Source organism: Microtus oregoni, unplaced genomic scaffold (assembly GCF_018167655.1).
Source record: "Microtus oregoni isolate MIOR12 unplaced genomic scaffold, Mior012 000138F_ref0000102, whole genome shotgun sequence".
Classification (NCBI taxonomy): Eukaryota; Metazoa; Chordata; class Mammalia; order Rodentia; family Cricetidae; genus Microtus; species Microtus oregoni.
The window spans coordinates 230,814-501,041 of NW_024544788.1; the positions used below are offsets into that span (position 1 = coordinate 230,814).

The 270,228-nt window shown below is 43.7% G+C and overlaps 4 protein-coding genes, 1 long non-coding RNA gene, 1 other non-coding gene and 1 pseudogene across 6 annotated transcripts; 5 read left to right on the top strand and 2 right to left on the bottom strand.

The window, feature by feature from the left end:
* Positions 1 to 16,634: 16,634 nt before the first annotated feature.
* On the top strand, positions 16,635 to 24,041 carry LOC121444700 (membrane-associated progesterone receptor component 1-like). The gene is made up of 3 exons (XM_041646604.1): positions 16,635 to 17,010; positions 20,380 to 20,535; positions 22,749 to 24,041. Exons 1-3 carry the CDS (start codon positions 16,686 to 16,688, stop codon positions 22,850 to 22,852), a joined length of 585 nt encoding a protein of 194 aa, XP_041502538.1. The 5' UTR covers positions 16,635 to 16,685; the 3' UTR covers positions 22,853 to 24,041.
* An 8,716-nt stretch (positions 24,042 to 32,757) lies between these two features.
* Positions 32,758 to 66,237, bottom strand: LOC121444702 (A-kinase anchor protein 17B-like). Its single transcript, XM_041646606.1, has 7 exons — positions 66,168 to 66,237; positions 57,608 to 57,709; positions 44,669 to 45,437; positions 39,782 to 39,912; positions 36,173 to 36,407; positions 35,721 to 35,789; positions 32,758 to 34,365 (listed from the first exon to the last, which is right to left on the bottom strand). The coding sequence occupies exons 3-7, from the start codon at positions 45,419 to 45,421 to the stop codon at positions 32,758 to 32,760; spliced, it is 2,796 nt and encodes a 931-aa protein (XP_041502540.1). The 5' UTR covers positions 45,422 to 45,437; positions 57,608 to 57,709; positions 66,168 to 66,237.
* LOC121444699 lies at positions 40,498 to 41,644 on the top strand (annotated as a pseudogene).
* Positions 66,238 to 89,785: 23,548 nt separating the features above from the next.
* LOC121444704 lies at positions 89,786 to 200,073 on the bottom strand. Its single transcript, XR_005973814.1, has 3 exons — positions 199,971 to 200,073; positions 151,678 to 151,762; positions 89,786 to 89,860 (listed from the first exon to the last, which is right to left on the bottom strand). It is a non-coding gene; the product is annotated as an uncharacterized LOC121444704 (long non-coding RNA).
* On the top strand, positions 172,235 to 208,518 carry LOC121444703 (solute carrier family 25 member 43-like). Its single transcript, XM_041646608.1, has 5 exons — positions 172,235 to 172,509; positions 178,882 to 179,123; positions 184,341 to 184,513; positions 206,628 to 206,762; positions 207,970 to 208,518. The coding sequence occupies exons 1-5, from the start codon at positions 172,235 to 172,237 to the stop codon at positions 208,168 to 208,170; spliced, it is 1,026 nt and encodes a 341-aa protein (XP_041502542.1). The 3' UTR covers positions 208,171 to 208,518.
* On the top strand, positions 207,377 to 207,508 carry LOC121444733. Its single transcript, XR_005973817.1, has one exon. It is a non-coding gene; the product is annotated as a small nucleolar RNA SNORA36 family (small nucleolar RNA).
* A 16,594-nt stretch (positions 208,519 to 225,112) lies between the features above and the next one.
* On the top strand, positions 225,113 to 228,512 carry LOC121444701 (ADP/ATP translocase 2). The gene is made up of 4 exons (XM_041646605.1): positions 225,113 to 225,285; positions 226,231 to 226,717; positions 227,483 to 227,623; positions 228,092 to 228,512. Exons 1-4 carry the CDS (start codon positions 225,175 to 225,177, stop codon positions 228,247 to 228,249), a joined length of 897 nt encoding a protein of 298 aa, XP_041502539.1. The 5' UTR covers positions 225,113 to 225,174; the 3' UTR covers positions 228,250 to 228,512.
* The last annotated feature ends 41,716 nt before the right edge of the window (positions 228,513 to 270,228 follow it).

Here is a 270,228-nt window from a genome sequence, read left to right on the forward strand (position 1 = left end):
GTTATTATTCATATAATAAACCTAATTATAAAGAATAAATCAAAGTAGACACATATAATGCTATCTTCTGAAGTCATTAAAATTATGTTTATGAATAATTTTAGTTACCCAGAAAATGCTATCAAAGAAATGTTCAAAGCTAAAAGGCAGGATAGATAATTACATGTATAACTTACTAGTGTAATCTTGGGCTACTTGCACAACTCTCTACCTTGGTTTACTCATTTGCAGGATGGTGTAACAGTAAAGATAATTTAATATTGGAACTTGCAATAGTGCCATATACACATCACATTGGCATGTGCATGTGTGTATTACATATATCAATTGGAGAGTGTGTGCACACATGCCTCTGTGTGTGTGTGTGTGTGTGTGTGTGTGTGTGTGTGTGTGTGTGTGTGTGCTCCTGCGAGTGCATGTTGTGCACTAGAGAGAAAGAGGGAAAGAAATGGCGGTAGTCTACCTCAGTGTCACCACACCTCATCACTGATGCCAGGGCTCTTAGGAGGCAGTCTATGACCACAGTGGGGGATCAACTTTTCTGAATCGCAGCTCTGGTATCCTGCTCTGGACAACATTGCTCACCTTCCTGATTGGGGACAGAAGCGACTGTGGGACCATTTAGTGACAGAGTCCTAAGGATCATTCCTGCATCCAGAGGCCATAACTATTTTTCCAGTCCTACCACTGATATTTATTTCTATTTAATGATTGATTTCTTACAGTACAGGGCATAGAACTCAGGTCCTTGCACATGGCACTAGTTTTTTGTACAAAGTTAAGTCTCTATGCTACATCCTTTTCTCCTTGAAATAACCAGTTTGTTTCTTACCACTAAGGACTAAATGACAATGTTAACCTCCAAGCAAGGCAGACACCTTTAGGAGCAACCTTCTCCATTGACTCAAATTCATGGTTCTTTCTTTTAGTTTTCAGTTAAAATTTGATAATACAAGTTGAGCATACCCACAGGTATTCCTATGTGAACAACATGTGGTCCATGTCATTGAAGAAGCATACCCCATCCTCATCTGCTATCTTTCCTCAGGAATGTACCCACCCCTGAAACATTTTCCTATATTTTAATGTCAAGACTCCCCAAATAAAAACCCAATTTTCATTTGTTCAGAGAAAATATTACAGAAATGACTCCATGTTCTCCTTACCCACTGTAGGTAATAAATATTTCTCTACCCTTTGAGTTCATGACTATGCTGGTTTGAGCTTTGCACTCACCAAAATGTGAACCTCTTGTCTTCAGTTTCAATAACAGGGATGAAACAAAACATTCTGTTTGCTGTATGTAAAATATTGATGCTTGTAGGTCTTAAGTGTAAGTGAATGTATTTAAGATATGGATCCCAGTTGTAAGAACGGGGTAAAAAGTTCAAATAACTGACTCATATATATATGAATAATATGCTAAGCCACCGAGACAGATGAAATTGCCTGAGGTCACAACCAGAACAGATGTTGTCCCATGAGATGTACCTGGGCCACTCCAACATTTCACAGGCTAGAAAAAGAAGTGGACACTGAACATGGTCAAGGAGGAATAGCCAGGGAGAAAAGAGAGAACGATATCAGAATGTAGGTACCAGTAATCAAGGAAGGATAGTACCTCAAGGTGGCATGCTCAGATCTTGCCAAATGATCTTGAAAGACAAAGTTAAAATAATGTTCAGGCGATTGAAACATAAAGAAGAATGGTGGAGAGGCAATAGAGTCTTCCTGCAGAATGAGGATGAGAGAAGAACTGCAACCATAAACTATTAGACAGCAGAATCCACTTTTGAATTACAGTCAAATATTTTCTAGTGAGCCTGTCTTAGTTAGGATTTCTATTGCTGTGAAGAGACACCATGACTATGGCAACTCTTATTAAGGAGAATGCTTAATTGGGGTGGCTTGTTTACAGTCTCAGAGGATCAGTCCATTATCATCATGGTGGGACATGGTGACACGCAGGCAGACGTGGTGGTGGAGGAATAGCTGAGAGTCCTACATCTTGCGGGCAACAGGAAGTTGACTCAGACACTGGGCATTCATTATCCTGAGCATAGGAAATGTTCAAAGCCCACCTCCTCAGGGACACACTTAATCCAACATGGCCATACCTACTCCAACAAAACAACACCTCCTAATAGTGCCACTCCCTATGAGATTATGAGATTACATTCAAACTACCACAGAGCCCCTCTCTCATTCCTTATCCCTGGGTTGTGGCTGATCTGCCTGGGTAGTTGCTGATCTATATCATAGAAATTTCTACTGTAAATAATATGTATATTATCCCAAAATGTTTTCTATTTTGATGCTATATTTCTAATTTAATTTTCATTATTCATTGTTAATACATATAAAGAGAATTGATGCTCATATCAATTTTGCATTGATAATACACTCATCAGTATTTATGTAACGTAGCTTGTTTATACAAATTCACTGGATTATATACATATGTGGTCATGCTATTTGTTAATAAAGTTTTCTTTTCTTTCCTTTCCAATTTTGTTTTAAGGGTTTTATTATGATAGTTTTCAGAGTTATTGCATTTAGGGCCTTTTGTGTATGTTTTACTATTTCCTTGTTTTAAATGGTTATAAGATTTGTTGCATTTAGGATCTTTTCATCTAAATTTTTCTTCTCCCTCTTTAAAATTTATTTTTATATGTATGAATGTTTTGCCTACATGTGTTTCTATGTACCACGTGTATCCCTGGTGCCCATGAAGGCCAGAAAGGGCATTCGATCCTTTGGGACTGGAGTAACAGATGATTGTGAGCTGCCATGTGGGTGCTGGAAATTGACCCTGGCCATCTGGAAGAGCAATCAGTGCCCTTAACTGCTGAGACATGGCTTCAGCCCCTTTCTTCAATTTTTTAAATTAATTCTTTGAGAATATCATATGCAATTTGATCATAATATTAGCTCCATTCCCAGCTGCTTCCAGGTCCGTCCCCCTTCAATATATACTCAACTTTATGTATTTATAATTATTATTATTAATCTAAACCCATCAAGTACAAAATTGTGTCACCTGTATATTCTTGGATGTGTGACCTTCCACTGGAGCAGAATCAACTTACTGGGGTGGGGGGTGTCACATTTTTTATTTTTTTTATTTTTTCATTTTTCAAGACAGTGTTTCTCTGTGTAACTGTCCTGGCTGTCCTGGAACTAGCTCTGTAGACCAGACTGGCCTTGAACTCACAGAAATCCACGTGCCTCTGCTTCCGGAGCACTGGCATTAAATGTGTGTGCCACCACCACTGCCTGGCAAGGGGGTCAGGCTCTTTTTATTTTGTTTTGTTTTTTGAGACCGGGTTTCTCTGTGTAACAACCCTGGTTGTCCTGGAACTCGCTTTGTAGAGTAGGCTGGCCTGAGGGGGTCATACTCTTAAGGAAAATTATTTCTAGCTTTTTGAGGACCCTCCACACTGATTTCCACAGTGGCTGCACCGGTTTGCACATCCCCACTAGGAGTGAATGTTCCCCTTGCTCCGCATCCGTACCAGCATATATCATCAGTGTTTTCTTTTGTTTGTTTTTATGTTAACACACCCTGAGTGCGATACAGTGAAATCCTAAGTCATTTTAATTTGCAGTTCCCTGATAACTCAGGATGTTGAACTTAAAAAAAAAATGTTCCTCAGCTATTTGCATTTTGTCTTTTGTGAACTGTGTCGTTCCAGACAGCATTTTAAAACATTAAATTAAAATTGTGTTTAAAAGCTCATATATGTAACCCAGATGGTCGTGCTGCACACCTTTAATCCCAGCACTCAGGAAGCAGAGAGGCAGGCGGATCTTTGAGTATGAGGCCAGCCTGGTCTACAGAATGAGTGAGTTCTAGGCCAGCCAGAGCTACATAGTGAGAAAAATAAACAAACACAGTCATACATGTGTACTGTATTTACATCCTTTCCCTATTTCCATTTTTCCAACCCCTCCCATGCCAACTCTCACTCCCTCGAATTTTTAATTGAGCTGACTGTTTTCTTGGTGTTTAGCATTTTATTTTGTACATGCTAGATCCTAACGCTCTTTCAGCTGTACAGCTGGTTCGCATTTTCACTGTCCGTGGGCTTGCACTGGCACTGGCGTCCTTTGTTGGAGAGTAGTGGATTAGTTACCTGAGATCACACTTATTAATTGTTGGTTTTAATTCCTGTGCTGTTAGAGAGAGTCCTGTTCCAGAAAGTCATTTTCTGTAGCAATGAGTCCTCCTTTATCAGATTCAGGTATTAGACCTTTTGTTGAGATCCTTTGTTCATTTGTGCAGGGTAAGCAATCAGCAATAAAGGAAGCAATAAGCATTTTATTAAGTCACCTATTCCTGAGCTATTTCTACCTGGCTCTTTTCCCTTGACTACAGAAGATGCTCACTGTGTGCCCTATGGAGCAGAGACCTCTCTACTTGCTTTATTCTATCTTCTTCGGTAGCTATCCAGTCTGACCATTTATTGAACACGTTGTCTTTTCTCCAAAGTGTATTGTGGGTCTCTTAGTAAAAAAAATCAGGTGGCTATAGGAGTGTGGACTTGTATGCGGGTACTCAATTCTATTCAACTGATCAGGGTGTCGAATTTGAAATCTAGGATGAAAATTCCTCCCAGTTTTGGTTCTTTTTGGTGCTGTTCAGGACTGCTTTGGCTATCCTAGATCTTTTGTGTTTCCACAAAATATTTAAGGACTTTTTTCAATTTCTATAAAGAGTTGTGTTGAATCTCCCCCAACCGTGTTGGCATGTCACGGGTATTGTCTTTATGTCAATCTTGCTCTGGCAACCATATTGCTGAAAGCTCCTGGTCACTCCTGGGGAGCTCCACCTAGCAGCAGCTCTACAGCAGAGAAAAATGGTGGAGCATGAACTGGTTGCTTTGGTGATCCTGCCACAAAAAAAAAAACAAAAAAAACAAAAAAAAAAAAACAAGGATGGAATATTTCTTCTCTCTTAACTCCGGTCAGTAGTCAGCATTCTTTTGGTATTATAACAAATACCTAAAAAGGGCATATTAAAAAGAAAAGATGTTTGATCAAAGGTTCAGAGCTTGAATTAGGCATTCACTCCATTCTGATGAGGACCCTCTTGGCTGCATCACATGATGCCAGGAGTGTGTGTGTGTGTGTGTGTGTGTGTGTGTGTGTGTGTGTGTAGTCTCTTCCTCTTCTCATGGAGCCGTCAGCTTTCAATTATCTGAGCCCCAACTCAATGACCTTAACTTAATTTTTTTCTAAACATGATGGGCAAATTAAGTTTCTATCCTCTTACTACATTAAAATGGGAATTAAATGTCAACAAATCAACCCTTAGGAGATACTGAAATGGTTTACAATACATAGCAGTGATATTGTGGCATCGTTTATATGTATATGTTACAGAGGCACAGTCTCTCTCTCTCTCTCTCTCTCTCTCTCTTTCTCTTTTCTCTCTGTGTGTGCGTGTGCGTGTGTGTGCCTGTGTGCATGTGGAAATTCACAGAAGCACTAGGAACTGAGAAATTTGTCTTCAACACCATACTGCCTGCTATTTCTTTGATGCTCCCTCTCATTTTATTTAAGTCAGCTATTCCTGGGCAATCAGTACCTGGCTTTTTCCTCTAGACTACAGAAGATGCCCACCGTGCCCTGTGGAGCAGAAATCTCTCTACTTGCTTCACTCCTTACCCATTCTATTTTGGATGGTAACGGCTATGAATGGGTTAACATGATTCAAAAAGGCCCAGTATTGCTTTAGCAAACCACTGTGTTTCCTAGGCAACAAAATGGCTGCATTTCTCCTGTTTGTTCTTGTTCATTCCCTATGGAGGGAATGGTGAAAATATTAACATTGGCCACCACTCAAGCGCTCGCTCTTCCCTTCCCCCTCCTCCCGCACTTGACCTTTGTCTCCTACTGCATGGAAAATGTTGAGGCAGCGAAGTGTGAATTCTGTAAACCATAGGGGTCTCTCCTTCATTAGAGGATGGTCTATAATCCTTTGTTTCAGCTTTTGATTCCATTCTCTCCTGTCACATCTTACACCACAGAGCTGAACATTACCTCGCCCCTTTCCCTGTGAATTCCATCCCCAAGCTTCTAGAAGCCACGTCTCTGTAGCCCAAATCCATTACAGCTTTCAGAAAAACAAAAATCAAGCCACAAAATATATCTTCCCTCTCAGCTCCGCCCACTGCATCTCCTTCAGTCAAGTATTTAAGTTCATTTATGCTGCTATAGCAGAAAACCACAGACAGGATGGTGTATAAATGACTGAAATTCTGGAGGCTGAGAAATCCAAAACAGAAAAGGCCTGAGTCATCCCGCTGCAGAAGGGCATCTTGGAGACTCTTTTGATAAGGAAACCATTTGTGTGGTAGCATTCGCCCATTAGTGAGAGCGGCACCCATGCAGCCTAGTTACTTCTCGCTAAACCCCACCTCCCATCATCATTACATTAGGGATTCAGTTTGGGGCACACATTCAAACCAACGTCTCATGAAACAGAATCTTCTGGACATGGCAGGGCAGTCACAGTCATGAACTCCCAGCTTCTGTGGCTTCCTTCCATGTCAAGCCAATCAGTACTCCAGCACAGATAACAGGAGCTTGTCACAAAGACTCCATGCTGAACTAAGGAGTTTGTTAGCAAGCAGGGGCTTCTGAGGGAAGGCAAGTCAGTGGTTTTTGTTTTGTTTCTGTTTTTTTTTCCAGTGGGGTGGCCAAAAGCAGATGGCCAGTGCTCTGGCAGAAAACCCTGCAGCCATTCACTCACATCCATGGAGTCCTAATTGGACTCAGGGGGCTATTTTTGAAAGCATTAGAGGACGGGATGTTCTAAGGAAGATGTGGGGGGTTCGGGAAGGAGTGGGAGAGAATGAGAATGGTCTGAAGGCATCATATTTCTGTGGGAAATTGCCAAAGAATGTGTAATGATAGCAAGATTCTTTCTTTTAAAAAAAAATGATAGTATCAGACTTCCCCACCAGACGTCTCAGATGCAGAGCTCGACTCTCAGATTTCACTCACTCCTGAGGTTCCTCAGCTTTTGTCCTTCCCTGGTCATGAAAACTTGACTCTGCCACAAGTAACCTGGGCTTCTTAAGCACCTAGAACAACCTCTTCAGGGTCATCTTTCGTGCTTCATTCACACACCCCCACGAGCCTCTCCCTCTTTTTTCTGTTAAACCACATATCCTGGAGATGGCTCTTGCAGAAGCCCTGCATTTGAGCTCTAGTACCTATGTGCTGACTCCCATGTAAGGATCCGACACCCTCTTCTAAACTCCTTAGACACTGAAAATACACATACACAGACAAACATGCAGGCTAAACATCTATACACATAAAATAAAACAAACAAATAAATAAATCCTTCAAACAAGATGCCATGCTAGCAACCTAGAAACGCCTGATAATGTGGATAAATAATGCAATTATGATACAGCATATGCTGCAATTCACAAAGAAACAAACCTGTCTCTTTGAGACGCTAATCTTGTTCTCTTTCGTTTTCCATTATTAACAGTCCTGGGTACAAAAAAAAAAAAAAAACAACAAGACAAAAAACATTTGAGTAGCTACTTCATTATACAATTAACCAAACAAACTAAATGCAAGAAAAGACACTAGGGATAAGTGAGATCCCGTAGGTGTGCCTGAGAAAGGAAGCAACTGCTAATCTCCTCATCTTTGTCATACATTAACGTAACAGCAGGTCCTCCATCCCCCACCATCATTTTATTTCGCTGAGACAGGATTCTGCTGGGTTATAGCCCAGGCTAGCCCTAAATAATCCTTTGGCCTCAGCTTCCCAAAGGCTGAAGTTATAGGTGTGGCCCAGCTCCATGTTTAAGATATGTTAGAAACACGAGTTTTCTGGAAAGATCCACTTTACATGTTTATGTAAAGATATGCTACCCCCCAAAATGCAACACCGGCATCATATTTGAAGAGGAAAGTTCTGCAAGTTCAGAAAAGGTCTTTTGACCACATGCTTACCTTCATGTTGCAAGCTGTAAGCACTCTTTGAGGATGTTGTACATGGTGGCACACACCAGTGATCCCAGGACTCGGAAGGTAGAGGCAAGAGGATGGCAGCAAGTTCAAAATCAATTTGGTCTGCATACAGAGTTCAAGGCCACATCAGGCTAGAATAAAACTCTGTCTCAGAAAACCAAAAGCAGGGGGCTCAAGAGATTGCTTAGTAGTTAAGAGCGCTAGCTGCTCTTCCAGAGGTCCCTAGTTCAAGTTCTAGCCCCCACATGGTGACTAACAACAGCTTGTAAACTCACTTCCGGGAATCTGACACTGTCTTCTGCTGCAGGCACCACACATGCAAGCCATGCATGGACAGAAATGCAGGCAAAATACCCATAAACATAAAAAAATAATGTTTAAAAGCAAAAAAAGACCGAAACCAAATCTTTGCAGAATGATGTCCTTCCCATATAATGGCTAGAAAATAGCCTTAATCATAAGAGACTGGTCCCTGGGGCTACAGTAATTCAGAATGATTTTTTTAAGTAACCCTTATCTTTCATGTCCCATCTATCTGCAGCAACAACTCTAGAATTTATTGTCCTAGCCCAGAGATCCATTTGTCCTGCCATTCTGTCACCCATTTATTCCATTTAGTCTTTTTGGTGTGAAAATACAGTCTTTGGGTATCATGCTCATGATGGTTCTCATGTACAATTCCCTGAGCCGGAACTGACCTGAATGGTCCCTCCCTGAGGACTACCTTTCGTGGTACCAAAAAGCATCATGCAAGCTCCCAAAGGAGGGGGGCAACCAATTGTCCTACTCCACTACAATGCTTATGAAGCGCTTTAATGAGCAGCGTGCCAGGATAACGCTGAGGGTGCAGCAGTGGCACACACACCTTGGCAGTGATCATAACTCTCTAATTGGACTTAAGATGCACTCAACAAGAAGGAGACCATGCCTGATATTGGAAACCTAGCTAACTGCTCAGTGTTAATGAAATAGTGGTGAGCAGAGGAGAATCTACAACTAATTTACTAAACATCACAATCCTTAACTACAATCTACGCACTTATCCTTTTATCCACAGATAAGCGCAGTCATCTCCCCTCATCAAGGGAACTTCTCTTTACCACAGTCAATCAAAATGCAGAGTTATAGATCCCAATCCCAAAGGATGCACCTATAAAACACTCCTGCAGGGAACATTTCAGAAGAGGAGGCAGAAAAATTGCAAGAGTCAGAGGATCGGGTGGGTCCTCTGCTGAGAGTGTATCTCCTAGAAACACCAGAAGCCACATACATAAAGTCTTTCTAACATGAACCTCAATGTGAGCTGGACAAAAATGGCACCAATGAACATGCCAAACTGGATGGGGAAAAGCCCATAAGGCCTCAACCCAACACAGAGAACCATAGGCAAGGGAGTATAACTGGGAACAAGAGAAGTGGTCCTCCCCAGGGAAAAGCACATCAATTAGTTGTCCAATGCTAAACTGTCAGCCCTAAAAACAAACACACAAGTAACAATGTACATACAAGTGGAGTGAGCAGCTTATATATAGGAATATGTATGTGTACATAGGAAGATATATGTCTATAAAACACATTCAATAACAATTAGTGACTAAACAGCCGATGAATTTGAAGTAGAGGGTAGATATAGGACAGGGTTTGGAGGGAGGAAAGGAAAGAAAGAAATATAGTTAAAATATAATCTTAAAAATAGGGCCGGGCAGTGGTGGCACACATCTTTAATTACAGCACTCGGGAGGCAGAAGCAGGCAGATCTCTGTGAGTTCGAGGACAGCTTGGTCTACAAGAGCTAGTTCCAGGACAGTTAGGGCTATTACACAGAGAAACACTATCAAAGAGAGAGAGAGCCATATTGGGCAGGACAGGTGGCTTGGAGATTAAGAGTGCTTACTGCTTTTCCAGAGAACCCGAGTTCAGTTCCCAGCACCCACACTGGGCAAATCATAACCACTGGCACCTGAGGATTGGCTCCCTCTTCTAGTCCCTATGGTCACCTTCATACACATGGGAGTCTCTCTCTCTCTCTCTCTCTCTCTCTCTCTCTCTCTCTCTCTCTCACACACACACACACACACACACACACAATACACAAACATAAAAAATAAAATAAGTCTAAAAATTTAAAGATAAAAGTTTTATACTTTTTCCTTTTTAATCAGTTATTATATTAATTAGTTTTTTCTAGATATAGCTTTAAAAAGGCCCATAAAAGAACTAAGAAAGGAATTAGAGGATCTTTCTGTCCCCTGCTTTTAAAATGGAATCTTTTTTTTTTAATTCAAAGGATTTCAAAGGCAAATAAACACTTGTTGATTCAGCCCTAGCCACCAAGGCCAACAGTTTTCACCCTTGACTTAGCACAGAGTGCAATGAGCCTTGGAGAGACCTCTGCCCTGTGTTCTCTTAGTTCCTCCAGTTCAACACCACTGATTTCAGCTACCCCTACACAGGCTCCTATCACCTATCTTTGTTTCTCCAAACCAGACCTGTGTCTGAGACACAACCCAAATACCTGTCTGGGAATGTTATGGGATACCTCCCCCAGGCTGTGCCTGCTGTCTGTGCTTGCACAGCACAGGTTCCTAAGTGATCCATCTCAAGGCCTGATTAGAATGATCCTTCTGATTCAGTATGGTAGATTTACTACACTGCGGTCTTGCATCTCTAGTGAGTTCCCAAATAAAGCCAATGCCATTGGTCACCCAGGAACCAAGCTTTGAGATACAGCTCCATTTAATTGCAAAGTCTTTTCTGCAGTTTTGCTCTTCCCCTCAGGTACTTTCTAAGTCCTGTCTGCCCACCTCTGTGGCCTATGCCTTAGCTATTTTGAAATACAGACCCTCACTCTCACAACCTGGATGTGAGCCCTCATTTCTTCCTGTGCTAAGGCTTCTCACTAATGCCATTGTCCGGTATCCACCTCTCTGATTGCAGCCTTAGCTCCTGCCAGCATGATAGTTCCAAAAAGGGTACATGATCTCACAGAGAAAATTAAATTATACTTCTACCTCCCACTAACTGTATGATTTGGGGCAAGAAAGTCCTCCATGTATGATTTTCTCACTTATAAAAAAACAAGATGGTAATGTACCCTAACTCGTGAGAGGGGGTTAGAGAAATGGTGTTCATAGCACTCAATAGCTACGCATTCTCTGGATGCTGGGTCATTGCTGGCTGCAGTATGGTTGGAGTGTTGAGTGTCAAGAGGAAGTAGAAGAGAGAAGTGAACAGACCGATCAGGAAAGCCTGAGTTTCCTGGGGAAATGATGGAAGCTTGCTGATGAGTGCTCTAGGCGTCTATACCTGACGGGGAAGGAATGAGCACACTAGGCAGGTGAAGAAGCTAGCCTGCCGTGCTTCCACGGAGTGCTTCCATCTCTCAGGGAGTGGGGCCAGAGAAGAAGGCTTCATATCCCTAGGCTAACCATCCATTCCCTTATGGGCTGCACTGAAAAGGAGGCGTCGCGGGTAGGAAAGTCTCTTCAAGCCAACGCAATCTCAGAGGATCAGCTTCCAAACCTCCAGCTGCCAACACTTGGAGCAGTTGAGCAAGCAGAGACAGAGTGCTTAGATCCTGGCTGGAGTTTGAAGGTGAAATCCCAATAGTGCACCAGTTAGGTAAACCTTGCTTCAGACTTTGGACTTACTTTCCCTGTCAACAGGGAGGAATTACAAGGTTTGGTTTGGTTTGGTTTTTCAGAATGGGGCAAAATATGTCATATCTCTATGCCTTCACCCAAATAACTTCTTCTACCTAATTTCTTTGGAGATGATTTGGAATCATGTGGGGGTGTCTGTGAAGGTGTTAGAATGGAGACACAAGAGGTAAACAGTTACCATTTGGATCCAAGTAGATTGCATCTTGAGCTCTGACTTACTAGCTGAGTGGCATTAGGGAAGTGGTCCCCTTTCTCTTGACCCAAGTTTTCCTTGGTTGTGAAATGGGAATAATATAACCAAATCCATATGGTGCTTTGTGCATAGTACAGGGGCCAATCCACACTGTACTTAGAATATTAAATGGCACATAATTTATGATTGGACAATGTTAGCTATTATTTAGTATGCACAATTCCCAGGTCGTCATAGTTTGTCTTTCTGTGGCTGCGATAAAACACTTTTCAAATCAACTTGAGGAAAGGGTTTATTTCATCTTACAACTTCCCAATGGAAAGTCAGGGCGAGAACTCAAAGCATGAGCCTGGCAGCAGGAACCGAAGTTGAGGCCATGGAGGAACAATGCTTTCTTGCTTGTTCTGCATAGCTTATTCAGCCTGCTTTCTTACACAATCCGGGACCACCTGCCCAGGGGCACCATCACCCACCCACATCAATCACTAGTCTAGAAACTGTACCACAAACTTCCCTACAGGTCAATTTGATGAAGATATTTCCTCAATTGAGGTTCTTTCCTCTCAGGTGGCTGTTTAAACAAATACACATACATACATACATACACATACATCCCTAACCAGCAAAGAAGCTTTATACAATATCTATTGGACCCGAACTTTGGAGGGAATAGGTATTTTAATACGTCTCTATTTCTGAAGATTCAGTTGATCCTCACTAAAGTTTGAAACACCAGTTCCCTAAAGACTCCATCTTTATCCACCTGATAAAAATTGTCTACCCAAATGCATTTTTCTATATAAAATCTCCATAGGCCACACTTTTCCCAACTACATGTCCACCTCCCCCTTACTATGTCTCTAACATGTCTCTGCCATGAGTTCTTTCTTTGAAAGATAAAGACTTTGCATCCCTAGCCAGGACACAGTCTCCCAAGGGGCTGGAACTGAACGGAGACAAGCCAAGTGGAAAGAGCTGTGCAGATCTTTTGGGGTCTCCATTATAGAAACAGCAATTACTGCTCCTATCTAAAGAATCAATACCTACTTGGAAGCTGCACCATTTTGTTTTCTGTTCTTTACATTTTAAATGTTTCTTCTGCTTTTTTTTACAACGATAAAAATAATTTATACCCACTCGCAAAGAATAAAGCAAAAATTATCATAATCTCATGCTCCAAGACAACTACTATTAGCTTTTAGGTGTTTCAGCTTTTCCCCTTCTGTGTGTATATTTGACATAATACAGTTCCACAGTCAGATAAATTCAATTCCACAAATATTTCCTGAGTACCTTCTATATTTCTGGTACTGTTCTAGTTTTTAAATTTTAATAATTTTATGTTATGCATATGGGTGTATTGCCTACCTGTATGTCTGCGTGCCACTTGTATCACGGTGCTGGAGGAGGTCAGATGAAGGCATAGGATACCCTGGTTGTGAGCCATCACGTGTGCTCTGGGAATCCAACCTGGGTTGTCTGGAATAGTGACCAGTGGTCTTAACCACTGAGCCATCTCTTCTGTCCGCAAGTACTGCTCTAAATACAAGAGAGACAGCAGTAATAATAGTTGTTCTTGTTTAACATATATTAAAGTCAAAGAAATGAACAAAAATAAGAAGTGATACTTATATTAGCAGTAAGCAGTAAACGTGATGAGGTAAAGTAAAATGGAAGCCAGGGCTAATGGAGGAGCTATCTGATTCCAGCACTCAGGCTGTGGCAGACGGATAAAGAGTACAAGATCATTCTGGGTTGCATAATGAATTCCAGGCCAGCCTTGACTACATAGAAAGCTTTGGAACTCCATCCCAAATGAATGAGTGAGTGAGTGAATAGAGAAAAGAGATGAAGACAGGAAGGGAATATTTCAAGAGTGGAAAGTGAGAGTGTGACCTGTGATGGACTCTGGAGAAAAGCATTCCTGGCCATAGGAATCGTAAGTAGGATCTCTGACTTCAACTACGTCTAGTTGTTTAATGGGTATGGGGAAGGTCGCTATGGCTGGTGCACAAGCATCAGGGGAGGCGGTGGTAAGTGAGGGCCTAAAGCTCTACAGGTAACAGTGGTGGGGTAGAGGAGATTCTCCTGGGCATGGCTGGATACTGCTAGGACTTCTTTCTATGAGATGAAGAAACATTTAGGGATGTTTAGGCAGTTTCCATGTTTTCTGTATCATATATCATGCCCTGTGATTTTCCCACATCAATCTGTGTCTAGATTTCTGAACATGTCCCTAGGGAAAATCTCTAGAAGTTAGGAATGGAAGGGAGGGAGGGAGGGAGGGAGGGAGGGAGGGCGGAAGGTGACAGGTGCAGCGTGTGAAAAATTAAGACTACCATTACATTTGTCTTCAAGATCCCCTTTATGCATTTATAGTTTTGTAAGCTATTTTCTCTCCTAAGACTGAAACATGAATATTTTCCCATGATGTGGTGATGTTTGCATGGTACAGCTATGATTTTATCACAATACAAAGTGAATTAATTTAGCCACTTTATTTGAACTTGGACATTTGGTTTGTTTCCAGAGTTTCAATATCAAAAATGAATGTGGGCTGAGCATCTTCCTAACGAAGGCTTTGCTCTCATTCTGAACAGAGTGGGTTCCTGAAAATGGGATTACGAGGACAAAAAATGTATTTCCAGAAGTAGATTTCACTAATAGAAAACACTTATGGCTAACAAAAGTTTATGCCAAGGTCTACTCTGTCATTGTTGTATGGGAGTATCCCCACTTTCTTACTAAAATGTTATCCTTTTCTGCTCTGTACACCCCTTCTATAAAAAGGTGGTAGGTAACAGTGTTATCTCCATGTTTGTTTTAATTACTAGCAATCCCGAAAAATTTCATGTCCTCCTTCGCCACTGACATGCTTGCATTTTGCCTAGAGAATTTGACTAAGCATGTTCTTTTCTCTGCATGCCATATGTGTGCACGTGTGGTATGTGGACAAGTGTGTATGTATGCGGGGGTGCATTTGTATGGATGCCACAGGTTGAAGTGTAGTGTCTTCCTCAGTTACTCCCCACCTTAAATATTGAGACAAAGGACGGTCTGGCTAACCTGGTTCCTGTTCCCCAGCCCTGGCACTGAAGGCCAGTTACCAAACCTCCCATCCTGGCTCTTATATGTGTGCTGAGTCCTCACACTTGCATGCCAAGTGTTTTACCTACTAAGTCATTTCCTCAGTCCCTTAAAGATTTTATCAATTAAAACGAGCACTTAAAGATGGAATTTTTTGCCATATTAGTTTCAAATAAAAATATTTTTCACAGGTTTAGGTTTTTTTTATGTCTTTGATGCTCATAGTTCTTTCTAAAAAGGGGTAAGTGGATTCTAACCACAGCTGAGTGCTTGCGGTTTGAGCTTATTTCATGATGATTAAGTTGAAGAGTTTTGACAAAAGATCTGGAGGGGCCGGTTCAGCTAATCCTAAATTTAGCTCTGAGGGAAAAAAAAAATGTGCGGGCTGGATATAAAGATTGTTTCCTTCATTACACTTTGAGAAGATGGGGTGGGGTGCAGAAGGGATTAAAGCAGTCTTTGCCAAAACTATTCAGAATTTAGCCAATTCTCTGCACAAATCTCTTGCATGGTGGTGGCGGTGGCGGTAACTACGTACAAGCAAACAAGACTCTATGGAAAAGTACTGCCCTGGCCTGCAGATGTGTGCATGGCTTGGTTTTAATTATCTTCTTCTCTTTTTCTTCTGTTACCCTTTCCCAGTAACAATATAAAGGGCAGTCAGATTAGTTCTCTAATGAGTAGGGACAACCCTTGTTCCACAGAGGCCTGCTCCTATGCATCCTGTTAGCACATCAGAGGCCTAGGTATCTAGGTACCTGGCATTTGTCAGGGGTTATGTTCAGGGTTACTATGGCTGCCCAGGGTAGCTCTGACAGACTTCAAATAGAAGAATGCTGCCAAGCAATGAAACTTTGAACGTTATTCTGGTATTTTTATAAGGAAAAAAGGCTCATCAAGAGAATGCCATTTGCTGATGCCGTGTGACTAAGCACAATTGATGGCTGCAAAAGGGGGGGAGGTAAAAACAAATGCAAAATCTGGCGATCTTAGTCCCAGATTTTGAAGAGTTGACAGGCCTGTGACCTTTGGATGTCAGCCCTGCAGCTTTTAGGCAAGAACTGGAGGACCATCCCCAAATGGATAGTCTCAAGTGAAAACGAGAGGTGTGTAAGGTGGACAAGGAGTTGAAGGCATGATTTTTCGGACAGCTAAGACAGCTTCCTGGTCCTGAGGGTACTGCCAGGGGAGGGTTATGAGGGACTTTAAAATGAGAGAGAAATAAGAAGCAAGAGAAACGCGGCCCCATTCTAACCGACGTCATTTGCAAGAAGCGGGCCTTAGAAGCCATAGAGGCAAGGCTCATCCAGAGGGTCTGCTGGAAGCTACCCACTACCTAGGCGACTGAGCTGTTTGGCGGTGAGCTGTACTACGCTCCGAGGGAGCCTTGAAACTGAGGCAGGGACCCAGCAGGTACAACCAAGAGGTGGGCTGGGCTTTGTGGCCTGGCCTTGGAGTGGAGGGAGCAAGGGGGAGGGGAGAAGCCAAGACAGAGGCTACTTAGGAGACCTAAGCCACGTCCAAGCCTACCAGTGCAGGGCGGGGTGGAGGGGGAGGGCGGGGTGCTTAGGTGGTTGGGAAGGGCGTGGCTTGAGGCTCCGCCCCCTAACGGCCCCGCCCCTCCGCGAGGCTTTTCTTCCGCTGCCACAGAACGCCAGACACCACTGTTCGGCAGAGAGGGAGGAGAAAAGGTAGTGTTCCGGAGCTCTGCCTAGCCGGGCCCAACCTTTGCTCCAGAGATCATGGCTGCCAAGGAAGCGGTGGCGACTGGCGCCGACCCGAGCGAGCTGGAGGGCGGGCTGCTGCACGAGATCTTCACGTCTCCGCTCAACCTGCTGCTGCTCGGCCTCTGCATCTTCCTGCTCTACAAGATCGTACGCGGGGACCAGCCTGGAGCCGGTGGCGACAACGACGACGACGAGCCGCCCCCGCTGCCCCGCCTGAAGCGGCGCGACTTCACCCCTGCCGAGCTGAGGCTTTTTGATGGCGTCCAGGACCCGCGCATTCTTATGGCCATCAATGGCAAGGTGTTCGATGTGACCAAAGGCCGCAAATTCTACGGGCCGGGTAAGGAGACAGGGCCGGGGTGGGGGGGGAGCGAGACAAAAGAGGGGACCCGAGCAGGGAGCAGGGCAGTGGAGAGGTGAAGGGAGGTGGGACACCCTGGAGGGAAGGCGGGCGGCTCCCGAGCGGACCAGGGCCTCGAGGCGCTGGGGGGGGGGCGTGCAAACGGAGGGAGGGGGTGTTGCCCTAGGAGGCTGACGCTTGGAAGCCGCGGGTGGGAGGGACAGTGAGGCTCGAAGGCCCGGGATGTTGAGGAAGTTTTCGAAGGTAGCGGGCTTTGGCGGGTGGTGGGGGTGGGGGTTCTGAAAAGAGAAGGAGGCTTCGGACTTGAGAAAAGGATCGAAGGTATCGGGCTTTGGCGGGTGTGTGTGGGGGGGGGGGGTCCTGAAAAGAGGAGGAGGCTTCGGACTTGAGAAAAGGAAATGAAGGTGTCTCCAGAGAGGCCCAGACTCTTGAGAAGACGTGGAGCCCATGACGCCGGAGGAGCCTTGGTGGAATGTAAGGGTGTGGAGAGAGAGAGAAAGTGGAGAAGGGGATTAGTGTCAGGTAGAAGCATTGTTCCTGGCGGAGAATGGGTGTGTGTGTGTGTGTGTGTGTGTGTGTGTGTGTGTGTACTGTGTGCATGCGCGGTGAGTGTTTGGTGTGCACCGTTTGTCTGGTGGGGGGGCGCTTTGGAATGTAACATGTACTTGGTATGTGTGTGCGCGTGCTGTGTTGGGTGGACTGAGGTGCTGGAAGATGAACAAGCAAACCAGCTTGATGGAGAGGAGGAGAATAGTTAAGAATGCATTAAGAGCAGAAGGTGGTGGGCCTTAGGAAAGTGAAGAGCTGATCAGAAACACCATATTTAGTGTATAGTGGGGCGGGGGGACTGGGAGGCAAAAAAAATCTTTCTTTAAATAAAAATAAATGAAACCAGGGTTGGGAGGGAGAAGTGGGAGGGTACTGAGAAACAATAGGGTAAGGCTGTGAAGCCCGATGGGTGGGGGGGTGTCAGGAAGAGCGGACCAGAGGGAAAACAAGGGCTGGACGGCTGCTGAAGTGTTGCAAAGGATCCTAGAGATGAGGTTTCTCCAAACCGGATTGCCTGTCAGAATCACCTGATGCTGGTGAAAAATACAGATCCCTGACCTGACCAGCCATGGCCACACTTACCTCTGGGGGAAGGGGTGCCAAAAATCTCCATTTTAATACTGCCCTGTAAGCAAAATTGGGAATCAGCCAGGTTAGAAAAGCCCTGCTTTCTAGAACCTTTGAAGAGGAAGAAGACTCCAATATGGAGTCCTCTAAGCACTGGGAACTCAGGGGGTGTGTTCACATGTTCATTGGTCTGAGAAAGAGAAGAATAGCCAGCACTAATCCAAACCAGACATACCCACTCCTTAGTCTCCAGAGTCCAGCCATGCAAAATCACATGGGCACGAACCCTCACCCTTCATTTTTGCTTTCAGACATTTTAGAAAATGTATTTCCTGTAGGCATGTAACTGCAAAATGATATCAACACTACATCCTATTTGTCACTACGGTAGTACCTTATCACTAAACAATCGTGTAAATACCTGTAATTATTGAGCTAAACCATAAAGTAGTCAGAACAAACGCATGGGGCATGGGCCTGTGGTTGTAGTTTGCCAAGTCATCACCAGGAGCCTCGGCTCTCTCAGAGAGCACAGCTGGGAGTCAAGCAGCCTCCATCCTAAAGCAGGTAGGTTGGAGTTTGCAGAGTCATCGTGAGGAACTTCGATGTGTGCACAGGAATAACGACAACTAGGAGTCCACCTGCATTCTCCATTTAGAATGTCACCGACCAGCTCCGTGACCTGGTACAATGCATTGTCTCAGGGCCTGTTTTCCTTAGGGGGGAAAAAAAGCAAGCACAACCCAGCGTGGGGTTTGCCAGTCCCTGCTCTCAATTATTCACAGGGTTCAGGAAGAGTGATGAGCTGTATCATAGTGGAAATAAAAATTATTCATATGAGTGCCTGGTACTATGGGCACAGCACTGTTGTAGGTGCTAGCAATCACCACACATTTCTGTCCACCAAGCATCTACTTAATGTGCTTTATGGTGAACAAAATGTATCCTTCAAAGACTTAATATTTGCCTCAGATCTTGGTTAAGTGTGCATTACCAGTTCAGGGACCATAATTCCTAAAATGGTGGCGTCCAAACCAAAATAATTTGTTTTCAAGCACTAGGTGCTACTATTTCCATTAACAGTACACATTTGCGACACACATGGGAAGTTAATTTTGTTAACCTTCTCTAGTGGCAGCATGTGATGGTGACTAAACCAGCCCATGTTTTACAAGTTGGCCATAAGGGCTTGAGGTGTATCTCAGCAGTAGAGTGCTTGCCTCGAATATGCAAAGCCCTAATCCATCCTACCCAAAAAAACAGATCATAAAATTTATCTAATATGTCAGAAAAACATTGGGTCAGTTAAGGGTTCAGATGACCACACTGTAATGAAATACAATTAATTCTCCTACTTGGTATAAAGATTTTGCTCTCAGAGTTACCTAGTATCCAGCCTACTTTTGGGGGAAAAAAAAGGCATTGTTTAAAGTAGACTGAATTCTTTTCCTTTGCTTGTGCAATATTTAAATGAGTCTAAACAACCACTTTAGGTAAAAACAAAATGATCCACTGCTTTCAGACAAAAGCTTGGTATGATGTTATGCATAAGAGCATTTGGGATTATTTGGAGACACTGATGGCAGCCTTTTTTTTTTCAATGAAAATTTAGTGTTTTCACAACCTTGTATATACTTAAAAACAATACTCAAACTGGTCTCCTTTGTTTTTAGTTCTTATTTTTGACAGTGAAGCTTATATAACATGTGGATAAATTTTTGAACCACTGATATTTGTAAAACTATTTCTCCTGCAGATTCCTCAGGGTTTGAGTCTTGCAATCAAACGTCATTTAAATTATATCAGAGTAGATTGACAAGGAAATGTGTTCTTTACACTGTAGTGGTTAAGAAACTTTCTCTTGGCTCAAACCCCTAGAATAGAGCCAACCTGTAGCTTTGGAGTCCTCAAGCTGAATGCTGACTCATTGATTGTATGCTCATTCCAAGGCCACCCTCAAAAGAATCCCTTGTTTTCATATTAGCTATGTGCAGGTCATAGGAGATTTCAAATGCTACACATTTTTATTTAATTTTCCTTATGAAGTGACAGTAAATCTTTCAGTGTCCCTTATATAATGATCAAAGTGTACATGGAGCTTAAGAATGGAATTGGAAAATTCAAAGGAATCATTCAATACAAAGAACAATAATCCCATCTTCTGTATTTGAGCCACCCAGAAATGTATTATCTTGTAAAGAATCTATCTTTGATTTTGTTTTGTTTTTAAAGAGGGACCATATGGGGTCTTTGCCGGAAGAGATGCATCCAGGGGCCTTGCCACCTTTTGCCTGGATAAAGAAGCACTGAAGGATGAGTATGATGATCTTTCTGACCTCACTGCTTCCCAGCAGGAGACCCTGAGTGACTGGGAATCTCAGTTCACTTGTAAGCATTTATTTATATTGTGCCTGGATCAAATTTCTACAAGTAATGCAGATCATGATCAAACAATAGTTATCACTAAGCATCCTGACTTGAGTGCATTTTGATAGGCTCCTAAATTTTCGGATTGATCAAGTTTGTGGCATGGAGTAATGGTGGCAGTGCTGAGTCATTTGCTATGATGACATACCAATTTTTGGCCTGTCCTCTACAGAAGCTTGGGCTTCTAATTTTGATGTGTAAGTTTTTGCCTAAAGGTATTAAGATTCCATACAGAGTGTGTAGCGGAAAGGACAATGGCCCGCTTGCCTCCAGAAGAGATATTTTCACAAGCCCTCTCTTGTAGCCCTTAACTGTTTAAAGGCAGCCCACAGCTCTGTGTAAGAATGGGAGACTTGTATTCTTCCAAACAGCTTCTCATTGAATCTAATTTAGCCTAAAGTGTAAATGAGGCCTCATCTGTAAATGCTGCTTATAATCTACCCAGCAACAATGGTGCCTGCATTGTTGTTAAAGAAAAGGGAAGCATTTATTTCAGGCTTAATGCTGTGTATAGGAGGGGGTAAAGTCTTTAGAATTAAGGTGGAAATAAGGGGTTAAATTCAAATCATGAGAATGCAGGGATTTGCTTCAGTCTAACCTAAACTCCAAGGGTTAAATGATCACTTTAAGATTACTTCACTGCCACAGATTTGAACTATACTAATCTTTGTCAGATTTTATGGAATGTATGTGAAGACCATGACAGCCACTGTTGGAGGAAGAGGATTTTCCATGGAGGGGAAGCTTTTTATTTACTTAGCTCCACCATCAGTTAACTAGTCCATGCTCTTTTAGCCCTGTCCGAGCATATTTTTCAGAATAAGCTGAGAGAGTTCTTGGTTAATAATTAGCCAGAGGTGACACTGCCTTTTAAGTTTGGATCTCAAACAGACCTAGTATAGCCTTCAAGGCAGGACGCAAATCTTTGGACTTTGAAAACAGCCCAGCTGCCTAACATCGTCACTAACATTTGCAGCTCAGGTGCCTTTGTCATCATGAAACTAATGAGTTATAATTTAGAATCCACAAAGCTCTGTTCTAGAGCCATCTAGCATCAGTGGGAAACGGGTGATATTTTTCTTTTGCCCACCACCCCTTTCACTTAGCACTAACCCCCCCTGTTGTGACACCTCAGCTACACTCAACGTCATTGTGGATTCCCCTTAAGCAGGTTTCCAGGTGCCGCCACCACCAACCCCTTATGCTGCCTTCGAAGAGGGAATTTTGAGTTGTTCCCAATGGCACAGAAGCAGCTTTAGTTACCTGTTTAGGCGGGTTGTTTACTCCTCTCATCCCTCCCTGTTTCAGAAAGGAAATTTGCATTAACCCTGGATTCACTTGGTTATAATGGAGCTTGCTGATTCTGACTTCACACCTAACTCCCAGGCATTTGTTCATAAGCTGTCTAATAGATGTTTGCAAGGATTTTTTTTAAAGCTTTCTCATACTCTTCCCTTTAATTCCTAAGGATCTTACTTCTTGCCCTGGTTCCTTCCCATCTGCCTCTGCATACCAGCCTCCTGGTCACCCTGTTCAACTGCTCTTACTGAAATCGGCCCTTCATATCTTGGTGATAACATTGCCAGAGTACTATTTTGCTGTGTCATTCTTTTTCTTATAAACTTTCAGTACCTTTGCCACGAATAGGTGAAGTTCGGGTTTCTCGGGCTGGCTTTTCAGGTCTTTCTAATAGCCCACATGCTGATCAGCCAGACTTAGCTCCTCCTATTTCCAAATGCCACTTCTACTCCTGACAACATGTTTTTACTGGCTTTCCAGATACGCTCAGTCTTGCCTGTGTACCTTTGAATGTGTTTGCATTTTTCGGGAAATAACTCTCACTCATAGTCCATCCATCCATTTTCCAAATCATATCTTTCTTCCATGAAGTGTTCTACAGCCCCCTAATCCATAGTGAGGTCTTACTATCCACACTCCCCACAGAGTGCTCAGTTCACTGGCATTGCTTGTTGCTTTATAGTTCTCTGATTTGAACAAAAGTCTTAATTTCATTTTTTGGCAAGGAGTATGATATAATCCTTTTATATCCTTCAAGAAACCTCACACGTTGCTGAGTGTATTGTTTGGACCTCTCATTTAAAATTAAATGTAGTGGGGTTTTTTTTGTGAAGCATGAGAATGGTCATTTATTTTTTTCTTCTCTGCCCCTCCAGTCAAATATCATCATGTGGGCAAATTGCTGAAGGAAGGGGAGGAGCCTACTGTGTACTCAGATGATGAAGAACCGAAAGATGAGAATGCTTCGAAGAATGACTGAAGCATTCACTGGAAGCATATCTATTTTTGTATTTTGCAAAATCATTTGTAACATTCCAGTCTGTCTTTAAAACATGGTGATTTCAGTATTTAGAAAAGTTTTGAACTCGCTGTAAATTTTTTTTAATTACCATCACTAGTGACACTGACAAAATTGTCTTAGAATGCATGATGTTTGTGTCACACATCCAGAAAGTGAGCTGCGGTGCTGTCATGCAAATGTTAATGCTGTTTTTCTTCTAGCAGTAGTTAGAACAAGCGGAAATGCAATTTGATTCTTCTGAGAGAGAGCAAAGACTTGGGTGTTTTCACAAATTGGTCACAGTGGTAAGTGTATTGGGAATGAAGAAGGATCAACTTCTAGTCACTGTTCTCTGAAAACAAGCCTATCTTATTCAAATGACTTAACTGCATGATTTCTGTTTCGTCTACCTCTAAAACAAATCTGCAATGTTCCAAAGGCTATGGTATTGATTTAAGAGAAGTTCAGGAACAAAATGAAAATTCGATGTTGGGCTTAGTTGGCACAAATACATGTCCTGTGTTTCTGGACTGATTTAGCTGTCCTTGTCCGCATGTGGACACTCTCAACATAGACAGTAACTCTCTCTCACAGTAATTGACAGTCGGGGCTAAAGCAGCACCTGACATTCAAAGTAGAACTTTGGGGAAAAAATAAAACCCTAAACACATGAAGATCATAGGTCTGGCTTCCCAGTCTTGTTGCTTGCAGCAGGCAATGGTTATGTAGTTGTTTGACCAAATGTGAAATTTGAGTGGAACATAGAGGGCAGGAACAGGTGTGTGCTTTTCAAAAAGCCTTCAGCGTCATCTCTGAAGAATGAGAAAACACTACATGGCATTAACTGAGTGATTAGTAAAGGAAAATACATTCCTAAGGTAACAGTTAAATCCTTGTTGTTACAAAATCGTAGTCACTTTGAAAGTAGTAGTCAAGTGTCTAGGTCTTGGATAATACTCTTTGGTTAATACGAAACCTAGCTTAAGTAGACTCTACAGTTGTATACATTTGTAAAAGTATTATATGAACAACTAGTGAGGGTTCAGACTCTTGTAATTGTAGTTAAATAGTCAGTGTATTTTCTTGTGAGCTGTGTTTAATGGTTTTACCTCAAATCAGAAACAAAATGAAGTGTTTGGGTCAGTTAATAAAAAGGTTTTACCCAGTATAGTGTGGCTTGCTTGTTTTAATATTTTTAACTCTAAGCTGGGGGGTGGGGTAGTGCTATGCAGTGGCTGTCTTCTGGGCATGACATGGCTGTTGCACCCAAGAATTCTCAGCATCTGTGGTTACCTGCTCACCAGCCAAAATTCAAGCACCAACTGAAGAGGAGCTCATAATCGGCCCCATCTGAGGGGTTCATAATCCTACCCCATCTGAGGGGTTCATAATCCCACCCCATCTGAGGGGCTCAAAATCCCACCCCATCTGAGGAGCTCATAATCCCACCCCATCTGAGGAGCTCATAATCCCACCCCATCTGAGGAGCTCATAATCCTACCCCATCTGAGGGGTTCATAATCCCACCCCATCTGAGGAGCTCATAATCCCACCCCATCTGAGGGGTTCATAATCCCACCCCATCTGAGGGGTTCATAATCCCACCCCATCTGAGGAGCTCATAATCCAACCCCATCTGAGGGGTTCATAATCCCACCCCATCTGAGGGCTTCATAATCCCACCCCATCTGAGGAGCTCATAATCCTACCCCATCTGAGGGGTTCATAATGCCACCCCATCTGAGGAGCTCATAGTCCCACCCCATCTGAGGGGCTCATAATCCCGCCCCATCTGAGGGGTTCATAATCCTACCCCATCTGAGGGGTTCATAATCCCACCCCATCTGAGGGACTCATAATCCCACCCCATCTGAGGAGCTCATAATCCCACCCCATCTGAGGGGTTCATAATCCCACCCCATCTGAGGAGCTCATAACCCTACCCCATCTGAGGGGTTCATAATCCCACCCCATCTGAGGAGCTCATAATCCCACCCCATCTGAGGAGCTCATAATCCCACCCCATCTGAGGAGCTCATAATCCTACCCCATCTGAGGGCTTCATAATCCCACCCCATCTGAGGAGCTCATAATCCCACCCCATCTGAGGGGTTCATAATCCCACGCCATCTGAGGAGCTCATAATCCCACCCCATCTGAGGGGCTCATAATCCCACCCCATCTGAGGGGCTCATAATCCTACCCCATATGAGGGGCTCATAATCCCACCCCATCTGAGGAGCTCATAATCCCACCCCATCTGAGGGGTTCATAATCCCACCCCATCTGAGGAGCTCATAATCCCACCCCATCTGAGGGGCTCATAATCCCACCCCATCTGAGGGGCTCATAATCCTACCCCATCTGAGGGGCTCATAATCCCACCCCATCTGAGGGGCTCATAATCCCACCCCATCTGAGGGGCTCATAATCCCACCCCATCTGAGGAGATCATAATCCTACCCCATCTGAGGAGCTCATAATCCCACCCCATCTGAGGGGCTCATAATCCCACCCCATCTGAGGAGCTCATAATCCCACCCCATCTGAGGAGCTCATAGTCCCACCCCATCTGAGGGGCTCATAATCCCGCCCCATCTTAGGGGTTCATAATCCCACCCCATCTGAGGAGCTCATAATCCCACCCCATATGAGGAGCTCATAATCCCACCCCATCTGAGGAGCTCATAATCCTACCCCATCTGAGGGGTTCATAATCCCACCCCATCTGAGGAGCTCATAATCCCACCCCATCTGAGGGGTTCATAATCCCACCCCATCTGTGGGGTTCATAATCCCACCCCATCTGAGGAGCTCATAATCCAACCCCATCTGAGGGGTTCATAATCCCACCCCATCTGAGGGGTTCATAATCCCACCCCATCTGAGGAGCTCATAATCCAACCCCATCTGAGGGGTTCATAATCCCACCCCATCTGAGGGCTTCATAATCCCACCCCATCTGAGGAGCTCATAATCCTACCCCAACTGAGGGGTTCATAATCCCACCCCATCTGAGGAGCTCATAGTCCCACCCCATCTGAGGGGCTCATAATCCCGCCCCATCTGTGGGGTTCATAATCCTACCCCATCTGAGGGGTTCATAATCCCACCCCATCTGAGGGACTCATAATCCCACCCCATCTGAGGAGCTCATAATCCCACCCCATCTGAGGGGTTCATAATCCCACCCCATCTGAGGAGCTCATAACCCTACCCCATCTGAGGGGTTCATAATCCCACCCCATCTGAGGAGCTCATAATCCCACCCCATCTGAGGAGCTCATAATCCCACCCCATCTGAGGAGCTCATAGTAACACCCCATCTGAGGGGCTCATAATCCCACCCCATCTGAGGGGCTCATAATCCCACCCCATCTGAGGAGCTCATAATCCTACCCCATCTGAGGGGTTCATAATCCCACCCCATCTGAGGAGCTCATAATCCCACCCCATCTGAGGAGCTCATAATCCCACCCCATCTGAGGGGTTCATAATCCCACCCCATCTGAGGAGCTCATAATCCCACCCCATCTGAGGGGCTCATAATCCCACCCCATCTGAGGGGCTCATAATCCTACCCCATATGAGGGGCTCATAATCCCACCCCATCTGAGGAGCTCATAATCCCACCCCATCTGAGGGGTTCATAATCCCACCCCATCTGAGGAGCTCATAATCCCACCCCATCTGAGGGGCTCATAATCCCACCCCATCTGAGGGGCTCATAATCCTACCCCATCTGAGGGGCTCATAATCCCACCCCATCTGAGGGGCTCATAATCCCACCCCATCTGAGGGGCTCATAATCCCACCCCATCTGAGGAGCTTATAATCCTACCCCATCTGAGGAGCTCATAATCCCACCCCATCTGAGGGGCTCATAATCCCACCCCATCTGAGGAGCTCATAATCCCACCCCATCTGAGGAGCTCATAGTCCCACCCCATCTGAGGGGCTCATAATCCCGCCCCATTTGAGGGGTTCATAATCCCACCCCATCTGAGGAGCTCATAATCCCACCCCATCTGAGGAGCTCATAATCCCACCCCATCTGAGGAGCTCATAATCCTACCCCATCTGAGGGGTTCATAATCCCACCCCATCTGAGGAGCTCATAATCCCACCCCATCTGAGGGGTTCATAATCCCACCCCATCTGAGGGGTTAATAATCCCACCCCATCTGAGGAGCTCATAATCCAACCCCATCTGAGGGGTTCATAATCCCACCCCATCTGAGGGCTTCATAATCCCACCCCATCTGAGGAGCTCATAATCCTACCCCATCTGAGGGGTTCATAATCCCACCCCATCTGAGGAGCTCATAGTCCCACCCCATCTGAGGGGCTCATAATCCCGCCCCATCTGAGGGGTTCATAATCCTACCCCATCTGAGGGGTTCATAATCCCACCCCATCTGAGGGACTCATAATCCCACCCCATCTGAGGAGCTCATAATCCCACCCCATCTGAGGGGTTCATAATCCCACCCCATCTGAGGAGCTCATAACCCTACCCCATCTGAGGGGTTCATAATCCCACCCCATCTGAGGAGCTCATAATCCCACCCCATCTGAGGAGCTCATAATCCCACCCCATCTGAGGAGCTCATAGTCCCACCCCATCTGAGGGGCTCATAATCCCACCCCATCTGAGGGGTTCATAATCCCACCCCATCTGAGGAGCTCATAATCCCACCCCATCTGAGGGGTTCATAATCCCACCCCATCTGAGGAGCTCATAATCCCACCCCATCTGAGGAGCTCATAATCCCACCCCATCTGAGGGGTTCATAATCCCACCCCATCTGAGGAGCTCATAATCCCACCCCATCTGAGGAGCTCATAATCCCACCCCATCTGAGGGGCTCATAATCCTACCCCATATGAGGGGCTCATAATCCCACCCCATCTGATGAGCTCATAATCCCACCCCATCTGAGGGGTTCATAATCCCACCCCATCTGAGGAGCTCATAATCCCACCCCATCTGAGGGGCTCATAATCCCACCCCATCTGAGGGGCTCATAATCCTACCCCATCTGAGGGGCTCATAATCCCACCCCATCTGAGGGGCTCATAATCCCACCCCATCTGAGGGGCTCATAATCCCACCCCATCTGAGGAGCTCATAATCCTACCCCATCTGAGGAGCTCATAATCCCACCCCATCTGAGGGGCTCATAATCCCACCCCATCTGAGGGGCTCATAATCCCACCCCATCTGAGGGGCTATTGTAGTTGATGACAAATAAGGCGGGAAGAGTCAATTTCCTTTGAAGGTGTGGCCACTAGTAGAGTATTCATTCTCCAGCGCCTGGTACTCACACACGTACGGGCAGCACCAATTTAGATGTAGTAGAGTATTTGTTTAAAGACTAAGGGACATGTTTGGGAGGGTCCAGGAGAGTTGAAGTTCAGATACGGTCATAACACATTGTAATCATGTGTAAAATTCTCAAGAAGATAAATTTTAATAGTTACAGCAGATATAGTCATTTGACTTTAACTTAAAATTGAGTTTAACTTTTGGGTGTTAGACTTCTATGTGTACTAAGAGCCGTGTAATCCCAGCACCAGGAAACTGAGGCAGGAAGACTGAACAATATTGAGACTTGTCAAATTCTGCCTCTGGGTCAGCTTTCTAAACTGAAGTTCAGAACAATGTTATTAAGAACTATTACTATGGAAGACACTGGGGTTACCAAGTGTTAAGGAAGTTTGGGGGTTTGTGGCAGGAGTATTTGGCTTTTATTTTCCTAGATATTTTTATTATTTGAGAATTCCATACATGCCCTGCGCTTTGATCATATCCACACACAGCCCCACTTTACCCCTAACCCTCCCAGACTCACTCTGATCCCTTCCCTACAATATGGCCTCTTTTTTCATAAACAAGTTCAATTTATGCTGCCCATAGGAGAGAAGCCATTAACTAGCCTGTCGTCAGCCTGCCTGGGGACATGGGTTGCCTGTTTATTATTCAGAACAAGCATCCATACAGTCCTTAATGTTTTAGAAAGAGCTTATGAAACCCAGCAAGGAACATTAACAGCCCTAAAGTGCCCAGAGTTAAAGGTACAGTCTATATCTTCATTATATAATACTTTGAAGCAGTTTGCTAGTTTATGTACAAATACAGTTAACTCTTGAATGATCAAAGACAAATTATGGGCCTAAGCTTCTTGGACTAAACTCCCCATTCCACATCCATTTATTTTTGGACATTCATAAATTTTAAGTTTCACACACAACTGAGGGAATGAGATGAAATTAAATTCCATAGAGTCAATTTTGCTACCATTTAACAGCCGTGATAAAACATACTGTGCCAAACATGGTGGCACACACCTATATAATCCCAGCACTTGGGAGGCTGAAGCAGAAGGATCAGAAGTTCAAAACTAGCCTGGGCTACAAGTGAGACCCTGTCTTGAAAAGATGTATTGTGTGTTTATCTTAAAACAGGAGATTTCTACTAACCACACCCACCATCACTACTAAGGTTCTGGGGTCATCACTTAGGAGGCAAAAAGAAGATAAGAGTCAGAGGACATAGAAGAACACTGTGACATGCTACCTTCTGGACATGACATGACTAGCACTCTCCCATGCACTCAAGCAGCTGTGGTTACCTGGCCAAGGTCAAGACAGTCAAAATCCCAGTATAGATGGTATATATGATCTCCAGGCCCCACCCTGTACTGAGGATCTCTTAGCAGGGGCCAGTTGCTTGGGGAGGGGAATCATTCTTTGAGGGTATGGCCTCTGGTAAGTTTCCCATGCTCCAGTGGATGGCCCATGCACATATGCACAGCACTAACTAGACGTAGTGGGTTATCAAAATAAATAAAGCATTAAATTGGCAAGGAGTATATTAGGGAAGAAAACTAGGGGAGATGGAAGAGAAAAGTGGGGAGTTTACATTAGAACATAGTTCATTGTATACCTGTATGACATTTTCAAAACTAAGCTTAGATGTACCTAGAGGAGGGTAATTTTGAGTCTAAGTATGGCTTAAGTTCATCCAAAATGAAAAACAAACTGGCTTTTAGTCCTAGCAACTCTGGCAGACCCAGCTCCTATCAAAAAGGAGTAGAATAAAAATACTGGAATGGTCTGCAAATGTTAGGGTGAGTATCAATCAAGGCAGCCCAATGATCAGTCAATAGTCACCATTGTCACTCTTAACAATTTTATTTTTGAATATATTAAAATGAAATAAGCATCATTTCTCTAACAATGCAAATAAGCAAAAAGAGCAACATTAGTGCAACATATCATACTACAGATAGAAAGTTCCCCCCAAAGTGGAATCAATTACTATTTATTTTAAAATCAACACGTTAAACAGTTTTCCAACAAAAGCACATGGATTTGGTTGTGTTTTCAAATTACCTAGGTTACATGGCTTTCTACCTGAGAAATTCATACAAATGAACAGAGTACATTTATAGACTTTCCCTTATCAGATAAGCAGCACATACAAGGAAAGCATACGAAAACCCCTATTTAACTCAAAAAACTCAGGCCCCTGTTTGAAAAGACAAAAAAAAAGATACGAGAAAATACTTTTCACAACTTAAATAACAAGAAGAAAAGTAGTCGTAACAGTTTGTTCCATTACATTCTTTCCTAAGTCACGGAGTGACAAGCACAAAGTAAGCTATTACGTTTCTTGTAAGGCCTATACCAAAAAGGGGTTGACACAAATCTACAATGCATTCCCACAGATAGATACAGAACTCACAGGGGGCAGCAAAAGCGGCATTTTTACTTGTAGGCCCCAGGAGAGCATTCAACAAACAAATCAAACAGAAGAGGGCCACATCAAAATGACTTAGCGCCACACCTAGGACAGAACAAACTGCACATGCTGCTCAACTCTGCAATCTGATTCTTATCTTTGCTACCAAGCAAAGATGCCTAAAATCTCTCAAGAAAATATAGCAAACAAACGAGAGAAGAAATTGAGTGGGTTTTGTTTGTTTGAAAACGGTCAGCTGTTTTCTAATACAAGCCCATAAATACAATGGAATAAAATGTGTTGGGGGGGGTGTTGGCCAATTTTTCTTGGAGGAGAATAATATGTTGCCAGAAAACTGTCTGACAAAATTTAAGTTGTTGGTAATTTCGAAGGCTACTTTGGGCAACAGTACTTTGACCACGAATAGTCATGAAGAGCCATTGCTAGTCCTCAAAAACAAAACGAAACAACAAAAAAAAAAAGGCACTCTCAACCCGTGAGCAATCTTTTGGACGGGACAAGTCAAACCTAGCTTTAACAGTAAAACCAAGCATTGGCTTGCAAGTGAGACTGAACATGAGAGACAGCACACTATTCACCTGGTTTTATGTTAGTAACACACAGGGATCTGTTACATTCCTTTCTCAGCTTTTAGGCGCCTGAACAGATCTCTCTTCAAATAGGAATACGCAGCTCGATCAATCAAACAACCTGTGGCTTTTACTTCAGGCAAATCATACAATTTTGTAACCACTTCAGACACCGGGTTGCTCAAGAGGCAGTGGATGGGCACACAATGTGAGACACGATAGTAACCCCATCCACTGGTACGCTACCCGCCTCCGCTAGCAGATGCCTTCCTGCTGAATGTCCACTTGAGACTGAAATGAATTGCTGCCCTTCACTGGTTCTGTGGATTCCAAACAGCTATTCCTGTTGCAAGCAATCTCTAATTCACTGGGCAATTGCCAGGTCAGGTAGAGCTTTGTTGGGAAAATGAAGGTCCTGAACCAATGTAAGGCAGAAAGAGTTGGCCAGGCTGTCTACAGAACACGCACTGCACTAAGGGGAATCTACAAATATCTCAATTTAAAAATATATTTAAGAATTCCAAAATGAGTCGGCAAAAAAGATCAATCGCTTATTTCACATGGTTTACAAATTCTGCACTCTTACAACTCTTCCACAGCTAGAAAACTATGGACTTCTCTTTTAATCCTTCCTAACTCCATGGCATTGTTAAGGGCAGAGGAGGCACTTGCTACTGTTTTTATAAAAGTCAGTTTGGGGGATATTCAGTGACTTTTTACAAACTGATGTCACCCAACCCTGAGTGAAAGGATTACATAGCCTGAAATAGAATACTGTCACAATTTTTCTTCCCAAGTGCCATTATTGATGCTCCAGGATTTTTTGATATTTCCTTTTGCAAATCCCCCTAATTTTATAAATTCAATCCTGGTGCTTTGCTTTTGTATAGAAAGCTATGGGGTTCATAAAACAAACAAGAAAAATTCTAACAGTCTCATCTATTTAACCACCAAAGGGCAATCAGCCCCTTTTAGATTCTTCTTCTTCTTCTTTGAGAGCTGTGAATATATTCATTTCCTTCTGGTGGGTATCCACGAAACTCTAAAGCCATGAAATCTATTATAAGTTCTAGCCTCTGGATCTCTCCTTTATCTAGAACTACTGTGAAGTAAAATTCAGGAACATTTGTTACCATACATACTGCTTCTTACCAAATCTAGAACACATGAAAGGACGCCTCTTTGTCCACCACTATGCTCTTTGAAGACAGATGATGATGCCATTCTGACAGCAAAAGAGCCTTCTTAATGCTAGTCTGCTCCTTTCTGGCACCAAATTAAAGCTTCAAATAAAATCTGTCCTTGGATCATGAAGTTTTGCAATGACTTTGCTTCACCAAGCTTCAGAACCTACAGGTTCCCCATTCCCAAAGCTTGCGGCATTTCGATTCCCACTTGAAACTTTGGCAAGAGGAACAAGTATGTGCACTTGACCCTCTTCTAGTTCTTGTTCTGTGGTTGCTAACAACATAGCTCTATTTGGTCTGAAGTTTTTGTTTGTGTCAGTTGTTTCTTGTAAATAAGGGTGTTCCTGATCAGAGTGGCCATCAAAACATTTTCAAATACAAAGAGCCAGAGTAGCTGTCTCCTAAGTAGCCTCCGTACTCAATGTGGTCCTGGTTGTCATCATGACCGACATAATAATGACCAGCATCAAGCATGCCATATCTTTTAAACCTTCTTACAGCCTGGTTATATTCTGACTTCCAAGAGTTCTGCCTTTTTCTGGAGAAGTATCCCAAATATAAAGCTCTAGCACGCTTTGGTGGCATTAATGGCATATAAAGGGGTCTGTATTTCACATTCTGGCCAAACATACTACCAGTAACTCTCCTCCTCTTTCTTGAGATGCTCTCTAATTCATCACTGGAACTGGATTCGTGGTAGTAGCCTTCATCAAACACAGGGCTGGGGTCTATTTTTTCTCTAGTTTTGCCTGTGTTCTTGTGAACTCGAATGGAATCCCATCCACCCTCAAGCCACGAATATCGCAGTTCATACTTGGACCTTTTACCTGGTGCCCTTACTCTGTGCCTAAAGCGCTTTTCCTCACTGTCGGGTTTCCACGCTGAATTCAAGGCCTGCTGACTTGACCTAGTTTTCTGCCGGCAAGTAATGATTTTGTCAGTGTCGAGAGGCCTTCGTTCAGGGGAGCTATCATAGACAGCCATGGATCTTTCTTCCTCCTCTTCGTTCACGCTAAGGGTTTCAGTGAAGCACTCAGAATCACTACTGATTTCCTCCAAGAAGTCTGCCAATGACAAACCTACGTCTGCTGACCTTAATGATGAAGAAACTGGACTTTTTCTTGCGTAGTGAGAATCTTTGACTCTGTGGTTGTGAATCTTTTCCACAGGATAGCTTTCTCCATCATTTGGGGACAGGTGATCTTCAGTTTCACTTGCCATGTCATTGCAATGGTTTTTTAATTTCTTAAAAAATTCTTTGGTATAATTGGTCTTCCCTGTGTTTTCTGGCTCGGTCTCGAGATCCTTCATATACTCCTTTGGCCAGCCCCCGTCTTGATCCTGGTCTTTCCCTTCCAGGCTCTCCTCTTCACTCAGACTGGTCGAGTGGCAGCTATGCTTTCTCAGACTGACCTGAAATCCATCCCCCTTAGCGTAGACGTCTCTCTGCCACTGACATGTACTTGTTAGGTGACTCGCGTCGAGGCAGAATCGGGCATATTCTGGAGTCTGATAATAGTTTAATAGATAGTCAATAAATTCATCTGTTTCATAGATCTTCTGTTTCCTGCCATGGTTTATCACAACTTGTCTAGAAGAATATGACTCATTAGAACTTCTGTCGTTGCAGTCTTCTTTTTCAAGGGACTGGTCTGGATTTGCTGTACTCTGCAAGGAATTCTGGTCAGAGACCAAACTGTAATGGTACTCATCAGGTAACTCCTTTCTGGTTGAGTCTCTTACTTGTTTCACTCCAGGGCTATGTGAAGATTTCTGTAACTGGGCTTTAGTTCTTTTCTTCACTTTTTGTTTTTGTTTATTGTCAGACTTGGGAACTTGAGAACTCGGCATTTCTTCCTGCAGAGTGCTTAATTCTTCTTCCTCTGGAGGTTTCAATGCAGTCCCTGGGGCGTGTTGCACTTCAGGCTTTGGAACATCAACCTCCTGAGGGTTACACTGCGTGGATCCCTTTAAAGAAAAAAAAGATTTAATGATCTCTCATCAAAACCCAAAGAGGACCAGCAAGATGGCTCAGCAGGTAAAGGTGCCTGTTACTAAGGCTGAAGACCTGAGTTCCAACCCAGGAACCCACACGTGAGAGGGGAGAGAACTCTCTGGTGTCGTCCTCCGACCTCCATACACATACACTGTGGCATGCTGCCCCTCCCCAGTCACACACAAAATAAGTAAATAAACATAAACAAAACACAAAGAGATTGAAATCTTCCAAAAACTGAGCTGGTGTTGCTCTGAAGAAACCCAGAGTAGGTCCAAATTAGGAACACTATTGTACTGAGGAGACAGTAGTACATCAAATGTCTTGATCTAATATGAAATGTTTTTACTAAACCTGTGACCATTCTTATGACATGGCATTTAAAGTACCTTGCTCTTTTTATTTGTTCAAAAATCGACCAGTCTACTGTTTTACAAAGAGAAATAAGGAACGTTCTGTTGCCCTCACAGAAAACCCTAGCACAGGAAACGACACATGGGTGAAACATGTCCAACAAGGTCAACTGAACTAATGAAAGTCTCTCTGTTTTGTACTGCAAACTTTTGCCCGTGGATTGTAAGTTGAGGATGTCTCAGAGTTGAGTCACCCGGCCTGCCTCACAAAGATGGAAGATGGGGGGCAGAGACACAGCTCAGTGGTGTAACACTTGCACCTTACAAAGAAAAAAAGAGCCAAGCACCAAATAGACAATATAGCTGTGCCCACCGATTTGCCTGTGGTCAAGTCCGATGATATCTGTTCCGCAGAGCTGAGGAGTAGGGGAACAAAGATGCCTGCAACCCCATCCCCAGGAAGGTTTGCTGCATGGTCCCCCTGATGTCTGTCACACATCAGGGCCCAGCGCCCCACTCTCAATTTGTAATCAGTGTAAGTATTAACAGGTTCCAGAATTAGGTTCCATGCCCATTTAAAGAGGTGGATTCTACAAAAAGAGTCCCACTTGGACATCATTAAGGTAAACTAAAATCCAATCTAGCTGGGCCTGCTATCAATAATCCAAGCACGAGATTACTTTTTACTGATCCTGCTTTCACCAAGTCAAGCTATCTATAATAACAAGGCAGAGATCAACATGGCAAATACGACATGAAGTTCACTCGAAAGCACAGGAGCAGCTGTCATCCTTCTGATTTAAAAGCACTGCATGTGCACTGCTACATGGATACTTCCAAAACATCGCTGGCTTCCAGTCCAAGATATCTGTGATTCTGGCTAGCCCTGCGAGCCCATAAAGGGAGAGAAAGATCTTAGAGAGGCGAGAATCTGTGAAGAAGATAACTAACCTGTGAGTTAAAAAATTCCTTACCAGATAGTTCAGGACAAGGCTAATATGAGCCTGACAAGGCTCAAGCATCTTCTCCCTTTTCATCCAAACCTGTTACAGATGGATGGACGGATAAAGTTAATAGAAGCCCACGGATCTAACGCCCACGCCACACCCACCCTTTGCTTCCCCTGGCATTGCCCCGTCAGATCCACTAGGAACTTGGAAAAGAAGATGAAGTAGCTTAAGTGTTCGGAATACCATCCTGAAGTTGAGAAACACGAAGTGAGGGCAGAGCTAAGACAAAACTGGTTGAGAGACTGGTTTTGGAAATCCGTGGTTGAGCTTACGTGAGAGTCATTGATTTCGAGGAAACCCCTTGTGGCATTCGCCACAAGTCTGCCACACAGTTCATTTTAGTGAGACAGTACTTAAAGTCAAAGAAAGTCCAGTACCTATCAACACTGAAGAGAATAATTGGGAAACAGCCTTACCGCAATTTTCTTCAGGAGTACCCGGAGCAATCGAAGGGCCTCAACCCGCCGCTGAGCCAGCAAGTACTTCCTCTCCTCCCACTCCTCTGAAGAGTCCAGCTCCTGACGAGTCTCAGCCTTGGCTTTCACCTTCTCCTTCCTTGGCCGGTGTCTGTCTCTTTCCTTCAGAGATCGCCTCCTGTCCCTGGCCTTCTTTCTCTTCTCTTGGGCTTTCCTTACTTCATCTTTTCTTTTTCTGGATGACAATTAAAATTCATCATTTGAGCAATAATTATTAGCCACTGGGTCTCACTTCCATTCCCCCCCCCCACCAAGAAGATGTAATCATTTAGGCTTCCAGAAACCTATGACTGGTAACCTCAGAACCAAGAATTGACAGTTCATGGTAAAATGATAACAGCCAGAGGCTGGGGAGATAGCTCAATCAGTAATGTGATTGCCTTGTATATACAAGAACCTGAGTTAGCACAGTGGGTACACCTTTAATCCCAGAGCCGGGGAGGTACAGACAAGTAGATCCCTTGGATGCACTGACCAGATAGTCTAACATATTTGGCAAGTTACAAGTCAGCAAAAATCCTTTCTCAAAGAAACAGGTGGACAGCATCAGAGGAATGACACCTGAGGTCCTCTAGCCTACACACACATGCACACATGCGTGTGCGCGCGCACACACATACATGCACATGTTGCATACATGCTTCTGTACAAGCACATATATACAAAAGAAATAAAACACTTGCCCCCTAAAATCCACAAAACATCAAGGGAAAAATACAATAATTTTGGCAAAATACAAATGTATAAAAGATATCTTTTGGATAGGGAAGGAAGGAAGTGGGGAGGGAGGCGGGCAGAGAGGGAGGGAAGGAGGGAGGAAAGAAAGTAAAGGAAAAAGAGCTTTGGCACTTTTATGTGATGCCATGAAGGATAACAGGCAAAAAAAATGAACAGCAGGTTCTATTCTGAAGGCAGAAAAGGGGGATATGGTCTGAAACCACAAAACTAGGACAGCAGAAAATGGAATGGGAGGGGAACCTGGATTCTCAAATACAGTAAGCCCTTGATGTAGGAGGATCTTCTCTCTATCTGTTGCTTTCATTGGTTAATTAATAAAGAAAACTGCTTGGCCTGATAGGTCAGAACATAGGTAGGCAGGAAAGACAGAACAGAATGCTGGGAGGAAGAAAGTAGAGTTGGGCAGACGCCATGATTCCCCTTCCCAAAACCAACACCGGTTAGACTCATCCTGGTAAGTCACAGTCAAGTGGCGACACAGATTTATTAGAAATGGGTTAATCAAGATGTGAGAGTTAGCCAGTAAGAGGCTAGAACTAATGGTCCAGGCAGTGTTTAAATGAATACAATTTGTGTGTTGTTATTTCAGGTGTAAACTAGCCAGGGAGCCGCTCTTATGCAACAAGCCCAACCACAAGAGAAGGTGGCAGTTCTCACGAGCCTGAAGTCCAGGTGGAGGATTAAGTGTGACAAGGATTCCTCCTGAGAGCTCCTACCTTGGAAGGCTATAGCCAGGTGTCATTGTGAGTGGAGGCCTACCATTTGCGATTAATATGCCATGCTGAGAGGTTCACGCAGGACAAGGCTCAGACTGGGAAGAACATAGCCGTGGGTGGGCCCTACCCTTTGTAGCAATGCAAAAAGGGAAAACCCCTAAAGTGAATGTAGATCCAATTAACAACTGGCCTTGACAGATTTGGATTCAACCCCTGTTTGTACAGTATGAAGGTAGGAGACTTCAGCTTTGATATAAGAGCACCCAGAAAGAAGCTACTCCAATAGGTCACCATTATTTATTCATTCATTTAGTGTGTATGGATGGATGTTTTGGCGGCATGCTATGTGTGTGCCTGGTGCCCCTGAAGGCCAGAAGAGGGTGTAATTGTCCCTGGGACTGGAGTTACAGACAGTTAGGAGCTAATGCATGGGTCCTGGGAATTAAACCCAGAACATCTAGAACAGCAGCCAGTGCTCTAACCCACTGAGCCATCTCTCCAGTCTCCTCATTTTTACTCTAATATTTTACATATATATTTCTTCTCAAAGAAAAGAGAGCCTATAGAAGAAAAGCTCTTCCAGGTATGTATCCAAAGGAGTTAACATACAGAATATTTGAAGAACTTTAAAAATTAACCATCAAAAATCAAATTATCCAGTTAATACGTGAACAAATGAATGAATAGACAATTCTCAAAAGGAGGATAAATGGAAAACAGACAAATGAAACAACATCTAATAGCCATCATCATGCAAATTAAAACCACACTAAGAAGGGGATAAAGAGATAGCTCAACAGATAAGAGCACTGGCTGCTCTAGCAACAGATCCAGGTTCAGTTCCCCACACCCACGTGGCAGCTCACAAGGGTCTGTAACTGTAGCTCAAGAGGTCCTGACATCCTTTTTGGCCTCCACAGGTACTATGCACACACATAGTATATATATATATATATATATATATATATATATATATATATATATATCAAACACACACACATAAAAAATTAAATGCATCTTAAAACTACACTAAGATGCTATTTCATCTCTGTCAGAATGATGTTGTACAGAAAACAAATAACAGACGCTAGAGAGGATACAGGGACTAAAGGAACCCTAAAATTAAAGTGAGACTCGTGAAACTGTGGGAAGAAACCAAGAGCAATTACCCGCATCAGGATTTAGCCAAAGAATAAAGGATTTTTTATCTAAGGGGATCTGTGGCCTGGAATTTGAGAAATAAGTATCTTGAAGCGACTGAAGCTCTGGCCAAATTCCCTGGATGTGACAATCAAAAACATGAGAGACATGTAGAATGGTGTCCCTGATATTTTTAAAAATGGTATGATTGACATAAAACAGAAGGGGCCAGAATGTTAAGAAATGGGTTATCATAGCCCCATAAAGCTGGTATCTGTCTTTCCTTAGCAGAGTTTGGCAATGGTCTAGCTAGGCAAATATTCAGCTAGTCTTGAGCTCTAAGATGGGTAACTAATGCTAAGATTGAAGAAAGAAAACGGAAGTGCCTCAAATTCACAGTAAGAATTCTGGTCAACGAGAAACATGGTTCCAACAAATTCATTATTCTGGGTTACTTTGATTCTTGATCATTTTAGAGAAAGAAAGCTTTCCAAGAACTGTGTTTTTTTTTATTTTAAATTGGTAGGTTAGATAATACTGGTAAAGTAATAAAATTTCTAACTCAATAAGTTTAGGATTGTCACTACAAACTTTCAGATCCTGACTATAGCCCACAAGTCCACAGGCGGGATGCTTGCCTAGCAAAGTGCAAGGCCCTGGGTTCAAACCCCAATGCTGAAGTTCCCCATTCTCTCTTAAAATCTCTTTCCCCCAACTTCTTAATCTAGCTAGTCTCCCTCATTACTTGTTCTTGCTTCCAGGAATGCCTTTCTGGTTTCTTGTTTTCATCTACTCTATCACCTGCACTTTCTAAGACTGTCTGTGATGGAGTTTTCCACTTGGGCCAAAGTCTGCCCTCACCTCCATGCTATCTAACAAATCTATTCGCCCAAATGAATGAATCCAAAAACTCCTAAGGAAAAACCTCTTCATTGTTAAAAACCAGTCTACTTACCTTTCAGCTACTTCCTCTTCTCTCTTCTTTTCTTTTTTCCTCTCTTCCTCAAGCTCTTGCAATTTTAGCCTTTCCTGATTTCTCCTCTGGATAGCTCCTTCACTGAAATGCTGGGTTGTATCAAACATAACCTGCTCCAAAAACAGATGAAAGATTTCTTAGAAAGTCTTGCCACTGGACTGGATGGAGCCCAGACGAGAGAGAGGAAGCTAAGATGGCACACAGCAATTCAAAACCAAAGAATTCAATATGCCCCTTTGAAGCCCAGCCACGGTGTACAGCTGCTCATGGGCCAAGATCTGAAGAGTAGTACTTGGAGGCACTGGGATGTTCTTTAAAAGAGTGTATCAAATTACCCTCATAATTTTATTCGATTAAACTTAACTCTATAGCAATATTTTTGGTTACTTTTTAATTTAATGTCTGACAATGTCATACACAGTTGTACTGTATTGTGAACATTGTCACCTCCTTGCCCTCTCTTATTACCCTTCCACTTCAACAAATACCACCTCCTTCCCAACTAGCCCCCTCCTACTTTCCTGTCTTAAATTTTTTAGGTAGCAACTTACTTCACAGATGACCACGGGCAGTGTCACAGGGCAGTCTAGGGACAGGTCAGAAATCTATTACCTCTAGTAAACCCAAAACACCAACTGGATCGATTTGTTGTGGTTGATTTTAATAAAATGTGGTCAGTAGAAATAAAAATGAGCATGGCAAGGAATGGGGTAGGCAGGAAAGAGACAAGAAAACTAACCTAATGAGATCAGATTATCAACCTATATTTCATAGCTTGAAATATAATGAGTGGGATACATAGATATGCTTATAGACTAGCACAGAAGCAGATGCTGTGTTAGCTCATCAATATTTAGGAGGCCTCTAGTTTGATGTCCACCACAAATAATAAAAAGAGAGAGAGAGAGAGAGAGAGATAGAGAGAGAGAGAGAGCTAGTCATTGTAACGCACACAAAGGGACTGGAGATGTAGCCCAGTGACAGAGTACTTGCTTCGCCTTAGCAAAATCCTGGGTTGTATGCCCACTATTGCAAAAAATAAACAAATATACATGAAAACAATATATTCATAGCCATGATTCCTCCTAACACAAGCGACTACACACGCACACACACATACAAATGACATACACACAGGCACTAGAAACTGAAAGTGCAAATTCATGCCAAAGACTGGTTTCGAGAAGAATCTAGCTGCGTCTTTTCCATTGCTGGGTTAGGACTTCAGGGTGATAATCGACGGGCCTCTTACGGATAGCTATTCGGGTCAGCATGGGCTCATGCCTGTGCTACTGGTGCAATCCGGCTAGTATACAACAAACCTGGAAATGCAGAGTTCTTGTTTGAGTTTATTGCTTCCATGGGATGTATGGATCAGGCCACAGTCCCTGCTCCCAGCGAATGGTTCACAATAAACCCGCTGGAAACCTGCTGAATGCCTAAAAGACGCTATACTTCTGCCTAGGCCAAGTGCTGCCAGGCTTCTGCTGCAGCTCCAAGCAGCTGGATGTTGCCACAGCTAATTTTTCCAGAACCAATTTCCAGTTTATCTGGTAGACTGACACTTATTATTGTTTCTCTGATGTGGGAAGTGGAAATGCCCATAAGATGGTTGTGAATACAAAACTGGAACCCATAGCGCAAGAACGTGACAAAGTCCATTAGAAACACATATTGGGCATCCCTTCAAAGAGGCAATCCACTGTTGCCTACCTCAGCCCAGAAAAGAACTTTGAGATTGAAGAAACAACTAAATGACTAGATTTACCAGAATATTTACAACTCAAAGATGAACATTTCTTCCAGGTTTCTAAAAATAAAATCATGAATGGCCATGAATGAAAAATGACCTTATTTCTTCATGCACTGCTTCCTAGTATTTCGCTGTTGATAAACTATGTAGGCTCATCTTGATAGTATTTTTAAAGGCAAGCATTTTCCTCTAGCTGCAAATTAAACAATAGGATGTAGTTACTCTACTGGGCTTCAGTTGCTTGGTCTAACGCATCCTACTACAGTACAAAAATCTCATTTCAAATTAAGAAGCTTTTAATGCAGTAAGTTGATTAAAATGAATCACTAGAAATACAGTAAGTGCATTAAAATGAAAAAAAAGATGATGTTTACAAAAAGCGAGTCAATGATTTGAGACAAGAACCAAAATTATGACGGTGAAATACCAGGATGGATGTACTTGTATAGCATACGCTGAGAAACCGAGGGAGCTGGGAAAGTAAATACATCAACAGGTGCTTGATAATTCACTCTAAGCCTAAGAAGGAAAACCAAGACTGGAAGTTTTGCTATCTTGTGCATTGGTACATAACTACAGGCAAGAGGACTTTTGTGGGTTTTGTTTTAGTGATTTCTCTTGCGAGGGCAGTTCACTGTACTGTCTCCGTGTCTGGGTGGTGCGTCCTCAATTCCAAGTGGCCTAGATTCCCTGTCTATCAGAGGGTTTTGTTTGTTTGCCAAAGGCAGGTGTCTTTCTGTTCTGCAGATCTTGTTTTGTATTTTGTAATACATCTTTCTCCTTTTCAAAACGGTAGATATTCTTTTCCTTCAATACCGCTCTTCTCTTTGGTTCTTTCTAGTTTGAAAAGATTGTCAGTTTTTCCCATTAGGAATAGCCTGCAATTGTACATTGAAGAGAATACGTCTATACTGTTCTGTTCTATCACAGTATGAATCGTGACTAAGTGTGGGCCTGCACTGCACTCTGTGGGTCTGTAGGATTTAAGTGAACACACAGGCCAGGTGTGGTGATGCGTGCTTGAAAGCTCCGCATTCAGGAGACTGCAGCAGGAGGGCTGCAAGCTTGAAGCTAGACTTGAGCTGTACCAGTGTGAATTTCAGGCCTGCTCGTCCCAAAACAAATTAAATAAATGCATAAGCGAAAACAGCCATCCATTTATGTGTGCCAGTTCATTAATGCAAATTAGTTCTTTCTCCCCTTGAAATATTAATAACCAATTAAACCCTGAAACAATTAGAAAGTTATTTTAATATGATTATATGTTCCAGCATCCCTAAACTATCCTAGTTGTATATTCCCAATATAAATTAATACTAGACTAGATAGTTTTCTGCAGCTTGAGATATAAAGTTGAGCTATAAAATACCTTGTGTTTTTGCTCCTACTAACTATTAACATTTAGCCAATTGGGTTCTTTGGCTATACAAATAGGCAGAAATCCTGGGATATTTAGGAGCCACATCAGATAGTTCCCTATATTCTAGTTCATTTCAGCAACAGATGGAAGGGTAGAGAGTGAAGTATATAGAAGGTAATTTTAAAAAATACCACATTATAAATCATTTCTAAGATGCACAAATAAAATATAATTATTGATGAAAGTAAGCATTTATAAAATCTGTAGAAGAAAATTACAACTCAGAGAACAAGAATGAAGTCATGGAGAAATCTTGGTGCATTTATATACATAATATATACATAAACACAAAATAAACTTTGACTATGGATATATATATATATATAGTACATGTTTGGTTTTGTATCTACATATTTTAAATACAAAAGAAGTGGAAAAAGCAATAAACTACATTATCATAAGTTCACACATCAAAAAGTTTAGCAATGAACCCAAATTTCTCCACGGAACCTAGGGCTTGTGAATGCTAGGTAAGCATCCAGCAGCCCACTCCTATCCCCAGCACCAGCTACTGTTTTCTTGGAGACTTGAGTCGCACAGACTCCAAGCTGCCTTTGAATTCCTGATCCTCTATTTCCATATCATAAGTGCTGAGATAAAAGCCACAGGCTTCCATATCTAGCTGAAAATAAAGTGTTTAGTGCTATAAATCCCTTATCTAAAAGAAGGCTCGGTTATTAGTGGCTTTGTGTGACAATTGAAAAGTCAACCCAGAATGGATAAAGCAGCTTTATGTTTGTTCCTAACGATGTTGTCATTTAGGGTGTCACACTTGTTATTTTACGTGCGTGACTATTTTGCTTGCTCTATTTCTGTGCACCACCTATATTCCTGGTAATCATAGAGGCCAGAAGAGAGCTTCAGATCCCCTGAAACTATATTACAGACGCTTGTGAACCACCATGTGGGTCCTGGGGACCAAACCTGGGTCCTGGATCCTCTGCAAGAGCATCCAGTGCTTTTAATTATGGGGAGGCAGCTCTCCAGCTCCAAGCTTTTATATTTTTGGCACATTATATTTTGCTAAATAGTCATTGCTTTCTAAAAAAATAGTATATTATTTAGGTGTTAGCTAATTGTGCATATTTTAAAGCTTTTATGTCGTGCTTATATATTATAAAAAAATTATAGCAGTTCCATTTTGATAGGTCAAAATGTTTTCAGGCCTTGAAATAATTCTTGATGAATGCAAATAAAATAGGAAGATGACCAAAGCAATTCCAGACATCAATGAAGTGACATGCCTAGACACACAGGCTGGTTTTCAAAGCAAAGCACACAGACCTTCAGGAGTTTGATTCAATGGAATGAGGGAGAGAACCGCTCTCCTTGCGCTTTCAGACTTCAGGACTCCCTCTCACAGCAAATGGTCAAGTACAATACTCATATGCAACAGTTCTGAGGGAGGCACGACCAATCTTTTACTGCCCTCCCAAAGCTTGAGCAGAGACCCAGGTGATAAGAACCATCACTGTAAAACCCCAGCAGGTGAGCTACTGCTTTCACAAGTTGGGTCTTCACATTAAGATTGGTTTTCTTCCTAAACAGACATGTATAAATGAGAGCATGCATCTGTGCAGCAATGATTGTTCAGACCCTAGTGGAATCTAAAGACATGTAACTTAGATGCTTCTTCCCAGCTCAGGCTCAGGATCACTTGAACAATGGAAACTGAGGTCTGGATCCTTCTTACCTTAATGTTGCATGCCAGAGCCTTGCCGTCGTCTCCTTTAAGCATGAGCTTCATGCCTCGAAGGGATTCCATGGCTTTTATAAAGTCAGTTGACTCCTGGTACTGGATAAAGGCCTCAAATGTTTGCAAGCCAAAGTTAAAACCCCCAAAGCTCCCACCTGTCATGACTTCTCTATAGGGGTCGAGCATGGGGATATCCACATTCTTGATCTTCCCAAAACTCTCAAAGACTACGCGAAGGATCTCTTCACAGGGCTTCTCTCCACTGGAGCCCTTAGGTGCGAACCACTTACAGGGCAAGCCTTCAAAATAGATGGAATCTGGACTCTTGGCATGCTCTTGTTCTTCAGCTCCCGCAGTCACCGAGGCCTCTTTCTCTTTGGGGAAGTGTTCCCACTCTCCCTGGGCATCTGTAGCCACTACTTTCAAGTCCGTTTTCAAACCATTTAGCTTGATGATCTTCCCATGTAACTTGGCTTTCAGGATCTGAACCAAACTTCGGGTTTCAGCCTCACCCTCAAATCGGATGAAGTCTTTTGTACTCTTGGAGAGTCGCACTGTGGTGAACTGGTCAGGGCAAATCAAACTTTTCAGTTGGTCAAGAACTTCCCAATTAGAGAAGGGCCTCACGGATTCTATACATTCTGGGAGCAATACGTTGATCATTAATTTTGCTATAGGCTTGAGGTAGAGGTGCTGAGCAGCACAGAGCTCTGTTGCCTCAGAGTTATCATAAACCACTGTGACTGTCATGGTGTCCTCACACCACCTTAGAGGACAAAAGAGAGAAATTTAATATAGATGGAGTGAAACAGATTTGGACCGTGAAACGGTGTTAGTATTCTTAGACTTATAGCCAACTGACAGAGGGAAATAGACTATGAGTAGAATTGAAATAGTATCTTATAGCCCTTGAATCTAATAAGCCATTACAGTAGGGCTGGAGGATGGAAGGTTAACCAAAACAGGCAATAGCATGCCTATAGGGCAGCAACAAACAGGCTGAAATCGAGATGTAAAACATGATGCCAATCCAAGTATGGTGGCTCACAACTGCAACCCCAGTACTCAGCAAACAGAGGCACCACCTTGACCTAGATAATTCCAGATCAGCCTGAACTACAGAATGAGACCCTGTCTTAACTACCTACCCCCTTCCCCCAACAACGGCAACAACAAAAGCCATGATGTCTTTACGTTAGCATCAAATCCTGGAAATTCATAGGTAGCAATCTAACAAAAATATGCATAAGATCTTACAAAAGAAACTACAAATGTCGGATGAAAAAGAACTAAGAACTAAGAATGTCCAGTAAGCCAGTAAGAAGGCTCAATATGCCTGTTCTTTCCAACTAGATCTATAGGGCAATGGTGGCAAACACTGGAGAGGCAGAGGCAGGCGGATATCTGTGAGTTCGAGGCCAGCCTGGTCTACAGAGTTAGTTCCACGGCCAGGCTCCAAAGCCACAGAGAAACCCTGTCTCAGAAAAACAAACAACAGCAACAACAACAAAACAACATGGGTGTCCAACTAGATCTGTATATTAAACATAATCCCAATAGACAGCTCAACAAGTTATTTTCTAGATTAAATATGAATTCTAAGGCCAGCACATGGTAGTGTGCTAATCCTAGCACTTAGAGGCAAAGGCAGACAGATCTCTGTGAGTTCAATGACAGCCTGGCTCACACAAAGAGTTCTAGGCCAGCTAGAGCTGCATAACGAGACCCTACCTCAAAAATTTCAATAAACTTCTAAAGTTTATATGGAAGTACAAGAACCTAAAATAACTAACTCAGTATTGAAGGATAGTAGGGCAATGACCTACTATAACTGACTTCAAAAGTTATATAATGCCACAGCCATTAGGATAAAATGGCACTCAAACGAAAGATAAATATATTTAGGGAACAGGACAGAAAACTCAGAAATAAATTGACAAGGTCTATGGATATAGGAAGAACTAATCTTTTCAATGAATAGTGCTGGAACACCAGACATTCAAACACTGTAAGTTTGTGCCAAACTGGGCTGGAAAGAGGGTTCAGATGTTAAGAGTACACACTGCTCTTGCAGAGGACCCAGGTTTGGTTTCCAGCACCCAGTTCAGTTGGCTACAAATGGCCTGAAACTCCAACTCCAGGGGATATGTCACCCTCTCTGGCCTCCACAGGCAACTGGACTCCTGTATACGTATCCCCATACATGTATATATATATAATAACAAAAAATTTTAAATGGGCCAGCCGAACAGGTTTGGGGATGTAGCTGAGAGATAGAGCATTTTCCTACCATGTTTATGGCCCTAAGTTTGATCTCAACACCAACAGAAAAATAGACAAAATACCTTAACAGACATCTCTCCCAAAATTATACTGATGACAAAAAGAATTTTACAGAGTGACTCTCGTAGATTAATTTCAAAGTCTAGGTTATATTTTTCTAAATAGCATTAAAGGAAATTAATTTCTAAATTCTTTTAGTAGAGATCATTTCTGGGGTGCTGGGAAATTAACCCAGTTCCTTACATATGCTAGACTAGTACTCTACCACTGAACTACATCCCAGCCCCTGACTTCGATATTCAGAAATCAGTAACATGATTTAATCGAATCCAGAATGCTTTGGGAAGAAATGAATGACTATGAAGTAGAACTGAAGCTTCCCAAGAAGAGCTATTGACAAGGAATATTTTAAATTGTATTTTATTACTTTATGTGCAGCCAATCCTCTTCATTGGAATCATTTCTCCAGCTCTGCCAATCACTTTTTTTTATTTAAAATTTTTAAAATTTTACATATTAGCCCAAGTTCCCCCTCCCTCCCCTTTTCCCATTTCCCACCTTTCCCTATCCCATCCCCCATCCACTCCTCAGAGGAAGTGAGGCCTCCCGGGGAGTCTGGTACACCAAGTTGAAGCAGGACTAAGCCTCTCCCCTCTGTATTAAGGCTAAGCAAAGTATCCTACCATAGGGAATAGGCTCCAAAAGTCAGCTCATGTACCCAGGGTATGTCCTGGTTCCACTGCCAGGGGTCCCTCAACAGATCAAGCCACATAACTGCCACCCACATTCAGAGGGCTTAGTTTGGTTCCATGCGGGATTCCCAGCTGTCAGCCCCAGAGTCCGTGAGCTCCCACTCCGATCACTTCTTTTCCTTTTTTTTTGGTTTTTCAAGACAGGGTTTCTCTGTGGTTTTGGTTCCTGTCCTGGAACTAGCTCTGTAGACCAGGCTGGTCTCGAACTCACAGAGATCCGCGTGCCTCTGCCTCCCAAGTGCTGGGATTAAAGGCGTGCGCCACCACCGCCCGGCTGGCGATCATTTCTTATATGGCCTCTAAAACTCTCAGTTAAAACAATTTAATCAAGAGAAAGAGATAAATATCCAGTAGGAAAGGAGGAAGTCAAATCTCCCATTTACAGATAACACTACTTTACACATAGAAACGCCTAAAGATTCTACAAGACTCTACCAAAAATATGTTAGAACTGATATACAAGTTACAAAATACAAAATCGTATACAAAAGTTAGTACTGGGGGCTGGAGAGATGGCTCAGCAATTCAGCACACTGGCTGCTCTTGTAGAGGACCAGGAGTTTGGTTCTCAGCACTCAACATGGAAGCTCACAACCATCTGCAACTCCAGAAACAGGGGTTCCTGCGCATTTTCTGGTCTCCATAGACACCAGTCATGCACATGGTGCCCAGACAGACATGCATGCAAAACATTTGCACACATAAAATAAAAATAAATAAATAAATCTTTTTTCTTTAGAATTTTTGAGATAAGGGCTCACTATGTAGGTCAGACTGGCCTAGAACTCAGTATGCGGACCAGACTGGCCTTGAATTCCTTGACCTCAGCGAAATCCACCTGCCCCTGCCTCCTGAGTTCTGGGATTGAAGATGTGTAACAATCCATCTAGCTTACATTTCTATACAACAAAAAAGAAATCAAGAGGATGATGCCATTTGGAATGCCTGTAGAGATACCTAGAAATCCATTTGACCACAGAGGTTAAAGAACCCTACAACAAAATCTATAAAGCACTGATAAAAAGAAATTGAAACACACACACAGTGGGTGGGGACAGAAGACACGGGGGCAGACAACAGCAGCCTGGAATGATGCCTCATGATCCTGGGATGGAAGAATCCATACTGTGACATATACTATTCAATGCAATCTATCAATTCAATGCAACATCATTCAAAATACTAGAGACATCATCACAGAAACAAAAGAAAACACTCTTAAAAGAACTTACATGGACTGCAAAAAAGCCTGGACTGCCAAAGTAATTCCGAGCAAAAGCTAACACAACAAAGCTGGGGGCATAATAATATCTGACTTCAAAAGATGCCATGTGAAACTGCTGTGGCCAAAACATCACAGTGCTAGCATGAAATCAGACAGGTTGACCAACACGATGGAATAAAGAACCCAGAAATAACTAATTTCTTTAAAAGGCACCAAGAATATACATTTGGCGAAGTATCTCCAATAAATGATCCTTGGAGAACTACACACACACACATTGTATGATATATTAACATTACCTTATCTATTTTTTTTTGGTTTTTCGAGACAGGGTTTCTCTGTACCTTATCTATTATATATGAAACTAAACCACATACAAAACTCAACTTTAAATAGACCAAAGACTTACATGTAAGGCATGAAACTACTTGGAAAATCATAGGGGAAAGTACTTCCGGGTACTGGCTTAGGCAAAACAGCATGGAAGCTCCTCAAAACACCAGAAACAGAACCAGAACTAGAATGTGACCCAGAAGCCTCCTAACTGGGCATATGTCCAAAGGAAATGAAGTTAGTATGTAAAAAAAAATGCATCAATGCCCCCATGCTTACTGCAGTCTTATTCACAATAGTCAAGGTATGGAAGCAACTTGAGTGGATGGATAAAGAAAATGTAGTATTAGCAGCACAATGGAATATTACCAACCCCTAAAAAGAACGAAATCCTGTCATTTCCACAACATCCTAGAGCTAGGAAATATTTTGCTAACTAAGCCAGGAATGCAGTGGCAAATATTACAGTGCCTTACACAAGGAAGCTAAATACTTGGCTTTCATAGAAATTGAGAGGAGGATAGTAGTTAGCACAAGGTAAGAAGAATGGAGGAAAAGGGGCTGGAGACTCCGGTTAGTGTGCATACAGAACAGTTGGCTAGCCAAGGCAATTGCTACTCTCCAACAAAACAGGAGGGTAACTGGAGATCAGAAAAATAATTGTGTATTTCAAAATACCCAGTAGGTCAGGCTTTAAAAATTATCCACCCAAAGACACGATGCATGTTGAGGAGGTGGAGATATCATCAATATTCTGATGTGATCACTATGCATTGCATACATATACTGCAATGTCAATGTATGTCCCGTGAATATATATAATTAGTTTTGAGTATTAAAACTATGTGGCAATTAAAATTTTTAACTTTTAAATGGCCCCCTTTCAAACTGTCACAACTCAGATTTTCAAATTCCAATTTTCCTGTGACAGCTATAACAAAAACAGCTGTTCCTATACCTTCTCCAGTTAGTTTAGATATATAGTTCTTTCGATACTAAAATAAAATGCACGTGGACATTTTATCTTAAACTACTTTCCAGAATGAGAGGGCTAATTTTCAATTGCAGTCAGATATTTGCATATATCATAGTTGCAGTGCTATAGCAACGCCTTGGGCAATTAGTGTAGCACCTGGCACACAGCTGCAAACAATCAAGTCCAGTGTGGCACCTGTTCCTTAAGGGACGGGGGGAAAAAGAGAGGGAGAAAGAGGCAGAGACACACAAAGAGAAACAGAGGCAGAGAGACAGAAAGAGACACAGAAGAACACACACAGAGAGAGAGATCAAAAAGCTGGGTTGCAGGGACAAGGGGAGGATCTTGGAGGAGTTAGGGGAGGGCAAACAAAATCAAAATATATTGCAGGGAAGAATTTTTAATTAAAAATAAGGAAGAATAAAGAGGGAGGGGAAGAGAACAAGGGGCAGATGGAATAAAAAAGAAGTAAGGGAGAAAGAAGGGAGAGAGGAATACTTGCTGGTAAGATGGAGTACCAGTGATAGCTTTTAGAGGAAAAAATGCTGCAGAATAACTCATGGGATTCTCATAAAAGCAATATAATAAACATAAAATAATGCAAAAAGGTAAGTATGCCAACAAACATACACATACAGAAAGCCTGAAAAGATATTCTGCCTAGGAAAGGGCCCCAAGAAATTAATACAATAAAGTCCCCTCCCATACCGATGCAGTCCTCTATGTGCTGTTACTAGCGTCTGACTCCATCACCGAAGGTTATATGAGTCATGAATGAAGCCCAGGAGATTAGGGTAGGATTCGAATCAAAAAAGGATCGCTCAGCAACTGTGGTGCTAGCTTATCATAGGTTTCAGAGGTCATTTTTTGAAAACTGCTTTATTGCTTTGGGCTAGGAATGTGGCACAGTGGGACAAAGCTTGCCTGGCCTGCAGGCAGCCCTGGGTTCCATCCCCAGTACGACGAACACATAAAGACTGCTTCATTGAGACATGATTGATCTGTAACAACCCATTTTTAACATAAACTGAACAAACATCAACAGTGCACATTTTAATAAGTTTTGACACATGTATACACACCTGCAGAAAAACTATCACCATGATCAAGATAGTGGAAACAACCATTATTTTCACAATTTTTTTCTCGTGCCTTTTAGTAACCCTCCTTCTGTCTTTGGCAATCATTCATCTACCTGCAAAGCATTTAGTCCACAACCTATTTAATTTGTAAAATAACAAAAATAGATATTTCTTTTAAAATACTTTTATATTAAGACGCTAGCAGGTGCTTTTCTCTAAATCAGAGTATTTTCTCAGTTCTGAGGCCAATGTGCTAACCCTTATTTAATCAAATCTGTTAGAGAATCCTACTTGGTTCTTGAAAACTGGTCTAAAAATATTTTTAATTTTCTCCCCACATACTCTGTCTTTTTAATGATCTCTAGCTGTGTGTGTGTGTGTGTGTGTGTGTGTGTGTGTGTGTGTGTGTGTAGACAGGGTTTCTCTGTGCAGCCCTGGCTGTCCTAGAACTCACCCTGTAGACTAGGCTGGCCTTGAACTCAGAGATCTGCCTGTGTTTGCCTCCTGAGTGCTGAGATCAAATGTCAGCAAGCGTCCATCTTAATGTTCTTTATTTTTAACCCTGTTTAAATCAAATACACATATCTAAGCATTATAAATACACACACATATATATGTACACAGAGAGTTGGTTATATATTAATCAAAAACAGATACCAAAACAAGTGGAATGTCTTTAATCAAGTTTTAGGCTACTTACAATACTTAAAACTTTATAATACTTAAAACTGACTCCAAAAGGAAAGTTTGTGTTCCAGTTTTCTGTTTAAAGAAGCTTGTGATTTTGAATATTATAGGATTAACCCACCACTTCCCAATTGCATTTAAGTCGGCTCAGTAAGATTAAATCCATGCTTGGTACTGTTAACTGGGGCAAGAAACTGTAGCTGGGGGAGAACTTACTACTGTTGCTAAGTCAATAACTATAAACTGCCTCCTAAGTTCTTATCTTTATGCCCATAGATGAATTCACTTCTCAGCCTTCAGCAGAGAAGCTTCTTATTGCAGTAGATGGGCATTACTGCAGAGACCTACAAGTAGTTGACATGCAGGGAAGAGAATGGTGTGCTCAGCTCTAAAGGGTATATCTGTATTATGCCCTCTTCTCCCACGACTCAGAGACCATCATAGAAAAGGAGTGGAGAGATTGTAAGAGCTAGACATCATGGCTATCTGCAATGAAATTATGTTCTGAACATGACAGCTCTATTGCATACATGAAGTCACAGCCACTGTGACAACACACACAAAATCTGCATAAGATCAAGCCAGACAAAAATCCCACTTTGGAGTGCAGAGGCAGGCAGTCAGTAAGCCATCATTAGCTCCCTTAGCTGAGGAGCTAAAAGCAACTGAGAGCTGCTGGGAGATGGCGAGTCCATTTCCTTAAGGGGTGTGGCCCCTGAGAGGCTACACATGCTCCAGTAGATGGTCCACGCACATACTGACAGCTCTAAGCAGACTCAGTTGGGAAGGAGTATTGGTGGGGGAAGGAATGGGGTGAATTTGATGATTTGTTTTTTTAAGACATAAAAATGAAATTTAAAAACAAATTTTTTGAACAGAAAAGAAGCCTTACTTCAATTGACAGTAACAGTAGAATTAATGAACTCTTTCTCATCCGTTTCCTCAGTCGCTGTAGATACTCATAGACCAGTTACTCATAAGAGGTTTAACAGTCTAGTATAAACCACATCCTCACGCACACAATGTCATGATTAGCATCTCCATGAATTCTCAAAGGTTGAAATTTTTTTAAAAAAAATTAAACTATTCTCATGGTTCTAATGTGTTTTTCTGTTAGGATAAGATACGATGACCAGGTGGGAAGAGTTTGTTTGGGCCTCACTTCCACGTCATAGTCCATCACTGAGTTAAGTCGGGGCCGAAACTGTAGGAGAAACTCAAGCAGAAACCACGGAATAATGCTGCTCACTGGTTTGCTCATTGCTCACACCCAGCCAGGAGTTTTGTTTTTCTACAAAGCTCAGGACTACCTGCCTGGGGATTGGGATGGTGCACAGATGGCCGGGCCCTCCTACATTCATCAAGACAATGCCCCAAATACATGTCCACAGCCAGTCTGATCAAGCCAATTCCTTAATGGCTGTTCCGTCTTCCTGGGTGACTCTAGGTTGGGGTTGATTTGGCAATCATAATTACCCAGGACACTCTAGTCCTTATCAACTTGGCACATGAACACATCCCTGTTACATCATAACATTTTCTTTCTTGTCTCCAAGATCTCATGTTAATATCATAACAGAAAACACCGTAGAACTTTAAAAAATCCTCTAGTCTCTAAAGTTTTCAATGCTTTAAAAATTCAAGGTCACTTTTCAGTGGGCTCTTATAAAATCAAAAACAAGTTTGACAACTTATTCTGAAAAGGAAGAACCAGAGCATAGGAGCAATCATACTTAAGCAAGACCAAAATCCACAGCAGAGTTCAAAGTCTGACATCTGAAACTCACTTACGATCTCCTGAGCTTCAAAGGGCTTGGGTCAAAACCCTCTTAATCTCTGCTCTCTGTAGAACGCACACCTTGTCCGGTAGGCTTAGCCAGGTTCCACTTCACACTTTCTACTGCCCTTGGTAGCCTGTCCAGAACCCTGGAATCGTTAACATTCTGGGGTCTCCCCTGCATCTGCGGCTTAACCTTCACCAGCCGCCTCTCAGAGCCTTCCTGGAGTAACTCCAAACCTGCCAGAAGGCACCGAGCCTCAGCTGCTCGACAGGCCCCATTCATGCCTTCAAACCAGTACCATACAGGCGACTCTTGCACTCTGACAAGTTCAGCTGTCACCCTGCGATGCCAACTTGGATCCCCTGAATCACAGCTTTTGTGTTCTGACTGTGAGAAAATACTTGCCAGAAGACTGCACGTCAGTTACGCTGATCTCGTATTAATCATGACTGAGTCTCAACCCCAGCTGACTAGCGTCCATTGTCTCTTTGCAACAGGTTTCACCTTAGTGATGCCGGTCTCTTGTTAATCACAACTGATTCCTCAGCCTCAGCCGACCAGCAATCCCAGATTCTTTATCCAAAATATCACACAAATGGCCTCAATAGTCTTTGCCTCCTTCTGAAACCTCACAATGCAAGCCTCCATTGTCTGCACGTCTCTCGTGGCCTTATCTTCCGAGCTCCCACTAGACCAAGTCCATTAAGCTCTGAGCACTCAATGGTTTTTTGTTTTTTCAGTTTAAAGTGCCAAAATCCTCCGCAATCCTCCAACAAAATAGTCAAAAGGCATAAAAAAAGCCGTACGGTCAGGTCCGTAATAGCTGCAACACCACTCCTGGTGGCAACATATGGTCTAGCTTGTATTTCTCTTGCTGTCGTGAAACACTGACCAAAAACTAAAACCAACTTGTGGAGGAACGGCTCTCCTTCCAGCTTCCACTTCCAGGTCACGATCCATCATTGAGCAAAGTCGGGGCAGAAACTGTGAGCTAATTAAAATGTAGTGACTTCATTTATTAAAATAAAAACGTTCCAGCTGTGCAACAATGCTTACACCACTATCTTTTTGTTGTTATTTGTTTGTCTGGGCTTTTTTCAAAAAATATTTATTTATTATGTATACAATATTCTGTCCATGTGTATGCCTGCAGGCCAGAAGAGGGCACCAGACCCCATTACAGATGGTTGTGAGCCACCATGTGGTTGCCGGGAATTGAACTCAGGACCTTTGGAAGAGCAGGCAATGCTCTTAACCACTGAGACATCTATCCAGCCCCCTGTTTTTGGCTTTTCAAGACAGGGTTTCTCTGTGTGTCCTTGGCTATCCTGGAACTCGCTCTGTAGACCAGGCTGGCCTCATAAATCACAGAGATGCGCCTGCCTCTGCCTCCTGAGTGCTGGCATTAAAGGCATGTGCCACCACCGCCCAGTTTTACCAGTATTATCTTGCATCCAGAGCTTTATTAGAATATTTCACACGCATGCTTCCAAAAACAGAACATTTCTGGGAGAGTCCCAGGAAACACGACTGCTTTCTCGACTCATCAAGCCATCTGATCCTCCACCATCTGCTCTTCCCTGCTTCTTTATAGTAGCAAAGCTGGCTAGGTAACAGCCGACTGTGAGTTTAGGGATGAGCGTACAAGACTAGAGATGCTCACAGCACAAGGCCAACTCCACAAATTCTGGAGTCAGCATCCAAAGCCCCTCCAGCACTTTCATTTCAGGACAGACTAGAGCAATTTATCTGATACTTCATTGGATATATACATATTATAATTATATATGTATAAATTATATATATAATTTCATGTATAAATATATATTTATATATAATTTTTAGTGAAATTGGCTTTGATTGAAAGCATTTGTGTCATAGGAAAAATATACGTCAAAAGCCACTCCTTGTTTTTTTTTTCCCCATTCTCCGTCATTTGCAGTCAGAATATCAGCAAGGCCATTTGAATAAAGGACATGCAAAAGTAGCAGCAGGGAAAAAAAGGGACAATGTACACAACTCAAATTCTCTCTCAAAGTAGTTCTTTGTTCCCTTTATTCTTCAGGCATTTGAACCTTAAGGATGTCATTTTGAAAGCATCTAAGACATGCAAAATTCTACAAACGCATTATGGAAATCAGCAGGATACCCAACGTTTATTTGGGTCAAGGCAGCCTAACTCCATCTCCACTCTTCTGGCAAATACAAAATCCCCAGAAAACCTTGATCAAATACAAATATCCCAAAGCTCTTTAGTCAAGACGCTCCCATATCCAGACACATCATTAACCTAAACATCATTTCAAACACTGAGACTGACCATGTGCTCTGATCTTTGAACAATGTCAAGATCACATCATTAAACTGAGCAGCACTCAGTACTGGAATCATAGCAAATTTATGTCCTTCTGTGGAATTCCCAGACTCTGGTGGCTTCAAAGAACTCATATAAGACAATGGGACTTTCTGGGAAAAAAAGAAGGGGATTTTTGAGACCTGTAGCATTCAGGAATGACAGATTTGCAACAGTGAAATTCTAAGAATTGTTTCTCTTCTACCACGACTCACATCCAGCTACAAGGCAGAGTTTATTGTGGGGAATTAGAATCTTTTTTTTTTTTTTTTTTTGATTTTCGAGACAGGGTTTCTCCGTAGCTTTTTTTTGGTTCCTGCCCTGGAACTAGCTCTGTAGACCAGGCTGGCCTCAAACTCACAGAGATCCACCTGCCTCTGCCTCCCGAGTGCTGGGATTAAAGGCGTGTGCCACCACCGCCCAGCACTAGAATCTTTGAACAAAGAAAACGGGCCAGGCATGGTGGTACAGGCCTTGTCATCTCAGTAATCTGGAGGTAGACACAGAAGGATCTCTAGTTCAAGACCAGCCTAGGATATATAAGATTCTGTCTCAGAACAAAAACCCAAACCAAAGGAGGGGATGTGAAGGAGAAGGGAGGGAACCCAGAAAAGGAGAAAATCAGACTCGTTAATTTGTTTCAGTGCAAATTAATTGCCTGATGTGCAAAGCCGTGGGCCCCATTCCCAGCATCACATATACCAGGCATCATGGCCATAAGCCTGTAATCCACACTCGGGAGATAGAGACAGGAGGGTCCAGAAGTTCAAGGACCTCCTTGAATATGTAGGGACTCTGAGGTCATTTGAGGCCAGCCTGGGATACACGACACCGTGTCTCAAAAACCAACCAACAAATATGTAAATAAATAAGCAAGCAAAGAAAACGTAAATTCTGTATTTACATGATCCTGTGTCCTGCTGTGTTATGAGTGATCCCACGATAGCAAAGGAGGAAGCTAGTTAAAAACTATATGCACAAGGCAGCTAGCAGACCTGTCTGACAAGTCCTTTCGTCCTTTCCCCTTCTTTATTGGGAAACACCTTTTCCCAAACGCCTCCAGCCAAGCAAGCTGCTTTTCACCTGCACCTGGATTAATTTACCACGACGCTGCCTGAAGACTTACTGCTTTCTCTTATTCACACGGAAAAAAAAAAAAAGGAGGCCAGAGGGGACTGAAAGAAATGTGGCTAAGTATCTGCCTGGCTCCTGCTTCACTCCTTGAATAATCTGAGTATTATTTGTGGGAAATGCTTATCACGACACTGCCAGTGTCCAGCTTCGAGCGTCAGTCTGAAATTACCAGCAAAATTCCTGCCTATCAGTCGCCACCTAGGGGGCGAAAGCAACCTTTACACCAGAGTGTACTCGGGTTTCTGAGCGCATGGCTCCCAACCTTTCTAAAACCCCAAGGTGAAATTCTTTGAATCCAAGTCCCATGAAATAGGATATATTACCCAATACCTTCTGTGGGAAATGTGTCAAAGAAGGGAATATCACAAAGGCCACGCTTCATGGGAACTCTTCATGACGAGCACCGTGCTGTGGCATCCTAAGGCGGGGACACTGTCAGAGAGAAACAGGTACAAAGTCAAAAGTGAATAAAGTAATTCACAAATTTAAGTAACCCAACTGTTTATCATGCTCACCACCGACAGCTTGTGAGGTTTATGCTGTTGCCCCCACACACTGCCACTCTCTGAGCTTTGCGCCCGCTTGACTAACAATTCCAGAGATTGCTATGCAAACATTACATACAGAGAGATTCTATATGGGGTGACTAGGGCTTTAGTTAGTGCCCCACTTAGCTTTGACTGCCTACTTGTTATAATCTACAGTCGCCTGAGAGGAAACCCTCAGTTGAGGAGTTTCCTAGATCAGAATGACCTATGGGGTATGTCTGTGGGGGCTTGTTTTGCTTAGTAATGAAGGTAGGAGGGTCCAGCCCACTGCAGGCAACACCACCCCTAGGCAATGGGTCTTGGGTTCTGGAAGAAAGCTAGCTGAGCATGGGCTTGTGAGTGAGCTAGCAAGCTATCCTCCTCCATGGTCTCTGCTTCCGATTCCGGTCTGGGGATCCTACCTTAACTTCTCTCAAGAATAGATTGGGACTCGGCAGGAAGCCAAATAAGCCCCTTCCTCCCCAAAATTGCTTTCTGTCATAGTGTCTTATCACAGTCACAGAATGAAACCAGAACAGTTAGCTCTCCCTTCCCATTTAGGGATCTATGTTTTTCTTTTCCCCTGAGAGTGTTTCCCGATGTAGCCCTGGTTAGCCTGGAATTAACTGTGCAGCCCAGGCCGGCTTTGAGCTCACCATCTTCCTGCCTTGCCCTCTTACTATTAGAATTACAGGCCGGAGTCATCATGCCTGGCTCCTTTTTTTAAATTCCCCTGAAAGAGCATTACTCTAGACTATTATTATAAGAATGAACACTTAGCATAAAAAGCTCTGTACAAAGCTTTTTTAAATTGTTTCTTCAAAATACACTATGACAAAGGTTAGGAATAATCATACACAACTACATCACCTATTGTCAAATTGCTCTCCTGGAACATCAAGCCAAAGAATCAGGCCATCAGCAGAATCACTGAGCCTGATTCCTTTCCAGCCCTTCTCACACTGGATCATTATCATTTTAGGTATGAGGCCTAGGCTAGTATATTTTGGCACCCCGAAGCACCTTTAATTTGCATTTAATTTTATGTGGGCTGAAGCTCTGCCAACCTGAGATTCATATTCAACTGCCTATTCATTGTCTCCAGTGGAATTTTTCCTTGGTATCTCAGCCAAACAAGTGCACCCGAACTCTTAATTCCCAGCCCCAAACCTGCCCTCCACTTCCCACTAGCTCCCTCCCACCCAGTAATTAGCACTTTCCTGAGTATAGGCACCTCCACCCAGAGGATCGGGCTGAAAACCCGGGAGTTACCCTCCCTTCCTCTCCACTTCAATCCCTTCACCAACAACACATGTTCCAAACCCATTTCCCCATTGCTGCTACCTCCTAGGTCTAATGCCTCGTTGCCCTAACCCAAATCATGTTGGCAACTTCCTAACTAGCCTTTCTGCTTCCATCCCTAGATAAGAGCCGACATGATTTAAAATCAAAACTTTTGCATAATTTTGGAGACAGGCATGCCCTCTGTAGCCCAGACTGGCCTAAAGTTCAAAATGTAACCCAGGCTGACCTCACAGCAATCCTCCTGCTCACAGTAATGTGTCTTGTGTGTGTGCCACCATGCCTGACTTTAAACACCCTAAGCCAAACCATGTCAGACATCTGCTCGAAACCCTCCAGTGGCTTTAAAGGAAATCTCAATTTCTCGCCTTTGAAATATGGCCTCAGCCTCCTTCCTTCTACTCATTTCACCTCATTGTCCCCTCCTGAATTCTCCATCTTAGTTCTATTGGCATCTTTACTGGACACAAATTCATTAGCTATAACACTTAAGGCTTTCACACTGTGTCTCTTCTATGGAACATGTTTGCCCCAACCGAGATCTGTTCATGCCTGATTCCTTTTTGGGGGGAGAAGGATTTGACTCAAAAGTCTAGTCTCCTCAGAGATGCTATCCCTGGACAACCAAAAGAGCACTGATCTCACAACATCAGTGCTACCCGATCATAATGTGTTTGGGTTTGCATCTCCTTTCCTTCCTTCCCTCAACTGTAAGTTTCGTGAGAGCAAGAATCACATGTCTGCTTCCCTAATATCACCTCAGAGCCTGGGACAATTAGAAGAGAGGAGAAACTCAATAAGGCTAAAGCTGAGTTAAACAGAAACTTTGCCCGACAGCTCCTTTTCAAAGGTATTACTTCTGTATTTAGAATGCGGATACCAGTTTCTCAAAGCCAAGGGTGCAATGGTAATGCAGGCTAGCATGCCCTTTTAGACTAGAGCTGTTAACACTAATGGACACTGAGAGTAACTGAGGTGTACCTACCAATCACCTACTCAGACACATTGGGAGCTGTAGTGATGAGTCGTATTGAGTTCACTCTCAAAGACCTGAGTCTAAAAAGAGAGAGAGATTAGGACAGATGACTGGAATCTGATGCACAAAATGCCAGAAGAGGACTAGAACACTTCGTGCCACAGAACAGCAAGGATACTATTAACATTTGTTCATAAGAAATGAATGTCAATCTCAAGGTCCAAATCAGGAGCAGAAGGAGAGAGAGCACGAGCAAGGAACTCAGGACCGCGAGGGGTGCACCCACACACTGAGACAATGGGGATGTTCTATCGGGAACTCACCAAGGCCAGCTGGCCTGGGTCTGAAAAAGCCTGGGATAAAACCGGACTCACTGAACATAGCGGACAATGAGGACTGAGTAGTCAAGAACAATGGCAATGGGTTTTTGATCCTACTGCACGCACTGGCTTTGTGGGAGCCTAGGCAGTTTGGATGCTTACCTTACTAGACCTGGATGGAGGTGAGTGGTCCTTGGACTTCCCACAGGGCAGGGAACCCTGATAGCTCTTTGGGCTGACGAGGGAGGGGGACTTGATTGGGGGAGGGGGAGGGAAATGGGAGGCAGTGGCGGGGAAGAGACAGAAATCTTTAATAAATAAATAATTTTTTTAAAAAAAGAAATGAATGTCAGACTCTAGAATGTGCTTTGTAGGTTTTAAATGTGCCACAATTGCTCCCTTCAAGAGGAATGATATGTGCATGAGAACAATTTTAGATTGCCAGTGGTGGTGGCGCACACCTTTAATCCCAGCACGCAGGAGGCAGATCCAGGTGGATCATTGTAAATTCAAGGCCAGCGTGGTCTACAAGAGCTAGTTCCAGGACAGTTAGGACTGCTACACAAAAAAACCCTGTCTCGAGAAACCAAAAAAAAAAAAAAAAAACCAAACAAACAAAAAGTAATAGGTGCACCACTATGCATGGCTCTTAAAAAACATTTTTTTAAAAATCTAATAATTTTTTTAAAAAAAGAACAATTTTAGTTGTCATAACAATTGTCCCAGGAAGGTGCATCTTCACTATTTGGTAAGCAGAGGGGCCACTAATGCTAAATGCCCTGCAGTTCCTGGGCAGACTGGCATAATGTTGTCTAGTGCCAACACAAAATGGCTTATCCCTTTCTAGAACATAGAGTACTTTCACGGCTGGCAAGATAGTTGAGTGGGTAAAGTATACAAGCAGCGACCACACAAGTATGAGGATGTGCGTTCAGATGCCCATAATTCCTGCATATCTGGACAAGTACCATGTGTCTGTAACCCCGATGTTGCTCTGGTAAGATGGGAGATAGAGGCAAGAGACTCCTCAGAAGCTCAAGGAGCAGCTAGGCTGACAAAGGAAATAGGAAACAGCATGAGACTCTGTCTTAAAAACAAGGTAGAAATTAAGGACTGATATCCAAGGTTGCCTTTTGGCGGCCACGCATGTCGCAGCATGCATGTACTCTCCTCTCACCCATGAACAAACACATACATCCTACAAATATCTACACAGAAGATTTAAATCTTTCAGAGATCGAGATGAATAAATTTAGCATGCTATTCTTTCAAACACTTCTTGATTTTTAAGGTAATAATATAACTACATCGTTCCCCCTTCCCTTTCCTCCCTCCAAACTTGCATGCTATTTTTAATTGTTTTTCTTCTGTTTTTACCCTGAACTGTTTTTTTTTATATAACATTTTGACCCAGATCCTATATTCATTCAGTATGCAATAGAAAGAAAACCGGAGTCTAAGAAAAGAATAGAAAATAAAGATTCAGCGGAAAGTATCATAATATAACCGGGCCTGAGGAAAAGAAGCTGCCCACGGATGATGCTCAGTTTCTATCAACGATGCCTGCATCATCCCTGCATGCTACGATTATGTTCACTTCACATAGACAGTGCTGTGGGAGGTCGGCTGACAATTTCCTGATTACATGGTAAGGCAAGAAGATAATCTTCAATCGGAATCTTTCTAGGTGGGGCTTCTTTCCCTTGGGCAGAAGTCCAGGGACTACAGGGCTACCAGGAATGAAATGCAGAGACAGGACAGGACATCACTCAGCTCCCCCCAGCTACAGGAGTCCAATCTGGAAAGCTCTGACTTTTCTGGGTGAAACAACCCAGACCTTCTAGAATTTCAAGATAAGCTAAAGATCTTGATTTCTACTGAGATCTGCAGCTTTTCAATGTGGGCCATCCCCAGATTTAATTGCTTTTTCAAGCAGTATAGGCTATTGAGCATGGTGGCTCACATGCACCCTTAATCCCAGCACTTAGAAGGCAGAGGCAGGTGGATATCCGTGAGTTCAAGTCCAGCCTGGACTACAAGTTAATGCCCTGTATCAAAAATGAAACAAAACAAAAATCAAGTAGTATAGATTAGAGCCTATACATTAAGGCAAGAATCTGCTCAACTGTATACATTTGGTACTCCCTAAGAATTTAGGAATAACAAAGACAATTATTAAATATACTCACACCTGAACAAGACTCTCAAAAAAAAGGAGAGAGAAATAGGTTCAGGGACCCAGGTAGGTCACACCAGATAACTGGGACTACTTTTGTCACAGTCTTCCTTGTTCAAACAGTCTCAACATGCCAGGCTGAGGAGAGATGGCTCAGTGAGTGGGCAAAACATTTATCATGCAAGAGTGGAGGGCCTGTGTTCAGATCTCCAGAACCTACTAAAGATAGGCGTGGCCGACATGTCGGTAGTGCCAGTGTCCCTGTAGTGAGCCAATCCCTGGAAGCTCCCAGGATAGCTAGCCTGCCATGCCCAGGTCTGAACAACAAAAAACACTCTAAAACAAAGCAGACGTAAGGGAGGGTAACTGGGGCTGCCTTCTGAGCTTTACACTTTTTCTGTGACGTGCACACATGCTCACACACAACATAAAGAATTTCTCAGCATCCTCGATTTATTACTGTATCAAATCGCAAACTCCCCTCAAGACACTAAAAACAAGACCCTCCCCACCTCAGCACCCCTAGCCTGCATCCTACCCCTAGGTGCACTGGCCCATTTTAGATGAGCCAGTCTTCCTTGAGGTCTTTAAAAGATGCAGAGCTTCTCACCAGTTATCCCCTCCCAATACAAATTTTCCCCAGCCTTCAAAGTCCTCTTCACAAAACTATGATAGAAAAAAAAAACAAAAACAAAAACAAAACAGCAGCCAAAACTACCTTCAAAAGCAAGTAGTCCTGGTTTTAAATCCCACCTCTGGCGCCAAAAAGCTAGGCGGTTTTCTTGGGTTTGTTACCTAAATTCTGTGAACTGTAGAAGATCCCTGTGGAGTATCCCTTATCCAGAATGGTGGCGATCGCAAGGATCTATATATAAGGAGACATCTTGAGGGTGGACACACAGAGCTCATTTATGCTTACCGTGCAGGTTTGCTGTGTAGCCTCTAGGTCATTTTATTTACTGAAGCTTTGTTTTACAGCCGCCCTATCATATGACAGCATACGTGGACTTTTCCACTTGTGGCATCATGACAATATGCAAAAAGTTACAGATTTTGGAACGTTTGAAATTTCCGAGTTTTGGATTCAAGTTACTCAAATCCCTAATAGTGACTAGCGCTTACCTTACAAGGATTTTCCTTCTTTTTATCTTTTACATGTGTATAAGGCAGGCTGTCATGTGCCTCAGGGTAGCCTCCAACTCTCTATCTAGCTAAGGATGACCTTAATTCTTCTGTTTCCACCTTCTGAGTGCTAGAATAATAAGCTGCCATGCCCACTCTTTCCTCATATACACACATACGTACACACACGCATGCATATATATGAGTTTTGAAGAATCACACGAAATGATGCAAATCAGGTACTTAACCCCAAGCACTCGATTAATATGAGCCTTATTATTATTACAGCGACTCAATAAGTCACTGGCTTTCTTTCTTTATATTCCCCAGTTCTTACACTGCCTCTTCTGAAAAATAAGCCCCTGGATTTCACACAGTCCATGATGGCTCCCACTGGGGCCCAGGTATTAGGCTGCCTCCATCTGCAAGTGAGCTTCAAAGCTTCTTGAAAGGCCATGAGTATCCTGGAAGCCACAACAAAAAACTTCTGTCGACCTGAATGGACAGTGAATCAGAATTCTTAGACTACTACCTCGGAAAAAAGTCAGCAAAGACTCTTCTCTCCGCTGCTGACAGTTCACGGCTTCGGGGGGGAAGAAGTGTCGTTTTCTTTACAGGCCTACCCTGCTCCAGTGGATGATTCCCCACCATGAATATACAGGCAACACTGTATGGGGTGTTTGTTTAAAGGACTTGATATTGGGAAGATCTGAGAAGAATTAGGGGAAGAACAGGGGTAAATAAGATTAAAACACTTTGCGTGTATGTATGAAATTCCCAAAGGATTAACAAAAATGTTGTTTATTTTAAAGAATTCTATAATTATACTTAAAGTAAGATTGTTTTTCCATCCTGAAAAACAAAAGTTCCTTTTTTTCTGGCAAAAGCAGGGGTACTTACTGGGAAAACAAATGCATAGCTAGTCTTAGCAGCACAGTGCTTCAATCTCTCTCTCTCTCTCTCTCTCTCTCTCTCTCTCTCTCTCTCCCCCCAACACCACCATTTTGTATTGCCTGATCTTCAAATCCACATTTCCTAAGCTACAAGCCTCGCCATTTTTCTAATACTGGAGATGACACACGAAGCCAGTAAAAGGCTACACTTTACCTGAATGTGTGATAGCAAAAACTAGACAAAAGGGGCACACTCCAGGTGTGATCCTGGGGTCCACCTACTGCAGAAGAGGGTCTCTGCATGCCCTATCCTCTACCTTATGATTCCTCGTCAAGTCAGCCCCAAGCATCCTCTCCTGCGGGTAGCAGCTGGCATTCCCTGGGCACCGGTGCCTGGAGGCTTATTCCACTGTTCTGTGTGCTGCACAAGAACTGAAGTAAGAAATACTTTCATGTGAGTTACCCGATGCTTCAAGTTACTCCATCCTTTTGAGAGGACACATTCCACACACAGGAATACAAAAAACAGAGCACAGAAAAATGTGGCTACTAGCATCTCACATGCTTAAAATTTCTTCTTTTAAAAGTACCGAATCTGAGAGACCACAACTACATTTTCGCAAATGAAAAAGTCATCCCTACCAATTATACTGCACAACCTTACATTCTTTCAACAGTATGAGGTTTCAAAATCAGGGCTGAGGCAGGAGGAACCCCGGGCAAAATGGGTACCATCTTTGAGACCCTGTGGCAAATAATAAGGCCCCGGTGGCCCCCATGCTGGATTCCAGGGTTCCAATCAACACAAGTCACCCCTTAGAGTTAGTGACATTCAAAAAGTACTCAGGGAGTAATTGGCTTCAACTAAAATCTCAACAAGCAGCTGATAAACGTAAAGAAGGCACCAGTCCCAGTGACCAACACGCTCAGGCATACCAGTACCCACAGTATGAGTGACCCCTGACCCTCCTGCCCTTCGACCCAAGCTCAAGACTGCACTCCAAAGGCTTTTGAGGGTGACCCTGCTTTCTTGATCAAATTAGAAGTAGTTTAATTCCACCCACACTAGGAACCTCAAGCTTAGATTCAAGTCCCCGAAGTCAAGGTCCTAGTCGTCAACAGAGGGCAGAGGCAACGGACCCTTGCTAGTGGTTAACTAAATGATGAATGTCAGGGGAACAGGTTGAGGAACCGGAGCACTTGGCTCAGGCGTCCATTAAGGGAGGACATCCTTTGGCTTTCCTTAAGCAATCTAGTGCACCCTATGGGAAAGCTTCCAGTGACCTCGGCTGCAGCAACGGCCACAGCGCCCCCTAGTGCGACACCGAGCCCCAAGAGAGCAGCTTGACGAATCCAAGGGGGAAAGCCTAGGGGTGTCCCTAGAAAACCAGACTCCAGCTAGCGCTGGCCTGGCTACCCGGTCCTCTCAGAAGCCCCTCCCCAGTGCTCATTCAGAGTCCCGCGCGGAGCCAGCCCGCCAGGCACCCACGACTCTTGTAGGCCAGGGCGGCCGGCCAACCGGGACGCAGAAGGACGCGGCCGCCTAGTCGGTAAGCAGAACTGGGGGCATTTACCGGGCGCCTGGGCAGCCGCTCTACCTCCACGCTTGGCTCCGCTGGGATAGCGGAGCCGCCACAGCTCCTGTTGCCGCCTCCCTCCAGCCGCCGCAGTGTCAACCATCAACGCTCCTGGTCGCTCTCTGGGACTGCTGCGGGCGAGGCCAGCTGTTGAATGGCTCAGGGCGGGACACCAAGGCGTCCTCGCCGCATCCAAGCAGGCGAAGCAAGTGCGCGTGCCCGTGCCAACGCCCCGCTGCAAGCCCCGGGAGCTTCCTGGTGGATGCTTCCTGGATCCTGGCGGGGGGCTGCCGGGATGCGGGCTCACAAGCCCGCAAGCTCGCTCCCCTCGGTGGGCTCTTGTGCTGAACCTCTCCTCGTGAGCTCCGCCCCCTTCGCTGCCATCCCTCAACTTGCCGGCAGAACCAATAGCAACCACAGACTAGATCCGCCCCTTGGATTTCCCCAGGGCCAATCGCCTTCTCCTAAGCAAACATTCTAATAACCCCGCCCCTCCGGGGCAGCAAAGCTGGGACCAAAGTTAATACCTTTGCGAGGGTCTGACCAGCCCAAAGTTTTGTCCAGGTTTACTCACCTCCCTCCATGACGGGATTTAGAGACTGTAACCACCACCACCTCAGATCCCTGGCACAGTTGTAAAAGCTGGGATGTGGCAAGGTGAACCCGTGAGCCCTTCGCCAGGGAAAGCCAGGGAAATAGGCATAGGGCAGGAGGTGGAGATAGGTGGCTTCCCGGACCTTGCTGGCCAGCCAGTGTAGCCAATTGGTGACTTTCAGGTTCAGCCAGAGACCTTGGCTCACAAAATAAGGTGCAAAGCAATGAGGAAGACACCAACACTGACCTCTGGCCTCCACACACTTGCACACGTACACACAATGAGAGAGAGAGAGAGAGAGAGAGAGAGAGAGAGAGAGAGAGAGAGAGAAAGGGAGGGAGGGAGGGAGGGAGGGAGGGAGGGAGGGAGGGAGGGAGGGAGAGAACAGCCTGAAGAGAGTGTTACCCAACATCATAACCGAGAACCAGCCACTCACTTGACCAGATCGTCCCCATCCAAGTCAGCAAGGACCTGAAAGAACACATACTGGTTGTGTGTTTATCTTCCTCTTGTTGCCCACTGTCCTAGTACAGGAGTTCAGCCCTTATACGCTGGGAAACTTTTCAAGGACCAGTCACCAAGACTCGGTCTGTGGCTCTGTGATGGCCAGTTGGGTCTCTGGCCTTCTGGCTTAAGGACAAACAATGGCGGCCTTGCCTGTCCTTCTCCACGGTGATCTAACAATTTGAAGACTGCTCTCCTGGCCAACAATTCCAGGCTCTGTTGCTCAAAGGCACAAATTAAGGGTCTTCTCTGAACATAAGCCAATTGCTGTAAATCTTTGGAAAGTAGACACCAAGAGCTGATGTGCCCTCCCTCCTTAGCTCCATACCCAGAGAAGGCCAGGGTGGTCACAACCCTTGCCTAGAGGGCCTTTCTTCGAGTTCTCCAAGTTGACATTCACTTTCGCGAGTGACAAGTCACAAAGCTGACACTTAGTAGATTTCCTGTCAGCTCCTTCCCTAGGGGAGGTTCTCGCTGCCGCAGCTGTTACCAGACAGTTTTCTGCTTGATTATCTGGTTTGGGGGGGGTGATGTTAATTTTACTGTCTTCTGTCAAGACCCCTGATGCTCATTCTGTCCTAAATAAATCTTCACCTCTGCTTGATGTTCAGACCCCCTTCCTCTCTGCACAATTACCACAGAGCCCCTGAACTAGCCGATTTGCCTCTAAACTTGTATGCTTTCAGCTGGGAAGGCTCCCAACACCTCCTTTTCCTTGTCTGTTTCACAGAAGATGCCACACCTATGATTCTAAAATATAATAGGGTCCCCCACTGCATCCCAACTTAAAGGCCCACTGTAATGCAATCCTAATCACTCAGATGGAAGGCAATCCTAATGTTGTGTGATTTCTAATTGGTCTTAATAATAAAAACTCAGAGTCAGCTATCAGGAGGTGAAAGCTGAAGGGTCAGAGAAGCAGCCAGCCACTAAAGAGTTTATACCTCTTCCAATGCTCAGACCGAAGGGACAATCCTGTCTCTATGAAGCCTCAGACTGAATGCTGTCTTTACAAAACCTCAGACTGCATGCTCAGACTGAATCCTCAGACTGCATCTCAGCTCCTGCCTCCTCCTACCTTATATTCCTCTCTCTCTGCCCAGCCATATCCCTCCTGTCTTCACCTCCCTAGTGCTGGGATTAAAAGGATGTAATCCTAAATTCTGGGATCACCTTTGTGTGAACTGTTTCTCTTTTAGACAGATTCAATCTTGTGTAGCCCAGGGTGGCACTGAATTCACAGAGATCCGTCTGCCTGTCTACTGATTGCTGGGATTAAAGGTGTGTGCCACCATAGCTTGGCCTCTGTGGCTAACTAGTGGCTTATCTCTGCACTCTGATCTTCATGTAAGCTTTATTTGTTAAATTATAAACAAAATATCAGGCTGGGCAGTGGTGGCGCACCCCTTAATCCCAGCTCTCTGGGTGGAAGAGGCTAGCAGATCACTGTGTGTTCAAGGCCAGCCTGATCTACAGAGTGAGTTCTAGGACAGGCTCCAAAACTACAGAGAGAAACCCTGTCTCTCAAAAAATTAAAGCAAACAAACGAACAAACAAACCATAATATCATTACAGCCCACCACAGTTGCTAATGTTTCCCCACTCCCCTCTTGCCCCCACTCTCTGAGGTGCCAACCCACTGCGCTGCAAGTAAAAGCCTGGGTAACCTGGGCTCACGTGCCCAAACTTCATCCCTACCCATTCTACTGCCATCTCAGAACACTGTATACTTCGGCTAAACCGAAATTCCTGTTGTGTCTTTTATACGAAATCTAGACGAACTTGATCCCCATCCTCCTCTGCCTGACCTACAACTCATGGATCTAATGTTTTATTCACTGTACAAATATGCCATGCACACTCACCATGTGTCAAATACTCAGGGGTATAAAATGTGTAAGATTAAAATAACACGTAAGATTTAGAGTTGACTATCCCCATGTGTTAGGCATGTATTACATTGTGTGCATAGCTTTTCTTATACAAATACAAATGTGTAGGAGTGGAGACTTCCACCGGGAGCTACTGAGTAGGCTGGGAGTAATAACCCTGCTTCCTTAGCATTGGCAAGCAGACATCAAGGCTGCTGATTAGCTTTGGTTGTTGGGGGCTGGAAATTAAACTCAGGACTTCAATATGTCTGCTAACCACACAGCAACACACACACACACACACACACACACACACACACAGCCAGTTCCTTTGAACTTCAGATGTGCCCAAATGGATGAAAGGATGAGTAAAACGAAACAGCTTTTCTGTCTCCCTTGTTGAATGCCACTGAATGATATTTAAACTCAACTCACTAAGTTTGGCAATTTGAAGGTTAGATAGAGATTATGGCCTTTTTCTTTTATAATCAGTTTAAATTTTATTTTTTTTCTGTTTGATATCTCTGTTTTATTATTTTTATTACTTTATAAATAATACCAATCAAAATTTCCACTTCCTCTCCTCCTCCCATTTCCCTCCTGCTCCCCACTCACCCTCTTCCCTCCCTGTCCTGAGAGAGGGCAGGGTAACCTGCCCTGTGGGAAGTCCAAGGCCCTCCCCCCTTCATCCAGGCTTGGGAAAGTTTGCATCCAAAGAGAATAGGATTCCAAAAAGTCAGTACATGCAGTACAGACAAATCCCAGTGCCATTATCATTGGCTTCTCAGTCTGTCCCAATTGTCAGCCACATTCTGAGGGTCCAGTTTGATCCCATGCTCATTCAGTCCCAGTCCAGCTGGATTTGGTGAGCTTCCATTACTTCAGGCACAGTGTCTCAGGGGGTGGACTAACCCCTCGCAGTCCTGACTTCCTTGCTCATATTCTCCCTCCTTCTGCTCTTCAACTGGACCTTGGGAGCTCAGCCCAATGTTCCGATGTGGGTCTCTGTCTCTATCTCCATCCATCACCAGATGAAGGTTCTCTCTCTCTCAGTTTAAATTTTAAAACTCAACTTATTAAAAGGCTGTGTGTTGCTTTTTTCCTCTTTTTGTGTATCATATCAAATAAGAAATTGATAGCATGCTGTAGCTGTTAATAGTCCAAATAAGAAGCACATGAACAGGAGTGTATGTTGACAAAATGAACCATTGCAATCTTGAAATTACAGAGCTTTGCTATTAAATAGGATTTTAACATTAATTTTATCAAAACTCAGGTGCTTGAACTACCACTGTGTGGTAGATTTTCATTTTCCTTACAAAGTTCTTAGTTCTTTGGCCTCTAAAAGCATGCTTTATTGTTACTGTTAAAACAAATAGAGTCTACACAGCTGAGTTTACGACATCTGGGGTAGTTTGTGGATTGCCCCAGATGCTATGGATACCATCAAAATTAATAAAGATTAAGTTTGAAAAGGAGGAACCTCTTGAGACAGAAATGACAGCTCATCCACAGAGATGACAATCATACAGGTGGTAAGGAAACCTCATAAGGGTTGGGCAGGGTTCTGTTCTTGTCTTTGCAGGAAAATACTCATCTTCAAAATATCGAGAGACCGTGGTATCTAGATGCCTAAAGGAAAAAAGATCCAGAAAGAATCACCAAGCAAACAGAAATCTGACTTATGAGGACAGGTCATCTTCAGGGTAAACATTTCATTACCTGAACATGTGTATATCTCCACTTAAAAATTAAAGCTGGCTTTGGACTTGGACAATGGCTATTCTTCTCTAAATCTAAGTATGTTGTTACTAGAAAAATTCAGTGCTTATGTCTCCTATCAGGAGCCATCTGGTATGGCACAGAAAGAAGAAAGAATTTAGGAAAAATTTTACTTCTCTCCATACCTTTTTTGTTGTCTCTATCGTACCTTTCATTGAATATATGTCTATATGAATAATGTTTAAGTTTTCCACAATGATCAATAAATTTTACTGCAGTAATCTTTTAAGTTTCCAGGAAGAAGAAGGGGCTCCACAACAATGATTCCACCTGGTTGATATGACATCATGATGTTGATAGCGCTACTTTAAGATTGGTTTTGGGTACCAGCTGCTCAAAATTATTCCAACTTGTTTAGCTGGAAATGGTGCACCTTCTTACAATGCTCTGGCCAGTACTTCAAATAAGAACTTCAGAAAAACCCTATAGGCTACTCAGAGACAATTTGCAATTATAGCAGACAATAATCTTGAAATCTAACCATCATTTTAGTTTTACAGGATCTCATAGAAAGAACATTGCCCCCATGACAGCTGGAAGTAATTCTAGAAGATGACGTCTCCTCTCCCAACAAAGTTTGTCCTCAGGGTTAGGGACATCAATTAGGGGTTAATTATAACTGGTATAGGGTTGGGGATTGGGGTGGAAAATATGTAGGCTCAGGGATCTCTTTGAATAAAAAGGAAAATTGGAAGGGATAATAGTTAAATTAGTGTGAGCTTACTCACACTAATACTAATAGTGAATAATAGAGTGAATACTTGTGAGCTATTATTTATAGACAATTTACATGGTATAGATTCTTGTGTATTGATACAAATTCAAATTATATTTGTTATATTGAATATGCTCCTATTTCTGTTTACAATATTTGTACACCTATGCAAAGATATTTTGTCATATTATATAGATGCATGCTTCTACCTCTGCTTAAGACATTTTATATATTGATATAATTTTAGAATATATTTATCATATTGTGCTATACATTTCTACCTCTGATCAAGATACTTATACATTGTTTACATTTTGAGGTCGTTGTCCTCATTTGTTGCACAGTTGTTTAAAGATTGTTTAATATTCTAATATGCGGTCTTATTTTTTTCTTATAAAGGAAAACATTTAATTGGGTGGCTTACAGTTCAGAGGTTAGACTAATCAGGTTCTTTAGATACATAGAGATTGTATTCCGCATAGATAGATAATCTTCAATCACTTCAAAGAACTATAAAATATGGCATTTAAATAACTTATGGATCTGTTGATGTGAGACACAGTTGCTCCTAGCAGCACTGATCTATTCCCTAAACAATGTTGGGCACTAAAGACACTCCACTTAGAGCTTGTTTTCATCTTGGCAAAACTGGCCTTTAGGCAAAGAACTGCCCATGCCTCGACCACTGACAAAATGCATGGTGTCCTGACAGGACAAGCAGGATACAAGAAGAAAGCCTGCCAAACCTTGCCAAGACAGGGTAAGATGGTTTTGAAAATTTTTTCTGCCTCTGAAAATGGTCTGTCAGTTACTCTAGGCCTTAGCCAAAGTTGGTTCCCCCAACATTGCAAATGAGAATCAGGTGATTGCCCAGGTAACCAGTTGTCTCTACTATTTATTGCATATTTTAGAAGTTGCTTGATTGCACTTCCTGTTTACTCAAGTAACATTACTTCCATTCTCAGGTCTTCGATGGGGTTGAAGACTAGATAGTCATATTTACATTCCTCTCATGACTTAGCTAAGCCATTTCTAATACAAGACTTAAACTCCTTAGGATAGGATAATTATTAAAACTTTTAGCATATGTTTCTTACTTGATAATGTTTATGCAGGTTGTAATTCTATTTTTTATACTTGACCCCCTTTATAGCATCCATCTACATTCTTCTGTCCATTCTTTTCTTCTTCATAGGTCGGAATGTCTATTTCCCAAATTCAAATGCCACTTATAAGAATCACATAGTAACATTAGCTAATTATTAACATTTGCATACAGAAAGGAACAAGACTTTATGGGAAATTTTTCAAGGTACTTGTACTGAATCACAGCTTTCAAGGTGTTTTCACTTCTTTTAGCATATTTTATCTACATAATAACCTAGATAAATATCTTGCTTTTCATTTCACAGGGGGAAAGGCTACCATTATTTAGGGTATTTGAACTATTGTTCTGCCATTAACCTTGGGAAACGTGACCATGCTATTCTAGGATTCAATGTCTCTCCAAGAATCATTTCAGGTTTGTCTATAATCTGGTTCCCTCCCACTTACTAAGCTAGAGACAGTGTCACGTGGGGATGATTAGACACTTCAATGGGACAGGAAGTTATTCTGGTATCAGCGGTACTTCTAGACAGGACATGCACTGGTAGAATGCCAATACAAACATCACAGAAGCATTGAAAACCAGAAGGAGAGAAATAGGGATCTCAGACAAGAAGTTCTGAACTCAAAACCCACCTGTCCCACCTCAGATCTGATCCAAAAACACAACTCCTTTGCTGTACTGGCCTAAGAAACTTCTAAACAAAATTGAGTTAAAGAGTGCTTTGGCAAACTCTCTGATCCTCTCCAGACAATAGAAATCAAAATAAATTATATTTAGCTATCTATTGAGCATCCCCTGCTTATTCTGTGTAGCAATGAGGACGGATAAGAAATCAAAGTCTAAGGGGCTGGTGAGATGGCTCAGTGGGTAAAGATGTCTGTGGCCTCAAGCCTGAATACCCGAGTCCCATTACAGGAAGGGTGGAAGGGTGGAAGGACAGAACTGACTTCCACAAGTTGTCATTTGACTTGCGTGCACACACACACACACACACACACACACAAGAAAAAGTTTTTTTTTAAAAAAAATGACACTGTGCCCTAAAGTCTTCATTTGGAAGGAATATCAGCAGGTCAATGTCATTTTATGTAAGTGGCCAGGTGATAGGCACTTCCTCCTCCACATTCGTTCATTTACTAAGAAGGTTGTAGGAGCCTTAAGATGCAACTACATAAACACAACATATCTGCTTAATCTTACTAAGAAAATACAGGCTTTCTGCTGAATATAAAAGAAATCCATGATACCAGGTGAGAAGTGATTTTCAAACTGGTTGGACCAGAAACTGAAATCTAATTCCTAAAATAATAACCCTACTTACTAGTCTGTTCTTTTGAGAGTGATTAAAAACATGTTTAATTATAGTGGAATCAGTTCTGGCTTATACACATTTAATCACTTTGCAGTAAGTGGCTCTAAAGTCAGAACAAATAACACTAACCTACTTCACTGAGTTTTTATAAGAATTGCTTAATTAATATTAAAGGTTTTACAAGTCTTCTATGACAATAGCCTTAGAACCCTAGAGACTCAAGTTTTAGCCAGGTTCTGCCAACAGAACTGTGTGACCTACAGTGATTCATTTAACTTCTCTGGGCTTGGTTTCTCCAATTTTAAAATGCGGGAGAATTGGGTCTTTATTTTTGAGCCTAGCATTCTAATACTCTGGAACTCACCACCATCATATACTTTTCAGCAGCTGAAAACTGCAAGAATCTTTTCTAGAACCCCAAACTGGGATTCCTGAAAATTTTTCCAAAATGTCTTGTGTCATCTCTAGACACAGTCAGTTGAACATACTGACCTCAGCAAAACTGTCAAATTGAGAACCGAGTACAAAGGACAAGTTGGGTGTGGTGGTAACACTCAGGAGGCTGAGACAAGAGGATCAAGTGTTTGATTCCAGTTTGAGCTACACAGCAAGGATGAGTCTCAAGAAGATACTAACACTATTCTCATCCCCATCCCTCAAAAATTACAGAGAACAGAACACAGTGTCGTGAAGATACGAAGAGAAGGGAAAACATGGCGTCTAGACTTACGTTCATCATCAAGTAAATAGAAGACACTGCCTATCATTGCAGGTCCACACTTCCTCATTCCCATCCATCTTTGCTGTGCTTTTGTTTTCCAGGAATATCATTAATATGTCTCTTCCCTAAAATGGGTCAGAGATCCTCACTACCAGCCACAGAACACTATGACTATTTAGAGGACTGGAAAGGTAGTTTTTTAAGAAAATTACATTATATTGGGTAGAAAATAATATGCAATTTAAAGGAAGCTAAAAATACAATATACCAAAAATGCAATAACTATAGACCAAAATGTCAACAGTGCTAGTGTCTAGGTATTAGACTTCCCCCTTTCACTTTAGTATTTGAAATACTTTAATGGAAACTAGTGGTGAGCACCTGTGGTTCCAGTTACTCAAGAAGCTGAGATGGGAGAATCAAGTGAGGAGAGGGATTGAAGGCCAGCCTGAGCAAAACCAAAAAATCCTGGTCACTAATAAGCAGATAAGTAAAACAAAAAAGTAATGGGCATGTTTTAATAATCAGAACACACACATATATCATGTTTATATTGATATATCTTTATTTAAAATACTAAGTAAATGTGTATTTGTATTTAGGGAAATGAAGTAGAGTGGTCCCCAAACATCACGACTATTGCCACTGCTTCTGGTTACACTCCAGAACATGACAGTAAGATCCTATTGCTGAAGGCATCACATACCTGAGTCATAGAACATGCAGAAACCAAGGCGGTACAGACCTGGAAGCTTCATTCTTACTGGTGAGCTTTTATAATGCTATAGGTGCTATGCAAGCAACTGCAGGAGAAAAGTAATTATCAGTTATATCCAGCTGTGAGCCCTTCAAATACACTAAAGGATAGCCTGGCAATGCATGCCCACTGGTGCAATAATGGCATGAGCATCATGGAAGAAACCAACCACTATAAATCCAATTTCTAATTGGGTTTAAGTCCTACTCCACAAGATAAAATACACAGGTAGCACCATTATTGGGCCAAGTAATTATGGCTAAACAAGTGATAAGTGGGGAGAATCTACCACTATTATGCTGCTAAATTAAAATAATATTAAACTGACTTCTAATAACTTATCATCTCTCAACCCTCATCAGAGAAGTTTCTATTTGCAGTAGATAAGGATGATCACAAAGACCTGTAACTAACCAAGGTGCAGAGTATAAAAAAGAGATTGCAGAATGTTCAGCCCTAAAAAAAACTATGTATACAATACCCCACACACCAAGGTTCAGGAATCCTTGTGGAAGAGAGGCAGAAAGAGTGTAAGAGCCAGAGGTGGTGGATGACCAAGGAAACAGTGTCTCCTGGACACAGCTACGGCAGTTGCACATATGATCTTACAGCATTTGCAAGAGCACGTACAAAACCTTTACAAGCCCAAACCAGACCAAATTCCAGCATAAAGAGGGGAAGCTGGGTATACAACCCATCCCTAGCTGTGGAGCTATTAACAGTTCTTAGCTGCTCAAGAGAGAAACAGATTTCTCTAAGCGTATAGCCCCTAGTAAATCAACAATGCTCCAGTAGAAAATTATACATCCAAGAAAATTAATTGATGTGGAAAGATTTTTTTTAAGGAACACAAAGTTCTATAGATAGGGAAGAGATTTATATGGGAAGAGGTGGGGAAGAGGTGAACATAAAAATATCAAAATACATAGTACAAAACTCATGAAGAACTAATTTTGAAAAGATGGCCGCCGTGATCTCTGGTTCCTACTATTTGTCCACTTGTCACACCTCCTTCTAAGTGCGAGCAGAATCTATGGACCCAATTTCAGTCATAGAACGCAGGAAAATCATGTGGGCCATTCCTTTCAAAACTAGGTTGGAAGACTGTTGGTCTCTCTCCTTCCTCTACTCTTCCTACTCTTTCTTCCTCTTCTTCCCTCTCTAGATTCCCTCACTTCCTCACCCCCTTCGCTACCCATATGTAAAGATCTGCATTAGGGTTCTAGCCAATAGCCACTGAGGAACTGAGGACTTCCAACAATAGCTCTTTTCTATTTAATCTTTAAATCTTACTTTCTGTAGAAAGACACTTTAAAAAAAGAGTCTCCCCCCCAAAAAAAAAGTCTCCCTCCCTCAGTTGAACTTTCAGACTGTAACTTCATGAGACCCTTTGACAAACTGTACACGGGTTCTTCACACACATAAGCAAGCAAGCAAGCAAACAAGTGCATGCCTGAGTGCGTGCGCGCGCGCACACACACACACACACACACACACACACACACACACACACACACGTGAGGTAATGTCTTGTTTAAAGATGCCAAATTTTGAGGTATAAATAACTAGTCCAGCAGCCAATCTTCCATCTCCATTACCACTTCATCCTGCTTGAAGTCTCCGATTCTATATAACAACGGCTCCTCTACATGGTTTCCCTCCGCAGCCTACTCGGACTTTAACCCCCAACATCACCACTCCCACATATGAATGCCCTCCCCATCCCACCTTCGGCTCTGAGAACCCAGGCCATGGGCTGTCTTTGCCAGTCTCCTCACTAGACAGTCACTGCACAGGGATGCCTTCGTCCACCAGCTTGACTCTAACTCCTCCTGGCAGAAACCCCCTTCTCTCCGCTTGGTCTCTGACATTCTAATCCAGCTGCCTCTCCCTGCTCCCACCACTGTCCACTGCAGATAGCTTACTTGCTCTCCCCTCACACAATGGCTTTAGGACTGAATTGCCCAAGAAAGAATGGGGCATTGGCAGGGTGTGTGTGCTTTGAGATTTGATATGTGTGATATATAAGACTCTCTGAGGACCTTAACAGCTGTTAACACTAGTGACTCTGACCCTCCCATTGTCTTCTCTCTAGGGAACTGATGGGTTTTCCTTTCTCGTATTGTTCCTAGGTCTATTCCAAAGGAAATGTCATACCTTTCTAAAACATACCTTCTGAGCTTTATTAATATATCTAAATAAGGAACATTCCCTCCCTTAAAATGCAAATATCTTACATATTCACTGATAGTTATAGAGTTTATATTCTTGGTCTGGAAATTGTAATATAGAGAAGTATAGAAAGGAAAGGGGCAGGACTGGAGAGATAGCTCAGCAGTTAAGAGCACTGGCTGTTCTTCCAGATGACCCAGGTTCAATTCCCAACATCTATATGGTAGCTCACAACTGTCTGTAAATCCAGTTCCAGGATATCCAGCATCCTCACACAGACATACATGCAGGCAAAATACCAATGCACATTAAATAAAATAAACAAAAATAAATATTTTTATTAAAAGGGAAAGGGGGTATTTGTTCAGCAACGCCCATCATCAATGTGCTATCAAAGAGTTTGTGATGAATGTTTTAATTGTGCAACTACAGGAATTCTTTTCAAAAAAGAGTTCTCGTGCCCTGTGTGGCAGTCTGGATCACTAAGAACCTGACCTAGAAGGAGCTCGCTGTTTCTCAGTCCGTCATCTAGTTTGCAAGTTACAATCTGTGCTTGAGAGTGTGTTTACTCCACCTGCCGCTCTGCTCTGAGCACTCTGGCCTTTTGTTTCTGTCCCTTAGGGTAATGCGGAGAAACCTCTGTCCCAGTCTGCCTGGCAGGCTATCTTTGTCCAGACCTAGCCAGCTCTTTAAGAGTGGTTTGCACTTATATTTCCATACAGCTCTTTATTGTGTCACCAAAATCCAGTCTTTAAAAAAAATGTCTGGGAAAAAATACAAAGCCAAGCATGCTCACTAGGATAAAAATGAAAAGAAACTAGCATGCTCATGGAAAGAAAATATCATATCTGCGATCTTTACAGTAGCACTGTTTTGACTGATGAGTTTCCTGTTTGCTGACCTCTAAAAAGATAAACTAGATACCATGGAAACAAATTAAATGCGCTTCAAAAAGGATTGCTTAAATAAATTGCAGTACTAGTAAACAAAATATGTGTTCATTTTTAAAGACACGAAGCAGCTCAATACATGCTGATGAACATCTTCTAAGCAATATTGTTAAAAAAACACAAATAGAAGCCAGGCGATGGTGGCACACGCCTTTAATCCCAGCACTAGGGAGGCAGAGGCAGGCGGATCTCTGTGAGTTCGAGGCCAGCCTGGTCTACAAGAGCTAGTTCCAGGACAGGCTCCAAAACCACAGAGAAACCCTGTCTTGAAAAACTACAACAACCAAAATGCAAATAGAGATTTGAGGAGCACTGTGAGCAGTATCTATCATTCGTGAAAAGCACACATATATGCACAATTGCATTAATGTTTGTATTGCATAGGGTAGTGGAGTGTGTCGGGGGGGGATACACAAAACACTGAAATAGTGGATGCTTCTGTGGACAAGTGGATGGCAAAGGTGAGTAGGAGAGTTACTTTCCGCCAACTACTCTTTCTCATCACTTCTTGACAGCCTCTGAATTTCAATGTGCCGGTATTTTCTGCTACAATATTTCAGTTGCAGAGCGCTTGGCAGTCTTTAGAAGATGCACGCCACATAAGCATTTATGAAACATACATGCAACCCAAGCTGGTACATCTTATGCCATTTTTTAAGGAGATCATCAAACTCCTTCCAACCTCCAATCTCCTTTTTGACTGACTCTGCCTCCCCACTCCCTGCAAGCCCCTGCCACACCTTCCAGAAGATCAAGCTCTTCTTTCTCTCTCTCACTGGCAGCAGAGCCTCCAGCTCCACTCTCACTCCCTTCTAATTAATGTAACTAGGCATTGTGTTCCCATAATTACAGGGTTTGTCAGTGAAATCAATAGTTGCCTCCCTTGTGACAATGACATTTTAGCTCCATCAATCTCCCCAGAGTCCAGTGGCTTCTCTGAGCCAACAAAGCTCCCGAGATGATGAACATGTGTATTTGTTCTCACCTTAATGTATGAGTATACATCATCAGATTCTCAATGCACATAATTTTATATAGTCAAATCATGAGTATTTGGAGACAGGCTAATAGCCAGGTGTATATTTTAATGGTTTTATCAAGGCATACTCTACACACCACAAAATCCACTAGGTAGGGTTCTGTGATTTACAGTAAATGAAAAAGCTATGCAAGCTCAAATGTATGTGCTTGTGTTGATCTTAAGAATGTAATTTAAAATATTCAAATATCTGAACTCATAATATATCTCTGACACCACTCAGCTTCTCTCCTCTGATCTCAATTTCAAAGTATTCCATACTCTACTCACTAATGGACGTATTCTAGAGTCTCTAGAACCATAATAGCCTGAGCCAGGGTTGGTGGCACATAACTGTAATCTAGCATTTGGAAGGTGTAAGCAGGAGAATCAGGAGTTCAAGGCCAGTCTGAACTAGTTAATGAGACCCTTCCACAAAAAAATATAAATAATCCTGGAAAACATAAACAAAAATAAATAATCCTGGGACTTACCTCTGCCTCTGCCATTCATCTGTTTTATAGCTTGCACAAATTGTATAGGTCGTATGCCCTAGCTCAATTGGTTCCTCACCTCTAGCTGACTTCTAAGAGCCCCTTTAAGACTTGCATGAAAGCTTTCTTCTCCTTTTGTCCTTGTTGTTTTGAAAAGGGCCCCCACTCCACAGCCTAGGTTGATTGGCCTAGAATTCATAGCAATTCTTCTGCCTTGGACCCCCAGAATACTGAGAGTATAGACAAGAGCCACCACACATGTCTAAAGCCAATCACACACACAAACACATACACACGCACACATATACACAATTACAGAGCCTCTGCTCTCAAGTGCTACTGGTGTCCTGGAGATCAGTCAATCAACATCCATCAATCAATTTACCCAGCTACACCTGAGAACGGGATGTGGCCTTGGCTTGAAAGTGAGTCTAGATGTCAGCTAGGAAACATGAACTCTTTCCTCTACATTTATTTCTTAGATTTTAGCACAATTAACCAAGAAGATAGGTTCCTTTCTATCCTTAGAAGGACTTCAGGTTGGCAGTCAATAGTGCATGTCCGTAGCATCACCTTTATAATTGTACTATTCTAGCATATGTTAGCAAGAAGGGAAGGTGTCACAAATTGTAGCAGATGGAACCATATAGGCACTGCTTCCTGCTTTTGACAAAAAAAAAAAGCTGCACTAAAATTAGCCCTGTTCCCCAAGGATTTGAGTCAGCGAAAGCAATTTAAATTCTCGTCTTGTTTTTCTAGCAATCAGTAGGTAACCATTAAACAGTTGGTGACAAAGAGAAAGCACTTTGTGTGTCTCTGTGATGATACCAAAAAGTGGTCTCTGCCATCACCTATGGTGGCACTTGATGTCATCAGAGGCAGAAGGAGCAGGTCAGAAAGAGTTTTTCAGTGCTAAGCGTGATATTCTGAACTAAACATAAAAGTCCCCAAATATTCAGATTGATGTGGAATCTCTGTCAACTATCTTCATATTTTTATTAGCTATTATACCACCTAACTATAAAATGCTCGGTATTTTTCAGTCATTTTCAGCGTAAGAAATCTTCCTCTAAAAAGGCAGAAAATCATGGCCAAACTATTTGTCACTTTTTTTGACACGGGGACTCTCTATATAGCCCTGGCTGTCCTGGAACTCACTCTGTAGACCAGGCTGGCCTCAAGCTCACAGATCCATCTGCCTCTGCCTCCCTGAGCCGTGATTAAAAGCATGTGCCACTACCACCCGGGAAATAGTTATTTACTATTATTTTTTATGTCTAAATGTGTATTGCCTGATGTATGTCGATAGACATGTGTACCTGGTGTCCACAGAAGCCACAAGAGGGAATCAGATCCCAGGAACAGGAGTTACAGACAGTTGTGAGCTGCCATGTGGTTGCTGGGAATCAAACCTGGCACCCCTGGAAGAGCAGCCAGTGCTCGAAGCCACTGAGCTATATCCCGAGGCCCTATTTGTTCTGTTTTTCAAAGAGAAAAAAAATGGTAATAATTAGAAACAATTGGGAGGATTCCATAAAATATGACAGTCCGCAAAAGGGAATTTTATGCAGACATCAAGAATCACTTTACAAGAGTTTTATTTGTTTGTTTTTGTTGTTGCTGCTGTTTTATATTTGGGGGTTCCCTGGGATATAACTTACTTACATCCCATAAAGTTTTTTTTAAGCTGTAAAACTCCAAAAGATTATTCATGCCTTTTCAGCATCAGAGAACTATCCCGACGTGTTGGTCGATTCTGCACTGTAATAAGGCAGGCTTCTTGTGACAAAAAGTGTATTTTGTAGCTCAAAAGGATTTGGAGGCTAAATGTCCAAAAGTAGACAGCACGATTGATTTGAAACCTAGCAAGGACCTAACAAAGAACCATATCACAATGAGAGGAGTGTACATGTATGGAGGAGACCACATCTTTAAACGGGAAACCAGGGACCTGGATGGGATCAGGCTTACTGCTTATATAACATGCCTACAGTTACAACTAACTCAGGATCTCGAAAGAACGACCTTGATCCAATAACCTCCTACAAGGGAGATGGACAAATGGCCCAGTGGTTAAGAGGACTTTCTGCTTTGCCAGGAATCCTGACTTCATTTCCGAGCACCCAATGGGCAGGCTGCAACTGTGTGTGACTCCAGTACCAGGGTAATCCAATGCCACTGACTTCCATGGGCACTTGCACACATATGCACATATCCCCACAGAGACCCATGTACATCCTCATAATTAAATACGATACAAATAAAATCAGGAAAGAACCTCCCACCAAGCCCTGCCTCTTAAAGATTCTACCACCTTGCATATCACCAACTAACCATACATCTTACACATGAACACCTAGGGGACACACTCAAACACATTATAATCCAATCTAAAAACACTCGCACTCCCCCAAAAGAGAATTTGAACCCATCTGAACCCGATAATGGTCACTCCTCATGATCAAAACTAACAAATTTATTAAAAAAAAACAAAACAAAGGCTCAAAAGATTAGAAAAAGGGAAAGCAACTCACAAAGAAGACATATGAATTAGTAGATGTGGTACTTTGAAAGAAAATGGCCTCCAAAGGGCATGGCACTAATGCAAGGTGTGGCCTTGTTGGAGTAGGTATGACCTTGTTAGAGGAAGTGTGCCACTGTGGAGGTGGACTTTGAGGTCTCATATATGTTCAAGCCACGCCCAGTGAGACAGACCACTTCCTGCTGCCTGTGAGTAAAGATGTAAGAGCTCTCAGCTCCTTCTCTAGCACAGAGTATACCTGCAAGCTGCCTTGTTTCCTGCCATGATGATAATGGACTAAACCTCTGAACTGTAAGCCAGGCACCACAATTAAATGTTTTCCTTTATAAGAGTTGCTGTGGCCGGGCAGTGGTGGCACATGCCTTTAATCCCAGCACTTGGGAGGCAGAGGCAGGCGGATCTCTGTGAGTTCGAGACCAGCCTGGTCTACAGAGCTAGTTCCAGGACAGGCTCCAAAGCCACAGAGAAACCCTGTCTCAAAAAACCAAAAAAAAAAAAAGAGTTGCTGTGCTCATGCTGTCTCTTCACAGCAACAGAAATCCTAACTAAGACAATATAAATGGGGAAAGATGCTCAACTTTGTACGTGAAAAGGGGAATGAATCTATGTTAGAGAATATAAAGGACCAGTTATCTAAGATTAGATATACAAAACTGATTTTTGCCCAAATAGTAAGTTATAAAACAATGCATATAATTTGATACCATCTTCAAACAAGTAACTGATCTTGGCATAAGAAATGCATTCCTGCTTTTGGTCCTACCAACCCTATGATTACATGTAATAGTCTCACTCTCCAGAGAGGAAACTTGGCCTCAGAGTTGTACACACAGCTGCTAACTTTCTATTTCGGTCCAATTAGCCCTTAAACCAACACAAAGGATAACTTTCAGGTTAGAATACCTGGAAACCCCTCAATTTAGGGGGTGAGGCAGCAAACTTCTGGTATATCATTCTTGAGAGCTTTTCACCTATCCCCAGGAAAAGTCATGCAACATTCAGTTTCCAAATAGGAACAAAGCAAAACCAAAGCTGAGTTTGGAGGAAGTTGCACCATTTCTGCTGGTGGTGAGAAGATGTGCAACTGGAAGTAAACCATGGAGGCAATCCCAATATGTCTGTCCTCCCTGTCATATTGGAATGATATGCCTGCCCTTGTCCCTGTAGTATTGGAAGGGTATGTCTCTTTGCTACAGTAGGTGTATTGCTCCTACAGTGGGTGAAGGCATGCCGATAAGTGGTGCGGGAGAATTGTCTGTATTCTGTCAATCATATTTTAAATAAATGCTGATTGGCCAGGCAAGAAGTATAGGCGGAAAAACCAGGCAGGAAGTAGAAATGATGTAATGAGAACAGGAGAATTCTGGGAAGGAGGAAGTTGATTCCTCCCACTCCTGCCCTGATCACCAAAGCAGCAGGATGTGATCTGCCCTACTGAAAAGAGGTACTGAGCCACATGGCTAACATAGATCAGAAAAATGGGTTAATCAAGATGTGAGAGTTAGCCAGTGAGAGGCTAGAGCTAATGGGCCAATCAGCTTTATAACTTTAGAGATCTCTGTGTGGTTTTCTTTGGGGCTTGCTGGCTGTGGGGTACCCGAAGGGAAAAAAAAACCAACAACAAGCAGGGCCCTGATCATTGTTACAGCTAAGATCAACTTGTCTGCCCAGAGGGAAATCCAAAGTAGAAAATCGTAAGAGAAACCCCAGTGAAACCATCTTCTTATATATCATTTTTCTTTTTTATGGGGATATACTTCCTTGATGAATATGATTTGTCAAATGACATGGGGACATCCTGAAGTTGGCAGACGTGTCACAGAATATGCTGCAATGCCTTCTAGTAGCACTGGAGTGGTTAGAGTAAGAATGGTCCCCATAGACTCATAGATTCAAATGCTTACGGGGTGGGATTATTTGAAACGAGTAGGAGCTGTGGCCTTGTTGGACAAAGCGTGCCACTGAGAGTGGGCTTTGAGGTTTCAAGTGCTCAAGCCAGACCCAGTGTCATGATCTCTTCCTGCTGCCAGATGTGGGACTCTCAGCTACTTCTCCAGCACCATGTCTGCCTGCATGCTGCCATGCTCCTCACCATGATAATGGACTAAACCTCCGAAACTGTAAGCCAGCCCCAACTAAACGCTTTCATTCTAAGAGTTACCATAGTTATTGAGTTTCTTCACAGCAGTAGAACACTGCCTAAGATAAGTACATACAGAACATGATTGTAAAGAAATTGTGGCAGAAGCTGTATTGCCACTGCTGAGAGTGGTAAGATTGAAGTTCAGCTGACTGCCCAGAAAGAGTGTGCACAGCAGGCAAGAATTACACATAAAAGGCATGCCAGTGGTATTCTGAATGCTATTTTCTGACTTGTTAGGTAAATTGGTTGAAGGAGAGGATGAGACAGCGGTACTGGCTTGCTATTTCTTCTCTCTGGATGGGGAGTCATATGGAACAGAGTACAAATTAGATTTATGCTACATAGCCCCTCCCGGGGTACAGTAACTACCAACTCAAGAGAACAGTGGAATAATGAAGAGGGGGAAAATACAGTAGAAATAATAGTGAGGGAACTAGGCACAAAAGAGGTGGCATGGGATGCCATGGTCCCTGGCTAGTGAGGGCTGTGCTCACAGGAGGGGGCACAAAGAAGCTCAACTCAGAAGGGATTTCAGGGTTGGTATGGGTCTTCTGTGGCTTCGAGAAGCTTCATTGTGGATCATGGTTATTTTTGAGGTAAGGGAGGGTCTAGGAGATTTGAGTGGCTTAACCCAGTATGTAAATTTGGTGCATAATGTACTAAATCATTCAAAAAGAGAGAAGAGAAGGCAAACAATGGGGCTGGCCTAGGTCACTTGACAGCAAATGTAGCAATATCTGTGTCAAGTCAGGTTTGTAGGAAAATAATTTATAGAATACCAAATGATGAGCTTCTGAGCTCTAGAATGCCTTGATACCTGCATAACAGTTCACCAAAGGAGTAGGCAACAGGGAGATACCAGTAACTGTAGAAGATTTTTGTGAAGGAGGAACCACCTTAGCAGCTTCCCTCATGGGGTAGCCACAGTTGTCTGCAGGTGAGGATCATTCAGAGCAACCAGAGACATCTCCTGAATTGTAAATTACTTGGCCCCCTCTTAACATACAGCAAACTTGGTTTGGAGTAGGTGCTGGAGCCAACTGTGTCTTGGTTTCTGGTGGCCCTCCAGGAGCATCAGGGACAAAGGGCATCAATGGATGGATATGAAAATTGAGCATTGCTGGTAAATGGTTCGAGCTTCCCCAGGAGTGGACAAATGTACACAGTGTACATTCGTCTCTACTATGAGGCCAGAGATGATTCAACCAGCCAGGGGCTCTTTCCGCAGTTAGGTGTGGTCAGTGAAGAGGAAGTGTCCCATTATAGAGGTGGCCAAGAGTCTATCAGACACAAGGAACCAGGTAGAGCCATGCAGCAGGTGCAAGAGTGGAAAATATGGCTCTGATAGCTCTTAGCCCTAGGATGAACAGAGAAAAGTCACCTGGCTCCCCTGGGGCCATCCAGTGTGGGAATGTGCATGTCAACCCCATGGCAGTACCCAAGGATGAAAAGTCAGGGCAGATTACAGAGGACTGTGGATTGTAGAAATTTAAATACAGTAGTGCCTCCAATCCATACCACCATAGCTAATATTTTTCTTTTGTGGGGGCAACTGATACAAGGTTCATTCTTTTTAAATTCTAAAATAGTCTTTGCCTTTCAACATTGAGGGGAGGGGAAGAATAACTAGAGGGAACAGGATGGTCAAGATGGGGGAAGGACAGAGAAGGAGAACAAGGAAAGAGATATCTTGATTGAGGGAGCCATCATGGGGCTAGGAAGAAACCTAGCACTAGAGAAATTCCCAGGAATCCACAAGGATGACCCCAGCTAAGACCCTAAGCAATAGAGAAGAGGGTGCCTGAACTGGCCTAGCCCAGTAGTCAGACTGATTGCTCTCTTAAATGTCATCATAGAACATACACCCAGCAACTGATGGAAGCAGATGCAGAGAACCACAGCAGAGCATTGGACTGAGCTCCCAAAGTCCAGTCAAAGAGAGAAGTGAGAATATGAGCAGAGGTCAAGACCATGATGAGGACACCCACTGAAAGAGCTTACCTGAGCTAATAGAAGCCTTCCAACTCCAGTCTGACAGCGAGGGAATCAGCATAGGTGCAAACTAGGCCCTCTGAATGTGGGTGACAGTTGTATGGCTGAGGCAGACTGTAGGGCCACTGGCAGTGAGACCAGGATTTATACTTACTGCTTATTCTGGGTTTTTTTTAATCCATTCTCCCTGTACGGATACCTTGCTTAGCCTAGATATAGTGGGGAGGGCCTTGGTCCTGCCTCAAAAGCAATGTGCTAGCTAGACTTTGTTGACTCCCCATAGGAAGCCTTACCCTCTCTGAGGAGTGGATGGGGGGGAAGGTGGAGGAAGAAGGAGGAGGGGAGGGAGTGGGAAATGGACTTGGTATGTAAAATGAGAAAAGATAGTTTTTAAAATAAAGTTAAAAATAATAAATAAATGAAAAACAATGGTTAAAGAGTTTGAGTGTAGGTATTCTGCATGGGTAGAAAAAAGACATTCCCAGAAAACATGATTATTGTGGTGGTTTGAATGAGAAATGCCTCCCCCACTGGCTCAGGTATTTGAAGCTCAGGGTCGTGTTTGGAGAGGCCATGCTTGCAGCCTTGCTGGAGGAGGTACATCATTAGAGGTGGGGTTTGAGACTTCATAGCCTTGTCCTGCTCTCGGTTCACTCTCTCTGGCTCGTGTTCACAATTGAGGATGTGATCGCTCAGCTTCCTGCTTCTGCTACCACGTCTGCTGCTTGTTGCTTAGCTTTCCCACCAAAATGGACTCGTATCCCTCTAAAACCCTTTCTTCCTTAAGTTGCTTTGGGTCATAGTAGTTATCACAGCAGCCAGGCGGTGGTGGCGCACACCTTTAATCCCAGCACTCGGGAGGCAGAGGCAGGAGGATCTCTGTGAGTTCGAGGCCAGCCTGGTCTACAAGAGCTAGTTCCAGGACAGGAACCAAAAGCTACAGAGAAACCCTGTCTTGAAAATCCAAAAAAAAAAATAGTAGTTATCACAGCAAAGGAAAAGCAACTAAAGCAATTTATGGAACAGAAATCCCTATGCTAAATCCCCATAGGCTGATTTTCTAAGAGTTGTCTGAAGCACCCACCCACTTCGATATAGGTTATTGCCACTGTTGCCAGCTCCATGCTTGAACTGCACAGTAAGACCCTATTGCTGAATACTCTACAGGCTCTGGTTGCAAGATACAGAGACTCAAGCTGGAACTAAACTAGAGACTTCCCTGCTGAAGCATTCCTAGTGCTGGAAGACATCATACAGGTAGCTGAAGGAACTGTCTCTGACATTCCTGCTTGGGTTTGCCATGCTGCAAACAGGCTCCCGAAAGCTGCGCTTTACTGGGACAACAGTGGAAAAACTGTTATGGGCACAACCAAATGCTTCACAGGAAGGAATCCGCATTTGGTACCATAACGCAAAAACTTGTGATAGAGAAGGTCATGGGCCTAGTGGGAAAGATACTGCTGTGGTTAAACGAATAGATTCCTGCCAAACCACTTTCTCAACGTTTAGGTTTATACCCATATGTCATTGCAATTTTGGATCTTAACCAGAGAAACTTTCTTTTTATAGTAGGTAGTGGTTCCTGCAGAGATGGAATTGATCAGGCTGCTGAGAATAAAGAGACAGTTACTGTATGGGCATGGGGGCCTAATACCCATCCACAAATGGAATAAAATAGCTATATATAGCCTCCTCTGAGGCTCGAGAAACACAACAGTACAGGAAGTGGAGAGAATATACGAGATGGAATAAGGGGCGAGATATTGTGGAACACTATCCTCTCAACCTAGCCATTACCACAATAAGCAGAAAGACTATGGCAACCCGAATGAGACAGTCAAATGATCAGACCTGTTAACCTTCCCTCATCAAAGGAAGGTGGGGAGGATCATTAAACCTTTACCTGAGATTCCAGCCACTCAGTTCTCCCTGCATCCCCCATCCCAGGTATATGTAATTTTGCATCACATAATCTAGGAGATTAACTGGAGTGGAGATTCCATCTATGCAGCTTTTGAGACTTTCCTGTGATAGAGCTGTTTTAGGTCATTAACTCTCCTAAAAGCAACCTTTAACCCATGTCCCTGTAAGTAGGCCCAAGGAATTTATCAGTTCACCAAGTTAGACTCAGATATACTGTTTCTTTGGTCTGCCATTTGGGGGTAAATAGACATTTATTCACATCTCCCCAGGAAAACATCACAAGACAAGAGTGTGGAATGAATTCATATTTCAATGAAAGGGGTATCATTTTCTGATGTACATGGGTAAAGGAATGGTAATATTGAGGGAACTCTGTTAGAGGGAACATACAAAATTCAACAAGGCAAATTCATGTACCCCTTCATGTGACAAATATTTATTACTACTTGGTATGCAGCCATCACTGCTTGAAGCACTAAGGGATTTGTCAATGAACAAAACAGTTGAAAAAATCCCCGCCCATAGAAAGCAGAATGAAGCCGACAATTCACAAATTAGATACAGATAAGTAATGGCAGATGGCAAATAGCACTACGAAGGAGGTCTCCTTTCAACCTCACATGGCTGTTAGCAGCTGTAGAACTCATTGGCAGCATGCTTCTGTAAGGCCAAGAAAAGAGAAGAAGCTGTCTGTTCTCTAAACTCCCTTGTTTGTTCGGTATATAAACCCAGTACCTAGTGTCGGGTCCCATAAAGACAATTTCAAGTATCCGACTCCCTTTTAAAAGAAGTATCATTCATTCACTTCACCGGGTCAGGCTCACTCCAGATAATTTCCCAGTGGAAATTAACTCTATGTTAACTAACTGTATCTAAAAGTATTTCTTGAGTGTTCTTTTGTCCATGCCTGTTTCCTGATGGAACAGTCAGGAGGTGGGGGTGGGCTGGGCCATGTCATTTGTCCCAGCTAATTCAAAACGGTGCTCATGGCAACAGCTTGAAAGCAGTGGTTGGAAGAAGTTCCCTTCACGTTGGAATCCCACCAGTGAGGGTCTTGTGACAGGTCATGACTAACCATGAAGAATCTGCTGAATAGATGGAAGAAGCGTTTTGGTCAATTGTTCAACACACTAACTACCTCAGCATGGAGTTCTCCATGTCAAGTCAGAGGACCAGATGCTGAAGGTGCTGAACTATTTCTTTATTTATTTATTTATTTATTTATTAAAGATTTCTGCCTCCTCCCCGCCACCGCCTTCCATTTCCCTCCCCCTCCCCCAATCAAGTCCCCCTCCCTCATCAGCCCAAAGAGCAATCAGGGTTCCCTGCACTGTGGGAAGTCACCTCCATCCAGGTCTAGTAAGGTGAGCATCCAAACTGCCTAGGCTCCCACAAAGCCAGTACGTGCAGTAGGATCAAAACCCATTGCCATTGTTCTTGAGTTCTCAGCAGTCCTCATTATCCACTATGTTCAGCAAGTCCGGTTTTATCCCATGCTTTTTCAGACCCGGGCCAGCTGGCCTTGGTAGGTTCCGGATAGAACATCCCCATTGTCTCAGTGTGTGGGTGCACCCCTTGTGGTCCTGAGTTCCTTGCTCGTGCTCTCTCTCCTTCTGCTCCTGATTTGGACCTTGAGATTTCAGTCCGGTGCTGAGCTCTTTCTTAAATTAATTTAGAATTTCATACACGCATATAATGAGTTTGAATCGAGTACACTACCATTCCCCCCCCCTCTATTTCCTCCGTTATGTTTTAGATGAATTTGATACAAGCTAAAGTCATTGAGGAGGATGAACCCTCAAGTGAGAAAATGTCCCCACCAGATTGCCCTATGGGCTAGCGCCAGGGTATTTTCTCCACTCTTGATTGATGTGGGAGGACTACACTCACTGTGGGGTGTGGCACTCCTTGACTGGTCTTCTTCATGCTGTAAGAAATCGGACTGAGCAAGCCATGAGAAGGAAGCCAGTCATTAGTGTACCTTCAAGGCCTCTGTTCAGTTCCTGCTTCCAGGTTCCTGTATTCACTTTCTTGGATGATGTAAAATGAACCCTCCCCGACCCAAGTTGCTTTTGGTCAGGTGTTTAAGCAATAGGAACCCTAAGACATGCCTCCATCCCTGTCACCACTATTCCCTCCCAAATTCATGTGCTCTTTTCTTTAAGAAGGAGACCTTACATGGCTGGGCTGTGGTGGCACATACCTTTAATCCCAGTACTCAGGAGGTAGAGGCAGGAAGATCTCTGTGAGTGCAAGGCCAGCCTGGTCTACAGAGTGAGTTCCAGGACAGCCAGGGCTACACAGAGAAACCCTGTCTTGAAAAACAAACAAGAGACCATGAAGTTCACTTAGTGATTCTAATATCTACATGAGTGCAGGACCATCCAGTGGAGCATGAACGGCCCCTCTTCAACAAAAGCCTCATGGCACATCTCAGTCCTAGTGAGATGATAGAATATTGTCTTCATTTACCCACCTAGAATGATACCAGTTGATCTTTCCAGCTACCCTCGGGTCCAGCACTGTCTTCCTTCAGGCTGTGAAGTCTGTGACTGCCCTGGCTGCTTTGCACATTTTTCACAGGCTTAAGAATCACTTGAGAGTTTAATTTTTTTTTTCTAGTGCCAATCTCCAGAGTTTCTTATTCTGCATGTGGAGGTGACTCCCATGAAGAAGCCTGTCTCACACTCTGGCAGTGGCTGCACTACTGACCTGAAGACCACATTTTGAGACTCATAGGTGTAAATCATTCCTTTGGTCACCCATCCATCAAGCGCTTACTCCTGCTCTTATCTGGGAATCTAGACAAAACTGTGATGGGCTTAAGAGATGGCCAGCAATTAAATACATTTGCTGCTTTTCCAGAGGACCCAAGTTTAGTTTCCAGCACCCACATTGGGCAGCTCACAACTACCTGTAAATTCGGCTCCAGAAAAATCTGATGCCCTCTTCTGGCCACCACAGGTATGTGCACATGCACGCAAAGACATCTACACATAAAAATAAGTAAGTAAATCATTAGAAGCATGCTAACTTGGCTTCTGTCCCCACTGAGCCAGCTGCCTATGGGAAATCATGAAGCCAGCAGCCAAGCAAACTTGCTGTCTTTAGTGTCATCAGGATTGTTGTTGGACAAACACCAGGGACCAGGGAGACCAGAAGAAGCTCCTACCCTGCCAGGCAGAAAGACTTTCTAGACTATCACCCACGTGAATTTAATGACATGATAAACACCTCTAACATGTTGTTAATAAGGAAAAGAACATGATTAACAGGCATATGTCATGTGGGTCACACAGACACAAGTATATCCCTTGTGCTATATGTGAGTGACTTGTATAGAGGGCCAAGTCCAGGGAATTCTACCAAAATATTACTAACAGTTCTCTCTATATGCTAAAAATATTCTTAGCTTTGAAGAATATCTTTACTTTGCTATATTATTAATCTCCTCACAACGTGGTGGGATATGCACTGGTCCCATTTTTACTGCAGGGAAAAGGACTGTGAAGGGCACAGATGCAAAGGGGTAAACATCACATGGCCTATGTTAGAATTCTGTCTACCACACACTCCAAGAGCAGATGTCAATAAAGCAGGCAGACATATGAGTCTGGAGTTCAGAACGAAGGTCTGGATGGGGTATGCATGTTAAGATAGCATCAACATGCAGATGGTACTTAAAGCTATGAGATTAGATGAGGCCTTCAAAGGAAGAATACTGATATAGAAAAGAGTTCCGGGTGCTGAGCCCTGGAGAATGCCAATGTATAAAATTTGAATAGCTGAAGTGAAAACAAACCCTGTGATCAAGAGGGGCCATAGTCGGTGCACATCTTTAAATCCCTGGACCCAGGAGGCAGAGGCAGGCAGGTCTCTGTGAGTTTGAGACCACTCCACAGACAGTGAGGTACTTCCAAGTCATGGGAGAGGATGATGAAAGTAGCCCTTACAAAAGCAGTTAGGTGCAGTGCTTGCAATAATAGCCTCCAAAGATCGTGTTGAAGAGAAAAAGGAAAAGAGAAAAAATTGGAGTTGTCAAATATACACAGGTATTTCAAGGAATTTGGTTATAGAGAGGAGTCAGGAAATAAGTGCAATTAGTTAAAGAGGTAAGTTAGATCAAAAGGCTAATTTTTTTGCGATGGAAGAAATAACATGTTTATATGCTAATGGAAATTGTCCAGTAAGAGGGAATTTTTTTAATTAATTTATTTATTTATTAGAGATTTCTGCCTCCTCCCCGCCACCGCCTCCCATTTCCCTCCCTCCCCAACCAAGTCCCCCTCCCTCGTCAGCCCAAAGAGCAATCAGGGTTCCCTGACCTGTGGGAAGTCCAAGGACCACTCACCTCCATCCAGGTCTAGTGAGGTGAGCATCCAAACTGCCTAGGCTCCCACAAAGCCAGTGCGTGCAGTAGGATCAAAAACCCATTGCCATTGTTCTTGACTTCTCAGTAGTCCTCATTGTCCGCTATGTTCAGCAAGTCCAGTTTTATCCCATGCTTTTTCAGACCCGGGCCAGCTGGCCTTGGTGGGTTCCCGATAGAACATCCCCATTGTCTCAGTGTGTGGGTGCACCCCTCGCGGTCCTGAGTTCCTTGCTCGTGTTCTCTTTCCTTCTGCTCCTGATTTGGACCTTGAGATTTCTGTCCAGTGCTCCCATGTGGGTCTCTGTCTCTGTCTCCTTTCATCACCTGATGAAGGTTAATATTCAGGAGGATGCCTATATGTTTTTCTTTGGGTTCTCCTTCTTATTTAGCTTCTCTAGGATCACTAATTATAGGCTCAATGTCCTTTATTTATGGCTATAAACCAAATATGAGTGAGTACATCCCATGTTCCTCTTTTTGGGTCTGGCTTACCTCACTCAGGATAGTGTTTTCTATTTCCATCCATTTACATGCAAAATTCAAGAAGTCCTTGTTTTTTACTGCTGAGTAGTACTCTAATATGTATACATTCCATACTTTCTTCATCCATTCTTCCATTGAAGGGCATCTAGGTTGTTTCCAGGTTCTGGCTATTACAAACAATGCTGCTATGAACATAGTTGAGCATATACTTTTGTTGTATGATAGGGCCTCTCTTGGGTAAAGAGGGAAATTTTTAAATTGTGTGTTGGTGACAAGGGTAGTGGGGAGCTGGAGCAATGATACTGGGTGGGAGGAACGAATAGGATACAGAATACAAGTGCAAGGGCTGTACAGGCAAGATATAGATGGAAACGTGATAGAGTGCACAGTATGGGCAGTAGAGGGCAAAGATGCAGGCAGGTGGGTAAATGTGATCTGAAAGCCTGCAAAACTTGTGTCCTTAGACACTCTCTTTCAGAGCCTACTGTATTGTCTCCTGTATTCTTCCATACTGCCCAGAGTGTCGGTATGGGTTTCCTTCAGGTGTTTCCCAAAGTATGCTCCTAAAATGCTTTTACCACTGTAGAAAAGATTCTAGTACTTCGTGTTTATTTTATTACCTACCATGAGGAAACATATCCAGTACACCTAGCCAGGGTTTTCGGATATAGTCCAAATGTAAATTGTAAATGAATTAAAAGAAAAATTTTAACCAAATTACAAGGGATACTGTAAAGCTTTTAGATTATTTACAAGTGACCTTTGAGCAAAACTGATTAAGGCATTGATTCTGCTGGAGGCCCTCTAAGAGCAGGCATATCTAAGCTAATACATTTAGCTGGCTTTACTCCTGAAATTCTGCTGTCAGTCAGGCCCAGGTATCTCAGGACTGGAAGAAGTTCCCTCTCCTGGGTTATGCTGGTCTCTGTTTAGAGATGGAGAACTCACTACCACTGAAGACAGAGAGAGATCCCTTTATCCTGACAAGCCTCTAAATAAAGTATAGATAACGAATCAGTGTTTTAAGCCACAGAATTTGTGATAATTTCTTAAAGCAGCAATGAAAAATTACTAGAGAAACAACAGAAGCTTTGAGCATAAGGCTGGAGAAGACCCTGGGAAAGTCCTCGACTTCTCTCTGGTCTCTGGATTCCTGGAACACAGGAGTGGACGAGATCTAAAGCTATAAGCTACTTTCTATACTATTCCTATGGATCTTAGCATGTGTTGTCTGTCTTGACATTAATTATCCTCCCATCTTATGTATGCAACTTCTGTGAGTCAGCACAAAGCCATGCCCAACCAACAGTCAAGAGGCATGACGCTTTGCAACTGAACAACGTGCCGGAGTCCCTGTAAGGTTTTCACACATGACACAAACATCAACATCAATCGGAAATAAGACAGCAAGAGTCCTAAGAGGTGTCATGGGTTGGAAAAAGGAGGACTCTAAAAGAGGCTGTAAATGTGACAAGCTGAAAGAGAATGAGAGGCAAAGACTCCCCGGGGAAGGAAGTGAACTTTCATCTCTAGCCAAGAAGAAACAAATGCTGCGGACTCATTTTGACTCTTAACCCTGATAGCAAGCCAAGAAGCCCACGCAGCACAGAGAGAAGCCACAAATCATTATGTGACCCATGAAAGTAGAGGAGGTCAGTTCGCCCCTGAAGCTCTCATGTAGCTTTCTGACCTCCATCCGGATCTCAGGCAGTGTACTGGCAGCAATGGAAAATGGATGTTACCGACTTCCCTCATGATTTCATGGTTCCTGTATAACCATGCTGCCTAAACCCCGGGGAGGAGAAAAGCTGCATAACATACTTGGGGATTTGAAGGGAGCCAGACCCAGGCAATCTAGACAGAACCTAGACGATGAATCATCTCCTCAAGTTCAAAGGTTGCTAGGGGGAGAGATGGGGCTTATCTAGAGGGACAGGCAAGGTGAAGGGGTACATATTTATTAAGCTGGCTGGAAATTCAGCAACTCCAGGTGCTCATATGCCTTGATATTTTACACTTTGTAAAAGTGTTGCAAGCTAACCTATTACACTACAGGCCCTCCATTGTTTTATACTGTCTAAGACAATTGCAGAAAAAGTGGCTACTCTGTGAAGTCGCTGGGGCAGGCCGTGTTTTTAAAAGAAACTCCCCTACTTAACAATAATAATAAACTAAATATTTCAAAAAGTTAGAAGACAGGACTCATATTTTACCATAAAGAAATTGTACATGTCTGAAGAGATAAGTATAGTTGCTATGTTTCCAAATTTGTACAATGTATACATGTCAAAACATCACATTTTACCCCATTTATATGTACACTCATTATGCCCTTTCCATTTAGTTTTTACTCATAAAGGCTTTCATACACAAGTACTGTATTTACATTGTATCCAACCTCTCACCTCCAACCCCTCCACTCTCGCTCACATTTATGACTTCACCTTTATGTTCTTATGCCATTAATTAAACATAAATACAATTTAAAATACTAGGGCTGGGAATGTAGTTCAGTGGCAGAGTTCTTGTCAAACATTCTCAAAGTTTTGAGTTTGATTCCCTAGCACTGCAAAATAAAAAAAAATGAAAAACTAAAAACTAAAGCAATTCAGTTAGAAAATAGACAAAGCATATAGAGTAAAAACATCCTAAAATCAAATATTTGGTGAAAGAATTATATTAAGATTATAAAAACATTTCACACACATTTTGTATATATACATATATATATATATGCATAGATCCTAAATTATAAATTATATAATATGATTAAAAGACAATCCAAATATTTTACCATGGGGAGATTTGAATGGAAACTTCATAGCTATTCAAAAACCAAACAGACTTTTCTCAGACAACGAGACAGCAAGACGAAATTGAAAAGAAAACCTAGGGCTGGTGAGATGGCTCAGAGAGTGAAGGTGCTCGCCACCAAGCCTGATCATTCGCTCAAGTTTGATACCCAAGCCCCACATGGAGGAAGGAGAGAATCAACTCCCACGGGTCGTTCTCTTACCTCCACACATACACTGTGGCATGTGCATGCCCCCCACACACATACAGGGGCGCACACTCACTAATAAATGAATGAATAAATAAATAAATAAATAAATGTGATCTAAAGGGAGACCATGAATTTTCCAGGAGTAATTGTGCTGTGTAACAGCCCCCCAAAATGTATAAGTGATCCTATTTCTCCAGGGCCTTACCAGCATTTAATGCTGTCACCTTGTTCCTTGCACTCGGACAAATGTGTAGTGATATCTCACTCCGGTCTTATTTTGCACTGCTTGGAAATGTCAGGCACCATTTCCTATACGTACTTGCCAATGCGTCTCCTCATTCCTGGGCTGCCTCTCCGTGGCTGTAAGTTCTCAGTAGTGCTTTCTGAATCCACAGAGGCTTCTGTGCTTTGAAAATATTCTCCCAGGTTGTTGCTTTCTCTGAATGCTCTTAGTAGTGTCCTTTCCAGAGCAAAGGGGAGTTTTCTTCTAGATTTGAAGACGTCCAATGGATCAGCTTTTCCTTTCAGATTAATGTTGAGAAAGAAAATTAACCGTCAGGAATTGAGTCCAGGTGAGGGGGTTGAAAGGCAGCTATGCTAACCACTACACCACCGATGCAGCTCGGCTTTGCTTCTTATGAATCAAGTTTCTGATGTCAAGTCTAGCAACTCTTCGCAAGTCCCAACATCCTGAAGATTTTATCCTGTTTTTATTCTAAAAGCTTTAGTTTTACGTTTTCATTTAAGTTCATGATCCATTCTGAGTTAATTTTTGTATAGGATGAAGTATATAATATATAAGCAAGGGGAGTTTGTCTGTTCGTGTGTGTGTGTGTGTGTGTTTGATTCCATCATCATGTATGGAAAAATATTTCCTCCATCAAATTTCCTTTGCACTTTTGCCCAAAACCATTTGATATGCTGGGTTTTGTGTTGTCTCCCACTGGCCTGTGATTGTCCCTCCAGCTGCACCATGCCTTCCTGATTCACACGGTCTCATAGCAACCCTAAACGCCAGGTAGAGCCATTCCACACACTTCAGTTTCCCCCTACAATTTGGTCCTATGCTGGTTAGTTTTGGACAACCTGTCACAAACCTAGACATACCTGGGAAAAGGAACCGCCGTTGAGACGTTTCTTCCACCAGATTGCCCTATAGGCTAACCTGTAGAGCACTGTTTTATTCATGATTCTGTGGGAGATCCCAGATCACTTTGGGTGGTGCCACCCTGGGAAGGTGGCCACGGGCTGGGTAGGAAAAGTAACTGAACAAACCACGGGGAGCAAGTAAGTAAGCAGTCTCTGCTTCAGTTCCTGCCTCCAGGTTCCTTCTTTGAGTTCTTACCTTAGCTTCCATTGAGGATGGCCTGGTACCTGGAAGCAAAATAAACCCTTTCTTCCCTCAAGCTAGTTTTGGCAGTGTGTTTTAGCATAGCAAACAAGAGTGAAGTCAGACAACCCATTGGCTATTTAGAAGTATGTTGTTTACTTTCTAAGTGGTTGGAGACTCTCCTCTTATAATTCTGTTATTATAAGCCAGACTTGTTGGCTCATGCCTGCCATTCTAGCACGCAGGAGGCCATAGCAGGAGAATTACTGTGAATTTAAGACCAAGCCTGGGTTCTATAACAAAACCCCATCTGAAACAGAAATCAAAATTCCATTACTAAGTTTTTACTCCGGCTAAACTGTCGTAAAAACAATACAACTCTTTTCAACTGGTTCAGCTTTATTTCAGGGTATGTGGTCTCTTCTTGTTTATGTTCTGGAGTACTTTAAAAGAATGTGTGCTCCGGGGAGAGCGGCATCTATACAGATCGATTTAGTTTTGTAGTTGGTGTTACTGCGAATTTCTCCTACATCCTTACTTGTTTTCCGTCTAGTTGTTCTAATAACTGTTGGGAAAGGGATATTGGTGACTCTGCTGCCATCATAGATTTATCTATTTCTCCTTTCCATTTTATCATGGTTTGCTCTACTGTTTGGAGGATACACACTCACATTTTGATGTCTGTTTGGTAAACTGACCCTTTCCCCGTCAGTTAACATCCCTACAGTTTTCTTTACTCTGATAGCTACTGTGTAGGACAGTAATGTAGCACCACCTGCTTTTTCTTTAATGTTTGCATGAGAGAGAGAGAGAGAGAGAGAGAGAGAGAGAGAGAGAGAGAATGTAGATGGACAGAAAGATAGAAGATGGCATTCGATGCCCTGGCCCTGGGTCTGGGCTTCCAGGTGGTTATGGACTGCCTGAGGTGGGTGCTGAGAATTGAACTCTGGCCCCTTCTCTATCCCTTATAAATGTTCTTACCATTTTCAGTATGCAGGTGCTTTGAGTTCTTGGTTCAGTTTATCCCCTGGTTACTTTTTAACTGTTGGATCCCATCCTATTGTAACAGTTACTGGTCAAAAAAAGGAGTTGTTTTTCCTGCCATGAGATGCATAACAGTAATGGGTCTGACCAGTCATGGACCAGAAGCTCAAAAATATATGTGCAAATCAAATGCTCTCCCTTTGCTTTCTCTACCTGCATTTGCACAAACTGGCATCCAGCTTCTGGCAGTGCTCCTTCCTCATTTTCAAATGCTGGCACATCAGCTTTGAATGACCATACCTGGCTAAAGCTTTTTTTCTTTTAAATTTTCTCAAGTTAATGGGTCTGTGTGCATGCTTGCATGTGTGTGTGCATGCATGTGCATGTGTGTTCATGTGTGTATGGCATGTGTAAGCAGGCGCCCTTAGAAGTCAGAAGAGGATGTCATATTCGCTGGAACTGGAGTTTGAGGCTTCCCAGTATGAATTCCAGAAACTAAACTTGGATGCTCTAAAAGAGCATAAAATGCTTTTCCACTGAGCCATCTCTCCAGCCCATCTTTTCTCTTTATAAGATAATTCCCGTGCACCTTATTCTTGTGGTGTAAAGCTGTCTAAAACACCAATATACTTCCACTATCTTTCTTCAGTCACTTTTCAGTAACGCTTTCTAATGAAGCCTTAACATTTTGAGTATGTCTGACCATACTTAAGCCTGAGGATTTAACTGCTTTCTTGTGATGGTCGGATCACAGAAAAGGAGAAATAAATGTACTTTACTGTTAGTTTGTGGTGAAAGTCCAGGTTACCCCCTTGACTCCCTTCCACATCTGAGGAAGGACTACTGAGTAGGAATGAGGGCTGTGGGTTCCCACGCAGGCTCCATCAATACCCCCGCTTATAGAACAGCTTCCAAGTCTCCTTCATAAAGTCTTCTGGCACCATGAGGGGAAGCTACCTCTTTCCTTCTTGGAAGTACTCAGAGCCCTCTTTTCCAGGCATCTTCTGATACCACTTGGTGGGAGGACTGGAACGTGTTGTTATAACCTTGTGTGGGTAGAAGTCTAGGCTCCTGGCTAGAGTGTTTCTGTAGTGTTTGGCTGGAGTAGAATTATGTCAAAAATATGCCTTTTGAGGCTACCCTTTTCTGATCTTTAGGCTAGACAGAACAGACTTTCCCTGAACCTTTTTCTCTTCATCTGCAATCAGTAGCAATTCCAGATAGGTGTCTTCGTAACTCCAATTCTAGACTAGATAATACAAAGAGAAAACCCGAGGAATCTACCATCATGCCATTTTGTAGGCTCCAAGATTTCTAAATAGTCTACTTTCTCTCCATTTATCACAGTATTCCTTTTTAATCTTTTTCTTTAATAACTTCTTTATTGACTCTGGGAGTTTCACATTATGTACCCCAATTCCATTCACTTCCCAATCTCCCTGCCATGCTCCTCTCATCCCTTCCATGAACCCCCATATAAGGAAACAAATCAAAGCAAACAAAAGCAAAACAAAACCAAAGAAACAAAAACCCACAACAAAAACCAAACAAAATCCACAACAATAGAAAAATCTCTTTGCTTCTCCTTCTTTCCTGCTTCTCCAGCACCTCTTCATCCTTCCTGGGGGCAATGGAGGCTTCAGTGTGCCCAATAGTACACCTCTTTGTCCCGTCAGTTTTACTGGCAAATGTTCATTGCAGTGAGTCACTGGTCTGGTTCATGGCCTCTGGTTTCTGATACACCATCATCACTGGATCCTCACCGGAACTCCTCTAGGACTCCTGTGGCTGCACCAGGTATGGAGATCTTGCGGGTATCGTTCCACAGGACCAGTCTCTTCACCAGCTCCAGCCGGTCCTAGATGGATGGGGTAGGTGCTAGCGTGGGTCAACCCAAGGCCCAGCTGTGGGCCTGGATAGTAGTCAAGTTGGTCAGTCCAGGCCCCTGGGCTCACCCACCTTGGACAAGTGAATGGAGTCAGCTTCCCTACATGCATGCCCTCAGGGTCGGTTCACCCTGGCCTGTGGTGAGGGGTAGGAGCCATCTGTCTTCTCCTCATGCAGGGGCAGCTCTCTCACTGCAGTGTCCAGGGAGAGTTGCCTCCCTGGACAGCTTTCCTAGGGCCAGCGAAGGGTGTGGCCAGCTCAACATGGCCATCTGATTTCATCTCACATGGTTCCTACGGCCTCCTGAGGTGATACAGACCACAGATATCCACACCCACCTCAGCTGTAGCTGAACCATGGACCCAGACATGGCCCTCAGCAGCAGCTTGGGCCTGGTTGACATACTGGCTCTGGGTAGAAGGACTGGTCACTCAGGTGGGAATGGTTGTAGCCCTAACCTTGGGCCTCTATGTGACCTTTGGTGGCAATGCAGGACCTGGACTTCGGCACTGACCCCACCATGGTAGAACCATGGACCCCAACGTGGTTCTCAACAGTGACTGAGTCTGGATGTCACCACTGCCCCAGGGGCAGTATGGCCCAGAGACACCAATATGGCCCTCGATCTCTGGTGTCTATATGGCCTTCAATGATAACAGGGTCATTGGGCATTAGGATAGACCCTGGCTGCAGTAGGGCCATGGACCCTGACATGGCCCGCAGCTACAGCTCTGGCCCAGACACCATCATGACCTTGTGTAGCAATACAGGCCACTCAGATCTGGATGCTTCCTAGCCTTTGGACACAAGCCTGGACTTAGGTGGTTGATCTGACCCTGGGCATCCTCATGGCACTTGGTGGCAACAGGTGCCCCATACATCAATCCGTACCCTGACAGCTATAGGGCCATGGACCCTGACATGGCCCTTAGCAGCAGTCTGGTCCCAGATGAGACCATATCACAGTATTTTTATTTTTGTCTTTATTAGTAGCAAGAGTTTTTAGTTGTCATTTGTGGGAGAAATAGTGAAAGGTGTGTGCATCCCACCTCCTCAAAAGCAAAAGTTCTAAACTACTTTTAAAAAATGTTCATTCATTTATTTGTGCACACATTCATGTGTATGCATGCGCCTGAAGATGAGAACATGTTGGATCCCCTGGAGCTAAAGCTACAGGCAATTGTGAGCCGCCTGACATGGGGGCTGAACAACAGACTCGGGTCCTCTGGAAGAACAGCAAGGACTCTCAACCACCGAGCCATCTCTCTGCTCCCTGAACTTCCTTTTTAAATAATTAATCAAAACAATGTAGACTGTTGTAATTTGAAAGTGTCCACTAAAAATTCATGTGTGGGAACCTAATGCCCACATATGGCAATGTTGAGGAATGAAGCCTATTGAGAGGTATTTGGGTCATAGGGCCAAAGACCTTATGAATCACTAGTACCCTTCCTGCATGAGCGAGTTCTCAGTTGCATGACTGATTAGTTACTACAAGAGTAGGTTGCTATAAGACAACCTGCCTGCATTCTCTCTCTTCTGTATGCATTTGATTCCCCTTCTCGCTTCCTTAAGCTGAAACAGTACGGTCCGTCACCAGAATTCCAGAAGATTCCAACAGCACACTCTTAAACATCCCACCCTATACAACTGTGAGATACAGTCGACCTCTATTCTTTACAAATCAGGTGCTCTGTTCCAACATAAAATAGACACAGACCAAGATAAAAAGCATCTTATTTCTAAGAACACTGAAGCTCTGTGGTAGAACACTTGCCTAGCATGCACGAGGAACTACATTCATTCTCCAGCATTGTAAGAAAAAAAAAATGATTGCCCTATTCCTAACCTGCTAAAAGAAAGTAAAGGATTAGAGACTTGAAACCTACATTTCTATCAGTCACCCCCTTTCCACCAAGATAGTCTAATATACCCTAATCTTTGACATTCTCCAATCTCAGTTATCAATAAAATTGTCAAGGGTGAAGACTTGTAACAGGGCTGGAGATTGGCCCTTGGGATCTTATCAGCATTAGCCAGAGCTGTCTGGGCACACTTGTGCAACCAGCCACCAGCCCCACCCCTAATTATCCTCACGACCAGAAATAAAAGTATGAACGTCCTCAGGTAAAGCTCAGAAAATGTCACTAGCTCTCTATCCAATTTCCCTGAACTAGCATGCTAGTAAACCTATGACAGATAATGAAACCAGTCTGCCAACTTTTGCTCCCAGGGATTCCCAGTGTACATAAGCTCTTTGATAACACTGTCTCCTGGAGTTCTCGAGTGTATTGACACTCTCCTTTCCATTTTAAAATCTGCGCCCAAACTTGTATACCCTTGAGCTTTTAGCACTTCTCCTAATCTCCAAACTGATTAAATAAAATTATGTCCAACAGTAATTTAGTTTTCTCGTTTGTTCCTCGATACTGAGAGATGGAAGTAATTCGTCCAGACCATAGACACAAACCTTTTTTGAGCAATGGGACGCTTTTTTGATAAAGCATTTACTCACCCTGGACTTTTCTTCCTTTATCAGTATCTGGCCTAGACTCTCACTAGGAAAGGTGTGGTTAAGAACCACCAGCACCTTCTTATTTAGCTTCTCTAGGATCACGAATTATAAGCTCAATGTCCTTTATTTATGGCTAGAAACCAAATATGAGTGAGTACATCCCATGTTCCTTTTTGGATCTGGCTTACCTCACTCAGGATAGTGTTTTCTATTTCCAGACAAACACATAGGCATCCTCCTGAATATTAACCTTCATCAGGCGATGAAAGGAGACAAAGACAGAGACCCACATTGGAGCACTGGACTGAAATCTCAAGGTCCAAATCAGGAGCAGAAGGAGAGGGAGCACGAGCAAGGAACTCAGGACCGCGAGGGGTGCACCCACACACTGAGACAATGGGGATGTTCTATCGGGAACTCACCAAGGCCAGCTGGCCTGGGTCTGAAAAAGCATGGAATAAATCCGGACTTGCTGAACATAGTGGACAATGAGGACTACTGAGAACTCAAGAACAATGGCAGTGGGTTTTTGATCCTACTGCACGTACTGGCTTTGTGGGAGCCTAGGCAGTTTGGATGCTCACCTTACTAGACCTGAATAAAGGTGGGCGGTCCTTGGACTTCCCACAGGTCAGGGAACCCTGATTGCTCTTCGAGCAGATGAGGGAGGGGGATTTGATCGGGGGAGGGGGAGGGAAATGGGAGGCGGTGGCGGGGAGGAGGCAGAAATCCTTAATAAATAAATAAATAAATTAAAAAAAAGAAGAACCACCAGCAGCACCACCACCAGGAGCAGCAGCAGCAACAACAGTGTCATCTACGAGCTTATTAAAACTGCAAATTCTTCAGACCCACCAAATCCCCATGTCTGGCACATACATGGTAAAGTTATACAAACACTGAGCCAAAATTTTCAGTATAAAAATTTCTTCTTGACCAAAAATATACTAAGAAAGTGGATCAGGGAAGTTCTGTACTTTATCAACCATAATTATGTTATCGCCAATTGTATCCCTTTCAAAACAGCTTTGAATTTTTTGAAATGAAAATGTAATCACATTATTTTCCCTTCCTTCCCCCCAGCCCCTGGGCACTGTTTAGACAGGTTTATACCAGCCTCCTGCATTTGTCACTTGTCTTTAAAGATCCTTTCCAAACATTACCTGTTAGAAGATTAAGGTAGTGGTTCTACCAGGTAAGAATCAATAAGGCTATTCTCCATATAGGGAAATGTATTGGAGGCCAAGCAGTGTGCTGCTCAGGTCTCTGTCTCTGTTTCTCTTCTCTGTGTATATCTCTGTCTCTCTGGGGGGGTGTGGGGATGTCTCTCTCCCCACAGGCTGTCAAACAATTAAGTTATCAGGACATCCTTATTCTAGGAAAGTAGGCCATTCCACTTCTGCCCTTATAATTTATATGTGGTTAGCAGGTAAACATTTATGGTGTAGTGAAACCAGATACCACTTTAAAGTGACCCACCCCATGCCACTTATTTCTGGTCATCTCACCCTGTTCTTAAGATATTAGTAAAATACTGTTCCATTTTTCTGCTTGAAAGGCTGCCTGACAGACTGTTCAGTGTCTATCACGAGACGCAGAGTCCATAGCAACGGTAGTTTCCATATCTCTTCCCAACGCTTGCAGTCCTTGGGATGCCCACATAAGTGCTGGGTTGGAAGTATATCCTCCTAACTCCCTGCCATATGGATTTGAAAACTGATGTGCTTTTGCTGACGCCATCAGGGCTCCCTTTAGGAAGTTCTAGCAGTGAAAGCCTCTATCTGCTGAACCATAGATGTTAAACATCTCAAACAGGAATTGATGGCACATTATTCCTTTAGAGTTCCTCTTAGCTTTTGCAAGCCCTTCTTGACATCAAAAGCTCTTTTCGGGCCTGGAGAGATGGCTTAGCTGTTAAAAACACTTGCTGCTCTTCCAGAGGTCCTTGGTTCAATTCCCGGCATCCACATGGTGGCTCACAACTGTCTGTAATTCCTGTTCCAAGAGATCCAACATTCTCACACAGACATACATGTAGGCAAAACACCAATGTACATAAAATACAAATAAATAACTTTTTAAAAAGTTCTTTTCTTCTGTCACTGATGCAAAGCAAATGACACACACACACACACACACACACACAATACATGAGTGTTTATGGGATGAAGAAGAAAAACATGATTGGGTTCCAATTATTAACTAAGTCAGGTATACTGTTACCATTGCACTAATCAATTTCTAAACATTTAGAGATTAGCTATCTGTTTTTTAAACAAGGTCTTATGTGGTCCAGGCTGGCCTGGACTCACTATGTAGGCCCACGGTAACCTTAAAATTCTGATATGCTTGCTTCTAGATCCTCTGTACTAGAATTACATGCATGCAAAGCTGTACCTATCTCAAATAATTAGACATTTTTCTAATTGTTTAATCATTTTTTTCATTTTCTTATGCTCAGTGGGTACAATATTTACAGTTTTCATTCATTTAATTTTATTAACATTTCCTTTATGTGACAGCATATGGTTTTCTGTGGTGACAGTTGCATGTGCATTTGGAATTATAAGTCATCTGCTGGTTTGGGTAAGAAAGAGCCATGCATGGCAGGAAGGACAAGTTAGCTGATGTCTTAACAACTGACAATATGTTCTGCTAAACACTAAGAAAATAGTGTCAAGGTTTTCAAATACAACTGTAAATCTATTTGTTTTCTCTTTGAATTCTACCACTTTCAGTTTCATGTATCTGGGGATATTGCTTGTTCGTTAGTTAGCTGTGTTTTATTGTTTGTTTGTTTGTTTTGACTTGATTTTTGTACTTTTTATAAGGTTATTCCTTTGTCAGGTATAAACATTTAAACACTTTTTTTCTTCTTATGAATTAACCCTGTGGCAGTTCTGTCCACCTGATGCAAACTAAAGCCATTCTCTAGATGATAAACCTCCCTCGAGGAACTGCCTTCATCAGCTTGGCCTGTGGACATGTCCATGGGGCATCTTCTTGGTTAACAATTGATGTGATGGAGAGCAGCCACTGTAGGCATTGCCACTCCTGGGCAGGTGGTCTTGGGTTGCATATGAAAGCATGCTGAGCAAGTCAGGAAGCAGCATTCCTCCATGGGCATTACTACAGTTCCTGCCTCTAAATTCCTGCTCTGACTTCCCTCAGTGACACATTGTCATCTGGGACTTAGAAGATGAAATAAAAAGCATTTCTTCTCCAAATTGCTTTGGTCATGGTATTTATCAGAACAATAGAAAGCCAACTAAGATAGAAGTTGGTAGCAGATCTTGGGCTATTGCTGTGAAAAACTACACCCAATTGAGTTGAGTGGGGGTGGGGTGATGTTGAAGACTTTGGAATTTTGAGCCAGAAAGGCATTTGAATGCTGTTAATAGTACTGAGCGATTAGTACTCCAAAACAAGATGATAGCTTTTCACATCAGAAAGCAGTGGCTCTAGAAGTATCATCGTCACTGCTTCTAGGCCTGGAACATTTAGCAGATAATATGACTGTATTCTCTTAGGTGCAACCCCTGAAGAGAGAATTGATGTAGGAGGGTCTTCTATCTATCTGTTGCTTTCATTGGTTAATTAATAAAGAAAACTGCTTGGCCTGATAGGTCAGAACATAGGTAGGTGAGGAAGACAGAACAGAATTGTGGGAGGAAGAAAGCAGAGTCAGGCAGATGCCATGAAGCTCCAGCCCAAGATGGATATAGGTTAGAATCTTCCCGGCAAGCCACCACCTTGTGATGCTACACAGATTAATAGAAATGGGTTAATCAATATGTGAGAGTTAGCTAATAAGGGTCTGGAGATAATGAGCCAGGCAGTGTTTAAATGAATACAGTTTGTGTGTTGTTATTTCGGGGGGCATAAGCTATCTAGCCAGGCAGCTGGGGGCTGGGCTGCAGGAAGTGGCCCACCGCTCATATCACTACAGAGAGTAGTACGGGAGAATTGTATGTATTCTGTCAATCATGTTTTAAATAAACGCTGACTGGCCAGGCAGGAAGTATAGGCAGATCAACCAGACAGGAAGTAGAGGCAGGGAGATGAGAACAGGAGAATGCTGGAAAGAAGGAAGCCCATTCCTCACACTCCTGCCCAGACTCCAAAGAAGCAACATGTGATCTGCCCTGCTATGAAAGGTACTGAGCCACATGGCTAACATAGATAAGAACAATGGGTTAATATGAGCTACAAGAGCTAACAAGAAGACTGAGCTAATGGGCCAATCAGTTTATAATTAATGCAGACTCTCTGTGTGATTTTCTTTGGGGCTTGCCGACTGCGGGAACTGGGCAGGACAGAAACCCCAACAAGCAGGCCCTTCATGTTACAGACAATCATGAAAATAGGAGAACTGGGAGATAACCCAGCATGGAAAAGCACTTACAGCACAGGCCTGATGACTCAGTTTAATCCCAGGGACTCGTGTAAACAGCCAGATGTGGTGAGATGCATCTGTAATCCCAGTGTTCTTAAGACAAGGTAAGAGATGGAGACAAGGGAATTGACTGGAAGCTCATGGGCCACCAAGTCTGGAGTACACACACATTGATCATAACATACATATATGCACTGGGACATGTGTACCATTGTATACACATGTTCCACACACACATATTTAATTAATTAATTAAAATATGTAAATAGTCATCATGGTAATAAGAGCTACCTTCCTGAGTCTGGACACTAGACCAAGGAGTAGTTTATGAACCAAGAGTCCCCATGAGCTCCTCACTCAGCTTGATAACTCATTTGATGTCAATTTTAGTGTATCTATACACAGATTACTTACCCATAGGGTATCTTCAAGCAACCCATAGGTAATATATTATTTCATTCATAAACATTTTACTGTATTTCTCTAAGTGGTAAGTACTCTTTTTACTTCATAAGTCCAATATTGTTAATATACCTAGAGTGTCAAAAAGTCTTCCTTAGTATCATCAAAGATATAACCAGCATTCAAATATATCTGATAGTTTCATAATTTTATATGCTTTTTATTCCTATCAGCATCTAAATAAGACCCTCATATTGCAATTTGTTGACATATCTTGTGGTGGTTTGAAAGAAAATGTCCCTCATAGGCTCATAGGGAATGGTATTATTAGGAGCTGAGGCCTTGATGGAGTAGGTGTGGCCATTTTAGAGGAAGTGTGTCACTGGGAGTGAGCTTTAAGGTCTCAGAAGCTCAAGCCAGTCTAATGACTCTCTGTCTCTTCCTGCTGCCTGCTGATCCAGATGTAGAACTCTCCGCTATCTTTCCAGCACCACATCTGCCTACATGCCACCATGCTTCCCATGGTGATAATAGACTAAACCTCTGATCTATAAGCCAGCCTCAATTAAATGTTTTCCTTTAAAGGAGTTGCTGTGGTCATGGTGTCTCTTCACAGCAATAGAGACCCTAACTAAAGCATGTCTTTTAAGTATCTTTTTCTATATGACTTTTTTCTTCATCTGTGTTATGCATTGGAATTTATTGATGAAGGTGATAGTTTTTCCTGTAGAGTTTTTCACACTCTATGAATTTGACCACTTGTACCCCAGTAGTACCTTTCAACTATCTTCATTGGGGGCCCTACAGAAAGGAGTTGGCTTTTCATATAAAATGCAATGGCTCTAAGAGTACCTCCGTTATTTACTGTCAGGTCTGGGATATTTAGCAGATACTGTGACCATATTTATCTATGTCCAGCTTGTTAATACTTCAGTTATATTTGGAGCAAGATAATTTCATCTCTTTCTTGTGATGTTATCTCTTTCTGATGATCATTGCTGAGGTTCACAGTTTCCTCGGAGGTCTCCAAATGGCAATATTTTATCATTGTTTTTTCACCATTAGTGGAAATACTTCAATAAAAAGAAATCCCATCCTCAAGGTCTTGGTTGTTCTCGGGTGGAATTGATGTAGAAATGATTCTAGTGGCAACCTAATCTTACTGCTCTGGACCACCACAGATACCCGGGCATGGGTGTCCAGGGATTAAAAATCACAATTTCAGTCTTTCTTCTAACGTAGGCCTTCCATGCTAATGAGTAAAAAGGAAGCTTAGTAGAGTAGGGTTTTTATATAAACTATTCCTCTATGGGGATCAACATCTATTTATATGGAATTCCAGATAGAAACAAGAGAGGAAAAGGAGTTATTTTTAAAAAAAAAAAGAACAAAATCTCTTGTAATTGAAGAAAGAGTCCAATTTGAAAAGATCACTAAATTGTAACTAGCATAAAATAAACACTTACACTAAAAACCATCCTTGTGCAATTCTAGAATGTAAAACACTAAGGAAATATCCTTAAAGTGCAGAGAGAGAGAGAGAGAGAGAGAGAGAGAGAGAGAAGAAAGGTTTATCTACAGAGAACTGAAACTAGTCATCAGCAGCACAAGAGTTCAACAGAGAAATAGAAACCCTAGAATAACACCTGCAAAGTTGGAAAATAACTCTGAACCTATTTCATATTAGTCAAACAGAAGAACAAAAGTAAAAAGACATAATCAGGTATGAAAGAACTTGGGACTTTTCCCTCACAGCTATCTGATCTGGAAAACAAACAAAACATGATTTAAAGATGGACTCTAACAAGCAACCATAAAAGACTCAACAAATAAGACCTGGGCTCGGAAAAATAACCGTAACCCAGTGTTCTGACTAATTTTATGTCAACTTGGCAAAAACTAGAGTCCTTTAATCCCAGCACTCAGCAGGCAAATCTCTGTAAATTCAAGGTCAGCCTGGCCTACAAAGTGAGCCCAGGACAGTCAGGGCTGTTACACAGAGAAACAAACCCTGTCTCAAAAAAAAAAAAAGAGCAAAGAGAGAAACCTGGTTCTAGGGAAATTCCCCAAAATCCACAAGGATGACTCTAGCTATAATGACTCCTTGCAGTAATGAAGAGGGTGCCTGAACTGGCTTTCCCCTATAATCAGATTGGTAACTACCCTAATTGTCATCATAAAGCCTTGTAGCATGATTAATTAAAACTCAGAGAGGGAAATTGGGGTTCACCATGAAGGTCAGAAAAGTACCGGCTCTTACCTCGACCTCAGTCTGAAATAGTGATCGTGCCTCCTGGAATCTCGTAATGAGACTGTGTGTGAGAGTTGTCTTCTCCCATTTTATAATCCTCTCTAGACTGGGATTAAAGGCGTACACGACTGGAATTAAAAGCATGCTCTGCCCAGTTTCTATGGCAACTAGAGTGGCTACTGGGATTAAAGGTGTGTGTATATCACCACTGCCTGGTCTGTAAGGCTGACTAGTGGGACTGTTTTACTCTCAGATCTTCAGGCAAGCTTTATTTATTAAAATACAAATGAAATGCCACTACAGAGTCTTCATCCAGTAACTGAGGGAACCAGATGCAGAGATCCACAACTAAGCAACAGGTCGAGCTCTGGGAAACCAGTCAAAGAGAGGGAGGAGAGAATGTATGAGCAAGGGAGGCCAAGATCATGATGGGGAAATCTACAGAGACAGCTGAACCAAGCCTGTGGAAACTCAGGAACTCTAGACTGACAGCTGTGGAGCCTCCATGGGACTGAACTAGGCCCTCCACATGTGGGAGACAGTGGTAAAGCGTGGACTATCTGAGGGGGCCCTGGCAGCAGGACCAGGATCTATCCCTGGTGCATGAGCTAGCTTATTAGAGCTCATTTCCTATGGTGGGAGGCCATGCTCAGGCTTAATGCAGGGGGAGAGGTTTGGCCCTTCCCCAACTTAATGTGCCAGACTTTGCTGACTTCCCATGGGAGCCCTTACCTGTTGGGAGGAGTGGATGGGGAGTGGGTTGGGGGGAGGTAATGGGGGTGGAAAGAGGGGTGGGAGGGAAAACTGTAGTTGGAATGTAAAATGAAATTGTAAAAACTAAATAACTTGTTTTTAAAAAAGAAAAGAGAACAGGCTGTGGAAGCCTTGAGGAGCAAGTCAGTGAGCAGCTCCCTTCCGCGGCCTCTGCATCAGCTCCTGCTTTCAGGTTCCTGCCCTGTTTGAATTCCTGTCCTGACTACCCTCAGTGATGGGAGTGGGACTTGAGAGATGAAATTAATCCTTTCCTCCCCAAGGTGTTTATGACCATGGTATTTCATTACAGCAACTGAAACCCTATCTATGACACCCAAGATTGCAATAGAAAAAATTCCTGAAGTGACAGCTATATAGAGAGAGACTTAGAAAAAAAAATGGTACATGGCAGAGAATTCAAAAATAGTCTATGCAAATGGTCGGAAGGCATCAATAATACAGTGATAAAGGCAAGTGTGTTATCCACAAAAAAGGGTTATTTAAAACACCAAGGGAAGACTTACAGTCATTAGCAAAACTGAAGAGGTAGTTAAAATATACCAACCAAACGGCTGGTAAAGACACTGCTTCTGAGGCTGATGTCTTAAACTCAGTCCCTAGGATGAACATGGTGAACTCTGACCTCCACGCTTATGCCGTGGCACATGTGCCCAGCTGGTACTTGAGTAGGCCAATCTGCAATCCCTGGGGTCAGCTGGATGGGACTTCTATGCCTGCCCATCCTTGATGCACACACCAGATGGTCAGCCGATAGGTGGGTGGGGGCCTGTTTCCATCATAGTGCTGTGTGTTCACCTCCTTAGGGAGTCTAGATGAAGAGGTTACACATTTTCCTCAGCCTAGAGTACTCAATAGCTTCTTAGGCCTGGTTTTCTAAAATGATTTTAATAGGGCCCAATGTACAGTGCTAAATTTATAGGGTGTCACCCTTCATAATCTCAGGAATAATTCATTCGTCAGCCTGTGCTACATAGGTAGTGTCAGATGGCTGGTGCTGTTCGCATGTCCACTCAGAATCAAAACTGCTTGTCAAATGGAGTCTCTCAGGTCAAGAGAGTCTGGAAAGACACTGTTTTACTTAGATCCTCGTACAACGTGATTCCAAAGGTCAAGAGTTCCAAGAGCATCATCGCATGACCCTCTCAATAGAGAAGTTGGAAGATGCCTTGTACTTTTCCTTGTTGCCTCCTTCTGGCTATTTCATTCAGTCATTCACTCTGACAAATGCTTGAAGTATGTCTACTTCCCACCATAGCGGGTGGGATTTCAAGCACCGAGATAAAGAGATGGAAAATACGAAGAATGTTCCCCCCTCAAGGAACCACATTCTAGTGGGGGAACGTAAAAAATAAACATGTAAGTCTCTTCTTGAAATAGATAAGTATAAACAATATTATGTTCAAAGAAAATTATAAGACAAGATTAAAAATGGCTTTGAGGGGTCAAGAAATCCTCTATGAAAAATGAGCTATGAACTAAAATACTCTTTTGAGCAAAGCTAGAGACAAGTGATCTCTTTCTTCCTGAGGCTCCAGACCTGCTATGTAAATCTGTCTATCTCTCCCCAGCAATCAGTTCAACAAACTAAAAGATCTGGGGAGAGGAAGCCATAACCAGACCACAGACAGGCTTGCTAAACCCTGAGCCCAGAGCAATGATTGCCTCGGTGTTATTGACCTTCAGAGGACCTTCCTAGTTACTGTTCCCAAACAAGGAAACACTCCAAAGTGAGTCACTAGGAAACATTCAGGGATGCGCCCCTAACCTGTGTCCTGTAGCATGGCAAAGCGACCTAGGCTTATGTCATGGGCTTCTCCAGAGAACACAGAGAACTCCAGAGAGAAGCCTTCCATCCAAAGTCTATTGCTTCCTGAGAAAAGGCTGAGTCTAAGCCATAATATTATTGTAACTGGCTACCAAGACTCTTTTTGTTTCTGTCTTTTGTTTGGGTTTTTCTTTTTTGGTTTGGTGTTTTATTTGATGTAGCATGAAATAGAGTATGCAGGTCTGGTTAGCATGGAAATCACGATTCCCCTGCCTCAGCCTATGGAGTGGTACCAGTGAGGTTTCCAGATGTGAACCACTGTACCGGTTAAAACATTAAAAAAGAATGACCTCAGATGGCATTCAAATGTTGGGGGCTACGTTGTGATGAGTTGTCACTAGGCAACTCCTCATTACTTCCTCTGCAAATTCCAGGAAGTTCTCTATGCTAAACCTGAATGAATGTCAGCCTCGCAGGGAAGGTCTAAAGCCCCTAGATGAGTATAGTACTCAACAGAATTCTAGCTCCAAATGGCAAGAAACTGCATGGTATCACATTGGGTGTTGGTGGCCATCTGTTTCAAAATAAAAAGCAGATATCCTTATTTAAAAGTATAGTCATTGCCATTTTGCTCAAAGTCTACCATGTAGGATACTATGCATAGCGATTTGAAACAATATGGTCATCTTTTGTACTTCTTTATAGCTGTGGAAAGAAGACAAGCCACTATTTTAAGCATTAAAATACCTCTCTTTAAAAAGCTCAAAGTCTTTATTCTACAGAAGATGTTTACTTTAAAGGTAACACACATTCTCATACACATTCCTAAGTATAAGATGATCTTATGTATGATGGCAAGTTTCGGTGTGGGTTCATTTTAGGAGTAAAATATTGGATATTATATATGAATAAATTGTAACTAAATGTAACCAAGGAATGTGCATGTTTTTAATTTTAAAATCCACTCTAATTTTAATAGATATTTGGGGGTTTCATTTGGTTGGTTGGTTGGTTGGTTTTGGTTTTGGTTTTGGTTTTGGTTTGGTTTGGTTTTGGTGTTTCAAGACAGGGTTTCTCTGTGTAACAACCGTAGCTGTCCTGGAATGCACTCTGTAGACCATACTGGCTTTGAACTCATAGAGACCCAACAGCCTCCACCTCCAAAGTGCTGGGATTAAATGTATATGCCAACATGCCCAGCTTTAATAGATAGTTGAAGTACAAAAAAAAATAGACCACCTGATTTGTGGATCATGGTTATGGCTACAAATGGAGTGTCCTCTACAAGCCCATCTGTGGAGGGCGTGCTCCCCACCTGGTGCTGCTATGTAATGAAGAAGAGGAAAGTTGAGGAAGTTGGGCCTAGTTGAAAGAAGCAGGTCATGGCGGTGGGGAGGCTTGGAATGGCATGTTGTCTCTGGCACCTTTAGAACTCTCTGCTTCCTGTCTGCCATAGGATTTGATGCTGCTATGCTCCACCATGTGCTCCCCAGCAGAAGGCCCTGTCTCATCAGAGCCCAGGAGCAGTGGAACCAGGTGTCCACTAGTTGGAACTTCTGAAAACGTGAGTCAAATATTTCCTCCTTTAAGTTTCTCTCAGGCATTTGTCTCAGCTACTCAATGTCTTGTAGTGCTGCAAGGTGGTACATGCTTGTAATCCTGATGTGGGATTCCTCTCTGTATGCTGTGAATATCATTGGTTAATAAAGAAACTGCTTTGAGCCTATAACAGGGAATGACAGAACTAGGTGGGGAATGTTAGATTGTATGCTGGGAGAAAGAAGGTCAGAGTCAGAGAGAAGCCATGGAACTGTTGGAGACAGATGCTGGGAACTTTACTCAGTAAACCACAGCCACATAGTGATACACAGATTAATATAAATGGGTTAAATTAATATAAGAGTTGGCCAATAAGAACCTAGAGCTAATGAGCCAAGCAGTGATTTAATTAATACAGTTTCTGTGTGATTATTTCAAGGCTGAGCAGCCGGGAACTAACTAGTGGCTTCCTCCAACATAATCCCATTACTTAGATAGCTGAGCCAGGAAGACTGAAAGTTCAAGACCAGTCTGAGTTACATAGTGCAAACCCCCTCAATAAAGCAAATAAACAATGGTTAGGATATTCAGTAAGCAATTCCTTTGTTCTCCAATCCCCAAGCATCCCTAGGATACATTCCTTACATTCCTCACCAACTATCACCCAACCAGTCATAACACGCTAAGCATTGAAGTCAACACTTCTATGTTGACTCTTTCTTCAGCTTTACCACTTCCAGCCCCAGGTCCCCCCATTTCAGTCTGCACAGACATTTGTAACATTTCCACAGAGGGTTAATTTTATCATGTCAGACTAGAGATCCCAATTTTTGCAAAACTTCTACAGAACACATTTCCAGTCTACCATATCCAAATCCACATGTCTCCAGTCTACCACAGGCTAACAGAAAAGCAGCCAGGTGGAACATGCACACCAGATTTTTCGGGAGTCTACTGCTTACCATTCACAATATAATACTATAACTAAACTGATAGCCATTTGACGTGGGATGTCCTTCTGTATATGTGTTGCTTTTATTGGTTGATGAATAAAGCTGTTATGGCCAATGGCTTAGCAGAGTAAAGCCAGGTGGGAAATTCAGAGATACAGAGAGAGAGTAGGTGAAGTCAAAGAGACACCAGGTAGCTTCCAAAGGAGAAAAATACCAAAACATTACCAGTAAGCTACAGCCTTGTGGTGATACATAGATTAGTAGAAATGTGTTAATTTGAGGTGTAAGAACAAATTAGGAATACACCTGAGCCATTGGTCAAACAGTGTTGTGATTAATATAGTTTCTGTTTGATTATTCAAGTCTGGGCGGCCAGGAAATGAAAGTGCAGTCTCTTTTTACAAATAGCGCCCAAATGTTTGGCAAGAATTTCCACATAAAGTCTGAGAAAGCCTTAAAAAGGATTCTAGAAAGACAAGAACAGAGTCAAGTGCAACTTCTTGGTAACCATCTTTACTCCAGTATACTGTTTGCTGGAGGCAGGCAGAGATGCGGTTTCTTTGAGAGAGGCTTCTTGGCTCAGCACTAGCAGCAAAAATCTCACAGCTCTTTTAAGAGGCTCTGCCACTAAACATTTAAATGGTGTTTATGAGCAGCTGATATCAGGCTTTCTTGGTGATAGCATGGACCTAGAAACTTCACAGAGGTGTGGCAATAAGTCTGGCTCCTGCCAGTACCTCCACCTTGAAGCTACACTATCAGGAAGCTAAAGAATGGGGCAGAGCCAGCTGCCAAAGCTGTAGCTTTAATCCTAGTCATGCTGCTTAGCAGAGTTAAGACTCGTGTGGTCAGAAGAAGATAGAGAAACACAGGAAAGACGGATTTAGACAAAAAAATCTGTAAGTGGCTTACAGTGTGTTTAAAAATATACATAGGATTGGGAGGGCAAAGAAAAAGGATAGAGAAAGTTCTTTAAAAAAGAAATAGAGTAGCCAGGCATGATGGCACATGCCTTTAACCCCAGCACTTGGGAGACAGAGACAGGTGGCTCTATGTGACCTTGAGACTAGACTGATCTACAGAGTGAGTTCCAGGACAGGTCAAAAATACACAGAGAAACCCTGTCTCAAAAAAAAATTTAAGATTAAAAGAAATAGAGTAAAAAGCAATGTAAAGATGGAACATACACATAGAGTCTGGATATTTTATATTATTATGTTGTATTTGACTTGTTTGACTGCTGAGGAAGGAGCAACAGCTGCTAAAAGACATTTGATTATAAACACTGCTGGATTAATTCAACCTGTATTTGTTGAAAATGCCTTGACTTCAAAATTTAAGTCAAACAATATGTTATTTTGGAGAAGAAGTTTTGCTTTTTTTCCCACAGGAAATGAGAGACTGTGGATTCATTCTGGGTTAAGAAAAATTAGGCGGGGGCTGGAGAGATGGCTCAGTGGTTAAGAGCATTGCCTGCTCTTCCAAAGGTCCTGAGTTCAATTCCCAACAACCACATGGTGGCTCACAACCATCTGTAAAGAGGTCTGGCGCCCTCTTCTGGCCTTCAGGCATACAGACAGAATATTGTATACATAATAAATAAATAAATAAATATTTAAAAAAAAGAAAGAAAAATTAGGCTTGATTGAGGAAGACCCCCTGAAAAATCTCTAATGGGAACAGATGGCTCAATTGATCCAATGTTTCAGAGCACCTCTGTTGCAGGTTCCTCTGAGTTCTACATCCAGAATAGCTTTAAGACTGCTGGCTGAGATGATCAAGTCTCACAGAAGACTCTAGTCAGTATTTGACCATAAATCCTAAATTTTCTTTGGGTCCCCATAAGATTACCAGTACCCCAATCAGCGAGAAGTAGCCTAGAAAACTATGCAATGGGATAATGCTTTTGTACACTGTAAAGATCTGTCACTAATATTAGTTTAATAAAACACTGTTTGGACAGTAGTCAGGCAAGAAGTATAGGCCAGACAACCAGACTCAGAGAATTCTTGGAAGAAGAAAAACAGAGTGAGTCACCAGCCAGATGCAGAGGAAGCAAGATAAGAATGCCTCACTGAGAAAAGGTATCAAGACAAGTGGGTAAACATAGACAAGAATTATGGGTTAATTTAAGTTGTAAAAGCTAGGTAATAATAAACCTGAGCTAATAGGCAAAACAGTTTATAATTAATATAAGCTTCTGTGTATTTATTTGGGACTGAACGACTGCGGGACCAGGGGGAAGTTTACATCAGTTACTTGTCTTGTTGCTCCAGGGAAACACCTGACAAATGCAACTTAAGGAAGGAAAAGGTTTGCTTTGCCTCAAAGTTTGAGATACAGTTTACTGTGGCAGGGGAGTTGTGCTGGGGTAGCCTGAGGTAGCTGGCCACACTGCATCCAAAAGCAGAGAGAGGCATGAATGCTTTTCTTAGTTCCCTTTCTCTTTTTGATTCAACCCTGAACCTTAGCCCATGGACTGTATCCACCTCACTTAGGTAGCATAATCTAGAAAACCCATCCCAGACATTCCCAGGGGCCTGCATCCATGGCAACTCCAAATCCCATTAGGTTGACCATATTAACCACAGGGCCATACACTTCCCCAATGCCTATGGCACTCTGCACAGATTCTCAAAATTGTGGGTTGCAGCTTCTTATGGGGTCACACAACTGAATATGGGGCTCCTGAAAAGTTTGGCAACAATAAAAGTTTTCTGCACACTCAACAGCCAAAAAGTTAATTTAGAGTCAAATGTATAATGAATCGAAGGTGTTTCTGGCCATGCTCACCTGTGCTGTACTCTAAGACTTTACTGCAGGCTTGATTCTGATCACATGTGTGCTCTTTGCAGCACTTGCTCTGTGCATGCATCACACCATGCAGTGCCAAGAAATGCTGCCTCAAATACCACGGCTCAGGTTTGAGACTACTGAATGTTACAAATGACAGGGTTTTTGCTATACGTGCCAAGTTTCTACTCTTGTAAAAATATGTCTAATTATGAAAAACAAAGACTTTTAATAGTTTCCTACAGTACCTCCATCAACAGGTATCAATGAGTATATCTTTGGGTTTTATTGTTTTATATTTTTTTATTTTTAAAATTATTGTTTCAGTTGCTAAAATATTGCTAAATGGACTTTGGGTTAGCATTAGGACAGAGTTTCCAATGACTTCTGAAAATGGTTGTTAATATACTTTTACCAGCTTGTACTAAGTAATCATGCAAAGTAGCATTTTCAGCATGGATAGACATAAAATGGAACTAGAAGGACTGGGACTGTCACTCAGCTGGTAGAGTACTTGACTAGCTCGCACAAATCCCTGGGTTCATTCCCCACCACCACATAAACTGGGCACGCTGCACACACCTGTGATCCCAGTACTCAGTGGGGAAGGCAAGGAAACCCGGAGCTCAAGGTCCTGTTTGGCTATATCCTAGACCAAGGCTACTTAAACTTTTTTCTTTGACTTTTTCCCTTTTTGATTTCTTTTTTAAGGGTTCTTTTTTCTGAAAGTCACGAAATTAATAAGGCCCCCTTCTCAAGGTTTTATAAGCGCTAATAATAGCTTAGTGAGTGACTGGGTTTCTTGAGGTTACTTAAAGGAGTTCTGGTAATGAGTCACAAAGAGCATAGACAACTCAAAGACAGCTGCGTCACTGAAAAGTCATGTGAAACTTACATCTCTGGAGCTCCCACTTGACTTAAAGGCAGCTTCTCTGGTCAGAACACACCCTTCCCCACCAACTGTTACTGCTTATATAACTTTGGGGAGGGGCATTGTAAATCTTGGAACTTTTAGGGGCTTCCTGTGTCTTGTAAGTTTCATTGACAACCTTGGTCTTGTCTGTTTCCCTTACTTCCCGACTCTGTGTGCCTGCATGTGTGTGTTGGTACACACGTATGTACAGATGTATATGCACATGTGTGCACATACATGTGGAAGCAAAAGGACACCTTTAGCTATTGTTCCTCAGGAATGGTCGACCTTGCCTTTTTTGTGAGACAGCTTTTCTCACTAACCTGGAGATCACCAAGTAGGCCAATGTGACTTGCCAGCGAGCACCAGGGATCTCTCTGTCACTGCCTCCCAGTGCTTAGATTAGAAGGGCTTTATTCCATGATTTGTGGGGATTGGACTCAGGTCCTCTTGACTAATCCATCTCCCTACCGCACTTCCTGAGTCTTATAACCCTCCTTCCTCTGAGGGAAAGTTTCAATTAAGAGCTAAAAGCCACACCACAGCACTCCTGCTGCAGACTGTCACCTGTGCACCAGTGTTCATAGCTCAGGGGATGCAGCGAAGGCTGGATTTCCTAGCATAGCTTAGATTGTAACTGCTACTCCAAAAGCCTCTATTCCAAAGCCTTGGTCACCAGTCTATGGCACTACTGAGAGATTATGGAACCTTTAAGAGGTGAGGTCTGGTGGAAGGAAGTTAGAGCACTGGGGGATGCCCATGAAGGAGATACTGGGGCCTCTTCTCTTTACCTCCCTGATGTCAGAAGGGCAGCATCCTCCTCCACCACATGCTCACAGCATGGTATTCTGTGCAGCCAGCAGTACAAAGCAACAGGCTGAATGGCTTGTAGGCTGAAACCTCTGCAACAAAGATTCTATAGGTGGAGCGATGGGCTGCTTCCCACCGCCCGGGAGGGCTCCCAGCCACCGGCTAGCTTTACCCAAAATAATTACACAGAAACTGTATTTTTTTAAACACTGCTTGGCCCATTAGCTTCAGCCTCTTACTAGCTAACTCTCATATCTTGCTTAACCCATTTCTAATAATCTGTATAGCACCATGAGGTGGTGGCTTACCCGGAAAGATCTTAACCTGCATCTGCCTCGGGTCAGAGAATCATGGTGACTGCCTGACTCGGTTTCTTTCTCCCTGAATTCTGTTCTGTTTTCTCCGCCTACCTAATTTTCTATCCTATCAAAGACCAAGCAGTTTCTTTATTAACCAATAGACAGATGACCCTCCTCCATCACACCTTCTCTTTAATTTTTTCTTTTTTATTTTATTCTATGTAAGCAGGGACATATGCCCCCCAACTGGCCTTGAATCCACTATAGACTAGGGTGACTTTGAATTTCTGATTGTCCTGTCTGTATCTCACTAGTGCTGGGATTACAATAAATGCCATCACACTTAGCTTTCTCTGTATGGTGACTTTTTATGAGCTGTGCATAGCAATATAAGCCTGCAGTCCCAGCCCTTGGGAAAGAGAAGCAAGGGGATTATGAGTTCAAGACCACCTTGGGCTGCATAATAAGACATTGTCTCAAAGAAAATTTATTGGGTATTTTGTTCAGTCCACCTCCCACTGTAGCACCCATCCAGATTCCCAAGCACAATGAATGATTGCACCAACCAGACCTATAGAAGTTTCATCACTGACTAAAAATATGCCAGGTTCCTGCAGGAAGGGCCTCTGAGACACGTACATTTGCCAGAGTTTTATCTAGCTCCCTGCCTCTACCTGCCCCAATGCAGATTTAGAGACTTTGTCTCTGAACCAATCACATTCTCAGAGGCTGTGAACCCAGTTCCCCATCCCTCCAGCTCCCTGTTTTTCACGCATGTCTACCTCGATTACCACTCCTCACTCGACCCAGCTGGTCTCCACCCCACCTTGTACCTCCGCCCTCAGCATTCAATGTTGCCAAATGAGAGACTGAAAACCAAAAACAATAGGGAAGATTTGGGGGCAAGCTCTAACTCCAGTTCTGATCTCGTGTCACGTGACTTGGCATGCAGGGAGTGAAAGGCAGAAAGGGCAGGCCCAACCCCACATTCCTAGGCTCATCACCGCCATAGAAATTGTCAACACCTGCTGAGAGCGACCTCCAATCCCCTTGCCAAAGACTATGTTCTCTTCACTTCACCTAGGGATACAACCAGCTGAGGCAAAATGCAGTTCTTCCGTATATGGTCAGAGAATGCAATATGATAGCCATGCTTTCCGTTAGAAATGCCTGACTGAGTTTATTAAATATATAAAAAAGTTAAAAAACAAACACAAACAAGAACCCAATGTCAAGTAGCAGATGGGGGAGAAGCAAGAGATGATAGATAGGAAAACCTCAAATCCAGCACTCATAGACATCCCAGAGATGCCTGGAGTAGCTGGCTTGCAGCATCCAGTCAGAGCCTTACCAGCATCCCACAGAAATCAACTGGGGAAGATTCGGCTGCTGTTTCAGACTGAGGGAGTCCTATTTGTGGCCCCACTGATGGGACATGCATTTAAAATGCCATGGCCTACCTTCACGCGTCTCGATGCAAGGCCCAGAGCAATGTGCGAGGCTGAATAACTAGGGTACAGGCGAATGTGCGGCTAGAGAGAGAGCCAGGCCCTGGAGCAAAGCCAAGCCCTGTGAGTCTGTGTGGGTAAAGGGCCACTTGCTTCCTGTCTGCTCTTTTCATGGTCTGAACTTCAACCCAGGGAGGCACACTGTCTTGAGTTGCTGTGTTCTCCAGACAGACTGTTCCTGAGACTGCCTTTGTTTTTCCTGACCTTGACACTTTTACAAAGTAATAGCTCTAGATGTTCTGCAGAAAGATGCTTATCTTGTGTCAGGGTGATGCTTTCTCCCCCATTAAATTCAGGTTAGGAGAAGATAAACCACGAAAATTATGACTGTCTCCTTCTGTTGCCAACAAGAAGCACATGGTGGAACTTGTCTCTTTGCTGTTGGTGGTGGCTTCCATCACCGGCCTTACAGATGTTTTCTGCATTTCCCTACTTAAAATGTACTGACTTTCCTTCTAGAATTACTATTTTGTTGGGAGAGTTTGAGACTATACAAACATCCTACTTTTTCCACTGTGTTTTACCCACTAATCCTTTGATAATTCTTACCTAAGTTAATTATTACTGCGAAATGATGACTTCCTATTTCTGTCCCTCCATCTACATTGGTGGAAGAGTTATCTCTCGTGCGGGAGAGTTTTCCTTCTGAAGGGGGCTGGTGAGATGTCTCAGCAGTTAAAAGTACATAGTATTCTTGGAGAGGACCCATGTTTGGTTACCAGCACACACTTTGGATGGCTCAGAATGGCCTGTTAACTCCAGCTCAAAGGGATCTGACGCCCTCTTCTGGCCACCTTAGGCATTGCATGTACCTACACACATAAAAATAAAGTAAATCAGCGGGTCAGCGGTGGCGCACTCCTTTAATCCCAGCACTGGGGGGGGGGGGCAGAGACAGGCGGATCTCTGTGAGTTCGAGGCCAGCCTGGTCTACAAGAGCTAGTTCCAGGACAGGCACCAAAGCTACAGAGAAACCCTGTCTCGAAAAACTAAACTAAAAATAAATAAATAAATAAAGTAAATCTAAACCATTTTTAAAAGTTTTTCTTCTTGGAGGGTGGGGACAGAGGGGAATGGGGTAAGGACTGCAAGGAGAGGAGGGAGGGGAAACTGTGGCCAGAATTCAAAATTAATTAATTAATTTTTAAAAAGATTTTTCCTTCTCCTGATATATGAAATCAATCAATTATGTGTTTAAATGGCCATGAATTTGTCCAAACAATGTATTGTCACAATTTTAAGTTGTGGAAAGGTCAATGGCTGTTTACAGATAATATGTCATGCTTTTCTGTGAATCTCTCCATTTTGCATTTGCTTTTTGGAAACTTTTCCCATGAGTCTGAAGAGGTTTTTGCATGGTCAGAATTCTAATCTCTTAGCTGTCATGCAACCTGCACATATTTGCTTTCAGATTTTGTTTTCTTTTGTTTTTCCTTTGTTTTTCTCTTGCTGTTGCTGTTGTTTGCACTTTTGAAAAAAGATGGTGTTTACTCTATATTCCCCAGCTAGCTTCAACCTCAATCTTCTTGCCTCAGTCTCTGGAGTATTATAACTGTCCTTTTTTTTTAAAAAAAAAAGTGGATGGTAAAGGGCTTTTTATCATACAGACTTCATAATGAGACTAATAGTTATCTGCCTTTTTCACTATGCGACATTTTTACGAATGTTACAAAGTAAGAGGAGAACTGGCCATGGTGGTGGCACAGATCTCTAATTCCAGGACTGGGGAGGCTGAGGCATATCAGGTCAGCCTGTACTATGTAGCTAGCCAAGGCTAGCCTAAGTTAGAGAAAGAGACCCTTTATCCAAAAAGAAAAAAAAAACTTTAAAGAAAAACTAGAGTTTAAAAAAAAATTTAGGCCTTTAATCCCAGCACTCGGGAGGCAGAGGCAGGCGGATCTCTGTGAGTTCGAGACCAGCCTGGTCTACAGAGCTAGTTCCAGGACAGGCTCCAAAGCCGCAGAGAAACCCTGTCTCGAAAAACCAAAAAATAAATAAATAAATAAATAAATATAAAATAAAATTTAGGGGCTAGGTGTGGTGGTGCACATCTTTAATCCCAGCACTCAGAAGGCAGAGGCAGAAGCTCAAGGCCAGCCTGGTCTTCAGAGTGAGTTCCAGAACAGCCAGGGATATACTGAAAAGAACCATGTCTTGAAAAATTAATAGATCGATATATAGACTTAGGGCTGGGAAGATGGCTCAGTAGGTAAAGGCACTTGACACCAAACTTGACAACCTGACTTCCATCTTTGAGACCGACATTGTGGAAGAAGTGAGCCAGCTCCTCCAGGTTCTCCTCTGCCCTCCAAATGCAAGCTGTCATGTACACACACGTGTGCACGTGCACAGGCATGTGTTATATATAAACATTTATATGTTTATAAATAAATAACTCTAACAAAGAAAAGAAAACTTTGCATCAACTCCGACAGTGGTGCTGAGTATACAAGTACTCACTGCATTCATCCTCCCGCACTTTCAGAGGACGTGAAGAGCTTGCTGAAGGAGGAAAATCAATTTTTATCAAATCTCAATCATTGAGCATGTTTAAAAATTATTTTCCATGTGACAAAACAAGAATAGTGTATGGAATATGTGTCAGATACCCACATACAATGGCTGTCTCCTTGAAAAGAAGGTGGTTGGGTTGCAAGTTGAAATTGGCACTTTAAAAACATTTTTTTAATTTAACTTTTATGTGTATGAGTGTTGGGCCTACATGTATGCTGTCTACATGTATGCTGTGCACTGCTCGTGCATCTGGTGCCCTCAGAGGCCAGAAGAATGCATCGGATCCCCTGGACCTGATGTTAGAAACAGTTGTGAGCTGCCATGTGGGTGCTGGGAATCAAACCTGAGTTCTCTGGAAGAGCAGCCAGTACTCTTAACTGCAGAGCCATCTCTCCAGGCCCCTATTTATTGTTTTTAATTTATATATAATAACCATGCATATTAAGTTCTTTTTTATTCTTTCAGGTATTTTTGCTTTTCCGAGACAGGGTTTCTCTGCGTAACAGCCCTAGCTGTCCTGGAACTCTTTTTGCAGACCAGGCTGGCCTCAAACTCATAGAGATCCGCCTGCCTCTGTCCTCCGAGTGCTGGGATTAAAAGCGTGTGCCACCACTGCCCATCTAAAACACTATTTTTATGCCATTTTAATTAAGTTAACTTTACTTTTATAAGAGAGAGCGGGAATTTTTTTTTCTTTTTTGAGACAGAGTTTCTCTGTAGTTTTGGAGCCTATCCTGGAACTAGCTCTTGTAGACCAGGCTGGCCTTGAACTCACAAAGATCCGCCCGCCTGCCTCTGCCTCCCAAGTGCTGGGATTAAAGGCGTGTGCCACCATGGCCCGGCTGGAATTTTTGTTAAGAGTGCATCAATATCTAAATAAACTGAATTTCTTACCTATGCAGAAGACACTAGGCAATGCAATATACACAACCATAAATGCAGCATAATTTTTTCTGATGGGAATCCCATTAAATAGAATGTTTCAGAGTTCTATAATTTTAATTTTTTAAATTTTACTTCACACAGTGTCCCCTAGATTTATCCATGTGTCACAAATGATAGCATGTCTCATGTAATACTGAATGCAGTTAAATAATATTCCATTTTATATATGTACCATGTTTTATCCAACTGAAAATCCTTACATACAGGAAAAATCAAAATAATAAAGACACAACCTGTGATTAAATATTTGATAAGAAATTAATATCCAAAATACACAAAGAATTCTAAACTCTAAGTATCAAAAAAGCACAGATACCTTGATGTAAAAACTGGGTAGCAGGCTGGGTGGTGGTGGCGCACACCTTTAATCCCAGCACTCGGGAGGCAGAGGCAGGAGAATCTCTGTGAGTGTGAGGTCAGCCTGCTCTACAGAGCGAGTCCCAGGACAGCCGTTACGCAGAGAAATCCAGTCTCAGAAACACACACACACACACACACACACAAAATGGGTAGCAGACCTCAATAGATATTTCTCTAAAGAAACATATCAAAAGTGCTTACTGTTGTTAATCATCAGCAAAATACAAATCAAAACTACTCCTCACCTGCCAGCATAGACATGGGCTGGGAGGGGACAAGTGCTCTGGAAGAAGAAGGGGCTTTGATAAGAAGAAAGTGATTATCGGTGCCAACTACAGGTATAGGGTAAGTGGATAAAGACTTAACTGTTGGGATTGAGAGACTGGCAAGGAAATTAGTGGTTGCTCCAGGAAGCGCGCATAGTGGAAGTCAGCCTGGAGGGAATGGCGCTGCTGAACTGGAGTGCATTTTCCAAGGCTGCACAGCACCTGCTGCCTCCTGCCACTTGCTCGCTGCTCATCTTGCCCCGTGCCACCTTGCCTCTGGCTTTGTGTGTATGATCACACCACCTAATTGCACTAGGACTGCAATTACACAAACTGGGTAAAAGAAACTGTTATCGAACTCAAAGACTACCATGATTCCTTAAATATTTACTCTTCATTTGGTATTTAATTTCTCAAAGTAAAATATTAAATTCGAATATTAATGGGGCAAACAGCTGGTGCTGAATATTCAGGCTCCCAGAGGAACACGTTAATGAATCATTTCTAAAGCTGGACAGTTGCGTATGTAATCTGTTCAAGGCATAGGAACACTGTCTTTTCTCAATTATAGCTTTCTAAAATGAATATAAATACCTCATTAGTCTGTTCCCAAAATGGAAATGGCCCTTTGACATTATAATCAATGTTTGTTGGAAGAAATTAGTGCATTAACCTAGTGTGAAAAGGAGAAATGAGACACAGAGTTTCAATTTTGCAAAATTAAAAAATGTTCTAGCAGGGAGATGAGTTGCAACTCAGTGACAAGGCACTTGCCTAATGTGTGCAAGGCCACCAAAACTGAGAACACAACAAAAACTAGGCTCTGTGCTATGGATGTGGTAATGGTTACACCACTAGGTAAATATATTTAATGTCACCGAACGGGGCACTTACAGTAAATAAAATGGTCAATTCTCATAGTACACATTTTATTACAAATTTTAAAACATTTATTTTAAAAGGACCAACAGTTTGGAAGCTAAAGCACCAGGATCATAAGTTCAAGGCCAGTCTAGGCTATATATAGCAAGACCCTGAAGTTAGGAAGGAGGAAAAATAGGAGGAAGACAGACAAACAGACCCTCTCACCATGGAAAAGGACAAAGAAAGAGAAAGAGAGACAAAGAGAGAAATATCATCGTCTGGTTCCATTGCATATGTTATCATGTAGAATTCATCCATCCCTCCAATCACTCATTCAATAGGCATTTATCAAATGTCAGCAATATGCAAAGCCTATGTCTTGGTGCTAAGAATAGAATTTTAAAAAGCTCTTTTGGTGCTTACTTACCTTTTAAAGATTTATTTTATTTTTATTTATGTGTATGCATATGTCTGGGTGACTCTATCGCATGGAAAAGGGTGTGGGTGCCCATGGAGAAAAAAGTGTCAGGGCCCCTGTAGCTAAAGTCACAGGTAATTGTGAGCCACCCAGTGTGGGTGTTGTGAACTGAACATGGGTCCTTTGCAGGAGCAGCACATGCTGAGTCGTCTCTCTAGCCCCTGGAACTAAGTTTTAATGGAAGAAACAGAAAATATACAAAGAAAAAGACAAATATGAAATGTCTCAGATAGTAACAAGTGATGTAGAAAAAGAAGACAGAAAAGAGACGGAATGTGATGGGGAGGCTGTAAGGTTTTTTGGAATGCTGGGTATCAAATCAAAAGGCCTCGACACTCTAGACAAGTGCTCTAACAGTAAGCTATGTCCTCAGACCAGGAGTACCCCATATCTGTGGGCTTCATATCTGCAACATCAATCAACCACAGATCGAAAGAAAATGGAAAACAAGAAAAGATGGGAGGAATGTTGCATTGCTACCCAAAAAGTACAGTTCTTTTTTTGTTATTTTCTAAGCAATATAGGATAACTACTCTTCAACTGGCAGTTATATTACACTGAGAATTATTAGTCATTGAGAGATTATTTGGAAGCACACAAGAAGATGCCTATACTTATATGAAGACACTGTTGCTCCCTAAGATGGACTCAGTTATGGATGGGTTTCGGTGTCTTGGGGAGTTGTGCAATCAGCCCACTGCATACTAAGGGATGACAGCATGAGGAAGGATTCATTGACAAAAGGACATTTGAATACAGCTCTGGACAAAAAAAAGGAGCAGGCCATGCAGACATCATCAGAAAGAATCATTTTAAGCAGAGGAAGAAAGTAATGATGGGTTTAAAAGGATCTCTCTGGCTGCTGTGTTGGGAGGTCAAGGAAAGAAACAGGATTAAGAAACCATCACAAAGCCAGGCAGTGGTGGTGCACACCTTTAATCCCAGCAGTTGGGAGGCAGAGGAAGGTGGATCTCTGTGAGTTCAAGGCCAGCCTGGTCTACAGAGAGAATTCTAGGACAGCCAGGGTTACACCAAAGAAAAGAAAATGAATCCATGACTTAACTCAGGCAGAAAATTATGATGGCTGAGACTAGGGTAGTAGCAGTGAAGATGGTGTAAATATATTGAAGATGGAGCCAACGTAATTTTCTCAAGAGCCGTGTTTAGAGAAGGGTTGAATTTGGTTGGTTGTGTCCTGTAGATGAAGATTGCTTGTTTGTTTCCCAGCTGCCTAGACCTAAATAATCACACAGAAACTATATTAATTACAACACTGTTCGGCCTATTAGCTCAGGCTTCTTATTAACTAACTCTTACATCTTAAATTAACTCAATTCTATTAATCTGTGTGTTGCCATGAGGCTGTGGCTTACTGGTAAGAGTGCAGCAGCATCTGTCTCCTTCAGCAGCTACATGGTACCTCTCTGGCTCCGCCTACTCTCTACATATCTCGGCTCAAATTTCCTGCCTGGCTTTGCTCTCCTAAGCCATTGGCCAAAACAGCTTTTTTCATCAACCAATAAAAGCAACATATATACAGAAGGACATCCCACATCAGTGTCCTTCTTACATAGCTTACAAGTTCTCTGTTAAATAGACTACAGAATGAAGTACAAAGGTGAGTATTTGGGGTGAGCGGCAGAATATTTGGGTAGCTTACATAATGCCCTGAGTTTGAGTCTCAGTACTAGAAAAAGGGTGGGGAGATACTTGTGGAAATGGAAAAGGCAAGCAGGAATATAATATTTATTTATAAAAGCTTCAAATAGGTCTAGAGACATGGCTCAGTGGTTAAGAGTGTGAATACTACTCTTAAAAAGGGCCTAAGTTCAGTTTCCAGCACCCATGCCAGGCAACCTAAAGTCATCTGTCAACTCCAGCTCCGAGAGATATACAAAACCCTCTCTGTAGACACCTACATGTATGTCACAGAGAGAGAGAGAGAGAGAGAGAGAGAGAGAGAGAGAGAGACATAAACAAAAAGGCAGATAGATAAAAATCACAAAATTAAATCTTTTTTAAAAGCTTACAACTACCACAAATATCAGGAAATCTTGAAGAATGGCTTAACTGTCCTGGCACACCCTTAACCCAACATTTCTATATTTGGGGTTGTGTACTATTTGTCTCTCTGGCCATATGATGACTTTATAATATATTTAAATGAAAAGAATAGAAAATTAATTCTACTTTTTCCTCTGTCATAGTTTATCCATATTTGTACAATTGATGCTTTGGTCTTGTTTTCTTCTTTGCTATGATGAAGTTTTTAATTAATGCTGCAATGATATAAGAAGCTTTTGACAGGTTCATCTTTTTGTTGGCTTTTTCCTCTCACAATTCTGGTAGATAAAACACAAAATTGATCTGATAATGAGACATTCATAAGAATAGGCAGATGTATTTAGCAATTAATGTTGCATTACATTAAGTCATGCAATAACATAAGAAAATTGCTATTAACAATTCATACAACGAGTTGATAATATTTTTAGGCTTTTTGTGCCTTGAGCATTTGTTCTTCCAGACTAGTTTTCTGTGTCCGTGATAATTTCATCTATCACTTAATCAGAATCTGTCAGACTTCATCAGAATAAGATGAGTCAGATACACTAAAATATAACCTAATATGCTCAAACACATAAAACATGCAAATTCACAGACAGGCAAAAATTACTATTTGCAGAACTCTTCCTGGCTTGGCTCTGTAAACACAAGGTCTCTGATAAATTGTATTTCATAAATTTTCTAGAAAAACTGTGAGGTCATTATGAAAAACTGTATAGAGTTTGAATTATCATATGAACCAGTAATTTAACTTTCTGCATATTTATCCAAAACAGCTAACATTGAGACCTGAAAGCAATGTTTGGCCCCCCATATTCATTTCTGCATCATCCACAAGAGCTAAAGTATGAAAACAACGTGGATAAACGGACTTAGAAAAGGTATTGCATTTATATGGTGGGATGCTAGTTAGTACCAAAGAGGATATCACCAGATATGTGACAACATGGATAAACTCAGGCTTGAAGTTAAGATACATAAAGCACCCAGAGAGGGAATACTGCAGGATTCCACTTATATATGGACTCCAAACTAGTCAAATGCATAGAAGCAAAGGCTAGAATAATGGATGTCAGGGGTTAAGAAGAGTGGATGCCTGGGACCAGAGGGCAGAGGACGTGGGGAAGTGCTGTTCAATGGCTATAAAGTTGCAAATATGATTGAGCCATAGAAATTTGTTATATGGCCTTATATCCACAATTTACAACACTGTATGCGTTAGGAATATTTCCTAACGTGAGCTCCCTGACGATGCAAAAATTCCCAAACAAGCCAAATTAAGAAATATCCAGGTTTAATGGGAGATCTACACTCTCAGGTGGCCCTGAGGGGGAAATGCCACACCCCCTACCCCCCTCCCATGAGGAAGAAATGGAGACCACGTGTTCCTTTTTCAGGAGATCACTTAAATATCCTGGGGAGTGGTCCTGACCCCATCCCTAGGGAGGAGTCAGGACCTGGCCTGCTGGGATTGGGAATCCAGACCAGGCCTGGGAGCTGGGATAGATGCGATGGGCTGGGGCCTACACTCCCAACTTGACAGTAAATACTACATGCTTAAAACTGTTTAAGAGGGTACATCTCATGGTGAGAAAATGCTCGTTCTTACTAGGCAATACTGAACCCTTCATATATAGTTTTACAGGCCCAGTGAATAATTTTTCACAGGCTAGTTTTGGGGTGTGTTGATTCCAGACCTTATTTCTCTTCAGTTACACATTGAAAATGCAAAATTCTGGCTGCTATACACTTGTCAGATCAAGATATGGTCTTTCATCCTGCACCATTAGTCAGCACACTGAGAAATAGGGGTATTTCTGGAAGCCATTTCTATGCTAAAGTGGCTGGCCATGGTACAGAAGTAACTGCCAGTAATGTTAATGTATTTCATTAAATCCCTCATAAATGCAAATTCAATTCAGTTTGTCCTCTGAATGGCCACAAAAATGTCCACAGCTACTTTAATGACAACCTCACCACGAGGAAAGACCAGAGGAAGAGTTGGAATGAAAGGAGAATTTGGGGGCTGATTTCATTCTGTTTTTGTTGATCTTTTGGTTTTCTTTTGAAACAGCCTCTCACGCGGTTGCCTGGTCTCACCTTGAACTTGCTTTGTAACTCCGAATGACCTTGAAGTCCTGTCTCCGGCTCCCAAGGGCTGAGATTAAGGGCGCACACCATTACTTCTGGCTCTGCTTTGACTGATTTCAACTAAACTGTTTTTATTTTGGCAGATTTTACAAAACCACACCACCACGTTCGTGCACCACCGGGACCTTGTCGGGAGCCGCTGCAGGTAAAGAGCTGGGACTTTTGACTCCTCAGCTTCCTAGTAAATGCAGTGCTCGATGGTTGTGTGTGAGAGAAAGAGAGCAAGGTGGTGGGTGTGGCTTCCTGGTAGAGAGCACTTGCCTAATGCGTGTGAAGCTCTGCATTTGATCCCCAAGTCCAAATTGAAAAATAAAGGAAGCGGTTAATAATAATTCCAAAGTTTTGGGCCTGTGCAACTATGTGGGTGGAGTTACCATTTACTAGGATAAGATTAAGAAAAGTCTTCAGTTCAGGTCCAGCTTGAATCTTCCTAGAAGAAGTATCATGGTAGAAGAAGTATCATGGTATCCCATGATACTTCTGCAATATGGCTCCTTAAACAAGACCTGAACAATGACAACACACAATGACATGCTAATGTGGCAAGGGGAAATTTCAAGGTCCTCACCCCCAGACAAAGAATGACAGGCTACTAATGACTGCTGAGAGAGAGAGAGAGAGAGAGAGAGAGAGAGAGAGAGAGAGAATTCGCTTCTCCCTGGGATGAGTCCCCTGATTGGCTGTCCAATACCAAGTGGTCGGCTCTAAAATCATATACACACAAGCAACACTAAACAGACTCAGCAGGTTATAGTTATATATTTAGGAAGACATGTAACAATAATCAAAGAAAAGGAGGCCGTGAATTTGAAAGGGAGTAAGGGGGCCTGAGAGGGATTGAAGGGAAAGGACACTGTAAGGATTGCCCGAGGACAGGGAAGGGGGAAATGATGTAACTATATTTTAATTGAAAAATTTTTGATTTTCTAAAGACTTATTAATAAAAATCTTTATATATATTTATATATATATATATATATGTACATAGTATGTATATAGGTGCTTTATCTGCATGTATGCCTGCATGCCAAAAGAAGGTAGGGTAACAGATATCATGATGGATGATTGTGAGTCACCCTGGGAATTGAACTCAGGACCTCTGGAAGAACAGTCAGTACTTTTAATTGCTAACCCATCCCTCAAGTCCATTTTATTTTTTAATTTTTAAGAAAAAAAATCTTCAGGATCAAAATGAGAAAGCCTTGGTGGCACATGCCTTTAATCCCAGCACTCAGGAGGCAGAGGCAGACAGATTTGTAAGTTCGAGGCCAACGTGGTCTATAGAGTAAGTTCTAGGACAGCCAGGGTTACACAAGAAAGCCTGTCTCAAAAAACAAACAAACAAAAAACTTAAGGTAGGGACTAGAAAGATGATGGTTCTACAGATAAGAACACCGACTGCTCTTCCAAAGGACCCACGTTCAATTCCCAGCATCTACGTGAGTATGTATAACTCCGTTTCCAAGGGATCCAGCCTGTCCTCTGGCCTCCAGAGGCACTGTACATACCTGGTATATGAACATGCACATGGACAAAACACTCATAAACAAAATATAAACAAATTGTTTTTAAAATCTAAGGCATCCAATAGACAGCTACGAGGAAATATCAAGTAGGTAACTGGCTATGCGTTTGAGAGAAGTTGGTTAAAGGAAAAAAACTAGGAGGATCATAGCTGGAAATTGCTTTTGAAAACATGAAATTAGATATGGCAGAATTGAGGGTGTGCACACACCTGTAAAGCCAGCATTGCAGTGGCAGGAGAATCACAGCCTGACTACAGAATGAGACCCTCAGAAAGTGTGGGGCAAGAGGTTGTCGGGGTCCAACCCCAACATAAATTATCTCTCTGGACCGGCATGGAGGCGTGGGAATAATTGAGACACAGTTCACACAGCAATATCGGAAGGAAGTCTCAGGGTCCATCCAAATCCTGAAGATCACCCGCGTTTATTCTGCAAACAGCTTTTATCCCCAAAGGGAAACTGGGGGGGGGGGAGTTCATCAGCATTCTGTTTCCAGGGTAGCAGGACTAAAGTCACTTCCACAGCTCTGTCACTAGCTTGGATTAACACCTCTTCCCAGGCGATCTCCATATTTACAAAGAAGGAGCAGAACAACATCAGCATGCCCTGACCCAGGCGGCAGCTTGTCTCTAAGTGCTGTGACCACCTCAGGTACGACTGAGGCTGGAGAGCCTGGCTGCCATACAGTGCAGAAATAGGTGGCCTGACAGAGGCGCAGCGGCGGCGGCGCCAGACGCACAGAGGCGCAGCGGCGGCGGCGCCAGACGCACAGAGGCGCAGCGGCGGCGGCGCCAGACGCACAGAGGCGCAGCGGCGGCGGCGCCAGACGCACAGAGGCGCAGCGGCGGCGGCGCCAGACGCACAGAGGCGCAGCGGCGGCGGCGCCAGACGCACAGAGGCGCAGCGGCGGCGGCGCCAGACGCACAGAGGCGCAGCGGCGGCGGCGCCAGACGCACAGAGGCGCAGCGGCGGCGGCGCCAGACGCACAGAGGCGCAGCGGCGGCGGCGCCAGACGCACAGAGGCGCAGCGGCGGCGGCGCCAGACGCACAGAGGCGCAGCGGCGGCGGCGCCAGACGCACAGAGGCGCAGCGGCGGCGGCGCCAGACGCACAGAGGCGCAGCGGCGGCGGCGCCAGACGCACAGAGGCGCAGCGGCGGCGGCGCCAGACGCACAGAGGCGCAGCGGCGGCGGCGCCAGACGCACAGAGGCGCAGCGGCGGCGGCGCCAGACGCACAGAGGCGCAGCGGCGGCGGCGCCAGACGCACAGAGGCGCAGCGGCGGCGGCGCCAGACGCACAGAGGCGCAGCGGCGGCGGCGCCAGACGCACAGAGGCGCAGCGGCGGCGGCGCCAGACGCACAGAGGCGCAGCGGCGGCGGCGCCAGACGCACAGAGGCGCAGCGGCGGCGGCGCCAGACGCACAGAGGCGCAGCGGCGGCGGCGCCAGACGCACAGAGGCGCAGCGGCGGCGGCGCCAGACGCACAGAGGCGCAGCGGCGGCGGCGCCAGACGCACAGAGGCGCAGCGGCGGCGGCGCCAGACGCACAGAGGCGCAGCGGCGGCGGCGCCAGACGCGGCGCAGCGGCGGCGGCGCCAGACGCGGCGCAGCGGCGGCAGCAGCACGGCGGCGGCGCCAGACGCAGCTGAGCAGTGGCCAGACCCAAGCAGCTGGGACAGGCTGCAATAAGGAGAGCAGATCGCCCTACTACAATTGAATCAAAGAGGTAGGCCTTTGGTTGGCCAGGTCACTGGCACAAGGGGAGCCTGGTCCTGTCCTGAAGATCCTTCGGAGGGGTGAGAGGGTTCTTGGCCTGCAGCAGGAACCACAAAAGAGAGTGAGGGCATTTTGTAAGCGGAGCCCTTGGCCAGCAGGGAAACCTGATCCGGTTTCTAAAGGATCCATTGGATAGGATCAATAGGAGGAGATGGGCAGGCGCCAAGGCAAGAACTCACCCAATAATCCGAAAAACAACATGAAAACATCAGAACCCAATGATCTTACAACAGAAGTATTTGAACAACCTAACACAGAAGAAGTGGAAAAAATCGACTTTATGAAGATAATAGAGTCCCTTAAACAACATGTAAAAAATGCCCTTATAGAAATGGATGAGAAGTACAACAAAAAGTTTGAAGAAATGAGTAAATACGTACATGATACCCTGGGAAACCAAGAAAAAACCATCAAACAGGTAATGGAAACAGTTCAAGAATTGAAAACTGAAATGAAGGCAAAGAAGAAAATACAAACTGAGGACCAGCTGGATATGGAAAATCTAGGCCAACGAGCTGAGTCTACAGAAACAAGCATAATCAATAGAATCCAAGAGCTAGAAGAAAGACTCTCAGATGCTGAGGACACCATAGAGAAAATAAACGAACAGATCAAAGAAAACAGCAAAGCCAACAAATTCTCAACACAAAACATTCAGGAACTATGGGACACAATAAAAAAACCAAACCTAAGAATAATAGGAATAGAAGAAGGAGAAGAGTCACAGCTCAAAGGCTCAGAAAATATTTTCAACAAAATTATGGAAGAAAACTTTCCCAACTTAAAGAAAGATATTCATTTAAATATTCAAGAAGCATACAGAACACCAAACAGACTGGATCAAAGAAAAACATCTCCTCGCCATATAATAATCAAAACACAAAATATACAGGTTAAAGAAAGAATATTAAGAGCTGCAAAAGAAAAAGGGCAAGTAACTTATAAAGGTAAACCGATCAGACTTACACCTGACTTCTCGATGGAAACTATGAAAGCCAGAAGGTCCTGGATAGAGGTTCTGCAGAAGCTAAGAGACCATGGATGCAAACCCAAACTACTATACCCAGCCAAGCTATCGTTCACTATCAACGGAGAAAACAAGACATTCCAGGATAAGAACAAATTTAAACAATACGTAGCCACAAATCCAGCCCTACAGAAAGTAATAGAAGGAAAATCGCAACCCAAGGAATCCACCACTGCCAACACTGCCTACAATAACCCAGGCATCTAATGGCCCTTCACGAGCACATCTCAAAGAAAGGAGACACACAATCTCTACTACCAAAAGCAATAAGAATAACCGGAGTAAACAACCACTGGTCATTAATATCACTTAATATTAATGGGCTCAATTCACCTATAAAAAGGCACAGGCTAAAAGATTGGATACGAAAACAGGATCCAACATTCTGCTGTTTGCAAGAAACACATCTCAACCACAAAGACAGGCACCTACTCAGAGTAAAGGGTTGGGAAAAGGTGTTTCAAGCAAATGGTCCTAAGAAAAAAGCAGGTGTGGCCATACTAATTTCTAACAAAACTGACTTCAAACTAAAATCAATCAGAAGAGACCGAGACGGTCACTTTATACTCATAACAGGAACAATTCATCAGGAGGACGTCTCAATCCTGAATATATACGCCCCCAATATAAAAGCACCTACTTATGTAAAAGAAATATTACTAGAACTCAAGGCAGACATCAAACCACACACACTAATAGTAGGAGACTTCAACACACCTCTCTCTCCAAGGGACAGGTCAATCAGACAGAAACCTAATAGAGAATTAAGAGAATTATTGGAGGTAATGAAGCAAATGGACTTAACAGACATCTATAGAACATTCCACCCAAATAGGAAAGAATATACCTTCTTCTCTGCAGCTCATGGAACCTTCTCAAAAATTGACCACATACTCGGAAACAAAGGAAACCTCCACAGATACAAAAAAATCTCAGTGTCCACCTGTGTCTTATCAGATCATCACGGATTAAAGTTAGAAGGCAACAACCACGCTGCCCCCAAAAAACCGACAAACTCATGGAAACTGAACAGTCAACTACTGAACCACGCCTGGGTCAAGGAAGAAATCAAGAAAGAAATTAAAGTCTTCCTTGAATTTAATGAAAATAAAGGGACAACATACTCAAACCTATGGGACACAATGAAAGCAGTGCTAAGAGGAAAGTTCATAGCACTAAGTGCCCACTTAAAGAAAACGGAGAATGCATACATTGGGGACTTAAAAACACACCTGAAAGCTCTAGAAAAAAAAGAAGCAGACGCGCCCAGGAGAAGTAGAAGACTGGAAATAATAAAACTGAGGGCTGAAATCAACAAAATAGAAACACAGAAAACAGTCCAAAGAATCAATGAAACAAAAAGCTGGTTCTTGGAGAAAATCAACAAGATCGACAAACCCCTATCCAAACTAATTAAACGACAGAGAGAGAACACGCAAATAAATAAGATCAGAAATGAAAAGGGGGACATAACCACAGACACAGAGGAAATTCAGAGAATCATTAGATCTTACTACAAAAGCCTGTATGCCACAAAACTGGAAAATACAAAAGAAATGGACATTTTTTTAAATAAGTATCATATACCAAAGCTAAACCAAGACCAGGTGAATGATCTAAATAGACCGGTTTCTCGCGAAGAATTAGAAATGGTTATCAAAAATCTCCCTTCGAAAAAAAGCCCAGGACCAGATGGTTTCAATGCAGAATTCTACCAGAACTTCCAAGAAGAATTAATACCTATACTCCTTAAGGTATTTCACAATATAGAATCAGAAGAGTCATTGCCAAATTCCTTTTATGAAGCTACAGTTACCCTGATACCAAAACCACAAAAAGACCCAACCAAGAAAGAGAATTACAGACCGATCTCACTCATGAACATCGACGCAAAAATCTTCAATAAAATACTGGCAAACCGAATCCAAGAACACATAAGAAAAATTATCCATTATGATCAAGTAGGCTTCATCCCAGAGATGCAGGGCTGGTTCAACATACGCAAATCTATCAATGTAATCCACCATATAAATAAACTGAAAGAAAAAAACCATATGATCATTTCACTAGATGCGGAAAAAGCATTCGACAAAATTCAACACCCCTTTATGATAAAGGTCTTGGAGAGAATAGGGATACAAGGGTCCTACCTAAATATAATAAAAGCTATTTACAGCAAGCCAACAGCTAACATTAAATTGAACGGAGAAAAACTCAAAGCCATCCCACTAAAATCAGGAACACGACAAGGATGTCCACTCTCGCCATACCTCTTCAATATAGTGCTTGAAATTCTAGCAATAGCAATAAGACAACATAAGGAGATCAAGGGGATTCGTATTGGAAAGGAAGAAGTTAAGCTTTCGTTATTTGCAGATGATATGATAGTGTACATAAGCGACCCCAAAAATTCTACCAAAGAACTCCTACAGCTGATAAACAGCTTTAGTAACGTGGCAGGATACAAGATCAACTCCAAAAAATCAGTTGCCTTCCTATACACCAAGGATAAGGAAGCAGAGAGGGAAATCAGAGAAGCATCACCTTTCACGATAGCCACAAATAGCATAAAATACCTTGGGGTAACCCTGACCAAGGAAGTGAAAGATCTACTTGACAAGAACTATAAGTCTTTGAAGAAAGAAATGGAAGAAGACACCAGAAAATGGAAAGACCTCCCTTGCTCTTGGATTGGGAGGACCAACATAGTAAAAATGGCAATTCTACCAAAAGCAATCTATAGATTCAATGCAATCCCCATCAAAATCCCATCAAAATACTTCACAGATCTGGAGAAGACAATAATCAACTTTATATGGAAAAACAAAAAACCCAGGATAGCCAAAACAATCTTATACAATAAAGGATTGTCTGGAGGCATTACCATCCCTGACTTCAAACTCTATTACAGAGCTACAGTATTGAAAACAGCTTGGTATTGGCATAAAAACAGAGAAGTCGACCAATGGAATCGAATAGAAGACCCTGACATTAACCCACAAACCTATGAACACCTGATCTTCGATAAAGGAGCTAAAAGTATACAATGGAAAAAAGAGAGCATCTTCAACAAATGGTGCTGGCAAAACTGGATGTCAATCTGTAGAAGAATGAAAATAGATCCATATCTATCACCATGCACAAAACTCAAATCCAAATGGATTAAAGACCTCAATATCAGTCCGAACACACTGAACCTGATAGAAGAGAAAGTGGGAAGTACTCTACAGCACATGGGCACAGGAGACCACTTCCTATGTATAACCCCAGCAGCACAGACACTAAGGGCATCATTGAATAAATGGGACTTCCTGAGGCTGAGAAGCTTCTGTAAAGCAAAGGACACTGTCACTAAGACAAAAAGACAACCCACTGACTGGGAGAAGATCTTCACCAACCCTGCAACTGACAAAGGTTTGATCTCCAAAATATATAAAGAACTCAAGAAACTAGACCGTAAAAGGCTAATCAACCCAATTATAAAATGGGGCACTGATCTGAACAGAGAATTCTCAACAGAGGAACTTCAAATGGCCAAAAGACACTTAAGGTCATGCTCAACTTCCTTAGCGATCAGGGAAATGCAAATCAAGACAACTTTAAGATACCACCTTACACCTGTCAGAATGGCTAAAATCAAAAACACCAATGATAGCCTTTGCTGGAGAGGTTGTGGAGAAAGGGGTACACTCACCCATTGCTGGTGGGAATGCAAACTTGTGCAACCACTCTGGAAAGCAGTGTTTCGGTTTCTCAGGAAATTCGGGATCAACCTACCCCTGGATCCAGCAATACCACTCTTGGGAATATACCCAAGAGAGGCCCTATCATACAACAAAAGTATATGCTCAACTATGTTCATGGCAGCATTGTTTGTAATAGCCAGAACCTGGAAACAACCTAGATGCCCTTCAACGGAAGAATGGATGAAGAAAGTATGGAATATATACATATTAGAGTATTACTCAGCAGTAAAAAACAAGGACTTCTTGAATTTTGCATACAAATGGATGGAAATAGAAAACACTATCCTGAGTGAGGTAAGCCAGACCCAAAAAGAGGAACATGGGATGTACTCACTCATATTTGGTTTCTAGCCATAAATAAAGGACATTGAGCCTATAATTCATGTTCCTAGAGAAGCTAAATAAGGTGAATCCAAAGACAAACACATAGGCATCCTCAGGAATATTAACCTTCATCAGGCGATGAAAGGAGACAGAGACAGAGACCCACATGGGAGCACCGGACAGAAATCTCAAGGTCCAAATCAGGAGCAGAAGGAGACGGAGCACGAGCAAGGAACTCAGGACCACGAGGGGTGCACCCACACACTAAGACAATGGGGATGTTCTATTGGGATATCACCAAGGCCAGCTGGCCTAGGTCTGAAAAAGCATGGGATAAATCCAGACTAGCTGAACATAGCGGACAATGAGGAATACTGAGAACTCAAGAACAATTGCAGTGGGTTTTTGATCCTACTGCACGTACTGGCTTTGTGGGAGCCTAGGCAGTTTGAATGCTCACCTTAGGAGACCTGGATAGAGGTGGGCAGTCCTTGGGCTTCCCACAGGTCAGGGAACCCTGATTGCTCTTCGAGCAGATGAGGGGGGGGGGGGACTTGATCGGGGGAGGGGGAGGGAAATGGGAAGCGGTTGTGGGGACGAGGCAGAAATTCTTAATAAATAAATAAATTAAAATAAAAAAAAAAAAAAAAAAAAAAAACATTTCGGTGTGTGATAAGCCAATAACAAGTAAAATAAAAGATTTAGTGATCAAAAAAAAAAAAAAAAAAAAAAAAAAAAAAAGAAAAAAAAAAAAAAAAAAGAAATAGGTGGCCTGTCTAATATTGCCCCACAAGAGGTTGGGGAGATCATTAAATTGGTAAAGTATTTGCCACACAAGGTTCTGAGTTCAATCCATTCCCAGCACTGGCATCAAAAAACAAGAAACTACAGTCTAAGTCTGTAATGCCAGCTCTGGGGTGACAGAGACAGAAAGATCATCCCTGGGGCCTCATGGCCCATCAGTGTAGCTAAATCCAGGAGCTCCAGGTTCAGTGGGTGACCCTGTCTCAAGAAAAAAAAAGTGGCTTACAATATTAAAAGACACCAGTCTCAACCTCTGTCCTCCATATGTGCACACACCTGTGTGCACACACATATAGGACAACAAGCCAACAAACAAAACTAATCAAATGAAGGAAAGAGGCCGCGAAGACAAGTGGGCCAGGACAGAGCCCTTGGGAAATGGTCTAGGAATTGCAAATAGAGCTAAAGGCGATCAAGAAAGGAAGTGATGAAGTCAAAAGAAGCCAAGAGGGTACAGATGTCCTATAAGCCAAGCAAAAACGGTGTTTCAAAGTGGAAAGAGTGATCAGCTATTTCCAGTAGTGTGAGGAAAGAGAGTTGAATATTAGGATCGACTGATGTGTATCAAAGAAAACAAAGAATAGAACTGGAAAACAGTGATCACATTTCGTGGTTTGGAACCTGCTTTATGGCCCTTGAACTTCTTCCCTGTATAAGTTGGCTTTAACCGATTGAATGTAAGTGTTGCCATAATTTATTTACCCAATCACCAGCACTAATCCCTTTTTTCTGCAGTACTGGGAATAGACTGAGATCAAGTCACACGCTAGGCAAGCACAGTACCACTTAGCTGTATTCTCAGCCCCGCATCCAGTGCCTTTTGGTGCACACTGAGGCTGTTGTAAGCAATGCTGTGATGAAGATCTCCAAACACACTTTTTGTGCAAAATACACATGAGGTTTCTGAATTCTGGAGTTGCTAAATAAAGACTATGGGCACTTTCAGTTTTGATGGGAATTGTTCTATTGCCTTCAATTTATTTTTTCATCGATAATATACAAAAATGCCTCTCCCTCCATCCCCCACCCCCAAATCTTTGTGGCACTGGATGCTCATCATCTTTTAGTCCTCACCAATTTGACAGATTTTAAAATAACGACTTAATTTGCATCACTTTGATGACTGGAGAAACAGACCGGCTTTTTTTTTTAATTTCCATTTGTATTTCTTCTTTTGTATGACAACTGCGTCGTTTGCCAAGTTTTCCATTTGAAAATGTGCCTACCTTTTATTTTAATCAATTTGTCAGAATCATCCTCTATACGCTGCAAGTCTTTTCTCTGAATGCATTGTTTGGCTTTCACCATTAATTATGGTGTTTTTAATAGAGGGTTTTTAAAATGTGATCTAAGCTTTCATTAGTCCCTTTTAAAGGCTTATGCCTTCAATGCCCCATCTGATTGTTTTTTAACAAGAGCTATACAAATGGATTTTAAGATTATTAACCCAAAGCTTAGAGAGAACACGTTTTCTTTTCAAAGCTAATCAGGCATCTTCAAAGAGGACAAAATTGCTTTTCTCTACCCCCAACTTTATATTATTGGCAAAAACCATTACCTAATTGAGACGTCTGTGTATTCAGTGAGTGCTGCTGTGTATTCGCCTGACAATGCCCAGGGACTAATGGGACTGTGTGTGCTCTCTAAGGGAAATGAGCACAAACATGAAGAAGGCCGCCTAATAGGAGACTGTGTGTGTCTTTTGCAAAATACAGCATTTTCAGCATATGACATGCACGAATTGGTGGAAGCACAATTTTCTGGCTTTCAATGCATTTTGGTTGATTACATTTAAAAAGCAGTATTGAAATGAAGCAATTACCTTCCCCAGCACTTTGAGTCATGAGTTCTTTCAAAATGCTTTAGGTAAGATGTTTCTTCCTTGCTTGAGTCACTGGGAATCTATGGAAGGAAGTAAACTCCATAGTAATTACACATCGCAAGTCAATTTTTCCTTTCATCTAAAAGCTCCTGAGTGTCCATCACCTGCATTCTGGCCTTCCTCATCACCCACTACTCCCCCGTTCCTGTTCTCCTTTCTACGTGTTATACCATACCCACATGCATTTTGACATGTATATACACATACTGAGATCTCCCTATGAGGGAGAACATGCAGGGTTTTTTCTTAGATGCTTGAGACACGAAAGAAGATATAAAGTCCAGGTTTTTTTTCTGGCTTTAACTCACTCATGCATTTGGGGATGGTTGTGCTGGACAGGTGTATATCAAGTCTATTCTGATGCTCCAGAGCTTCAGAATGGCTATTCTCACTGTAGATGTTTAGAGACTGAGTCACTGTGTAATATTTTTATCTCCAAGTTCTTTATAATAAGGTTTTAATAAAAAAGTATGCCCAAGAAAATTTTGCTGTGAACTGAATGTAACTTTTTTAGTGATTAAGATGTCAACTTAAAAAAAAATGTTGTCAATTACCTGTGGAATAAAGTTCTCAGTCTTTTTTCTCAAAGCAGTTAAGATTATAATACATAAATTTTGAATTCAATAAGTGTCTGAAACAAGGAAAATAAAATGGCATGTCCAGCCTTCAATGTTACAAAAGAAGCTTATAATTTAAAAAATTTGTTTGTTAAAGTATCATAATGCTGAAACAGTGCCAGCAAGATGGCTCAATTAATAAGTGTGCTTCCCACAATTTGAGCTCAATCTCCAGGGCCCATGTGGTGAAAGGAGGGAACTGACGCCCACAAATTGTCTTCTGGCCTTCATATGTGTACTATGGCACACGAGTACACAGACAGAGGGGAGAGAGGGAGGGAGAGAAGGAAAAGAGAGAAATATAAACGTAAAAAAATAAGCCAGAGATACTTCAAGCATTCCTGGTAGAAGAGTAGAGCAATGTGGGCCACTAGAATTGTTTCCTTTATCCTTAATATCAGAAATGGAAAATTAGCAAACTATCATGCATAAAACTGATAACCAGGCAAAACTGATGACAGAACAAATTATTCCATTCATAAGAACCATAAACATGGCCAAAAGACACTTAAAGTCGTGCTCAACTTCCTTAGCAATCAGGGAAATGCAAATCAAAACAACTTTGAGATATCATCTTACACCTGTCAGAATGGCTAAAGTCAAAAACACCAAGGATAACCTTTGCTGGAGAGGCTGTGGAGGAACGGGTACCCTCATCCATTGCTGGTGGGAATGCCATCTTGTGCAACCACTGTGGAAGTCAGTGTTTCGGTTTCTCAGGAAATTCGGGATCAACTTACCCCTGGACCCAGCAATACCACTCCTGGGAATATACCCAAGAGATGCTCTATCATATGACAAAAGCATTTGTTCAACTATGTTCATAGCAGTATTATTTGTAATAGCCAGAACCTGGAAACAACCTAGATGCCCTTCAATGGAAGAATGGATGAAGAAAGTATGGAATATATACACGCTAGAGTACTACGCTGCGGTAAAAAACAATGACTTCTCGAATTTTGCAGGCAAATGGATGGAAATAGAAAACACTATCCTGAGTGAGGTGTCCCAGACCCAAAAAGATGAACATGGGATGTACTCGCTCATAATTGGTTTCTAGCCATAAATTAGGGCCACGGAGTCTACAATAGGTGAACCTAAAGAAGCTAAGTAAGAAGGTGAACCCAAGGAAAAACATATAGTTATCCTCTTGGCTAAGGGAAGTAGACCCAATTGCCGGGGAGAAAATTAGGATTTTGGGGGTGGGGTGGGATGGGGGTAAGGGGAGATGGGGAGAGAAAAGGTAGAAGGGAAGGAGGGGGGACTTGGGGAATCAGGAGAATTGGGATAAAGGAAAGGTGGATAGGGGAGCACGGAACCACAATTCTTAGTTAAGGGAACCACTTTAGGGTGAGCAAGAGATTTGACCCTAGAGGGGCTCCCAAGTGCCCAACATGAGGTTCCCAGTTAGTTCCTTGGGTAGCTGAGGATTGGGAACCTGAAATGACCCTATCCGAGAGCAATACTGACGAATATCTTGCATATCATCATAGAACCTTCATCTGGTGATGGATGGAGACAGAGACAGAGACCCACACTGGAGCACTGGACTGAGCTCCCAAGGTCCCAATGAGGAGCAGAAGGAGGGAGAACATGAGCAAAGAAGTCGGGACCACGAGGCGTGCACCCACCCACTGAGACAGTGGAGCTGATCTACTGGGAGCTCACCAAGGCCAGCTGGACTGTGACTGAAAAAGCATGGGATAAAGCCAGACTCTCTGAACATGGCGAACAATGAGGGCTGATGAGACGCCAAGGACAATGGCACGGGGTTTTGATCCTGCTTAATGTGCTGGCTTTGTGGAAGCCTAGCCGGTTTGGATGTTCACCTTCCTGGATATGGACGGAGGGGGGAGGACCTAGGACTTGCCACAGGGCAGGGAACCTAGACTGCTCTGTGGACTGGAGAGGGAGGGGGAGAGGAGTGGGGGGAGGGGTAGAAGGGTGGGAGGAGGGGGAGAGGGGTGGGAGGGGGGGGGAGATGGGAGGCTGGGAGGAGGTGGAAACTTGTTTTTTGTTTATGTTTTTTTTCTTCTTTTCTTAATAAAAAAATTATAAAAAAAAAAAAAAAAAAAAAAAAAAAGAACCATAAACATAACGGTCTGAGCGCTGGCTCAATGGCATGGAGCGCCGCCCGCGGAGCCCAAGGTCGCCGGTTCGAGTCCCAGGTAAGTGAGTCCTGTGTGCATGTGTCTGTGTGTCTCTGTCTCTGTGCCTGTGCTGTCTGAGTGCTTGTGTGAGTGACGTGTGCTTGCATAATTAATCGGAAAAAAAGAACCCTAAACATCTAGAACTAAATAAAAATAAACTTGGTAAGCTTTGTGAAAAAAGCGTCCCTGTAATTCTACATGGATCCTGGCCATGTGTACATATGTATTTATACATGTCAGCTATATAACACTACTATAAGACAGAAAACACATCTACACAAATATATACCTCACAGACATAATTTTGGTTGTTGATTTGTTGTTATATGAGACAAAGTTCTCACTATATTGCCCAAGCTGATAACAATCTCTTGTGCACAAAAGATCCTCTATCTTAGTTTCCCCAGTGGCTGGGACCAGTTAATGCCATATCTTAGTCTTAAATAGGAAGATTCAATGTAATAATGATGCTAGTTTTCACAAATTGATCTATATGTCCAATACAGACCTAACCAAATTTCAAAAAGAAATTCTCTGAAGGGCTACATGAGGAACTTGACACCATTATCATAAAATGCATTGACTTACGAAAGCACTAGGGTAAAGGGTGAACTGAACCTACCTATTCTCTCAGTGAACTGGGAAACAATGTGGGCAGCCGAGAGTAAAGCTATGGGGGCAGTTGCAGGGACTTGAAGAGAAAGCAAGTATCAGGAAGGCCATTCCCACAGGTCTAGAATTAGCCAGGGATAGTTTACTAAGGTTCCTGCATGGCCCTTCATCAAGGCAAGAAATATATGGATTAGTAATGTTGCTTTGTCACAATACGTCTCGTGGTGGGCCACACCAGCTTGTAATTATTGTATAGTAACCACAATGAGATCGAGGATTTCCACCTGGGTCACTGGGACGCCTCCCCCACTCAGGGTTCTCAGTTGAGACTGAACTATGCCTATGTGGCCATCAAAATATTTTTTAGCAACTCCATCTTAGACTCTCCAGTTCTTAGGTGTTTCATGGACATTTCTCTAGTTTTTAGTACAAGAGAGGTGTCTTCTGTCACTGCCTTGATAAAGGAAGTCATTTGGACGGCACCCCTTCCCACTGTATCTTTAGCCTGAAATAAACCGCACATTTGGAAGCATGACCTTTTGGATTCTGTGGTCTCCATGAATTACTGAACCCTGTTTACCTTCAATAATTAATGCACTGTGGAAAGTCCTCTGGGAGAACGGAATAGAGTTTTAATGGGAATAGAGCAGGGCTCGAGGGACGGCTCAGTTGGTGTGTAAAGCACACGCGCACACACATCTGCACAAACACAGAGACAAATGTATTAAAACAAAGAGTGCACAGTACTGTGTCCCACTGACTCCTTCTAGAAGACTTCCACTATCCTCTACGTGTGCCTGTCTATAGGGTTTGAGGGGAGAGTGCACAATTCCTCCGGGTCTGTGCACAGAACGACTCATGTCCCCCACCCTCCGCCAATTAGATCAGAGGAGAAATCCTGGCTCAAACTAGAGGAGTTAGAGTCTCTTCCCTTATGAAGGGCTGGCATCGTGGAAGGAAGAAATTGCAAACTTTAGTTGATGGATTGTGATAGAACCAGCCTCCACCAACAGGACCAAGTGGCAGAGAAACCCAATCCCCAAAGAGGAATGAAGTCAGTTCCCAGAGACCAAGCATGGAAAGAGCCTGCTCTGCATTCCCGATGCCACTTCCTTCTTGGATGCTAGCCTCTCTAGGGGACATTTTCCAGTCACTCCTTTAAGCTCATCAGATCCGCCGCCACGCAATAAGGATCTAATACAGCAAGCAAGAATCAAGCAATCTTTTCACTATGGACTCAGTTCCGGTTTTGCTGCTAGAGTCCTAGGCCTTTGTCTGGTCTGGTCTACTACCGTGCACTTCATAAGGAAAATCCTGACACAAGCCATTCCCTCTGGTCACTCTGGGAAAGCCAAGATCTAAATCAGAGGTATTTGACTCTCAGTAACAGACTCCCTGTCAGGGCTCTAAGTTGCTACCGGTTCCCAATACTTTTCTCTGATCGCAATGCTCTGGCATGGGTTTTTCTCAGTGCAAATTCCCCCAATAAAATTTCAGACTAACAATGAACTGCTTACAAATTTCCTTGGGATCATCCCTTTCTTAAGACCTAATGACTCCTGGGGAAGCCAACAAAACAAAGTTTCTAAATCCCCAAATGAGAGAGCCGCTAGACCCTTTTACAAAGAGACTCTAGGCCTAGAAGGCTCTGTGAAACAGCCGGTGAATTTCTTTCTTTAACATTTCATCACCGCAACAGAGGCTAAGAAGTGATTCCTAAATACAGGACCCTGTCATAGAAGGCAGACTTAGAAAACCCTCCAAAAATGGTTCTAGACAGAGCATAAAAGGTGTGTGATCAGATATGGCTGCGAGAAGGGGCCAATGAAAAGAAGGCAGGTGTGGACTAGCACAGCAGGTAAGACTAAGTTCAACAACTGCAGACACCACTGCGGAGCTCCCTCACACAACTAAAAATAGTTCCCACAGAGAGCACTCAGTGGCTAAGGGCACCTGATGCTCTTCAGAGGACCCGGAGTCAGTTTCCAGGACCACGTGGTGGCTTACAATCATCTGTAACTCCCACTCGGTGAGAGCCAAAGCCCTTCTTCTGGACTCTGAGGGCATACTACATATCACACACACACACACACACACACACACCACATACCACATACACAGTAAATAAAAGCAATATTTAAAAAAAACTAACACTAGAACTATCATATGATCCAGTTATGCCACTCCTGGATATATGCCAGAAGGAATCTATGTCACCACACTTCAGATAGTTACACATCTATGTTTTTTGCACTATTACAATACCCAGGCTACAGAATCAACCTAGATGTCTACAAACACACACACACACACACACACACACACAAACACACACACACATTCACAGAGAGAGAGAGAGAGACCATTTGCAGGGAAGAAATGAATGAAAGTAGAGTTAATTGTAATAACTAGAATACGCCAAGCATATTGTTGCCGTGACTCATTCACAATCCTAGCAGTGGGAACACTATAGAGCAGACCAGAGGTGCAATGCTGCCCTATAGTAACACAGCTCCAGGCCATCTCTTCGTGAATGTCATACCCCATGGACACAGGTCTACCTTGTACTGCTGAACTGTTGTGTCTAAGGGTCCTACCCGCTTGTATATGTCTATTTCCAATTTAAAAAGTTTAGATACAGCACTCTGAATTCCTTATTTAGCAATTTATTTAAATTATAAAAATTAATGCATGATATATAAGATATTTGCAAATATGAATTGTCAGTAGATTAATAACAACAGCCACACTAATTGATGTGTCTTAGGAAAGGCCAAGCATACTTATCAACTAGTTAGGATTAGATAATCAAAGGAATAAAGAATACTTCCTTGGGAAATATAAAATAAATAAATAACTACAATATTTTCATTAGCTGTCAATGTTCCTTTGAGCCTCTTTGAGTGCTAGCAATTGATGTATAAATTAAATGGTTCATATTGGTATTTGAGAGTTTTAGCACATTAGAAGTATTTTCTAATATGCTTTGTGGCAGGGAGGGGATGCTAGTGTTAGAGCTGGTGCTAAGAATGTGTCAGGCCCTGGATTCAGTTCTTAGTCTCCAGCACCAATAATTTTTAAGCACATGTATGTTTGGAAAAGCCCTGTGATGCTTACAGTCCTATATGAAGAAAATGATCCATAACTCCTTTCAAATTCTGAAGAGAATGTTTGGAAAGACTCATTTCCAGACTAGTGAGACATGAAAATTTCTCAAAAGTTTATAGAGAGTTTGACCAAAGAAAAACACACCAATTCTTAGATCAAGAGTAACAAAACTATTCACACAACTCCTAGTCTGCATCCGTTTTACTGCTGCTTTTTCTTCAGCCCATGAGCTAAAATGAACTTTTGTATATGTATTAGTCAGGGTTTTCTAGAGTAACAGAACTCATAGATTGAATCACTCTATATGTATATAGAAAGGGGGTTTATTAGAATGATTTATTCGATGTGGTTCAGCTAGTCCAACAATGGCCGCCTATGAATGAAAGCCCAAGAACCCAGTGGTTGTTCAATCATTGAGGCTGATGTCTCAGCCGAACTTCAATATACACCAGAATCCCAACGAAGTAGGCTCTAATGCCAGTGAAGGAATGGGCTTGCCTGCAGAGCGAGGAAGCAGGCAAAGAGCAAAAGCTTCCTTTTTCCATATCCTTTTAGACGTTATTACCAGAAGGATAAGATTTCAGGTGGTTCTTCCCACCTAAAATGATCTGGATTAAAAGTGGATCTTCCCACCTCAAAGATCTGGATTAGAAGTGGGTCTTCCCACTTCAAAAGATTTAACTAAGAAAAAAAATCCCTCACAGGTGTACCCAGACATTTGGGTTTTAGTTAATTCTGTATGTAGTCAAGTTGACAACCAAGAATAGCCATTACATGTATTTAATGATTCAGGGGTCCTAGAGTTGAGAGAAGTGGATGCTCCCATCCTTAACCCAGAAGCAATCCCCAGTTGATAACCGTATGCAAATGAAAAAATTAGTTTTCTCCAAGGAAGTCTCGCTGGAGAAACAAACTACTCTTAAGGGTAGGCTACGTGCCCAGCAATTGATGGCCAACAGAATTGAACTGAACAACATCTTCGAAGGTTCCATGTCTCGTGTCATGTCAGGGCTCTTCCTTTTTGTGTTTTGTTTTTGTTTATCTTACTATTTTTATTTTATTTATATATTTTTCTTCTCTCTTATGCCCTGAAGACCCTTCCCATATATATTATGTCCTCCAGTTCTCCATTTTTATGGGATTCTTTTTTTAAAAAGATTTATTTATTATGCATACAACATTCTGCCTGCATGTATGCCTGCAGACCAGAGGAGGGCGCCAGATCTCAGTACAGATGGTTGTGAGCCACCATGTGGTTGCTGGCAATTGAACTCAGGACCTATGGAAGAGCAGCTGGTGCTCTTAACCACTGAGTCATCTCTCCAACACCTTTATGGGATTCTTGAATGTGTAGACGAGTGGATCTCTGTTTCTTGTGCCTTCTCTTGGACTGTTTTCTTTTTCTGTCCAATTCCAATGTGTAAGTTTTTGTTTTGTCTTACTATATCTTATTATTAGCCCATAGGAGCCCATTTGTTTTCTAAGAGACAGAAAGAGGGTGGATCTAGAAGAGAGGGAAGGTGGGAGGAGCTGGGAGGAACAGCAGGAGGGGAAATCATAATTGTAATATGAAAAAAATCCATTTTCCATAAAAGTGACTGTCCCTTACTCACTCATGTATTGATATCTATTCTCATCCACTTCCTATAGTGTAACAAATTATCACAACTAAGTGGCTCAGTACAGCACGGCTTTATTATCTCACTGATTCTCCAAGTCTCAGCAGGATTTAGCAGAACACTCTTCCCAGTGTATCACCAGGCTAAACTCACAAGTGTCAGCTGGCGCTGGAATAGCCATCTCACCTGAATCTCAGTGTATCCTTTTTTCCTCCTTTCTTTCTTTCTCCTTTTTCTCTTCTTTTATTTGTTTTCTTCTCATTTATTTTTTTGGCACAACGTTCATTCTGTACCTTCCTCAAGCTATCCTTTTTTTTAATTTTTGGTTTTTCAAGACAGGCTTTCTCTGTAGCTTTTGTGCCTGTCCCGGAACTAGCTCTTGTAGACCAGGCTGGCTTCGAACTCCCAGAGATCCGCCTGCCTCTGCCTCCCGAGTGCTGGGATTAAAGGCATGTGCCACCAAGGCCCGGCCTCAAACTATCCTTAAACAAGCAATCTTCTCACCTTGTTCCCCCATCCTCGGTGCCGGGATTATAGGTATGTGCCAGCACACCCTCAAAATCTTCTTTGAAGTTCACATAGTTGTTTCCAGGAAGCAGCACCTTGCACTAGGTACTATTAAAATGTACGTTCTCAAATTGGACTTCAGCCCAGATCCACTCCGAACTCTTGGAAGCCACCTATCTTCCTTGGCATGCATCACTTTTACCTTCTTTAAAATTCTTTAACAATTTGAATCTCTCTTCTTGGGAGAAAGAGAAAATCTGATTTCCTCTAAAGATTAAAATATATCAAGCCTACCAAGGAGAATGTAGATGAGCTGATTTGGAACCTAGTCACACTTCGAAATGTGTGCAGCAGTACCTAGATTAGAGTTTGATTTAACAACTAAAATAAAAGATGCAGGCATCAGGGGTCAGCAATCTGGGGAATCATCTTAGAATTCTGCATAACACGTTATTTTACCATAAAATGACAGTTGTGAGCAAGTGTAGTAGAACCTGTATTAGTTACTTTTCTATTGTTGTGATAAAACACATGACCAGGCAACTTATAGAAGGAAGGGTTATTTTTTTTTGGGGGGGGGGACTTACAGTTCCAGAGGGATGAGCCCATCACCATCACAGTAGGGGAGCATAGCAGCAAGCAGGCCTGGCAGATGCAGCAGGAAGCTGAGATCTACAAACAAAAGGCAGACAGTAAATTTGAAATAGACAGTCTTTAAACTCGCAAAGCCTGCCTCCCAGAAATGTACTTCCTCCAGCAAGGCCACACCTCCTTCCCAGCCAGTGCTACTAACTAGGGATCAGTATTCAAAAGGATATTCATTCAAACCACCACAGAGTCCATATGGCCTACTTGTTATCTGGTTCTTTAAAATATGTCCCCCTGCTTCATGGGGTTTTTGTTGTTGCTTGTTTATTTTGTTTTGTTTTGGTGTGTGTGTGTGTGTGTGTGTGTGTGTGTGTGTGTGTGTGTGATGATGATGATGATGATGATGATGATGATGATGATGATAGCTGTATGGAGGGCAGAAAACAACTCTCAAGAGTTACAGTTCTCAAGCCGGGCGGTGGTGGCGCACGCCTTTAATCCCAGCACTCGGGAGGCAGAGACAGGCGGATCTCTGTGAGTTCGAGGCCAGCCTGGTCTACAAGAGCTAGTTCCAGGACAGGAACCAAAAGCTACGGAGAAACCCTGTCTCGAAAAATCCAAAAAAAAAAAAAAAAAAAGAGTTACAGTTCTCCTTTCACCATGTGAGTACCAGGGATGGAACTGGGGTCATCCGACTTGGCAGAAAGCAACTCTACTCACTGAGCCATCCCCCTAACCTACAGCATGTATTCTGACCCCTGTCCCAAGTTAAGCTGAGATTCAAACTCAAGAACTGTGTGATCCCTGTTGAGCAAATAACACTAAGGATAATGTAACGGAAAGCAGATAGCATAAGAATGTGAAAATGGTATCAAACTGCTTAGCTTCTTTATTTTTATTTGTTTATATACTTATTTAATTTCACAACAGGGTCTCATTAGATAAAATAGACGAACCTCAAACTCATGATTCTCCTGACTCAGCCTCCCAAAAGCTAGGAGGCATGTGCTACCACACCTAGCTGTATTTAGACTCTTCACAACCCACACACCAAATATATGATACTGAACTGATGAAAACGTTTGAAATGAATCATTGCCAGCACACACTAAGGGAATAATAAAAAGAAGCCATGTATAAAGTAATCTGTGGCTATCCTTATTGACTTGTGATACATTTGCTTCTCTGGGTCATTTCTATTTGTTAGTGCTGTTGTTTGTTCGCTTCAAGTGCTAGGGATTAAAGCCAGGACTTTGCTCTGACCAGACAGACACCCTACCCCTGAGATCTGTCCCCAGGCCTGATTTAAGGGATGGTCTCCTATGTAACCCAGGCTGGCCTTGAACTAGTCATCGTCTTCCTTCTGCTTCTCGCGTGCTGGAGACACAGGCATGTTCCACGTCCAGCTCAAATACTGCCTTCTTCCTGAAGTGCTAAAGAGCACGCACATTAGAGCCTCTGCTGACCTCACGGCTCTCCGTCACACTCTACGGAAAGCCACTATCTTCTCTAGTGCACATTCCTCTGTTCAGTGACATCTGTTTGCTGTGTTTTGAAGCTTCACTAAAGAGAAGGCAGTATTTATTCTGCGATGTGATTTTTATGCCCAATCTGTTTATGATTTTTTCCCACCGCTTTGTGTATAGTTATATAAAATGGGATAATTTTTACTGTCATGTAGTATCCTGCCATATGAGATTAGCACGACTCCTTTTTCCATTCTCCTGCTATTGGGCATTAGGGCTCTACCCAGTCATTCGCCACTACAAACAATCCCACTGTAAACAATCCTGTCTCCTCTTTTCACTCAGATATGGAAAAATACCTCTATCAGATTTTCTAGGAAGTGCAATTTCCATTTCCCTTTATTTTGAAACTGAGTCTTTCCCTGTAGTCTAGGCTAACCTAGAACTCACCTTCATGATCATTCTGCCTCCAGAGTGCTGAAATTAAAGGCATGTGCCTCCATATCCCACTTTCAAAGTAGCATTTCTGAGTCTGAGAAAATATATGTAAGTTCATCTTTATTATATGCTACCTGTCAGGGTCCACAGATGTGAGGTCAGCGAGTTCAAGCTTGCTCTGTCCTTTCAAAGCTGTTGACAACAAGTGACTACAGAACAAGAGACCCTGACATAGGGTGCTTAATCAGGATTTTGAGTACAGAGGTGTATCAGCTCAATCTTTTTATGTATATTAGATTTGTTTATTTTTCATATTAATTATCTCTTTTGATATTTATTGAGCTCTACATTTTTCTCTGCTCCCCTCCCTGCCTCTCCCCTCCCCCCTTCAACCCTCCCCCAAGGTCCCCATGCTCCCAATTTATTGAGGAGATCTTGTATTTTTCTACTTTCTATTCCCATGTAGATTAGATCTATGTAAGTCTCTTTTAGTGTCCGCATTCTTGTCTAAGTTCTCTGGGACTGTGGTTTGTAGGCTGGCTTTCTTTGATTTATGTTTAAAAACCAACTATGAGTGAGTACATGTGATAATTGTCTTTCTGTGTCTGGGTTACCTCACTTAAAATAATGTTTTCTAGTTCCATCAATTTTCCTGCAAAATTCAAGATGTTATTTTATTTTATTTTATTGCTGTGTAGTACTCCATTGTGTAAATGTACCACATTTTCCTTATCCATTCTTCAGTCGAGGGGCATTTAGGTTGTTTCCAGGTTCTGGATATGACAAACAATGCTGCTATGAACATAGTTGAGCACATGTCCTTGTGACACAATTGAGCATCCTTTGGATATATACCCAAAAGTGGTATTCCTGGGTCTTGAGGAAAGCTGTTTCCTAATTTTCTGAGAAATCGCCACACTGACATCCAAAAGGGCTGTTTCAGCTTACACTCCCACCAGCAATGCAGAAGTGTTCCCTTTCCCCCACAACCTCTCCAGCATAAGCTGTCATCAGTGTTTTTGTTCATGGCCATTCTTACAGGTGTAAGATGGAATCTCAGAGTTGTTTTGATTTGCATTTCTCCGATGACTAAGGATGTTGAGCATTTTCTTAAGTGTCTTTCAGCCATTTTAGATTCCTCTGTTGAGAGTTCTCTGTTTAGGTCTGTACTCCATTTTTTTATTGGCTCATGTGATCTTTTGGTGTCCAATTTCCTGAGTTCTTTTGTATACTTTGGAGATCAGACCTCTGTCTAATGTGGGGATCTTTTCCCAGGCTGTCGTTTTGTCTTGTTGACCATGTCCTTTGCTTTACAGAGAAGCTTTTCTGTTTCAGGAGGTCCCATTTATTAATTGTTTCTCTCAGTGTCTATGCTGCTGGAGTTCTATTTAGGAAGTGGTTCCCTGTAACAATGCTTTCAAGTGTACTTACCACTTTCTCTTCTATAAGATTCAGTGTGGCTGTCTTTATGTTGAAGTCTTTGATCCATTTGGACTTGAGTTTTGTGCATGGTGCTAGATATGGGTTTATTTTCATTCTTCTACATGTTGATATCCAGTTATGCCAGCACCACTTGTTAAATATGCTTTCTTTTTTCCATTTGATTTTTTTGCTTCTTTATCAAAGATTAGGTGTTCGAAGGTGTGTGGATTGATATCCGGGTTTTCTATTCAGTTCCATTGGTCCTGCTGTCTGTTCTTATGCCAATACCAGGCTGTTTTCAGTACTGTAGCTCTGTAGTAGAGTTTGAAGTCAGGGATTGTGATGCCTCCAGAAGTTCTTTTATTGCACAGGGCTGTTTTGGCTATCCTGGGTTTTTTGCTTTTGCATATGAAGTTGAGTACCGTTTTTTTGAGGTCATTGAAGAATTTTGCTGGGATTTTGATGGGCATCAGCTCCATCTTGACCAAAGGTCAGAGATGCTCTGTCTATTCCTTTTATCATGTTGATGAAGTCTGTTGCCTCCCCCTCCTCTTTAGGAGTGGGGTATAAAAAAACATGTGAGAAATAAAGGAGTAGTTCAGTAGTCACTGAATTTCCCTCCCGATGCTGTTCTGTGTTTTGTCTCTTATTTCTCTCTTATCTCTGTTCCTTTTTGCTTAATAATTCTAATCCTCACGCTCCTATCCTGAAACGTGTGATCCAGTCGAGGGTGGTCCTTGACAGCGACCAAATTCTTCCCCAAGATACTTGTATCAGTATATGCTCCACCTAACAGGAAACAGTGTCCTTGTCCCCAAAGTTCTTACAGATAACAAGCATTATCAGGTTTTCATTTTTACCAATCTCATGGGTATGAAGTAGTCGTTATTATTTCATTTTCATTTTTCCTGATTATAAATTATGTTAAATGTTTCCATATTTTCACTGTCCCTTCAGATTTCCTCTTCCATGAACAGCTTGCCTACAGCCCTTGACAATTTTCCTCTTAAGGCCCTTGTTAGCTTTTAATTGATGCAGACTCTTTACATATTCTGAATGCTAATTATTATTATTTATATTCATGCACTCAGTCTCGTGACAAGTGTGGTGTTCATTGGTATATGCTATGTAGTGGACAGTATTTGAGAACCAAAGGATATGGCAGCCAGAAAAACAAAGCCCTCCCTCTCAAGGGGATGATTTCTAGTGAAGAGACAGACAATAAATAAAAAAGCAAATAGGTTACAGACGGTTAGCATAATAAGGGCTATGGAGACAAAGCAGGGGAAGAAAGGGAAGCAATGGCGGCATTATCAACAGGCTGCTTGCTCGAAGAGGGATTCTCCTAGCTGGCATTTGGACGGAGATATCAATTGACTGAAGGGGAAAGTCAAATACATAGTTAGCTTCCGACTGTCCTACGCAGAGGAAGATGGAGTGTCTACAGGCTTGCACTTGGGATGTAACTCAATGGGAAGAGTGTTTGCTTAGAAGGCACAAAGCCCTTGGTCCCATCCACAGAACCACAAAAAGAGAATTATAGGTAGCAGCCAGCATCTTGCAAATGTCTCTTCCTCGTCTATGGCTTGTTTTCATCACTTCATTACTTATTTTCTTATACACAAACGTTTAAACTTTTAAACGATATTTCAAGAGCTTACTTTATCTGTTTGCATTTTACGAAGGCTTTCCTAACTACACAAGGTCATAAAGAGGTTTGCTTATGTTTCTTTGCTTATGTCTTCCAAAGTTCACAAATAGTTATCACATTTAGGTAATAAATCAGTTTGCGGGGCCTGTCACCCCAGCTGGTACAGGCGCCTGATGCCGAGGCTGATGACGTGAGTTTGGTCCCCCGGAACCCACATGGTGAAAGGAGAGCACTGACTCCTACAAGTTAGCCTCTGACCTCCACAGGTGTGCCATAGCATGCTGGACCACATACACACCCACTGTCAGGAGCCAATTTCCCCCCAAAATTATTGCAGGAACCATTGTCCTAAGGAATTTACAGAGAACCCCACTTCCCAGTTGTATTGAGAATTGTTTTATTGGCAGAGCCTACCCCACACCCAATTATCTGTTAATAGAGAGCTATCTGTTAGCGGAACCTGCCCCACACTCCAATTATCTAGAGGACTAGAAGTGTCAACTTGTGACTTCCTGACCGAGGAATCGTGACCTGACCATGACCTGACCAATCATAACCTCCTGGCCAAGGACCTCGCGACCGGCTGGAACCACCGCTGCAAGATTCCTTCCTGCCCATGCCCCTGCCCCCCCAAATTCCTCATCCTATATAAGCTGCAACCATGACTCTAATAAACGAAGGCTCTGACAAACCTAGCATGGCCTTCTTTCTCTCTCCTGCCCATGTCTTTCAGATAGCGCCTCTCCGGGACCCTGGAATTACTGACCTGCCAGGCGGGTTACAGCCCCTAGACTGAGTGACCTGCCAAGGCAGTCTACACACCCACAAGCAGAGATACATAAAAACATCACTTAAAATTTTTAGATCACATTGTGCTTGCTTATGTCAATGATTTACGATTAGAATTTTGGTTTTCCATGGGAATAACCAATGGTTTCAGGAACAGTATCCAATAATTCTTCATTTCTGTACAGCTCCTGTAGCAAGTTGCTATTTAGGCGCAGGCTTGTTTCTGGCCTCTCTATATTTCATAGACCTCGTTTTCTCTGCACTGACTTAATTACTAAAACTTATAGGAAATAGCCAGATTCTGGTGGTGCATGCCTTTAGTCCCAGCACTCAAGAGACAGAGGCAGGCAGAACTCTGTGAGTTCCAGGCCTGTCTGGTCTACAAAGCGAGTTCCATGACAGCCAGGACTGTTTCACAGAGAAACCCTGTCTAGAAAAACTAGAAAAAAAATTGTTTTCATATTGTCTTCACTATTCTTGGTCTTATTTGAAACATCAACTGGAATTGCATCAAATGTCTAAATGAATATAGAGAGTTCTAGACCATTACATTAGTAAGACTTTCCTAAACATAAACATATTTTACCCCTCCACTAACTGAAATTTTCGTTAATATTCTTAGGATTTGAATATGAAACATCCCTCACAGGCTCATAGTGTGAACAGCTGGTCCTGAGGCCATGGTGCTACTTTGAAGGTGGTGAAGACTTTAGGAGGAAGAATCTGGGTAGAAGAAATAGGTGAGTCCAAGAGAGCCACTGACTCTCCATCCTTGCCTGCTGCAATGTGAACAAGCCACTCCCTTAGTCACCGTGAAGCTGCTCTTCCCCACCATGATGGATGGAAATGCATCTGAAACCATGAAGGGAAATAAGTTTTTCCCTCTTAAGTTGATTCTGCTGCATATTTTGCCATAGCAATGCAAAAAAATAACAAATACCAATATTTTTCAGAGAGAAAATGTATTGTTTTTGCATCTAGGACCTGCACATCTTTTGTCTGGTTATTCCTGGATATTGTTTAGTTTTTGTTACTATTCTAGGTTCATGTTGTTGCAGTATTGAATATTTTATATTGCTCCTATGTATCCTCAAGCCTCGTTAACTATTCCTTATTTTTCAATCATTAGTATATATTCTCTTGTGGTTTTTATGTAGACGATACATCATTTGTCATTTCGATCAATCCTTACATTTTACTTATTTTCCCATCTTGTTGCAATTATTATTACTGTCCTTCTGTTGTAGAAATTTATTTTAACATGTGTTGCTTTTGTTTCTCCTGCATTTGTTTAACTCTGTGAAGATGTGAGTCTTTGCCTGTCTAAAACACCTGCTGGTCCTAAGAAAGATCTGAACGGCCATTAGCGAGGCAGGAGCAAGAATAGGAGGGCCTGGCAGGCAGAGAGAATAAATAGAAGGAGAAGCAAGGAAGAAAAGGAGCAACAGAACAAAGAGAGGAGGACATCAGGGGCCAGTCACCTCTACACAGCAAGCCACGGAGAAAGAAGTAAACAGTGGTATACAGAAATAGAGAAAGATAAAAGCCCAGAGGCAAAAAGTAGACAGGATAACTTAAATTTAAGAAAAGCTGTCAAGAAACAAGCCAAACTAAGGCTGGGCATTCATAACTAAGAATAGCCAAATAAGTGTGTGACTTATTTGGGAGCTGGGTGGTGGACCCCTCAAAAAGCAAAAGTGCAAAAAACAACCCCCAACACCACTCAATACAGAACAAGATCGAAAAAAGATACCGGGGAGCTGGAGAGATTGCTCAGTGGTTAAAAAGCACCCATGTTCAAATCCCAGCACACACACGACGCAGTTCATGAGCACCTGTATGTAACTCTTGTAATGCCTGCGTTACTCTGGGTACAGTTCACACGCCACTGTACCGTTCATGAGCCGGGCAAGGGCCTGGAGATTAAAAGAACACACAAGAGACCTAGGTCAGTCAAGAGGAGATAAGCCAAATGCCGTTTATTCAAGTTTAGGAAAAACCTTACAGATCTAGCCGCTGCACAATGGAATTCCCCCCAGGCAGGTAGGAAATTACCAAACCCAAAATGGAGTAAAGAATGGCCCTATAGCTAACCACCAGTGGGACAGAGGGAGCACAGGAACAAACAGGATGTTTAGCTGGAAACTGCAACAAGATGTCTGGCCAGAAACTGGCCTCAAGATGAACCCTGAGAGGAGGGGTAGACCCATGGGCCCTACAACTCTAGCTTCAAGGGACCTGATACTCCCCTCTGGCCTCTGAAGACGCCTGTACTTATATGCAGATATCTACACACACACATACACACACGCAAAATTAAAAATAAATTAAGATATTTTAAAATTATTTTCATTTTTGAGATTATAACATAATTCTATAATTTTCCCCTTTCCTTCCTCCCTTCAAACCCTCCATGTACACCTCCGTGCTCTCTTTTAAATTCGTGGCCTCTTTTTTCATTAGTTATTGTTACATAAAAAGAGGAGCTAGTTTGGGCTCCCTCATTCTATTATCCTACTTTATTAAATTAATAGCTTTTTTTCAAAGATTAACTATGTTTTATTACTAAACAAATGCAATTCTATTGCAAGTATTTTATTTTGGAATTCTCCATGTATGCTCATGACAAAGAACAATCTATAATTTTCTGGATTCACAGTAGCCTTATGAGTTGAATGGATATTTAACTGAATATCACATATAATATTACAACTGTTCCCTGATTGCTTCATAGAATTTACCTACAGGACCAGTGATCTAGAAATGATAGTGGCTTATTTATTTGTCAATCTACTGAATGATTTACTTTTTAAAGTTACATTTATTAATTTGGGGGAGCACACATGTATGTGGAGGTGAAAATCAACTCAGACAAGTCCGGTCCCTCCTTCCATCCTGGGGATCAAATTCAGGTTGCCAGTCTTAGTGGAAAGCGTCTTTACCTACAGAACCATCTCACCAGCCTTATTGGTTGATATATTTGGTGGAGCATGGCAGCAAGAAGGCAGGCGTGTTTCCAGAGCCCTAACTGAGAGCTCACATCTGGAGACACAACCGTTAGGCAGAGAGAGCTAACTGGGAATGGAAAAGTCTGTCCCCAGTAACACACCTCTTCCAAGAACAACACACCTCCTCATCTTTCCCAAAGAGTTTCATCACCTGGGAACCAAGTATTCAAATATATGAGCCTATAGGGGCCATCCTGACTCAAACCACCTCAGGGGGAGTGTGAGACTTGACCCCCAGGGAGTCAAGAGCTGTAAATAGCATCTGGTGTCCATGGAGACAAAATAAATGAATGGCAATGAAGGTTAACCCTGACTGTCAACTTGACAGGATCTGGAATCAACTAAGAGAAATGCTTCTGGGCAGAAAGGATTAACCAAGAGAGGAAGACCAACAGTTCAGAGAAGGGGCTGTCAAGGAAGAGACATGCTAAATGCTGATTTCCCGGCTCGATTATTGGGAGTCAATTTGGTGGGGTAATTGGGTGTCAGTTATATAAAACTAGAGCAATTCATTGAAGAAAAGGAAAATGAAAGAACAAGAAGAGTAGAGTGCACTAAAAGCTAGGCAGTGAGCTGAAAAGGGACCATGCAGTAGTCTCAGTGGGGACTTTAGAGACTGTGGTCTGTCAAGTCCTCTGAAAAGAGATGACATTTCAACTTAGTTCTGAAAGAAAGCAAGAAAGAGCAGGCTCTGCAAACACGGGTGGACAGAGCATTCCCAGCTTAGGCAACAGCTTAAGCAATGGTTCTCAAAAGGAATGGCATTGCCTCATAAGGGTACATCTCAGGAAACTCAAAGGGAGGTGCCATGATAGGGCATTCTGCCAGCACTCAATAGAAAAGGGCCATAATGCTGTCCTGTAACATACAAGACAGTCCTATAACCAGGGTTTTCAAAGAACAGGAAAACCGAGACGCACAGAGGCAGCGGCACAGCGGCCAGACGCACAGAGGCAGCGGCGCGACTGCCAGACGAGGCGGAGCAATACCGCATTCAGGAAGAGACTTTGGGGGACCGGCACAGCGGCAGACCCAAGCGGTGGGGACAGGCGTGCAATAAGGAGAGCAGATCGCCCTACTACAATTGAATCAAAGAGGTAGGCCTTTGGTTGGCCAGGTCACTGGCACAAGGGGAGCCTGGTCCTGTCCTGAAGATCCTTCGGAGGGGTGAAAGGGTTCTTGGCCTGCAGCAGGAACCACAAAAGAGAGTGAGGGCATTTTGTAAGCGGAGCCCTTGGCCAGCAGTGAAACCTGATCCGGTTTCTAAAGGACCCATTGGATAGGATCAATAGGAGGAGATGGGCAGGCGCCAAGGCAAGAACTCACCCAATAATCCGAAAAACAACATGAAAACATCAGAACCCAATGATCTTACAACAGAAGTATTTGAACAACCTAACATAGAAGAAGTGGAAAAAATCGACTTTATGAAGATAATAGAGTCCCTTAAACAACATGTAAAAAATGCCCTTATAGAAATGGATGAGAAGTATAACAAAAAGTTTGAAGAAATTAGTAAATACATACATGATACCCTGGGAAACCAAGAAAAAATGATCAAACAGGTAATGGAAACAGTTCAAGAATTGAAAAATGAAATGAAGGCAAGGAAGAAAATACAAACTGAGGACCAGCTGGATATGGAAAATCTAGGTCAACGAACAGAGTCTACAGAAACAAGCATAATCAATAGAATACAAGAGCTAGAAGAAAGAATCTCAGATGCTGAGGACACCATAGAGAAAATAAATGAACAGATCAAAGAAAACAGCAAAGCCAACAAATTCTCAACACAAAACATTCAGGAAATATGGGGCACAATAAAAAAAAACCAAACCTAAGAATAATAGGAATAGAAGAAGGAGAAGAGTCACAGCTCAAAGGCCCAGAAAATATTTTCAACAAAATTATGGAAGAAAACTTTCCCAACTTAAAGAAAGATATTCATTTAAATATTCAAGAAGCATACAGAACACCAAACAGACTGGATCAAAGAAAAACATCTCCTCGCCATATAATAATCAAAACACAAAATATACAGGTTAAAGAAAGAATATTAAGAGCTGCAAAGGAAAAAGGGCAAGTAACTTATAAAGGTAAACCGATCAGACTTACACCTGATTTCTCGATGGAAACTATGAAAGTCAGAAGGTCCTGGATAGATGTACTGCAGAAGCTAAGAGACTATGGATGCAAACCCAAACTACTATACCCAGACAAGCTATTGTTCATTATCAACGGAGAAAACAAGACATTCCAGGATAAGAACAAATTTAAACAATACGTAGCCACAAATCCAGCCCTACAGAAAGTAATAGAAGGAAAATCGCAACCCAAGGAATCCAACACTGCCAACACTGCCTACAATAACCCAGGCATCTAGTGACCCTTCACCAGCACATCTCAAAGAAGGGAGACACACAATCTCTACTACCAAAAGCAATAAGAATAACCGGAGTAAACAACCACTGGTCTTTAATATCACTTAATATTAATGGGCTCAATTCACCTATAAAAAGGCACTGGCTAAAAGATTGGATACGAAAACAGGATCCAACATTCTGCTGTTTGCAAGAAACACATCTCAACCACAAAGACAGGCACCTACTCAGAGTAAAGGGTTGGGAAAAGGTGTTTCAAGCAAATCATCCTAAGAAAAAAGCAGGTGTGGCCATACTAATTTCTAGCAAAACTGACTTCAAACTAAAATCAATCAGAAGAGACCGAGATGGTCACTTTATACTCATAACAGGAACAATTCATCAGGATGACGTCTCAATCCTGAATATCTACGTCCCCCAATATAAAAGCACCTACTTATGTAAAAGAAATATTACTAGAACTCAAGGCAGACATCAAACCACACACACTAGTAGTAGGAGACTTCAACACACCTCTCTCTCCAAGGGACAGGTCAATCAGACAGAAACCTAATAGAGAATTAAGAGAATTATTGGAGGTAATGAAGCAAATGGACTTAACAGACATCTATAGAATATTCCACCCAAATAGGAAAGAATATAACTTCTTCTCTGCAGCTCATGGAACCTTCTCAAAAATTGACCACATACTCGGAAACAAAGGAAACCTCTACAGATACAAAAAAAAAATATCAGTGTCCACCTGTGTTTTATCAGATCACCACGGATTAAAGTTAGAAGGCAACAACCACGCTACCCCCAAAAAAACCGACAAACTCATAGAAACTGAACAGTCAAATACTGAACCACACCTGGGTCAAGGAAGAAATCAAGAAAGAAATTAAAGTCTTCCTTGAATTTAATGAAAATAAAGGGACAACATACTCAAACCTATGGGACACAATGAAAGCAGTGCTAAGAGGAAAGTTCATAGCACTAAGTGCCCACTTAAAGAAAACGTAGAAAGCATACATTAGGGATTTAACAACACACCTGAAAGCCCTAGAAAAAAAAAAGAAGCAGACGCACCCAGGAGAAGTAGAAGACTGGAAATAATAAAACTGAGGGCTGAAATCAATAAAATAGAAACACAGAAAACAGTCCAAAGAATCAATGAAACAAAAAGCTGGTTCTTGGAGAAAATCAACAAGATCGACAAACCCCTATCCAAAATAATTAAACGACAGAGAGAGAACACGCAAATACAGAGGAAATTCAGAGAATCATTAGATCTTACTACAAAAGCCTGTATGCCACAAAACTGGAAAATATAAAAGAAATGGGCATTTTTTTTAAATAGTACCATATACCAAAGCTAAACCAAGACCAGGTGAATGATCTAAATAGACCGGTTACTCGTGAAGAATGAGAAATGGTTATCAAAAATCTCCCTTCGAAAAAAAGCCCAGGACCAGATGGTTTCAATGCAGAATTCTACCAGAACTTCCAAGAAGAACTAATACCTATACTCCTTAATATATTTCACAATATAGAAACAGAAGAGTCATTGCCAAATTCCTTTTATGAAGCTACAGTTACCCTGATATCAAAACCACACAAAGACCCAACCAAGAAAGAGAATTACAGACCGATCTCACTCATGAACATCGACGCAAAAATTCTCAATAAAATACTGGCAAACCGAATCCAAGAACACATAAGAAAAATTATCCATTATGATCAAGTAGGCTTCATCCCAGAGATGCATGGCTGGTTCAACATACGCAAATCTATCAATGTAATCCACCATATAAATAAACTGAAAGAAAAAAAACCATATGATCATTTCATTAGATGATAAAAGCATTTGACAAAATTCAACATCCATTTATGATAAAAGTCTTGGAGAGATTAGGGATACAAGGGTCCTACCTAAATATAATAAAAGCTATTTACCGCAAGCCAACAGCTAACATTAAATTAAAAGGAGAAAAACTCAAAGCCATCCCACTAAAATCAGGAACACGACAAGGATGTCCACTCTCTCCATACCTCTTCAATATAGTGGTTGAAGTTCTAGCAATAGCAATAAGATGACATAAGGAGATCAAGGGGATTCGTATTGGAAAGGAAGAAGTTAAGCTTTCGTTATTTGCAGATGATATGATAGTATACATAAGTGACCCCAAAAATTCTACCAAAGAACTCCTACAGCTGATAAACACCTTTAGTAATGTGGCAGGATACAAGATCAACTCCAAAAAATCAGTTGCCTTCCTATACACTAAGGATAAGGAAGCAGAGAGGGAAATCAGAGAAGCATCACCTTTCACGATAGCCACAAATAGCATAAAATATCTTGGGGTAACTCTGACCAAGGAAGTGAAAGATCTATTTGACAAGAACTATAAGTCTTTGAAGAAAGAAATTGAAGAACACACCAGAAAATGGAAGGACCTCCCTTGCTCTTGGATTGGGAGGATCAACATAGTAAAAATGGCAATTCTACCAAAAGCAATCTATAGATTCAATGCAATCCCCATCAAAATCCCATCAAAATTCTTCACAGATCTGGAGAAGACAATAATCAACTTTATATGGAAAAACAAAAAACCCAGGATAGCCAAAACAATCTTATACAATAAAGGATTGTCTGGAGGCATTACCATCCCTGACTTCAAACTCTATTACAGAGCTACAGTATTGAAAACAGCTTGGTATTGGCATAAAAACAGAGAAGTCAACCAATGGAATAGAATAGAAGACCCTGACTTTAACCCACAATCCTATGAACACCTGATTTTCGATAAAGGAACTAAAAGTATACAATGGAAAAAAGAGAGCATCTTCAACAAATTGTGCTGGCAAAACTGGATGTCAATCTGTAGAAGAATGAAAATAGATTCATATCTATCACCATGCACAAAACTCAAGTCCAAATGGATTAAAGACCTCAATATCAGTCCGAACACACTGAATCTGATAGAAGAGAAGGTGGGAAGTACTCTACAGCACATGGGCACAGAAGACCACTTCCTATGTATAACCCCAGCATCACAGACACTAAGGGCATCATTGAATAAATGGGACCTCCTGAGGCTGAGAAGCTTCTGTAAAGCAAAGGACACTGTCACTAAGACAAAAAGGCAACCCACTTACTGGGAGAAGATTTTCACCAACCCCGCAACTGACAAAGGTCTGATCTCCAAAATATATAAAGAAATCAAGAAACTAGACCGTAAAAGGCTATTTATTCAACCCAATTATAAAATGGGGCATTGAGCTGAACAGAGAATTCTCAACAGAAGAACTTCAAATGGCCAAAAGACACTTAAGGTCATGCTCAACTTCCTTAGCGATCAGGGAAATGCAAATCAAGACAACTTTAAGATACCATCTTATACCTGTCAGAATGGCTAAAATCAAAAACACCAATGATAGCCTTTGCTGGAGAGGTTGTGGAGAAAGGGGTACACTCACCCATTGCTGGTGGGAATGCAAACTTGTGCAACCACTCTGGAAAGCAGTGTTTCGGTTTCTTAGGAAATTCGGGATCAACCTACCCCTGGATCCAGCAATACCACTCTTGGGAATATACCCAAGAGAGGCCCTATCATACAACAAAAGTATATGCTCAACTATGTTCATAGCAGCATTGTTTGTAATAGCCAGAACCTGGAAACAACCTAGATGCCCTTCAACGGAAGAATGGATGAAGAAAGTATGGAATATATACATATTAGAGTATTACTCAGCAGTAAAAAACAAGGACTTCTTGAATTTTGCATACAAATGGATGGAAATAGAAAACACTATCCTGAGTGAGGTAAGCCAGACCCAAAAAGAGGAACATGGGATGTACTCACTCATATTTGGTTTCTAGCCATAAATAAAGGGCATTGAGCTTATAATTCATGTTCCTAGAGAAGCTAAATAAGAAGGTGAATCCAAAGACAAACACATAGGCATCCTCATGAATATTAACCTTCATCAGGCGATGAAAGGAGACAGAGACAGAGACCCACATGGGAGCACCGGACAGAAATCTCAAGGTCCAAATCAGGAGCAGAAGGAGACGGAGCACGAGCAAGGAACTCAGGACCACGAGGGGTGCACCCACACACTGAGACAATGGGGATGTTCTATCGGGAACTCACCAAGGCCAGCTGGCCTAGGTCTGAAAAAGCATGGAATAAATCCGGACTAGCTGAACATAGCGGACAATGAGGAATACTGAGATCTCAAGAACAATCGCAGTTGGTTTTTGATCCTACTGCACGTACTGGCTTTGGGGGAGCCTAGGCAGTTTGGATGCTCACCTTACTAGACCTGTATAGAGGTGGGCGGTCCTTGGGCTTCCCACAGGTCAGGGAACCCTGATTGCTCTTGGAGCAGATGAGGGAGGGGGACTTGATCGGGGGAGGGGGAGGGAAATGGGAAGCGGTTGCGGGGAGGAGGCAGAAATCCTTAATAAATAAATAAATTTAAAAAAATAAAAGAACTAGAATACGGCTGGAAAAAAAAAAGAACAGGAAAACCTGTTCAACAATGATCTGAATCAAAAGCTTAACTCTGCTTTGCTCATAAAGATAAAACAAGTCTTACGGGGTGTTTCTACACTCAGTATTCCTGTTCTTCTACGTTTGTCTAGTGTGTTGTCTTAGTTTCTCAACCGTTGCTGTGATACGATACCCTAACAAAAGCAATCCAGGAGAGCTGGAGAGTTTGCCCAGTGGTTAAGAGTGCTTGCTGCTCTACCAGAGGACCCGAGTCTGGTTTCTAGCACTCAGCTTGGGCAGCTCACAACTTCCGGTAACTCCAGCTCCAGGCACTCTTCTAGCCTCCATGGTCATTGCATTCACGTGCACAAAACCACATAGAGACACTCACATAACACATAATTAAAAGTAATATTTTTTAAATTTTATCTTTATTTATTGTGTTTCATTTGTCTGGCTCTCATGTGACATGGTATGTGTTGAAGTCAGAGGACAACTTTTGGGAGGTGGTTCTCTCCTTCAACCATATGAACTTCCAGAAATAGAATTCAGGTCATCAGGTTTGGCTGGCAAGTGCCTTCAGCCACTAAACCATCTCAACTGCCCAAAAATCTTTAAAAGAAAAAAGAAGTGAGTTCGAGGCCAGCCTGGTCTATAGAGTGAGTTCCAGGACAGGCTCCAAAGCTACACAGAGAAACCCTGTCTCGAAAAAACAAACAAACAAACAAACAATAAATAAATGGCGAGTATAAATAAATAAATAAATAAGCAAGCAAAAGAAAAGAAAGCAGTTTAGGGGAGAAAGTGTTTCTCTGGCCTCACAGTTCCAGGTTCCAGTCCACCACAGGTGGAAAGTCCCAGAAACAGAAGGTCAGGGGAGCTAATTGGTCACATCAAATCCATAGTCAGAAACAAAGAGTGAAGGGGACATGCAGTGCTCAGTTCACTCTCTCCTGCTCATCCCATCCATTCTCCCAGGAAAAACTGTCACCCTCATTCAAGGTTTGTCTTCTCACGTCAATCAAACCAATTAAAATCTCATAGGCATGTCCATAGACCAACCTTATCTAGACAATTCCACTTGAGATTCTTTTCCTATGTGATTGTGTCAAGTTGCTGAAACTTCACATTTCTTTAGGAAAGATTATATCTTGTTTCATTCAGAACTTCACTGAGAATTGTTCGACATTTAAAAATGAATTAGCTCATCAAGGGCAAGATGGTGTTGCAGAGAACATTGCATTTGATGGGAGTGCTTCAACGAAAACTGGGGGAGAGATGCTTTTTGTAATCCATGCCCAGGGTGCAAGGAAAGGAGAAAAAAGCAAACAGTATAAAAGAGCACAGAGTTCAAATTTAATTGTTCTCTAGTGTACAGGTTTTCTTCTCCACAGATAACTTGATTATAAAAGGGTGGTTTTAAAAATCATTTCAGAGTACTGATTTTATGTCTCATTAAAGGGAAAGAAGGGGGCAGAGGAAAGGGCAGGATAGAGGGAGGGAGGGAGGAAGGGGGATAGCAAAGAAAACAACTCCACATAAATGGATATTTGAACACAGAAGAAGCAAGAAAGGATACAGAGAGAGTGAGACAGACAGACAGACACATGCAGACACCCATGCAAGCATGTACACAAGCACACACACACCTCTTAACTGTACTTCCCTGAGAGCACAGATCAGACAAGTTCAGCCTCCTATCAAGGCTTCCATCCCATTTGTCTTAGGACAACAGCTCTATACCGCTTTTGCAATTTATACAACACAATTCCACTAGAATGAAGAATGCAAGAAAACATAGAAGAACAGGAATCAACTAGTATTGGTCCAAACAGCAAGATAAACAAAGCATCATCTAAGAAGCTACTAGTGAGCGTGAGCGCAGCTGAGGGAGGCTTTCTTCAGAGAGAAGAGAAACTGAAAGATGACAGTTGGAGTGACTGGGGTGACAGGAGGCTCCCTACCAACTGGCATCAGCGGGCCACCCATCTACTTCCTGCCACAACATTTACTTCTACAACTTTTTACTGACTGCCTCTCCTTTTAGTTGTATGTTTGCTTTTAGTATAATATCTCAGTTTCATGTGCTATGCACTTCCCAAGGCTGGAGCGAGCAAGGATCGTTGAAGAGGTTTTTTTAAATAAAAAAAAATAGGTATTAAAAAAGAGCAAGTAAAGTTAGAGTCTACACGTCACAATCTGTTTGCCTAGGATGTGTGAGACCCTGGGCTCCATGCCCAGGACATGATTTAAAAAAAAAAAAAAAAAGATTGGTATGTGCTTAACAGATGAGCGGGGCTCTAGCTCGGGCAAATCTGAGCACATCTTGTGAGCACACTATCTTGAAAACATAGATGGTGTCAAATACACACTTTGCTGCTCGTCATTTTACTGTCCACTGTTAACTGCAGAGAAATGTGCTGTGGAGGTTAAAATAGGCCTCATTATCTTTCTGGGCCTATAGCTTCCTAGACATAAAATCCTTCCATCTCTGGCTCATCTGAACATCTTATTGGTGCTAAAGACAAAAAGCACCATGAAGAAAAAGAAATAAAAAAAAACAGAATACACAGTTCCAAAAAGGTACATTAGAAATTCCCATACAAGCTGACTTGAGGAAAAAACAAACAAACAAACTGAGCTAAGGATGTAGCTCAACGGTAGAGCACGTGCCTAGTATGTACAAGGTCACAGGTTCAACTCCACAGCACCAAAAGAAACTGGTTTTCTTTTTCAGTTGGCACTGCTCAATTGAGCCAGCTCTCTGTGCAATGTGGTACAGCGGCAGCAGCTGCGGTCCCAGGGTGATGCTTCATGAAAGCTTTGGGGCCCCATCCTGCTGGCAACAGAGTGCTTAGGGCAGAACTGGGACCTGAACGCACCCTTACCCAGAGCCCAAATTCAATTCCTGCCGTTTTACCATCCTACATCGTCTGATCTTCAGACTTGTAGAGCTACATTCTGCCACTTTCCACAGCTAGGAAATTCCCTCACCACAAGACACAAGAAGTTACAAGGCAAGACAAATAAGCATTCCCCAGCCGAGAGCAGAGCAAGGCTTCAGCAAGGCAAAGAAGTGCTCCCGGTGGAAACCCGGCCGTGCTCAGCTGAACAGATGAGAAAGACACTCGCTGAGGAAAATAAGAAAGCGGCTAGTCGGTACTGCCTCATGACAACACAGAAGGAGGCATCGAAGACATGTTTTGCTGCTAGTCATTTTAACGTTCCGTGTATCTGCATAGAAAAAAATACACTTGAGGGGTTAAAATAATAGATCTCATCTTTCTTAGCCTATAGCTTGCACGACTTGAAATGGTTCCTTTTTTTTTTTTAGCAAGTTTCTTTGTCTCTGTGCTGAAAACATTCAAAAATCCTCTTTTTGGTTATTTTGAAATCTACAATATATTATTGTAAATGTTTAAAGTGATGGATATGCTAATTGCCTTGATTTGATCACTGTACATTGTATCCATGTAACAGGGGCCCGAAGGATTAGAATTTCCCCTGGGAAAATTCATGCTGGGGTGAGGATAAGCCACCCACGGGAGCCCTGGTACCAGAGGATAAGCTGGTTTCTCACGAGAAAAGACTTATCTCTGGCTTTTAGTAACTTGGACTCACTGCTAAATTTATATATGCATTATTTCCAGCCCATTGATTCATCTTTATAAACTGTAACCCTAACATAGACAAAGCCAAGAGGGATTCAGAATTTCTGTTTGCTCAGTTCTGGCCCTGCGCTTCTTTTGGCGCATATGTGTGCAAAGAGAGGAGAGAAGGGGTGGGGAGCAAGGGGGAGCAAGGGGGAGCAGGAAGCGAGTTTATGCATGCTTGTACGCGTGGAGGCCAGAGGCTGGCATCCAGTGTCTTCCCCACCTCGGTCCTCATTCTTTTTCAATGCATTGTTTTCACTTACTGATTTTAAAAAACGAACGTCCCCAGTATTTGGTCTCGTTCGGACATTTTCTCCTGCCTGTCTTCTTCCCCATGGCTCTGGCACCACCACCTTCATTTTTGAGGCAAGTTCTCTCGCTGCAGTGTTACTATGCATTCCTTATGTATGGCCCTAAGGAGATGTAGGCCTCCATTGGCCTATGTAGGAACCCTGCTTCTGCCTTGCAGTGGCCACTCAGCCTTAAGCATCTCCATGTCTTAGTTTCCGCTTCTATAAGGTAATGTCTTAATCAGAAGCAACACAGACAGAGATTGGTTACCTGTCCCGGTCAATGTTGATTTAATTCTCGCGGTAACTTCTAGAAAGTGCAAACTCCACAGTACAGGTGAAGCACCTGAGGCACAAAGAAACCCAGTGACCTCCCTACCGCCCTACCGTCACGTGACATCTGCAAGGACTCTAAGGCAGATAGGTTCCAGAGCCTGTGGTTTAACCACACCCACACCCACAGCCTCCGCAAATGAGGCCAGATCTGCTAAAAAGCTGTTTTGAAGGCACCACCGAGTGTTAGGCAAGTATTGTTATCCAAGGTCTGTCATTTCTGCACGCTGCACAACCTTTTAAAATAAAGAGGTTGATGGAAGAGAAGAAAGTCAGGGGAGGGGAAGATAGAATGTGAAAAAGGAACAGAGAAGCAGCAAGGTAGAGGACGGGTGAATACCTAGGAAACAAGTCTTGCTGGCTTGGCCTTCAAAGAACAGGGGGAACTGTTCCAGACAGAAATGGAAGCCTAGTCTTGCCAGTAGCATTGCAAATACACGATGACTGGGCTTGCCTCTGATACCTGAGAAAGCCGCCTTCCATCCCACCCTAACCCGGAGGTGCAGCTCGGGCGTGGGCCCAGCTTCCCTAGTTCATCTCAAGAGTCCGCCCCACGCCGGGCGGGGCCTGGCCAGACCACTCTACCCGTGGTGGCCCGCGAGCCCCGGACACCAGCCACGAGGTGACCCGCGCGGGGCTGGGTCCCGATGGCTACGTGGAGGCGGGATGGCCGGCTAACCGGCAGCCAGCGGCTGCTGTGTGCAGGGCTGGCGGGAGTGTTCAGCCTCAGCCTCAAGGCGCCCCTGGAGCTCGCCACCGTGCTGGCCCAGGTCGGCGTGGCGCGAGGCCACTCCCAGGGGCTGTGGGCCACTGGACGCCGAGTGTGGCTAGCCGAGGGGCCGAGGGCCCTGTGGAAGGGGAATGGCGTGGCGTGCCTGCGCCTCTTCCCCTGCAGCATGGTGCAGCTGGCTGCCTACCGAAAGTAAGAGTCCGGAGGGCGGGGTCGGGAGGTCGGACTGGGGAGGCAGAGCCACCACCACCAGCACTGGGAATCCGAAAAGGCCCCCAGCCTCCCTTCCTTCCGGATAATGGGGGGCGGGGGCGATGTGCCTTGGCGTCTTGGGGCCACAAGGCTGTATGTGTGGCCCCGAAAGCACAGTATCAGTTTTTCACATGCTTTTGAGATTCCTGCCTTGCGAGCTACAGTTTTGTGAAATCTTTATAGTCTTTTCTGGGGGGAATAAGAAGAGGAGGTCGAATTGGCAAATGATATCTGGAGGTTAAGAAACGAAAAAGCTTCCCAAAGAAGTGAGGTCTGACCATTACCAATGTCCAGTAAATTGGAAATGTTTGCTTTTGCTGGCTTAGGAGAGAATGCTCCAGAAGGTGTGTCTGAGCCCAGTGTACCAAGGAGTAAGTGCTCAGGACAGGAAGAGGGACCAGGATGATTCCTGTCCATCCCCAGCTCCAGCTGCAGCCTATCTTGGCTTTAGGATCTTAGGGGGCCTGCAGTTTCGTCTTCCCCAGCAGGGACCGGTCTCCTCAGCCTACCGTTTACCCCACCCCCTGCCACTCACTGATCTCCTGTGGACTTTTTTCACCTCCTCCCACATCAAGCACTGCTACCTAGGGAAAGATCTAGAGATGCAAATGATGACTACTGTGGAGTGACCTTAACAGAGCTCAACAGATTTGCATGGGAGCTGGGAAGGAAGCCTAAAAGAAGAAAGCAGCCGGTGGTGGCAACTCTAGAGGAGGGGCTACTTCTCTGTTGGGGAAGACAGTCCCTGGGTTCCTCATTAGGGAGGCAAGGTGCCAGCTCTAAAGACTGGCCTTGGCTCTGAATTAAACAAACAGCCTACAAGCTGGTTAAGCTACTTTTTGTTTTGTTTCCAGTGCTAGAGGTGAAAGCCCAGGCAAGTGAGGTGTCCTGCCACTGTGTTCCCAGCCCTAAGAACTACTCAGTCACAACACGCCACCTTTCTTTCCGCATTCACTTGACATTAGTTAGGATGCAGAATAACACACATGATCCTGGCGATGCTGCAAGGATGAAAGCAGTGTGGTCCCCGTCTCAGTTTACAAGGTAGTTTTAAAAAGACTGGCTGGCATATCTCAGTCCACAGACATCACAATGAATTTAGTGGCTATAAATTGCCAGTGGATCAGGAGTGATAGTGATGTACACTTCAGGTGAGAAGATGGGACGGCTTCACAGAGGAGAACAAGCTGTCTGAGTTTGGCCTTGGGAAAATGAGTAGGAGTCTCCTGGGCAAAAAACGAGGCATTGCAGGTAATGTCAACATAGGCCAGGAAAAGGAAAGGCATGCAGTATAACCGGCTGGAAAAGCGTCTTGGAATGAGATCTTGAAAATCGGACTTGGTATGTGATGGTGGCTGTGGGAAATGCTTGTGCAGGGTCAGGGCAATGCTGTGATTAGAAATTCAAGGAGAATGAGTGTCTCCTAGTGGCACGGTAGAGTGGACAAGGAAAAAGGTGGTGAGTGGTGTTATGGTTTTCTGTCTCTTTAAGAGACAAGCCACGCCCACTCCCTCCCCCATCAGCTGAGGCAGGCTGATCTTTAGCTTCCTGCCTGAGCGCCCTCTCTTTTCCATCTTCCTCTAGGAGAGGCAGTTTCGCTTCTGCCTCTCTCCCCACTTCTCTGTTATCCCCCTTCTCTGTCTCTTTCTCCTTCTCTCTCTCTCTCTGTCCCCCCTTCACCCTTTCCCCTTCATAACCCCCTGAATAAACGTTCAACCTCACTCTGCAAGTCATGTCTATCCACGTCTCTGTCTTCTGCCCGCCCACCATATGTCTCCCTGCCTGGGACCAGCCACTGCTCGGGGACCGGCAGCTGTCTCTATCTGGGACGCTGCCTGCCCCCACATGGCCCACTACCACCATTTGGGACCTATAGCAGTTCTGCTGCCTACTGCCGCCGGGGATCTTGAAGCATTTTTTAAAGAATTATAAAAGGTGGTAGTAGCAGCTAGGAGCCTGTCACAGCACGCAGCAGCCCGGAGTATCTGAAATGGGTTGGCGACAGAAAAGATGGAGGAGAAGGGCAGAGACTTACATAGACTAGGTGTGCTGATATTATTTTCTGACAGACTATTTTCTTTCTGAAAGCTGAAAAGAAGCATTCTCATGAGTGACAGGGTATAGTTAGAAAGGCTGATCAGCCGTGAAGTCATCCTTTCTCCAGAAAGATGGTAGGCATGGCTTATCATCATACCAATTCATTTGCACTCTCTCCTGACCATGAATTTGCAAAACACGTAGCAGGGACTAATGGTACCCAGTCTGACCACGGCTCAGAACAGAACATCCAGCATACTCAGTGAATGAAGTGGCTGGAAAATTCTCCACAATAGCAGTGACAGAGCTAGAACTTGAAAACATCCTCTGGCTCCTGAGTCCAGGGTTCTGTCCACGACTACACAGCTAAAATATCTGCTTAGTTGGTCTGACGATGAAAAGAGATTACTGGTTAGAGTGGTGGGTGCTGTGTTTCTGTCACATGCAAATGATAGCAGATACAAGGGGTGGCTTTCAAATGCATCAAAAAGAAGGTCCTCCTCCAACTTTATTGCACAACTGCTCGTTTGTCTGACTATATATTGGTTTGGGGCCCTGCAGCTGTGACTTGTTCAGAGCACCCCCATTTCCTTATTTCATAACCAATCAGGAGCTTGTGTTAGCATACATCTGGAGTGTGCGTCGAATTTGCACTAGATGAAAGGAAGGGGTTCCTGCAGATCACCAGGGCCTTCAGTCTCAGTCTCACTGAGAAAAAAAAAGCTTGTATGTACATGAGGAAGAGCAAAACCGGAACACTGCCTCCCCAGCCAGTCAGAGTTTTAATCTATAGGGACCACAATGATGCCATTGGTAGCCTAACAGGGTTATCTGCATTGACTATTTTTTTAATGTCTATGAGTGTCTGCCTACATGTACATATGTGCACTGTGTGCATGCCTAGTACCAAAAGAGGTCAGAACAGAGCACCAGATCCCCTGGACCTGGAGACACAGATGCTTGTGAACTGCCACGTAGGACCAGACTGCCACGTGCAGACCAAAGCCCGGCTCTCTGCAGGAGCAGCCAGTGCTCTCAACCACTAAGTCATCTCTCCAGCTCCTTGACTTTACTATTCTGAGGGAAGATTAGAGGTGAAGAGGCATAGAAGAAAGAACTCCCTTTAGTTCTTCTCTTTCATTTTCTACATTTGATAGTTAAGAGTACTTCATACAACAAACCATCATAATAAGATAGGCTTTCTCTTCCTAGTCCAAGTACTTGAGTAAGCCAAGGGCCTGTTTCCCTCTAGATGCTTCTGTCAGTTATTTCCTTGTCAGGACTGGTGAGCTCTCCTATGTGATCTATGCTCAGTATCTGGTGCATTATGGCTGACCAACAAATGGGCAATAAATTGGCCTAAGTCCTTGAATGGCTGAATGGGATAGGGAATAAGAATGGGACAATAAAAAAGAATGGTGCTGCGTTTTGTATTCTAAACTCCAAGCAGGTATTTTTTTTCCAGCTTGCTGCACACAATCATTTCTATTTCGTGTGTGTGCTGTCCTTCTAACTTGACTGGCCAGGGCAAAGAAACAGCATGCCGGCATTAACACAGAGGCAGGCCAGTGGCTCACTGGTGAATGCCAGCTTTAATTGTCTGTATATCATTTTTCCTTCAGTGCTGGGAGCACAGCCAGGGCGCCAATTGAGATGCACCAATAACCCCTTGAAGGAGATGTTGCCAATGAACTTCAGATAGCTCCACCTGAATGCCCACTCATTATTCCTCAGGCCAGCTCTCATCTGAACAACAGGAAACCTCCCCCTCCACTGGAAGGTTGAGAGCCAATGACCTGGAATGCTTTCATTTTGACGAAGATGAAAGTATTATTTTAGCCCAGCTCTGTTCGCTTACTTTTATTCCAAACTCTTGGTATCCTCCTTGTACCATTCTATGGCAAAAGTACTATTTCTCCTAGTTTCCCAGCCTCAGCACTAAGGAATTAACTTACTTTTCTGTAGCCTGGAAGGGTGTGCTGTGTAGAAGTACCCTTATAAAATTTCTTCTGGGAGAGGCACTCATGACTGAGAATGCCCTGCCCCCCCCCCAAAAAAAGGCTTATAACAGGGTAGTTTATGGTCTGCATTTAGAAAAGTCCATGCAAAGTAATTTTAACTGAATTGTAAAACTACTGAGAGACACAAAGAATAGTTTGTCAAACACTCATATAGCTACCATCCACACTTTCCATACTATTTTTAGACAGAGTCTCTCTTTGTATTCTAAATTGACCTTTAACTTGTTCTGTAATCCAGACTAGCCTCAAACTCAAGATTCTCCTGTCTTACTCTCCCAAGTGCTGGGATCAAAGCCCATACCACCAAGCCCAAAATGTCTTTGTTGATGTAGAGAAGTGGGAGGGGGTTAGCTTTTGTTTCTGTTTTTTTTTTTTTTTTTTTTTTTTTTTTTTTTTTTTTTTTTGCAACGCCGGGCATCAAACCCAGGACTTTGAGTGTGCTAAATAATCATACTACCACTGAACCCCATCCTCAGCCCCCTTGTTTCATTTCTGAGTTCAAGTCTTGGCCAAGCAGCCTCAAAATACTGGGCTCAAGTGCTTCTTCTGCCACAGCCTCCCACGAAACCATGACTACAGGCATGTATGCCAAGCCCTGCCACCCATGTATCTCTCTTAAATATAATAAAGCCTGGATGAAGGTAGCATCCTCTTCTTTTTCGTTCTTGGTCCTAGTCCATTTTCCCTTTCCCAGGGGAAGCTTTTATACTTCCTCCTAAGTACCTGTTTACCTTAAAGAATCCTTATGGGTTTATTGTTTGTGGTTGTCATATCTATAGCTTGTTTTGCCCATTCATCATCATGCTTTTACGGCTTATTTCTTGTGCTTCTGTGATTTGTCTAAGCTCATTCATTTTAACCAGATGGGATCCATTGAATGACAATGCCTTCACTTTTTCCATTCCCCTACATTTTGACATTAAATTGTTGGAGCTTTTCATTTTTTTTTTAATTTTCGAGACAGGGTTTCTCCGTAGCTTTTTGGTTCCTGTCCTGGAACTAGCTCTTGTAGACCAGGTTAGCCTCGAACTCACAGAGATCCACCTGCTTCTGCCTCCCGAGTGCTGGGATTAAAAGCGTGCGCCACCACCGCCCGGCAGAGCTTTTCATTTTTATAAGAAATGTTTGTAGTGTGTCTTCATGTGTAGATCTCTAAGAGTGTTCCTCTAGACTATGAACTGCGAAATGGAGTTACAGGGTTAAAAACTTGTTTCTCCAAATTTACTAGACACTGCAAAGTGACCCTACTGGTTTTATGGTCCTTCCTTCCAGCAAAGGGCGAGGGAGTCAGTTACCATCCATTCTCTCTCCATCATTCGATATGATGCCAGCCTGCTGGATGAGATGTGGATATCCCGTCACTGTTTGTATTTGTTACTTTTCTGATAACTAGTAAAACAGCAGCTCCACTTTTAATCTCCATTATAAAGGAAAACTCATTCTTTATACTAAGTTTAGCAAGCTTATTTGAGCCATACCAAAGCAAACCAAACCAAACACAAGTCTCCAATCAGATACCTCCCAGAACCGAGGAGTTTCCAAGAAGTCCAACCCACCACATGACCGTAAGACAGATTTGGGTGGGGGGAGCAAGGTTTTGAGAACAACTTAATTGGTGGCAACCTCGCCATCCAATCAGCCAGTGTCGTAGGTTACCTAGTTAATCATTACAGCTTAATCAGCTAGCTGGATGTAGGGCCTTCTGCAGAAAGCCAAAGCCCTGTGGCTATGATTAAAGTTGATACTGACTTGGACTGTTGAGCTCAGAACTCAGTTTCTGGGATGCTGGACTTGGCATGTAGCTCAGAAACAGAAGTGTGTACCTAATGCATAGAAGACTTTGGGTTCCATTCCCAGTGCTGGAAGAGAGTGAAATTTCTGGATTTTGCAGTTATTTCAGAAAATTCTATTCCCTTTCAGTTTCAAGAGCATGGAAAGATTGCATTCCAGAGAGGTAATCTTTCTTTGCCTTTACAGCCCACCAGCAAGTTAGATGGTTGCGTAGATAACAGGGGAAAATGCTGGAAATGAAGTGGGAAGAGTTTGGGGAAGCTATAGAGCAGAGGTTGGACAGCTCTTGCTTATAGCTAGTTAGCGTTATATGAGGATAGTGAAACTTAAACTTACTACCCAGTAATCCCAGTATAATTCACACTGTAAAGCACTTCCAAATGCTAGGAAATATTTGAAGTGGTGGAAAGCATGCCAGCATAGTCCAACGCTCATATCTTGAGCTTTTTCTGTTTTCCCCCAGGTTTGTTGTGCTGTTCATGGATGACCTGGGCCGTATTTCCCAGTGGAGCTCCATTGTGGCCGGAAGTCTCGCGGGCATGGTCTCCATGATTGTCACCTACCCTACGGACCTCATCAAAACCCGGTTGATTGTGCAGAACATGCTGGAACCATCTTACAGGGGGCTCAGCCATGCTTTTTCTACTATTTATCACCAAGAAGGGTTTCTGGCCCTTTATCGAGGGGTATCCCTCACAGTTTTAGGTAAGGTGGAACTTGACACCCCTTCTTGACACAGGTGAAGGTATTATATACCTTCGTGAATGCTTAAATCGATTTTAGAGGCCTCCAGTGACCCAGAAAAGCCTGGCTTCAAAGCCCCCCTCAAAAATGCCCAGCTGACATGAGTCTTTGGTGTGGAAATCTACGAGCAGGCACAACAGGATCTTGGTGCTATCTACAGCCTGACAGCGCTACACATACAGAGGCCTCTGTTGTCAAATCCAAAAGGATTTTTAGTCCATCATGTAGTACTAGATGAGGTTAGTCACCCTGTCCTCTGGAGACTGGGCTTCTAGGGTGCCACTGTCTCCTGGGTATCGTCACACCTCTCTGGCAGCTCTCTCTTATACAATATACATGGCTCATTTGGGTCACTCCCCTCAAATTTATTTTTACCCTCTATATGGGCTTTCTTTTTGTTGATGTTTATGTTTATTTGTTTGTTAGAGAAAAGGTCACACTCTGTAGCCCTGGCTGACCTGAAACTTGCTATGTAGACCAGGCTAGACTAAAACCTGCAGGGATCCTCGTACCTCTGTCTCCTGAATACTAAGATTACAACCACATACCACCATGCCCAGCCTTCTACATTGGCCTTCTTACCCTGAATCCCCTCTCTAGATGACTCACTCTGTCCTAAGCCAGTAGCTTCAATAAGCACGAATATATTTTGACTCCTAATATCTTTAATAACAATGCTAACATTTTTAGGAGTGCTCACTGGGCACTAAGTACATTTCTAGAAGTTTTTTTTATTACAATTTCTTATTCAAATTTTTTATCTTTATTCTTAGCTTTTAATATAATATTTTATTAAGTCTGAGAATTTCATATAATGTATTTGATCATATCTCCACTCCTCCCCTAACTCCTTCAAGATCCGTTCCCTCATTTCCCTACCCCATTCTCAATTTCATGTCTTCTTTGCTAATAACCTGCCCAGTCCAATCCGTGCTGCCCATATTTATACTTATGGATATAGGGTTATCCACAGGATCATGGCCAACCTAGCAGGACCACGCTCTTGAAGACTCTCCCACCCCCACAAAAGTTCATTCTTATTGTTTATTAATCACATGTATATATCCAGATCTAATGCAGAGGTGTGTGGTCAGAAATGTGGTTCCCCACCAAATCCAGAAGAGGACATTAGATGCGTGTTCTCACATGGGTGCTGAGAAACAAACTCATGTCCTCTGCAAGAACATAGCACACTAACTGCTGAGACGTCTCTCCAGCCCTCTTACGTCTAATGATATATACTTGTACACGCTTATAGGCTGTCGTTTGATATTTTGATACGTGCATATATTCGATAGTGATCAAATCAGAGCAGTTAGCATATCCATCACCTCAAACCTTTATCGCTTCTTTGCTGTGAGATCTCCCATTCTCCTATCAAGACTCTCTTTTCTAGCCACTCTGAAATGTACAATACATTGTCACTAACTATAGTCAGCATGCTGAGCAATAGATCACAACAATTTATTCTTCAGCTCTGACATATCATTGTTTGTTTCATTTTTCTTTTTGAGACAAGGTCACATTAAGTAACCCAGACTGGCCTGGAACTTGCTGTGTAGTCCAGGCTACCTTTTAACTCTTGATCCTCCTGCCTTAGCTTCCGAGTGCTGGAATTACAGATGTGCGCCACCTTCCCAGGGCTGTCTAACTTTCTGCCTGTTGAACAACCTCTTAGACCATTTTAAATATGAGGAAGCAGGTGCTTAGCTACATAACTGGCTCAAGGTAGCACAGGCAGTGGGATGCCCTGTGATTATGTGATTCTGGGGCCCTCTCCCTTAGCTACTTACTGACTTAGATCAGTTCCTAATGGAACATACCTCTGTTGAGCATGATGACCTCCATATTCCAGAGGTGCAAAATCTGATATCCTCATTAGTCTCAAACTTACTCTTCTTTATGCATCCCCTAGTTAATAAGACTGCCTTCCTTCCTCCCAGTGGCCCAAGCTCAAAGAAACTTGGGAATCACCTTGGTTCCTCCTCTCCCTGTTTCCCCTTTAGTCATCAAGCCTTGTCACTTTGACTTCTTTTAATGCACAAGTCTGTGCCCTCTTCCGCCTTAGCTCATGCCTCCGTCATCTTTCCTGCTGACTCTAGAGAGCCGGACTCTCCTGAAGACTCGTGTTGCTATCTCTGGCCCTCTGCCCAGTGCGCCTTGTGTACTGCTGCCAGCCTGGGATGATCTTTCCTAATGCTCTGTCCTCATTCCACTGCAATCCTGAAAAGCTAAGAGGGAGAGCCAGCATTTCTGGGGCACTCCAGATCCTCCAGAGCTGGCCTCTGCTAGTCGGCCCTACAGTCCTGTCCTGTAGCGTGCCTCCACCTGCTCTCATGTTCAGGTCATGCAGAAAGAATGTGCTTCCTAGAGCTACACACTTATCGTACTTGATACCAAGTGCCTTTCTTTCTACTCTCAGTGTCTGATGAAGCTGCTCTTTGTCCTTTGTTCATGACCGTATACACAGCCTGTGCCCAGACTGCCTTTCCACTCTCTCAGTGCCTAGTGGACCTACTCTTTGCTCACAACCCACTTCAAAAGTTCTCTCTTCTAAACCTAAACCAAGTGTGGTGATACATGCCTATAATGCAATCCCAGGACTCTAGAGGTTACAGCCGGAGAATCAGGAGTTCCGGGCTAATCTTGGCTACACAGTGTTCCTATCTCAAACAACTATAGACATGCCAGGTCTGCAATCCCCCCTTAGCTTCAGGATGTGGAGGCGGAAGTGAAAGTTCAAGGCCCACTTGGGCTACACCATTCAAATAAAGCCCAGGGAATTTACTGAGACCTGTGTCAAAGAGTTAAAAAGGTGGTGGTGGCTAGAGTGGGGTCTCTATGTTCAATCCCTAACATAACACAGAGAGATAGAGAGAATTCTCTTTTCTCTCATTCTTTCCTGGTTCTTCTGGGCAAAATCAATCACTCTGATACTTGTGTGCATAAAGCATCTTGTACAGCTCACTACATGTACATATCGGGGATGGCATATGAAGTGTTCCTAGCTATGTCCTGCACTTAATGGTAAATATCTATAGAAATTAGCTTGCTCTGAGCTGTGGTCCCAGCGCTTGACATAGGGCCCAACATACAGCAAAAGATCTCTCGATTCCTATTTTTGAGACGAGGTCTAATGTCATGTTGGCTGGGCTTGAGCTCACTACGTAGGCAAGGCTGGCCTTTAACTCCAGATCGTCTTGCCTCAGCCGCTCTAGTGTTGGGGTTACAGACATGTGCTACCACTTCCAGCTTCCCCAAACGTTTTTGAAAATAGAAAGTTGGTGAGTCTTTTCAAATATATTTTGTTTATTAAATAGTACCTTTGCCTAAAGATAAGCGATGTCCCACCTATATTCTGCCTCCCGTTTTCGCAGTGCTAGGGACAGAAGCTAGAGCTTTGTGAGCACCCTGCCGCGGAGTCACACCCCAGCAGTACCCCATCTAGTAGATCTCTTTTTGTACTTCCACTTTTTACTTTATGTGTAGGGGTGTTTTGCCTGCATGCATGTCTGTGTATCACGTGTGAGCAGTACCCATGGAGGTCAGAAAAAGGTGTCAGATCCACGGAAACTGGAGTTACAAATAGTCCCAAGCCACAGTGTGGGTGCTGGGAATTGAACCTGGGTCCTCTGGAAGAATGGCCAGTGCTCTGAACCACTGAGCCATCTCTCTATCTCACTTTGAGGGACAAATTAGTTCATCTGTTAACTAAAGATTGTTCGGAAAGTTCCTGGAAATTTGTGAGAATACCAAATAGTATGTCCTCTGATTCGCCATCTTAGTTACTAGGAAGGTGAGGGTACCACTACGTATGATGCTCACTGGGCCCTAAGACATCTCAGCAAGGTCAGGTAACCTCCATGGCCACCGTTATCACAGAATGCTTCCTTCTGCACTAGGGAACAGTCCCTTTCTAGGCTCCCAAACTGGATTAAGTATTGCCTACTAACTTTTTTATTTTTCGAGACAGGGTTTCTCTGTGTAACATCCCTAGTTGTAGCTCTTGTAGACCAGGCTGGCCTCGAACTCACAGAGATCTGCCTGCTTCTGCCTCCCGAGTGCTAGGATTAAAGGTGTGCACCACCACTGCCCAGCCTAGTATCTTCTTTAATGGAAGTGATTTTTTTTAAAGATTTTATTTTCTTTGAAAGTGTGTGTGTGTGTGTGTGTGTGTGTGTGTGTGTGTGTGTGTGTAGGTGTGTGCACATGAGTGCAGGTGCCTGTGGAGGCTAGAGGATGGAGGATTCCCTGGAGCTGGAGTTACAGGTGGTCGGGAGCCACCTGGTGTAGGTGCCCCTCTGCAAGAACAGTAGGTGTTCTTATCTTATGAGCCATCTCTTCAGTGCTATGGAAATGACTCCTTGCAATGTTTCTTTTCATTCTTTTCTCCTTTTTGTATTTCAAAAACACAGTAAAGCCCTAAAAATTGTAAATAACTATATACTCACTGAAGACCCCAGTTGATTATTTTTTTAACTTTGTCACATGTCTATGCATCCCTCAGAGCCATTCACCAGTCCATATTTTCTTTTGGTGACTTTTTTTGTCTGATTTTTGAGACTGTTTCACTGTGTGTGGCCTTGGCAGTCCTGGAACTCACTCTGTACAGCAGGCTGGCCTTGAACTCACAGAGTTCTACCTACCTCTGCCTCCCGAATACTAGGATTAAAAGTGTGCACCGCCACCACCTGACTTCTTTGGCGATTTTAATGTAAGTTACAGCATCTGTATCACAAACCCAAGTTCAGCATCTAGTTGGGTATTTTTTCTCTTCCGCCTGAAGCAGTATCTCATGCAGTCAAGTAGCCCAAGCTGGCAATAAACATTGCTATGTAGGTAAGAATGAACTTGAACTACTGATCCTCCTGCCTCCACCTCCTAGGTGCTGGGATTATAGGTATGTGTCACCACACTGAACTCTCAAGATTGGCTTATAGTTCTTTTATGTACAGTGTATTGATGGTAAACTGCACCAACCTTGAGTGGACCAGTTCAGGCTTTTGGTGACCATATGGTGTTGTCACCACACCCACAGAACATGCCCTGTTGCTCCTTAACTGGCAGGACTTTTAACAGCCCCAGACCCCTGCTATTCCCATCATACAGCCCTCGGGCATTCCTTTGCTCCAGACAGTGGTTCCCCAGACAGCAACCTCTCCTTGTGCTTGATTCCAGGCGCTGTTCCCTTCTCTGCCGGTTCCCTTCTAGTCTACATGAACCTGGAGAAAATCTGGAATGGACCCCGGGACCGCTTCTCTCACCTGCAGAACTTTGCCAATGTCTGCGTGGCTGCTGCTGTGAGCCAGAAGCTTTCCTTCCCCTTTGACACCGTGAAGAGAAAGATGCAGGTGCGGAGCACTGGGAGGGAGGGGGCTTGAAGCATTTGCACTTATGTAGCCACAAAAAAATGCTCAATTCCACCCACCCCCTCCTGCCCAACAGCCCCACCATGGATGCCATGTTTCTAAAGAGCTCAGGGCTGCTCATGCAAATCTATGTGGTCTCTAACACTTTTGCTAACCTCGGGGCGACTAGGTGTCTTCTAGAAAGCTTCCCCATGAGTCTCCCTTTTCTTTCCTGGCCCCCAAATACATTACTTACTTGCCTGCAACCCCAGCAAAGGAGGACACTACAGAATGCAACCTGCTAACTTGCCCTCCTGATGTTACCATAAGGAGAATGTAGCATTCTTTCTTCTCATCGTGCCTTCTCTCAGTAAAACCTACTGGCTAGGACTAAAATAAACCAAGAACCATAAAACAGCAAGGGACAGCAGAAAGAAACTGCATTTCAAACGGGTGCTATCTTGGGAGCTGTCCTAACAATTCCCCAAGGAACGTGGTCACGATAGGGCACACAGGCAAAAGAAAACAGTAAAGAATACAAACTGAAGAACCAGCTTAGCCTAAATTGTTATCAGCAAACCAAACCTGATCAGTGATGTAACACTAAGCAAGACTGGCGGGTTTGTCCCTTCCCCTAACTCTGCTCACTCCATCAGCTTGTCTGCTTCCTTAGCCTCTTTTTGATAATCTGTGTGTCCCTGAAGCTCTGGGTGAAAAAGAATTTGGGGTCATTTGCATTTGCAACTTGAAATGAGTAGTTCCAGTAGTTGGTTCCTGTTGGTTTCTCCACGTGACTCTGACTTGGCCCTCGGGTTTTTCAACGCTCCTCCCCACTTCCTGTTTCCCTGCTACAGTATCCTTTGACCAGTCTGGTCAGTGCCAAAAACCCTGAAGGTACTTCACTTGCTAACTCTGTCTTCAGACATGCTGACACTCCACTCTGCCCCTCGGATCCACAAACCATCTCATCTGCCTGGGTTGCCTTTCTCCTGTCCTTGTCCAGATGAACCACTGCCACATTGGTGCGACTATAGTGCAAGTATGCAATGAAGTCTCCTTAGTGCTACTTAAAATGAACAGAACTTCTGTTTTCAATAATAATGCACATACTAAAACATGGTTAAAATGTGGTGATCTCACATTATGTATGTTTGGCCATAATAAAAAGTAATGTACATGTTGCAGAAATTTTAGGAAATAAAGTAGGAAAATAATAAATTAGTTTTAGGCCAACACCCATAGATTATAAGTTACTAGTTCTTCTTTTATATATGTTCATAGATTGGTATATACAATTTTTTAGGAAATTGTTTTTAGGCCATAAATAAAAGTTAGTTTTCACTTATCATATAGCAGATACAGCTACAGTCATTAACTGTTTAATTATCAAGTGTTAGTTCACCATAGAAATGTGTTAGAAATAGTTCAAATTTCTCAGGTTTATTTATTTATTTATTCTTTTGTTTTTCCGAGACAAGGTTTCTCTGTGTATCTTTGGCTGTACTGGAACTCACTTTGTAGACCAGGCTGGCCTCAAATTCAGAGATTCATCTGCCTCTGCTTCCCAGGTACTGGGATTAAAGGTGTGTACCACCATGCCCGGCGAATTTCTCAGTTTTTAAATAATGAGGCTATTACTAATTCTTAAGTATAACAACACTGTAATGAATCTTTGTGTTTTTCACGTTATATTCCTAGAGATTGACTTATAGGTCACAAACCCTGAGTAAGTCTAAAGCATCCTATTTTTAGGTATTGAGGAGTGAACCCAAGGACATGTGTGAGTTAGGCAGGCATTCTCTTACTACTGAGCTACATCATCTGCCCTTAAATGTTTTGTGTGTGCCAAGATCTCCCTAAGTTACCAGGGCTGGCCTTGATCTTCTCATGTAACCAAGGAAAGGCTTCAAACTACTTGAGAGCTTCCTGTCCCAGCCTCCAGGGTGCAGGCTACTGGGATTTTAAACATGAGCTCTATACACACACAGAGAGAGATGGGGGGGGAGGCTCTCAGTTTTTTGTTTGTTTTATTTTAAGACAGCGTAGTCCTGGCTGGCCTTGAACTCACAGAGATCCGCCTGCCTCTGCCTCCTGAGTGCTGGGATTAAAGGCGTATGCCACTAAGCCCAGGCTCTTAATGAAATTTACACTCCAAATAGAGTCTTTGATCCGCAGCAGCAGCCAGAGAGTGTGGTCCAGCTCCTATCACTGCCATCAACTGTCATTTCTCAGGCCATTGTGAATCCAATAGTTGAAAATATGCCTACATTGCTTTAATTCTAATTCATTGTTTATAAGTGGGGCTCCACAGTTTTCAGTGCTGCCCCTTGCATTTCTTTATAATTTTTATTTGCCCCTTGCCAGTTTTGGGGGGATGTCTAGATTTTGCTATTGATTGGGAACAGGTCTTTACATATTAAAGGTATTAACCTTTGTCATACATGGCACATTCTCTTCCATATCATATCTTCTAACATTTAGATTAATGCTGCTTATGCGGGGCATTTTGTTTTGTTTTGTTTTTTCTTTTTCTTTTCTTTCTTTTTTTTTTGAGATACAATCTCACAGTATAACCCAGGCTGGTCTGGAACTCACTGTGTAGCCAGGCTGGCAAAAAGCTTGTGGCAACCGATGTCAGGGCTGAGCATTCTTGCATCAGCACCATCCTGTTTCAGTCCTCACAGCGTTCTAACACCCTCTACCTTCACTGCCCTTCTTCGCAACATCTCCTTGATTCCTTGATCTTATTTGCCTCCCTGGTAAGCTTCAAATTGCCTAGCGTTTAGGACTGGAATGACAGTACCGTGCAAACCTACAGTGATGTGTGTAAAACAGTCCATCTTCTCTTCAGGACCACAGTATTACCCCTCCTTTAGCTTCACTTATCTCTTTTTTTTAAGGTGTAATCATAGAAGATTGCCACTCTCCAACCTCTCTATCATATTCAAATGGTAACCAAACGTTTCAACTCTTAGGAAAAGATTTTCTCTTCAGAAGTTATTTTCCTCATAAAAATCTTTGTATTCTTTCCAGAAAAGACAGCTTTTTGCAGTGCTGAGGATGGACTCTTGGGTCTTGTGCATGTGCTACCACTGAGTTACAGCTGGAAAGATACTTTTTAAAGCTTCAGAGGAGGGGCTGGAGAGTTGGCAGCCCCCTCTTTTTATCTCCTTGGGTTCCGAGCACCCACGTGGCACACACACATATGTGCAGGCAAAGCAGCCGTACACACAAAACTATAAGATACACCACTTAAATCTTTTTCTCAAGAGCTTGTAAGAAGCAGGAAGAAAGCATGGAAAGTATGGCCATGTCCTAAGGTTTTCCTCATTATTAAAAATCCTAGATTTAGGGCTAAGGATGAAGTGTAGTGATAAAACACTTGCCTAATGTGTATAGAGTTCTGGAGTCAGTCTCCAGCAACACACACATGCAGAGGCTTTAGGAATTTCTCTCACAGGTGGTGGTGGCAATACGTGCCTTTACAGCACTCAAGGCGGAGCTCTGTGAGTTCAAAGCCAGCATGGTCTACAGAGTGAGTTCCAGGATAGCCAGGGTTACATAAAGAAACCCTGTTTCAAAAAAAAAGAAAGAAAGAAAGAAAAAAGAATCTCTTTCACTTTCTCACCTCTTATGATTCGAGTGTAGCTTATGTAGAATTTGGTGAGTTTAGCCACCTATCTGTAATGGACCTACCTAAGACCTGAACCTGGAGACCTAGGAGTAGGACTATTCACCAGAAAAGGTTTCAGGAGTTCAGTGATGCCTGGATGTGAAGGAGTGAGATTTCAGTCTTCTCCATAAGTCTTCAGCTTTACTTTCTAAACTATTTTCTTTTTTTTTAATTTTCTTTTTTTAATATTTATTTATTTATTATGTATACAATATTCTGTCTGTGTGTATGCCTGAAGGCCAGAAGAGGGCACCAGACCTCATTACAGATGGTTGTGAGCCACCATGTGGTTGCTGGGAATTGAACTCAGGACCTTTGGAAGAGCAGGCAATGCTCTTAACCTCTGAGCCATCTCTCCAGCCCTCTAAACTATTTTCTATTTTCTAACACATTTACATTACTTTCTCTTTCTAGGAGCTAAAATAATGTCTTCCTCAAGGAGACTTGTCTTAGTCAGGGTTTCTATTGCTTCAATAAAACACCATGACTAAAGTAAGCTGGGGAGGAAAGGGTTGATTTGGCGTACACTTCTATTTCTTGTTCATCACTGAAGGAAGTGAGGACAGGAACTCAAACAGAGCGGAAACCTGGAGACAGGAGCTGATGCAGAGACCCTGCAGGGGCACCGCTTACTAGCTTGCTCCCCGTGGTTTGTTCAGCCTGCTTTCTTATAGAACGCAGGACCACCAGCCCAGGGATGGCACCACCTACAGTGGGCTGGGCCCTCCCACATCAATTACTAATTAAGACAATGCCCTACAGCTGGATCTCATGGAGGCATTGCCTCAACTGAGGCTTCTTCCTCTCTGATGACTTCAGGTTGTGTTAAGTTGACACAAAACCAGTTACTGTAAGACTCTAACCAATACTTCATTGTATACTAGAATATTCCCATAATGGTCTGCCACCAATGATGGCAAGACACACTGGGAGTGAAAATTTGAGTGCAGTCCCAATCATTTTTTCCTCGTGGTCAATGCATACATACATAGAACTTCAGATGCTACTGAGTGTGGCGGTGCATCCCTGTAATCTTAGTACTTGCGAGATAGAGCCAAAATGACCAAAACTTCAAGGCCATCCTCATCTATATAGCATCAAGAAAACAACAAAAACAGAGAAAAGGGTTTTCAGATAAATGCAAAATCATAGTGGTTGTTTTCAAAGATGCAGCGTAGTCAAGCTTCAAAACAGGATTGGCAGTTAATTATGAATAACATCGTAAATACCATAAAATATAGTAAGTCAATTAACAGGTATATTAGCAGGAATGTTATTTTATGGGTTAACAAATATAATACCTTGTCCATATTATCTATTTTTTAAAAAATGTAATAGCCAGGACAGAGCCAGGAGCTTTTTAATGCAAACAAGGCATTACTGTCTCTGACCACTAGGTGTCACTGCAGTAAATGCAGAGTATCTGAGCCGTGGAAAAAAGGTATATGAGCCCGCAGCTCAATGACAGTTTCCAACCTCACAATCCCAGCTGGAAATCGTTTTTAGTTAGGAAGATAAGGAGCCAGAGGCAACAGGAAACACCTCAAGTGTTTTTTCTTGTAAAGCACACAATACAAAATTCATCAAAAAGAGAACACCATAAAAACCATCTGCCCCCACTAGATTAGGCAGGGTTTACCAACTTAATTTGTCACAAGGGACTTGTACAGGACAACCCAGCTTCTGTGACCTGAACACAGTTAATGGTAACATTTGCATTCCATTGGTTTTCTCCATGGCACTGCCCAACAAGAAGCAAATCAACAGCAGGTGTCTGGTGGATCGCCAACTGAACAGGGACTTTCTCCCAGCACCCACAGAGGTTAGCGCCTTTGTCTGAGTGCCTGGTTGTCTTAATAGGCTTTTATCCAGATGCAGTCTGTCTGTTTCATACAGAGTTCCAAGCTGGAACTCTTCTGAACATTAATGACAATAATCACAAGTCTTGTTTAACCACCTGAGCTTACAGTCACTTTATTCTGTTTTTCTTTTTCTTGCTTGGCATGCTAGAGGATGGAGCGGTAAATAATTTATGCATGTTCATGTTTTGAGAGAATGTTTCTGGCAGAGGGGAGGAAGGGTCAGCTGCATGCCCAAGTGGAATGAAGTGCCTCTACCTAGTGTGGTTTTAGACTCTAATGCCACTGCCTGAAATCTCCTTCTCCATGCTTCTGGGTGTTTTAACCCAAGCTTTTCCCAGATACAGCCTAGCCCTTCTGTCTGGATGACTACACCTGGCTAAGAGCCCAGGCCAGAAGATACTGGCAGTACCAAGTGTATTGAAGAAACAATATGCTGGGCGTAGTGGCATGACCCTTCAATCACAGTACTTGGGAGGCAGGGGCAGGTAGATTTCTGTGAGTTTGAGAATAGCCTGATCTACCCAGCAAGTTCAAAATCAGCCAGCGCTACATAATGAGACTCTTCTCTCTCTCTCTCTCTCTCTCTCTCTCTCTCTCTCTTCTCCTCTCTTCTCCTCTCCTCTCTCTCTTTTTCCTCCTCTCTCTTTCTCCTCTCTCTCTCCTCTCTGTTTCTCCTCTCTCTCTCCTCTCTCTCTCTCTCTCAAAGAAAAAGGAAGAAAGGGGAAGGATTTAAGAAAAGAGAAATGTTGACAAAAATTAATTTATGTGCTTACACATTAAAGCCTAAAGGATCTAGCTGGTTGCTGAGGAGGCCTAGAGTAGCATTCCCAGTGTCTGCCCTGCAAGCCAGCTACATGGAAGCAGTTCTCCCAGCTTCTCTAGACTGCCTGAGACTTTGTGCTGTGTGGGCTTGCCGTGCAACATGGCTGCCCTACCTCTGAGCATCCAGGACCGAGATTCAGCCAAGGGAAGGGGAGCTTGAAACAGAAGGAAAGGTGCCCTGGAGCAAACACTGAGCCTTGAGTTCAAAGGAAGAAATATCCAAATGATAATCTTTATCTAATAAACTTGATGGCCAGCTCAAAAACAAAACAAAACAAAAGACAAAGGACCAAAGAATTCTGAAAATACATAATGGTTCCACAGACAGGGTATGTGAGAGGGTAAGACAGGCTGGAGAACACTGTCCTGGGAATCTGGGGAGCAGCTGCCGACATCGGACCTGCAGTCCGATAGGCTTTCTGAGTCAGGAGGGAGGGCCATGTGCACCTGCCCTGGCTCCACTCTGCCCAGAGCCCACTCTGTTCCTCATGCTGGGTTATCTCCATTTCATCAAACACAAAGCCATGTGTCAGCCTGCTGGTTTGTACCCCGGTGGACTTTGTCCCCACCCCAGCTCACAAGGTAAGCAGGATTGGGCCAGGTCAGCATTTGAACCGAAAGTGCAGAAAATGGAGGACAAAGGTGGGACCCAAGTGGCACAGCTGAGTGAGCAGAGCACACATGGCCCGTGAATAAACAGAGGCCCCAGCCTGCTCAAACAGACTCCAATCTGACGGTGATGGTCGCCACCTGGAGCAAGCTTTGCTGAGTAGGACACGGTCACTTCTTTCATCCACTCAGAGCCTCTCGTGGTCCATGCTATGTCTTCAGTCCCAGCCTTCCCCCTCAGTCCTAAGCCCATGTTTCTCCCAGCCTGCTGATCAGTACCACTGGCTATCACATCTTCGTGGTCACTTCCAACCCACTGAATACCAAGTTACTATTCTTCCCCTAAAACTGTCTGCTTAGAGTTTTCCCTTTCTGAGCCATCATTGTCCCAGACAGCCAAGCTAAGCTTCCAGAAGTTAGGTTTGGTTCTGTGGGTCCCCTCATCCAATCAAACCAAAGCCTAGTTTCATTTGTGCTCCTGACTCTCCCACAGGGGTCCTTTCTCTTCCTGCTCTGACTCCAATTGAGGCCCTTATCAGCTCATACTATAGCACACGCTGTTCTCTAGGATTGATTCGGACAGTGATCGTTAGCACTGAGCAGGAAGATACAGTAGGCACTCGGCCAGCCGTATATGCTCATTATGTTACCCAGTCCTTAAGAGTTCCCAAAGTGCCAAGCGAAAGCTCTTCTTACTAAACCTGTTTTATTACGGGCCACGGTGCACTCGGAGAACTTGAGGAAGTCGGAGCTCCCTGTCCACCATGAAAGTTCTGGGGCTTAAACTGGAGCCATCAGTCTTGGCAGCAAGCACCTTCATCTGCTGAGCCATCTTGCTGATGGAGATGGGGAAACTAAGGCACTCAAAGGTTCTGTAGCTTACAAACCCTTCTTTAAGCAGCTGTGCTGGGATAAAGGCCAGGCAGTTTGCCTCCAGGACCCAGCAGCCTAGCCCGTGGGCTTCTTTCAGAACAAATGTTCTTTAGCCCTGTCTGTGTGGCTCCTTCTCTATCACCTTTAGAGAATAAAGGACGGCCCATTAGTCTGGCCTGTTTCCCTCACCAACTTCACTGTGCTTTTGTATAGAGGCCCTTTGTGTAGGGAGTTGCAAAATTAAATGTCTGTAGGAATTCAGAAGCAGCACAGACAGGAGAGCTAGGGAAACCCAGATAACAGGCACTCAGCCCCCAAACAATAAGCCTTCAAATGCTTTCTCAGCCGTCGTGCCTTTTGAAAGCATTCTGGAGAGCTAAACTCTGTGCTTGCAGAATGTGATTAGCATTTAAATATGCATACCAGAAAAGAGTGAAATGAGCCTGCGCGAGCTGCAGCTGAACTGCAAGCTTCTCTTCTGCAAAGGATGGTTGCCACTTAGAAATGCGATCCCAGTTTTCCAGGGAGCCCCTAAATCCAGATTTGGATGTAAAAATCTTTATATCTTGCAAGGTTGCAAATAAAAAAAATACTGACAGGGCAAAGCAAAACATGCCTTCTTTTGGCCTCTGCGCAATTCAAGCATCCAATTGTAATAGTGAAGAAGTTCCCCTCCCCCAAGCCGTGAAGACCAAACGTATTTTATATTCCGGTCAACAGGCCTTTGTTCCCGCAGCTACCTCTGCCTCTCTAAAGGTTCAACTGAGCTTGCCTTGGGAGTAGTATCTGTTGCTTTTGTTTACTGGCTTTTCCCATCCCTAAGGCACTTTCTTTCAGATAAAGGGGAATGACAGTTATTTGACCCTTTGAGAACCACAGTGCAGGTACTTCAGACCACTGGGAGGGAGTTCTGGGGAAGAAGAAACTGAATTAACTATAGGGTACCTTCTCTGAAAAGGTAGATGCTGTTTTTCACAGACTCACACTTCTGCCCCCATGTCCAGGGGCATAGTAGCTGTATTCCAAGAAGTTTGTGGGTGTCTAACTGCTTTTAAAGGATGCTCTTAGCCTATCCATGGGTCCCCTGATTCTGACAATTTCCAAAATCATAGCATTTTCTCCTGTATCAACATCACTGTTCTGCTGTCCCTTCCCTGTCAAAGCTACCTCCTGATATCACTTCTTATTTTCCCAAGCAGGAGTAATGTCCTCCATCCCAGTGTTCTTAGCTCACTTAGCGCTGAGCTCTGAAACTCTGAAATCCAAAAATGCTCTAAAACCAGGAGCTTTGAGAAGCCATATGATGGAAAATTCCACAAATGACCGCATATAAAAGACTGCAAACAAAATACAGGTACACTAAAAAGATTGTATATGGGACTGGGAAGATGGTTACTACATACGCACAAGGGCCTCGGTTTGAATTCTCCAAGCCCATATAAAGCTAGGTATGGTAGTGTACCTCTACATAATTCTAGCACTCCTATTTGACATGGGAGACAGAATTAAAAGAATCCCCAGAAACTCATGGCCTAGATAGCCTGGCACACACTGCAGTAAACAGGGACACTGTCTCAAATAAAAAGGAAGCAAGGACCACATCTGAGATTATCCTATGACCTCCACATATAAGCCATGGCACACACGTACTAGCACACATACATACACCATATATACATACACATATGCACATAATAATAAAAATTAAAATTTAATGCATAAAAGAAAAAATTATAGGACTGCATAAAATTAACTCCATGCTAATAAGGTATATATGAAGCACAGTCAATTTCATGTTTAAACTTTGCTCCCATTCAAAGATCTCTCATTATGAACAACTATTCTAAAGTTAAGAAATGTTCAAAATTTGAGGCCCTTTTTATCCCAATCATTTTTAGACAAAGGGTACTCAACGTATGTAGGGCTCTTAGGGACCATGTCACAAGAACCCGTATACTATAAATGTCTGTTTCTTTTCTCTTTGCCTGTGGGAGTCGATGTTACACTTTTGTGTGTCCCTGTAGCATGTAGCCTCACATAACTGGCACTTGATACTCGTTTAAAAATGAATGCTGCTCAAGGCAGGCTTAGGAGAGCTCCCTGTGAGTACAGAGTTGAACCTTTATGCCACTGAGTGTCTCTCAAGTCTGTGTGCTAGTCCCTACACAAGCTGAAGGCAAGAACGCCCAAGCCTACCCTCTCCCCAGCCTGCTTCCCTAAAGAAACCTTCTTAGCTCTAATACTACCTTCATGTGTCGTTCTGAGAATGCAGTCCCCTACTTGGGGCAACCCAGGGCCAAAAGCTGTGAACTGGTCACGATTGGCAAATGTGCTAAAAGGAGGAGCCAGGCAGTGTCAAAGGTTTGTAATCCCAACATCTGGGAAGCAGAGGCAGGAGGATCAAACTTTTTAGATCAAGCTTCTCAGACACGGGCTACAAAGCAAGTTCAAAGCTAGCCTGGGCAATTTAGTGAGGCCCTTTCAGTCAAACAAGAAAAGATGCTCTCCCTACATTCTGGCCTCCCATCACTTTGCATGGGCCCGGAGGCACTTGAGTTATCACCGCATGATCCAATTGATAGTCCTTGGCTGATGGCTTTCGGGAAATGCAGGGCTGTATCTGAATCTGTGTCTTTGCTGAAGCTTTTGTCAGGGCTAGACACGTGAGGACTTATCAGAGATAATGACAGTAAAAAAGCCCGCCCTGAATTAAGGAATTATAACGACCTACCATTTGCTGGTCAGCTAATCTCTACCAGGCAAATTCTTTAGTCCTCTTTTTCGACCTCAAGAGCAAATACCATCACGACTCTTATTTCAGGGGTGGGGAAATGAGGCCCAGAAAATGGCGGCTGCCTGCCCAGGAGTCACACAGCTAGTATATGTTAAAGTTGCCTCTCTCCTTCCTCAGGGCTTTCCTTTGTCCACCAGGAAGTACAGAGCTCTTTCCTAAATGCTAAACAATTAGCTAATTTAGATGTTAGTTCCCTTACCTACTGAGAAGGAGGAAGCTGGACCTTGAGAACTGGCAGCTCGAAATTTCAGTGCACGAACAGTTGAGAAAAATAACAGTCTGAAAAACCCAGAAACTGACAGGCGGAAGCCTGAATCCATTCGAGCCGCTCTACAACAGTAAGTGGCCTCTGAAGGATAGAAATGGATTCCTCATAGTTCTGCAGGCTGGGAAGTTCAAAGTCAAGGCAAATTTGACATCCAGTGAGTGCCTGCTTCTTATTGTTAGATGGCACCTTTGCCCTGTGTCCTTCCTGGTGGAAGAAGTAGGACAACTCTTGGCATGGCTTTCTGACCACAAATCTCATTCCTGAGGGCTCTGGCTTCATGATCTTATTACCTCCCAAAGGCTTCAACTCCTGAAGCATTACATGGGGGGTCAGGATTTCAACACAGAAATTGGAAGGAAACACAAATGTTTGGCCTGTAAAAAGCATGGGTTTGGCCAGAAGCTGGTTACCTCAAATTAAAATGGGAAAAAAATATTCTTATGAAAAGTGTACTATTCTGGCCCTGGAAGCCCCATTGGCAGTGTTAGCAAGCATGAGAAGCCCCATTGGCAGTGTTACCAAGCATGAGAAGGAACAGAGCGGAGGCACACCGAGACTGATCATGGTTGATCAGAGGACTGGGCAGAAAGGAAGTCCTTAGAATCCTAGAGGGAACCGGAGAAGACCCCAGGAAAGGTAAGGAAACTGCTGTCCCGGCCACTAGTAGAGGATGCTAGTGGAGTCTATGGTTCTGCCTCCTGGAGTGTCTCCTGGGTGGCACAGTATCTATTCTTAGTAAGAAGGAGGCTTTCCTAGCAGCCCACTGACCGGTCCTAGAGTGCAGTGCTGAGTGCCGAGCTCTCAGGGTAGTGAGAGAGACTGTGACCCTTACCTTTGTTGCAGCCTCACTGATGCCTGGCTCTCTGGAGTGTCCTAGGTGTTGCCGCCTTAGCAGTTCAAAGCAACGGATGCGCTGTGAAGCCAGGTGGATGGATGTCTGAGCATCTATCTATGAGGGCGAGATGGGCTTTGGGGGGCGTTGTTATTAAAGTGAAGGAAAGAAAAACTGCCGCTCGAAAAGTAGACAGTGCCCTAAATACTTTGGGGATAGCGGTTGTTGATCAGGGGAAACAAGACTGTTCCTAGAGGGCAGGCAAGAAGAGACTAGGGAGGGCCTCCCCAGTTCCACTGAACTGAACTTTGCCCTTTTCTCCTGACCTGAGCTGGCTTGTTCCTTTGAATGCATAAAAAAAAATCTGTGAGTCAAAACAGCCAATCTGTGCTAAGCCCTGTCTAAACTGTAACAGCAGCTAAGATAAAGATGCTCTCCCACCTCCAGCCCCCAAAAGAGCAAAGGGAATACAGGCGCCAGGAAACACCTGCCGCCAAACAAGAACAGTCACCTGGGAAGCCTCTGCTATCCCAAGGGTATGGAAAATGGAGTTGACTGACCCCACTGCTCGCTTGCGGCAGATTTGGAGATGAGGCACCTATTTTCACCAACTTTCCCGCCAATATAGCTGTCAGTTACCTATCTGCATGGCTGTGTCCCCCCTGGAGTCTTCTTTTTTTTTCTTTTTTTAATATTTATTTATTTATTATGTATACAATATTCTGTCTGTGTGTATGCCTACAGACCAGAAGAGGGCACCAGACCCCATTACAGATGGTTGTGAGCCACCATGTGGTTGCTGGGAATTGAATTCAGGACCTTTGGAAGAGCAGGCAATGCTCTTAACCACTGAGCCATCTCTCCAGCCCCCCCCCCCCCCCCCCCCCGGAGTCTTCAATTAACAGATAAGCTCACGGGGTTGATGGCATTGGCATTGAGACCCAGCATGGCCCCTAATCCTGTGTGTGGACAGGAATACGTCACAGGACCTCTAAGCCCCATCTATCCAGCATGAGGCAGAGAGCTGTGCCTTCTTCATGTGCCTGGGTGACAGACTAAATGACATTACTGAACGTTAGCAGGCACATTGCAAATACAGTTCTCGTTGTGCCTGCAGCGCCTCATCCCAGTCTACGCAGAGACAGCAAGGGGGGCCTGATGAGAATGCTACAAAGCCAGCCCAGGTGTGTTTCTGTTTTCTGAACTTACTGTCAATGCATACAAATGACAATACATATAGAACCTTATAACCCTCCACTTGATGGCCAATGCTGAGTGGTGATGGCAAGAGTTCATTATGATTGTGGTGAGTTTGTTTAATGAGCGTTTATTAATCGGGCCCAGTGGTGCAAGGCTGCAGAGACTGAGGCAGGAGGCAGGCAGATCATGAAGAGTAAGTTCAGAGCCAGCCTAGGTAATTTAGTGAGAAACAGTCTCAAATTTTAAAACATTTTCTTATTCTGTCTGTCTGTCTGTCTCTCTCTCTGTCTCTCTCTCTCTCTCTCTCTCTCTCTCTCTCTATCTATCTGTGTGTGTGTGTGTGTGTGTGTGTATACCACGTCATTCATGTGGTGCTCAGAGGACAACCCACAGGATTCAGTTCTCTCCTTCCACCATGTAGGCTCCAGGCCGTTAGGCTGGGTGTCCTGTGCCCTAACTGGCTGGGCCATCTCATCAGGTTTTAAAGCAAAATAAAAGGGGTCAGGGATACAGCTCGGTAGAAAAGTGCTTGCCTGACATGCACAAGGCTCCGATTTCCATCCCCAGAAAAGCAGACATTAAGTGAGAGGCCACCAAGCGCCAGTCCTGCATGTAACTGTATCCCCTCAGCCTCCTAGAAATTGCCATCTCCCAAATTTGGCTTTTTCATGTACATTCTCCCTCCCAGGCAGGATGTCACTGTCAAAGTTTGCTCTTAGAAAATTAAGCCATGGGGCTGGAGAGATGGCTCAGAGGTTAAGAGCATTGCCTGCGCTTCCAAAGGTCCTGAGTTCAATTCCCAGCAACCACATGGTGGCTCACAACCATCTGTGATGGGGTCTGGTGCTCTCTTCTGGCCTGCAGACACACAGACAGAACATTGTATACATAATAAATAAATAAATATTTAAAAAAAAAGAAAATTAAGCCATAGCTACTGGTTGGGATGGGGGTGGGGGCCTCTCTGGCCCAAGCCCCTGGGCCTCTGCACAGTCTACCCATGCTTTCTCACAAGCTGCTTGCCCGCATCTCAAATGCTTTCTCTTGGAGGCTCAGCTGTGCTCTGGGCTTCCCCATCCCAAGCCCTCAGTAGCCACACGGGCACTGACTGTTTCTCTCCTCTCTTCCCAAGCACAAAACTAATCCGCTGTGTTTGTCGCCTTTCCTAAAATGATGGCAGGCTTTCTGGGCAGCTCATCGTCCCTCAGGCCTGATGCTGAAATGCAAGGCAGGCATACTGGCAGAATCGAGATGAGCCCATAGACACAACACTGCAGGGCAGCTGCCCATGCCCACTGTGTGACTCCCTTTACTGCAGAGCAAGGGCTTCCCAGCTATAGGACAATGATATGGAGCCTGGCTACACCAACAGGGATATGAGTCATGTGGGTCACAAGGCAGAAAGATCCGTTTGCTGCAGTATGGTTGCCTTGCTATTACTGCTGTTGATTAATTATTGATTCTCATTTCATTTTTGTAATGATAATAAAATATTCAGACAAAAAGTAACTCAGAAGAACAGGAATATTATTCAGCTTACAATTCCAAGTTCCAGTCTGTTATTGTGAGGACACTAAGGCGGGAACTTCAAGCATCATATCTACAGTCAAGAGCATAGAGGATAAACCCATCAGTCCTCCCTCCCTTCCTTCCATTTGAGGTCAGATAGCTTTCTTTACCTCTGTGCAGTTCAGGGCCAGGCCTAGGGAATAGTGCTGCCCACGGTGGGGTGGTTCTTCTGACATCAGTCAACAATCAGGACAGTCCCCTGCAGAGATGCCCACAGGCCAGTGTAACCCAGATAAGGCTTCAGTAAGACTCTCTTCCCAGGTGATTCTCGTTTCTATCAAAATGCCAGTGAAAACCAAGCAGCACAGTGCTGCTCGCCAAAGGACTCAGGCCTCTTTACCATTAACTGCCTTCCACATGCAACTGCACAGCTTTGCGTTCAAGCTGAGCCTACACATCTCCAGAAAACAAAGGGCATTTCCAAGTGACAAGTGAAAAAGTTCTGAGCTCCTGTTTGCTACACCGACAAACCATCTTTTTCCTACTTATTTTCCCCTTCTCTTCCCTGACCCACTGATCTTGAACTTCTAGCTTCAAGTGATCCTCCTGCCCACATTCCCCCAAGTAGCTGGGACTATATCTTGGTCTTGCTATCTTAAAACTCCTACAACCAAACTTTCTCTCTTTTTTTTTAAAGATTTATTTATTTATTATGTATACAACATTCCTTCCCTGTATGCTTGCATGCCAGAAAAGGGCACCAGATCTCATTAAAGATGGCTGTGAGCCACCATGTGGTTGCTGGGAATTGAACTCAGGACCTCTGTAAGAGCAGTTAGTGCTCTTAACCTCTGAGCCATCTCTCCAGCCCACGAAACGTTCTCTTTTCAGCAGGTAAATGCATGCACACAAAATCCAAAGGAAGCATAAACACACAATGGAAACCAAGTATCCTCACCCTGTGCCCTCCCCATCTAGTTCCCTCCCAGACACAGCACCACAGTTCCCGTGTCCTTACCTGTATCTTTCCAAAGATGATTTATGCAAAAGTCGCATTAATGTGAAGATTTGTGGTCTTTTTGGTTGTAGGGAATCAGCAGTATACTGTGCGTAGTCTTCTCCACCAAACAACCCTTACACGGGTTGCATAGCAGATATCCTGCATATTAGATGCTTACATTACAATTCATAAGAGCAGCAGAATTACACTTATGAAGCAGTAATGATGATGATTTTATGGTTGGGGGTCAGCACAACATGAGGAACTGGATGAAAGAGTTGCAGCATTAGGGAGGTTGAGAACCACTGGTCTACACCCTTTCTTTTTCACTAAAAAATATGTCTTAAGAGTGACAGCCTCTCCATCCAGATGGAGCAGCCACATATTCTTAATTATGGCATAGTATTCTATAGCATGATGCCTTATTTCCTACTGGGGAACATCCAGACTTATCTCTAGTCTTTTGCTCTTACTAACACCGCAGTAGCGAATATCCTTGTAACATACATTGTTCCATATATATGCAGATATATTCCTTAAGATAGTAGTATTTTGGCCAAAAGGGTTCATAGTGGGCTGGGTATAGATAGTCATTTTGTGGAGTCTTTGACATGCACAAAGCCCTAGGTTCCATCCCAGCACTCGCGAAATAGAGACAGGAGAATCAGAAGTTCAAGGTCATCCTCAACTACGTAGTGAGCTCAAGACCAGCTTGGGTTACATGAGTCCCTGTCATCAAAAATCATGCAAGTATATGTGGTGGTTTGAAAGAAAATGCCCCCATAGGCTTTAGAGAGTGGCACTATTACCAGGTGTGGCCTTGTTGGAGTAGGTGTGGCTTTGTTGGAGGAAGAGTGTCACTAGGGAGTTGGCTTTGAGGTCTCAGAAGGTCAAACTAGGCCTAGTGTGGCTCATTATCACTTTCTGCTGCCTGTGGATTCAAATGTAGAACTCGGCTCCTTCTCCAGCACCATGTCTGCCCGCGTGCCACCATGCTTCCTACCTTGATGATAAAGGACTAAACCTCTGTAACTGTAAGCCAACCCCAACTAAATGTTTTCCTTTATAAGAGTTGCCAGGGTCATGGTGTCTCTTCACAGCAATAGAACACTAACTAAGGCAGTATCTTTGTAAGTATTGTTTAACCATTTCAGTATTCATGGAAAGAATATTTAGCCAGTGCTACCTCTTCTGAAAGGTCTGGAAAGTTTAGAAACTTTCAAATGCTTAGCTTTGAAGTGTTTGGGTTTTTTTCCTTTTTTTCCAATATATAGTAAGTACCTACAGTGTGAAAGAAATGTTGGTAGACTTTGGGAAAGACCCATGTAAAGAAAGATGTGGTCACTGGCCATGTGGTATTTGCAGTCCCAGCAGGATAGGGAGCTACCGAGAGAACACAAGAAATAATTATACACAACAGATCATTACAAATCCTTACCAAGTGCCTTGAAGAGCATGGTGACCAAAAAGCGTTTGATAAGCTCAGTCTAGGTATCTGAGATTTCCCTGAGAAAATGCTAGTTCTTCTGATCCCTATGACAAACTTGATGAGACAGAGAAAAATGGCAGGAAGACACGTGGAGTTGGTCCTGCTGCAAGGATTACATAAACTGGAAAGGGTCTTCAGGGTCATTTCATTTCAGTCTCCTTAGTAGCCACAGGAGGAAATTAAGGTCCAAAGATGTCACTGACTTATCAAGGTTATACCACTAGTGGCCAGCAGGGCCTAGTTCTCCTGATCTCTTTAGGTGATGTTATAGTGCAGGATCCAGCGTGCTCCCCCTGAGGACTGGGGACCTGAAGCCGGTGGCTACATCTTACTTAGCCTAGAGAGTTGCCTGGGTCTGTGTAGAAGAAACCTTAATTTCAGGCCCTTGTGACTAGCCATCTACTACGTTCTGTTCTCTTTGCTAGTAGGATATAATTTAAGAACAAGGCAATCTAGCATTCCAGTCTAGCAGGTTGGTTTGGTCTTCAGCATACTTGTCTCTTCTCCAAGTTTAGAAATGGTAATAATGACCTTAATGATGGTGGTTACTTATTTAGTGCCTGCTCTATATCAAGTCCAGTTCTAAGCACTTTGCATGTGCTAAATTATTTAATATGAATAACAATCCTATAAGGTACATGTTATTACTCCATTTTACAGGGGAAAGAGGGGGGCTCAGACAGATCAAGGCATTTGCTGGAGGTCATAGGCTAGTGAGCTGTTGCAAGCTGTCTAGCTCCAGTGCTTTGTGTGTGACATGAAGGTAGCAAGCCCTGTCGGGAGGCACAGTCAGGATGTAGATGAGGAGATGGATGGGACAGGAAAGCTGAATGAAATCAAGGAAGGGGCTATTTACCGGAAACACAGCAAAGGACTGAAGGAATCCAGAAGAGGACTTGCTTAGTGTATACAAGGTCCTGAAATCAATCCCCAGAACTACAGGAAAAAAAGGTACCAAAGAATCAGCATAAGACCACATCAAGGACCAAGATGCCTTATGGTCCTGTTCATCACAGTCCCTCGGATCGTTAATGCCTCTGCTCACTTGCCTGCTCCTTTATGTCCAGGCCACCAGCATCCTGTTGGCTTCAGGTTCCTTGTTCCCAGGTTCTCTGTGTCCCTTCCTCCCTCCCTCTTCCCCCACTCTGTGAGTTTGTCTGTGTTGGTACATGTCACATGTTGGCCCATGTGTGTGGAGGCCAGAGGTCAATGTTGGGTGTTGCTCCTCTGAAGCCATCCACCTTGTTTTCTGTGAGAGTCTCTCTGGGACTTTGCACTAGGCAAGTAGGCTGTGCTAGAAGAACATGCATCACCACACCCATCGTTTTCTATGGGTGCTGGGAACTGAAACCAGACTTTGTACAACAGGCATCTTACTGACTGTACTTATCTCTATCCCCTTATCATTCTTTTCTTTGACAGGGTCTTTGAACTTGATATTTGCTGGGAATGACCTTAAAGTTTTGACATTGCTACCTTCAGCTCCCCAATGCTGGAATTATGGATGTGTATCCCCATGCCCAGTTCATGTGGTGCCGGAGATGGAGCCCACAGCATTGTTAGAGTGCCAAGCAAGGACTCTACCAACTAAGCCACAACTCCAGGCCCCTTGGTTTTCATTCTTTTTTTAAAAAAATATTTATTTATTTATTTATTTATTTATTTATTTATTATGTATACAATATTCTGTCTGTGTGTATGCCTGCAGACCAGAAGAGGGCACCAGACCTCATTACAGATGGTTGTGAGCCACCATGTGGTTGCTGGGAATTGAACTCAGGACCTTTGGAAGAGCAGGCAATGCTCTTAACCACTGAGCCATCTCTCCAGCCCCTGGTTTTCATTCTTGTGGCTTTCTGACTCCCATTCTGAAATCCATGCCACTTGTCCCCTGAGCTTATCCTCAACCCCACAAACTCCCTCTGATTCACACTGCTCAAGATGGATGCCTGGGAAAGCAGCTGGGGGTGCACAGAAAGTTCATAGCCTCAAATCTGCACCGCTAGTCTTCAAGTGTCCTTGGCACATCTTCATAACAGCTTTTCCAAATCTTACCAGACTCCTCACTGCGCACCCGCCACCTTCTCTCTACGCGGATAACCTGGCACTGCTCTCCTCCCTGCGCACCTGTCACCTCCTCCCTAGGCAGATAACCTGGTTTGCTCTTTCATGGGGAAAGTGGAGTGATAAAGAAACTCAACCTTTTGCTTCTTTACGTGCTATTCCCTCCTTCCTGGTGGTGCCCTGGGCGTCACACCTCACGTTCCTCTTGGGCATCTTTCCTCCTTAACAGATGAATACATTCAAGTCCCATCCACGGGAAACACAATTTCTTCCTCCAATCCTAACTTGACCTTTCAGAGCGTTGCCCCCTCCCTTATTCCCAAACAGTCAAATTAGCTTATTTTGGTGTGGCGTTCTCGGAGTTTTGGATAGATGTAAAGATTTGTGTGACTGCCACCACAATGAAGACATAGAACTGTTCAGTCAATCCCCAAATTCTCGTGCACTCCCTTTACAGTCAAGGCCTCCAGGAGCACCCCTAAGATGGTAAGATTCCGTGTGTTCTCCTGATGGAGGAAGGTCATTGGCTAATAAAGAAAGTGCCTTGGCCCATTTGATAGGCCAGCCCTTAGGTGGGTGGAGTAAACAGAACAGAATGCTGGGAGAGGAAGTGAGTTCAGATGCCATGCTCCCCTCTCCCCGGCAGACACGATGAAACTCCAACCCAGGCTGGATGTAGGCTAGAATCTTCCCCGTGGGATGCTACACACATTAATAGAAATGGGAAATTAAGATGTAAGAATTAGCCAGTAAGAAGCCAGAGCAAATGGGCCAGGCAGTGTTTAAATGAATACAGTTTGTGTGTTGTTATTTCGGGGCATAAGCTAGCCAGGCAGTCGGGAGTTGGATGGCAGGAACATAGCCCACAGCTCCTTCAACATTCTCTATCCCTGTGGTGTTATCTTCTGAAAATAGTGCACTCTGTGTCGTGCCTCTGGAGTTATACATGCTGTTGTATTCAGTGATAGCTTTAGGATTTCTATTTAATTCTATGCGTGTGTGTATGTCTGCGTGTGGCTATGTACCCATGAGTGTGGATGCCTACGGAGATCAGAAGAAGATATTAGATTTCCCTGGAGCTGGAGTTACAGGCAGTTCTGAGCTACCCGATGTAAGGTTCTGGGAACTGAACTTAGCCCTCTGCAAGAGCAGCAAGTACTCTCAACCACTGAGCTATCTCTCCAGCCTCCAGCCTGTTCTTTATTTTTTTCTATAGATTTTTTTTTCATTTAAATTATGTACATGGGGCTGGGTATATCCACCTGTGGGGGAAGCTTGCCTCAGCCTCACAAGTACCATGATTAAAGAGACAAGAGCGTTCCTTTCAGGAATTGAGCAATTTTGATGAGGACAGAATTTTATGAGTAGTTCGGGGGGGGGGGGGGGGATGCAATCCATGGAGTGCCCGAAGAAAAGATGACCAAACTGAGAATGAGGGCCAGACTGAAATTGGCATAGACTGTCCTTTTAGCATTCTCTTATTCTTTGAAAAGTTTATACACATATACAAGTATAGTGGTCACATCCACCCCTCCCTCCCTCCTTCCAACTCTCCCTGGACCATCCCCACAGCATCTCTCCCCTTCCCCACTCAACATCTTCTTTTTCCCTTTTCTTCTTAAAGTTACCTAAGATGATGGTGAGGCTGGGCTAAACCTGACCACCAGGTGCCAGTCTCTAGTAAAAGTAGAAGGATGGCCAGGAGGTCCAGAGATGACAGCAGGAAAAGGATGTAGAGTAGCCTGGGCCCCAGATGGGCACTTTTGTCATGAGAGTGAAGCGGACAGCAATAGACAACCGGAAGAATGCCACAGTACCCCTGTTCTCAACCCTGTGACGTTTGTGCTGTGGGAAAAAGCCCCTACTTGGTGGCTTCCCAGAAGAGGAATCAGTTTAGATAAGGAGTCAAGACGACACCAAAAGAAGATTACAGTCTGGGGCTGGGGAGATGGCTCAGTGGTTAAGAGCACTGGCTGCTCTTCCCGAGGACCCAGGTTCAATTCCTAGTACTCACTTTGCAGCTAGCAACCATCTATAACTCCAGTTCTAAGAGGGTCTGATGCCCTCACATGTACATGGTACACAGACATACATGCAGGCAAATCTCCCATATAGGTAAAATAAATATAAATAAATCTCAAAAAGGTTAGAGGCATAGAAGTATGTAACAGGTCCATTGGACATAGGCTGGGATGGAATGCAGGTATAAAATTGAGTCTATCCAAAATACCTGCTTTCTTTTAAGCAAAATACACCACAAATATGTGAGCAAGGCATCATGGTTCTATAGCAAATCAATTATTTGTTCTAAATTAGGCATGGTGGCTCATACCTGTGATCTCAGCATTTAAGAGGCTGAAACAGAAGTGTGGTGACTCCCAGCCAAACTGGGTTACATAAGAAAGGCTTTGTTTCAAAAAACTTTTATTCTAGCCAGGTGGTGGTGGCTTTAACCCCAGCACTTGGGAGGCAGAGGCAGGCAGATCTCTGTGAGTTCGAGACCAGCTTGGTCTACAGAACAAGTTCCAGGACAGCAGACAGCCAGGGCTACACAGAGAACCTTATCTCAAAAAAATGTGTTTTTTTTCCTTCTAATGTAGAAATAGGAGTGGCGGGCCGCTTCCCGCTGCCTGGCTCCCAGCTAGCTTACCCAAAATAATTACATGGAAACTGTATTCATTTAAACACTGCTTGACCCATTAGCTCTAGCCTCTTACTGGCTAATTCTCACATCTAGATTCACCCATTTCTAATAATCTGTGAAGCACCACGAGGTGATGTCTTACCAGGAAGGATCTTAACCTGAGTCCATCTTAGAGAGGAGAGCTATAGCGTCTGTGTCTCACTTCCCTTCTTCCCAGCATTCTCTTCTGTCTACTCTGCCTATCTAATTTTCTGTCCTATCAAAGGCCAAGGCAGTTTCTTTATTAACCAATAAAATAACACATTGACATAAGACCCACCAACATCATTCTAAGACGATGGAAGAAGATGAACTCTGAAGTTACTATTTTTTGCCACCATCTAGACACAGATCCATACCCGAGACCCTGCTCATTTTGTGTCAGATATTAAATTTCGAGTACTTCAACCACTCCCTAATACCTTTCTTTTCCTGCCAGGCTCAGAGTCCTTATCTTCCCCATCATGGAGGAGTAGATGTCCATTTCTCAGGAGCAGTGGACTGCTTCCGGCAGATAGTGAAGACCCAAGGGGTCCTGGGCCTCTGGAGCGGACTAACAGCTAACTTACTGAAGGTGAGGAGGGTGGCCTGTCTCCTGCTTCTCTGCTTCTTCCACTTCTTTCCCTTCCTTATCATGCTAGTAGGATTCACATGAAAACACCCCATCTACCACTAATGGACACAGCCCATCGACCCTGATGGATACAATGGGGGAGAATCTAACACCCAATCCTAGAAGAGCTGAGCATTTAGTCTGATCTAGAATTTTCCAACAGTCGGACACATGGACCCCTAAGGAGAATACAGTCCCCATCTAAAATTGTTTGCAGAAATACAAATACAATCCACAAATGAATTATATTTCCATAGACTTCTGTCACCAGAATTAAGAACAAGAACTCTGAACTAGCTAGCTCACATGTAAATATGCAGTCAAGCCCAGCATATAGTGATGAACAGTGCTAATCAACGACATGCATATTCATGTAGACCCAGTGCTGGCCCAGGGCATGCCCTTAAGGGGCTCTGCCATCCTTCTTCCCCTCCCGCACTGTACCAGATTTCCTCTTTCTACGTTCTTTGATTCCAAAAAGAATCACCAAGTAGTGCTGTCCACAGCTATTATCTTAGCTGACCCTGGTGCAGCTCCACCGCAGAAACACCTTTTCTTAATAACTTACTTCATGGCTCCAAAGGGTTGGGTTCAGCTCAGGACAGCTTCCCTGTTCTGTTAATTAAACCTTGAGACACTGAAATTGGCTAAAGGGAAATGACTGAATAGAGTCATTTCTTACTCCCCATACTTCCTAGTGCACAACAATAAAAAAATAAAAATTAGCCAGGCAGTGGTGGCACACGCCTTTGATCCCAGCACTCAGAGACAGAGGCAGGTGGATCTCTATGAGTTCAAGGCCAGTCTGGTCTACAGAGCAAGTTCCAGGACTCCATGACAGCCAGGGCTACACAGGGAAACCCTGTGTCCAAAAACCAAACAATAAATTAAATTAAAATTCATTTTGTAATTTCAAAAAGTTGTTTTAACATGTAGGCTGGAGGGATAGCTCAGTGAGGAAGAGTGTTTGCTGATCTTCCAGAGAACCTGAGCTCAGTTCCCCACACCCATGTTGAGATGCTCACACCACATATAACTCCATGTCCTAGTGACCCAGTACCCTCTTCTGGCCCCCATGGGTGCCGAGCCACACACACACAGATAGGTGAATAAAAGTAAGTCTTTTTGAAAAAAGAATTTAACACAATTTTCATTTTCTGTTCAACAGGTCGTTCCATATTTTGGAGTTATGTTTAGCATGTTTGAGTTCTGCAAAAGAATTTTTCTTTATCAAAATGGTTACATCCTGTCCCCACTGACCTACAAACTGACCCCAGGGGTGGACCAAAGTTTGCAGCCCCAGGAGTTACGGGAACTAAAGAAGTTCTTCAAGCCCAGAAAACTGGAATCTAAGAAACCAACTCTGTAGAGCTGAATGGACGGCGTGCAGCAGTCGCAAGTGACTATGCCCTCCTAGCTGTGCACATTGGGAGGAATGAGAGGGTCCTTCTGCCTGCTGCTCTTGGAGATGTGACCACGAGGCCATACATCACATCAGAACCCCAAATTTTCCCTGTGAATACCTGTGCCTTGAGAAGCTTTTGTGACACTGCTCTGTCACATGGCGCTCCACCAGACTGTACGGAAGCCTAGTGGCAATCAGATGCACAGGATATGGCATCTTGCAGCTGAAGTAGCAGAGCAGAGACCATGTCACAAGCCCAGTCCCCAGAGTCCAGGTGAAGTAATCCAAGTTTCTCTAACTGTGACCTGTGGCTTCCCCATATAGACCTCCTTAAACTTAGACCTTTGTGAGCTTCTGAGAGCACAAACCACCATGTAGGTTAGGCCTTAGCAAAAATCCTAAAAGAAAAGTTTTTGGTGTTTTTTTTTTCAAATGATCTTGCTATGAAGTGCAGGCTGCCCTCATTCATGATCTTCCTGCCTAGACTCCCAGACACCTGAGATTTCAGGTGTACACTGCAATGCTCATCCTTGGAACCCTAATTCTTTTTTTTTAAGATTTATTTATTAAGCATACAATGTACTGCCGGCCAGAAGAGGGCACCAGGTCTCATTACAGATGGCTGTGAGCTACCATGTGGTTACTGGGAATTGAACTCAGGACCTTTGGAAGAGCAGCCAGTGCTCTTACCCTCTGAGCCATCTCTCCAGCCCCGGAACCCTTATTCTTTATTGAAAACTCAAGCACCCCAAGCCTAGAAGCTTCTATTTCAAGAAGGCAGTTTTCCCCGTGACTTCTTAAGGATGCACTGACATTCCTGACTGACGTCATGCACAGTTCCAGCAGCCTTGATTATCTGCCTTTTTAACTTCTTTTATAAGCCGACCCTGAAAATAAATCATTCAATCATTTTCTGTTATTCTCACAAGATGCCCTAATTGGCATAAAATAAAAATCTTTTAGGCTAATCACCCATTGGAGAAACTTTTGCTTGTTTGTTTTTTGTTTGTTTTAATGTAATCAAATGAGGAGTCCATGTAAAATTCATATAGCTGTACTTTCCAAATAGTACCAATCATGTATTTTAAACACATTAATATGTTAACACGATGTGCTGGTGCCCACTGCAGTCATAGCCCTTGGGAGGCTAAGGCAGGAAGATCATGAGTTCAAGATCAGCCTTAGCTATGTAGGTAAGTTTAAGTTGTTCTTGTGCATAGTAAAATCTTATCTTAGGAAACAATAAGTAAATAAATAAATGTATTTCTGACATGAATTCACGTATGTTTTCTGTTCCTTCCCTGCCATATACATGAAGGTTTTCAGAATTTTGAAAGTATTTTTCCAGCCGGGCGGTGATGGCACACGCCTTTAATCCCAGCACTCGGGAGGCAGAGGTAGGCGGATCTCTGTGAGTTCGAGACCAGCCTGGTCTACAAGAGCTAGTTCCAGGACAGGCTCCAAAACCACAGAGAAACCCTGTCTCGAAAAACCAAAAAAAAAAAAAAAAAGAAAAGAAAAGAAAAAAAGAAAATATTTTTCCATATTAAACTTATTTTCTAAAGGAAAAAAAATGTGACTGGAGAGTTGGCTCAGCAGTTAAGAACACTTTTGCTTCGCAAAGGACCCGAGTTCCATTCCCTGCACCTACCTGCACGATGGTTCACAACCATCTGTAACTCCAGCCCCAGGGGATCTAACACCCTCTTCTGAACTCCACAAGCACCAGACACACACATGGTGCACATTCATACATGCAGAAAAACACCCACATACAGAAATAACTCTGAAATTTTTTCTTTAATTTTTTAAAAGGGAAAAAATCAGTTATTTATTTCTAATCAAAGTTATAAAACTATGTTTAAGTTCTCAGACCTTTGTCGTATTTAAATTTACAAAATAACTCATTTTTCCCACGTCTGTAGCAGTCTGTTTTACTGAGAATGAAGCTGACATGTGTTACCTGATCTGTTAGTATTTGCGGAAAGGCAAATACTGCATTCAGTCAATAATCCATGTTTGTTTATTGTTATTTTCTTTAAAGCAACAAAACAAACTTTCAGAAAATGTTGAATTCTATAAGTGTGTTTTTGACAAGAGTTACCATCTAGCCTCAGACTGTTCTCATCTTAGTGTTTCTTCCGTGCAGTCTTCCGCAAATGTCACATAAATGCTACTTGGCACAGAGATATTCTTTGAGCTGAGGGGGACATTGTTGTTTTGATTTGGCTTGTTTTTTAAGAGTTACTCTTAGTTATTTGTGTGATGGAGTGAGGGTGTGTGTGTGTGAGCACGGGTGCTGTAGAGGCCCAGATCCCTCGGATCTGGACTTCAAGGTGGTTGTATGCTGCTGGCCATGGTTGCTGGGAACCAGATTCAGGTCCTCTTCTAGATCAGTATGTGCTCTTACTAGTTGAGCCATCTCTCCAGCCTCACTGAATTGTGGTTTGTTTTTTTTTTTTTCAATAAAATCAAGAATATGTCTCATTTTCCTGTAGTTTCAGAACAACTCCTTAAAATTCTAGTTCTGTTTCTAAAATGAACTTAGAGTTATTTTTATTTCCTTAGAGGTGAAACAAGATGTTCTGCCTTCCTAACTTCTGGTTGCCAGTGTGCACCTCCCAGCACTAAGAACCTCAGAAGAATCATAAAGAAGTGCGGTGTGCTAGTCACCCGGGAGGAACTTAAGAAGAAAACATACCTGCACCCATGAATGTCTAGGGCTACAGAGCAAAGCCAAGCACAGCATGACAGAGTGGCATCTCCTACCAACAGGGCGGCCATGGGGCTAGTAATGAGTAGGGACTCTGAGGTAATGAGTCTTGAATTAGCCTTAGGTTGTTTGGGTTTTGTTAACAGGGTTTCCTAGAATGCCATTCAGTATGTAACCCAGACTGGCCTAGAACTCACAATTCTCCTACCTCTGTTTGCTGAGTGCTAGAATTCCGCTTGTTTTATACTGTGCCTAGTTTTGAACGGATTTATTTTTTGTAAACTTTCATTATATTGCTGTTTTATTTTCTTTTTCACAGGAGTTGTTTTGAGACAGGATTTCACTCTGCAATCCATTTGGGCAGGGATGAAACTGTGTATTCCAGGGTGGCCTCAAACTCATGACAATCCTCTTGCCATAGCCTGGTGACTGTTGGAATTAAAGGTATGGGGCCACATAGCCTGCTAGGTTTTGATACTTTAAAGTATCTCACTGTGTAGCCCAGGCTGGCTTTGAACTCATAATCTACCTTACTTAGGTTCCTGTAATAGACAAAATGACAGGTTTCCCCTTACATGCCTGGCTCTGAACTCCGTTTTGAAGAAAGGACTGTAATAATTTGAATGGATATGTCCCTATTAGGTGCATATACTTGGATATTCAGTTGCCACTGACTTTAGTGATATTTCATTTGTATTTTAATAAATGAAGTTTGCCTGAAGATCAGCGAGTACACCCACACTGGTCAGCCACACAGACCAGGCAGTGGTGACACACACCTTTAATCCCAGTAGCCACACTAGTTGCCATAGAAACAGGTAGTAGTGGTACACGCCTTTAATCCCAGCCCTAGAGAGGAATATAAAATGGGAGGAGACAGGTCTCAGCTCAGTCTCATTCTGAGAATTTGTGGAGACAGCTTCACCATTTTAGTCTGAGGTGGAGGTAAGAGCAAGTGCTTTGCTTTTCTGATCTTCAGGTTGAACACCCCCCCCCCAAAAAAGTGTGAGTATGTTTTTTTTTCTGAGACAGGGTTTTATTTATTAAAATATGAATGATATATCACTACGCACTGATGGTGCTGGTCAGGATGTTATGGAACCGTTAGGAGGAGCAACTTGCTGGAGGGTGCGCCTCCCTGGGGGCAGAGTTGGAAAGTGTAGTTTTGTCCCGCTTGCACTCGGATTTCTGCACGTGGTTGAAGAGACCAAGTCTCAGCTTCTTGGCTACCTCCCACCTGCTGCCATGCTGTCTCTGCCTTCGTGGACCCTCCGTCTGGAACTATAAGGCAAAATAGACTCTTCTATAAGCTGCTTCTGGTCATGGTGTCTATCACAGCGACAAAACAGTAACTCATACAAGGACATAGGCAGGATCACAGGGATGAAGGCAAGCGAAGAGGGCTGGAGGCAGAGAGAGAAGACTGGCATTTGTCCATTTGTTCAACAACTATTAGGCACTGTGAATGCAGTGATACGAAAGGCAAATGTGACCCCGGACATCACATTCTAGTGATCAGAGAGATCAATAGACAAGCCAACGGATCAGAAAGCTAGGTAGTAATGTTGGAAGAGGAATAACAGGGTGCTTTAATTAAAGAATTCTGTGGGGGAAAGGTAAAATCTTTCAATTGGGGGTCCAGGGAAGGCCATTCTGAGAGGTGACATTGGAGATACAACCTAAAAGAAGAGAATGAGCCAACCACAGAGAGAAGCAGGAAGAACATCTCCAACAAATGGAAAGAGCAAGTGCAAATGTCCAGTTGTCCAAAAACAACTTAGTGAACAGAGAGGAAGGGGATGCAGCCAGAGTGTGGTCCCTGGGTGAAGGAGTGGGATGAGATGAGCTTGACTAGAGGGGCACATCATCTGCATCTATTTGATTGCAGCTCTGGAGACAGAATCCAGTGCCTTGCACATGTCAGGCAGGCCCTCTGCCGCTGAGCTACATCCTCTGCTCTAAAAGCCCAATCTCATATGGTCACATAGGCCATGTATTACGAGAAGTACTGAAGATTTTTAAAAAGAAACAACACGATCTGGTTTTCAATTTAACATACAATGCTAGTTGTTATGGGGAGGACAGAGTACAAGGAGGCATAGTTAGAAAGGAGAAGACCAAGAAAGAGTTGACTCCAGAGTTATGAGCAAGAAATGCCAGCTTGGCCTAGACTGGTGGCAGAAACAAAACTGGGTTCAAGGACTGGAGAGATGGCTCAATGGTTAACGCACATGCTGCCCTGATAAAGGGTTGGAGTATAATCCCTAGCACCCACTCTGGGCGGCTCACAACTGCCTGTAACTCCAGCTCCAGAGGGAACTGGCACTTCTAGCTTCCGAGAGAATCTGCACTCACATGCACACACCCACAGGCCACACACACAAACAAGTTGAAAATAACAAAAATAGGTGATGGGGAGATTGCTCAGTGGTTAAGAGCATGGGCCCAGGTTCCATTCCCAGCACCCATAGGGTGGTTCAAAATCATTTGGAATGCTGTCCCCAGGGAAATCTGATGCCCTCTTCTGGCCTCCTTGAGCACAGCGTGCACGTGGTGTACAGACATAAAAAATAATACTTGTAAAAAGAAAAATGTTAGGACATATTTTGCAATTGAACTTAAAAAGACTTGCGGAACAACTGCATGCAAGAAGTAGAATGGGGACATTGAGGCTGGGACCTAAGGTTTTAGCTTTTAATTTAACAAAGCAGATGATGTTGTCATTTGTCGACATAGGAACAATGGAGGAGGGCAGGAGTTTTGCCAGAGAAGAAATGAAAAGTTCCATTGCTAATATGTTAAATTCAAACTTCCCAAAATAAATCCAAGTGAAGAAATAGATAGTTGACTAGAGCCTAAATTGTCCCTATAATTGCCCAATTTGTAGTAGAGGGAATAATAACCCCAAAGTACCCATACACTAATTCCCAGAACCTTTTAATGTATTCCCCTACACAACACAATAAACTTGGGGGTTGGGCTTATTTTGTTTTATTTTGTTTTTTGAGGCAGGGCCTTCCTATTATAGCCCATACCAACCCTCCTGCCTCAGCTTCTCAAGTAGTGTGATTACAGGCATCATTCCCAGAGACAAAAAGATCTTGAACAAGTGACTACAGTGAGACAGATAGTTCTGGCTTGTCTGGGTCTTCCCAGTCTCTTCAGAGTCCTCAAATACTGAGGAGATGGACTCAGAGTGTGGGGAGGAAACTAGAAATGCAAGAACAAGAGAGACATGACAAGGACTAACTCTGAACACAAAGGTGCCCAGGAGCCAAAGAACAGATGGCTTCTAGAAGTTAAGAATGAGCCGGACGGTGGTGGCACACGCCTTTAATCCCAGCGCTCGGGAGGCAGAGGCAGGCGGATCTCTGTGAGTTCGAGACCAACCTGGTCTACAGAGCTAGTTCCAGTACAGGCTCCAAAACCACAAAGAAACCCTGTCTCAAAAAAAAAAAAAAACAAAAAAAGAAAAAAAAAGAAGTTAAGAATGACCCTCAGCTGACAGCCAATAGGGAAACAAGAACCTCAGTCCTAGAAGCAAAAAGGGCTAAAATTTGTCAGTAACTTTAATGAGCTACAAAATGGAGATGTTCAACAGAGTAGTGACTTCCAGAACTGTAGCATAGAAAGTCTGCGTTGTTTAGCGCACTGTGCCTGTGGCAAGTCATTACAACAGCAACAGGAAACTAACAGAACTCTAATGATATTTGTTTTAAGATAAAAGGGACAGATCAAAAGTTCAGAGAAGAAGGATGGTAAAAGACAGAAACTTGCTTGTTGTCAACAAACAAAGGGCATTTAAAACAGAGATGGCCTGGTTCTGGTGGCAGATACCTTTAATCTAGCACTCCGGAGGCCGAGGCAAGCAAATCTCTGAGTTCAAGGCCAGCCTGGTCTTCAGGGCTTTTCCAGGACAGCCAGGACTGCACCAGGCAGTGGTGGCACACACCTTTAAACATCAGGAGGTAGAGGCAGGAGGATCTCTGTGAGTTCGAGGCCAGCCTGGTCTACAAGAGCTAGTTCCAGGACAGGCTCCAAAGCTACACAGAGGAACCCTGTCTCAAAAAACAAAAAGAGGGGGAGAGGGAGGGGATGGAGATTTGGCTCAATGGTTAAAAGCACTAGCTGCTCTTTGAGTGTACACAGGTTCAGGTTCAGCTCCCAGCACCCACATGGTGGCTCACAACCATCTATACCTCAGGTTCCAGGGATCTGATGACTTCTGGCCTCTCCAGGTACCAGGCATGCATATAGGGCACAGACACACATGCAAGTAAAATACTCAAACATTTAAGATAATTTTTTTTTTTTGGTTTTTCGAGACAGGGTTTCTCTGTGGTTTTGGAGCCTGTCCTGGAACTAGCTCTTGTAGACCAGGCTGGCCTCGAAGTCACAGAGATCTGCCAGCCTCTGCCTCCTGAGTGCTGGGATTAAAGGCGTGCGCCACCACCGCCCGGCTCATTTAAGATAATTTAATTTAAAAATTAAAACAGGGGGATCAAACAAGACCACTAAAAGATGAGACAGGAAGGAACTCCTGGAGTGGGAAAGAAGCAAAAAATGAAACTGAGAAGGCAGAAGCTGAAGATATGGAGAAAATGAAATTTATGTGCCCTGCTATTAGGGATATATAATGCATGGTGCAGTAACTCTAAGGGGGAAGATTTAAGACAGGAAGGGAGGGAGGGAGGGAGGGAGGGAGGGAGGGAAGGAGGGAGGGAGGGAGGAAACCTATTCTTAAAATAAGCAAAAAGCAGAAATGACCCAAATATTTACCAACTGATAATATGCCAAGAGAAGCCAGGGCAAAGGAAAGCATATATGCTGCATGGTTCCGTTTATTCAAAATTCTAGGGAATGTAATCTAAGCTAAAGTGACAGTATGCTGAAAACTGTTCGCTTGGACGGAGGGGCTACCAAGGGACACATGAAAAATTTTAGTAATGGATCAGTTCACTGTGTTAACTGCCGGGGTTTCTTAAGTGTACACATACGCAAAAATATTATCAAATTGTGCCCTTCAAATATGCACATTTTTAATGGATATAATGGCCCAAGCCTGGAATCTCAGTATTTGGGAGGCTGAAGCAGGAGAGTCAGGAGTGCGAGGCAAGCCTGAGCTACCTAGTAGGATCCTGTCTCAATGACAAACAGAGGTTGGGAAGCCGCAGCTCACTGTTCGCCTTGTAGGCAGAATGCAGTAGGCTTGAGCCATGCAACAAGAAAAGAATGTGCAGTTCCACTGTTTGACAGCAGCACTGCAGTAAAACTTGCCCACTTTATTTGATTTGCTTAATCTGGAGCAGTCATCCATGGCTGAAATCCATGAAATGCTTGCTCAACCTTCCAGAAATCAAAATCTACTGGGGTAGAAGAAGAAAAAGAAAACAAGGGATTCAAATGCTAATCTGAGTTTAGGTTTCATCCAATAAGCAAAGGGGAGTCAGGAGATTTAGGAGCAGCATATGTGATATTAAAAAATAAATACTATACAAGCCAGGCATAGTGGCACATGCCAGTAATCCCAGATGGGGGCAGGAGGATCAGGAGTTCAAAGCCAACCTCGGCTATATAGTAAGTTCCAGGCCAGCCTAGGCTACATGAAATCCTGTTTCAAAATAATAATAATAAATGAGCACAACTAGGCAAAAAGCAAGAATATTCTAGAAGGCCATATGCCAACTAACTAGGCCGAAGGAGATTCTTCCTCAATAATTACACTGCAAACATAACAGTGACAGTCACTCCCACTGGAAATGTGACCAGATCTGAAAATGAACAGCATCTTTTCTGGGTACCAACTAGCAATTCAAATCCTAGCTATGTGATCTTACACATTATTACTAACTGGATTAAATACATTACCAGTACCTTGGTTAAGCAAAGTTGGAATGTTTGCTAAAATTCCAATTTGGAGGGCTAAGGGTATAGCTCTGTGATGCTGTGTTTGCCTAGCATGCCCAGGGTTTGGGTTCCATCATCAGCAATCAAACAATATTTTCAGGGTTTCTCTGTAACTTTGGAGCGTGTCCTGGAACTAGCTCTGTAGAACAGGCTGGCCTTGAACACACAGAGATCCACCTGCCTCTGCCTCCGAGTGCTGGGATTAAAGGCGTGAGCCATCACCACCGGCCTCATTCATATTTTAGAAAGCAATTTCTTTCTGTATTTCAATTCATTTTAGTGTGCAAAAGTAATGGATTTCTTCTTTTCCTTTTGTTTGCCTCAAACTATGTAGGCTAGGCTACCATTGAACATCTGATCCTGCCTTTACAATTTAAGTGCTGGGATGATAGGCATATATCATCAGTCTACCTCATGCAGTGTTGAGATCTGAACCCAGGCTTTTGTGCATGCTAACCCGTACCCTTCCAATTGAACTACATCCCCCCCCAGACACATAAAACAATGAGTGTTGGGTCCCCTGGGACTGGAGCTACAGGTGATTGTGAGCCACCATGTGGGTGTTGCGAATCAAACCTGGGTCCTCTGCAAGAGCAGCAAGTGCTCTTAAGTGCATTTAACTGCTGAAGCATTGAATACAGCACTCCCAGTCCTCTCTTGCACACGCTTCCATTAAGGCCTACCTCTGCACCCTTAAATGTCTTGCTCTAAATAGAATATTAGAATCCTTTATTATGGTCCTTCCCACTTTATAAGCCTGTGTCTATCCCTAACTTTGCCTTTTGTGAGTCAACTCCCAGAAGTCTATGGTATGTTGGTCTTTGTCCAACTGTGATCAGAAGAAAACAATCTATGTGGACATTGTATTTTCTCATCAGAACTTCTCAAAATTGTACAGATGTGAATTTTCTCTTTGGGCTCCTCTCCCTCCTGAGTTGTCTTTCTCTTTTGGTATCTGACCAGGACATCCCATCATCTTTTCTCTAAAATCTACCTTAAGCACAGACGCACGCGTGTGCACACATTTTACCTAGCCTATGTGACCATGCTCTGTTTGTTTAGGAGAGACAGATGGCACAGTCGCGTTCTTCCAGATCCTTGCAGCTCACACCTTACTCAGCAGCTCTTCTTTACTCATTGGCAGCATTGAGTCCAGCCTAGCAACATGCCTCGTTGCTTCTCATTAGTATGAGAACTATTAGTAATCTGGGAATGGGCCAAGAATTTAGTAGGTGTGGGACCTTGTGAAGGCACTTGCTGCCAAGCCAGATCTGACTTTAACCACTGGGACGAACATGGTGGAGGAAAGAGCCTTCAGCAAGCTGTCCTCTGAGCTCTACACACACATACATCATAGCACATATATGCCCACAAACATACACACATACATATAATGAATAAATAAACGTAACAAAATTCTGAAAAGAACTTATCAGATATGTTGCTATCTAAATAATGAAATATCCATCAAATATTTGGATGGCTTTGTCTGTTGTTGCAATGTCTTACCTCTGACAGCTAGCCATATGCAGTATTATTCATATATTTTATCTAGCTGACCAGTGTCTTATACATATCTACAACTACATATTTGTATCTCCCTTTCATTCTTTGGTTCTATTTTTGCAGCAGATTTTGGAGGTGGAGGGTCTCCCAGTATAGCCCATGCTGGCCTGAAGTTTACTATTTACCATAAGGTAGCCTGAAACTTCCATCTTCTTTCTTTGGCCTTCTGAATGCTGAGATTACCTGGTATTGCCACCACCCCTGGGGGGGGGGGGCTGTTTCTTAGTAGCTTTTTTCAAGAATTAATTTTAGTTGGATTCAGAGGCACACTTCCAGAACTCGGAAGGCAGAGTCAGTTGGATCTCTCTGAGTTCAAGGCCAGCCTTATCTACATAGTGAGGACCCCTTAACAAAAGAACTTGTTTTATTACTTTGTGTGTGTGTGTATGCACATCATGTGTGAGAGTGAATAGAAGGACATACGTGCCATGGTGCACGTATAAAAGTCAGAGGATAACTTACTGGAGTCTGTTTACACCACTACCCCATCTTACTTGCCCTTGTTTAGTTATTTTGAGAGTTTCTCACTGTGCAGTCCCAGCGGGCTTCAGACTCCCAGGCTTACTGCCTCACCCTCCAGAGTGCTGGGATTCCAGGTACATACCCCACGTCCAGCTTCCTCTTGATGAATGCTCTGCACATTCCAGCCACTAAATTACTAATGACTCCCTTCTTGATAAATCATTGTGCTTCACTTCCCTGTGGCATCTCTCAGCCAGGTTTCCCTTTCCTTGACCACGTCAGCCAGAAGCCCCATCCCACAGTGTCTGAACAATGCGTATAGTATTGTGTTTTCTGTTTGTATAAAGTTCATTTTATTACCTGCCTTCTAGGCATTGGTACATAGAAATCCAACACGCTCGGTATTGCTTGAGCTTTTTCCTTTCTTCAGAACTACTAGACAGTGCCTTAGCTTCAGTTCCTGTTTATCACACTTATGTTTTCCATAGCTGCCAGAGACACAACAGTCACTAACATAGACCCCACCGTGTCTCACTGGAGAAGTGAGTTTTTAATGAACTGACCAAATATAGATCGTCAATATACTCATCATCACTGATATTATTCTCTGTTCTCCTGACCTCTTGTTCCTGTTTTTTTTTTTTCTTTTGATAATTTTTTTTTTTTGGTTTTTTCGAGACAGGGTTTCTCTGTAGCTTTGGAGCCTGTCCTGGAACTAGCTCTTGTAGACCAGGCTGGTCTCGAACTCACAGAGATCCACCTGCCTCTGTCTCCCGAGTGCTGGGATTAAAGGTGTGCGCCACCACCGCCCGGCTCTTTTGATAATTTTTAACTTTCCGACTTAGAAAAAATGTTGCAGTCTGAGTCATAGTGGCGCACGCCTTTCATCCCAGCACTTGGGAGGCTGAGGCAGGTGATCTCTGTGAGGCCAGCCTGGTCTACAGAGTGAGTTCCGGGACAGCCAAGGCTGTTACACAGAAAAACCCTGTCTCAAAAAACAAACAAAAAAATGTTGCAAAAATAGTACAAGGGGGCTGGGAATATAGTTCAGTGGTACAGAGCTTGCCAAGCAAGCATGAGTCCCTAGGCTCAATTCCTAACTTTGCAAAAAGCATCCACCTGAGAGTGGGTTGACGCGCACAATGCAAGGAACTCCTAATATCAACAGAAACGCTGTAATAACCCAATTTAAAAGTGAGCAATTAACCTACACTCGATCTCAGCCAAAAGGCTAAGAAGCGAAAGCAATAAACCTAATCAGACATTTCCTAAAAAAAGATATGTAAATTGGTCAATCATCATAAAAAAAGATGTCCTACATCACTAGTTATTAAGGAAGTACAAATGAAAACCACAGCGAGGTGTTAAGTGCTCATATCACAAAGACAAAAGAGAAGGAGCACTGGTGAGGGAGTGGAGAGAAGGGAATCCTTGCATGTCATTGGTCAGGATCAAATTCACAATGCCACCCTGAAGTACTCTGGAGATTCCTCAAAAGGTATGTGTTTTGTATAACTCAGCAATCTCACTGGTAGGTATATATCAAAAGAGATGCAGTCTGGCATGTTGAAGAGACATCTTCTTTCCCATGTTCATTTCTGCACTATTCACAAGAACCCCAAAGTAGACGCAGCCTGGATGTCCATCACCTGACAAGGAGGCAAAGAAAATGTGGACCATATACACAACAGAATGCTACTCAGCTAACCAAATGATGAAATCCTGGCATTTGCAATAACAAAAAATAAAACTAAACAAAGGTTAGGAATGTAGCTGCACAGTGGAATGCTGGTCTAATATCTACAGGGCCTTGAATTCCAGCCCCAGCACTACAGAAAAAAAACAAGAACTGGAGCTACAGAGGTTGCCCAGTGGTTAGGAGCACTAGCAGCTGTTACAGAAGACCTAGGTTCAGCTCCCAGCACCCATTTCAGGCAGTTCACACCGCCTATAACCCCAGTTCCAGGAAATCTGACATCCTCTTCTGAACTCTGCGGGCACCTGCACATATGTGGTACACAGATATACACATAATGATAAATAAATGAGTCTTTTTAAAAAATTGTTAGCTGGATGTAGTGGTATATATCTTTAACTCTAGCACCCAGGAAGCAGGGGCAGATGAATCTGTGAATTCAGGCCAGCCTGACCTACATGGTAACTAACTACCAGACCAGTAGAGTTACATGGTGAAACCCTGTCTGAGAGAGAGGGGGGGGAACATCAACAAAACCCACACTCTTGAAATAAAATTCTCTATATTGCCTAGTATGCACTGATCCCCAGCACAGCAATAATTTTTAACCAGCTAAACCCCGTTTTACCTGTTGTTTCAGCAGAGGGGTGACTATGGTTTTCAGAAGACTTGCCTTACCATTATTTGACAAGTATAAGATGCTCATTTCTAAACCTGAATCAACGATCCAGTCAGCTAGTAAAGAAATACTGTAGTGCCCATCTCACACATGGATACAGTCAGCTAGTAAAGAAACACTGTAGCACCCATCTCACACAAGGATGGCAGATTTTCCTTAGGATGGACAAAGCTGGATCCAAAATAGCCCCTTTGGCCTGGGTAATGGTGACACACTCCTTTAATCCCAGCATCAGGGAGGCAGAGGCAGTCGGATCTCTGTGAGTTTGAGGCCTGTGAGTTCGAGGCCAGCCTCGTCTACAGAGTAAATTCCAGAACAGCCAGAGATACACAGAGAAACCGTGTCTCAAAAAACAACAATGCTGGGCGATGGTGGCGCACGCCTTTAATCCCAGCACTCGGGAGGCAGAGGCAGGGGGATCTCTGTGAGTTCGAGACCAGCCTGGTCTACAGAGCTAGTTCCAGTACAGGCTCCAAAGCCACAGAGAAACCCTGTCTCAAAAAACCAAAAAACAAAACAAAAAAAATTGCCCCTTTGGAGAGGTCAATTTATCTCTTTATTTGTTGATGATAGTGCCCCATTCTTAAAAGACCTAAAGACCCCACCAGAAAATTCTGACATAGGATAAACACTTGCAACAAAGTTTCAGGACACAAAGTCAATTAGTACCTTTTGGTCCACTGTACATGAGGACTGGAGTGTAGTCAGTGTGGCAACCCACCTGTACCTTGCAGGAGGCAGAGACCATGGAATCTCTAGAGCAGTGGTTCTCAACCTTCCTAATGCTGTTACCCTTTAATACAGCTCCTCCTGCTGTGGTGACCCCAACCATGAAATTGTTTCATTGCTACTTCATAACTGTAATTTTGTTACTACTATGAATCATAATGTAAATATCTGATAGAGGTTATCTGATATGCGACCCCAAAGGGTCCACAGCCCACGGTTGAGAATCATTGCCCTAGACCAATCTGGCCAGCTAGACTAGCCAGGTCAGGGAGCTCAGGGTTCAAGAGACTCTGCCTCGATATATAAGCAACCGAGGAAGATGCACAGCATCAACCTCAGGGTGCCAAATGCATGTGCACATACATGTACCTTCACACACACGGGTACACACACATCACACACACGAGAGAGAGAGACAGAGAAAAAGAAGAAAGTTTTTCTAAATAGCAATAGCAAGCTTCGTAAGAACTCTGGGGGCCAGGGATCCCACTGGCAATAGCCTCAAAAATAGAAGGCTAGGTAGCTAGCTCAGTGGGTAAAATGCTTCCCAAACAAGCCTAAGGGCTAGAGTCAGGATCACCACGACCCACAGCAATGTAGTGCTCAGGAAACGGAGACAGGAGATGGACTAAGTAGGGAACCAAACCAGTGAGCTCTTGGTTCAGACTCTGCCTCAATATAAAAGGTGGAAATCAGCCGGGTGGTGTGGCGCACGCTTTTAATCCCAGCACTCGAGAGGCAGAGGGAGGGGGATCTCTCTGAGTTCGAGGCCAGTTTGGCCTACAAGAGCTAGTTTCAGGACAGGCTCCAAAGCTACCGAGAAACCCTGTCTTGAAAAACAAAAGCAACAATAACAAAAGACACAGAAAGCCATCCCAAGCTAAAGATCACCAGGATTAACACTGTAAAGACAGCTATATCACAAAACTAACCCACAGAGTCAAAGCAAGCCCTATAAAGATTAAAGTGGCATTTCTTCCAAGAATCCTAAAATTTATACGAGTGCCAAAAAGATTCCAAGTGCCCAAAGCAATCCTAAGCAGCAACCTAAATGCTGGAGTGATCACAATACTACATTTTAAGCTAACTACAGAGCCACAGTAACAAAACCTCCATAAGAATGGTACAAAAGCATGTGCATCTACCAATGGAATAGAATAGAGGACCCGAAAGGAAGCACAAACAGCTACAGCCAAGTGATGTTTAAAAAAACAGGCACCATAAGCAAACCTTGAGGAAAGATAGTTTCTTCAACAAATGGTGTGATAAAACATGTCTCAGATGCATATGGTAGCTATACTGGGTTCAAGTAAGGGAAATCACTGATCTTTTAAGAAAAAACCACAACGCTCCTTCAAATGCCTACAGTTTGTGCCCAGCATTTTGCATTGCTGGGCTTCTTGGGAGCTAAGAATGAACACACTCTACTTAGAGAAAGGCCTAAAACCCCTGGAGGAGGCTGCACCACACAGACATGGAAGATGTGGGAGAAGGCATGAAAGGGAGTGACATACCCATTATGCTACTTTCCAGGCAACTTGACCCAAGCCAGAGTCATCTGAGAAAAGGAAGCCTTAGCTGAGAAAATGCCCGCACAAGACTGGCCTGAAGGCAAGCCTGTGGTGCTTTCTTGTTTGATGATTGATGAGGAAGGGCCCAGCCCATAGTGGGTGGGGCTACGCCTGGGCCGGTGGTCCCAGATTCTATAAGAAAGCAGGTTGAGCCAGCCATTAGGCACAAACCAGTAAGCAGCTCCCCTCCATGGCCTCTGCACATCAACTCCTGTCCCGACTTCCAAGCTGTAAGATGAAATAAACACTTCCTCCTCAAATTGCTTTTGGTCACAGTGTTTTGTCACAGAAATAGAAACTCTAACTAAAACGCCCACTATGTCTTAGTGTAGACAGGCCTGTTGGCATTTTGCTGTGGAAATTCTGAAGGTTGGGCACCTAAGGCTCAGATGCAGTGAAATTTTCAACTGTCACCTTCATTTCTATCAGTAGGGATTACTTAGAAGCAGGGTTGTGATCGCATTACCTGTTGCCGTTCGGAACCTGAGGGAGCACTCCTGATCTTGAGGTCATTTGTGGCAAATATTTACTCAGTTCGTGGATTAAGGGGCTCAGGGAACGCAGGTCCATTGGAACTACAGATGGAGTTCAGCAGTCTAGTCAATCCAAGAGCGCTTCTACCTGGAGTCCAGAGTCAAATGCCAACTGCATTCTTAACCTTTTAAAGCCTCTTACCCTTCTTGATACTGTATTTGGCTTTCGGTTAGAATCATTTCCTCCCCTCGAGTCCGGTGCTTTGGATTCTCTTAGGTCAATTCCCTGAAAGATCTTTGTCACACTATTTGTAGTCTGGGGCATGCTGACAGGATCACACCCTGCTGGTACTTAGGTTTTCTCTGGCTTCGAGGACAAAGCTTCAGGGTAGTGCCAGGTCTAAGGTGAAATTCACAGAGCTTGACACAGGACAACTCAGCAACCAAGATAAATGAATCTCAGTGCAATGGTTTTAAAACACAAAACAATGCAAGATCCTTAGGTTATGAATGCTCAGAACTCTACAAAGACAGGCTCTCATTCTGTACTAGGATGACCTTGAATCAGGAGCCTCACTGTAATTCCAGTCCTGGGTCCCCAAATAATTTTCTCCACAAAAGTGAATGAGTGACCTGCAGTCCTTAGTTTGTCAAAATGAAATCTTTTAATATTCCATTCGATATTTATCTTGATTCCTGAGGTTGGGGAAGTTTTGTCTGTCTGGAGCGTCTTCACCCTAGGCCTGGCCCTAGGCCTGGGTTTTGGGTTTTGTTTGTTTTTTTGTTTGTTTGTTTTTTCCCCTTTGGATACAAAATTATCTTCAGCCTTCCTCACCTTTCCCTGACCCTTCTCAGGGTCGAACACCCAAGTTGTAGGTTCTGCCGGCAGCCGCCCCATACTCGGGCCTGATCAGGTGCCAAGGGCAGGCGAGGCTGGGAGGGCGACCTCCCCGGGCTCCTCCCGCAGGTCCCCAGCCACTCAGCAGCTCAGCCATTCTGCGCGCCTGTGCTGGGCGCCTGCCTCGACCCGCCCCTTACGCCGGCAGCTCAGCGCCTGGCTGCCACTATATAAATCGGCCATTTGCTTTGCTCCGCCCCAGAGTCCGGGAGTAGAAGCCGGTTGTCAAGCCAGTCCCGTTCCGTGCTCCCCTGCCTTTTCTTTCTCTTTCAACATGACAGATGCTGCTGTGTCCTTCGCCAAGGACTTCTTGGCAGGTGGAGTGGCCGCGGCCATCTCCAAGACGGCGGTAGCGCCCATCGAGCGGGTCAAGCTGCTGCTGCAGGTACGTCCTGAGATCGAGGGGCCCAGGCAGGAAGTGGGGGATCTGCACAGAAAGGGGGGTACCCTAGCGGGAGAGTGGGGTTCAATCAGTAGGCTTGGGGCGAGGTGAAGGCCGGGCCTGGCCACAGAGCCCGAAAAGCAAACTGGGAGAAGGCGTCTATAAGGACTTGGGAGTTTGAGTGTAGCAAGTGGTCGGGGCCAGAGGAAGCGGAGACGCTTGGGGCCGTCCCTGGCACCGAGAACTAGGCTAGGGCAGCCCGAGAGACACCGTCCACCCCGGCTTTCTGGGGAAGGGCAGTAGGCCTGAAAGCAAGCGCTGGCAAACAACACCTGGCCTTACCGAGAACCTCAAGGTCACGGCAAGGAGATTACAGCTCGGGGCGCAGGCCACGCGGACCGGTTAGGCGGCCGTGCCGCCGCCTGCGAACAACGCGGTCTAACCTCGCCGGCCGGCGGGCTGGAAGTGGACGCCGGGAAGAGCATGTGCCTGCTACCTCCGCCCCCGCGCAGCCCCTCGCCGCCGGCCTTCCTGCCGCGCGCTCGCCGAGCTGTGCCTCTAGAGGGCACTCGCGAGTGCAATTTAATCACCCTCCCCCCCCTCCCAGAACAAAAGTGGGGGTGGGGCGGAAAGGAAGCAGCTCAGGAGACCTGAGAAGTTGACCGTGGTCACCAAGGTGAACGTGTCCTATGTAGGTCCCACCCTAGTGCCTCTGAACCTCACGTGGAGGGAATGACCTTTCTTCCAGGTCTAAAGGTCATAGGTCCGCTTGAGGGAGCCTCACTCACAGAGGTGGAGGCTTACCCCTGTGATGGTGTCAGCACTTAGGATTCTGAAAGCTGGATTTGGGGAAAGGGGAACCAACCTTAAAGATTATGTGTGTGTGTTCTTCCCTTGTCCCTTCTCTGTGGTTGTAACTGTCCCTATTGCCTTCTTCCTGTCCATCAGGTGCAGCATGCCAGCAAGCAAATCACGGCAGATAAGCAATACAAGGGCATTATAGACTGCGTGGTTCGTATCCCCAAGGAACAGGGAGTCCTGTCCTTCTGGCGTGGTAACCTGGCCAATGTCATCAGATACTTCCCCACCCAGGCTCTCAACTTTGCCTTCAAAGATAAATACAAGCAGATCTTTTTGGGTGGTGTGGACAAGAGGACCCAGTTTTGGCGCTACTTTGCAGGGAACCTGGCATCAGGTGGTGCCGCTGGGGCCACATCCTTGTGCTTTGTGTACCCCCTTGATTTTGCCCGTACCCGTCTAGCAGCTGATGTGGGCAAAGCTGGAGCTGAAAGGGAATTCAAAGGCCTTGGTGACTGCCTGGTTAAGATCTACAAATCTGATGGGATTAGGGGCCTGTACCAAGGCTTTAATGTGTCAGTCCAGGGCATTATCATCTACCGAGCTGCCTACTTTGGCATCTATGACACTGCAAAGGGTAAGTATGCTATATGCTTAGACGTTGTGAGAGCTTTGGATATGTTTGCAGTGCTGGGAACTCCACCTAAGGGCCTTGTGCACACTAATCCAGTACTGAGCTGTATCCCCAAGCCCTAGTTTCTTTTGTTCTCTTTTTTTTCTTTGAGGTGTCTCACTGTAGCCCTGGCTGGCCTGGAGCTCACTATGTAGACCAGGCTGGCTTCCACCTCACAGGCATCCACCTGCCTCTGACTCCTGAGTGCTAGGATTAAAGGGTGCAGGCTACCACACCTAGCTCCTGATTTGTTTCTTTGATAAGGTCCTCCTGCCTCAGCTTCCCAAGTACCTCCTATTTCAGGCTTACACTGTTGTACAATCACACTAAGCTATAAAGCTGTTTGGAGGTGGGATTGTCTTATTTATTTATTTATTGGTTTGGTTTTTTTTTTTGAAACAGCTTCTCTGTACAGCTCTGGCTGTCCTGGAACTAGCTTTTGTAGACCAGGCTGGTCTCAAACTCACAGAGATTCCCCCCTGCTTCTGCCTCCCAAGTGCTGGGAATGAAGGCATGTGCTGCCACCACCACCCGACCTGAAGCTGTTAAGAGATAATTTGAAAGATCATTGCATCTACCTAACATTCCAGAAGGCTAATATTTTTTATTAATTCCTGAAAGAAGCCAAATTCTTCCAATATAAAATTTCTGATGAATAGTGTTGTTTGAGTGTAAAAAAGGTCGGCAAAACTACATTTTGATTAACTATATATATATTTATCTTTTCAGGAATGCTTCCAGATCCCAAGAACACTCACATCTTCATCAGCTGGATGATTGCACAGTCTGTCACTGCTGTCGCTGGCTTGACTTCCTATCCCTTTGACACGGTTCGCCGTCGTATGATGATGCAGTCAGGACGCAAAGGAAGTAAGTTCTGATTAAAAGTTGTGGCCACAAACAGGTGATGGCTGCCCTGGATTCAATCTCCAGTGCCATAAAACACTGTAGATGGTGTAGAAGGGATGGAGGTAATAGCCATGTTGGCTGCACAACTGCCTTGGGAGCAAGCAACCCTTTAGATGCCTGTCACGTGGGGTGCTTAAATTATATTAAGAGGTCATCCCTGTTCTCCAGTCACAACATTAATACTTAAGCATTGCCTGTGCTGTTATAGAAATTCTGGGTTTAAAACTGGTGCTGAGTGCTTGGAATGGCTCAAAGTAGAGAGCTTTCCTAGTATGCACAAGGCGCAGAATTCCATCCTCATGATGCCCCTCCCCCCAAAAAAAAGCCTGAAATTGCTTTTTAAAAGTGGGGCTGTTTTTCTTTAGTGTTCTGAACATGGGGGCGTTCATTGGTCTGTAATCATCAACTCCGTGTCTTTATTCTTCGCAGCTGACATCATGTACACAGGCACAATCGACTGCTGGAGGAAGATTGCTCGTGACGAAGGAAGCAAGGCCTTTTTCAAGGGTGCATGGTCCAACGTTCTCAGGGGCATGGGTGGTGCCTTTGTGCTTGTCTTGTATGATGAGATCAAGAAGTACACATAATTATGTCGTAGGTGTTCTCCCCGAGAACAGGCATGTTGTATAATACACCATATCTTGAACATTCTGGACAGATTCTCTGGGCTTGTCTGTTTTATCAGTGGCAACTATTTACCAGTTGAAAAGTGGGAAGCAATAATATTCATCTGACCAGTTTTCTCTTAAAGCCATTTCCATAGTGACAATAATGATGGGACTCAATTATATTTTTTATTTCAGTCACTCCTGATAATAAAAATTGAAGAAATAAAAAATATCTAAAGACAGTTTTGTTTGTGGTCTCTTTCCATATAAAAATCTGCTTTGTGTGTGGATAGGCACTATATTTGAATAGAGTTCAGTATCTCCCAAGGTGAGGAAATCTTTTGTTGAGACTAGCCCTGGCTGTCCTAGAACTCACTATGTAGACCAGGCTGGCCTCGAACTCTTGAGATCTGCCTGCCTCTGCCTCCCAAGTGCTGGAATTAAAGGTGTGCCACCACTGCCCAGCTAAGATGAGCTGGATAACTTCTAAAATAAATTGTCAATCAATTTTTCAAGGAATACCTTGGACATGTACTTGTCAATATTCCCAATTCATTAGCAAAATAAAATTGGGACCAGTGTATCCAAAAACTTGGGTCTTGCCTGTAGCCTGGCATAGCTGCCTGAGTTTTCTTCCCAAAAGTATCATGTACCTGCTTTTCCTACTCCTGTGGTTATTAAACAAGAACCATAGCCAAATTTGCTTTCAAATGACTGTCAAATGAATATCACCTCATTTTAATAATTTTTTTAAGCTAAGGTAATCCCAGTTCTCAGTTTGTCCAATTGCCTTCTTCTTCACCTGGCTCAAGCCGTTTTGATTTAATCCCATTCAAAGCAGAGGATTAAGGCTGGTAGTGCTGAGATCGCAGTGCTCTTCAAGATGATGGCAAGCCACAACTTCGGAACTCCTTTTACAAAAGAGAACCAGCAACTGCATCTTGCCTGCCATGCTTACAGCCTCTCCCCAGGGGGGTTGGGGGAAGATGTTCTTGTTTCTATGGAATAAGCTCTTATTTGGGGTCCGCAGGGGAGCAACTTCAGGAGCTCTTCATTAGGGCTCAGGAATTGTGGATTTTGCCAATACCATGAGATTTAAAGGAAGAATAAAGTATCCTAACCCGTTAAGTCTCAACAAGTACGGGAAGTAAGATGGGTGCACAAAGCACAGAAACGTGAACTCCGCTCACTGGTGTGTGCTACAGCTGTTCACAGATCAATAATGGAACCTACTAATAGTCCCTGGGAGACAGTAGGGCTTTTGCAGTGCACCTACTGGCCAAGCACCTGAGTCACAATGTAACTCAGTTAAGAGCTCTGTATTGATGACAAGGAGGCGACAGGGTTCTCTCCCTTGTAAAGCTGGAACTTGGTGTTGCTTTGCCTCAATTCATTCCTCTCCAGTGGTCGTTCTTTGTTTAGGCACAAGATAAAAAGAACGTCATCAGAGACATTTCTAGAGGGAAGTATTTTAAAGGAAATGCTGTTCTGGGATCACTGAGGCCCGGGCTAAAATCTGGACTCTAGGTTTGACAAGTTACTTTTCTTTTTCTTTCTTTTTTTTTCAGTTTTTTGAGACAGGGTTTCTCTGTAACTTTGGAGCCTGTCCTGGAACTAGCTCTTGTAGACCAGGCTGGCCTCGAACTCACAAAGATCCGCCTGCCTCTGCCTCTTGAGTGCTGGGATTAAAGGCGTGCGCCACCACTGCCCGCACTTTTATTTTTCTAAGCCCCGTTTCCTTATACATAAGATGTGGATAATGACACCTGTTTCAGGGGGTAGTTGCCAAGGTGAACCAGAACATATGTAATAAGCACCCCCCAATAGTACCTGGGATCATCAGAAGGAAGTTGAGCTTCCAGAGTTCTATGATCAGAAGTAGCTGGATTTTCATACTGTATGAACTCAGGCAAGTCAGTTAAGCTCCCGATGGAGCCTCAGTTACCTCACCAGTAAAATGGCCAGATATTGATGTTAGCCATATTTCTTGGAGGATGAAGAGCCCTGTTGAGTAATAGGTATAATACATGGCGTCGAATCAACATCCCAATATGAAGTTCTTTTTTGCCATTCAGCCCCCATTTCTATTGAACAAAGTAGAGCAGTGTTATAAATCCAAGCCCACCTTTAAAAACAAAACCAGACATACCATATTGTGTAGCACTGATAGAAAATAAACTTCAACCCGGGTCTTTCGGTTATAAATTTTGTTCCTGAAAGGGAATAAGAGGCTCTCCACTTAGGGTTGCAAGCACAATACAAGAGGACCCAAGCCCCCTTTATGGTTATTACAATAGATGTGTACTCACTGAGCTACTAGCTATTAAAATAAACGTAGGACCGGGCACTAATGATGAGGAAGCAAGAAGTGCTGCCTCCTGTCACGGGGTGGCTGACACAGATGAGGTGGGAGGTTTCTGTTGTTGTTCTTGCAATTCTGGTTGTTCAATGATTTTTGAAATTTAATTTAAAGACAAAGTGATTTTAATCTCTCCAAGCTGTGCAGGCTAGTGCTATAGAATTCATTACGTCCATTATCCTCATGCAAACATTGGTGGTACACAATCTTAGCAACACCCTAATTTATGCTGTTGTTTTGTTACTATTCAATGCATAACAGGATCTGTGGAGCCTGATTCCAGGTGAGAGAGCCAGAATACAGGTCAGCTCATGAACAGCGCGCTGCCTATTCCAGAGGGCCTCTCCACTCAGTCAGTCTCTGGAAGCGGTGTGCTGCTGCGGGTGCTCCAGACCGCCGGGGAAGACAAGGGCTGGTTTCCCAGAGGGACTGCTTTCGTGCAGGGTAAGTCATTTAAGCCATTATTTTTGTATTAAAAGAGATGCAGATGTTTTAAAAAAGAGATGTGGATGTATTAAAAGAGATGCAGACTAAGGGTTTATTAATTAGGAAGTATTTTGTAAACCTAAACTGCGAAGTGAGTTCTTGTAAACAAGGACCATTGCTGGCTCTTCCCCAGACTCCTGGGGGGGGAGTCCATTCAGTCTCCTCTGCTGTCACGGATACTTTGGGAGAGAGAAAAAAAAATATTTTCAAAGTCTTGACGGACCGAGCAATGGCTTTTCAAGCGTCAGTGTTACTAAAGTGTATTCTATTTTTCCTTTGACATTTGTGGGTATGGGTTTGTAAGTTGCTCTTTAGTTTTTCAGTGTAGTTAATGTTTGCACGTCGTAATCAAAGCCAAACCGTAAAGACAACTTATAAAATGCAAAGTAAAGCTTTCTCCATCCATCTGCCTCTTCCATGCCTAGCGTCTTCCTTTAAAATCACCATTATTGGCAGTTTCTGGTCTGTCTATCCATCCTCACCAAATTGATGCCAATTCTTACAACAGTAGTTGATTTATCGGAACCATAGTCTCACCAGTTAGATTTTAAAATGCCATGAGTTTGGGGGTTGTTTTTTTATTTATTTTTTATTTTTTTAGAAGAGTGTCATTCAGTTAGAGCCAAGACTCCCAGAAGTTGTCGGAGGCAAGAGGGCAGGGAAGAGGTAGCTTCTAGACTCTGAGTTCTGTTTGCTGAGTGTGACCCCCGTCCAGTCAGTCCTTTCCTTTGGGGCTTTAACCACGATCACTGAGGAACCTGGGGGCAAATCACCAAACCATGTCTAACATCAGCGCCTTAGTTTGTCATCCATGAGAGAAAGAGTCTGGGGAGGAGACAAACTCTAAAGTCCCTTCTAGTTTAGACATCCTCCCGTGCCATCATTTTTACATAAAATGCAGAGGCAATGAAAGGACTTGGGTTAGGTGATTTAATCCTCGCAGAGCACAGTTGAAAATGCCTAACACAATTGTAGCTGCATCGTTTCTGGCTCACAGCAGTCCTTTACAGACTGTGTGGGTGGGTAAGCAAAATTACAAATGTAAAGATTTACATCAATTTCGGGACCAAGAAGCAGAGCCCACAGAATTACAGCTCAGGGATGCAGGTCAGAGGTGATCCAATTTACTGCCAAATAATTAACATCTGTCTTTTCAAAGCCTTGTCTTATTATGTGTAATGCTCACTTCTGTATTCAGGTTGAAATGTATTTAAACAACAAATACTGGATGCTGCAATTTGGGAATGCCTTGTGTTACACTCCAAATGTTTGGAGGCGCTTTTCTATCATGCTGGCCATTATTTGCTGTGTGTGCGCAGGTGAACAAGGTCAGAGGCACAGTGCCCCTCTTAGCCAAAGGCTCAAAAGAGCCTTCGGTATCCCAGCAACAGTTATAAACACCATTCAAGAGACAGATTGGGCAGTCGCTTTTACTGGACCCTTTTCAGAGACAAAACTGAGTTGAATTAAAGAAGCCTATTAATCTGTGGTTTTCCTCATGGACAATGGAAACAGGTCTTGAACATCCATCCTGGGGTTGGGGCAGAGGAGTTGATCCCTTAGGCCATTTGCCAATCCAGGAAAGACATTTAGTTAGATTTAGAACCTGATCATATTAAAAGCATTTCACTGCCTCTTCTTTTACTTCCAGAATGGATATACCCAAAACAAAATCTGTTCTAAATAGCTCTTGAGAGGTTAACTTCCAAGGGCCCCACGTTTGGGAGTGGAAAGAAAACTCTTCTGTCTGAGTGAGCGTCAATGCCTGGCAGTGGAGAAAGAAGACATGTTAGCGCCACAGGCATGTACTAAGGATGCTAAGGATGCATTCCCCGCCCCCACAGGCATCCCTTACAGGGTCCCCTTCCAAGCCCTAGAAAAGGACCGGCAATGCATTCACTTGCTCAGATGGTTTGGTAAAATATTCATAATTTTCTTTTAAAGAGGCTGTCAAATCCCATGACATAATATTTCTGTAAAACCTGGATCCATTGTTGCTGCAGAGTTGGAGGAGATGAAGGGGTTTAGAGCCAGCACGGTATACCCGGGCAGTGGCAGATCTAGGCTTGGGACTTCCTTGTTGATCTTTCCCAGAGCCCAATACCACTCCTAGGCTTCCTGCTCATGACTGCTCACAAACTTGTGGGCTTTTCAAAGGCTACAGGGTTTCACTTGCTTTTCAGCTTTTACCTAGGGGCTTGTTTACCTCAGTTTCTCCATGTGGAATTCAAGAATGATGGTAGATCTTACCTAGGGAAAAATATGTAACTTAGATTTAAAGAAATTAACATGTATAAAGTAATTAGAACAATGCTAGAGAAATATTTTTTGAACAACTTGTTTAACAACTTGTTTTATTTTTGTGGTCATTCATTTGTCTTATTTAGGTGTGTGTGTGTGTGTGTGTGTGTATGTATGTGTTTGTTTGTTTATTTATGCTGGGGATCAGAACCAAGGTCTCCCTTATGCTAGACACGGGCTACCTAACTAGGCTATACTTGTAAGCTTCTGTACAATTTTAGTATTATTATAACTGTTAATTGCTTTATCAAGATATTTTATTTTCAACAGGCGGTGGTGGCACACGCCTTTAATCCCAGCACTGGGGAGGCAGAGGCAGGCAGATCTCTGTGAGTTTGAGGCCAGCCTGGCCTACAAGAGCTAGTTCCAGGACAGGCACCAAAGCCACAGAGAAACTTTGTGTCAAAAAGAAGAGATATTTTACTTTCATATCACTGATGGGAAGCTAGTGTAAATGATGCATCCTTATCTGTACATTTTTCTTTTCCTGCCGTACCGAAGATGAACTTAGGGTTTTTGTCCATGCTAGGCAAGAATTCTTCTGCTAAGCTACATCCCCAGCCAGATTTGCACATTTTTAAGACCAGTCTCAAGAAAATTCCACATGTGTTGGATAGAAAGTGAATCAGACAAAGGTTGCAAAGAAAGAAGCGCCATTCCTGGAATGGACTGAACAGCGGGGCCCATGTGGTTTTCTTTTACAACACTGATTACGAAAGGGAGCAAAGGCCAAAATTATATCCGGCCTGCTGTCCAAGCAGGCTGTGCTGCTCAACCGGCCAACCCAGTGCCATCAACCAGAGCCCTTGGAACTCTTTGCCCTCAGAGTATTTCAAGGAATCTGTGAGGTCCGCACCTGATTGCCCAAGCCTGTGTGATTTCACTCCCCAGAGAAAGAAGCCACTGCGCAGAGCCCGCCCCTGGGACCTTTAAAGGCAATAATCTCCTTTCACTTTTGCAAGCAAGCTCGGGGTTCAGGAGTCCTTTCTCTGGAGGAACTGAAATGCTGGGAGAGGTGGCAATGGAGCTCGGAGGGGAGAGTTCTGGCCCTGGTAGCCCAAGGCTGGGGTTCCATCCTCAGCACTGCAAAATATTTTTTTTTAAAAAAAAAGCCTTGTAGTAAGTAGCTTCAGGCTACTAATGAAGGTCTGGATAAAAGTCGTTTGGCCGTGTGGGTAAAAGCACCCTCCTTGCCAGTTAGACAGTTAGGCAGAGAAATTAAAATCCTACCTTGGTGCCGTGTCTGTCTTGAGTCAGGTCACATTCCATCAGTTTTTCTGACAAGAGAATTGGAAGTCCAGCTTTGTACGCATGCGTGTGCGTGTGCGTGGTGTTTACACCCAAGAAAGCAACTTTTTTCCAGGAAGGCAAATTTTATATTGGTTGATTGATTTATTAGTTGGTTGGTTGAGGCAGGGTCTTGCTATGTACCCCATGTTAGGAACTTTTCCTAATGCAAAGTCTCTGCTGACACAAAAATCCCAATCAAGTCAAATCACAACAAGCCAAATTAAGAAATATCCAGGTTTAATGGGATTCCTGCGCTCGAGGGGGAACTGGGAGGCAGCAAACAATGGGGTGGAGGGAGGAGTTGGAAGCTTACTAAATACCCTGGCATGCTGGGATTTGGAGTCCAGACCAATACAACTCCCAGGCCTGGGGGCTACACTCTCAATTTAACACCCCGGGTTAATTTGTTTTTTTTTCTTTGTTTTGTTTTTTGTTTATTTTTTCGAGACAGGGTTTCTTTGTGGCTTTGGAGCCTGTCCTGGAACTAGCTCTGTAGACCAGGCTGGTCTCGAACTCACAGAGATCTGCTTGCCTCTGCCTCCCAAGTGCTGGGATTAAAGGCCTGCGCCACCACTGCCCGCCTCAAACATCGAACTCTAGATTTAAGTTTTATTTTATTCAAATGTCTTCAGCTTCTCCCAAACAGGTTTTTCTTTCAAAATTATCTGTTTGTATGTGTGCAAGTCCCCAGGATGAAACTCAGGTCAGCAGACTTGGCTGATAAACACCTTTACCCATCAGCAGGTAGAGGCCCAGGCTTGCTTTGTAAATGAAGGGTCTTAACCCAGAATGCTAAACACCTCTTGGAGGGCGGACTGGAGACAAGCCTGAGGCAGGAGTGATTAGCCTGTTGGGTGAGGCCCGAATTAAGAAGCATAAGCAACTGAGCAAAGGACTTTGGGTACCCTTCCCTTTTAGCCAGGGTGACACTCAACAAAATGCTAAGGCTTTGGCTTTGGACTATTTTCTCTGACTGTAGCTCTTTTTTTTAAAGCATGTATGTATGCATGTATATGTGAATGCATTTGCTTTTGAGGGTAGGAATTTTGTCTGTTTCATTCATGGTTGTATCCTTGATGCCTAGGAAGTACAGTACTTAGCAAGTAGTAAATATTTAAGAAACATTTGTTCAACTAATTAATTATTGGAATTGTTTCATTGTATGGTAACAATAGTTCCTTGTCTATCCCCATTAGATGTTCTGCCTTGTTCCTCTTTATGTTCATTGAACTTAATACACACAGTAGCTGTGTGGTAAATGTCCCCTGGAGAAAGAAAAGAAAGAATGGATGGATGAATAAATGAATGGATGGATGGATTGCTATGTGCTTTGTTCCCTTGGTTATTGATTGGCATGAATGAGTTTCGGTAGTATCCAGCCCCTTGATATTTGGAAACAATTCTGCTGCAAGGAAATGTTCAGAACCTTTCTGACTTGCATCTCCTATTTTTAAGCCGATTGCTTAGTGGGAAGATCTGGGTACAATAGGAGTTTGGAAATGTCATGGCTTCTGGCCTGTTGTTGCATTGTGTAAGCTAGATAATCTGAGAGGCGGGAGGATGAAGCAGCCTCCTCCCATACCTTCTGTGAACCACAGATGACTCCACTTCAAATGCTTTTACCACCCTCTAAACATATGCTGGCTATTCCTTCCTGAGCTCCTAACGCAGAGCCCTCCCTGTGGGACTTGATGGGCATCTGGTTGTGATGGCTACAGTAATGAACACGGGCTGTCACATAAGATGATTCAAGCCACTCCAAGAGGAGAAGAGCAATCATATTATTGAAGCACCTGAGGACATGTCCATTAGAGCTATACCAAATGCACACCCATGTGACTGATGAGGCCTTATTAGAGCAGGCATGTTCCTAGGCTTGAACCTAAAGTGCCCTACTCTTAAACCCAGCCACAGAAAGCAGATGAAAACCTAGAGTGGATAGGAGGCTCTGACCTACTTAAAAAGCCATGAGAGTCTGACCTTTCTTTCTTTTTATTTTTTTGTTTTTTCGAGACAGGGTTTCTCTGTGGCTGACCTTTCTTGTATGCTGTCCCCTCTAGCAATGACACGCCTTGTCATTTCTTCAGTTTTTGCTGTAAGACAAACCTTCCTCTAATTGGAAGTGGCTTCTATTTAATCCCCCCCATACACAGCCTTACAATACAGGTTCTGTGATCACCATTTCCCAGATTGGGAAACTGAGGTAGCTGGTAAAGCAAACTGTTTATCAGCCAGGTTTGTTGTTGCGGTAAAGTGTGGTGATACTTTGTTTGTGATCTAACAAATAAAGCTTGCCTGAAGATCAGATTGCAGAGCTAAGCCATTAGTTAGCCAGAGAGGCCAGGCAGTGGTGGTGCACACCTTTAATCCCAGCACTCTAGGTAGCGCGACCTCAGATCAAGGTCACCCTGGGCCACACGACCTTGATCGAGTCTAAAATCCCTCCAGTCCCTGCCCCCGGGAGGTGGAGACAGGAAGGGGAGAGGACAGTAAGGTGGGAGTACCCAGGAGCTCAGGCCTTTCAGTGGGAGGATTTTTTTTTTTTGGTTTTTTTTTCTTTTTCGAGACAGGGTTTCTCTGTGGTTTTGGAGCCTGTCCTGGAACTAGCTCTTGTAGACCAGGCTGGTCTCGAACTCACAGAGATCCGCCTGTCTCTGCCTCCCAAGTGCTGGGATTAAAGGCGTGCGCCACCACCGCCCGGCTCAGTCGGAGGATTTGCAGAGCTGAGAAGTCTAGAGCCATTAGAAGCGGCTGCTGCTCTGCTTCTCTGATCCTTCCGCTTTCACCCTGATATTTGACTCCGGGTTTTTATTTAGGATTGCACTACAATAAAAAAACAATCATGACAAAAATAACAACAACAAAACCTTCAGACAGGGTTTATTTCAGTTTACAGTTTAAGTCCACGGAGAAGGGAAGTCAGAGTTAGGAACTCAAGGCAGGAACCTGGAGGCAGAAGCTGATGCAGGAGGTTACGGAGGAACACTGTTTACTGGCTTGCTCAGTTTACATTCTTCTACACCTTAGGATCACTGCCCAGGGATGGCACCAGGTGGCTAGGCCCTTCCACATCAACCACCAATTTAAAAACCGCCCCACTGGTTTACGTACAAGGCCCATCTGATAAAAGCATTTTCTCAACTGAGGTTTCCCCTTCTCCAATGATCCTAGCTTGTAAAACAAACAAACAAATAAACAAAAACCCTAATCATCACAGATGTCCACTTCAACAGAGATCGGGTGGTGTCTGGAAAATGACCAGGACTTAGAAGTGAGTGGCTCAGACCAGGAAACATGGGCCTGTTTGGGTACCAAACATACATCAGGATTGCCTATGGCGAGGTGCTTGTGCAGTGGTTCTGCCCCTTTCCAGATGTGAGACACTGGACAAGACACTAAACTCTCAGCAGCACTTCGTTTGTTCTGTTGTAAAATGGCGATTGCCACCTGTCTAGTGTAGAGGTCAAGATTAAGCGAGTTAGTATTTTGCCAGAAGCCTGTTAAAAGACGAAGTGCTTAAGTGTTCCTTCAGTATCCGCCCATCTGGTCTCTTCAGAAACGGGGGACTTTCCCTGGGAAAGTTTGTCAGGGAGCTTTCAGCGTGGTGGCGGACACAATCGCCGCTGGGAAAGTGGCGAGCAGTGGAAGGAAATGCCCCACTCGCCACGCCTAGAACCAAGGACGAATAGGGGAGAAGGCTGGGAACTCCCCAAGCGGAAATCGCAAGTGCTTCTGGCCTCGTGGGGATTGGAAGCCGCTTAGAGCCGGATAGGACAAGAGAACAGAGAAAGGGGCGGCAGCACAGCTTGGTGCACCGGTGGGAGCGGCGGCAGCGGCGGCAGCGGAATACCCGTCACTTCCGCCTCCCTTCGGCTGCCTCCGGGCGGAATCCTAGCCGCCCTTTCCGAAGCTACCTGCAGAGGGCGCGCTTCTTCGCCACGCAGCCCGTTCCCCACGAGGGCTGCCTGCCAGCTATTGCCGTCCAACCACCTCCTCCATGAGGCCTCCCAGCACTGCTCCAGCCATTCGCTTGCTCTCCTAAACCCTCACAAACGTCATCAGCACTGTATCATTTACAATTTGGGCTTGTGCTGGCTGGTCGGCTAAGTGTGTGGGTTGTGTTAGGCAAGTCTTAGCTCCTCAACAATAGCATTCCTAGTATTTCTTTCAATGGCACGTGTCCAACAAACGCTTGGCGCGCCTCAACTTGCTGTAGAAGCTGCTAAAGGAGATTTTCAGGGTCTCAGTGGCATAGTGCTTTGAGGTGATAAAAGAGACACCTACAAGGGTGTCTGAATGGCCTCAATTGCTCCCATCTTGTCACTGACCAGATGGGGTCAGTGTAACCCACCTCAGAAGGTGGTGCAAAACAAAACCATATGAAGGGGAGCTCATTTAAAAGAGAAAACAACAAAAACGTTTGCTGAGCCCAGCGTTAATGTAGGACCCCTGATAAACCCTTGCCCTCTGAAAGACAGCCCAGGGAAGATGAGAACGGCAAGGGACCGAGTCTGAAAAATTCCTCACGCACACAAACTGTGTGACCTTGGGCACAGCACACCTCGTCACTGAGCCTAATTTTCCAGCTCTGTAACCTTGAGTCTGGACCGAGAGCGGGGCTGATCAAAGAATACGGTAGGCAGATCTGTCACTCTTTCGCTTTTCTGATGAGAATATATCCAGGAAGTAATTTGAATTTCAATTTTCTGTTGAAAGACAGAGTGCAAGTGGCTTTTGTGACGATCACGTGATAAAACGGCTACCCTGGCTCTTTGTCAACTGCAAGAGCCTCTACAAAGGTCTGCCCCCTCCCCCTCCCCCTCCCCCTCCCCCGCTGTTGAAGCCCCTAATAGACACTCAGCAAATGCTTCTTGGGTCAAGAGAGAAGATCCATATATAGATTGGAGAGTTATGGACAGAGATCACCAAGTGTCTGCTAAATGCATTTATTTATCCAGACGCTTGAGTTGCCCACACAAGTGCCCAGTGAAATTCAGTGAGGGGAAGAAAGACTGTGGCCAGGGGTCAAGGGATATGCCTCTATGGAGGCAAGATTTGGGATGGGCCCTTGCTACTGACTTGAATTTTAGCCCACGAGCATGAAGAAGACAACGAGAAACTCACGGCACAACAGGGGTTACGGTGCAGAGGCAGGATGGCACAAAGGCCTGGGAACCGCAAGTGCCGCCAGACCCAGTTTCTAACTGTGGGAAAGGCTCTGCCCTGGGCCTATTGTGACCTCTGGCACACGGTGGGCTCTCAGTAAAAAGGGAGGAAGGGACGAAAGAAAAGATGGTGGGAAGGAGGGGAAAGGATGAACTTGGCTAATTGAAATCAAAACTTCCCACAAATTATGAGGGTTGGGACAGGCAGACCAGCAAAAACTAGAATGCAGCAGCTTGAAGCAAAAATAGCCTCTTTCCCAGGAGATTAGATGTTCTAAAAGAGGAGACCAGAGACTGCCTGGTTTGTTCATCCCTATATGTTTAGCATAAAGAACAGTAGCCAGCACCAAAGAGAAAGAGAGGAAAGTAGAAAGGGGGGGGCTAGTTGGTAAAAGGATTAATGGAAGGGGGACAAGAGACAATAATGGGAATGAATATGATTGAAATGAATTATGCATATTTATGAAAATGTCATAATGAAATCTATTACTATGCATAATTCATATATGCAAATAAAACAGTTTATTTTTTTTCGAGACAGGGTTTCTCTGTGGTTTTGGAGCCTGTCCTGGAACTAGCTCTTGTAGATCAGGCTTGTCTCGAACTCACAGAGATCCGTCTGCCTCTGCCTCCCAAGTGCTGGGATAAAAGGCGTGCGCCACCACTGCCCGGCTAAAACAGTTTTAAAAAAGAACAGTAGCCATTATATAGAGAAGGTTCTAGAAAAAAAAATATCTGATGGAGAATGTAGCAATGGTGGAAAAGGCAAAGAGTGTGGAGTCCGAGGGATTCGAGTTTAAGTTCTAGTTATTTAGGGCGAACTGCTTAATGTATATAAGCCCCATTTTCCTTCCCCAAAAATATATCCATCTCAGAATCATCCTGAAGACTAATGGACAAAACATGTAACTCTTGAAGACAGTAGTTGGTGGTGTTTTCCCCCCCCCCCCTTTTTTTTTAAATTTATTTATTGTGTACACAGTGTTCTGTCTACATTTTGCTTGCACACCAGTAGAGGGCATCAGATGTCATCATAGATGGTTATGAGCTACAGTGTGGTTGCTAGGGCTTGAACTCAGGACCTCTGGAAGAGCAATCAGTGCCCTTAATCTCTGAGCCCCTTTTGTTTTTTTCTTTTTTGAGGGGAGTTTTGAGACAGGGTTTCTTTGTGTAACAATCCTAGCTGTTCTGGAACTCACTTTGTAGACCAGGCTGGCCTCGAACTCACAGAGATCTTCCTGCCCCTACCTCCCAAGTGCTGGAATTATAGGTGTGCACCACAGCCTGGCTTGTTTTCTTTTTAAAAAATATTTTTAGTTTTATTTTTAGCGCATTGGTGTTTTGCCTGCATGTATGCCTGTGTGAGGGTGTCAGATTTTGGAGTTACACAAAGTTGCTAGCCACCTGTGGGTGCTGGGAATTGAACCCCAGCCCTCTGAAAGAGCAGCCAGTGCTCTTATACTCGGAGCCATTTCTCCAACCACTGGATGGTGGTTTTAGTTGACTTTCTATTGCTATGTTAAAGGCCATGATCTAAAGCAACCTGAAGAAGAAAGGGGCTTAAACAACCCTATCACAGTCCATCCTTGAGGGAAAAACTCAAGCAGGGCCGGAACCTAGAGGCAGAAACTGAAGCAGAAACTATGGAGACTGGCTTGCTTTCCATTTCTCTCTCAGCTTACTTTTTTTTTTAAATTAATTTATTTATTTAAGGATTTTTGCCTCCTCCCCACCACCGCCTCCCATTTCCCTCCCCCATCAAGTCCCCAGCTTACTTTTTTAAAAAAAAATATTTATTTATTATGTATACAATATTCTGTCCGTGTGTATGCCTGCAGGCCAGAAGAGGGCACCAGATCTCATTACAGATGGTTGTGAGCCACCATGTGGTTGCCGGGAATTGAACTCAGGACCTTTGGAAGAGCAGGCAATGCTCTTAACCACTGAGCCATCTCTCCAGCCCCCTCAGCTTACTTTTTAAATACAGCCCAGAACCACCTGTCCAGAGGTGGGGCTGCCCACAGTGGGCTGAGCCCTCCCACAGCAGTCAAGAAAATGCCCCCAGGAACTTGCCCACAGGTCAGTTTGGTGAGGGCGTTTTCTCAATGGACATTCCTTCTTTCCAGATGACTCTGTCTGTGTAAGCTGACAAAACAAACAAAATAATAAACAAAAACAAATAAGAAAAACCTATCAAGCACAGGGCCATTGTGATCATACCTTTCTGAGCCAAACAGATTCCCGTAGAGCACTTGGGTACAGCAGACTTTTGTTGTCTGACAGGTAGGTGTAGTGGGGACCTTGAACCTCTACTCCCTGTAGGCATTCAAAATAGAGAGTTGAAGGTAGTGAATCCTAAGACCTGAGGTGAAGCAGTGCGGCAGGAGTCAGGGATGAGGCTGTTGCAACGGCCAAGGGATTTGCTCCAGGCTGGGATGGGTGGTGGCCATAAGGTCAGCAAGAAAGGAATGGCAGGAAAGAGGGAATTCATAGAACAGGGTTTTATGTTTGTTTGTTTTGTTTTTGAGGATATGATTGAAAATTAAGAAAGGGAGCTAGCAGGATGATGGTGTCGCATGCCTTTAATCCCAGCACTTGGGAGGAAGAGGCAGGCGGATCTCTGTGAGTTCAAGGCCAGCCTGGTCTACAGAGCGAGTTCCAGAACAGGCTCCAAAGCTACACAGAGAAACCCTGTCTCGGGGGAAAAAAAAGATAGATAGAAGGAAAGAGAGAGAAAGGAAGGTAGGAAGGCAGGAAGGCAGGCAGGAAGGAAGGCAGGAAGGAAGGAAGGAAGGAAGGGAGGGAGGGAGGGAGTTAGAATGCTGCCAACAACTGCTAAGTGTGATTTACTGCCAGAGTCAAGTGTTAAGTGCCAGCTCTGACACCCTTGTTACAAGACTAAAGAAACCTGGAACATTCGAGGTGGGTAGGGCTAGTCAGTAAAGTCAGAGTGGCCAATCCCCTGACTTTGCAAGGTTGTCAGCAATGATACTTGCTGGGCAATTTTGGAATTTGCATCTACTTCCTCTCCGTTTCCTCAAAGTGTCAGGAAAGCACTGTCCACAAGGGGGCAGATGATGTCTGGCCAAGTCCAGTTTCAGCAGCAGCAATTCAGTAGTGATCTTCCGTCAGCTCTTCCCTCTGCTCTTCAGGCAATCGTCCCTCAGATATTCCAGCTCTCTGAACAAGCACAAAAATGGACATTGAAGGCATTCCTTCTCCCTGCCTATTTAAAGTAACACCAGTCACAGAGGCATTTGAATTAAGATGCGGCGATGAACTGAGCACTGGGAAAACCCTGGCTGGAGTAGAGACAAAAGGATTATTGCTGAGTTAGTCTTCCTCCTGTCCCACATGGTTGCCTTGTTGCCTCATCCCTCTAGCAAGGCAGAGTGATGTCCTGATGTCCAGTGAACCTGAGGGTGGTGCAAACAGATCCCACAAACAGATCCACCAGGCAAGGGCCCCTTGCAATGAGAAGCCAGGCTAGTTGTGGAAATGCAGAAGAAATGGAAGATTTTTTTAAATTATTTTTATATGTTTTGCCAGGGATGTTGGATCCCCTGGAACTGGAATGCCAAACAGTGTGAGCTGCCATGTGGGTGCTGGGAATTGAACCCGCATCCTCTGGGAGAGCAGTCAGTGTTCTTAATCACTGAGCCATCTCTCCAGCCCTAGCATCAGCTTTTTAGAAGAGCAAGGCAAATCCATGAGAGCGAGCTAAGAAAGAGGTGTCCTATCTAACACTTCCTCCTGAAGGGATGGCCACTGGAGGAAAAAGAAATATCAAATAAGGCAGTCTGGAGGTTTCTTTGGTCTGCACCTTGAGCATATACAGTTATCCCATCATTTTCATGTGGTTTCGATTCCAGGACCTCTTCCTGACCCAGGATACTAAAAACTCATAGATGCTCAAGTCCCCTGGGTTAGACTAAGTGTTCAAACACTTGTGTAGCATGGATGGTGCCAGGCACACAAGAATAGGCACAGTATCTGTGTGTAATGTACAGAGAGGCTGTAAACCATCTCTTGATTTCTTCTTACATTTTAAAGTGTGTTTTGTTTGTGACAGTGTAAGATAACTTGGGGAAGCCGGGCAGTGGTGGCACATGCCTTTAATCCCAGCAATCGGGAGGCAGAGGCAGGAGGATCTCTGTGAGTTCGAGACCAGCCTGGTCTACAAGAGCTAGTTCCAGGACAGGCTCCAAAACCACAGAGAAACCCTGTCTCGAAAAACCAAAAAAAAAAAAAGGATAACTTGGGGAAATCAGTTCTCTCCTTCTTCTATGTGAGTCCATGGGGTTACACTCAGGCCAATAGGCTTGTCAGTCAGCCGCTCAGGGCCATCTTCCAAGCCCTTATTTCTGTTTTGGAGGGACTATGATTGCTGCTCTGGATGGGGTGGGGGCAGTCGGGAGAAGTTTTAGCTGAAGCTCAGGCCAGATTCTTGGCCAAAGCCCCAAAGAGCCCTCCCAGGAAGCATGATCTGAGCTAGATTTCCCATACTACCTAATTACAATGTAGATGCTGTGTAGATGACGAGTAATCCGTATCATTTAAAGAAAATGGCCAGGGGCTGGAGAGATGGCTCAGAGGTTAAGAGCACTGGCTGCTCTTCCAGAGGTCCTGAGTTCAATTCCCAGCAACCACATGGTGGCTCACAACCATCTGTAATGAGATCTGGCGCCCTCCTCTGGCATGCGGGCATACATGGAGGCAGAATATTGTATACATAATAAATAAATAAATCTTTAAAAAAATAAAGAAAGAAAACGGCCAGAAAAAAGTCTACCGGTTCAGTACAGATGCAATTACAGGGGTTGAGACAGGGTCCCATTTTGTGCCATTGGCTGGTCTCAAACTCACTATCTAGCTCAGACTGACATTGAACTACAAGCAATCCTCCTGCTCAACCCCACAGGTGTTGGGATCATAGATATGAGCCACTGTGCCCAGTTCATATGAAACCTGGAAAAAACTATTTTCGGTCAACAGTGGCTGAGTTTAGGAGCCCCAGATACAGAGGGCTGATTTGCATCTAGAATTCCAAGAATATGGTCCAGTGGGGCCCAGAGGTCAGCCCACACACATCACAGCTGCAAAATTGCCCATCCCCAGGCCTGTGACTATGTCCCCGCAATTTCCTCTTCCCCAGGAATAATAAACGGGGCAGAAATTCTCTTTGTATAGCTCACTGATTGATTGACCTTGACCGATGTTTTCTGTGCATATGTGGTGTACGTGTGTGTATGCACATCTGTACGTAGGTGTACTCACTGAGGCATTCACCCGCGGAGGCCAGATGTCAACATCAGGACACATCCTTTCTCACTCACCAACGTTATTTTGGAGACAGGATTTCCCACTGAACCAGGAGCCCACCATTTGGCTGGCCTGCAAGTCCCTGGGATCTGCCCATCTCTATCTCATGCGAGACTAGAATTACAGACATGTGCGGCTGTGTCCAGGCCTTTCTGTAGTTGCTGGTATCCAAACTCAGGCCCACAGCCTGCCCAGCAAGCTCTCGCTGAGGCCATGTCCTCATCCCTGGATTTTTGGTGATAGAGGTGGTTTGGGTTTCAATTTTTTTTTTTTTTTGGTTTTTCGAGACAGGGTTTCTCTGTGGCTTTGGAGTCTGTCCTGGAACTAGCTCTGTAGACCAGGCAGGTCTCGAACTCACAGAGACCCGCCTGCCTCTTCCTCCCGATTGCTGGGATTAAAGGCATACACAACCATCGCCAGGCTGGGTTTCAATTTTTATTTATTTATTTATTTATTTATTTATTTATTTTTGTTTTTCGAGACAGGGTTTCTCTGTAGCTTTGGAGCCTGTCTTGGAACTAGCTCTTGTAGACCAGGCTGGCCTCGAACTCACAGAGATCTGCTTGTCTCTGCCTCTGAGTGCTGTGATTAAAGGCATGCACCTCCCCTGCCCAGCCTGGTTTGTAAATTTTTTAAATTTATTTATTTTATGTATGGGTGTTTTGCTTATGTGTACGTGTTCATACCATGTGGATGCCTGGTGCCCATGGAGGGCAGAGGACGGCATCAGATCCCCTGACACTTGGAATCTGGACTTCCAGATGTGTGTGAGTCACCACATAGGTGCTCAGACCTGAACCTGGGTCCTCTGAGGGAGCAATAAGTGATCTTCACCGCTGAGTCATTTCTCCAGCCTTCCGTTTAGTTTTTGGAGACAGGGTCTCAATATGTGGAAGGTTGGTCTCAAACTTACAGCTGCCTTCCTGCCACTGCCCCCGCCACTTGAGTGTTTTCCCCACCATGCCCAATTGGAAAGGCAAGTCTCTCCATTTCATGGGTCCAGGACCTGCTCTGAGGAGTTCATTTCCGTTTATAAGTTTCCCTTTCCCTGTTGGCAGATCCTGTTAGAGCCCTGACTGGGATATCATAAAGTTGGGGCCCTTTCCTCTCTGCCCAAATGGGTTACTCCTGGGTAGCCCCTGGTTACAGGCCTTAGTGGGAAGCTAACAGCACCAACCAAGAGATAATAGTAAAAGTGCTTTTATATTTAGCTTTGGGACAGCATAAGTGATTTTTTTGGCATTGCATTTCCTTTCCTAAATAAGGTTGGCTTAGGAGATATTAAAACTCCCTTTCTGGGAGGCAACAGAAGAGAGTGCAGAAATAAACGCCTTTCCAGCCCAGTGGTTATGGGCTTGGTAACTACGGTTGGATTTCTGTTCCAGTCACCACCTCTTACTGTTTGTCTTTCTGGGGCTCAGTCTCTTGTGTGCATAACACAACCAGCATACTCCACTGGGTGTTTGCATAGGCCCACATGAAATCTAAGTCAGTTGATGGTCTTTGTCCGGCGCTGTGCCCAGAAGCGTTGCAGAAAGTAAACTTCAGCAAGGGTGTCCAGGACACAGTTCAGCCAGGAATGAAAAACCTTCTGCATACAATTCAGAAGAAAGCAGACAGCTCTCAGAGCGCAAGTCATACAGGCTGGTACCCTGAACCCACTAGTGGCTGACCTCTTGGCTGTCTTCTCAGGGCTGGGCGAATTCCCCAGCAGGTTTAGGCAAGAGCAAGCAGGTGGTGCTGGCCTGAGACCAGCTGACCAGACAGAGCCTGTTGGGAAACACTGCTCTCTGCCAAGGGCAGGGCCAGGGACAATATGTATTTCAAAGGTGAATGGCTATTACCCGTGACGAAGCAAAGACAACTCTTACCTCAAAGCGAACAAGAGAGAGTTTATGAGTGACCATAGGCCGGGAAAACAGATTCAGGTTATTGCAAATAAAAATGAGGTGAGAGTTTTATGGAAGTTTTATAGTAGCAGAATAAAAGCCATAATTTTCCAGTCCATTGGTGGAAACATCAGGTCAGCGGTTACAGCAATATGGGGTTATCTCTGCTGTCAGCCTCACGTTCTCTGATGGTGTTCTTAGCTTTGGGTTGGCCCAAGCCGGTGGGTGCGTCAGTACGTTCCCAAAGTTTTACCTGATAGTCTCGTGTTTCTTTTTTTTCTTTTTTTTTTTTTTTGGTTTTTTCGAGACAGGGTATCTCCGTAGCTTTGGAGCCTGTCCTGGAACTAGCTCTTGTAGACCAGGCTGGTCTCGAACTCACAGAGATCCTCCTGCCTCTGCCTCCCGAGTGCTGGGATTAAAGGCACGTGCCACCACCGCCCGGCAGTCACGTGTTTCTTAAGTCAGACAGACAAGCAGGCAGAGAATGGTTCTGAAGGAGTCTAATGATAGCTCCTGATTATTTGGCTCTGTATCTGCTACAAGCCAACTCCAGTTCTAATGAGTCAATCGAATCTTTTTGTGGTTTTTCGAGACAGGGTTTCTCTGTGGCTTTGGAGCCTGTCCTGGAACTTGCTCTGTAGACCAGGCTGGTCTCGAACTCATAGAGATCCGCCTGCCTCTGCGTCCTGAGTGCTGGGATCAAAGGTGTGCACCATCACTGCCTGGCAAGTCAATTGAATCTTTAATAGCAAGAACAATATATCTGTATGTATTCACACACACACACACACACACACACACACACACACACACTGAGTCCTCTCTGGGGCTCTCTTGGGTCTCTTGTCGTGCCCCTCATCCCCGCCCTGCACAAAGGTGTGAATTGGATTTCCCAGAAGAAAAGCACCTACTGTTAAAGACTGGCAACCTGGTGGATGCCCAGGACCCACATGGTAGAAGAAGAGAGTTGATTTGCCCCCTGGCCTCTACATACATGTTGTGACACACGTGACTCACACACATACACAATAAAAATCAATAAATGGAAGAAAGAAAAGAAGCCCGAACTTGTGGAAGGACACCTCTTTCGCTTTCAGTGGGTCGGTCTCACATGCCTGGGCATTCTTGGCTAGAGGACGAAGCTTCTCCTTCATTTCCTTCCTCAGACTGGGAAAGCAAAACCACATGAAAATGGCTGTTCTGACTAAAACCTGTACTCAGGCCCAAGCCAGGAAGAGAAACTGTCAATTTGTTTCCTCCGTGGGCAACAACCCCAGCACCTTTGGGGAAACTGAGACAGAAGAACTTTCACAAGTTCAAGGTCAGGTTTGACCACGTAGTAAGTTACAAACAAGCACTGACAAAGTGAGACCTTATCTAGAAAGGAGGAAGGGCTGGAGGAAAGGAACTAGAAAAGCAACAACAAAACAGCTAACACTCCCACATCAGACGCGTTTCCAGAAGCACCTCTCTCTCCTTTTCACTTCTCTTTTTGGGTGTGAAGCAGGGGGTTATTTATCTTTGCATGGGTAATATGTATATGCCCACAGTGCCAAAGGCCCAAAGCTTAAATGGTTTACAGGCCCAAGTTGGTACCCTACCTCCCCACAGGCCTTCTGTGTCACCAGCACCTTCTGGCAGCCTCTCTCAGACGTCATCCGTGCATACACAAACAGGTAGCATTTTAGTCACAACGAAAGCACTCTTACTCAGGTCTCTATTCCAGACACCCAGCAGAATGCCAAACCTAAGTGTGCTTTTGAAATAGTGGGTTGAGCCGGGCAGTGGTGGCGCACGCCTTTAATCCCAGCACTCGGGAGGCAGAGGCAGGCGGATCTCTGTGAGTTCGAGACCAGCCTGGTCTACAAGAGCTAGTTCCAGGACAGGCTCCAAAGCCACAGAGAAACCCTGTCTCGAAAAAGCAAAAAAAAAAAAAAAAAAAAAAAAAAAAAAGAAAAGAAAAAAGAAAGAAAAGAAAGAAAGAAATAGTGGGTTGATTGCATGTCTGTTTCCAGGTGTGCACCCTCAGCCTAGCCACAAAGGTGACTGAAACTGTTCCGGAGAAATCGCCACAAACTTAGAAAAGCCGAAGGAGTTCGGGCTTCTGGCTCTGGTCTGGTCAAGATTTCTCAAGGCTGAAATTCACAAAACAAAATAAAACCATCAGGTCCTTGCTTAACATGAACAAGCCATGACCTTGCGGGAGAGTACTCAAGAGTACCCTGTTTCTGTTTCCGTCCCTACTCCGTCCAGAGTATAAAGGCAAAGCTCAGCTCCGGCGGCTCTTCCGTGGTTGGGTGATGATTCCCAACGGGGAGGGGTGAAGAGATTTGGGTGTTGCTCTCACCCACAGGAACTCCCTAAACACATCTGGAAAATAAAGCGCAGCAGTTTAACAAGTGCTAGCTTCCAGGATTCCTCAGCCCCTCCCAGGGCTAGCTAGCTTTTCCAGACATAGCGCCCCACGTTCTCTCTTTGCCCTGCCCAGTTCCTCCGCCGCTCTCCCTTTCTCACCCTCCCCCCCCACTACCACAGCGAGGGGAAAGGCTGGATTTCTGCACGTGATACCCAGTAAAGAATCCAGAGAAGAAAGGAGAAGGCAGGAGAGACAGCTGCCCCTCCGCCAGCCCTAGCAGAGCACAGCCATAAAGAGAACTGAGTCCTGAGTCTCCCCAGGCTGGAATTCTGATTCTACCACTTACAAATTGTGCTGTTGAGCATACTGCTTGGTTTCTTTGTGCTTCCATTTCTTCCACTGGAAGGCATAGACGCCAGCTGTATCCACTTTAGAGATGGCTCAGTGGTTAAGAGCATTGCCTGCTCTTCCTAAAGGTCCTGAGTTCAATTCCCAGCAACCACATGGTGGCTCACAACCATCTGTAGGGAGGTCTGGTGCCCTCTTCCGGCCTGCAGACATGCACACAGACAGAATATTGTATACATAATAAATAAATAAATATTAAAAAAAAAGAAACACGATAAGAATGAAATGAATCAATAGATCGTGAAGCTTTTGAAACAGTGCCTAGCATGTGGTCAATACAACGGAAGTGCTAATTTTAAAATATAGTAGTGTTATTCTTTGAGACACTTCCCTAACTCTATGCCTTTCAACAGCCTCCCGGACCCATCTATCCTATTCCCTTCTTTCCTTTCTTTCATTCTTTCTTTTTTGAAACAGTATCTCTTTGTAACAGCCCCGGCTGTCCTGGAACTCATTTTGTAGACCAGGCTGCCTCAAACTCATAGAAATCTACCTGCCTCTGCCTCCTGAGTGCTGAGATCAAAGGCATGAGCCACCATGCCCCCTTTTTCCTTTTCTCCTCCTCCTCCTCCTTCTTCTCCTTCTCCTCCTCCTCCTCTTTCTTCTTCTTCTTCTTCTTCTTCTTCTTCTTCTTCTTCTTCTTTTCTTCTCCTCCTCCTCCTCTTCCTCTTCTTCCTCCTCCTCCTCCTCCTACCCAATAAATCCAGTTTGTACTGTCCAAATATTCCTGGATGGAAGGAAATGCTATTTATTTATTTATTTATTTATTGAGGCAGATTCTCTCTGTAACTCTGGCTGGCCTAGAATTAGCTCTTGTAGACCAGGCTGACTTCAAACTCATAGAGATCCGCCTGCCTCTGCCTCCCAAGTGCAGGATTTAAAGGTGTGTGATGCCATGCTCTGTTATTAATTTTCAATGCAATATTTGTATAAATTACTTGAGTTCATATTTGTATATAATGTATTTTGATCAGAGTCACTCCCACTCCTCCCCCTACTAATTCCTCCTGGGTCCATCCCTACTGCTCCGCCCCTCCTCCCACCTTTTTTTATAACATGCTGAGTTCAATTTCTATCGCCCATATACGAATGGGTGCAGTTTTTTGTTGTTGCTTTTTTGGAGCTGCAGTCTCATATAATCCAGCTTCACATTTATTAGATGTAGCTGAGGATAACCTTGAACTTCTGATCCTTCCAGTTCTACCTCCTGAGCGCTGAGACCACAGGGCAGCCCTCCTGGTTTATATGGTGCTAGATCCCAAATGCGAGGCTTGGTGCATGCCAAACAAGCACTCCACCAGCGGCACTCCGTTCCCGGCTGCCTTCTGTGGTATATGTCTTCTACAGAGAGGACAGAAGCTAAGGCATAGTCTATACATAGGCTAAAATTCCTGTCTGATGGCAGAATTGTGCAGACTGCGGGTGTAGCTTGGGGACACAGCATTTGCTATGAATGTGCGAGGCCCTGGGTTCCATGCCGAGAGCTAGGAAAACACAAGCATCACAGGGGTTTCCCTCCTCACTTCTTCTCCCCACCAGTACTGGTTATTGAGATGAGGCCTAGCGGGGAGCCTCCAAACTTCTGCAAACCAGAAACTTTTTTTTTTAAAGTTTATGTATTTATTATGTATACAATTATGCCTACAGGTCAGAAGAGGGCACCAGATCTCATTACAGATGGCTGTGAGCCACCATATGGTTGCTGGGAATTGAACTCAGGACCTCTGGAAGAGCAGCCAGGGCTCTTAACCACTGAGCCATCTCTCCAGCCTCCGAAACCAGAAACTTTTAAGTTAATTTTTTTTTAAAAAAAAATCATGCATACACTCAGGAGCCTGAGGCAAGAGAATTATGTGTTGGAGGCTAGCCTGGGCTATGTACTGAGTTTAAGACCAGTCTGGACTACACAGTGAGACTCTGCCTCAAACAAAAATATTACCGAGGCTGGGAATGGTGGTACACCCCCTTAAAAGCACTCGAGAGAGTAGGTGGATCTCTAAGTTCAAGACCAGCTTGGTCTACATAGCAAGTTTCAGGCTAGCCAGAGTTATATTGCAAAACCTTGTCTCAAAGAATTAATTCATAAAAATTCATTTTTAAAAAAAAAAACGGGCTCAGTGCTAAAATTCCTGGTTAAGCATGTGTGAGTCCCTAGGCTCCATTTCTAGCACTGTAAAACAAAACAAACAAAACGGTAAGGTTCATACTTGGCTAACATTTTTCTGGGGCTGCTCTTCCAGCGTGGTTATGCCTCTGGGGTGCTGAGAAGAATCCTTGGAGAGTTTCTCCAACAGTGTCTTCTGGGAAGAGTTGTTCTGGCAGCCAAGTGCAGGCTTGCCCAGAAAGGCATCAATCTGATATCCATCAGACGAACTCTCTCAGCCAGAATGACACTCTGCAACCAGGACCCAAAAGGTGCCCTGTCCTCTTCAAATTTGGGGCTGCATTGCCACCGTGACCCCCTCGTAGCCTGACACAAATAGCCTACCTTCCAAGTGACATCGTCCTAGAAGGACTTCTGTAGTCAGCTCACCTAGGTCAGATGTCAGATGTGAGTCTGTGGGAGAAACCAGAGACTATCAATTAGGAAGGCCTTAGAGCTTCAAGAGGGGGCCTTGACAGCCCTCCATGTCCCTTAGAGGTTTATCCAAATATCCTGATGACACTGCTCACATACAAATGCATTCCCTTGGGTGCACTGCTCAATTAGGGTTGGATCTAGAAAACAGCTGGAGTTCAGAGGGCACCCTGGGGCTCAGATCTAACCTACACATGCTTTTTACTGTGTTTCTGAAGAAATGGGGGAGGTCCCTAACACCCAGTATACACATGTGTGTTCAGCAAACGTTTGTTGAGTGCTATTACGAACAAAGTCCTGTACCACGTATTGAGGGGGAGGGGAGAGAACACAGGATGAATCAAGCATATCAGTGCCTTTCTGAACTTTGTCTTCTGACAGCAAAGCACTCTCTATTCCCCCATTCTCTCTCTCTATGCATAAGATGGCCCACCAAGTAAAGCTACGACAACCTGAGTTCAGACCCAAGATCCCACCGCGTAAGGAGAGAACTGACTCCTACAAGTTGTCCTTTGTCCTCCACGTACACACAGTGGCACTAGTGTGCGTGCACTCATGCTGTGCACACATTACATATACGTGTGTGTGCGCGTGCGCACACGCGCGTATGCACGCGCACGCGCACAAAGGCATTGGAACTAAACATTAATAGCAACAATGCAAAAAATTATGAGATGTCCCTTATACTATTTAAGTCTTCCAATGTTGTAGCATTCTGAACAATATATCTGTATATATTTACACACACACACACACACACACACACACACGAGACAAACTCGTTCTTTGATTTGACATTCCCTGAGCACATACTCTGAACTGGGTGCTGCGGATACATACAAGAGAAGAAAGAGCATCCTTTACCTTTATGGAACTTGGAGCCCAATGAGAGAGGCATAGAAATAGAAAAGCAATTACGGTACAATACCACAGGGGTGACAATAGGGGTCTGCAGACAAAGCCTGGAGAACAAGCAAGGGACAATCATTAACCAACGCGAGGGGAAAGTCCTTAGGAACCTAGACCCCTGCTGTTGCAGCACAAGGCTGCTGCGTGAGTGAGTGGCGCCCCCTACAGTTGTATACTTCAATTTATGCCTTGCTACCAGACTGGAGGATGAGCAAGACTTGGTAGGCACTGGAAAACCAAAAGTGGTCCAAACTGGTTGGTGTATAAAGGTCAAGTGGTAACTACAGATGGGGTGTGGAAGTTATAAACACATTATTTTGCAAAGATAAAAGACAAGAGTGGACAAGAACTATAGCAATGGAAACTAAGTCCGGGAGGGTGGGGGAAAGAAGGAGAATTCTGCCTGATTTTTTTTTTTTTTTGGTTTTTCGAGACAGGGTTTCTCTGTGGCTTTGGAGCCTGTCCTGGAACTAGCTCTGTAGACCAGGCTGGTCTCGAACTCACAGAGATCCACCTACCTCTGCCTCCCGAGTGCTGGGATTAAATCTGCCTGATTTTTAAGGAACTCCCACAAATTGCTTATTATGTACCAAGGGAGGAAAATGTGGATAAACAGTAGAGAAATTGTGCTCTACTTTTTTAAAAAAAAGATCTTATTTTTATTTTGTTATGTATATATTTGTATATAATCTGTACATGTGCATATGAGTGTTGGTGCCCACAAAGGTCAAAGGTGGCAGATGCCCTGGAGCTACAGTTGTGAGCCACCCAAGGTGGGTGCCGAGAACTGAACCTGGCCATTCTACAAATGTAGCACACATCTTTAACTGCTGGGCCGCCTCTAAAGCCCCCACTACTCTTAACTGGTGATCAAACTGACCTCGTTAGCTAGGCACTGTGGCTCACACCTGCAATTTCAACACTTTGGAGTTCAAGGCCAGCCTTGCCTACATAGTGAGTTCCAGGTCAGTCTGAGTTACAGAGTGAGAGCCAGCCTCAGAAACAGAAAAGGAAGGAAGAAAGGAAAGAAAGAAGGAAGGAAGAAAGGAAAGAAGGAATGAAGAAAGGAAGGAAGGAAGGGAAGAAGGAAGGAAGGAAAGAAGGAAAGAAGGAAGGAAGAAAGGAAGGAAGGAAGGAAAGAAGGGAAGAAGGAAGGAAGGAAGGAAGGAAGGAAAGAAGGGAAGAAGGAAGGAAGGAAGGAAAGAAGGAAGGAGCAAGGGAGGGAGAGAAGTAAGGAAGAAAAAAGAAGAAAAAGGAACACTGGCATCACTGATGAAACAGATAGAGAAGAAATAGATGTGAAGCAGAGATGTAGTCAGAAAGCGCCACAAGCTCAAAACGCTAATGGGAAAGCCAGCTATAATCTTCAAGAGGAATTCTCCTTTTCTTATAAAAGACCCAAACTATGCATACTATCAATATGTCCCTCATTAAAGAAGTTAAACAACTACATTCGGAGTTTGACCACAGTATAACTTCTGTCACTGGAAGAAAATCTTCTAAAGGACACACTTGTGTCAACTTAAGAAATTGCAGTCAGTGTGACTGGAGAGGTGGCTCAGTGGTTAAGAGCACTGACTGTTCTTCCAGAGGACCCGGGTTCAACTCTCAGCACCCACATGGGAGCTACACGCAGGCAAAACACCAATGTATATAAAATGAGAATAAATAAATTATTTAAAAAAAATAAATTGCTGGGCGGTGGTAGCGCACGCCTTTAATCCCGGCACTCGGGAGGTAGAGACAGGTGGATCTTTGTGAGTTCGAGACCAGCCTGTTCTACAAGAACTAGTTCCAGGACAAGCTCCAAAGCTACAGAGAAACCGTGTATCAAAAAACCAAAAATATGGGGCTGGAGAGATGGCTCAGAGGTTAAGAGCATTGCCTGCTCTTCCAAAGGTCCTGAGTTCAATTCCCAGCAACCACATGGTGGCTCACAACCATCTGTAATGAGGTCTGGTGCCCTCTTCTGGCCTGCAGGCATACATACAGACAGAATATTGTATACAAAATAAATAAATAAATAAATAAATATTTTTAAAAGACCAAAAATAAAAATATAAATAAAAAAATATAAAAAAAGAAATTATAGTCAGTATAGTTGATTAAAGCATTGTGAGAGTTACACATAGGAAACTGGTACTTACATAAGATTGACTATGTAAAATGAAATCTCTATTGTTTATTGTTATATTGGTGGTGGTGTTATTTGTTTGTATGCTTGCTTGCTTTGGTTTTTCGAGACAGGGTTTCCTTTTTTATTTAACTTTTTATTTTATGTGCATTGGTGTGAAGGTGTCAGATCCCCTGTAACTGGATCTTCAGACTGTTGTGAGCTGCCATGTGGGTGCTGGGAGTTGAACCCGGGTACTCTGGAAGAGCAGTCAGTGCTCTTAACCACTGAACTATCTTTCCAGCCCCCTGAGACAGGGTTTCTTTGTGGTAGCCCTGACTGACCTGGCACTTGCTCTGTAGACCAGACTGGCCTTGAACTAAGAGATCTGCCTGCTTCTGTCTCCCAAGCGCTGGGATTAAAAGCGTGCATCACTACTGTCTGGCACTGGATATCTCTATTCTTAAGAAACACACATAGGAGAGGTGGTTCAGTGGTTAGAAGCAAGCATGTACTGCTTTTCCAGAGGACCCAAGTTTGATTCCCTTTAACTCCAGCTCCAAGGGCATCTGACCCCTCTGACTTCTGTGAGCACCTGCATTCACATTCACAGACAGACAGACAGACAGACACACACACACACACATAATCTTTAAAATAATAAAAATAAATATTTTTTAAAAGAAACGCATATAGAAGAATAGGGGTAAAGGACCATAGTATATACAACTTACTCTCTAATGTCTCCAAAAATATGTGTGTGTGTGTGTGTGTGTGTATGTGTAGGATACATATAAAATGCATATATAGTGTGTATGTATTGCATGGATGTGTACACACACATAACATAAATACAATACACATTCATCAAATGTATATACATGCTTATGTGAGTGTATATATTTGTGGATTTATTTCTATTTCTACTACCATGTCTACAAAGTGAACAGAACGCGTAAACACAGATGCCAAAGACAATGGGATTAAATGTTAACAGAAAGTGACCATAGGAAAGATTATGAGGTGTACCTTATCCTGTTTTAAGCTTTGCGATGTTTTATAAATTGGAATTTGTTCCTAATTAAAGGATCTTTAAAACTTGGCCAGACAAAGGCTACAAAGGTTCTGGGTATGGAGGGAACGAATGGGGTGAAATGAAAATAAGCTGGGCATGAGGGCAGAAGCGGCCAGATCTCTGTGAGTTTGAGGACAGCTTGGTCAACACAGCTCCAGGCTGGCCAGGGCTACACAGTGAGACCGTGTCTTATGGGGGAAAATGAAATCAAACAGAGAAATGGAAACAGTGAGGAGATCCTGGAGGTTGCTACACCATGGTCAAAACCTGAACTTCTGGAACATTCTATGGTTCAAGGGAAGGGCTGCCCTCAGAAGATGAACAAAGCATCACTGCCGGGGCAAAGGGTACATTGTGATCATTTTCTGAATACCTGCGCCCTGTTTGATGCACACCACACTGGAAGTATCAAGATAAGGAAGGCACAATGGGCCAGGCGGTGGTGGCGCACGCCTTTAATCCCAGCACTCAGAAGATAGAGACAGGCAGATCTCTGTGAGTTTGAAGCCAGCCTGGTCTACAGAGCAAGTTCCAGGACATCCAGGGCTGTTACACAGAGAAACCCTGTCTCCAAAAACAAAACAAAAACATATATTTTGGAACATAATCTTGCCAAGTTGCCCAGGCAGGCCTTGAACTCATGATCCTCCTGCCTTAGCTACCTGAATGCTGAGATTGCAAATGGGAGCCACCACAACTAGCTCTGGACAGTGATTTTACAGCATCACTTTATTCTTATCCATAATCATAAGGAAAGTGAGAATCAACGTTCTCAACACTAAAATGCAGAGTCATGACTTTCTGTAGCCCCCCCCACCCCCACCCCGCGCCAGTCTTAGGCCTCCACTCTGCCAAATGCCCTGAAAACATTGGCAAAGGCATGTGCTGGAAGACCGTGTGTGTGAAGGCTGTGATGTGTGTGTTGGGCAGGTCTTGGCAGCCAGCGAAGGGCTTCTAATTTCTGCTGAGGTTCGAGGCTTGCCTTTCAGAGCGTCACTGACCCCTTAACATCTGCATCCTCACCCTGCTCACTTCCCATCCTGTGTGCTGCGTAGAGGGCAGCGCCACCCTCCCAGCTGCACAGGATGTTCTCGGCCTAATGCCAAAAGCGAATCACACCCAATCAGCACTTCCGCCAGTCTCCGGAGACACCAGAGCAGTAGTGTGCCTGGGAGGGGAAAGACTGGGAGGAAAATTATTTTCACCTGAACTTCCTGGTTATGGAGCATCTGGCTCATAAAAACCTGATTATGTGCGTGCGTGCGTGCGTGTGTGTACTAGTGAGTGTGTGTGTGTGTGTGTGGGGGGGGGGTTGAGATTCTTCTTCCTCAAAGAGTTAGTAGTAAAAAAGGGCATTCCATGTCTAAGATGACAAGATGAAGGCTCCCCTGCAGGACTCACACCGTTGCTTGTGCTTTGCCAAAAAGAAATCCTGACTTGCAGCCAGGCCTGGACTGGTTGATTCATTCAGTCACCAGGGGCTGATCTTTGTACTGAGTGCTGTGTAGGGTGGAGCTGGGGACTATGCCAAGGGAGAGCTTTAACCTAGGTGCCAACACTGAGCGCTCATCTGGGCAGTAACCTGGCCCGAACTGCGCTGGAGTGATCACACTCCATCAGTTGCCCAGGGGTTACCTAAGGAGAACAGATAGGCCCATGGAGCCTTCAAGCAGACAAAGTTCATACAAAGCCTCCGCACAGAACACGGTTAGAATTCTGGGTGGTTTTTCACCAAGAAACATTAGGCCAATCCTGACTCAGCAAGAGGCCCAGCTATAGACCCCAAATCTCATGGTTACCCACTCCTTCTGCCGAACATAACCAAGGCTTAAAATGTAGTCTTGGACAGACATGGTGGTTCGTACCTGTAATCCCAGGACCTGGGAAACTGAGACAGGAGTGCTGTGAATTCCAGGCCAGCTTGAGATACAGAGCAACCCTGTTTCAACACAGCAAAAAATGAAACAGAACAGAAAGGTACTCGTCAAGGGCAAACAGAATCACCCTCGAAGTAGGTTCCTAGGCTCTGGGTAACACCTTTGAGCCAGAAAAAGGACTCACATACCTCCTGCCCTGTGGCCTATGGTCTTCAGTACTTCCAGCCTCTCTGGAAAGCCTTCAGCAATCCATTACAGCCCAGCCTGGAGCACAGCCAAGCGGACAAAGGGCTAAACCACTGTGCTCTCAACTTCCTCCTACCTCTTCTTCCCTTTAGGCTTGAGGGCTTGCCAGATATGCCTTCCAGAACCAGGGCAAGTGTCTTTGACCCAGTCAGAAAGGGACCAGAAACCTATGGGAGGGAGGACCACTGGTGCCAGTTGATGCCCAGCACCCTCATACAGGGTGCCGATAATGCCCTGGTACCAGCTAAGGTCAACTCTAGAATCTAAGCCCTGTCATCTAAGGCAGTTGGCTCAAGGGGCCAGAATGAGTGGTGAAGGGAAGTTGGAGCAGAAAGGAGGGTCACTGGGGATCCAGGAAAGCTGTTGGCTCTGAGTGTACTTCGTCCTCCTGACCCATGGCAACTGATTGCTACATTTTTCAGAAATTGTGCTAACCAGTTAAACACAGTTTATATATTAATTGAATATACACGAGGGTGGGGGAGATGGCTCATGAGGTAAAGTGTTGGAAATGAGAGCTCGAATTTCTAAAACCCATGTAAAAGCTTTGCTGGTCCACCTGTAATCCCAGGACACAGAAGTCAGAGACAGGAAGTTTTTGGAACAAGTTGGCTCACCTGACTAGACGAACCTGTGAGCTCTGGGTTCAGTGAGAGCCTCTGTCTCTATGTATTCAATACAGAGAGACTGAGGAAGACATCAGATGTCAACCTCAGGCCTACACATGCACAGACACACACGTGCGTCCACACACAGAGTCCCAAACAAATGCAAACATGTATTTACACATGCACTTATACCACATACACATATGTAATAAAAGAAGAAAAATCCATGGAATTGTTTGGGAAAGTACTTCAACAGCATGTTCAAGGCTCAATCTCTAGTGTTGTAAAAATAAAAAAACCAAAAGAAATATATAAAACTAAAGTCTTATTGAAAACTAAGATTATTAATGTTCCCAACTTATCACTTCCTAATCATTCTACTATAGTGTCTAATTATCTATATACCTGAAACTATTTACACCATGATGCCTGAGAGTTGGAATGTATACTGGTGGGCAATCGCCTCTTTTCTAAACATCACATTGAAGAGGGCAGCTTAAAATTAGCTATGGTAGTAAGATTTAAAGCTCAGAAATCAGCAAGCACTATAAACCAGAACCCGACCCAATGCTCTGCCAGCAAAATCTAAGAAAGTGATGGGGGAACATTATTCAGACTAAACCGAAAGGCTTGCCATGTGTTTACACCATGAATAAAACAACAAGAAAGAAGAGGAAATTGGCTTCCACTGTTTGAAAATCACTAACCTAGTTAGCAAAGAAATCACCCCATTGTCAACAAATGATGTTCCACCATCTTCATCAGCGCACATATAAACACAGTACCAGCCAATATTCACTCCGGAACCGTATTGGTCTATTGCAATTACAGAGAAATGAGCTGGCAAAAATGGAAGCATTCTGTGAGAATGCATTTGTTATACAAAATGCATAATAAAGAATATCACATGCTTACTATATGAGATTTCTATGTTACCCATCTGGCATACCAAACTCCATTTGTGATTATGCACACACATACATACATAGATTTTCCCCAAGAGAGCTGACTGTTAAACATTTAGAAGCACCGGATAAGCTCAAGGTTCAAAACCACTTTGGCACCAGAATACAAAGTTCAAAGGTCCTAGAGGTATTTCAACCCTGACCAAAACTTCAGAGGACAAACATGTGAGGAGAAAACACGTGTGTGTTGATTTTTTTGAGACAGAGTCTTGCTATATAGCCTTGACTAGCCTGGAACTCACCAGGGTAGCCTCTAGTTCATAGACATGTGTGTGTGTGTGTTTAAAGCAACAGATGAACACTTTTTAAAATGTCACTAGGCTGTAAAACCCAAGAATGCAGAGACTTTGCCCTTTTTATTCCTCGCACTTCTTTTGGCACCAAACTGGTGACACACGATGGTTCTCCTAGTCAACTGACTTTGCTCTAACTTCATCACAATGTCACCCAGAAATGGCCCTGATTGGAGAGCCAGGCCTATCCTTGCTAGCCTAGAAACTGCAACAGCCCAGGACCCTTGCTCTAGGGGACAGCACCTCAACTCTCTCAGCCTGACCAATGGGTCCGGGTCCCCTGTATAAGTCTGGTGGCTCTTCTGAAGGCAAGTCACCTGAACAACAGAAGGCCTCCACCTCCTAACTCTGCATGGCACAAATCACTCTGGTCTAACTGCTAGGTGCAGCCTGTCTGGATGAAAGAAAAGAAATCAGGGGAGGATTGCAAGGAAGGCAATGGGGAAGTCCAGAAAACCTTCATCCAAGTGAGAGGCCGAGCATCTACCGGGCTGCCTGACCACAAACTTCTGGCCTTTCTAATATCGTAGAGAGACCTTGAACAAGTTGCTGTGCCTCTCTGAACCTGGGTCTGCTTATTCAGGATGGGATAAAGGGATCTATTCCAGAAGGTCTCCACCCTCCGGTGTTGCCATGAGAGTGTTACTGCTACCATAGGCACCGGAAACCTGAGAAGAGAAAGAATTATGATATCCCACAGGATGGCCACCTCTTGAAACTTGGAAGAGGAGGGTTTTGAATAACAGAATTTCTCTTTTAGGGGAAGCAAAAGCACATGTAAGATGTCCCTCTTGGTGAGGCAGCCTGAAAGGATGCTGTATCTTCTGAAAGCCATAGATAAATTCCCTTTTGCTCACTAAGGGTCTCAAGGATGGTGCTTGGGACTGTGCATCTCATGATGCATCCCTCGAGCAGTGTAGCTTTTTCCTTCCGTATTTGCTTACATTTCACTGTGTGTGAGTGTGTGTGTGTGTGTGTGTGAAAGAGAGAGAGAGTTATATACAGTAAATGTGTGAAGAACAGAAGACAACTTTCAAGAGTTGGCTACCACCTTCGCTCTTGTTTGAGGCAGGGAGGGTCTTTCTTGTTTCTCTGTATTGCTGAGCATTTCACACTAGCTGACCAGCCAGCTTCTGGATAACTTTTCTGTCTCTGCCTCTTGAGTATTGATATTGCAGGCGTGGGCCACCCTTCCATATGTTTTATGGTGTTCAGAGGAACACTTACGAAAGTGATAAGGCAAGCATGGCTAAACCCTGGCTCTCGAGTGGAGCCTCCTTAATGACAGTCCCCTCCTCCCACTTGTTTGTTCCACCTGCCTATGACTGTGAGTCTAAGTTTATGGCCTGACCTTCAAAGAGAAGGTGTCATTAAAACGACATTTGCTATGTGCCAGGCACTGGGCCTGGATGTCACATCCACTTGAGCCTGGTAGCAGCCATAGGTAGGACAGGCACCCAAATGGCTGTTTCAATGAACAAGGAAACACATCTTCAGAACAACCCAAAAGCCGATATTATCCTTCGTGTCGCCAGTGGGAGATGGGTGCATGGTGAGATTAGCCAACTTGCCAGAGGATCCGCTTGATAGGACTCAGGATCCAAATCCAGATCTTTGGGATTTTAAATCCAGAGGATGTTATCCTGTGGCTCTCCAAGCTCTGGGCCAGCAGACACAGCCGTATGCTATCGTGGTTCATTATTCCCAGGGAGATGCAAGAATCTCCGAGGAAGAGGACCAGTATGGCAGCTCCTTTTCCTATCTGCACTGCCCTCCACAGGTGGCTCACTATACTCTAGGGACCACAAGACCAAAAGGAATTTGCACAGACTTCCTGGCACCAGCAAATCCTTGGCCACCCACCACTCTGGAATGTGGAAGAACCTCTTGGAAGTCCTGGTCATATCAGATGTTAATTTCAGGGAGCCCCTGTCACAGAGGACACCCTGCCTTCCATTGTAGCGGGAGGCTATTTGTTGGTTCCCGGCCGCCCAGCTAGTTTAGATCCGAAATTGTATCTACAATTTCTTTTTAAGCCCTCTCAGGTTTTATGCCACCGTACAGGCCTTTCTGTGCCCACTCTGCTCCTGTGGGACCTACTGACCTCTTGTGGGCAGAGTATAAATTCACGACGTTGGACAGCCTTTCAGCGCTGGAACGCAGCCAAGTGCCCTTTCTTATAGAAGCTACTTATCTCTAGTCAGTTGGACTTGGCTCTGACAGTGCTGGACTTGGTTAGTCTCTCAACTTCATGGCACCTTGGCTTCCACACCTGTAAAACAGGCATGGACAAAGACTCCTGGCCTACTTTAAAATGCAGGAAGTCTGGGCATATTGCTCGGTTGGTAGATTGGCTGCCTAGCATGCACGAAGCCCCGAGTTGGATCCCCAGCCCTACACAAAATGGATGTGGGTGTTCACATCTATCATCCCAGCACTCTGGGGATTGGCAGTGGGACAGTGAGGAGTTCAAGGTCATCCTTGGCTAGATAGTGAGTTTGAAGCTAGCCTGGGATATATGACATCCTGTATCAGAAAAAGAAAAAGGAAGTGGGGGGGGGGGCGACGACAAGAAAAAGCTTTAACACATGGAAACTTGTGGATACATTCAAGATTTCAAGTCCCCAATTAGACACTCATGACATCCTTGGTATCTGATCATCATTATTAGAGATTCTGGAACAGTGTTACCTTTTTTTTGTTGTTGTTGTTGTTGTTGTTGTTGTTGTTTTTTGTTTTTCGAGACAGGGTTTCTCTGTGGCTTTGGAGCCTGTCCTGGAACTAGTTCTGTAGACCAGGCTGGTCTCAAACTTACAGAGATCCGCCTGCCTCTGCCTCCCGAGTGCTGGGATTAAAGGCGTGCGCCACCATCGCCCGGCCAGTGTTACCTTTTTTCAGATGACAGAACACACAGAAAATATTTGTCTAGCAAAACTGAATTAGAGAGACAAGCCTGAGGTAGGTGAGAGGGCTTGTGCCTTCTAGAGATTAGGAGATGGAGGCAAGAGTCTTGTCATGAGTTCGAGGCCAGCCTGGACTACATAGAGAATTCCAGGCCAGGCTGAGATACACAACAAAATCCTGTCTCGATTAGTTAGCCAGTTAATCAGCCAATAGAAGAGGCTGGCAGAGGAGGCTTAGCTCATCATAGAACACTTCCCTAGCATAGATAAGGCTCAGGGTTCTATCCTCAGTGCGGGGAGGAAGAAAGGAAAGGAGGAGGGAGGGGGAAGCTCTTATGAGCAGAAAGGCTTCAGTCGTTACCTAGCTACTGTAAAAACAGGGTTCCTGGCATCCTCCCGTGGCAGGTGGGGTGACAAGGTGGCTGTTCTATTAGAGAAGCAGTTGCAGAGGCAACAGTAGCAGCTTGGAAAGTTGTCTCTGCGTTTTGGGTACCATCATATGTAACCCAAAGGGCCAGGTGAAAACGGTCACTGCACAGTTGAGAAAGGGCCTTACATGCCTGTCCCTGAGCACAGGGAAGAGCTCTCTGAGCTCGGCTTCCCTTCTTCTTTACATAGTAGAGACAAATGAAGAGTTCACAGTCACAAGCGGTGGGCATAGCTCAGTAGCAAAGCCCTTGTCCAGCCGCAAGGAGACCCTGGGTTCCATCTTCTCCATAAAAAGAGGAGGGGAGAGGAGGAGGAGAGAGACAGACAGAGAGACACAGACCACAGTCACACTCAGATCTAGAGAGGAATTGCCCCAAGCCTTTGGGATCGCTTGAGTCTGTCACAGGCCTTAGGCAGGAAGTTTCCCTTCAGAGCTAAAGTGTGAGACAGGGGAAGCATCTGCCTTCCTCCTCCCATCACACCCCTGTCCGTCCTCCCTTCTGCTCCTCCTCATTGGTACTTCAATGACTCACTCATGCAACAAGCACTTACTGAGCAACAAAGCACATGCCAAACCCTGTGCTGGGTACGGGGATTATGGCAGGAAACTGCTGGCCTCGAGGAACTGAGCTTGAGAGGTTCCAGGGAGGGCATGGTAGGTCCAATGGATGTCTGCGAAGAGGAAGGACAGGACAGGGTAAGGGTCTAAATCAGTTTCGGAGATTCTGGAAAGTGGGTAAAGACACTTGAAGCTCAGTAGCAGAGATGTGAAACAGGAAGAAGCCAGCAACAGGCAACGAGGTACTTTCCGAAAGAGGGGGGCATGTACAAAGACACCCTTGGGCATGGCAGAGGAGACAGGCTCAATGACTTCAAGCAGTTGTTAGAATGGCCGGTGTGGCGAAGCCAGGTAGGCAAGGTAGGTTTGGGAAAGGTGGCAATTGAAAGAAACCCTACTTCCTTCTGAAGGCAACAGGAAGTCACCGGAGACAATTTGCGCACAAGAACACTACGCTCCACATTGTTTTAAAGCGGTGGCTCTCAACCTTCCTAATGCTGTGATCCCTTTAATCCACTTCCCTATGTTGTGATGACCCCCAACCATAAAATTATTTTCATTGTTACTTCATAACTGTAATTCTGCTATTGTTATGAATCACAATGCAACATCTGATATGTAGGATACCTGGTATGTGGCCCCCGTGAAAGGGTTGTTCAACCCCCGGGGGGGGGGGTGTCATGACCCACAGGTTGAGAACCACTGCTTTAAAGGGGTGTAGCTCTGGATGTGAGGATGTAGCTCAGGCTGGTCTAGAAGTAGCTAGCTGCAACGACAAGGCGTTAAGGCAGGAGGCTGTCAGAGTCACCCAGGGTCACTTGGTTTTAAAAGCTAACTAGGGCATCGAGGAGAGGAGAAAGGCAGGAACCCGAAACCGCTTGAAGAAGCAGAGCCAACAGCACATGGTGCTTTGACGAAGTAGGTGATCATGGGGAGGGGGTCATGCTAGGGAAATCTGGTTTCTGGCTTGCATCAGCGGGTACCTGGAACTGAGAAGACCCTCAGGGACAAGGGATCACAAGAACTGCTGTGGATGTGCTGGGATTGCAGTACTTGGGGGACATTGCAGTGGAGATGTCAAATTGTTGCTTGGACATGAAAGGGTCCGAGTCAACAGCAAAGCCCACACTTGGTCATCTTTACTAAGGTAGCTGAGGTTACCTCATGAATCTTGAATGAGACGAATGAGAAGAGGGTTAGGAATGGAGCCTTGGTGATCACAGTAGTTAAAGAATAAAGCCGAGTCTGTAATCCAGCACTAGGGAGGCTGAGGCACGGGGGTTGACAAATAGAAGGTTAGTCTGTGCTACATGCTGAGACCACTCTAAATAATCAAACAAACAAGAACAGTTAACAGGCAAAAAGGGATGGCGGCAGAGGTGAGAAGGGGACTCTTGATAATGTATTCCAATCTGCATGTCTAGAGGACATGGAGACATTGGCATTGCCAGAGAGGAGATGAGCGATCAAGTCCAAGAGAGATAAGGGGACCCATATCTGAAAATATTGTCCTTGGGCTTTAGGATGAGTTCATTAAGGAGCAGACTCTTTTTAAACATTTATTTATTTTTATTTCATATGTAGCATTGTTTTGCCTGCATGTATGTGTGGACCAGGTGCCTGCAGTATCAGTGGAGGCCAGAAGAGGGCGTCATATCCTCTGGAACTGGAGTTACAAATTGTCAGCCACTATGTGGGCTCTGAGAACCCCAACCCAGGTCCTCTGCAAGAACAGCAAGTGGTATTAACCACTGAGCCATCTCTTTACCCCCTAGGTACAGACTCTTGGTTAATATCAGCCACAGGAGGTTTACCGGGGAGTTCTCTGGGATCACCAGTAGGAAGGAAGGCATGGAGGCAGGCCTAGAAGAGATAGGGGGCTGTGGTACAGGTTCTAGCTTCCAGAAAGCTCTGAAGCCAGGACACTGGGGCAGGCCTTTCCATCCCTGCATCAGTGCTTGCCCTGTCGAGGAAACACTGCCTTGGGAAAGCAGTTCTCCTCAGCCAAAGCAATCCACCACACAGGCAGAGAAGTCCCACGGGGGTCTAGGCAGCGCTCCTGAGAATGCAGAACAGGAAGCATCTCCGTGTCCACCACAGGAAGGAAGAGGGCGCTCTTGCGCCGCTGTTGGTCTGGGACGGAAGGCTTTCATGCTGTTAGCCTGAATTCTGCTCTGAGGACAGAAAAAACAATCTTTCTGAGGAAAGCTCCGGTGTGCTGGGGGGGGGGGGATGAAATGTCTGCTTCAGGATACTGAAGGGGAGCTGACCAGGAACATAACAATGCGTTTTGCCAAGCGGTGTCGCCATTTCTGCTGACTCCAGAGAACAAACGCTTCTAGCAGAATCAAGCTGTTCAAATCTCTAGGCCCCTTGCCCTTGGTTACTTAAGATTTGTCGCCTTCCCTCGGATTTCATTAGTTTGTACCAGGAAATATTCTATATTCTATATTCTTTCAAGGACAATTTATGAGTCTGTGTTCCTAAAACCTCTCAAACTTTTACCTAAACCATTTTCTGAACAAGAATTAAATAGAAAGCCACGACTCTGGATTTTTTTGAGACAAGGTCTCCTGCATCCCAGATTAGCCCCAAACTTGCTGCTACGATCTGAGGAATGACCTTGAATTTCTCATCCTCCTGCCTCTGCCTGAGTGCTGGGATCACAGGCACCGAGCAGCAAGCTTTGTTTGATGCTGGAACCAAACCCAGGGCCTTGTGCCTGCTGGACAAACACTCTAGTAAGTGAGTCTCATCTCCAGCCCCATGATGATTATTTTTTTGTTACAATAGTTACTGATGGTAATGACAGAAATCGAACTGCTGGAAAACAAGACCTGTGTACATATTACAATATTATAAACTGATTTTTAAAACGACTCCAGGCTTGACAATGAAGAAGATAAACACTTGCCTAGTTGAGGGCGAATAAACATGACAGGAGTCAGCATTAAACATACACAGATACAGCCTACAGGCAATGACAAAGAAACACTAATTACAAAGCTACGACGAGAAAATGCACAATGGGAGGCTCGTCACCTACAAGAATGACAAAATCCAGGAACTCTGCCTAGACAGGATTTACGCGCATGGTCATTCAAAGCCTCAATCTTCCAAGAAAGTTCCCCACATAAGGAGGGATTGTTTTAATGAGAATTCACTGGGGTTGAAGCAGGGCCTGAGCACCCAGCTGTGCCTCTTTAAACTAGGTTGTTGGCGGGGTTGTGGTGGCACATGCCTTTAATCCTAGCACTCAGGAGGCAAAGCTGGGTGGATCTCTGTGAGTTCTAGGTCAGCCTGGTCTACACAGCTAGTTCCAGGACAGCCAAGGCTACACAGAGAAACCCTGTCTTGAAGAACCAAAGCAAACAAACAAACAAAAATCTAGCTTGCCACCCATGAGGAGCTATGAGCAAGTAGCAACAACTTCTTTTTAAAGTATGTATGCGTGTTTTGCCTGCATCGCTGTCTGTGCACCACACACATGCCTGTTATAATTCAGGCAATCTGGCCTGCAATGTTCATGTTCTGAGCCCTCATGTTCTGCATCTAGTATGCCAAGGCATTGGTTTAATCACTGCCAATGGCACAGTAAACAAGATAGATATGGTCTCTGCCTTTGGGGCATTTATGATTAAGAATGGTCAACGAACAATTCAATCATGGCATGAGGAGTTCCATGACAGAGGCCCTGGAGGCCGTGCTGAGGCTCCAGAGAAGCCTGAGAGCTGGGCTGGAGGAAGCCAACAGCTTGCAGGGATGTATTTCTTGGGCACTAGATAGAGCAAAGATGCCAATCAGAGCCCAGCATGGTGTTGTTGCACCCCTGCAACCCCAATACTTCAAAAGCTGGGGCAGGGAGATTATGTGTTTGAGGCATGGAGGCCCTGGAGGCCGTGCTGAGGCTCCAGAGAAGCCTGAGAGCTGGGCTGGAGGAAGCCAACAGCTTGCAGGGATGTATTTCTTGGGCACTAGATAGAGCAAAGATGCCAATCAGAGCCCAGCATGGTGTTGTTGCACCCCTGCAACCCCAATACTTCAAAAGCTGGGGCAGGGAGATTATGTGTTTGAGGCCAGTCTGAGTACACAGATAGAACTGTCTGGACTTCTTGGGGGCCCATCGCCCTGAAGTAGAACACATCAGAATGCGTCAGCAGGGGGGGGGAAACGAGACTCACTAGCTCCAAATAGGGTATACTAAGATTTTTTCTTTATTAGAAGGGAAAATTCACGGAACAGGAATGGGGGTCCAACATCCAGGTGTGGAGTGCAGGAAGAGAGGGGACCGCAGTTTTTTGGTACCCAAAGCCACACCCTAACCTGGTCCAGCCTCTCAAAGGTCATTGCTGAAGGAGGGTCCCATCCCCCCTCTCTGTCTCTTTTTGTCTCTCGATCTGTCTCTCTCTCCTGAACAGGAGTAGAACCAGTCCCACCACAAGTTGGCTCTAGTCAGCTCGCACTATTGAATCCTGGAACCCAAAGAGCTAGCCATGACTGTCTCCCAGGGATGCAGGAGCACGGAGGTTCCATGGAAGTATGTGAGTGTGACTGCCAGTAGCCAAGGTATCAGAACATCAGACCCACAACCCTGTCTCCTCTTCCTGGAGAGACTGTGAGCTCGCTGAGGGCAAGACTGAGGCCTGAAGCATTCTTCCCTTTATTCTCTTTGAATGTATTGACTGCCGGATAATAACTGCACTTACGGAGGATTGATGCACTTCAATACATAGTCTCAAATATGCAATGATCAAGGTAATTAGCATGCTGGGAACCTTCAAACTCCACTCTCAACCCGCATCTTTCTCCAGCACACAGAGCACTCAGCATCTATGGTAGGCAGAGTCCTAGAGTCAAGAGGAGTGGAGAATCACATCACACTGTACAGCACAGGGAAGGCGCCGCTGCACATCATTGGTCAGCCATCAGTAAATGTTTCATTCATTCATTAATTCATTCATTTAATATTCATTGAGCATCTACTGCATTACCAGGAACTCTACTAGGCTCTATCTACACACACACACACAATCATTCCTATTCTTACTGTACTCTAAGCTTTTTTTAAAAAAGGTTTATTTACTAATTATGTATACAGCATCTGCCTATGTGTATCCCTGAAGGCCAGAAGAGGGCACCAGATCTCATTACAGATGGCTGTGAGCCACCATGTGGGTGCTGGGAATTGAACTCAGGTCCTCTGGAAGAAAAGTCAGTGCTCTTAACCCCTGAGCCATCTCTCAGCCCTACTTTAAGCTTTTAAGACACTGGGAGAGCCAGGTAATAAATGACATGAGCCAGAAACATATGCAGGGTCTTATGTAAGGAAAAAAAGCAAGAGAGAAAGCAGAAATAGGAGGTGATGAAATTTTAGATATAATGGTCACCAAAGTCCTCTGCCAAGAAAATCAAGACCCAAAGAAGTGAGGGAGTGGGCAGTGCCAATCGATACCTGTGAGAAAAGTGTTCCGGGCAGAGGGAGCAGCAACTGCAAAGGCTTCATTCTTTTTTTATAATTTAACTTTACTTTATGTGCATTGGTGTGAGGGTGTCAGATCCCCTGGATGTACAGTCACAGACAGTTATGAGCTGCCATGTGGGTGCTGGGAATTGGACCTGGGTGGAAGAGCAGCTCTGCTCTTAACCACTGAGCCATCCCTCCAGCCCCCATCATTCATTCTTACTTCCCTCTTGGAGTTTTTCATCAGTATTCGAATATGCTGTTCTTTCTCCTGTCTTGAGAGTACGTGTCAGTCTTACTTCCCCTCCACATGGCACTCCATTTCCCTCCTTTCCTTTACAGGAATAAAAATATTTAAAAATCTGT

What these genes read in the sequence shown, in the direction of transcription:
- LOC121444700 (XM_041646604.1), top strand. Translation starts at nt 16,686, where the DNA reads ATGGCTGCCAAGGAAGCGGTGGCGACTGGCGCCGACCCGAGCGAGCTG. An exon ending in CCGCAAATTCTACGGGCCGG is followed by an intron (nt 17,011 to 20,379) that starts GTAAGGAGACAG and finishes TTGTTTTTAAAG; the next exon opens with AGGGACCATATGGGGTCTTT. An exon ending in CTGGGAATCTCAGTTCACTT is followed by an intron (nt 20,536 to 22,748) that starts GTAAGCATTTAT and finishes CTGCCCCTCCAG; the next exon opens with TCAAATATCATCATGTGGGC.
- LOC121444702 (XM_041646606.1), bottom strand. Translation starts at nt 45,421, where the DNA reads ATGACAGTCACAGTGGTTTATGATAACTCTGAGGCAACAGAGCTCTGT. An exon ending in CTCTGGCATGCAACATTAAG is followed by an intron (nt 39,913 to 44,668) that starts GTAAGAAGGATC and finishes TTTTTGGAGCAG; the next exon opens with GTTATGTTTGATACAACCCA. An exon ending in GAAGAGGAAGTAGCTGAAAG is followed by an intron (nt 36,408 to 39,781) that starts GTAAGTAGACTG and finishes ATTGTCATCCAG; the next exon opens with AAAAAGAAAAGATGAAGTAA.
- LOC121444703 (XM_041646608.1), top strand. Translation starts at nt 172,235, where the DNA reads ATGGCTACGTGGAGGCGGGATGGCCGGCTAACCGGCAGCCAGCGGCTG. An exon ending in CAGCTGGCTGCCTACCGAAA is followed by an intron (nt 172,510 to 178,881) that starts GTAAGAGTCCGG and finishes GTTTTCCCCCAG; the next exon opens with GTTTGTTGTGCTGTTCATGG. An exon ending in TAACAGCTAACTTACTGAAG is followed by an intron (nt 206,763 to 207,969) that starts GTGAGGAGGGTG and finishes TCTGTTCAACAG; the next exon opens with GTCGTTCCATATTTTGGAGT.
- LOC121444701 (XM_041646605.1), top strand. Translation starts at nt 225,175, where the DNA reads ATGACAGATGCTGCTGTGTCCTTCGCCAAGGACTTCTTGGCAGGTGGA. An exon ending in GGGTCAAGCTGCTGCTGCAG is followed by an intron (nt 225,286 to 226,230) that starts GTACGTCCTGAG and finishes CCTGTCCATCAG; the next exon opens with GTGCAGCATGCCAGCAAGCA. An exon ending in GCAGTCAGGACGCAAAGGAA is followed by an intron (nt 227,624 to 228,091) that starts GTAAGTTCTGAT and finishes TATTCTTCGCAG; the next exon opens with CTGACATCATGTACACAGGC.